Source organism: Eutrigla gurnardus (assembly GCF_963514095.1).
Source record: "Eutrigla gurnardus genome assembly, chromosome: 3".
In the NCBI taxonomy this organism is placed as follows: Eukaryota; Metazoa; Chordata; class Actinopteri; order Perciformes; family Triglidae; genus Eutrigla; species Eutrigla gurnardus.
Genome location: NC_139917.1, coordinates 25,179,960 through 25,468,317, shown reverse-complemented (window position 1 = coordinate 25,468,317; position 288,358 = coordinate 25,179,960). Strand labels below are relative to the sequence as shown.

The 288,358-nt window shown below is 41.9% G+C and overlaps 10 protein-coding genes across 25 annotated transcripts in view; 7 read left to right on the top strand and 3 right to left on the bottom strand.

Moving 5' to 3' along the window:
• The window catches only part of gab1 (GRB2-associated binding protein 1), a 194,961-nt gene extending 188,572 nt beyond the window's left edge, over positions 1-6,389 (top strand). For 3 of the 8 annotated variants that reach the window (XM_084005739.1, XM_084005738.1, XM_084005743.1), the window contains 5 exons: positions 183-275; positions 1,500-1,593; positions 2,057-2,180; positions 4,319-4,447; positions 4,548-6,389. In XM_084005739.1, coding sequence (XP_083861865.1) covers positions 183-275; positions 1,500-1,593; positions 2,057-2,180; positions 4,319-4,447; positions 4,548-4,706 — 599 coding nt within the window. In that variant the 3' untranslated portion in view covers positions 4,707-6,389. Of the gene's footprint in view, positions 1-182; positions 276-1,499; positions 1,594-2,056; positions 2,181-3,127; positions 3,204-4,318; positions 4,448-4,547 lie in introns of those variants that run through there. The other 5 variants (XM_084005745.1, XM_084005741.1, XM_084005740.1 and 2 more) reach the window with 4 other exon arrangements.
• Positions 6,390-79,408: 73,019 nt separating this feature from the next.
• inpp4b (inositol polyphosphate-4-phosphatase type II B) lies at positions 79,409-192,332 on the top strand (the record flags this gene model as incomplete). Of its 6 annotated transcripts, none has more annotated exons than XM_084005588.1 (22): positions 79,409-79,596; positions 85,418-85,462; positions 92,980-93,098; positions 98,221-98,337; positions 119,969-120,048; positions 138,223-138,328; positions 142,400-142,469; positions 146,230-146,377; positions 152,379-152,509; positions 157,597-157,701; positions 162,221-162,329; positions 169,731-169,914; positions 175,305-175,634; positions 176,399-176,537; positions 179,745-179,917; positions 180,471-180,594; positions 181,279-181,405; positions 182,700-182,840; positions 182,987-183,084; positions 183,325-183,437; positions 184,709-184,863; positions 187,385-187,578. In XM_084005588.1, 22 exons carry the CDS (start codon positions 79,512-79,514, stop codon positions 187,557-187,559), a joined length of 2,874 nt encoding a protein of 957 aa, XP_083861714.1. In that variant the 3' UTR covers positions 187,560-187,578. The 6 variants fall into 6 exon arrangements, with proteins under 6 accessions (XP_083861714.1, XP_083861715.1, XP_083861717.1 ...); XM_084005589.1 differs by lacking the exon at positions 187,385-187,578 and adding an exon at positions 190,718-192,332 and having other exon boundaries at positions 79,410-79,596; XM_084005591.1 differs by lacking the exons at positions 79,409-79,596; positions 85,418-85,462; positions 92,980-93,098 and adding an exon at positions 93,894-94,032.
• A 1,149-nt stretch (positions 192,333-193,481) lies between these two features.
• LOC311010944 (interleukin-15-like) lies at positions 193,482-200,777 on the bottom strand. Of its 4 annotated transcripts, none has more exons than XM_084005595.1 (7): positions 200,511-200,777; positions 195,911-195,993; positions 195,432-195,511; positions 195,196-195,289; positions 194,967-195,011; positions 194,260-194,391; positions 193,482-194,005 (listed from the first exon to the last, which is right to left on the bottom strand). In XM_084005595.1, exons 1-7 carry the CDS (start codon positions 200,530-200,532, stop codon positions 193,904-193,906), a joined length of 558 nt encoding a protein of 185 aa, XP_083861721.1. In that variant the 5' UTR covers positions 200,533-200,777; the 3' UTR covers positions 193,482-193,903. The 4 variants fall into 4 exon arrangements, with proteins under 4 accessions (XP_083861721.1, XP_083861723.1, XP_083861720.1 ...); XM_084005597.1 differs by having other exon boundaries at positions 194,232-194,391; positions 195,937-195,993; XM_084005594.1 differs by having other exon boundaries at positions 195,937-195,993.
• A 127-nt stretch (positions 200,778-200,904) lies between these two features.
• znf330 (zinc finger protein 330) lies at positions 200,905-206,562 on the bottom strand. The gene is made up of 10 exons (XM_084005687.1): positions 206,530-206,562; positions 205,975-206,158; positions 205,869-205,888; positions 205,721-205,791; positions 204,780-204,856; positions 204,192-204,318; positions 203,995-204,099; positions 203,807-203,853; positions 202,572-202,689; positions 200,905-201,987 (listed from the first exon to the last, which is right to left on the bottom strand). Exons 2-10 carry the CDS (start codon positions 206,092-206,094, stop codon positions 201,725-201,727), a joined length of 948 nt encoding a protein of 315 aa, XP_083861813.1. The 5' UTR covers positions 206,095-206,158; positions 206,530-206,562; the 3' UTR covers positions 200,905-201,724.
• Positions 206,563-207,501: 939 nt separating this feature from the next.
• Positions 207,502-220,829, top strand: rnf150a (ring finger protein 150a). The gene is made up of 7 exons (XM_084005261.1): positions 207,502-208,170; positions 213,687-213,937; positions 214,870-214,941; positions 215,217-215,299; positions 215,402-215,498; positions 215,644-215,851; positions 217,052-220,829. The coding sequence occupies exons 1-7, from the start codon at positions 207,717-207,719 to the stop codon at positions 217,168-217,170; spliced, it is 1,284 nt and encodes a 427-aa protein (XP_083861387.1). The 5' UTR covers positions 207,502-207,716; the 3' UTR covers positions 217,171-220,829.
• An 889-nt stretch (positions 220,830-221,718) lies between these two features.
• Positions 221,719-240,143, top strand: LOC311010954 (aminoacyl tRNA synthase complex-interacting multifunctional protein 1-like). Its single transcript, XM_084005610.1, has 4 exons — positions 221,719-222,132; positions 223,417-223,625; positions 238,568-238,736; positions 239,061-240,143. The coding sequence occupies exons 1-4, from the start codon at positions 221,760-221,762 to the stop codon at positions 239,225-239,227; spliced, it is 918 nt and encodes a 305-aa protein (XP_083861736.1). The 5' UTR covers positions 221,719-221,759; the 3' UTR covers positions 239,228-240,143.
• Positions 240,144-241,293: 1,150 nt separating this feature from the next.
• Positions 241,294-261,373, top strand: tbc1d9 (TBC1 domain family, member 9 (with GRAM domain)). Its single transcript, XM_084006331.1, has 21 exons — positions 241,294-241,935; positions 246,676-246,786; positions 247,707-247,825; positions 248,306-248,534; positions 250,007-250,268; positions 250,623-250,830; positions 251,250-251,456; positions 251,574-251,738; positions 252,129-252,279; positions 254,084-254,298; positions 254,395-254,512; positions 254,593-254,878; positions 254,979-255,108; positions 255,437-255,535; positions 255,786-255,854; positions 256,185-256,425; positions 256,582-256,647; positions 257,112-257,198; positions 258,943-259,011; positions 259,385-259,488; positions 259,575-261,373. Exons 1-21 carry the CDS (start codon positions 241,815-241,817, stop codon positions 260,343-260,345), a joined length of 3,828 nt encoding a protein of 1,275 aa, XP_083862457.1. The 5' UTR covers positions 241,294-241,814; the 3' UTR covers positions 260,346-261,373.
• A 2,088-nt stretch (positions 261,374-263,461) lies between these two features.
• Positions 263,462-266,477, top strand: ucp1 (uncoupling protein 1). Its single transcript, XM_084005609.1, has 7 exons — positions 263,462-263,700; positions 263,843-263,979; positions 264,265-264,463; positions 264,907-265,104; positions 265,223-265,324; positions 265,672-265,852; positions 265,978-266,477. The coding sequence occupies exons 2-7, from the start codon at positions 263,854-263,856 to the stop codon at positions 266,090-266,092; spliced, it is 921 nt and encodes a 306-aa protein (XP_083861735.1). The 5' UTR covers positions 263,462-263,700; positions 263,843-263,853; the 3' UTR covers positions 266,093-266,477.
• A 65-nt stretch (positions 266,478-266,542) lies between these two features.
• Positions 266,543-276,001, bottom strand: elmod2 (ELMO/CED-12 domain containing 2). Its single transcript, XM_084005611.1, has 9 exons — positions 275,880-276,001; positions 274,895-275,042; positions 274,774-274,802; positions 269,518-269,615; positions 269,250-269,379; positions 268,944-269,077; positions 267,873-267,941; positions 267,515-267,648; positions 266,543-267,381 (listed from the first exon to the last, which is right to left on the bottom strand). Exons 2-9 carry the CDS (start codon positions 275,037-275,039, stop codon positions 267,224-267,226), a joined length of 897 nt encoding a protein of 298 aa, XP_083861737.1. The 5' UTR covers positions 275,040-275,042; positions 275,880-276,001; the 3' UTR covers positions 266,543-267,223.
• A 3,690-nt stretch (positions 276,002-279,691) lies between these two features.
• Positions 279,692-284,099, top strand: gprin3b (GPRIN family member 3b). The gene is made up of 2 exons (XM_084005552.1): positions 279,692-279,817; positions 281,155-284,099. The coding sequence occupies exon 2, from the start codon at positions 281,230-281,232 to the stop codon at positions 283,408-283,410; it is 2,181 nt and encodes a 726-aa protein (XP_083861678.1). The 5' UTR covers positions 279,692-279,817; positions 281,155-281,229; the 3' UTR covers positions 283,411-284,099.
• The last annotated feature ends 4,259 nt before the right edge of the window (positions 284,100-288,358 follow it).

Here is a 288,358-nt window from a genome sequence, read left to right as displayed (position 1 = left end):
GGGCATTATGGGTCTGCTGTTGTCATGACAATCATCCTCTTGATAACAGTGCGTGAAGGTGTAGTCTTGTTCCGCAAAGTCTCGTCTTTTGCTTTGCATGGCAGTAGGGTTGTTACCGTAGGGCTCAACTGTTGTGATCACCAAAAATTCTATAATAAGCAAAGTCTTCTTTCACCAATCAGGTCAGAGTCCTAAAATAATAAGAGCAAAAGGTGTCGGTTTAGAGCGAACCGACTCTCAAACCATAGGTGAATTCCCGAGGGGACGACGCAAGGGTAGGTACTCTACACTGAACTGCCGTCGTGTGTCTGAACACTTTCCATTTTTTGACCTGTCCACACTCTACCTCATCCCGACTCTTTGCATGTTGTGTACTGTGGGATGTCTCTTCTTTCTCAGGCCTGTTGGTTCTATAAGATAAACCGTGTGCAAACCAGACTCCAAAAAACGTATCTGCGATATTTGCTTCGATGAGCACATCCAACCAGAGCTCCCCAAATCAGTTTAAGAAAGTGACATAGGTGTCGCCGCTGTTGCATGAATCCAGGCTTATTTTAAATCCCAGCAGGAGGGAGATGAGTGTGCACTTCATGCACGGTGGATTGAAGTCACAGCATGCCTCTAAGAAAACACTGTTACTACCACCTTACACTAGATATCCCCTCACTCGATTGGGACTACGTACATGCATTCAACCAAATAACTTAGAATAATTACCTTCCCGAACATTTCTTTTGGGGACATTTGTTTAATGTATTGTGCTTCCAAAACACACATTCAGATGTAGCAGCCACAACACACACAACACTCGCATGGCTCTGGAAAGTAGCAGATAGCTCCTCAAGAGGATATTGAACAATGATATAATCTAATGAAAGGGAGACTCATAGATCTCTCTCCTGCTTGTATGTACTGGCAAGTATAGTTCACAATGAGTCCGACCCCTGTGACATTTTAATAATATGCTAGCTGTTTCATTGCAGACACGTTTGCATTGAAGTGTATAATAGAAGGAAATAGGTTTCACACATTTAATGCCCTTAAACATACAAACATTTTAACTTTCTTCCTGTTGAAGTCTCACCACGGTTTTGGTGCAGGCAAGATCTGCTTGGGATGAGGACTTCGGGTGACAGAAATTGAAGCATTAATTACTGATTTGTAATATTTAAAGCAATAAATGGGGACACGAGAGTTTCTATTCAAACGGCATACATTTAAACTACATGGTAGTTTATTTTAATCTAATGTTCAGCTCTTTTTTTTAAACGATAAAATAGTACTGATAAATTCATGTTAAAAAGATAATTCTGCAGTAATTTGTTTAATTTTTAAGCAACATAAGAAGTATTTTTATGATTTAAAAACTGCTAGTTTTAAATTATGAACACACAGGTTGATTAACTCCACTTTTCTGTTGTTGACCTTTGTCGGCCTTACATGCATGTAGCTCAATGTGTGTTAAGCAGTGACTGACTGGTATGTGTACCTTGCTTCAGGAAGACCCGCTCCACTGGAGATAAAACCACTGCCAGAATGGGAGGAGCCCTGTACGCCCGTCCGCTCGCCCGTCACACGCTCATTTGCTCGGGAGTAAGTATCTGAAATGATCTGCAGCGTTTTTCAAGCTTCTGCATTTTGCTAACAGCTAAGGGGCGTGTTCACACTACTCTGCTTTCATATCAGCTGTTCATATATTGAATATATAAAATACAGTTTTTAAAGTAAAAATACTATTTGGTGTGAACACTCCCTTTTGTAGTGGATAGAATGAACTTAATAAGTAGGCACTAACACTTCATGCATTACTGTAGTCACCTTGTGATCGAAGCAGCACTGCTCATACAGACTGGTCTGGGATATGCTTTAAAGCTACATTATACTGCAGTTTGTTGCCTTATGTGGGACGAGGTCTTTACCTGTGCTTTGTGCTGCGGGGACTCCTCTGGCTGCTGTGGTTTATGGCTGTAGCTGTTATGTCTGTATTATATTCTGTGCTCACCAGAGACTGTATCTGTCTGGAAGTCAGTGTGTAAACATTGTGAATGCTGCTCAGTCTCTCTAGGTTTCCAATGCCAACGAGACCCCCGTCAGTGCATAGTACGGCCTCCAGCACTGACTCCGAAGACTGTGATGAGAATTATGTAGCCATGGTCTCTAATATGTCCACAGATGAACCAGTATGTAACACACAACTATCCTCTGATATAAGAAGTTGCATGATTATTATTTTCCATTCTCAAATCGCAGATAATGAAAGCCAAATGTCTGATTTTGCTTTTTTACTGTAATGTGTTATTTTGTGGTTTGTTAACTGAAATATGTTAAAGCATTGTTACAGTTTTTATACAACAGATGCACCATCAATGCAATAGACAGTTTGTATGAGGCAGACAAAGTTTCCAGGGTTGAACACCATGCCGCCTCGAATGTTGAGTGTAATTGTTGTACAGAAAGTATAAGGAATCCCATTTCCAGTTCTCGCTGCTCTCTCTAAGGCATACATTAGTGTGGACAAATAACTGGTTGCTGCAGATGGACTCCTCGCCACTTCAACACTTTTCCTTTGCAGTTTCCTCTTGTTCTCCCTTTCTGCTTTCTTTATTCTCTATTTTTGTTCTTTTGCTTTTCAGGTATTGTGTTCTTAAAAAAAAGAAGAAGCTAATTTTGCCAAATCAGTACCCTTACTGTAGTAGATCCCTTGTTGGTATTCAGGCATTAGTTGAAATGGAATCAACATGAGGTATCTTTTAACCATTAGTAATGCCTGCAGAAATTGGCTCATGTAGCCATAATAATATTGGGAACATCAGCCATAAACTGAAGGGATTACATCTCTGTCATCTTGGATTCTTTCTCTTACAGTTTGGGTATTTGATGTATCATTTTCCTATTTTTTTTCTTGCTGTAACAATTTAACCTTTTCCAACATTTGCTTTGATATTTTCTGCTGACTTCCTGTTCTTTGGTCACTCATGTTCTTTTCTTTTCCCCAGTTCCTAATTTCTTTGTCTTCACCAGGCTCTGGCTTCTTTCGTTTTCTTTTCATCCTCATTTTGTTCCTGACCATCTGCTCTGTCTCTTTTTTTTCCCCCCTTTGTCACTGCTGCCTTTTCACTCTGTGTAGAGAGGAGTCCTTCTACTGCACAGTCCCCATCACCCCTGTAAAGAGGGAGGTGGAGGAACTTGACATCGTAGAGGAGGTGAGCAGGGTTGCCAGGTTAGACATGCATGGCCTGCTCTGTCAGAACACCAGAGGTTGCCAGTTTAAGGTGTAATCATTAGATCAAATGTTCAGCAGATGCATAGTGCATACTTTGCTGTGCCTTTATCTCTCTACTACATCAGCTAGAAACTGGCTTGGATTGACACACAGTTTGCAGTGCAGTGATTTGAGGTGTTGTATACCATCACTTTTGGTACCATTAGTATGTCATGTCCTAGTTTTTCACCATCCTAGTTCTATTAACTCCACCCCACCGTGTAGGTAGAAATTAACACTGGCTATAGGACCTTAGTGTTTTTGCAGAACCAGAATTATTACTTTTTATACTAAATCTAAAGCTCTTTCCCCTTTATTTTAAATTTGATGTGAACACAGTGTCTCTGACCCACTGCTTTATTCAGTATAAACACAGGGAAAGCACAATTAACTAAACAACATAAACTAAGCAATCGGAACAAGTACAAAAAGCCCTTTCAGAATTCAAATTAAAATATGTAAAAATCTGAGTTGCTATGCAAAGTTATTTGTTTTTCATTGGGTAGCTTTGAAGGAACTGGAGTGTTGGCATGTTGGTCTGGTGCCTGTTTTTGTTGGCTGTGCAATGATGCGTCCACGCTTCAGTGAACAAACTTTGCCAGTCTGGTGCCTGTTTGATTAGACCAGCAAGATGAACAGATGTTCCCTGATTAAACAAATCTATTCTTATAATTAAACGATGATCAGCTTCATCTAAGTAGTACTATTATTCACCAATTCTTCCCGTTTTGACATTAAGTTCACACGGACAGATTTTGTTGACGAATTTTGGCATAATTGTCTATTGCAGTCCTCTTTTTCATCCTATTAAATCTAGAACCCACGAGCCATTGGACTCACATGTGCATCCTCTGAAGCTGAGGTTAAATTCAGTTTGGGCTCGCAGAACAAAAAACAACTTTTCCGGGAAATCACATCAGTTAAATCTTGCAATCTTAAACAAATGTTGGTTATTTTGACATTGAAAGATTGTCTTGAAATATGAACTTTGTTTCACTGACACTGCCTCAGTGATCCTCTTCAGTCAATTAAAGCATCCTCTCCTGGCTTATGTAGAACATGAAGCTTGGTGCCCCCATGACTGCGGATGGCGGGAGCAGCCCTATGGTGAAGCCGAAGGGAGACAAACAGGTGGAGTACCTGGATTTGGACCTTGACCCCGGCAAGTCTACCCCACCTAGGAAGGTAGGAATGAATCCACTCCCACTTCTTGAGCCATGTTGTTCACAAGCCGGTTTTAAGGAACTTTAAGACCGACGTTTCTTTGTGTTTTGTCTTTCTTCAGATGAAAAGCAATGGAACTGGAATGGCAGTGTCGGATGAGCGCGTTGACTACGTGGTTGTGGATCAGCAACGGACGCAGGCCCTTAAAAGCACCCGAGAGGCCTGGAATGATGGCCGCCAGTCCACAGAGACAGACACCCCTTCCAAGGGACCCAAGTGACCCTGATGTCCCAACCGTCACCCCGTCCTCCAAACCCCCAAACCGTTGGGCCTTTTACACCAGTGTCGGCTCTGGTTTGTGCTTTGGGACGGTCCAGCTGTCGCATTCCACCTTAGCAAGAACCTTAAATGTGTAACGGAGCTTCATAGCCACTCAACTGTTTAGTTTACAGATCTGTGAGGCCTAGAGCAGCACTGTGCGTACAGTCGTAGGAAGGGGTGTGAGCCAGGAATAAGCTGTATGCACTATGAAAGCAGGTGGAATGACTGGACTTGTCTTCGGGCTTTGACTTAAGCAGACTTATGAACTTTGAACATTCACTGCCTCCTATATTGGATTAAAGTTTTTATTTTTTTCTGTTCACTTTCAATGGCCAGTGGGTTGATCCACAGTTAACATTTCCTTAAATTATAATGCCGTTTGATGTTGTTTTTTTGAGTTTAAGTGAAATCTCTTGATAACACGATCATAGTACTTTATCAGTGCGACACTCTACTACTTAGTGCAGATGGTTAACAGTGTTTTTAGTTTCTCCGTTTTGAGCAGAGTGAAGTTTCCATGGCCACCGGTCACAGGTCAGTTTTTACAATTTCTTCACCAAGTGAGTTTGGATGTCTGAAACACTGTGATCTGTGTTTAAGGCAAACTTCAAACCTGATCCCCAAGATAACCCCGTACGACAGAATATCATAGTTTTATTACTTTTTTCATTCAATGCCAGGGCAGTTGAACTCGTTCAATGTATATGTAACTAAGTGCTCAATTTAAGCTTTGGATTCACTCAAGGTTTAATCCACTGAACATGATTTGATTTCCATTTACTTTGTACGTGGAGATGCTTAAATCTGTTATAATGGAAGTGCAAAGACTGTATAAAAGTGTTATGTATATAAACAGGATAAGTGTCCTTTATTTGTATGGAATATCCAGTGTGTTTGACTCGAAGGTATGTGGATTCTGCAGGGTAGAATCCTGTGCCTGTCTTAGGTTGTATCAGGACTTGTGATTAATGAATGAATTACTGTGAGTTTTTAAAAGAACGTGACAGGTTTTCTATAAGTTATGCAAAGGTATCAAACTTAGGCTAGAGAGAAAATCAGGTACTTATAATACAACTATCCATTTCTAATTTATTTCTCACATTAGTTCGTCAGGTGGACGCCATGTCCACTTTTTAGCTCAGTATTCTTGATTCATATGGAGGAACATTTTCTAAAGTCTGTTCAAATGCTTAGTTTGACAAGCGCTGGTCAATGAGCTTCACAAGTTCATTGATATTCCTCATTTCTCTCTCGTCTTAGGTTTAATTTATTACAAATTGAACTGGCATACAGTTTTGGGAAATTGACTGCCTCGTGTAGCCAACTTGATACATCTTTTATAGAAAGTGAAAAAGTCTTTATGTCTGCATAAATCTGTGCTTTACTAACCTGTGAACTCTCACTCATAAGTCCCAAGCATGTGCTACCACAAGATAAAATCATCGCTGTACATATTTTGCCATCAATTAACACGTATCATTTGAAAAATGTGCCTACTAAGTCATCTTCATTCTACTTCACTCTTTCCTCGTTGCAGTCTCTTTGTGATATGGACTGCAAAGCTGATGATGCTTTATCTTTTTTAATGAATCGACAGAAAATGTAAATTTTAAAAGTGGACTAAATAAAATCCAACCTCTTATGCATTTGTTGTCTGTCTCCAACTTGATTTCCATTATGATTAGGGAATGGTAATGGAAGAGAGAAGCTTGCACCAACATTGCTGTCTTTTGAGCAATTGATTAATGAGTAGTTGGGGTTAGGGTTGAGAAAAGTATGATCATAAAGGAAATAATTTTATCATAAAATTCAGAATCGGAATATTTGTGGATCAAACACGTGTTAAATCACCTAATAAGTAAGTGAACTGAACTTATCTTGAGCCTGTCATAATGTCTATTACATCCAGCTTGAATTTAAGGACTCTGACAGCTGAGAATTCAATATTTGAACTGTTTTAATAAGCTGCGTTTTTAACTTCTTACACCAAAGATGGCAGCATGGGAGTGAGCCATGATTACTGCACAAGGCAAGACAAATATGATACAGTATGACAATATACCTGTAAGGAAATTAGATGAATATGGTTGTGAACGTAATTCAGGTAGATATAGTAAGTATATATGTATTATGTGAATATAAAAATGTTGGCAACGTGTGACACAAGATCATAATAGAGCACAAGATAAGCGTTTTATGTCACTTCCGGTCGCCATCTTAGTTTAATATGCAAATCTGTAAAAAAAGAGGGAAAAAAAGAATTTATGCTTGAACTAGTGAACTAACTTCACGACTTTAGAACAGTTTCATGCTGAAGCAAAGGGATTGTTTTTGTTCTCGTCGCGCAGGAGAATCTGGAAAAGTCTTCTTAACGGCGGTAAGTGTTTTTTTTAACATTGTGGCCTGACACGTTAGCATTAGCCAAATGCTAACGTCTTCGAGAAGTAACGTCTTTGAGGTGGCTAGCATTAGCTTCACTCACACCTGCCCACACACGTAAGTAGACCAGCGGTAATATCGACGTCGCAAATATTTAACATGAGAGAAACAAACTGAACCTCCATAGTTTTCTTTTAAACGGTTTGGTTAAGGGCTAACTCTTAAGTAGTTAAGGGAAATGTGGAGACATAGCCTAGTAGCTCCACCAAGTCCTCTTAACTCTTTACTTTGCCAATTCATTTATGATTTTTTTTTTAAGGAAAGCAGTACATATTTTGTTACACACGTCACAAAATAATATGTATTTTCTATTCAAGCACGAGTATTTTGTAAGGTAGACATAATTTAGCATTATCCCAAATCCCAGTAACAGTGAAGTGCAATTAATAAACAGTAGTTGTGTAAAGTTGACCCCCATTTAAGGTTAACTTTATTGAGGAAGCTGGTTAAATGTATGTTGGACTTTGTTTAAATATATTTTTCTTGGTAAAAAAAATAGCAGCATGTAGCAGTGTTTCTTCCTCCAGTGTAAACTTATATGCACTGCTAGTGTCAAAGGAACTATGAGTCGTCACGTTTAATCCAACCAAATTGTATTTAATCTGCTTGAAATGAGAATTGAATCTATTTTCACCCTTTTGCTTCACTACCCCCCGTTTTATTTGTTGCCACAGTTTTAACTCTAGAGCTTTATATAGCTCATTGTTTTGGGAAGGATAACCCTCAAACTAAAAATCTTGCCAAGGCCAGAATAGCAATCCAAAGCATGGGTCACCTTAAACACACAGGGACACATATCTTAGTCATTTCCTGTTTTCAGTCTGACTCAGCTGGCCACACGATGGCGCTGTTGTTTGAAGAACTGTGTGGCTCCCCTTGCCTCTAGCTTTCCCTTTGCCCACACCCCTTTCAATGCAGTCACTTCCCCTGACGTCCTCCTGTCTGAGGCTCTGCAGTGCTCTGGCAGCATGGATTGCATTTACAATTTCTTCACCATGAAGTTCAGTCTCGGGTGCTGTTCTCCTGGGTTACTGCAATCAGGACGTGGACCCCAAAGGCAAAGGAATTTAGAGGATTCATTTTAATAACTCAGGTGTCCATATGTGGCTGTTTTCAATACAGTATGTACAGTGAGCTCATTCACTAGTGTTTGACTAACATACAGCGTCTCATGCCCGGTTCCATCCACTGGGAGGATGCTTCCAGGGGTTTCTTCAAGGGGCAATCGCGCCAATGATTTTGAGTTAAAAAAGAAAATGTATCACCTTCTCATTTATGCTTATTTTTATACAAACCAACCAAGGCTCAACAATCCCCTAAAGCACTACCTTTCAACACACATTTTTGTTTTATGTATCAAAATAAGTCCTTTAAAAAAAAGAAAAAGAAAATATGAGTATGATGAATATAATTTTTCTTTTAAAGCAAAGCTTCTCAACGAGGGATCTAGAGACCCTCTGGAACGGAGTGGATTTCAGATATAACTCTTTGTTGTTTGATGAATGGGGGTAGTGTATAATTACACCACCTGAAATTAAAAGCATTTACTAAGTCGGCAACAGTCATTTTGATCATAGATCCCCAAAAAATAATTTGCATGCGACATGAAGATGTTTGGTATAATTGCAGTGTTGTTATCTGTCCCATTTTAACTTTGATGTTGGTGATATTTACTGATGTGAATATCTCAGCCAATAATTCTATATTTATGGATTCAGTACAGGCCCCTTGTATTATTATATGCTACTTATGATTTAATCCCATACATTTGTAGTACTCCAGAAGCCTGTCTTTCATTGCACTGGCTGTATGTTTACTGTGAATTTCCTTGTAAATTAGCTTATTAAAGCTCATATTGAGAAAGCATTATATAGATCTGGGCAATATATAGATATTTTACAGATAGCATGATGGATATATTTGATTTTTTCATTGTATTGTAATGGCAAAGGGTTGTTTGTCCCCTGGTTAAAATGCTGCGTTACAGTTAAGTAATTACATTTTCTAAACTTGCTGATCTATCTGTTCTATAATTTGCCTTTAACCACTTAGTCATTACCTCCACATTACTGGTGATTATTTTTAATTTTTTAAAGTTATTTTGTTGGCCTTTTTGCCTTTTTATTGTGAGAGGACAGCGTGAGAGTGAAAGGGGGAGAGAGAGGGGGATGACATACAGATGTCGGATTTGAACCCTGGGCCGCTGCAGTGAACACTTAGCCTCTAACTCTAACACTGTGCTATCACTGCACCCCTTACTGGTGATTATTTATCAAAAATCTCATTGTGTAAGCATTTTGTGAAAGCAGCAATAGTCAACCGTACAATATTGTTGCAATATTGACATCTAGGTACTTTGCCAAAGATATTGTGAGCTTTTATTTTCTCTGTATTGAGCAGACCTGCGATTACATTTCCTGCCATGATGATTGTAAAATGGGCTTTGTGCTTTTGTCGTTTTAGATTTATGTCACTGTCAGACACGGCTGATTGGATGTCAGGTCGACATATGGCATTTGACTCATTTTCTTTTTAATTTTCTGCTTTTTGTGTTCCTGTGAGTGACTGGTTTGCATGTGTGATGTGTGAGAACTAGATTACTGGTGATGTCATCATCCCGGGCTATGCCAGGGTTATTTTCATCTCATGCTTGACCTTGGCGACCTGAAGAACCATTCCTCATCTGTGAACATGTGTTCAAGTCTGCTTGTATGAAATCATACTGTTTCTTAGTTATTTCCATATCATTTTCTCAGCTCTCGTTTTAACAGCATTATCTAAAAGAAATGGAACGTTAGACCCACACATCCAAACCCATAGTGAAGTTACTCCTCTGGTCAGTTGTGGTAACGGGTCCATCTGCAAGAAACAATATGCTGCAGATAAATGAAAGCCATTTTTAGCCTTTGTATTTCAGGCCTTGTTAAACATATGCAGAGGCTGTACAACATGTGCAGCATTTTTATCCTTCATTCGAGTAAAAGCTTTAAGGTGTTGGGAGAAAAGTCTGTGTGCCACAACAAGGCAATGTTTGAAGTTGAAGTAGACTTTGAGCCTGCTCTGTTTGTTTACATGTGTGCTTCTACGTACCTTCTACAGTCGTAGCTGTGTTGTGGTGCAGCCCGGGAAGCCTCTTTGCAGTATCTTTGGCAGTGTGTGAGTAATGGAGCAGGGAGAGAGTCTTAACGGGGCCAGCAGAATAATTATGAGGCGAGCTGAGAGGCTGTTCCTGGGCAGCAAAGAGCTTGTGAGCTGTATCGGGCCTATCCCATCCTCTTGGACCTCTGCCTGGACTGATGAGAGCAGTCTGTAAGGTGGCCTGGGGTGAAGTCCTGTGGTGGTACACATGTTGAGGGACAAGCGTGGTGTGTTCTGGCGCTTGTGTGTGGGTGGAAAGCTACATACAACATTTCCAAACCAGTTTAAAGAACTGTGTAGTTGATGCTCTTAAAAACACGGATGGAATGGCAGAAGTTGGTGATAAAAATGGAATCGGCTGTAAAACAGGGAATATCGTGGAAATTGCTGAAGTAGATGCGATTTAAGGCTTTCTCTACCCATCACAGGCAGTTTTCTTTTCCTCAACACCTAAGCCGAATGAACAGCTGGATGTTTTGGTATAATTTAGAGACATGCTGCTTCTCCCCTCTGCTCTCTGTTGGGTGTTTCACCGAGAGCGAGGCTCAGCGACACACAGTCAAAGACGCTGAAGGCTGGCGTAGTTCACACTGCACGACTGCCACTCGCCCATAGCTTCCGGTGTAAACGGCCGTTGACTCGGCGATCGCCGTTCAAGTATGCATCCTGTAGCAGGCTTAATATCTGACCTGTCAGGTGGCTACAGCCAATGAGAATGCAAGACACCTGTTGAGGGGAAACTTGGGAGAAGGACCCAGGAGAGACTTTATTTTACAGAAGCATGAAATGTTTTGTTTTATTACAACTTTTACTTAAAAATGTGTTCTTACAGCAAATTTATTGATATTAATTCAATTTTGATGAATATTTGAATATATGAATATTTCTTATGCATTTTTGAAATTTTAGTGATCCGCCACATGATTTGAAACTTTTTTTTCTGAGAAAACACAGAATTCGGGAAAATATCAAACGGCTTTCACAAGGCCCAAGGGAAGAAATTGCAATGTGCTCTTGTCAACAAAATTCTGCTAACAACATGCCTACTTAATTAACATCATTAGTATGAGCGAAAAGTCAGCACTATAGACCTTATGAAGTTATGCAGATACGTGTCATATTAATGAAGAACACAGCGCACATGTTAAAAATAAACATTCCTCAGGAGACCTGCTCGCCCTAGTAATTGGTATTGGGCTGGCAGAGCAGTTAATTGATGGGAAAGTGGCAGCTGCATGTGTCTCCTGCTGGTCACAGCAACTAGAGCACAACAGATTTAAAAAATCTGTTCATTGTAGATTAAACAATATTCATTTTACCCCCATAACATATAACAAAAACACAATGTTTAATAAGATTATGTAATTGCAATGTGACACTGTTTCTAAATGATCACAAACATATCTTTGGGATTTTTGTACGGCAATTTTGTCTTCCTTTTTGGTAAAGAAAAGTGTATATAAGGCTAAGAATAACAGTTAATTTCAATGATTAGTCTGTCACCTTTGACTTGATTAATCGTTTGGTCTATAAAATGTCAAATCATAAAAAAAATCGCAATTTCAGAAAGTCCAAGGTGAGCTTTCAACCTTTTGTGAATTTATTTATTGAATTTATTTATGAGGTGGCTGTTGTGTGTGGGCTGTTGAAGGCTGAACAATTTAGAAAAAATATTATTGGCCGATATCGCAATATGATTTGTTATATTAGAGGAGATGATCATTTTGATTATTAAGCTACTGTTGTGAAAAAACGATTAAGATGTGATTTTTGTGTACTAAACAAAGATGTTACTTGTTAAGCAAATACAGCAACATTTCAAATGACACTCTAGCCTTAAATTGGCAGTCCGTAAGATTTGAGATGCGTTGCTTCTAGCGGCCTCTCTGGCAGTAGATGGAACTGCAGGCGAGCCTCTCGGACCTCATCTCCCTCACCCAACAGTGTCGACTGTCTCTCATCTGTGTGATGCCTTCAAATGCTCCACACTTAAAAGGAGGTCTGTCGTTTTCCCTCGTTCGCGGTCACTTTGCTTCTTGATGACCTTCCTTCTTCACTTCCATTAGTTTGTTGTTTCTTTTTCCCGGGACTGGAATTTGAATGGTCTTCTTTCTCTGGCTGTGAAATGTACCCGGCTGCGTTGGTCAAACACAGCTGGAAGTTACAGATTTCCGATTACAATGAAACGCAGCATACTTCCGTGAGTAGCTCCAGCGCTGCTGACTGACGTAAAAAGCCTCTCTCATTTAGAGTTTTGCTTGAGAATGTCACCACAGACACGGAGATCCTATTTCTGGGCAAAGCAACTAGTGCAAGCACTTTCATTAGTGGGTCATGTGATCACCATTGTTTTAACTCACTCTTTGATAGATAGTAGATAGATAGGAAATGTTACGGACTGCCACTTTAATGTATAAAATAGAACATTTCACATTTATTGCACCTCCTGCAATTTAACATTTTTTTGGGTGGTAAAATTATCCATTTTGCAGCCGTTAACAGGTACATTGTGTAGTATATAGGTCAGTAAGCACCTGGTTGTTTCCAGGGGTGTATATTCATCCCAAAATTAGATCATCCCCAGCAAGAGTAGAGATCGTGTATCTACTGTTATCCTGGAAATAATATTCTCCAGTTTTTAAACTTAACTTCTTATTTTATTTGGTGTATGTTACACCGGGATTTTTTTAGTCTGCCAGCCAGTCTCTCTATCTCCATGTCTCTCTGAACCAACATCCTGAATTTTGGATGTGCTGATCAAATGCATCTCATTACGCTTCTTCTTGGCAGCCCCGTATTGAGTCATCTTTACTTCTGTTTACCGCATTTGTCGCCCTCCTCATGTTCCAGTCCTGGCACCCAGTCTGTCATTCTCTCAACCTTCATCTCACCCAGTCAACCTCTCATCTCGCCCACATGCCATCTATCTGTCCACTTTCCTTTCTCTCACTGCCCCCAGCTTGATCCTCTTTCCGTTTCAAACCCCCTAATCACATTAAGGCAGAGCCAATGCTGGACTGAATCTGAAACAACTCAAAACATCAGTGCTCTGTGAGTACAGATAAACTATTCTTTTTGTTTCTGTCCAGACAAAATCAATCTCTCCTTGTCAAACTCGTGCGTTAGATATACAGCGATGTCCCCTTGACACTGACTTTCCCAAAGCACAATTGTAGAATTGGTTCAGTGGGATAGAAATGATGAAAAAACACCTGTGGTTTTACAGAATCAAGTAAAAAACAAGATATAGCTACATTTTGTGATGCATAATTTCTATGTGAAACTTACAAACCAAGCTCTTAAGTAGGGAATTGTGTCCATCTGCTTAAATATCCCATACTCAGTTGCCCATCATTGTCAGTGCAGATAAGGAATACACTGTTCATGAAGGGGAAAATAGCATGTTTTCTAAAGTTATGTTTTCCTGTATATTTCTAGATCAAAGCCTCTCCCCTGGTGAGTCCTAGTCACTCAGCAACAACTTGGCCTCACCTGCCTGCCTTTGGCCTGTCTTTGACATCATATCGTGGATCCCACTTCCTGGCAACAGGCCAAAGGAGAAAAAAAGTGAGTGATTTTGAAACCCTCTCTTGCTATTTCACTCTCACCAAAGCTGGCACTAATCAGATTTAGCAAGGGCTTGAGGATTGGGTTTTTGTATGCGACTGCAATGTCATCAGCGGAGATTTGGAGCAGTAAAACCATTACTGTATTGGAAAGAGTGGTAATTGTATTTAGAAAGCAGGATTCAGTGGGGAATTGTAATTCAGCTTATGATTTGCGTCATTTTCCACACTCCAGTTTCACTGCATTTATTGCACATTTGCACAGGTCCATTAACTCGGCTGATGATTATTACATTACCTAGGATATCACTGCAACAACTCTATTGCTCCAGATACTAACTTTGTGCTGCATAACACGGTTCTATTAATTTTTAATAGCTTAAAGAATTTGCCTGAAGATAATACTAAATGTATCCCTCCTGATAATGCACTATTAAGCTGAGGCTAACATCTTCCCATTTTCCCATGCACAATAGGACAAAATGTTGTTCAACTGTTCAGAGATTTATGAATAGGATTTTGCTAATAGTCAGTCGGCATTGCAGATTAGAGATGACTTAGAGATCCCACCCCCCCTCTCTTCTGATGAGAAGTTAATGTTGGTGCAGTATTAATTGCTGGGGAGAAGGGAACCTCAGTTGTGCATACTAAGATATCAATCTTTGATTACACAGCTGTCTAAAGATGGCGTGGCAATTTCTGCCTCTAGAGCGCTCACTGTAGGAGTCCCTTGACTCAAATATGGATTGGCTCCTTGCGTCTGGTCTTGGACGTATGTGGATATGTTTCTGCCTCTGCCTTCACTTTTTGTTTTTTGGCGTGTCAGCTTTTCATCTGTGGCGCTGGTTGTCTTACACAGCAGCTTGGAGCTCACCAGCCTGACAGTGTCAGTAGGGCTTGTGTCACATTATTGTCAGGAAAAATCAAAGTCGGGGAAGAGGAAAAAAATGCCTGTATGTACGTATATATATATATTTGTTTGTGCGCATGCTTTTTATAGTTAGTTTATAGTTTTAATGACTATCAGCTACTCCTATTGTTTTTATATCGGCCTTTAAAAATCCACTATCGCTCGACCTCTGCTGTGATTTAAGCAGTAAGTGTTTTAAGCGTAGTCTTGAACCCCTACTTGTAAGACGCTGTCTGTAATGAGTTGGAAGCTGTATTACACTGCAACACCCAAACCACTTACAGTTATGCATTATAGATCATTGGAGCTGTGATTAGGTAACGGCACTTTGCGACGGCGGCGACTGCTGAAAAGCAGACCTCATCAGATATGAGTTGCTTGAAGTGTTTTCAACGGGCTTGCCGGTGAGGGAGACTGACAGGAAACACAGCTCTGTTTGGCTGGTCTGTGATTTCCCGGTAAAAACGGCAATCCATCTGTGTAACAAGCCATGTCACGAGTTTACCGAGAATCAGCGATTCATTTTGAGACGAGGCTGCTTTTGCCATCGAAAGGGACTCTGATAAGATGTAAGAGCCCACTGAGGCAATGAGCAGGTTCTGATGCATAGTGATATCTTGACAGTTGATGTCCCCTTCTCGTTCGCTTTCCATTGTGAAGGCTTATCTGCGCACATTCTTCCTCCGCAATGCCATATTTGATATGTACAAATAAGAGATAAATGCAGTAATAATTTTATTATTAGCTTTCCTCTGCTCAAATCATAATTTTGCCTCCCATATGAGTTTGAGATTATCATTTCCCTTTTTGAGATTTGCAGCTGAGTTGCCAGGATATTGAGAGAATGTCAGCTTTTTGTTGCACTACGATCGTTAAGTCACACCAGTGACGTCTAAAAGAGTTTATTAAAAACAACAATGAGATATGTGTATTTTTGTTGTCTCTTGAACAGCTTCACTTATTCATATTGGCTAATGGCTTGGCTATAACTGATATTATCTCAAAGAACAATGCGCTCTTTGGCTTTATTTTGTTACCCTATAGATGCTAATGTTTTTGAATGTGAAATCAATTAATTTTCTCTCAAACTTATTTACACACACCCCAAAAACATAAGCTTGTAAACTGGTAAAGTATATGAAGTACTACTGTCCCCCGACGTGTTATTTTAAAGCTCTTTGATAGACCAGGCATCACCAAATGTCAGACTGTGGTCCTTTAGACATTATGAGGTTCAGACCTTTGCTGGGAGACAATTTAATAACTGGACCTCTTTAAATTTTAATTAAATCCTGCTGGACTAGAGTTGTTGCAGAGTATATTACCTCAAATGAACAAGAGAGTAGGCTGCCTGTCTATGGACAAACATGAAGTGGACACAAATATACAGCCGTATGCATTTTTCTAGCCTTGAAAAAGCAGTTGTGTGTACATTATACATATACGCTCTATAGAATTGCTGATTATTTCCTCCACCTTGCTCATCCATAGTGAAATACTGAAAAGAAAACGTATCTGATGCACAGTTGACTTCCACTTGGAGATTAATGCCACTCATCGGGAACGATAGGCCCCGGTTAAATGGATGGACCTGCATTTCTGTAGTGCTTTTCAACCACTGAAGACACTTTACACTCCAGGTCTATATCACCCATTCATACACACATTCATACACTAATGGCTGAGGCATTAATTATTTTATTCATGCACATTGATGCAGCGGCCACTAATTAACAACCGGTTTGACCTCCCACCGTGCACTTTGTCATTAAATGTTGTGTCCACAGTGGCAGACTGCAGGGCCAAATTAGATATTAGAGTGCCTTGCCACTAGAGGGGGTGGGGGGTTGATTAGTTGATATTAAAATAAACTCTATGCAAAGTCTCTACTATAAACATTTGCAGCTCTAATCGCAGGTAAATGTGGAATACTATCTTCAGTTACCAGTTTAGTGCATCAGAATGACAAAAAAGTATGATCCGCATACACCAACCATTGATTTAAATCTTTCCTCACAACTGCAGATTAGCAATGCGATGCATGCAGCGGGTGTTAGCGAGCGGGGCTCCAGCTCCGTTGTGATGCAGCTGCAAAAACATCTGCTCAGAGGGGACTAGTTTCCTTGTGCTGAAGGTGCAAAATTCAAATTAAGTGAATATATGACACTTTAAATTAAGTAAGCTCAGAGTGGAGGAGGAGCCCTTTTGTTGCTACAACACTTACCCTTGGAGAACTGTTGCCTAATGTAGGAAATTATTCAATATTATATGAAGAGCCAAACAGAAGTTGACATTGACAATTTTATACACCCTTTAAAAAAAAAAAAAGAAAACCTTTGAAACTGAACACTGATTAAATGAGCCCCTCACAGCCAATATGCTTTCAAACACATTGTCAAAATCTGGAACACGATATTAAAACAACACACCAGTGAAAAGCTCTCATACACGTTGATTCAAGGACAACTTTAAGCAAGTGGGCAATAAATAAATAGTGACACATTGCACAAACATTGTTGTTTTTTTCTCTCCAACAGCCCTAAACCACTTAATTTATTTACTTTATAAAAATGTACTTATTTACTCATAGTTTTTAATTCACTTATCATATAATTGTTTCTTCTCTCATGAATGTTAATGCATTCTTATAAATGACATTGCTGCCTGTCAGTAGTTTCAGAAAGAAGAACATTTTTTTTTTTTTACAAACTGTATTGACATTGGGGAAATAAACTGGTAAATGTAAGCAGTTGGCCTTTTTCAGTCATATTTTTGTAATTGCAAGATTAATATTATTGGTAGAGCTTCACTGATCGATCAGCTGCTGATTGTTTTGTTTTATTGTAATTGATTGTAACTTCGCAGCCACACATGTCAGTGAGTGAAGACGACCTAAAGCTTACAACTTTTCACTAATAGAGTTGTTTGAGGATGTTTTCATAGATATTAGAGTGGATTATGACCTGTTTAATAATCAGCATAATGTGAGAGCAAGTGTTTAAATAAAAATGTATCATTGTTGTTATCGACCCAGAAATTCAGTGCATCATTATCATCCATTTACATGTAAATCTTATCCAGGCTTCTATCTGATACTCCATGCCATTTCACGTTAGCAGAATAAGAGCGACGAGGCTGAAAGAAAGAGCTGCATTAGTGTATTGTGTGCAAATGAATCACATCATGCAGGGTTGGGTGCCTTCTGAACTTATAGGCTCCCACAACAAAATCACGTTTTAACCCTAACCCAACATGAATAGCCGTGAAACATCAAGACAGGAATATGGTTTGGGATACTTTTTCCCCGTGTCCTTGGCTTGGTGAAATGCCTTTTCTAAAATTGGAGTCTGTCCAGTTGTCGGTGACAATGATGCTGATTTATAGCAGCGGAGGGAAGAGACGCAGGATGGAGGCGATGTTTCCCTCTAAAGCTTTCCATTTGGTAAATGATGCTTAGGCGTTCAGTTTCCCATTGTTGACATCAGCCTGAAGCACAGCTGCATCTGCACTAATGCAGATTTGGTAACGTGACACTTTTGCCCACATGAATTATTACTAATAATATAACAGGGTGTGTTTTTTAATGAATAATCATGCAGTTCTTTACAAACAGCTGATCTAATGCTGTTCATGTTACGTAGTGGGGGAGGGATAGAAAGGCAAGAAAGGTGGTTTATTTGAGAGTACTGATAGTTAAATATCATGATATGAGAAGAGATAAAAGTATTGTCTTTGCTGGGTTTTAAAGGCTACATTAAAGTAATGTGATCTTCTGAATTTACCAAACTCTTCTAGCTGCTCTATTGCCTTTACTTACTTACTCATTTTATGCACAAAACTGATGATTTTTTACGAAAAATCTCATTTCTGTAAAGATTTTGTAAAAACCACATCATTTTGTATCGATACCAACATTGGGGCATTGGTCAAGCATATGGTGATATTTGATGTTTCCATATAGCCCAGATAGTGAGTGATATGGTACAGTTTTATTCTCAATCCAAATGTTTCTTCTGGGTCTGTTTATCTGACGAGTACTCACCACGGTCAAATGGAGGTTTGCAGTGTTTCAGCAATGGAATAAAAGGCATCAATTAGCATTTAAATGCAGTTTACTCCTTATTCAAGTGATGCCTCAGCGAAAGTGCATCCATGCTTTTCTTCTTAATTGTCTGTGTGAGAAATATTTAATCAAAGAAGAAATTAAGCTCCTTTGCTGTGTCTTTTCGCACTAAATGTTTTAATACCTTTGTTGCAATAGCAGAAAATACAAACATTAGAAGGTCTGGTTGTCTTCGCTATCTGCACTTCATCAGTGGCTGGCGACTATTTATTTAACAGAGGGGAGAATTATAACTTTATGTGAAATAGGTTCATATTAAAGCTATACCTTTTTTTTAAATTTCACTTTTCCTGCATTTCATGTCAAGTATGTTTGTATCTCAGTAAGGTTTCCTGTTTTCCGGTGTGCTACTGATGGTCAAATCAATTTGCTGTTGCTGCTCAAGTCTCCCTTGATGTTTACCTGTGGCTCCGCTAAATTTATCATAATGTACATTTCCATCAATGCAATGACACATTAATGGTATACCCACTGTTATATATACAGTATAAGCACTCGGTTTGTCATTATAGAGACACTATTTTTTGACTACTTAGCCGGTCGTGGAGTGCCCCAGTCGCAGATAAATTCAGTATTTAATTTGTTTCGGATGCTTTTTGAATCTTCTCCAGTAAGTGTTCCTGCTGTTCACTTTTTAGCAAAACAAGGATTTAACCTCGAACTAAAATAGTGGCTATAACTGTTTATAGTTTATTATAAAAACCTAATACAAAATAATCAGTTTTCTTTGTTATTGTTAATGATAATAAAGATTGTTAGTCATCATTAGGGAACCATGTGTTTAGTATCTTCACAATAAAAATGGCAATTTGGATGATTTGACTGTTTTAGTCTAAACAATGCTTATATTTAGAGTATAGCTTTTCATTTTTATCTGCATCTGACATTAAATATGTAATATTCATGTTAGTTTGTGGAATATATATTGTGCAATCTGAGCTAATCCCTGCAAATGTATTTTCTTGCACTCTGCTGTTGTTGTATAGTAGTACTAGTTAGTTTGTTAGTAGAGGAAAATAATATTTTTAACTCATTCTGAGAGGAATGTTCATAATGATAATCCATAGTATTTCCCAACATCTAAATACAGAAACGGTTGTTTAAGCCCTTGTGTGACAACACAGGCCAACAACAAATTAACTTGTTCTGTCATTAAAGTTAATTAAACGTGACTCAGCCCACAGCATATAGCAGAAGATACAGCATGTATCTAGAGTAGATGCATACACAAATACAATACAACTAATGTTTCCCAAAGGATTTTTTTCCAGTGCGCCGCCCAAGGATATTAAGCATGTCTGCATCCTCAAGAAGGGCTTTAGACTAGGGATGTAATACATATAATAATATAAGAATGATTAATAATTATTGAGGCGTTGCTCACCTCATGTTTCCTATTGTCTGTTTCGCAGAGACTCGGCTGGATCCTGGAGTGGCAGAGCTCAGCGCCGTTCAACCAGGTGACTCTTTTTCTATCCTTTTCTGTCTCATTAATGGTGCATTATTTTCGTTCACGCGTACCCCATACGGTATTAACTAGAATGCTATTAACTGATTTTTATGACCCGACCTGCCTGATCTACTGATTATCTGCAATCAGCGCATCTCTAACGTATCTTTAAGTTCAATGAGTTGACGGGATTGCATTCGCTGGAGTTGTAGGCTACCTTGTACCTTTTCATGTGACAAATAAATTGATTGGTAACAAAGATTTCATGCAGCTTGAATATTTGACTATTTTTCATTTTATAATCATTTCCAAAGTAATTGAGAAGGAAGTGTTCAATACAAGAAAGTAAAAACTAAAGTGAAATCTTCATAGTAGTAAAAGTTCATAGTAAGTAGCCAGTCATGCTTGCTTATTTAGTCATATGTAATGTTTTTATGTGGTGCAACATTGCCACTTTGTTAGTGCAGTGTGGACACACACTGCCCACTGGGACCTTCTTAGGCATTTTACAGCCTCGTCGACCAGCCCTGGCTGCTGCTACCCACAGCTGCCTCTTGCTGCATCTCTTGATGAAGCCCCAGTAAACAACACAGAGAGGCTGCGCAAAAGCTTTTCCGGAGCCGTTGGTGGCTGTGCTGTGTTGTATCTTTCTCTTCATGCCTGTCTGTTTGTTTGTTTTTTCCTCATGTGTACAGAAAAATACGGAGGATGGACAGGGATGCCGACAGCGTCTTAGGCGTCATTTGAAGGCATCCTTTTAAAACGGGTAAGACGCAGACCACATTTCTCATTTGCCAAGATAGATGAAAAGTGTGCAAACTTTTTTGAGAGGTGTTTGAGAGGATATTTAATTTAGTATTTGTGCACTATGGATGTGGAACTTTCCATTTTCATTGGTACATAAGTAGATAAACACAACAGTTTTCTGTATTTCTTCCTCCGTAAGAAATCAAAAGCTTCATGAAAGCCACAAAATGCATGTGCTCTTGTCATTGGCATTGTTTTGTATTGTTGAAACATTTTCAGTTAAGTGTGTGAAACATTCAGTCAGAAGTTTTCACCAAATTGGCCTCGACTGTCACAGTCAAACAAAAAAAACCCACTGAGAGCTGCTATTCAAGTGAATTTTAAAATGTACTGTATTTACTGATACATTACATTTACATCCATTATGTCCATCTCTGCATATTTAGGAGGTGTAATCCTTGAGTGTGTGAATTAACAGAAGATTGATGATGATCTTGATTCATCACAAACCTTACACAAGCCACGACTTTTGCATTTCACGCACATTTGATGCAATCAGCTGTTGTTTCTAAGCCTGTTCTTTAAAAACAGATGAGTGTGATTTGTCTCGTCATTTCAGCCAATATGTTCCAACTGCCAACTTGCAAAGAGAGCCAGTTATAATATTGTTACGCACATAATATTCTTTAAAATACAGCACGTTGAAGTGAATGTTGTCTTAACTGAAGCTAGCATAGCATGCAGCCCAGGTGTAGGTCACCACAGACATACATGCTCCTAAGTGCAGAGCAGGGCATCTGAGGTGAGCATTTGTACTGTTGCACTTGTAGTACCCCTACTTTTTGAGATGGAAGGCTCCTTCTCGATAAGATAAAGCACCCTCAGTGTTCCCCAGTAAGATAGATGTGCATATTTGCATGCTGCTGTCAGTTTCACCGCTGCCAGGCCTCCTTCTTCCTTAATTTCTTTTTAGGCTGTCCCCTGTATTCTCCAATGTTTGGCTCTCAGGGAGTACTACATAAATTACTAGTAGTTAGGGGATGCCGTGATGCCTGATGCATTATTCACAGTTGACTGACAGTGGTCCTTAACTTATTCCACTTTAAATGTGACTGTAGTGGATACAGGGGATACAAGAAATAATAATAATATCAGGGCATATAGGAGTGTGGTTTGTGAATATGCTTCAATAATGGATTCATATTTGCTGTTCTCTGATTGTTGGACTGTTTTTAAGTGACAAACTGACTATAGAAAAGAACATTAAGTGTTAATTATGCGAAAATACAAATGATCAATCGTGTATATACAATCTATTTAAATTGAAATAGCGTTTCTTCTGAATGTTTTCTTTTTTTTACTTTTCATGCATTCGGTTTCGGCAGTAAATGGAGCACTGATTAGTATAGGACGCAGAGGGAAATATTTATGATGGAATTAGATTCACCCCTCCTCAACCTTGAAAACTGAAGTTGCCACATTAATTTTTCAGCGATGAAATGACAACTGACTATCAACATCTGTGACAGCCATCTGTGGCATTCCAACGGTAGCCTTCTCTGTTCGTTCTCCATATGCCCCGGCTCTTACGAGATGAGTCGTTGGGAGTCTTGAATGCAAGTCTTGTGTGGTAATGGGAACCTAACGATGTCCCCTGAGCTCTCAGCTCACATTGACAATGACTGACAGACAGTTTCTGTTGATCACAGTCTTAAATCCCATTAGAGAGTACTGCTTACTGCTCATGAATACTCATACGCTTTAATGCATCGAACCAGAAAACGGGTTCCCTGATTCAGAAACGTCCAGGTGTCTCTGGGAGGAATGGTTAAAAATAGCTTCGGAAGGAGGCAGGAATGTGCTTTAGGGTGAATTTGAATCCAGAGTGTCAATTAATGTCTATTATATTCACAAATAATGCTTTGGAGACCATATGGGGATGCGGTTGTGTCAGACCACTGTTGGGTTTTCAGCCGTCCACACAACAAATGAATCCTCTCGCTTGCCATATAACATTAACTGAAGAGAATGTGAAGCATATAGAGTCCTGGTGGATGTAACTATGATTTGAGTTTGTGGCTTGATGTGCATGTAGCGCTTCCCCTCCAGGTAGAGATGGGACATGGGGAAAACATTGAGAGATCAGCCGCACGTCGAGACAGCCGGCAAAACCATTCATTCTTCATTCTTCCTCCTGTCATTGTGAAGTATTACTGTCTCCTCCATTCTTGACACGCTTTCTCCAAATCCACAAGAGACCCTTCGTTTAACTGCTGTTCCCTTCACACTGCTGTTAAATGGCTCATTAGCAAGGCTAAGATGTCATGTACTGAAGGACAAATGTATTGGCTCCGCAGCGTTACCCACGCCGTCATATGCATAAAGAATGGACGGAGGAGAAAAGGGCTCTCCAAAAGCCAGTTGCCTCTGAAATCAGGGAAGTGATGCAATTAAGGGGTGTTAGATTTCTTGTGACATGAATTAAATCATTTACTTTTGACTATGATGTCAAAGGTATCTGACTAGATGCATGAACATTCAGTGTCCATCCCGACTGAAAGTTTTTGGAGCTCCGAAAAGAGACAGATGAACATACAAAAACACATGTAATGACCTAGGTTATTCTGCATGTGGTTCGTTTATATTAAGTTATACTACATGCCTTGTAAAAATCTAAAAATTCAGACTCGACAGAATAAAACTACAATATTTTTCTGTTTTTTGCCGCTCCAGAATTATGAAAGCCACTACAGTTTCACACGATCATCACGATCCTTCTCTTTCTCTCTCACACACACACACACACGCACACACAAGCACAAGAACATGCACACACACACACACACACACACACACACACACACACACACACACACACACACACACACACACACACACACACACACACAGAACAGAGGAGAGACGAGTGAAGGAAAGATAACATTGTCGGTCACTGGTAACAAACAGGCTGGCTAGAGAATAGTACTCCAGAGCATTGTAAAGTCAAAATGTATAGAAAAAGATAACATTATAATTTCTGAAATGCATGCTTTCATCTCACAGAATATTCTGCTTCCACCCATATGGTTTCATATTCACACTTATAAACTGTGTTACAGCATCATTAATAATAATAAGTATCCTAACGTTAATACACTCAGTACATCGACTTTGTATTCAGGTGCCAGCAGTTCCATAAACGGAGAAGTGTGAGAATTTATTTATTATTGAAATCCTGTCAGGTAGGGTACTATCACGGAATCGATCTGCAATGCAAAATACTTTCATTGGCTTGGAAAAATAGATTTGTTGCAAAACGTTTACTTTAACTCTGCCCCGTCTCTCTGGGTGTTTTTACACAGAGTGGCTCTGAAACTGTTTCTCCAAGTAGATGTTGCATTTTAGTCTGTACACATAATTATGTCTTTCTGTACCGACGGCCTCTTTTAAAAGATGTTTATTTACTTTTTTGATTCATTAATTTTGTTTACTTCCTTGGACATGGTGTGGAGGAAGATGAGGATGGTCTCCAGTGGGGGGGCCTTGATGGTCCAAGAGTGTGGGCTGGTGTGTGGATTGGTCTCTGTTGAGCTCTGTCTGTCTGTCTGTCTGTCTGTCTGTCTGTCTCTCTGTCTGTCTGTCTGTCTGTCTGTCTGTCTGTCTGTCTGTCTGTCTGTCTTCATCTCTGTCTGTCTCTCGCTGTATCTCTCTGCCTCTGTCTCTCTCACAATCCCTGTCTTCCTCTCTCTCTCTCTCTCGCTCTCTCTGTCTCTCTCTCCCTCTCTGTCTCTCTCTCTCTCTCCTCTCTCTCTCTCTCTCTCTCTCTCTCTCTCCATCCCAGCTCTCTCATCCCGTCGTTCTTTGCTATCAGTTCAGAGGAAGGAATAGATTTGTCTCCCCGCTCCCGTAATCAATTTGTGTCAGCACACCAGGTTTCTCCCTGGAAGTGCCAATGCTGGAGGAACACTTGGTATTCACAAAATGAAATAATGGGCCACCATAAATTCTGTAGAGAGGCTCTGTCTGTTTCACTTATGTTTAGGGAGATCTCCGCTGGATAACTCCCGATAGCATCTTCTATAGTAGCAGCAGTGCTTCTGTGTGACTTCCCTGCTCTTATCCCTCGGTTTTCAAACCCTGATGTGTCTGGTGGTCTGTAAAGGGTTAACATGTGTACAAAGCCAGTACGTGAGATATTATGTATCATTTCATATTTACTGATTGAGCTTCTTTGATAATCTGCAATTTTACCTGCGGCTCAGTAAGCATTTCTTTCATTTCAGTCGACTCCGATCACAACTGCCTCAACACCTCATGATATTTATCTCTCATTTGTAACAAATGCATGCTGTGATATTCCTGAGCACTCTAAATTTAGCAGTTTTTCATTTTTATTTTAATATTTTTTTACCCTAAGGCAGAAAAACAGCATAGACACATAGGCACACCATCTAACTTAGTCAGTGAAATTCATGAGTAGAGGGATAAAAACAAGGCTAATTTTTCAAGAGCAGGTTCACAAGCACCAGGCCATTTATAAAACCTGCTCAGATGAATACACGTGAAATAAATGTTAACTCTGCTGACAGGCCATTAATAAAAGGCCTCACTGTTTGATTTAGAGGCAAGACGAGGGTACATGCCCAGGGAGGTGGGAATGCTATAAGTGGGCCTGGGGAGGAGAAGCCTTATCTCGGGCTAACTGATGTCTTTTGGGCTCCTTGACTCCCTCAGGTTGATTTGGACTTCCCTTTTATCACAAGTGATACACGCCAGGGGGATTAGCCGGCCGATCCCGGATCAGTGAAACAAAGCTATACTGGTGACATTCTGATCGATTATATCCTCAAATGACTTATTAAGATGAACCAGATCTGGCTGGTTGGGAACTGACATAGACCAACTTTAAACCAAGTGGCCAATTGACGTGCGGGGTTGTTCATGCCGGTGGATGGTTGTGATGATTAAGTAGCACTTTATATTGCAGAGACCTTGATATGATGAGTCTTTTTCATAGCAGAGATTTTGACTTGTGATAGTAGGAAGAGTGCAGGTGTTACTAATACCCTTTTAACGATGGCTCCATTTTATTCAAGTGTCACAGTAATCGTGCACAATAATAAAGATATGTTTGTTTTTGTTGGCAGCAGACATTTTGCTGATGTATTTAAAGCTGCATTAAGTTATTTATTTGTTTGTTGACTACTTAGTGCCAGCAGCAACAACTTGTAAATGCCTCATTGGTTTTCATAGCTTGTGTTTTTATAGTTGATATAGCAAACTTGTTAGCAGCCAGATGCTTATTTCCACATCCCAACAACATGGAACGGCATTAGCATTCATTTAAACTACTGCTTTTGATAAACTTCACAATTGTACATTCAATATTCACTCCCATTTTAGCACCGGCCAACTTTTGATGGAAAAGTTTTAGCTGCTAAATGCGCCACTATATTCATCAGCGTATCACGTTTTTGCTATTTGGTGGTGAGCAGCTATTGCATTCCTTTTCTTTTTTAATTGTAAATTGCCAACCACTGTGTCTGGAAATGATGCTAATGAGAAAGATTTGACTGAGCCAAAACAATAGCTCTGTAGTAAATCCAAAACGAGCTGACATACATTTTAACTCCTGAATCAGGTTATAAATCTGTCTGGGTTCTTTCATATTGCACATACTCTCTTCATTGTGAATAGAAATATTGATTACTGTAGAGCAGTTTAAATATCAGCATATTGTCGCTATGTCAATTAAAAATGACTAATGCTGAGTAGCTGTATATGAGCAACATTTTTAAGCAAAATTGTTACTTGTTACTACTTTTTTCACAATAATATAATTACATTTTAGGACAGATTTCCAACTCTCACACTCTCAGTGTGTGATGTTTTAAAAAAAAAATCTGAAGGCAAAAATAATTATGGGAAAAAAAAAAAAAAAAAAAAGATTGAAAATTGCCGGTGGTGGTGCATGCAATCAGCAGGTCTCAAACATGGGCTGTTGAGGTAGTGTTGATGCTTGGAGCTGTTGGTTTACTAAACAGGGAAAAGGCTGATGTTTAGCTCTTACTGCCCCAAACAGCACTCCGTATAAACCTGCTGTGTCTACTGTTTCCCCACTGACCTGGGAAAAAAAAACCTGCGTGCAGAATTGCCCATCTGCTGGCCTGCTGCTGTGAAGTGCACCCCAGTATTGGAGATTAGGAGATCAAGGAGCGCATGCATTTCCCCACCTCACCTGTGAGCCAAGGTTGTGTGTGTATCCTGAATTTGTGCTATAGGTCACTGTGGAAATGTCTGATAATTTGACACGAGGCTCACGAGAGTGAATGTGCAGCATAATGGGTGAAACTCAAGGGATTTTCTTTTTTAATTAAATGAAACATTCATACTTAGTGAGACTCGTGCTACAATTTTATCGGAATTATCTCTCTTTTACGGTGTTATTTCAGGGTAAACATCATGTAAATAGCAGACCATGAAATTAATCTGTAACATTACTGTACATACCCTGAAGCAATAAGCAATGGGGTGAAATAATGTGATGTAGCACATTTCCATACAGAGAGCGGTGGGAAGCAACTAAGAATTTAGTTGAGGGCCGACGACGAATGAAGATAAGTTCAAAGCCACGTGGAATGTGTATAGCAATCCATTACGCTGTCATGGTGGGGAAAGCGATTGCAGGCCCATTCTCACCAGGGGAATGTGCCAATTATTAGATAATGTTCAGAGCAAGCCGTCATGGATTAAAGCTTTGCAAGAGTCAGGATGCTCTTCAAATGAAGATGGTTTGATTAGCATGCACTCGGCTTTTCCAACTAGCGCATGAAGTTTGAGGTTGAAGGGGGGGATTTCAGCCTCTCTCCTAAGCTTTGTTTGCAAATCCTGCACAAGAAATGCTTTGTCAGAATCAGAAATGCTCTTTGAAGTTTAATACCACATCAGTTTTGTTGTGCATTCTGACAAATATTCAAACTATGAAAATTAGCATTTTCTGAATTACAACCTGGTGAAATGTTTCTTACTTCAATGCTTAAATTGCTGCTCTATAGTGGGACTGGAACAACCAGTCGATGTAATCAATTAGTCAAAGAGCAGAAATATGGAACTTTAGCTGGTTCCTGTTTCTCAAATGTAAAAATGTGATGCTTTTGTTATCGTCGTTGTTTGATTCTGTTTCATCTCATTCTGAAGATAATATATTTGGGCTTCTGACAGTTGGGAAACTTCCAAAGCAGTGAGACATCTGTTCATTCAAAAACTTCATTATTGAATACAACTTTAAAACCCTCAAGCTCAATGACACCATGCTTTCAGTCGCATTAATAATTAAGAAATCCATTTAAATTCCCCTTTCATTTGGTTTAGTGTGCTACTACTATTGAACTATAAATAATAAATAGCTATTGTATTTTTCTAATAAGTTCCTTTGGGCTATGTAATGTCTCTGTATATATTAATTTGTTTTCTGTGATAGTACTGACAACTGTCACTGCATTTCTCTAAAGGTCAATATTGAATAATCACTCATTTTAATCTGCATAACTGTTCAGCTACATGTGTTCATGTCATAGGGCCATCACATAACATTTTCACCACTTGGCTCTTCATCAAATAAGCCACAGGGTAGTAAATATAACATAGATAGTAGAGCAATGCCATCCTGCCAAATGAGATACATTAGCCTTGTGGGGAACATACTCTTCATCCACTCCCTTTTAAACAGGAGTGATTAACACATCCAACAGTACTTGGAAGAGGGGCTGCATTCATTTTGTCCTGCAGTCAATTTGTCGCTTGAGAGACAGTTTATCATTATCTTTAAGCAGTTAGCGGTGACCATAATGACAATATTTCTTAATTCTTAAAAATAAAACGTTTAAGACTGTTGATGAGGTCTTTGTGTTAAGACATGAAGCAGAGCGTTATTTCACTCTCTTCAGTGCTGGATTGAAAAGAGATCATTGCTCTTTCATCATCAAACAAGACATTAGGGTTCATCCTCTGAGCACCATGAATAACGGGTTCAAATTTCATCCCATAGTTGTCAAGTCATTGCTCTAAAGAACAAATCTCAACCTCCTGCTGGCACGAGAATAAATGTCAGGTCATCACCAAAGACAGTGAGTAGACAGTAGAGCCATGTTTCTATTGTGACTTAACTTCTAGAATCTAGATGATCACTGCATCCTATCATGAGATCAGTTGCTAGATTTTCAGTTTTGAATGGAAATGAATGTCTTCATTTGTTGCATGCTTTTGTTCCAGATAAGAGGTCATTTATTTATAACAATAAGTGTTTTTTAGAATTTGGCAGAGGAAATTATTCTTCAGGATGTTCTCCAAAAACCTTGAGATTCTGTGAGGAGTGAAAAACAAATCTCAAGATCTCCGCTTAAGTCCTGAAAAAAACATGAAGAAAATAAAGTAGGAAAAATCCGCCAAAAATGGACAACCAACCACAAGATGGCTATCCCAGTAGCATATCCTCGTGATCTAAATGGATCACTCAGACAGATTGCTTGGGACATTTTTTAAATGAAGATTTTAATACCTTTGTATCCAGGAATGATCCTGTTATAAATGAGAGAGTGAAGCAGTTGTTCTTGATTGCTATGGGGTTCTTTTCATCTGAGGTGGTATGAACTCATCAAGTCTGTTGGCAGAATACCCACCTTCTGGATGAAAATCGTCATGATGATGAAGCAGGATCTAGATACTAAGTGTGTATGTGTGTGTGTGTGTGTATCTATATCTACATCTGTATCTGTATCTAGATCCTGCTTCATCATGTATAAGAATATACACCACTGAATGCAACAAACAAATACAGCGGCAATCGTGCTACAGTTGATTGATGAGTCTGGTTTTCCAAGTGCTATCGGATGTAGAAGCTGTGTACAGTGTGATCAGCTGCGTTTTCATTAAAGCATGTATTCATCAGGAAATACTCTGCTCCACTAAACCAACCTAGCCTCTGTGCAAACAAGATGAACTAATGCTTTTAATCGTGGTGACAGCCAGCAGCATGTCAGCATCTTATAATGGCCCCCAAGGACAACCACGCTTCAAGAACAAACAAATATTCAGGCAAATATGCTCCAAAACCATAAACTCTGCAATTATCAAAACACGCGAGCAGAAGCACAAACGGTGAGGAAAAAGAGCTTTCAAAGCTGCAAATATCAAAACACATGCGGAATAGGAATGCAGACGTGACAGTGGGTGGTGAAACGGAAGAGACAATAAGCAGAGGTGAAAAGAAAAATCTGCCAAATTTAGCTTATTTGTTAAAAGGTGTCCCAGGTAGCCAGCGGGAGAAATGGTATCAAAGAGCTCAGCTAGTTTGACTTGGTATCTGAAAGAAGTAGACATGCAGGGATGTCTCGAGAGCAATTACAGGTGCAGCAAATAAAAAGCAAACAGATCAAAGAAACGATATTTATATGAACTGAAAAATACTTGCAAAAACCTTAGGATACATGGGAACAAATATAGAAAAATAGAAGAAAGTTAAGGAGTGGAAATATCGAAGATATCTCCCAAATTTTGGAATAGTGAGCGGTGCAACGGGAGCTGTAATTGGGAATTAGAAAGATGACAAAAAGATCTTAACAGTTCAAAGCTTACAACAATGGAGGGAGTAATCCTAGATTCACTGGACAAACGTTTAAGGTAATAAAATCCACAATTCCTTTATGTCAATCGTAGTTAACCTTATAAGGAAAAGTTTATTCCCCCAAATAATATTTAAAAGTAGTCTTGGGGCATGGCATGACTCAGAGAGATGGCCATGTTGTTACCTAAATCAAAATTAGTTCCTCTATTCAGTTGATATTGACATTGTAGAAGATAATTTTAAATATTATTTGGGGGAATAATTTTAAATATTATTCCCCCAAATAATATTTAAAATTATCTTCTACAATGTCAATATCAACTGAATAGAGGATCTCATTTTGATTTAGGTAACAACATGGCCATCTCTCTGAGTCATGCCATGCCCCAAGACTACTTTTTTTTTATTAACAGAATTCAGATTATGCTGTTTTAATCAGCTTTTGTTCATGTGCCTATGTGGTTCATAACATGTAGATTGTTGGCTCTGCCTTTGTTTTATAGAACTGTAAATACAATGGCTCTCTTTTAATGGGATTTTAATTGTAAGGCACAATAATGGAAATGAGGTTCGTCTTTGTAATGATGGGGTATTGCATAGAAACAAGACTTCCAAGATGGGAGTGTTTGGCTCAAATTAAAATGTCAACTCGTTATCTTGTTTAGCTCACACATTCAAATGTGTGGTGGAAGAATGGAACAAAAATATCCAATTGTACTGATGGAATTTGCTTTCAAATCCAAAGCATTTCTTCCAGTAATGTTGTGTAACCCTGTATGAACTCACACACTCCTAAAACTAGAGAAATTATTAATTGGGGAGCTGTCAAAGTGCTAGTACACAGTATATGGCTATGCTTGTGGAGTCACTTCGCTAGTAATTACTATGTAGTAGGGATGTTACGCTACATGTATTCGTACCGATGTATGCAACATCCTTTGGATATTGTCTCATTTACATGTCAAACAATTCTGTGATTCATTTTTGTATTTTAATTTTTTATTGACAAAATGCCCCTATTTGAGTGTCAGAATTATGGCCAATGAGCAACTTTTGAAAGTTTATAATTATCAAAATAAATAACCAAACGAAGTGACAAACTCAAAAACGGAGGTACGTACCCGAACTGTGAGTTTTGCGTAATGTTACACCCCTACTAGCTAGTAGGTAGATTGCTGGCCATGTGGGTTCACAAGAATCTGCCGATTGCATCAGTATCCAATGTTATTTATTTCAAAGGTCTGCTTGCAGCCCCAAAAAGATGCTTGTCCAAAATATAAATGGATCTTCCTCTGGGAACAATAAATGGACAAAAAAAAATGCCAATAAGATAAGATCGGGATGTCTTCGGTACAAGGTTTTGTCTTAATAGTTTGCCGATAATCTCAGACTTTATTTTTGCTTTATATTATAGTTAATTGTTGCCAATACAGAAAAAGCAACTATTCATGCAGGATATTCCACTGTTGAATCATCTGCATACATTTGTAGAAAGAAGAGAAGAGGATGTAGTTTTATCTCAGACCACTTGAATTACAATATGCTGGAAGGTTATTCTGAAATTTGGGCTCAATGATGTGGAAAATATATTGCCTGCCCCAGCTGTAAGTGTTGGACAGGCTGACCACTATTTCCATCTTCCATCCAGCCACAAACAAGGCCGATATACAAAAGATGACCTTCTGAGGACATAATCATCTTTTACCAATAAGGGATGTAAAGCATTGGAACTGCTCTGATTGTGCATCAATGGTAAAGAAAAACAAACAGACAAGTAGACACGAAGCAAATCTACATTGATCTACAAAGAAGTGTTTAAATTGCAATAAATTATTTATTATTATTATTTTTTATGATTCATAGTTTGGTCCCAGCAGCTGCTTCACTGTTTTGAATGCTTGAGAATGCCTCAAAGTGTAGTACCCTGCCACAGAGAGATGGAGATATTGAAAACACCCTGTAGAGAGACAGAATTTTTTATCAACTGTGACGGAAAACAGTCGGGCAGCATGGGTCTTCCAATGGCTACCCATTAAACCTCAACCAAGCCAGGTCAGTACAACACAGACAGTATTCTGGGCTCTTGACTTTAATTGCAATGATTTCTAGGTGAGCTCACGGACTAAGTCACCTCAAACATACTCATACTTGCAAGAGAGTTATGTTTTTGTGTGATCATTTTCCTAAATCAAGCATCATAAGACACACGGAGGAGCTAGTCATTTGGACTCTGCTATTCCATTGTTTTTCAGACTGTGCTATCACCAAAAGATAGCAGGACCAAATGCATTGTAACCCATTTCACAGCTTCCATTTGCACGTCTAAAAGGCTGTTAATAGAAAGTCTAATGTATATAGTGCCGTAATCGTATAGAAGCGAGATTTGATATTGATTGTGCTTGTTGTCCTGCTGTACAGTGTTGTCAACAAATACCAGTAATGTGGAAGCCTTTTCTTATTTCTGCCCGTCAGTTGCTTTTGTATTCTTTTTATGTTCTCAGTAAGCGTCTACACGGAAGCACACTCCACATTTATATGTTCACATTTAATGGTTATGGACTGTTTATAATATGATTGTCCTGAGTTTTTCTTCTTTTATAGCGACACCATTGCTTTGCCTCTTGGTTCTACATCTTCCTGTAATCTATCTGCAATGCTTGTGCCCCTAAGAAAGATAGGCCGGTTTAAGAAGTTTAGAAGGTTTAGTTTATGGGTCCATTTTGGATCATGTCCACAATGATGGACCTCTCTGTTCAGAAATTTTAGACTTAGGATGCATCTTTCATATACAGATGCACCCTTGGAAATGGGGTTTGGGGTTGATGAAGTAGGATAGGCATTCATTTCATGTAGATCAAGTACTACCTCAATGTAGTAACAATTACTTTGTTTTGTACTATTTGTCTAGTTTTAAACTTGGATTTTACGTTGTTTGGCATTCTGTGGACAACAAATGAAGAATTTAATTGTACAGGAAAACACATTTTTTTACTGCTCATATGATAATAAACTCTTTGAATCTTCAATCTAATTTGTTTCTAATATAATTCCACAATACATTACTATTGCTCTCTCTCTATTTCTACTCTGCAGTTTACTCTTGTTTTCCTCTTTTTCTCGGACACCGACTGCAGACTCCTACACAGACTTGCCTACCTGTCATCACAGCCAGGCATATGAAACATGTTGTTATTCCATAGCAACTCCGATGTTTGACTTTCCCAGCAAGGATTAATTAATTTTGGTTCCTTGAGACTGCTCCAGGCGTCCTCCCCACTCTCCTCCTGGCCACAGCGGAGCCTTCACGGAGCCTTTTGTAGTCCCGATGTTGAGTCTCTGTTTCTCAAACGTTAGACTACATCTCTATCCCTGTCCCCACCTTGATGCATGGGCACCCAATGGGCTTTTACCCTCCTTTTCAACTCACCAGGTGGTCTGCAGCACTGACATGTCTAACTCAGTGGAAATTACTCTTCAAGGGCTGCAAAAGTCCTTATAGATGAAGTCATTTTCTTTCATGAGAAATCCTCCAGTGTCGCAGTCAGTCTGTCAGGAGCAAAGGAGGACTAAGGTTTGAAATACACAGAGCTGTCGCCTTCAAAGAGGAAAGTTGGTGAGTTTTTGAGGGTTCAACCAAAACTATAGCGACCACCCAGACTTGAAAGGAAGGACCGAGATGAGCTGTGTTAAGATTATTTCCCCCTTTCAGCATTGGGATGTAAATTTATTCAAGTACAAATCACAGTATTTGTTTTGGTTTTCATCGCCAACTTTTTATCATTCTAATTTTAGAATTAAAGGGACAAAGACATAGAAAGGGGGTTTATTTTTATTATTATTAGATATTTGAGTTGAATAGCCGGCCTGTTGCCTGTTTGAATAGCCCACAGGGAATTTTTAAAGATGAACTAGAATATAGCTAATGACATATTTCTAATTAATTAGTTCAAACACTTGATGTTGACCAAATTTAGTAAGATTATCTCTCACTAAAAATCTTTAACAGATTTACATTCCCTTTCCTATTGTAACCTTTTAAGTTGGATCTTTGGTCATGAACAGAAACCAACATTTGGCAGTTTCTACCTATTTAAACTACAGCTTTACACAAAACATCACAATCACTTAAATGGGCACTTATCCATGCATTGAGTTTATTAAATTAATATTATTAAACAGCTGTTATTATTTGATCTACCCCCTTGAAACAAAAACAAGTCAACCACCTACTGCAGCCTCCAAAATTAACAGAATGTTTAATTAAACATAAACCTTAGTGAGATTTATTGCAAGGCTCGTGTTTTGGATTGCATTATTTGTACCTAAATGTACCTAATAAACTGCAGTCAACCATCCGTACTTACTTCATTGTATCACCCTATAAAGTTATGCAATTCAACTAAATGAAAAAAAAAACTCTCCACAAATATTCCAAAGAAATACAAATGGTATAATTAATCTAAATTCCGCTGCAGACTCCCTGCGATGGAGAGTCTAGGTGGGACCAGTCTTTGAGGTTTCTAACTGTATTGACCATCTGTCCATGAATTGTGTACTGCAGTCCCAGCTCACTGCTTGAGTACAAAGTAGCCAAGAGAATGTGCAACTGTTAGACCACCTGCAATAGAGTGCTGCAGGCTTTACCTATTTTTTAAGGCCAAAACTGGAAGTTAACGTCTCACTGGTTCCCTTGACAAAAAGACAATGGGATTTCTCATTGGACTTTGGATTATTGCAGAAAATAAGCTCTGTGGTAAACGTTTATGATGCTTGTCATGTCTTTCCTACGCAACTGTTGTATTAATTATAACAGGCTTCTCATACTGTTATCACACCTTGTTTGCCCATATAGAAACTGATTTTGTTCTTCTATTCATTGTGCGATAAGGAAAAATGTCATAATTTACACCTTTTGTCTAAGGGAGTTATAGCTTAAATGTGTGGCTTAATTTGTGCCGTGTGGGTGATTATAATTAATACATCATAGTTGGATAAATACAGTCTCATGATGTGGCAATATTCAATTAATCATTATTCAGTCATTTCTCAGAAATGATCAAACTGATGGTTTATTTGCATGCCGTTATTATTTTCTGCCAGCCACACCAGTGAAACTGGTTGCTTTCAAACTACAGGTGTCCCCTATAAAATAGTTGAATCAGATTGGTCAAGTCTCCCCTCTGTTCAAGCTTTATGTATGTGTAGAAAAAATGATAAAAACAACGGTGTTGGCCGAGCTACATATCACTATGGCTTAGCTGATGTTTCATGGATTGATTCAATGGACAGCTCTGTTTGTTGTGTGTGTTTGTATGCAGTTGCCGCGCTCGTCGTAGTCCTGACACAGAGGGGAGATTGATAGACAGACATGGTTTCTTATCCCGCTTGCTTTTCAGGGTTGTAAATAGAACTTTCGGTCTTAGTTCCATTTCCCCAATCGTCGCGATCCACTGACAGAAGGGAAGCAACAGGGAAGCGAAAGGACAGTCAGCGGGAGAGGGAGACGCGAGCCGCAAAACAGCTGCTATACGTGCGGCAAAGAGCTGCTTCTATCCCCCTCCCCCGGATGATTATTTTAGAGAATCATTCATTAATTTAAAATATATCTAGCGCTCTGATAGTGCTATGTTCGTTTGGGAGTGCTCTGATTAAATAATGTAGGCTTTTACTTTGATTTTGAAATCGCCGTGTTGTTGTGGAAGAATGATTACCGCATTTTCCCATCACTGCGCCGGTTCAACTGTGAGTTTGGCAGTCTAATCAGGCTCCTATTCTAACTATGCGGGGTCACCCCTTTCGCAAACAATCAATGAAATGATGTGGCAAGCAGGGTGCCACAAAGTACTGGCTATAGCCGCTTCATGAGGGGGGAAAAAATCTGTCAATCTGGCAACTCTAGCACCCTCTGTTCAAAAAGCCTATTATTCTTAGTACACCATACAATAACTCCTTATTACTGGCAGCATTCATATCCTCAAGTGCTCTCCTAATAATAGTTTTGCAAATGTTGACAATATTGTTTTCCATCTGCCATGGATTGAAGTGTAATTTGGGTGCATACCCCACCAGACATTTCCTTTTGCAATATGCATGACTATTGGTATAGTATTTAACATGCTGTGCACATTTTTCTGTAGTGGTGAAAGAATGTGTGGGCTGATTCCTAGTCCTGTCTGCTCTCTTTGTAATTATCAATTAGACTTTATTTCCCAGGAGAACAATAACTCACTCCCACAGTGTGTGTGTGGTGGGAGAGTCGGATCCAGCTGCTGCTTGTGAACGAAGCATTTTCTCAATACTATTGCTGCCGTGACACTCACAGTGAGAGGGAGAAATGAACAGCTCTTGTCTTATATCATATTTTATGCATGTACAGTTTGCACATAGTAGAATCCACACATTATGCACTATTTAGGGGTGAATGGAAGATTCCGATCCCTTTTTTTCTCGGTTACCTTTGGGTTGTATCCTGTACATTGTGTGAAGCCAGACTTGCTGCTAACCCATGATTGAAATGCTTGTACTACAATCAGAAAGCTAAGGTTAATTAGATGACATGTGATATATGGATTGCCCTGACCTATCTATAGTTCCTTATCTTTTACCCCATTATTCATTCTTTTCACAAACCTGAGCCCCATTAAGATGACTGAGACCCCCTCTCTGCTTTGAAGGGGTCCCTAAGGCATTCTGTATGAAGCTCAAGCTCATCACTTTCCTTGGAGTGAAAAAGGTCTCAATACATTATTACTGTCAACTACCAACAATGGGTTTTGCTGTTTCGGTGCGTAGTGGACAGGTGCTTTTGAAAAATGATACGACTAAAACAATAAAACAAACCTTCAGATCCACAGCAGAACCAGCCTGACTGATATACTTGAAGTTAGCAAATATTTTATTTAGTCTTTTTTGAAAGATGTTGCCCTGCATCTGGTGATTCGTGATGTTTTTGCAAAAAAAAAAAAAAAAAAAAGATGTTTGGAGTTTTTTCTCTTTCATCCTCATTTAACAGTTTCAGGCACTGGGTTAGCATAGAGCATAGAGTAATACTTAAATAAAACCCAGAACATTCATGGTACGGCTTACTAATACTTTTGCCAACAGTCCTTTTTGATTCCTGATGCAGCAAAAACACTACAAGCACCTTCCAGATTAACAAAGAAACATGGAATCAAGAGAAATAACAATGTTAACGAAATTACAATGACATCAAAGATTTGGCTTTGTTTTGGTTATATAAGTAATCAGTATTTAACTGCCCCTGTGTCCCTGAAGGCAGATTCAGTTTATCTCACAACATTTTATACCTGTAGTGTCTCTGCACAGCCTAGCAGTGCTTTGAATGCAGCAAAACTACTAATTTTAGCCACTTTGACTGAGGCTACTACTGTCTACCGCTGTAAACTCTCACTGGCTCAGTCCTCTGTTGTCTCACTGCTGCCCACTGAAAGCAGCAGCCTTAGCCTTTTGCTGCATTTCCTTAATGGCGCCTCATAAGCTCAATCTGACCTGACAATGTTATTCTCCAACAACGCTCTGGAGCGTCATTTTGGTTGATTTAAAAGCAGTTTGTCAACACCAATAGTCGGAGTTGTCACTGGTTTCTTTCAGGTGGAGAGAAACTAAACATAAAGAGATAGAAATTAACAAATATCTCACAGTGTCACAATTTCTGCCTACTTGTTCTTAGCATGTCGACATGGTCAGGTGTAACACAATCAGTTCACTGGCTAAAAACTGTCTGTATCAAATATAATTTTTTTCCCAGGGGTAGCATATTTCGATAGACCATCAAATAATGCTCCCACTACAGAATCAATTTATATTACACCACTACTCATGAGCTGTATAGAGCATAACCGCCAAGTAGCACATCTCAATGTGAAATTCATGTCAAGCTTCACTTTACTATGTAAACCCTTTGTTTGCAGTATTTTTTGTGCCGCATTATACAATGACAGTTAAATCAAATTGTCAATTTGATTTTTTGTTATGGGAGGATCTTTAATCGTTTTGATTAAATTTGATTGATAGGCTAATCAATGGACAATTAGTTGTTAGTGGAGTTGTTCCTTTCACAAATAAATACATCATTTTTACAGTCAACACACAAAAGTGATGCTCTGATTAATCCTCAGTTGTGAATGAAGACTTCCTGCCTCACTGTTTGTTACTGTGTGACCCATGTCTGTTAGCTGCAGCTCATCAGCTGCACTGAAGTGAATACATTTAAATAGAAATCAAAGTTTGTTGACTCGAACTTGACAAAGATGGAGAAGCTGGACACCTCACCTCGACCTCAGGGGACTAATACCTGCAGCTTTCTGCTGAGCCACTTTCCTTTTGATGATCAGGGGAATTACTGACACCAGTACAACCTACTTGTAGGCTAACCTCTGTGTTAGGTGGGTATCCTAGGGTACTGTTGAATAAAGTGGGTACTTAAACTTGCATATAAGAAAGTATGCTTGTTACGTCAAAGATATAAACCCCTTCTGTCGTGGTAAAATGATACATCGGTAGAATGAGTGAAAGACAGAGGTGCAAAGTCATTCAAATGTTTTTTAAGGCTCCTTTTATAGACAACCGAGCAGAGGGATTGATTTAATATGAGTCTGGCGAGACCTCCGGCAGCTGGAAGGAGCAGGAGTGTTACCATATGTAAACTCCTCTCAGCTAATGTTTACAATTACAGTGGTAGCAAATTGGAGATGGGTGGCCAGTTTGCATATCAAACGACGCTTAGGAGGAACTCTTTGGCTTTGGTGCACTGGGATGCGTTTACTCTGCAAACAACTGTTTAATTGGGAAAATCATTTCCCAGCTGCTGTGGATTTGCAATCCGTGTGTGTGTGTGTGTGTGTGTGTGTGTGTGTGTGTGTGTGTGTGTGTGTGTGTGTGTGTGTGTGTGTGTGTGTGTGTGTGTGTGTGTGTGTGTGTGTGTGTGTGTGTGTGTGTGTGTGTGTGTGCACACACTTACAGTATTCAGTACGAGGCTCCTAAATAATTAAACCCAGCCAAGGGGAAATTAATGGACATGGCTCGTTACTAGGCTCCATCATGATAAGACCACCAACCACAGCCTCTTTAACAGACCTGTCAGGATTCACTGCATGTGACAGTTGCCATTCTGTGTCCTGACACCTAATTGATCCTCATGGAGATTGCTCGCCGAGAGAGAGGTTCTCACAAAGTGCCGGAACTGGAGAAGTATTGACAACATGTTGGGGGAGAATCGGCTGGAAGTACACATGCTATTGAGCAGCAAAGGCTTCCTTAGGGCCATTCTTAATTCTCGATCAATGATGCGGTAATACGGTACGGGTTCCAAATTGCCTCATTTCATAAGAAGGTGTATGTTTGACATCACTGTCCTGTATTTATATAGGCAATTGCTTATCATTGCTGTGTATGTGTGTGTCAGACAGACAGACAGACAGACAGACAGACAGACAGACAGACAGACAGAAGCCAGACTGAGACTACCCATACTGACTTATAGGAAATGACTGCAAATACTTTCCCACATCCCCTCTCCAGTGTAATGAAGTAACAGGTGTTTTCTCTACACCTCCCCCTCATCTTTCCTCGCTTTGAGCCTCCCTTCGGTGGAGGAGTCATTAGGAAGTGGGCAGATGCACTTTGTCATGGGGCCACACATTTCCCTGGCCATCAGTAGTATCAGAACATGGTGAGCTGGACGTACAGTGTTGTTCTGAGAGAAAGGGTAGAACAAAGGATGGAGGGCGGTGAAAGGCAGGGAGACGGATGGGAAAAGTGGTAAGGAGAGAAATAGATGTCAGTTGTGGGGGACGTTGGTAATGAAAAAAATGTATCAAAGGACAAAGAGGGATGGATTTTTCTACTGTGGTGCGTTTATGATTGTGCTTGTCTGTAATTTGAGGCGATTTAATTTGCATCCATTGTAGAAGGTAGTTACAGATAACCTTTGCCTTTATTCAACAATTATTATTGAGTAATTATCCTCCACTTGTTATCTGAGACATTGTTATGCATTAGAGAAATTGAACTAAAACAAACAAAACAAAGATTAATTATATCAAGTTTTTTTGTTATATCACCTTTACATTGTGTCGCACAATGTAACATATTTATGTGTAACTTGTTTTTTAAGCTTTAAGCTAAGCTTTCTGCATGGTATCCAGATGCTATAGCTTCATATTTCCCAATGTCCTGCTTCGTGGACAGCAAATTGTGAAACTCAGTTCTTTGAAAGAAACCATGAATGCATGATCGAAACCGCCTGAGGTAGTGCAGAAACAGGGTCTGCAGCCCCAAAGGAAAGGTTTCAGCAGCACATACAGTAGAATGAGTAGCTGCCTCTGTATCAGTGCCAGTTGTCAAACCAATCAAGCAACCAGCTGGACTATCATTCGGTGCCACAGCGGTGGTTTCAAAAGTAATACGATTCCTTGCCCCCCAGAAACAGACTAGTCCTTCTGTGTATGTTTGACCAAGAGGAAAAGAGAGGCATGAGAACAGGATGTCCGGGACAATGTGGTGCTTTCTCCTGATTGGAAAACAAACTAATTATTTCCCCTCAAGTAGAAAAAGTTTTCCTTCCAAAATATCTTAATTTTCCCCCTGCTGACATTATTTGTTACACTTTTGATATGGTTTCCAAGTGTAAGATCAAAAGCATGACTGTTTCTTCCCTGTCCCTTTTTAAATATATTTGATTGTGCAGGAGCCTGTAACTGAAGGACTTCTTGACATTCTTTCAAGGTATCCACTATAAAATAAGTCTACACACTCACACACACACACACACACACACACACACACACACACACACACACACACACACACACACACACACACACACACACACACGGATCAATCTGCTCTTGGCTTACACATCACAGATAAATTGCTTTCATGCTTTAGGGAAATGCAATTTATTAACTCCATATTGCATGATTAAAACCAGTTTAACTGACATGTATTGAAAAATTACAGCTCAATAGAAGGCTTGCTCTGCCACAAAGCATCAGTCGGGGCATATGATAATAGAAACAAGTATGGACATTACAGCGGGTGATATAGTGGTGGGTGTGACATGCATGCTGAGAGTTGGTGGTGCTGTTTTAAGCACAATGATTGAATTTCTACCTTAACTTACCACACGAGAGAATTTGTAACAATAAGAAATAGTCTTGCTTATTCTCTCATATCACTGTTTAAGTCAAGGATCGGCATTATAACTTTTACAGATGCCCCGATAGGCCACTGTTACCGAATGCCGATAGTTGATGAGCAATGTCAGCCAATACAGATTGTTTTTGTTGTTGTGGTGTTTTATTATTCACCTCATTCCTTGGACTCAACCATTAAGATGGCAAATATTAGTTCACTGAATCCAAATAAGGTCTATTTATTTAAATTGAACTTGTGTTGTTGTAGTTGTGTGTAGCTGCTGTCTGTGCGACACTAAGTCAATCTGCCAGAAGGTTTAGAAATGGGCCCGCACTGCATATTTTAATACCCCATGGTCATTTTTAGATGTTCACCCGTGGGGTATTAATACATTAAATCAAGATCTACCAATTTGGAAAGCTGGCTAGCTATCACCAAATTAGTTTTTCTTTGGCTGAGTTGCCAAACGTTACACCATAAAGACACTCGATGATGAGACTAAATATTTTAGTTCATTATCTGTATTAGAAATAATCTAAAATGATGCAATGTTTGTTATCAAATAATACATTCCCCGATTAATATTTGAGAAAACCTTGAAACTGTGATATTTCCTCCGGCAGTAATGATGATCGCAATCTCAGATCATGACATCCCTAAACAGAGCGAGGGCCAAAGACAGACAGTGCTCGAGGGCTGGTAAAAATACGGATTTCTTGAGCGATCCTGCAGCCCACCTAGATCTTATTAGGTGACGGCATAAATAGTTGTATTACTATTTAATGCATGACCTTTGCTGTATAAAAGCGCATCTGCTTTCCATTTCTAAACAATATCGCTAGATTTTTCCTCTGTTTGCAGGGACTCTTTATTTCAGTATGATACGCACATCCACTGTAATAGAATTCTCCGGATAATGTTGCGCAAGTCTTACAATTACACTTTGTGAACTCGGTAGTGGTCAACATTGCCTCCAGAAAAGGTCATGGATTGGTCATGTGTGTTGCCGAATGTTTGAGCAGAGGCGATTGACTGCTGGTGAACTGTAGCGCTATGTGTAAGGATCACGTCGGTGTCCCCAGGGTGGTGGAGCACTCTGTGAAGCAACTCATTGATCCTGAACTTGTATCTGAAACTCAGAGTCAAGCTCCCTCTTATGTGCATCGGCAGGAGTCAGTTGAGGTTTGTGTATATATACTGGGAGGTAAACCCATGACCCATGCTGGAGGGGCACAGTGCTTCTTGGGGATTTAAAGCTAGAGGAAAGCTGCAGAGAGAAAAGGAAGCTTCCACCTGGTCTGCAATTCAAAGCAGTCACAGTTATTATTGCAGTGGATTGAAATGTTGTATTTTACGTTGTAAAATGCTTCACATATACTGGTCCCAGTTCTTAAATTTCAGGATTGGGGAGTTTTTATGGTCAGATACGTAACAGATTTACCTCGTCCATGTCTTACTCTGACCTGGAGTAAATGACCAGAAAGTAATGGACAGGTGGCCGGTCCAATCATTTCTCACCGTATGATAGAGTTGTCATTGTCTGCTGCGGCATGGTGGCGAAATCCGAGTTTCATTTTCTGCTTGAGTGCACTGCAGGTGTAAAAGGGCAGACTTCATGAGGTGAAGGGTTGAAAGAGGACAAGGCTCAGACAAACCATTGCTGTTTCTTTTGCTTGATTCACTTTTCAGTTCACAATTTTTTTTAAATCTAGTATGTCTTGTTCTCATTTTGAAAATTCATCCAGGTGCTCCGTTCAGGTGACACTCCCATCCTTGAGGTCCACTTGAGATGATGATGGCTGAGTAAAACTTATTTAGTTTATTGTCCCTCGGCCCTTTTATCACTTCCTTGACGTGTGAAATGCTGCAAACCTTAAATGTGATTATTTTCCATTGAGTTTCCCCGTGGTCATTCCAAACCTGAATGGTCTCCATGGTGCTCTGATCACACCAGCTCTGCAGATTCATGCTCCATTAGGAAAGCCTGACTTGCAGGCAACACCAAGCACCTCCAGTCTTTTTTTTTTTAAGTGAACTCTACTACTTTCTTGGATTCATAGCAAAGCAATAATGAATGTCAGAACTCTCAAGTTTTTAAACTTAGTTCAGCGTGAGATTTTTGCTGAAGGTAGGTGCCCAGCGTTATTTACACTCTTCCCATTCATTGTCTATGTAAGAAGCCTTGCAATGCCTTGGCGTCGCGGCGAGTTTCAAGAGAAAAACGCTGCCTCCTGCAAGCTCTTGAAAATCTTTTAAACTGACTGTTGTCGATCTAAAATACAGACAGATTCAGCAACTGCATAGCTTGTTTCTCGCATAAAATGTTTTCAGAAACACATTCCGTTGAACTATAAAATAAGAGAACGTTTTTTTAATTATCCTGGTAATTTGTTTGCGTTAGAAATACTAGATGTGGCGTGTGAACAGGTTGAAATGCGTGTGTCTCACGCCCAATGCGTGAGACTTGAGAGCCCTGTGAATCTTGAAATCTGATGCATGCTGCTCATGTAATCCCATATGTCCTACACTGAAATGAGGCTTCATATACCATAATTTCCACTGGCGGTGAGACAATTTACATTCATTACAGTCAGTGGGATCTCAAATCTAATATGTTTCTTTGCAGTCATTTTTAATGCAGTGGCATCAGATAAAAGAAAATAGATGTTGCTTTTAGGAAATTCACTCTCTTCTGTATGCTGCATGCTGATTAGCGATCCTTTAAAAGCAGGGCATTTGCAAATGGTGAATTAAGCTAAAAAGCACATGTTTCATGAGACTTGACAAGTGAAGCTTGAAAGCTAACCTATGAAACATTACTTGTAAGTCATTACACGATACAGTGTTTTCAAAACACCATACTTCATACAGCTATTGTGGCTCCGTGCATCCACGCACAGCTATTGTGTGGGTTTTTTATATGGTAGGACGAGCTCAGACATTCGGTGTGAATTTTGCATATTTTCTGAGTTGAGAGCAGATTCAATCAGAGGAAAACATTCAAGAAGAAACATATGGATATTAGTCTCTATTAGTCTATATTAGGTCTTTTTGGTCTCTCTACATTTCCCAAAGACCAGGTCCAGGAATCCTCAAGCTATCCACTGCATCAAATACTTTGTATTCTAGAGCCCTTTTTCAGGACCTCTTGATGTTCATGGGTACTGAAATCTAGAAGGACAATAATGTTATGTTCCACAGCGAAAGGAGTGAAAGAAAATGATTATAACGGTTATAAATAAAACTGCAATTCCATAGAAGGAGGTGAGGGGAACAACAATAGCCGGCCCAGTTCATGGCTCTTAAGAGGTTTTGGTAAAATACGGAGCAGAAATAAGGAATACTGTGCACTTGACATAAATATGTCCACAGGGGAGGGCAAGGCCTCCCATAACCTATAAAGCACTTACTGATCTGACAGGCACAAGTGCGGAAACTGGGTCTGCAAAGTGCTTCTAATCCCACAGGTGCGTACAGTGCACTGACCCCTCTTCATCAAGTTGCTGTTACACGTACAACTTATTGATCATCCAAATCTTATTATGGAGATATTTTCAAAATAGTTAAAAAAAAAAGAGGATGAAAACAGGAATTGCGTGTTACTTACAAATAAAAACACACACAGGTAAATAAACAAACAGACAGAGAACACATGCTGGGACCTTTTTAAGTGCATTGTGTATCCCTGAAGTGGTCTACCACTCCATCTTCAAGTCGCTCAAGGATGACTTGGAAAACTTCCCCATACAATTATTCATGAATGTACAGCAGACATGATATAAGGAGTAAAGAACTTTATTAACAATTCCTTTTGAACAAAGTTCATGACCTGATGGAGATCACATGATTTCAGGTGAATCAAATATGTTTATAGGAAGTGTAGCAGTGTGGCAGAACTCAACTTCGCAACTTTGGTTTACTGTAGCCCGGAAGTCATTTTATTTATTGTATTGGTTGTGTGGTTTCATTTTATTTGTTTTACTTTTTTGGATATATATATTATCCCATTTGAATGTCTGAATGTTCTCAAGAATTAAAAGTGCATTGCTCTTTGAAAGGATGTACTTACGCTTATGGTATTATATTATCATTACTCAGTGGCATAAAGAGGTTGTTTAACACAATTATTTCTGAGAAAATATATCATTATATCATAGTCATTATTGTGACTTGTTGAAGTGTGGCTGACTCTCAAACCAAACAGCTTCTTCTACTGTGCTGAAATTCAGTTCGGTCAAAAAGCAGTCTATATTTCACAAAAACAGTTATATTTGCTGACAGCATATTGATTGGAAATATATTTACCCAAAACATGAAGTGATTCTTTTGCTGTTTTTGCATGCATTGCATTGGAATCCAGATATTGCTTCTAAAATGTGTTTATATTTGTTTTCCAAAGTCTTTGAAACATTTCCAGCATAAACACGTGGCTGATTGCTTCTGATAATAAGAAGTTGTGCTGTTTTTGTGATGGTCTATGATGCATGTAAGGGGAGTTGTTTTTTTGGGGGATGTTTTGGTTCCGTTTTTCTTTTTCTTTTTTTTGTCATGAACCTAACCACACCAAGGTGGAGTGGTGTAAATAACAGTCAAGCAGCACAGAGCGCAGATTTGTTGATTCTATGACACCCATTTCATCACCCTTTAGGTTTTTACACCCCTTGAGAATGCTGTTTTTAGTTAGTTTATTTTCCTATAAATACTTAGAAGAGGAAAAATAACTTACTGTGTGTTTTGTGGTAACTATACACAGAACTATCAGCAATGATCAGAGCAAAAACTGTGGAGGCAAGCCACATCTTTTATAGATGTCAGGCACTGGCTGCCAAAGTGTCCCAATGGTCCACTATTCTAGTTTTGTTAGGCTCTTCACCTACTATCACTCAAACATTTCTTAGATGGGACAATAGATAGCCCAGGACTGCAGTAAAGGTGTAAACCGATTTAATCTAAGGTGCCAAACATAAATGTACCCGCTTTAGTTCTGCAACAATGGCAAAAAGATGTAGGTGTTCAGTGGGGAAAAGCTGTCTGGGTGAAATGACTCCAGACTGTTCCCCGTATCACAAAATGACTGGATGATTTGATCGTTCTTGACTGATACACGTCCCTAATAACAAGAGAATGTGCTCTTTTTTTAATCCCACCCTGTTTCTAACTATTTCACAGCCTCTACCCACAAAAATGATCAGTTACTTAGCCTGTACATTTGGAGATTCACAATACTCACACAATGGACAATCATCATATGCAGATAGAAACTAACGTTTAATCACTGTGTTTATTAGCATAAGCAGACGTAATTCATTTGTCAAATACATACAATGTCAAATTTGACCTAGTAATGCTTTTTCTGTGGTATTCACCACCAAGATAAGTTCCCTATTCAAAAGTACAGTTTTCTGGAAAACTTTCTGAAACATTTCCGATCCTTTGGATCCCACACACATTGTTCTGCTACATCTTGTCACATGCCAAACATGTCTAAAAAAAACATTGCTTTGCATATTTTCCATCGTTTTTGCAACCTTGTCCTTGGCTGGGATTATGGCAAATAATTGACTCCCTGTTTCTGCGTGGAGACATATTGCGTGGATGTAGACTGTGCACATCAGCGCACCTGTGAAATGTCCTTGACACTAAAAGACTAACAACTGCAGGAATGCTCTTCTGCTTCTGTGGTTTTATACTGTACTAACAGTTATTAGTAAGACAGGTTGCTGCTTGGTTGGTTGGGTAGCAGGACACATGAAAAACAATCCATGGACTCTGATGCTTCTTAGCCTAAAGAAGAGCCTAAAGTCATAACCAAAATGTTCTTTGCTTATCTAGATGGCATCCATCTGTCAGAGAATCGGGCTGCAAGTTTGACGCTCCTCAACAAAATAAGACAAATCATGCCATCTTCAAAAAAGAGCTCTACTTCTTTTCTTTGAATTTAATCAAATCTAAATTCAGGCAAATTCAGGCAAAGAAAATCTTGGTTGACTGTTGCCCACTCCTACCCAACACGTTATGAGAGCCAATCTGCACCTCCCAGAAATGCAAAAATGTACATTAATCAACCATCCGCCCACACCTGCAATCGGAAAGTTTATGCATAATAGTAGCACAATTGTCAGGACTGCTGTCTGCATTTGATACATTTTATTTAACAGTGACAGTGGAGAGAGACAGGAAATGAGTGCAAAAAGAGTAGATGAATGACATGCAGCAAATTGTCCGGCCAGCAATGAATCAAACTGTCGACTTGCTGCTAAGTGCATTTGTGCCTGTGTGGTATGCACCCTCGCCACTCGGTTATCTGGTTGCCAGTATTCAATTATTTTAAACATAATTACTTATGCTTAAATAACAACAGACTCAAAGCCAGACAGGCATACATTTGCCCATTTTCACATCATATCTGAAAGTAGAATGTGCTGTCCAATCTGTCGCATGGCGATGCAGGGACTGCCTTATCACGTTGTTTATACTATAACGATTCATTAGACCAAAGATATTAAAATCTATAAAGTAATGATGCATCATACAAATAATGGCTTTAAGCATTTTGAATTCTGCCAGAGACATACTCCCGCACAAACACAATAATGCACATTTGAACACACACAGCACTGTCCCTCTAGCCATACTCTCCATCACTGGGAGTTATGGTAGCTACACTGTGCCTTCCGGAGCAGCCACAGAATCATCCCCATAGACCTGTCGTACATGGTTCACTGCCTCATTTTCAATTGTTCTTCAGACCCCCATAAATCACTCTTGAGTGTGTGTGTGTGTGTGTGTGTGTGTGTGGTGATCTCTGCCAGCTGGTCACACATTAGCAGCTTGTACTTGGAATAGTTGACCCCCAAGCATGCGCCTACCACGTTGCTTTTCATTTACACTTTTCAGCTGACTGTTAAAGACTGAATGATTTTCTCTCACATCGCCCTTTCATGGCTATTCCTGCTATATCTGTGTCCTCTCATCTCCATTCATAAATTTCCAGGCATACTTTTTTAGCCTCTGTCATTTCTGCTTTCCCAAAGTTTTGACACATCATTTTCAAGTCACCGTTTCTCACTAATCAGCCCTCTTCCCGTGTGCTACTAACCAGCTGGCTGTTCCATCTTGATCTTGACTTTTCTTTCTGCTTCTGTCATTCTCTGAATATCATTCATGGCACATTCTCCACGTTGCAGCATCTGTCATTGCAAGAATATAAATCCCGCTCCTGGCCTAGATTTCCTATTTTGGCTCCGAGATTTTGTTCATGGTTAGCTTAAATCTCTTCTTAAATATCATTTTTGTTCGCTCAGCAGTGCTAAGGCCACTTATTTAGGAAAGATGCTGCAACTTCTGCGACTTTTTAGTGAATCTCAGCTTTGACTCTCAAACAGCTAAGCTGCTGGTCATTCTCAACATATTCCACATATTCAACCTAATTCTGCCTTTCTCTTGGATCAAAAAGTGTATATAGTGGGTGTTGTTTTCTTTTTCTTTTCATGGGCCTCTTATTTCCACCTTTTGAGTGTAAACTCCTGGGATAACATCTCTCCTCTGGCCTCTGTTGGTCCTTTAACCCTCATTAAATTCTATACTCCAACAGCCCTGTAGCCTTTTAACAACAAGTATAAGTATGTTGATTCTGGCTGATCTTTTATGCTTACTGTACTCAGGCTACAGTCTCTCAGCTTCGACTGAAATCAGCATCAGAATAGCATAAGGGATCGGTCTAACCAATCACTCATCCTAGTGCATGGTTAGAGTAAAGTCAGGACCCCACACAGAAAATGGCTATCAAAAACAACATCCCCCAGCAGCCTGGACCCTCACCAGTTTGCATACGAACTGCCCTCCACTCAGCCTTCATACATCTTGAAAATAACAACAACTACATCCTACCGAATGTTGTTTGTTGATTTCAGCTCAGCATTTAACACGCTCTACCCTGTTAAACTGATTGGTAAATTTAGCACTCTGGGCAAGGAGTACCACACTCCTTCCTCACAAACAGACCCTAGGCAGTTGGGATTGGTCAGCCACACCTCCTCCACTTCCGTGTTAAACACCGGAGCCCCCCAGGGTTGTGTTTTCAGCCCCCTCCTGTTGACGCTTGTACACCAATGACCGCTATCATCGACATGAAGACGGCACTATTGTGACGTTTGCAGATGACAGTACAGTCATTGACCAGATTGGAAACAAAAACGAGACTTGATGTAGAGAGGAAATCAACAATCTTGCTTGAACACCACCCTACAGCTCAATGTCAGTTGATAGTTGATGTAAGAAAAAAGGAGGTGAAGACACTCCTGTTAACAATAGAGGTTGACTAAGTGCATTTTTAAAGGCTGATATTATAGCAATAGTTCAGTGCAAGAAAAGCAGATAGCTGATTGATCGGCCGATGACCCCCCGTTCCCCCAATGAAAGTAATAAACAAGCCTAAAGAAATTGATAAACTATATACGTCTCCAACCGAACTTTAGACTAACCATAAAAAAAATCAACGCAAGTTCATGACCTTCTTTACTTCTGGTGGCTGTTTTACCCCATTTTTAGTGTGATTTGATGGATTACATCCTTGTAGTATGTTCTATGTATTTCGAATTTACCATGTGCTGTTAAGGCGGATGTGGGTGACGAGGGGCAGAGGTACAAAGACTATACAAGGATAATCCCTTGCTCGTCCTTAAATGGAGATGCTTCACATCTGCTATTGGACTGCAATATTCCTGTAAGAGGAAAAAGAAAAGCCTTGAAAATGATGCATGGTCAGGTGACTTGGTTGCAGCTGGTCCTGTCTGTCTTCAGGTTGGAGAGGGATAATAACAAGTGAGATTGCTGCCAGCAGGCACTGTTCCTCATAAGGGATTTTTGTGGCAGCAACAATGTGCAGGAATATGTTGTCTCCCTGCTGTGGGATGATGAGATATAATGCTAATGCTTTTGGCAACTGTGTCCCTGGATGCTGCGTTTCAATAAGCCTAATAACTCAAGTCACTAAGAATTCTGCTTCCTCTCGAGAATGTGTAGGTTTTCACGTGGAGCAGAGAAGGGCATGGTGGGGCGACATCAAACTGGTTGTATTGAACAAATCTGCGGGGAAGGTCACCGATGGGGCATGCTTAAGCAGCAGCATGCAAATAGTGCTTCCCTAAGACCCTTACTTCCCACATCTTTGGCAACAAACCCCTCGACTTACGGCTGTTTTGCACCTTGAGACTGCGAGCTAAGTGATTGATAGTCAGGTTGAAATCGCATTTTTTGAAACATGTAAAGTTGGCCATCAATCATTGTCTGTCCTGCCAGGAAGGCAGCAGCTATACTGAAGACAATTTCTCTCTCTCTCACTCTCACACACACACACACACACTTTCCTCATACTTATTCTGTCCTGTGGTATAACGTCAACTGTTAAATCACTCAGGTTTACCACAGATACACATATTCACGTTTTTGGATGGCCTAATAGAACATATTGTTTGATGTGGAGAGAATAGATAAAACTTTGATCGAAAAGTTCCCAAGAAAACAGTCATTAGCAAGTTCTTTCAAACTTGAATCACACACCTAAAATGCTGTATTTCTATTGGCAGAAAACGCTGATGAACACAGCAAATATAAAAATGATTTAGTGCCGTATATATGTGAGGACCTCCAGATTTTTTATTGTGGCACTATACTTCTCTATTGATTAAATAACATTTATTTGAGCTACAGTGTAACATCCACTAAATCCTTGAGTGAAATTACTCAGAGCAATGTGTCCGCTGTGAAATAAAATCAATGCTCAAAGGGGGGCAAGACCTGTTGGAATTAATGGAACAGTTTTTCAAAAATGTTAAATTAGAAATGCTGCAAAGTCATTGTCTTCATTGAACTCATTTACGGCTTTTAACAAAAGTCAGCTTTTTGACTTGTAATGTTGATTCCTGATGGATGCAGCAGACAAGATGTCGAGTTGCAGCGCAAAGGTGCCAGAAATATTTCCATTCTAATTTGCTTTGCACTGGAAGCAACAGCCATCTGTGTAAAGGGAATAAAAAGGTCTGCCCTGTATTGGAATCAATATTCTTCAAAGGCAAGGGGGGATATTTCAAAAGCCCTCCGGCTGTCAGTTATAGCCCATAAACTGACAATGGCAAGATGTGTGTGACTCTGCTTCTTTGTGCTTCTGCAAGTGTGTATTTACCATATTTAACAAGGTCTTTTGAATAATTGAAAAAGGGAAATGGGAAATGAATGGATCTTGCAGTTATTATTTTTTATGACATTTATTCAGAGAATGGGGTTTTGCACGTCGACCCCGGTCTTGTCCATATCAGAAATGGCCTTGACTGCAGACTTTTTATCAAGCCTCTTCTCTCTCCACAACACCCATAAGGCCGTCTCTCCTTGAGATGATCAAATTTGTGTTGTGCTCTTCTACACCAGAAAAAATCCCGGCTACATCTTGGTTGCCCTTCATCAAGTGGGATATTCTCCAGGTGCTGTTTGAGCTGGGTTCCTTTTGGTACCTTTGGCTATCCATTTATGGCCCCTATCAGCCTCACACACGTGCAAGTGCAATATTGACTTGCCCTGATAACATCTCAATTTAATCCACAACCACCTAGTCAGAGAGAGCGAGGGGTTTAGTAAAGAGTGAAAGTAGACGCTGACACATCTTCACATCTCGTTATTCTCCACTTTTGTATTTAATCCTCCTCTAAACTCGGTTGGTTTGGGTGAATTTGGATTCAGTCCAGAGAGGTGCCAGGAGCCCAGAAAACGTGCAGGAACAGATGTGTAAACATGGATGTGGGACAAGTTTGGATGGTTTGTGGGGCTGACTTTGAGGCAAGGACATGCTGGAAAACCATTTAGGAACTCAGAGGAGGGAGGCATCATATTGATTATTTTAATTCAGTGATTGTTTTCTGATTGGATTGGAGATTATAGTACAGAATACACATTTCTACAGTGCCATATCCATGCATGTGGTGGTGATGTATGTGGCGATCGATTTGGTAAATTTGGAGATACAGTATAAACTCTTCTACATGTGATAGAATTTGGGTCACACTTCATGTTACATCTTTAATTAAACCATTGGTTGGATGAATGTCATCATTGGAGCCTCCATAATGTAGATTTTGTTTGTTTGATTCACTGACTTTAATCTCTAGACTCTTCCGCTGATGCATTTGTTGATCTCTCTATCTCACCCCCATTACTGCAGTGGCATTGTCAAATGGAAACCCCTTTCACTGACATTGTAAGCACAGATATTTGGGTTAATTAATGCCAGCAATTACTCTCTCTGACAGAGGAAATTAGCCAGTTTAAATATGGAAGTTTCTCTGTCTCAAATCACCAATTTTGGATGGATTTTTACGGTTTTGTAGTGATTAAAACCACTTGGCATCACTTGCAAATTTATGTTAATAAAGCAACGAACATGCAATACATAATTTATTGCATTGTAATCAGATTAAATGCATAATTTAGTACAAGAAAAAATTACAAACACTAAATAGTTGAATGGCATTTCATACAGTTGAAAGGAAATTGATTACATTTAGTGGGGTTTTGCCAGTAAATGTTCATTTAGTGATTTGCAGGTGACATTTTTTGTTGATTATGAAGATTATAAATTTTATTTTAATTGCTGACTTGATGATTTGGTGGCTATATTTTCAACATAAAATGGTTCTTCAAGATTCCTTGGACTTGTTTTTGACATAAAAAATATAAATAATTTTCTTGTGTCGTTGTGGAGTTTTTAATGTGAGAGACCATGACAGTATGGCTGCAACGATTAGTCTGCATAATCGATTTCATCGATGATGAAAATGCTTTTTGAAAAAATATACTCAAAGCCATGAAATAGGCTCCCTGCTACCTTTTGAGATCCCAGTGAAGTGTTTGAAGGGAAAATGGCCAATTTCCATGCTGCAGCAGCAGACGGAGCTCCCTCCACTTACCTGATCGCAACATGGTCGGCCGGTTTGTTGTCGGCCTCAACATAAGCTGAGCTTGCCGGCTTTGCCAGCGGTCACCTGGGACTTTGCCGGTGTGTTCTGAGCGGGTTAGCTCTGTGTACTGTGGAATGGAAGGAGGAGACCAGGTGCTGTTGATCTGCATGTCCCGTTGGGGCACAGAATCAGGGTGTTATGACGATTGATGCTATAATAATCTTAAGATTTTCATTGCAAACTGGGGTAAGTGTGCTGTAAGAATATGAGGAGCATATTTTGATACTCTACATGAGCTTAGATCCAATGTTCAGTTTGACTTTTTGCAGGGGGAATTAGTAATTTAGATGCATTGTCTAATCTGTAAAATTACAATAAATGTATCAATGGAAAATGAGTCATTAGTGGCAGATACATCCCAGGCAACTTCATCATTTATGAGTTTTTGTAGGAATTCAGTGCTACTTGCTTTATCAGAGACAAGCATCACCCTGAATCAAGGCTACGGTATTCTGAACTGACAGCACCAGCTCCTTTGTTGGGGGGGAAAAAATGCTATTATAAGCGCTGATGATTGCCACATTTATAAGTCTGATGAATACAGATTATGGTCAGATATGTTGCGTGGTATTTGTTCCGACCTTGTGCCTCTACTCCATTTGAATATAAATCCAAACACCTGGCATTATGCAATCCAGGGATCAAAAAGTCTGCTGCTGCTGGTATCCCAGCAAAACAGGAAAAGCTGAAGACCTCTTCCCCATGCAGTCGTCGATGCAAGTTTTATGAATAATGCATTAAGGATGTGGATTGGGAGGTAGAGAGAGGATGCCAGTTTGACCTTTAAACAGAGAATATTTGACATCTGAGGGAACGCGGACTGACTGTAGATCTCCGCTTTGACAAACGCATCCTTCACTTGACTGTGCTTGTCCACCTGGCAGGGAGCCAGCCGTCTTAATTTCAATTTGCCAGTGTGGATTGAAAAATTGCATCGTGTATATAGCATATCTACATAGTATATTGTTGCTTAGTTTGAACTGTGACCACAATTTAACTGTAGTGCCAATTTAATTGAAGAGTGACCTTGAAGTGTGTGTTTTATTTATGGTGTCATAGATAAGGGTGTGCTGACGGCTTTGAGTCACCAGTTGCCAACTCTGGAAAGAAATGATTTAATGTTTTTTTTTTAACTTTTCGAGTGATTTATGCCAGTTGATTTTTAACACTGCCAGTACCTGATTAAATCCAGATCTTTTGTCTGCCGTTCTCCTCGTTAAATACTAAAAGTAGATTATTTTACCTTTTCCTGTCCTTATGGTTCATAATTGCACCATTTGAGCAGACTTTCTGATCACACTTATGTGAGCGATACCGTACATCCGTGCAGCTTTGACCATAGGCGGCGGAAGCCCCGCAGCTTGTCAGAATAGGAATTCGTCTCACTTGCCTGATAATTACATGCTGATTTTAACGGTCGTTTTTGAAGAGCCAGCCATTCTTAATGAAGCCTAAGCCAATGCCTTAAAGCTTTCCATTGGAGTTCAATCCTTCCTCACTTAACACATTTGCTTCCTCAATTGAAATTCAGATCACTAATACTGTATACTGAACTCTTTAAATGTAGCTAATGACCACAGCTTACAAGGGAACATATGTCTGTTGGGCTCTATCAGTGTGTCGGGAGTCGTGGTTCCCATGATCACAACATGCAAAGTATTTCAAATCTAATCAAGTGATTAGACATGTCATTTATAGAAGAGCAAGTTTGAGGAAAAACGTAGGCTAGGATGAAGAATACAAAAAAAAATACACCATTGTAACTCCCTAGATACACTGAGTTTTAAAAGAACCAGGATGAGTTTTAAAACCAAGAAAGTTCTTACGAATAAATATGGCTTAAGTTTGTCAGCTCAGCAAATGCTGATGTGAAGACAAGTGAGGCATTACCCACTGACAAAAACTGTGTTCAATATATTGCAGCCAATCTGATGTTAGATTCAATTTTTAGTGATACACTGCATGCTGCTTACATCTAATGAAAATGCTTTTTTGGTGTTATTGCAGTTTCTAAAAATACACAACAAAGTGTTTTGTTGCCAGTAAGTACTTAACAGCTAAATGGAGCAACTATAAAACAAAACAGCAGGGAGAACCATCTAAGAACAGTTACAGAAAAGGAACAATAAAACAACTGTAAAACACAATAAAACGTTGGAGGTGCTGATGTAGAAAAGTAGGGTACAAAAATAAAATTGTCTATAATTAAATGAGTACACAAGTCAAATAAAAAGTAAATAAAAAGGTTTGTCTGCAGAGAGAATTAAGAGGCGCCTGCCTCCGTCAAATCATCCCACCTCCAGCTCGACCAAACCATGATGTTTTTTTTCATGGAAAATACTATTTCATAAAGGTGCACTTGGTGGATTCCTGTCATTTGTAACAGCAGCAGCATGACGCCAATGTGGTGGCGCTGTACTGTAATCAGTGTCATGAACCAGGAAAGGTGCTGACAAAACTAACAACGAGGATCAAAAAGAGTTTCGACTGGGCCGCAGCAAGTCAGGAGCCGGTCATGATGAAATTATCGGTTATTGAGCTTTCAAAATGAATAAGTACCACAGTGTTGCTGTCTTTGCAATCAATCATGTGGAGCATGGAAAGTAGATGAGGTCTGGTAATCATTGGTCTCCTATTGTGATGTTTTCATATGGTTTTGTATTGCAGATTGGCGTTTATGAACATGAGTGCCTCAATCTGTTTACGCCGGTGAAATGATTTTGATACAATACGTCTGGGTTTTGATACATTACTGCCACAAACAAACCTATACTGATGGAAGCAAAGCATTTAAACTAGCAACTAATATAATCAAGACACATTGTATAAAATATATAGTATGCTCCAAAAAACAGCAGGGAATCTACAATAATAGGTTGTCGGATGAATCAAATAGTTTTACAAGATATTTAGTAGACAGGGTTTTCTCAGTCTCAAACAACTATTATTGGGACCACGACAGAAATGTGCAGATGATTTAGATTTGCTAATCTTGAATTTTGACAGATTAACAAGATGAGTGGCTTTGAGATGCTAACAGGCTGCCCTGCTGCAAAGATAACTGATGCACAACACGGTTGAAATCAATCATGTACCGCCAGCTGCAGTGTGCCAACCCGGAGAGTTGGCAGCCAAAATGTTGCGTGCATTGTCGTGGACATGTGCAGACACTTTTCTCACTTAGTTCCCACCTCATCAATTAGTTAGCTGTGTTAGCTGTCAGGATGCTAACCAGTAGGAGTTGAAATGCTGAGAAGCCAGAGAAAAATGCTGTTTACTACATGGGCATATGTGTTCAAAAAAGGTTCCTGCTATGTAGGTGATCAATACAGTCTGAAAATTTGCATTTATGAATTTTAAAGCGGCCTAATTTGGAGGATGATATCCCTTGATTTTTTGGTAAGCCAATGTTTGAGTCTGTATTTAGAGCAATGTTAGCGTTAAAGTAGAGGAATGGAAAAGTTTGCTCCAGTTCTTGTGAATGAATATTTTAGATTCGGCAATTAACATTTTTGGAAAAGTAAAGATGTTTTAAGATAATAAACCACAATTTAATTTTGCTTGATATATGGCCACAATAATGGCAATTATGGGTGTTTAATGTTTCAAATTCTTTGTGCAATTAATTCAAGTACTAAATAACAATTGACATGCAGCATTTGGGGCGTAGGGGGGGAAGTTGGTAACTGCTCTATGACTTCAGCCAGGTCAAGCATGGGGACACTTTAGAAGCAGTAGTAAAGTACAAAAATGAAAACCAAAGCATATAGATTTGACGGCGGAGGAGGGTTGCATTGATGTGCTTTTAATAGTTATTTGGCAACGATGAAGGATTATGGCATATAGAGGAATACGCTACAGTATCACACAAACAGTAGTTGCCAGTACGGCCAATTTATTGTCTGTTCATGTCATTTCTTGACAATAAAAATGGAGAATATTGTCATCCTTATCATTTCCATATGCCAGTGTAATAAATTGAGATAATGTGACATTTTAAGTGTGAGATGGATGGATGGCTGCACGGGAAGGTAGATTGTCTGCTTTGTGATTTTTCACTCGAAACCCTTTAGAAGTGAGAGATAGTTTATCTGTGTGTGTTGCTTCAACCCGGGGTGTGTGTGATGAAGAACAGCAAAAAGATGGCTGCGATTTACAAAGGCCATATCACATGCTGTAGCGCCGCTGGTTGTTATAACAAATACATCGGTTTCCTACAGAACCCTCTGTTGAACTGAGTGGTTGCAATTCATCCCACTGCTGTGAGTTACCCCCAACATTAAGAGCCCCCTTAAAACTCAGCGTTTTAAGTGTTGTGAAGCGCTAAGGCTTGTCATCCATGTAAGAAGTGCAGTAGTTTTATTGTTATGCAGCTACTTCTTCTCTACTTGGGCCCGAGGTTCTTTTTCAAATAAATGATTCGATGCCTTCAGCCAGCGTTTCCCTCCCCCGTCCGCTTTCATCTTTTCTTCTCCTAGGTTGGCAAGTAATGGTGATAGGACAGCTCCGTAACCCACCACTGCTCAGTGGATTGTATTGTGTTGTACAGTCATGCAGATATCATCTACATGCATTTGCAAACACACACGCTATCGCTGCCTGCAGATATGTATTCTGAAGCAGAATCCATCGCAGCTGGATTTCGTAGGTTTGAACATCAAGGAAGAAATTGAACATGTAGAGGTTTCGCATTGAAATCGCTTTGTACCTTTTCAACTGTTTCCTTTAAAGCCAGGAAACACAAACAAACTGGCATTGATCATCTATATATCAACTGTCATGTTGGAGGAAATGTCCGCTGCAAAAATAAAACTGGAAATGAACTTAGAAAAGTCTTCGAGATCAGCCCCCACATCCCCCCACCCCCCCACCCCCAACCTCCCTTTCCAAGTGCTTCATCAATTATGAAGGTTGCTGCTGCAGTTTTGAGGTACAGCATGCAGTGAAGCAGGAAGAGCAATAGGAGACAGCTTTCCCACCGTCCCACAACCCACTGCTCCCATTATCTGAAGCCATGAAGGTTAACAACACCAAAACAACAGCACAAGGCAATATCGGTCAACAAATGCAGTTTACTGCGACACTGCTGTAGGCTCTGGTGTTTAATAATGTTAAGGGATAACACTGAGAATCGGTACATTTGGTGTTGGGAGAGTGAGTTAGAGAGTGGGTGGACGTTGAATTGCCTACATTGTTGTTTAGGTGCATTATTATTCTGCATGATTTGGATGTTTAATTAATTCAAGGGCATAACACAGTTGTTGAGCCTTTACATCGAGATACATTTGAACTCTGTGTAATAGCCGCCGGCACGTTGATGTCCTTGTCCATACAATGTACTAGACAGCTATGTCTGTGTATCACCCGAGGCAAAATTGTACCTTGTGTTGGTTGTGATAAGGTACATTGTAAACTTTTTAAAACGTCAAATTTTACTTCATGAAACCCGGGTTTTTCACTGCATGCAATAAAAGATGCTCAAAACAACCTGTGAACTCAATATTGTCACCTTTTTAGATTTTCAATTGTGCACATCCAGCAGATATGGTGCAATATCATCATTGATTTGGAGTCATGTGACTGGCCTCTTTTTTTAAGCTCTGTTTTTGAACTTCACTTACTCTTACTTAAGGAATATTCATCAAAAAATCAGTCAAAAAATACCAATACACCAGAGTATCGCGTTTTGAAGTATTGCAATACTATATTGATTCTCAAAAACATTGTGTCCACTTTTAATTCATAGTTTTCATGCAGAGAATTGCGTCAAACAGTGACTTTTGTGTTGGTAAGCCATTTATGATGATGCGTATCGTATCAGACAGAGCCCCAACCAAAAGTCAAAGGGAGGATGTCAAAACAATGAGATAAAAGAAGCTATACAGTACATCTCCATAGAGCTGAGGGGAACTTCAGAGTCCAGTAATAATGATCTGTGGCTTTGTCACTATGTATTCTTGATTGGACTATAGAGTATAGTATTCAGACCTTCTGTCAAAAATCCATCAGAAAAAGGTGGCCTACCCAAAATACATACACATAAGCTAGTGGTATTTCTTTCTTGAGTTTTATTCTATGGAAAGTCCCTGCATCATCCCCCACCCTCTGTGCAAGCACTGCAGTATTTCCCCTGTTAGGTGGTATAGTCTGTCTCCTGTATGCACCTCCCCATCAAAGCTTCAGGAGAATTTGGCTCAAGACGGCAGGGTCAGAGCCCCTCTAGACAGCTAGAACAAGAGGGGAAATAACTTTGCACTCATTGTTTTTCTCCAATAAGTAAACAGAGTGTCTTACAACATGAACATAGATTTAGGAACACACAGATGCTGTGCAGACATATGCTTATGCTGGACATCAGTAGCTTCACATAAACTTGAATAAAAGCTTGAATGCAGTTTGCTTGATTCCATTGTAAATCCTTGACTATAGATCCTCTCGTTAGAGCGCAATTTTGTCACGTGCCTGTTTGCTTGTCTGGTGCCTCCATGAGGAGTCCCAAAGCTTTATATTGAATTCACTTTGATGCAGCAGATGGGATTTACCACAAATAAAGACGATAGGAAGGGAAAACTCATTAAGAGAACGTTCTAAATAGGCCTGATAAATGAGATCTAAGTTGTATATCACATGAATACGTCTGTTGCGGTGGATTGTTACAGCTTTGTGACTCAATTTGGCTAATTAAATCAAGGTTATTAGAGTTATGTCATGAGATTGAAATGAGAATCGCCCCCCTTGAATTGCCTGAGTGTGTTGCGACTACTGCAGTTATAATGATGGAAGTGTGTGTTTTTTTTCATTTGCTTTACCCCTTTTAGAAGGAATATATCTGATTTATACCTGATTTTTTTCTCCATGAAGCAGATGATGTTTCTCTTCACAGTTTTGACTATGAGAAGAATATGATCCCATTTAGCAGCATTCTGAACAAGTCATAAAAGTGATTGGGCTGTTGCAGTCTTGTCTCTTCAGAAAGCTCTTAACCCCGGTGATTAGCCTCTGTCAGCTCCCTCAAGTCTCTCTGTGACACCTCTCTGGGCTTTTTATCACCATTTGTTGCTTTTCATTCTGTAAAAAAAAAAAAATCATCATTAGCTCCCCCGCCTTATCTACTCTTTATTTTACCCTTGCGATGAGCCTTGTCGCTGGGATTCGCCTGATAATGATTGGTGCTGCAGTGTAAGCTTAATGGCTTCTCTTTATCTTCAAAGGCTTTGATTCCTCATTGTTGTTGCTTAGCAGACAATTAAGGGGTAAAGGCCTCATTGGTGATGGATTTCTGTGAGTGTTTTTTTCTTAAGTACACTGCTGGGCTGTACACCTGATTAAAAATACTGAATGACAGTACAAAGTATGACTTAAAGGAACCTGCTTTATTCATGGTGGTTATTGTTCTGGAACTCAGCCTTTCTTACTTTACTTACTATTTGCATTAATTGTGTCAGGGAACCTGCAGTTATTTAAAGACTGTTGTAGTCTCCATGTGAACTGAATCTTTTTACATTACTGGCTAATAGAGCTGGATGTGAATATTCGGTTATTCAGTTGTTGGAAACGTATTAGGTTCTAAATGTTCTATACAGGTATTAATTAAAGAATGCTTTAAAAGTGAATGTCACCAGAAGACGTAGTGATATGCCTTCCATCTCAGCCGAGAACGGATAAATATCTGCGTCCTTCCCTGGGTGGTGTCATGGAGACGAGCCAAGCCAGAGCCCTCGTCACCGCTGCTTATGTCTGAGTGTAACCCACGGGGTGCTCGGGTTGAAAGGGCTGAGCAGAAGCTTTCAGAGGTTACGGCCGGGGCACTGCCAAACTGGCGGTGCGTATTGCCCGGAGACGGCAACCTCAAATCTGGAAATGTGACTTTGAGGTACGTCAACATTCGCACACACAGAGGGATGAGGAGAGGAAAGGTTGAACTCAGACAGAGGTGTGTGTGTGCCGATCAACAACCTTCCTGAGATCCACGACATCAGACAGTCGAGGCTTTATCCGAACACGTTATCATGTGTTTGTACTTTAGGTCTGCTCACTTGCTGTGTATAAGGAACCAGTTTAAAGTAATAAGTAACAACTACAAATCTGATTTGGAAAGTTTCAACGTATTTCATTCTTTAATTGGACTAAATGGGTCCATCCAAATGTGGTCGTTGGACCCAAAAACCAAAAGACATTTACTTTCACGTAATGCAAAGGATGATTGATTACATCATAATGACAATTATGTACCCATTCAGTCCGCAATTCATTTGTCTCTATGCTGTGCGAGTGAAATGAGTAAGTGCTATCAATTCCCAGATGGCACCGAAATCTTCCACACATCTAGTCAGGTCTCGATTATGAGGAAAAGTGAGCACACAAACACCGACACTCAAGGCTACTTTCTCTTCTTTCCCTTCTCACTTGTTTACTTTAAGAAAACCACTTAACAGGGACGGCTCTTACATTGAATAAATTGGCAATGTTGTTGAAAGGGAAGTAGCAGCAAATGTGTATATTTTAGGGGTGTGTTTCTTTAATTAACTTGTGACTTTGTATTAACGTCCAAACTGAGTAGTAAGAAATAGCTTGTTCAGAACAAAATGGCTAAACTAATTAGGAAGTGAAACCAGTGTAATTGGCACTCAATATAATTGACTGGAGCTTGTCTTCCTGAAACATGTTGAGTGATTTTGATATCCTTCATCAGTGGATGCTACAGCACTTGTTTATATAAAATGTGCCATCTAAATAGTCGAGATAAGCTTCATGTTCTTATAGTTGCTGTGCTTGTTTGACGTAATATCGGAGGGAAAAGGTGGAGGTGGACTTTATAGAGTGTAGGTCTACCAGGTGTGTCTACAACAACTACTGCTGTATTGTGTGATTGCTAACCCCCGTTTAGACACTAAAGCGCTGTACATCCTTCAATGTGATATAATATTGCAGAAAAAACTAATTAAACTCACCAGCAAGCGCCTAAGTTGCAGAGAGGTATAGCAAAATAAAAAGTGAGCCATGGAGCAGTGGCCGAAACACATGGGTGTAGAGTAGCATCCGGGGATGGAAGATGCACTCAGCTGTGTTATCACCTGAAGCCCCTACCGGCCGGTTAACAGTAGCGACCGAGGAGTCAGCGGGCAGACAACGGCAGTATAACACAGGCAATAAAAGGTGAAAGTGTGAGTCACCGCAACCACGAGAGGTCCTTAACATCACCTCGTTAACTTGACTTGTGGCTTCTCTGCTGAGTTTTGACAGCAGGATGATGTTCCGCAGTGAAATTCTTCTTTCTGCCTCTTGGAAACATTTTGGAAACAAAGTCAACAGAGCAGACTTTGATCCACGGCAAGATATCATGACGTTAACAGGCGATGATTCCTAATAACTTTGCTTTAAACATTTATCCAGACAAGGTATCTCAAAAACGCCAATGCAACTTGCTGCGGGTATTATATCAACCAAGGACAAAGCTTAGTGTTAAATGGTAAATTTCCTGACTTTAACTCTAGCGGGCAAACATTTCTAATTTACCAAACTATTAAAAGGTTATCCTATGAGGATGAACAATAAGCATTTCCGACACCGCGCCTTCCTCTTTGGTACACATTGACGGGCTTATTATTTGTCATTGTAAACATACACTGCTGACCTTAATCAACCGTTGTCGTTTGCTGTGCTGCACTTCACAAGAGTTCTCTTGTTAAGGCTGTGATTTGAGGTCTGGTAAGCCACAGCTCAGCGCCTTCATGGAGGGAGGACCTCATTCTCCGGTTACCTGAGGAAACCCAGTGGCTGTCCTTCATTATAACAGCCAGGGTTAGCAGCTTGGAAAATAAACCCCGCTGTGTTTAACTGCCCCACTGTGATGCAGTGATGGAAAAAGATTTAGTTCTGAAATGCTGACTGACTCTGTCTCCCTGAATACATCTGTGTCGCAATGCACATGCAGGTGTCGGCTAAAGACAGTAGGAGAGACGAGGTACTACCTGCTGTAATAAAAATATGGATCGGTCCATACAGTAAATAAGACATAGAATGGAAATGGAATGATTTTCATGATAAGTTTCTGATGTTTCAGTTGAATGAGAAGCTTGTTCTGTTCAATGCTTTCAAGGCTACATAAAACTCCAGCGGTTTGATGTGTTTTTTGATTGCCCTGTGTGTGTGTGTGTGTGTGTGTGTGTGCGCACAGTCCACAGTGCACATATGATTCAAGCCTATTGTCCTGTGAAGATGTACGGATGAGCTGTCAGTCATTCACAATCACAGACCTGTAATTGAATTGTAATGCTGCTTTTAAGCCATATGGCTGCATCAGACAAAGATGTTCACTCTCCACAATCCATAATGTAGTAATAGTGATCCAGAAGCTTTGAAGCTTTGACCGTTGCCATGGTAATCAATGTCCAAATCAGGTATCTTTTTATTCTTGTAAATGCCTACCCCAAGAAAGCCAAATTGCCCATCAAATAATGGATATTAATCTACTGTTATACATCATGAGTCTACATGAATTATTGTTTTTGTACACTTATGTGAATTTAAATACTTGACAAATGAATAGCACTGACTATTTTTGAGTAGATTTTTTTCAGAAATTGCAATTAGTATGTTTGTTTTTATCAATTAAGATGATGCAATTGTATATCATGATATCTCGTTATGATTTAATACTGTACTTAAATACTGTAAGTACAAGACCACCACTAATTGCTTAAACTAATTAGCTTAATGCTTAAACACATATTGTAATACCTCTATGTCAGTGTCAATACAAGCTGGACATCATAGGCCTCATAAAATAAAGCTTTATAGCAACGATTGGATTGTACCTCACAAAATGGATTATTTGTTTTGTAACCATGGGTGCAGGGGATGGTAACCATGGGTGCAGGGGATGGTAACCATGGGTGCAGGGGATGGTAACCATGGGTGCAGGGGATGGAAACCGGAGGCAGGATCCTGTAGCTCAATTAATGATAAACTAGAAAGTGTGTTGTTTTTAAATGTTGAAGTTCCTTATCATCGGCATGCCAAATTACCTCTTTCATAAACTAAAATAACAGAGGTAATGTTTTTTATAGTAGTTTGGTTGGTTGAGTTTTAGTTTGGAGGATTCATAGGATGTTTTCATATCTATTAAGTCCTTGTGATCTCATATAACTATAATGTCCTGATTGTGGGAGATGTATTTTGTCTGTTTGTTGCCCCATCAGGGATAGCACTGGCCGGAGGCATCGTGTTTATGGCTCGTCAGTCTGTCTTCCAGTCCATTCTTGTGATATCTCAGCAACGCCTAGTGGGAATTTCTTCAAATTTAGCGGACATGTCTACCTCAGCTCAAGGATGAACTGGGAGACGTGGCATTGAATTCAATGTCGATGGAATCGCTTCTTTAAATGTAGCCAGAGGAATATCGTATAGACATCTAGTGTAGAAACTCTTGCTTAACGGCGTGTAGTTCCGTAGTAACATTTCAAAAGTTAAAAAATAATGGTCCGATAAAAGAGGGTTCTGTGGAGAGACTATAAAATGTCCAACTTCAATGCCATATGCCGGAACGAGGTCGAGGGTGTGGTTAAAAGTGTTCAGGTTTCTGTACACTCTGACGGAAGCCAATTGAATCTGAAAATGAGGTAAACGCAGTACTAAGGCCAATGTCCACAAGAATAGTAAAATCGCCTACAATAATTACTCTGTTTTTAGTTTGGATTTAGGATTGATTAATAGGCTTCAATTGAAGATGGCTGCAACTCCACCTCCTTGGCCAGTGATTGATTTATACTGTATATGTTATCTGACTTTATTTGAGTCCTTGTCTGCGCGTCCCTGACTTCTCAAAGCTAAGTCAGGTGCTGGTACTTGGTCTTGTGCTTCACTGCCACAATAATACTTTTGTGACTTTCTATAAAGGCAGAACAGACAGACAAACAAGTAGATGTCTTCCAATCATGCAGTCTCATGGAGTCTTCTAAGTCTTGTATGTCCGAGTCAGGTGTGGTTTTAAACTGATTTCAGCTTGATGATCTGCCCTCTGCCTCTTCTGGGCTAATTAAAAAGGAGCGGCGAAATCCCGTATGGACTTGGCTTTCATTATTTGGTCTGACAGCTCTGGATTAAAACACATTTCAAAAGGTTTGACCCCCTGCCTCAGAGTAGGGGCATGATAATTTACCAGCACACCCCAGACTGTTTTAACTATAATAATGTTCACAGTACACAGAACAGCCGTTGTACCAAACACTCGCTGACTCCGACAGTGTAATTATCGCCACTCACCACAGACTGAAAGGCTGTCCTGCATGTCATCATTACATTATGTCACATTCTGGCTCTGTAGTCCAGACGCCCTCAGACCTTTTTGAAGCCTGGACTGGGTTGCGTATTTGACAAGTTGCTTATATGTGTCAGTAGGCTTGGGCACTATCTGTTTGTTTCATACCTTCCTGAGTTTTCACCAGGGTATACAGTATATGGCGGTATATGTCAGGTGTAGGGTGGCCACCTTCAAAGCCAGCCCACCATCACATTTCAACGATGTGTTATGATGATGTCAATGTTTACCAACGATATTTTTAACCGGTTACGCAAGTCTGTCTATAGGTTAATTTCCATCTATATATTTACCAATTGATTTGTTTAGCTTCGTCGAAATAAAATGAAAGTGCCTCTTCTATGTCACATCAATTTGCGTTATTATTCGTCGGCAAAATTAACCAAAACTGACATTCCTATTAGAAACTATGACATTTTGAGGCAGCAAAAGATCTTTCTGAGCTCAGCTACCTGTTACGCTAGAGACGACCTCTGGTGGCGCTTGCTGTTCACTACAATACATACATCTATACAGCATCATAGAATGCACAGCATCTGTATTTATGACGGTATTTACCCTAGGATGCTGTAACAAGCCAAAACTATTACTTAGTCTGCCTTCTTGTTGACTCGGGTCTGAACAGCTTAAACTCAAGAGGATTATTTTTTTGTATGGGTTTTGTTTTTCTGTTTGCTGTGTTTTTCCTCCTGTCTTCCTGTGCTGACTTTCCCAGCTTTGCCACTCTACACACCTGCTCTGATTCAGTCTTGTTAGTCCTTCCCCGCTCAAAGTGTGTTTCCCCACCAATCAGCTCCCTGCCTGTTCTCCTTCTTTCTGTAATCACCGTGTTCCTCTCAACTGAGCTCCCCGCCCAGCTCTCCACCTGCAACCCATCAGTGCGTCAGATTAGGTTGTATTCAAGTCCTGATTTTCAGTTCAGTCTTTGTTGGGTCCTTGGTTTTGTTCTGTTAAAATATCTCTCTAAGTTCCTGTCAGCTCTGGAGGTGAACGAGAGTGCAAGAGGATGCTCACGGTTCGTTTGCTGCTGTGTGTGGAAGTGATGTAGTCTGTGTTCACTTTGCGTTGGGTGTGAACACAACTCTACACTTTAATTTGATGATTGTGACGATGGGGAGGATGACCTAGATTATAAAGACACACTCGCACATGCCCCTTTCTCTGAGTTAGGTGTGTGTGTTTGTGTGTTTGTGTGTGTGTGTGTGTGTGTGTGTGTGCCCTTTTTTCTACCCCCCTCCTTGGCTGACGGTCTTCCCTTTGCACAAAGCTATGCTGTGTTAAGCTGAATTGCACTGTTGGAGAATCCTGAGTGCCTGTGTCAAGAAAGCTTGCACGCATTGCTTCAATCCTCTGAGCCATGCAAATAATTGTGTTCCTGACTGATGTCCCATGCATTTTTCATACAGGAGCTTGACGGCATGGGCAATGAGTTAAAAGTTCCTCTTCACCGCCATATTGTAGGTTTCACCTCCCCACACCCTCTGCCTTCACCTCGTGCTCGTCTCTCCACACGAACATGCCCAGCCTCTATCATTGAAATCAATGGAATTGATTCTCCTGGGGTTAATGGATTTTGCTGCCAAGGTGAGGAGGATGCACTTTAATCACGGCAGATCTTAAATATTTTATCAGGGAGAGCCAACGGTTCGGAGCTGGAGCTGGCAATGTAGACGAAGGCATGACGGAGGAGAGAGTGTGCATCCGAGCACTGAGCCAAATGTTCGGCACTTCAGAAAAAAACCCAGCAAGATTGTATGAAGCAGGAGACTGGCAGGATGTGCTGTTTGTAGACAAACTGATTAATGCAAGTGAGTTGAGTTAGCAGGCAAGAAGAAGGTGCTGATGTCAGTCTAGACAGCTGTGTGCACACCGAAAGCTTATGTAAGAATTGGGGCAAATTTTCCACAAATCCATTTTTGGAGGGATAAATTAGAACGGTTGACCCAAGATTTTGGACCAGAAAGAAATATTTCTTGTATCTTTTACTTCGACTAAATATTTTCTTTAGTGATGGTGATGTGAGCATTGATGCATCCACTTTTTGTGCTATTTCAGCATAGGGTGGAGTCTGCAGTTTCCCATCTCAGTGAAGCTCCTTACAGAAATCGGAGGCTGCAGCACTGTTTATGGATGATAGAACTTTAAGAAAAAAAAAAGAAAAAAGATTTTTGTTCTGTTTGTCCAAATTACACATCTTCAATTTTTGTTGTGATTTTTTTTTTACAGTGCCTAAAAACACAATTATTTTATTTTGAAGTTGTACCAACTTTGAACAACTATGTACAGTTTGAATAACAATACGATCGTCATCCATATAAGGTAGCATCATCGGTAACTGTGGCCATCGTCTAACGTCGTCGGTCCAACTATCCTTACTACTGACACCAACAGCAGGCAGCAGCAGACAGTGTCACTACGAATGCCACCGCTGTAATGGCGGCCGTGTGGCATTGCTATTGGTATGACCCCAATTTAATCTACACACTTTACTGGAATGAGGTGCAACCACCTTTTGCATACACTCCTTCCATGATTTTGTCCATTTTAATTTTCTTTCCTCCGGGCAACAGCCATGCATCTTATGTGTGCAGTTCACTGTGCAAACCGCACTTGGCCAAAAATTCAAATATGTGGAACTTTGAGCCCAAACTGCAGTGACATCTGCGAGTATTGCCCATGGCTTCATGCTACTGCCTCTAGCAATTAAAAATGAACGAGGAATTAATGAGATGTGGTTCTGCATTTCCAGAACTATAAATTAAGAGAACATCAAATGGAGGCCAGCCTATAAAGAAGATGGCCAGCCTAAAAAGAAGACGGCTTCCTTCCTTAGAAGTTGGCGCAAAATATGAAAAGTATTCATGCATGTTAGGTCACACGTGGTTGCAACCACAAGAAAAAATGTGTTTGTATACAAACAGCCTTTAACACATTATAAACTCAAGGTTGACCTGAGCCCAAGGCTATATTATCAACACTGCACTAGCCCTGGGTTACATGTCTGTTGGGATTGGACAAACAAAAACACGATGCAAATTACATTGTTTACTTTAGCCCAGTTTCACACTGGCAACTTTTAGGTCCACGTTTGAGGGGAAAACCCTGCAAACTCGAGGCTTACCGAGCTCCAGAGGGTCATCAAGCCACGGTCTATGGGGTTAGTCCACTCTGGAACGTGCCAGGATTAATTGGCCCTTAAGATGAATCCCAAAATATGAATGGATTCCTCAACTGTTTTTAGGTTTTGCATACTGCAAGTCGAGATAAAAATCTGATAAGAAACGATTAAAAAGACACACACGAGCAGTTTTCCGATGGATGATGGATCAAAGAAATATCCAGCACAATAAGAGATCCACGCGCTAGTAGCTCCCTTCAAGAATCAGACACAGTGTCGTGCTCATAACTGGGAGTAGTGTTTACCAGAATATCACATTCAGAATCATGAATTATTGCACTATAACAAATGTTAAACATCTATCACATTAGTACACTTACTGCACAGTCACTAACCATTTAACAAACTTGACAAGCATTTTCTGAAGAAACGGTTTTCATGTGCCAAGTTTCATATTTTTCTTAATTTCTAGTGTCACTTAAGATGTATTTGGGTTGACAAGTAAAACTTATTAGTACATAATTGGGGGATCTGTGCTTGCTGCTTCTGTCACTTAAGTTTAAATATAGATGTAAAATGAAGTGTTTCAGACCAATATTGTTTGCTTCTTTTAATCTAATGTGACAAAAAAGGTAATAATAAATCAAATAGAAACTGTCTATTTTATCAAAAAAGAAAAGCACATTTGATTATTAATTATGAATAATTATTATGAATATGTTGAGGATCATTTATATATAATAGTTCACACATTAGGTATTCTAATTAGCTGGATGTTGATATTGAGAAATCTCCTGCAATAATAGCTGTAAAAACCTCATTGAGAAATGTTTTAAAATTATTCACATCCTCGCTCTGGTAACACATTTCTCTTCTATAAAGACAATTATTTCCATTTAATGAAAGAAAATGAGCCCTGCCATGTTCTTCTTGCATTCATTATACCACTTAGCCCAATGAAGGGAGAAGGGTCGTGCAGTTTTCATTCTCATTACATGTCAGAAATAAATAGCTTTTCTTTTCGGCAATTGTGTTATTCATTAACGTACAACCCATGGAACATAAGGAAAATCAAAGTAGCTCTTTTTATGTCAAGCCTAACTGGACCATAGATGAAAACCCAAAGCCTTTAGACTTGAAGAACACACATCCTTCCAGGTCCTGTAGCTGAAGAATGTAGTCTGCAGGCCCGTTTCAAATTTGTATTCTTGTATATTCAAAATGTGTTAGGAAAATCATGTATTTAGCTTTTTTTGTCCAGCTTAATATTAAAAGTATTGATTTTGGCTGTAATATCACTTTCGTAGCGAAACAGAAAGCATGATGTACAACACAGCAGAGATACCATCATTACTGAGTCTCACGTGTCTTCTCTCACGACCACAGGACTGACTCATTATGCCTGAATATGACACATCACTTTGAAAGCAGCTTTGTTAAGGCTTAATTGACAACGGAGAAGAAGTGTAGTCATAATTACTACACCTCCTAGCCAGCAGGAGATTGGAAGAATGAGGCGTCTGTACCACACAGAGTATCAAATGATAAATTAAAAATAGTCTCATACATAGAGGGAATGACACTCCAGGCCGTGTTCACATTCGTTACTGGTTAAATTATTTTGGGATTGTAATATAAGTTGGAACCAATGTCATTTTGAAGGTATAAAATAAATGAGTCTAGGTAATTGAGTTGTAACATGCTCTTATATCACAGATTGATTACATTTCCTGGTCTATAGAATAAATGGTGTTTCCTCTTAAACAAAACAAAATCAGACACTTGTACCTCGGTTAATTTGGTAACTTGCATTACCTTTGACCCCGATTAAGAGCAAAGTAAAGCCACATAGATGCAGTTTAAAATGTGTGAAGATGGACACGGTGACGAACTCAAACAAGGAGTGAGCTGAGCCAACACACGGGACACACACATCAGTGTAACCAAGTAATCACCGTGTTTGACCAGCACATCTTGTTTGCGCTTACTGGTGTTGGGGGTGATATAAAGACATGGTGATTAACTGTGTGTCCGCATTAGACGGTGGTAAATGGCACGACGAGTTTAATTGCCATTAAAGTAAGTCATAGTAATATGCAAATCATAGGGAGTCAACCAAACTCATTTCCTGCCTTTGGAATCTTGCATAAGGAAAAGAAAGCTGAGCCAAATGCACATTTAAGTGAAATTGGCCGGTCATTTATGTGTTTAGAGTGTGAAGAGTAATGGCTGAGAGCGACCCTGAATATTTGAGCAATATCACAGGTCTCCCACAGAGTCACAGGAGTCCCAGACCTCCTCTTATCTTCTCATCTCTCCTTCCTGCTGGAAATGATAGAAAGTCACCCATGCTGGAAAAGAGAGTTTTCATAGAAAAAGGCCTGAGATGGTCAGATGAGTGTGTAAATGAATATAAAAAACAACAGGAATTAGCACTAAGATAGATATATTTTCACATTGTAGGGACTCCCCGGGACCCACAGGTCATTATTTGTGTTGGTCCCCATTAACAATTGTATTGTTTAACTAGTGTTTGATGCTTTATCAATTAATAGGGTTTAGAATTCTGGTTATACTGATGTATGTTGAAAAAGTATTTCAAAATGAAAAAATAAACTCCCAAAACAACGTGATATAATAAAAAAAAGAGGTTGAGTTAGAAATGATGTGAAACTTTTATCGCAAAGACGAAGACGGTAGTAAAAAGCTCTCCTCTGAACATTTGCTAATAAAATGAAATGACACATATGTTGCAGCAAGGGCATTTAGTTTTGTTGGCTCCCCGCTTGACAAGATGAACAGAAGTAGAAGAAACCACATTGCAGAATAGTACACGCGCGCTTTATTTCCCTACTAGGGTGTGAAAATGCATTCCACATGTTTGCTTATTACACCGTTGGTATTAGTGGAGCATAATGTGTGTGGATTAGAGACGGAGAGAGTGTGATGGCAGGTGTATGCGCTCAGAGCAGATCCGCCGTTTCCTGTGTAATCATTGCAAGAAACAAGTGGGAAAAGTTGTCTCATGTTTTCAGATGAACAGTATCTCACACAGACACACACTTGTGAAAGATAATCTTATCTGGGAATAAAAAAATAATGCCCCCGTTTGGCCCATTGATGGCGGGTTCACTGTGTCCTTTCCGTTTTTCAGGCACATTATGATTATGTACCAATTTCGGATCCAATTTGATCCCAGATTGATACTTCTGGGCACGTTTGTCTCCATGTATGAGGGGCTGCAACACAGGTAATTAACAGTTATATCCTCGTGTAGCCTAGCAGGGGCCAACCTGCATGCTGCCAGTCTGTAATTACCCGTCAGTGGCCTCATTTATCTGGATTGCATGGTGTAATGCTCCTGTGCGCTAGCTACAACGATAGCCATGCCTTGGAGTAAGAACTGACCAGACAAACACCCGGAGCACCATGGAGCTGTGTATGTCAGCAGTCGGAGTCTGACAGCAGGCATACACAGCTGACTGTGCAGGATCAGGGGGGGGGGGGCACCACTCAGCGTGTCTGAGCCCTACCCTCAACACCAGCATGAATAGGTGTCATACATGCAACACATCCTTTTTTCTTTTTTGTAAATCGAAGGGAAAGCACAAACACACGATGTGATTTTTGTGTATTTATTTATATTTGTTTATGTTTGGAAGACATCCTCCTTGCAGCATCGCTGTGCCTCAGATGGGGAATGATAGTGATGTGAACTATCAACACATGTTCATACCTTCCACATCCCTTTCTCCCTCCCGTCGTACAGGCACCTGACCTTTCAAAATGGATCTCTTATGTGTAGCAATGTTGCTTGTTCCTTTGACACACAATGGCAACACTGTAGCTTTTTTAACACGTTATGATCATTATAGGAATCTGTCTGCATCAACAGTGTTTTGTTTCTGGATCAATCCTTACTTTATACTTTTACTTCTTTTGAAGTATGCTGCAAGAGACCGTTTAAAAGAAGCCTCAACGTGTTTTTTTTTTTTAAACATACAGTAGCCTCTTTAAGGTTGACATGTGAGTCAGAGTAGAATGAGAGGAGGCAGGAGGTTTCAAGGAGCCGGGGTGAGATTCATGGTTTATGGCTGACTTAATACTGTGCACATTACCAGGTGACATGATATGTTGCAGGCTTGTGCAGAGACTTGTGTAACAGTTTGAGGTTAGATGAGTATTGACCTTTCCTGATGGACATAATGTTACTTACATAGGAACAGTCCTGATGATGAAGAAATATCCAGGGAATCAGCCTCGGGTAATGAAAATACTCCTGCCTCAGTAAGACTGATACATGAGTGTTGGCACGGTACTCTGTGTCTCCGGCTCCGGCAGCCAGGTAATTCAGAAACTTAGTAGAAGCAGCTAATCCATATATTTCTGTACTTTCAACATTGCTGCTGCAGGGGGATTGAGTGTCCAAAGCCATTTTGTTTCCACTGTGCCAGAGCCACTGCTAGCATAGCTGGAGTCCTTCTCTTGCTTCTTTGTCAGAGAGACTGTTGTAAATAAAGGAACGGTACCGATGTGAAACCTTTTATAAATAACGGTAACTACTTTGAAGGCTCATTTAGGACATTTCTAATCAAACCACAAGTGGCAATAATATGGTCCACAGTTTGAGAGTTTGCTATACACAGCACAGACCTTAATATGGGAACATTAATAACTTTTGTGTTTTTCCCAGATGCAAACTTCTTCATTAACTTGTTGCCCATAAAAAAAGGGTGAAAATGAAATGAGTGCCAGAAAACTCTGTTCTTTCAAATCATCTCATCTCATCGTCTACCACTTATCCGGTGTCGGATCGCTTTCAAATCAGTAGATAGAAAACAGAGTATGTTGATATTCCTAGATTTAGCTGAGTTTCACAGACATTACAGTTCATCCAGCGGCAGCCCATCATCCGATGCCTGTTCATTGGCCAGCAGGATGCCCTCCATACAATTAACCGCACAGCAGGTTATATTATTTGTTCCGATACTGCATTAAAAGATCCTCCTAAAGGCAGCAGCACCACCAACACGGCCACGAGGTTAATCATGCATAACATTAGGCTTTAATATCATTTTAATGGGTGAGTTAAACAGAAATTCACCCGCTGTACTGTTGGCATGAATGGGGATTCTGTAAAGTTGGGCATTTTAACATGGGGGGTCTACAGCTCCAAGAGAGATTTTATTTTTGCAGACTCCTCAAATATGAGCTTTCTGTTTGGTCAGTGGGTTGGTTGTGAAGGATGCTGGATTTCTAGTTGTCGGAACCTGTCGGATCCACATTCCTCGAATCATAAAAGGTTCCTTCCCCAACCACCAAGTGAATGAATCCCCTTACAAGACCCTGGAAGAAACAACTGGGATGTCTGTTGTGGTACAGTAAAAGAGCATGTTGTAACCCGACATGACAATACGGGATGAGAAATCAATAGCCTCATCGCTCCACGTTCTCTGAAAGGAAAGGGAGTGAAAAGGGAAGGGTGGGGGTGAGGTGGGGGATGTCAGTTCATTTTTAACGTGAAGAGGATTCATGTGAACCTTGACAGACATTGATTGTTGGTCCCATTATACCGGATGACACAGCTGAATACAGATAATGATGCACGGACAGAAACACTGCGGCATGTATCTGTAGTACACATGCATGCTTGTTTTGTCAGCCTTGCTTGGTCAGTGATCACATTTTTTTCAAATTCTATTTTATTATAATTGTTGCATTACCAATGTGTATGTTTAAAGGGTTATTGGTCGCTTTAATTTCTCTCATGTTCAAACTGGTAGCAAAGAGATCTCATATTTAAATGTTATGTCATTTCAGTGTAAATGACAGGAGACAAAATCCACATTTCTAATTGTGTGCACAAATGCATTCTATAATTAAGCTAAAGTTGCCGTCTCTTTTACTGGGAAGTGCAATCTTCCATGGATATTGTTGAAACCTCATATTAGGGTTTTTTTCCACTGTGGATTTTGTCCCCCTTCACATTGAAGGACTTTCTACATGTTCTGCATCGGCAGCAGGAGCAATTACAGCAGCTAATATCCTGGTCAATGCGCATGTTTGTCAGCACTGTTTTAAGATGAATAAAATGAGCCATTGTATCTCAGTTCTCAGGATATTGTTCAGTCTGATTCAACCCATTGGTTGTCTGTTAGTCGGAGGGTTTAAGGTTCGATCCCCGGCACCCCCTCTCCATGTGTCAAAGTGTCCTAGAGCAAGACACAGAACAGCAAGTTGCCCCCAAGCACTTTGTCTGTTAAGGTAGGAAAGTGCTATGTAAATGTAGTCCGTTTACCATGGTGTGTGTGTGTGTGTGTGTGTGTGTGTGTGTGTGTGTGTGTGTGTGTGTGTGTGTGTGTGTGTGTGTGTGTGTGTGTGTGTGTGTGTGTGTGTGTGTGTGTGTGTGTGTGTGTGTACTGAAAGAACAGGATTGTTTCATTATTTAGCAGACATTTACCAGTAGAAACATCTCAAAGCACTGCATCCCTCTGTATTAAACTGTTAGTGCTAGTTTGTATCCGCAACATTAAAAACAAAAATCTCTATGAAACATTGTTATATATATATATATATATGGTCTTTTCAGTCCACACTTGTTTTGTGCAGAGAAATCTTATTGTTTTTGCTCGTGTCACTCGAGGCGTGCAGTGGCTCATTTCTCTGCCGTTTCAGAAAATGGCACAAGCAAGTTAAATTCAAAGAAAAGGGCACCCTGCGGGGAACGCTGTATAGAAGGTTAACACTTTGATGTTGTTGTTATAGTCTTATGGTTGCCAGCATGCAGCATGCAGGTTTTCTGTAACCTCAAATAAACCCTTAATGCATAACAAAAATGTCGCAAATGCAACAACAACAACAAAAACATCCTATCCTAGAAATCCATGTGATGGTACACGTCTAAGTAAATATATGTATGATTTCATGTAGAGGGATTTAACACATTGGTTTAAGTGATACCAGAGAGGGCCCTGAGCAAATGTTCTGCCCGCTCATTTCTTGGCCACGGCGGGTATTTACACTACGAAATGTCTCTAGCTTAGCTTCAGCTGTGTAACCCTGGCGGAGGCAACATGCACCCTGGACTCAATTGTGAATCAAGCTATTGGCTCTCCTCAGTTAATGCTGTGAAGGAGTGTTTCACCAATTCTAATGGGTCTCAAGTGCTATTGGAATGGGTAAATGTGAGGATCTACTCTGCAGGCTTTGGGGCCGAATAGCTGAAAAGGGGGCATGTTTATTTTCATCTCAGTGTACTTGTAGTATTCTCCATCTGTAGTGCATTGTGTATTGATTTTCTCCAGCCCCCACTATCAGTCAGGCTTTAATAAGACAACACATGTCCTCTTTAAAAGAAACGTATTAGAATGTTAATGGATCGCTCTGCAGACCTGTTTACCTCTCTGCTGTGGCCGCTTGTGTGTGTGTGTGTGTGTGTGTGTGTGTGTGTGTGTGTGTGTGTGTGTGTGTGTGTGTGTGTGTGTGTGTGTGTTGTGCAAGCGTGCACACACAATTATGTTTGTACATGTGTGCGCGCCATCACATTTTCATTAAACCGGAAGAAGACAACATCTTGATGGTTTTGGGGAGTAAAGGGGATGGAAAACAAGGAGACTGTGGCACCGTTGGGATGAAGGGATGAGGATGGAGAGAGCAGTAGCAAAGTGGATTCATCTCTTGTCTTATTGCTCCTGCAGGGACCAATTTATCTTCATTTAGGTTTTGGCACCAAGCGTAGTCCAGGCGGGCCGCCTCAAGAAAACACATGAGATCAACGTGACTCTTTGGCCCACGTGGCTTGCTTCTAGGACCACCACTGTATTTCTTTGCTCTGACAATGGCGGTGCACCCGAGAATTCCACTTCATTTTTGTCTTAATTAGTTTTTTGTTTCCATGTTTGCTACTGGAGCATGGAGTGGCCTATGATAGAAGACTCTCATCAACATTGGAAAAGGAAAGTGTTGGGGTTGGATTGAAAGCAGCGAGCCCGATGCCCGCCATGCTCTCTGCCCAGAGATTTGTTTTTGTTACATTCATCTGATTTAAATTCAAACTACTATTCAACCTAGATGAATGCGCCGTCAATGTTTTCTTTTGTTTGTCACATTTTTCTTCTGTAGTAAATTGGCTACAACTGCATTTGGTTGTGAATGCATAAAAGATAAAAGAAATAAATATAATAAAACACAATTTTAAAAAAATTAACACTTCATATAAAAATATAAAAATACATGTACATGCACTGAATTAATGCACCATGAATTATTCCATTAGCTGGCAGGCTCGGTATCATTTACTACTACTTTATTAAAGTGTTTGTATTGGGTTCACTCATTAATTGTTACACAACAACTTCGTAGATAGTTTTGGTTTTGGTTTTTGTTAATATTTTATTAATGCCTTCAGTAATAATCATAATACATCAAATTATGATGCATAAAACACAATTGGATTGCAAGATTTACGAGCCCTTTAGTTCACTTTATGCCATGTCGTTAGCTTTTTTTTCTACTTTACAGGTCTTTGTCAACTTTTATGCATACTGAGAGGCTGCCCGAAAGGGTAGACAATTAATCTAAAAAAAACGTTCTGCATTTTATTGTAGATGAACTAAAAAATTTAGCATTTTGAACATTTAATGATGTTTTTTTCCACATTGTAGATCGTATTTTATGTTCCTACCATTAAACGTTTATATCCCTGCATGGCTCATGCTAATAATTTCATGAGTCACATCCATTCAAGAGTCATTCTTTCACTTATGCTCATTACAGATATGCAAGTAGTGTTGAACTTGATTTTAACCCTGGATTAAAGAGTGAGAGCCACTAGTTATTCCATTTTGTTTAATCGTCAGATATTTCAGTGCTTACGGATCAGGGTGACGCTACATTTTCCATATTACATTTCTTGGTGTTTACCTCCTTAAGGAGTTTGCGCCTGCTGCTGCCCTTTTTGTCTTTATTGAGCTTTAGCTCAGACCACAACACCTTCTCCATTCCGCAGGGTATAAATTAGCATTGATTTTAGATACCGTCTTACTGTAGCATCATGGCCTTGGTGGCCAAACTAACAATAACGTTCACAGCATGAGTGGGCGGAGAGGCGGAGAGGGTAACAAATAAAGACACAAAGGAAAAGAGCTGCATTATTCTGCTCTTCATCACGTATAATTGCTGATTAAAGCAAATTCTTTTATTGCCTCATTTTTTTTCCATATTTGCAGATGTTCAGCCCAGATGTGATGCAGGTACATTTTGTCGAAATAACGCGCACAAGATATACGTCTATTACCTCTGTCGCATTCTCCATTTAACCTGTTGATTTAAACCCGCAATCAAGTTGCCGTTTTCAGTCATATTCAGCAATAACATTACACTCCAATAGAAACTGTCACCGCGCTGTGAATTCTCTCCCTCCTTCTACCGCTCCCCCCCCCTCCTCTCCCCGTCAACCATATGTAACTTTCAGAAATCGCAAGCTGCACAGTGCTGCTGGCTTCGCCGTATGGAGCGCCGCAGTCAGATGCTTGTTAATTGTTTTGCTGCTAGGAAAGGGAAGGGAAGGGTTGGTGGAGTGGAGAGAGCTATAGAGCGGGAGGGAGACAAATGTCAAAAATCAGAGGGACTCCTGCTGCCATATCTGGATGCAGCATTGCCTGCGCAGTGAGAGGAGAAAGTGAGAGAGAGGGAGAGAGAGAGAGAGAGGGAGGCAGATCGGCGTCTCTCTGGCTGCGTTGCTCCATGCAGTCTGGTCTCAGTGCTCTTCTGACAGCCCAAAGATTGATGGATAGAGCCGTGTATCGCACATAACATCAATTCTGTCCCGCTTTCTCTTTCATTCTAAGTCTCACTATCTCATCACTCCTCCCTTCCCCTCTCTCTCCCGCTCTCCCTCTCTCTCTCCTCCCTCCTCTCCCTCTCCTCCACCCAGCGCTGCTCCAGGTTCCCTCGCTGGTCCCTCTCTTCTGTATTAGTTTCCAAAAGGCATCTGTAATGCTGCCGGGGAGCGTGCTTTGAGGCGGCGAGCGGACTGCTATCTTTGTGACAGCGTTTCCCGCCTGGCAAAGCTGCGTGTGAGCCGGGGAGCTGGACTGGACTGTGGTGTTTCGTGGAGGAGGTGGGAGAGAAGGTGGAGGGAGGAAATCCGCGGGGCAAGCCGGACAGATGGAGGACGGCATCCAACACCTGGGACACTGCATGGTTGACATGAAGGAGCTGAGCGCGAACCCTGAAGGACTGACCGCTGCCGGTGAGCTGACCGCACCGTGTTTGTCCGTCTCTTAATCTGTCTCCTCTAGCTCTCTCTCCTCCGTCCTTGGTCATTCAGTTAAACTCCCAAACGCAAGAACGATGTCCGTTTTTTTGCGTATTTTCCCTCTATTTGCATTTGCAGTGACTCTCTCTCTCTTTCAAACACACAGTTTTAAATGCATGATGATCAATATTAAATAGGAGCGCCATTGTGTGGGGTAACTCATGCCTCAGGGTCACATTGTTGCATTTTTTTTTGTACAAAAGAACATTAATTATACACGGTATGAACATAAAGTGGTCTAGGTGAGTTAACAGAGGAATGAGCACAGACTGTCTTCCCAGCCAGGGGGTAATAGAGTACTGGTAATCATTCGGAGCAATGTCATGTTGATAACTTAATAGTCAAAGTGTCTCCACAGATTATTCCTGAGAAGTTATTTTACAACTTAATAGCTGCCTTTTCTACGGGGCTCCTTTGATTTCTCTCAGAATGTTGTCAGTTCTATCAGAGAAGCTTGTCTTACCTCATTTCGGGCAAATTTGATTGAGTAGCACTGCAGAGTTTGAAGTATAAAAAACACGGATTGTTGAAATGTCTACAGATTCTCATGTCTATTTGTGCAGAAGTGCATGTGTGTGCATGCATGTGTTTCTCTTCGTGCGTTCCTCTGTGTGTGTGCTTTGCTTCTTCTTCTTCTTCTTTTTTTTTTTTTTTACTGCAGTCATATTCCATACAGCCTGAATGTGTTGTCACTAATGAGCACTGGCAGCAGAGGCAAACTAGATGTCTCAGTGCCCATCACAACAGGAGAATGCTAAAGAGATTAGCCATATCGGTAATGCCACAAAGCCTGCTCTCCAAGTTTAATACCTTTTCGCTCACCAGAAGGACAGACACTGCGTGCAGCGTCGCTAAGCGCTTGCATTGCCATGCAAGCTCAACATCATTTTCCCCATAGGGATCAGTAAATGGAGGCGTACAAAGAGGGATGAAAGCACAATTCATGATGTCTTGTCTCCTTTGCCTCCAACCACAGAGATACACGCTGAGCCAGCTTACGTGCACAATTACAGACATGCTCACTCACACACACACACACACATATGGAAACGCACACTAAACGTGTCCACTCGGGTGCATTCATATAAATACACGTTGCTCAGGCGTAAACATGCATGCACACTCACACTCATGCTCACCTGATTGCGAACCCCCCGATATCCGCTACTTTAAATTCACAGTTCGAGGCAGACATCTGACAGGTGTGGGAGTATAACAGTAATGACAAAAACCTCACTGTACCTCTGTTTTGTTTTCCTCAAGCATCCTGGGAGACAAAAGGGGAAGAGCAAAGCACACAATTACCATGTTTGGCACGAAAGACAAGTTGACAACCCCGCATTATCAGCCACAAGGTGAAATAGTTTATCTCCTCCTCCTTGACAGGCGCTGCTCAGTAGTTATTAAGGTGGGACTGAATTGGCATTTTACAAGCTCCCCCATCATAAGGAGTAAAAAGTTTTACATATTAAAGCCGCAACGCAAGCGGAGGCATTTTCACTGCACAATGCTGGACGCCACGGAGCGAAACGCCTCAGCCCCGTGCCCTTGTTAAACGTCCACACTCCATGCCCCATCGACGCGACAGTCAAGACCTCCTCTGCACACCCAACTGATTCACAACACTTCATTAAATGCTGGCAACAAAACCATCTGTCCCCTTTCAATCTCCCAGGGCAGTAATGTGACGATAACTCACTCTCCCATTCAGCACCACTTGTCCTAATAGGATGCCTGTTTGTGAAAACATCAATCGCGTTAGCGGTGTGTTAGCCGGGCTAATGATTGAATCATCAGAAAGGATGCGCAGGTGTTGTTTAGGCAATTTAAGGCTACAGCATAGAGAGGGACAGTGGAGGGTGAGATTGGACAATGCGACCTGGAAGAAAAGGAAGATTGCAATTAGTGTGCCTGTGGTGTAGAGTCGGGGGGGCGTGGGGTTTATTGAAATACAGCCATTTATATCCCCAAAATATAAAATCCCATGGTGAGCCAGCCACATAAGTGAATTATTAATATTATCTCAAAATCCAAAGTAAATGATATTCAACATATAAACAGGATTTGTTCTTCGGCACAGGCCCTTACATGTAATATCTATTCATGAAGAGGATAAGCAGGAGTGATTAAGAATATGTGCGATACCCACTGCGAGGGGGCTTATCAAAGCTCTTTTTGGAAATTGCTTGATTTTCTTAGTGGAGCTGGAAGCGCTCGATGGGGACTGGAGCGGTGACAGGCAGTGTTTTGGAGCGTTTCCACAATCATCTTTTTTTGTGGAGTCAGGAATACGGAGAAATCCCATGTGGAATCTGTGTGCGCTCCCCCACATCCCCTACTTCCATTCCTCCCCCGAGTATCTGCTCGGAGCTGGTGCGTGGTTATCACGCCGTGCAGTGGGTGAGGAAGCAGGGCAATGAGAAGGGAAGAGGGTTAAATGATCGCCTGCAAGACCGACAGTTTAAGTTCCTGTACATTAATTAATGTTGTCATTGCAGAGAAATCACCTAGTATGCTCACATCCTCATAAATCTCCCTTCAGCGTGCCTCTTTCTCCCCCCACCGATACCACCCGCAGATGGGGGTGATAGATTGGAGGTACAGTGGGGCTGTGCTGTTATTTCTAGAGCCAGATGAAACTGCAGTGTAGTGGGCGGGCACACCTCATTTGCCTCGGGCCCCTCCGGGAGTTACATCTGCATGTGGTGCCGACTGCCTGCCTGCCACCTCGCCGAGCTCATTACCATATTCATAATGCCAGCGGATATCGATTATATATACCACACCTGTTCCACTTTTCTCCACACACTCCACGACGTTGCAGCGGGATCACCTGGGCGCCGCATGCAGTCACGGTGATGTGATTGAGACGGGCGGTGCAGGTGGTTGACCTTCCCCCCCCCCCCCCCCGTGTGTGTGATGGCTAATTATTGTAATTACACTTTGCGTATATGTTTTGGTCAGCCTGATTCTTGGGGTTAATGACATGCGGTGTGTTTGGTGCTCAAAGACAGGAATGGTGTCACAGTGTACACAACAGGTGTTCTCACCTCCACATAATTCATTTTAATGACTTGGGATGTTGAGCGACTGTGAACATGTGAACGACAGCTTCCAGAGGTGGACTATTAAATGTCATGTATTCGCTCTTAAAGATGCAACGTGCTGTAACGTGCGCTGTCAGTTTTATAATCAAAGCATCCCGCCGTGATCTTCCTATAAATACTTGACGCACTCAAAGGCTTTGCTCTGAAATTCAGACATCTTTTGAACTCCAATCCTCCTCCCGCCTCGAGCATATCTAGCTGCTTTGCCATGCGTGGAGGCTATGTCTCATGATCGGTATCCCCAACCCATATCAGACCCAGACTCTGCTTTACTTCTTATCTGGATTCAATTAGTTCTGCAGTGACAGGTATTTTCCACTGCTTCCTACCACACTCTGGATGAATTGGCGTCGAGCACAGATGGAGTCCTCCAAAGTAACTGTGCCGTTCAAGTGACAGTCCCTTATGATGGCACACAAGGCCCAACAGCTGGCGCTGTCCCAGCCCACCCAGCTGAGGGGCTCTCTGTTTCCGCCACACAACGTGTCATCCAGGCTTATTAAAGTTTCATCAACACTCACAAGGAAGTCGCCGTGGCGATGACATGAGGAGACATGACCCCCGAGGAACGGGAGGGTGATGATGTGAATGTGAAATCCAGGGAGCGACGCAGAACGTTTTTTTACATGCACAATTTGCCTTTTTGTGTGTTTATTAACTCTCCCACTCTTTTGATTAATTAGATTGTTACTGTAACAGGTATTGCGCTAGGTTTGCATTAGCCTGTTTATTTAAATGTGACCTGTACTAGCAGCAGCTGACAAACTAAAATCTCTGACATGATTTCATTTACAATTTTGTCAATATATATCCGAATATTGTGATTCAGGAGTGGGTCATCAAGTACTCGGAGGGTCTGCGGTTCGATCCCCAGCTTCTCTAGATCCTGATGAGCAGGTTCAGTTCATCAGTGTATGATTGTGTGTGTGAATGGGGTAAATGTTGGCATGTGTTGTAAAGCGCTTTGAGTGGAGTAGAAAGGCGCTCTATAATTATCAAGTCGATTTTGGCTGAATTCAGATATGAACTGCTAGTTGCTTGTGTTTTTTTTTTCTCATCAAGTTGCGCCGCGGTAGACAAGTGACACTTTACACTGGGTAATGCTAATGATTCCCATAATTTGGTATACTTGTCATTAATTGGCAATCATTGTTTATTTTTAAATGAATTGAAATGAAACATTCCAAAGAGCACCTGTAAAAGAATTAAAGCAATGGTATGATTTTAACACACGGTTTCTCAATGCAATCAAGGCCAAACTCATCGCTTTCTAAAATCCTTTCACAAAACATGTGATAAATTATCTTGAATTTGAACGAGAGAAAGATTAACATGTTGCATTTTCTGGATCTATTAGCATAACTATGGATCAGCAGGAAGCTCATATGGATATACAACCTTTTTTTAAGTGCAAAAATTCTTCATCAATGGAAGATCCTAGAACGACTGCTAATTAGGCAGATTGAGGTGTCTGGTTGGTGGTGTTATTTTAGGATAGGCACATTTAATATCCTCCCAACATGAAATCTTGTCTTTCACTGTTTCTTCCCTAAATGTTGCATCATTTTTGTGACTGTTTAGTCTGATTTAAGTGGATTTGTTCTCTGCAAAGACCTTGAAATTGTACGATGCAAGGACATACAAATAAATTGACTCAACTTGACATAAAAGCGTGGTGACTGAAGTCATTACAAAACAGTAAAATATTTTTAGTGAAGGGTTCTCATTATGTAAAATGGCTATTACCTAAAGTCGTGTGGCTCCCATACATCAGCTTGGAGTGTCCACGGCCCATTAGTGGGGTTGATGAGCCTTGGAGTGGCCAATTGTGTCCAAGCACCCCAGGAAGAGCAGCGTTTAGTGGCTTCTGGGCCCCGCTACGTGTTGCACCACCGTGCAGGTGTTTCATCTATTTGCTGTTTGAATTGTTGCGTGTCGGACCGGGACAGTGATGAATGAGATACAGCTGACGGATGATACAAGCAGTCAGTCCTCTACTCGTCATTATGGCACAAGCCCTCCAGGACAATGGATACCTGGATTCTCTTGTTCTGACGCTCACAAAGGATGCACTGTGTTTGCATAATCTGACACGAACACTTAGACTTATCGCTGTGGCATTTTGGGAGCCTGTCATGCTCCTGGCATGCTAGGATATATCTCTGAAGATTTGTTTTGGCTCTGATTGTAATAGTTTATGTGTCCACAGCGGCGTTGGATCAGATTCCAACCTCTTAGTCTGCTTTATATGCTGTGTGTCTGTGTGTGGTGTGGGTTTTACTTCTCTTACTTGAAATAGAGAGACACTACTTCAGTGCTGAAACAATTACTGGATTAATCAAAAATGGGAATTGTAAGAAAAGTAATCCTCAACAATTTTGATGAAAAGTAGGAAAACATGCTAAACAAGTAAACTGCTAGTTTGTTTGTCTTTGGGTACATTATTAAATAATAATACAAATAATTGTGTGTTATTTCTATGTTATATTCGATTGTCCTAATGTTTACTTTTTTATCTCTCCTACACTCTCTCTCTCTCTCTCTCTCTCTCTCTCTCTCTCTCTCTCTCTCTCTCTCTCTCTCTCTCTCTCCTTTCTCGCTCTCTCTCCCTCTCCCTCTGTCTCTCTGTCTGTCTCTGTCTCTCTTAGGTGTTATTCTAACACCCAAGCTGCCCCAGGTGGAGTTCAGCCTTGGTAAGTCCTGTGTTTAAGGCTTATTTTGAGGATTTCCTGCACTTTTCTTACATCCCTGTAAGCACGTTAGATAAAGGACACTTGGACACGCTTGCATGGTTGCACAATTCTTCTAATGGTCCAGAAACACAACAGAGGTCTGTGGCCTATCACGCCCCTAATATACATATAAATGTAACTGTTATAAGCAGCCACATGCTGAACGTTACACTAATGCAGAAGTCGGTTAGAATGAGTGGCATATCTGCCGACATCCTTAATGTCTTCTCAATGCTGATTCATGCAAACGTCCCCAAGTACTGTTAGAAGGGGCAACACAAAAAAAAGGCACAGAGACAACATTAGACAGAATGGCAAGAGGAGGCTTTTGAACTCTCGTGGAGATGGCCTCATTCATTTTTCATGCGACTGAGATGTTAGAATTCTATTTCTAGACAATTCATTGTGGCTCAGGTCAAGTTTCTTAAAGTGAAAATCCAAACAGAAATATTATTCCTGTGGTCTTTGGCAAAGAGATTGACAGCATCAAAGACCGGCTTCCTGGCTCCCTTGTTTCTATCTTTTGAGGCAACTGCAACAAAGGTTTCCCACAGTCGCAATAAACAAAGAGCGACGCTTGCAGATATAAAGCCAGGAATGTGGCGAAATAGTATTAGAATTCAACAAATAAATCCTTCCTCAAGTCACTTACTGACCTCCCTACCTGGGCAGTGCTCAGTGTATGACCATCACAACCGTTTTCATTGTGTTTAAGCTGCAACAGCATGTCCTGATAGTCCCATTGTCCTTATTGTGACCCACACACTCACAAAACACACAACTATGAATGTAGGTCCACACTTTAAGATAAAGGTGTATCAAAGAAAGCTTTGTAATTCTTGGTTTGGTTCCTAAATGTTCTATTTGAATTTCTACTCAAATGATATTCTGGGTTTCAGTGTTGAATAGAAAGAACTATTTGAATGTAAAAATATCTGTCACGGTATATAGAATACAGCTGGCACAGACAAATACCATGTCCCTCTTTAATTGCCCCGGTTGAATGTGTGCTGAATGTAATGTACAATACATCTGTCAACCACTCAATGACTGCCTTCAACCTCTCTCCCTCTCTCTCTCTGTCTACACACACACATGTACACACACACACAGTGTGGTTTGAATGAAACATTTAAAGGGCAGAGAAAATAAATAACTATTCAAAAACAGAAAGGAGAGAATGTGAACCTGAATCTTCCAGCCCACAAAGTAAAAACGAATTATTGAAAAACAGTAGAAACAAAAATATATGTGAGCTTCTTTCTGAAGTACTCAGTAAGGAGTACAAAAAAACAAAGGCATCGTCACTTGACCCCCAGTATAGACCAGAGCCAGGCAACTCGAGGTCTGAGTAGTTTGTTTTGATTTTTGTCTAATTTTCAGAGAAAAGCGTGCAGTGCAGTGCATCATATATAAGCAAGAAAACATCGATATAAACCCTCGCCTGGGTGAGAAGTCTGAAGTAAATTACTACCTTTTTTCAGTTTGTTAAAACTTTGTTCCAACAAACTGAGTATAAGAAGTAGTTATTGTTAATCATGTGCACATGTCCCCGTGTCTGCGTGTACAGCAGCGGCGTGCCACAATCGACTTTGCAGCTAATTAACATTTAATTACATCACTGTAGAAGAACATTGTTTCCAGGGGAATAAGGCTGCTCTTAGATAGTAATGGGAAGCCACAGAAAATAGTAAACAGCTGTTTTCACTCCTTGTGTCGGGTAAACGGAACCTCATGTTAAAACAACGTTTGTTTTACAAACTTTAGGTGTGGCGTTTGAAACAAGTGGCCATCAAAGCTGCTATAAGATAGGGAGCATTTCAACATGATGATGCATGGCTGATCCTAACAATGTGCACAAACACTAAAAGTAACGTTGGATCCAGCATTTTTGGGATCTGACCCAAAGTATAGACTAGAAGTCATGATGTCTCTTCTGTGTCCCCTAATTATACGGAAGTGCAGTAGTTAATCATTGGAGTACCTCTTTCAAACAAACAGATTCACAAATGCGTGCACTTATTCTGTCAGCAGAACATTCTGTGGCCTTTACTGCGGTCAATGCAATAATTTCAAAGTCATCGATTATGACCAGTTATTAAATATCAAACTATATAAAGCCTCTCGGCTTACATGAACTGTAAACACAGACTGAGCAAACATTTCCTCCTCACTTCTGTGTAGATACAACTGAAATATAGTGGTCGACTTTTTTTTATCTGTCACTTGCTGGATTTTACTACTGCAACTTATGTTTCCAAACCAAGAAATGACGAGGATATATATATATATATATATATATATATATATATATATATTTACACACACAGTTATGACAAAATCTGACTTTTTATTCCTACAAAAACTATTTCAATGTCTTTTGTTCTTTTTCATGTAATGGTCTTTGCTTCTTTACAGCACTGACACAATGGAGTTTCTTTTACTTCCCCCCCCCCCCCCCCCCCCCGCCACAAAAACAAGTGAATATATAATGCTCTTCATCATTGTCTGAGCTGGAGTATTACAAGACAGATGTTTTAAAAAATACATTGTCAATATTTCACCCTGGAAAAAAAAATTGCATCCATTTAGCATAAATATCCAGAAGTAACCGATGCAAATTTGTCAGCTTGACAAATTCACTCTTATTATACATATCTTCATTCAGCAGGCCCCATTCACATACGAGACGACAAATTACAGGCATTATATTTAAGTACATCATATGCTTGTCAATATCTTATAAATGAACATGAGTGGTGAGCGGCACTGTGCAGCGGCTGAAGGACGTGTTTATCCCAACCAGAGAGCCCCTGTTTTCCCTCAGTTCCACACGGACCCACTGGCAAACAGGTGTGCAAATGGCGTCGCATGCAAATAACGTTGTCAAATTAATTGAAGCGTGGAAATAATTATCATGATGAATAAGCATCTTCCGGAGATGAGCGTATATTCCCGTCTCCTGTGGCAACTCCCGGGGCTCCCCTCACGATTAAATGGAATTTAGATTTATTGTGGGGTCTCAGAGGCACACTGCATTAAAACTCATTTCCAGCAAATTCATCTTGAAAGGGCTCAGCATATTCCAATCATACAAAATAAATACAGCATGGTAATTGAAGCCTCCAAGGATGGGCAAACATTATTACTTCAATTGCTCAATTGTTATGGTAATTTAGGATTCGGTCTCAGTATACTTTGGTGGTTAAGTCGCTCGACTGAAATTGCGAGTCACGTCGTCGTCGAATTAATTCTCACCTAAGCTAAGGCGTTTAATTCACTAATAAGTGAACAAAAATGTACGAAAGTCCTTTCAGGGACTCTATCCTGCACTCGATCCCTTATTTGAATCTCTCTCTAACTTTAATAGACCGCACTCGTCTTCCCTCCTCCATGTCAGTCCCTCATTAACTCCCCTCTCGCTCGGGCTTCCTTCCTCCAACTCCAAATGCCTCTCTAAGGGCCTGGCTTGTTCTTTCCCTATGTTGCCCTCTTTATTTCCCCTTCCTGCCACACCCACCCGCCATCGTAATAGCTCTGACCTCACCGGGTCAGCCTAAGTGTCACATCCCTGTAAGAGAGCCAGTCTGGTGATCCACGCTTGGCCACCCAGTTCCTTTTCAATCACCAGCATGTCTGTGGTTTACTGCAGCGGGGGGGGGGGGGGAGGGAGGATCCCTCAGGCAAATAAGATATACGGCCCCATATGTGACTGATGGGGACGGTCAGCAGCGTATCTGCACTATACCATCTTAGGTCATGCATGTAAAAAAAAGGAAAATAATGATAGAATCATGGCAAGAAAAGTCAAATTTAGAGAAAGCTGGAGCAACAAAATGATATGAGGTGATGCTATGATGAAACAGAGTGAAAGGAAAAACCCTGGTGGCCTCTCGTGATCACGTTAAGTGTGTCATCGCATACAGAAACGTTGTGGGTTCATGAACAGTTAAACATCTTTTGCACATACAGTGTTGACACCACAGATCACAGGCACACAGATGCTTTTTGTATGAGCATCAGTGCAAATGAAAGTTTCCATTCCTTAGTTTCGGTTTGTGCCTGTACACAAACTCCTCTGCTTCAGCCTCCTTTTTTTCTCTCTTTTTTTCCTGCATGAGAAAATGTGAGACCTCCTTTAATGTGAGTCCAAAAGACCTGGCACCGGATCTTGAAGAGAGAAAGGGAATGTGGAATCAGAATAGCTCCTAAGAGAGAATACATGCCAATGCTCTGCTGCACTATAAGATATTCTACAACTCTTGCCTTTTCCCAACAACAGCTGTGAAGAGAATCTCTCAATGTTACTGCCCAATAGGAAATATCGCCTGAATGATTGACGATTGGGCTCTAAGATGATCGATGATGGATTTCCCATTGCAGCTAATCCCACCCGATTGTAAAATGTGCGATTAAATATATATTCACCTCAGCCTTGTTTATGTTTGTGTTTCCCTTTCATTACCTCCTCTGGTTTTGTGGGAACACGAGATGAGTCTTGAAGACTCTGAATGCTTTTAAAGCTGAAAATGTGCCGTCATGCCGCATCACAGCCCACGCATCCGAGGTAATATCGTACAGATGAGATGGCCACCGTTCAAATTATGCAAGGGGTTTTCAATCTTGGAAATGAAACCCTTGATGTCAAAATCTAAGGGATCATAGTCTTTACAGCATGACAAATGACCAAAGTACTTTTATTTTTTGCTGTAACAACTGTTTATATAGGCAATAAATCCATTTAATGTATACACTTACAATACCTAAACTATATCCTGGTCAACAAATGGGGTTTCTTCCATCAGCATCTCCTTGTTTGATATCCGTAGCACTGCAGCGCCGTTAACACGTGTTTCTAGGTTTGCCTTCTGCATGCATTGAAGTTCATCTAAACCCAGTTATTCCCGTCATGGTTCACTCCCTGCTCCCCTGCTGTGGCGCTGCTCCTCACTCCCAGACTCGCTTACCAATTCTCAGGCAAAACCGAGTGTGTCAGCCCAAGGATGTAGAGACGGTTGTTCGTGGCTTTAATAGAGTGTTTTTTCAATGAGATGTTGTATTTTGAGTATTCTCAAGTGAGCCGAATCACAAGACAATTGGCCAATGTGGTTTATTCTAATGCAGTTTGAATTTTTCAGTAGCAGTATCCATCAGAGTCTTTTTAGATCCTGACCAATGAAAAACTATTATTTATATTTATATATATTATAAATTATTTATTCAAAATATGAAGATAGTTATTTGTGAAACACCGCTCTCAATATGTCTTTTCAAGTCAAACAATTTTTAATTGAACCCCTTCAATATTTAAGTATGTCAACTAACCTTCAACCACATATTTCTCTGCTGTTTTTGATGAAATGCGTGGAGCTTCGGTTGAAAAGGAATAGCAAAGTCACAGATTACAAGGAAAGCTTTGAATGTATGCTCAAAGCGTCCTCCTCCTTTCCGTTGCATTCTTGCAGACACGTGTGTGACAAATGCTCATTAAATCTGCCAATGTTTGTGTTGCTTTTGTTAAAGAAGCCATGGGCAGTCACCTCGACAGTACAATCATAAACTGCCATTGCTGCTGTGAAATGTGCAAACGTGCACATCACGACCTGTTTGTGTGTGTAAACAAAGGCTGGCTGATCAGAGCGAGCATGTTTGCAAGTCGAAAAGGCGAAGCACATTACGCTGTTTTTTGTTGTAGTTGATAACACCCAATCGGCTGGAGCGTATTTTGTTTCATACATCTTTTGTATTTTTGCATTTTTTTGTATTGTTGCTATGCAACCAGTAGTCAATAGTGCAGTTTAAAGGAATACCTTCCGATCACAGTGACTAAGGTTTGTAAAATCATATACCGTAGCTCCGGGTATCCAGAAACAGTCTCCACAGAAGGCCCGCCTCTCAATTTATCCGATTGGACAAGAGGGGAAAATACTTTTTCTGCTCTGTTTCACTCGAGTTGCGAAAATGTGAGACGCATAGAGCCAAAACACAAGGCACTCAGCAGTACGCAAGACTCTTCACCCTCATTGAAAACAACCAGCCGCCCCAGATTGCTAGAAAGTGTTCTGTCTGATCGGGTCCTTGTGCTCTGCATGGATGTATTTCTGTACATCTTAGTACAACTACAAATTGAAATGATCATTTTCTCCAGGTGCACATTGGAAAAGAAGCACTTTACCACGCAGATTTTCTCATCCCTTTACCTTGCACATCAGAGAGATAAACCGCCTCTAAACTCTAGAAAACAAAGGCCTAGATTTTTTTATTTTTTTGGTACCCTGCTTCAAAACCCATAACTTCTTTTTGCAACTTTATGCTCGCTCTTCAACCCTTTAAAATACCTCCCACAAGAACCCTTTTCATCTCCAGTTGCTGTTCAGCTCACTTTAACATTAAAATCAAGCCCGTGAAGATGGAGCTGCACACAAAGAAGCAATCTTCAGCCCTTACCCTTTTTTAATGGAATTTCACCCACTGTGTAATATTATCCATGCTTTTTATTTATTTTTTATTGCAGAGTAATGTGTGAAACTGACCAGGCATAGCGAGCAGATCAATTCCTGTTTACATGCCAGAAATGTGCCTGGTAGATAAAACGGCACTCTTGGACAGGATCCAACAAGGTTACTGAACACAAATTTGTCATTACTGTACTCTAGTGTGTACAGATGAATACGTAGATTCAGAGCCATACGGTGTAAATCACTTATCTGGTTGGGTGTTTTCAGAGGCCTTCTAGTTGTAGGAGATGGGAACAGAAGAGTCGGATCTTAAAAACAGCCACAGAAATGTTTTCCTGCACAAGATCCAGGAAAGATTAAGCCGTTTTGTTGCTTTTTGTCTCGATCAAAACTTTAATATTTTTCTTTAAAAGTACCTCAAGAGATAACAAGGATGTTTAATTACAGTCGTGTTTATCGAGGAAAGATGCATCCGTTTAGCTGTGATCAGCAAGTGTTATCTTGTTGAGTTTCTTTTCGTGACCAGGAAGCGTTGGTTTCCTATGAAGGAATTGCGGGATGCAAAGTCTTTCCTGTCCTTGGAAGCCAGCGGGTCGAGTCCCGCTGAGTGACAAGCTGCTTTTATTGTCGGAAACGAAAGGCCTAATAAAACCGATATCTCATCTCGAGAGGAAAACTGCCATTTGAATCAACTGCCGAGGCAACAGTTTAATATCTCAATGTACATATATTTTATTTCCCCCCCCCAAAACTTGTATTGTGTTGTGAGGACAGCAGATTTATCTGCTTTGTTCTTTGTGGTGATGCAGCTCTTTAGCACTTTGGCATGTGACGTCTACTCTGACAGGAGATATTTATAAATCCTCTACCTGAGCCATCCCGTTTACTGTCATTCTCCATTTGTGTCTCAGTGTCATGATTTGTGTCACTTATGTGTTATCATAAAGGCTTATCTGCCCCTCTCATCTTCTCCTTCCTCCTCCCATCCTCTCCTCCCTCCACCACCTCTCTTCTCTGTAGCCTGTAATGATCTGGTGGCCTCAGGCGGTGACAGGAAGCCCAATGCTTTGGTCCAGGTGGCTGTCATAGATCCCCACAAGCAGCACCTCGTCTCTCATGCCTGCACAGAGATAGTGGAGGTAAGGTCACACACACACACACACACACACACACACACACACACACACACACACACACACACACACACACACACACACACACACACCTGTACAGACATACACACACAATCCTCTTTCTGCCTCTCTTTGACCTTTTGGTGTTGTTCTGCTGTGTCTCCGGGTCACTGGGTCCTGGTTCATGTTCTGTCTCTCCGTCTCTGCCTGCCCTCCTTTTTTTTCAACCTTTTTTCCACCATCTGAGTCAACGAACTGGAACGGACAAATTTAACTTCCCATTTAATACGACAGTCTAGACCAGACAGCCGAAAGAGTTGGCAAGTGGCCCTCAATATTTTCAGTATGTGTTCGGGGTTTCATTACGTGGGAGTTCCATACAGTGAGAGTGTTTCTGTGTTCTTTAACCTCTTTAAATGCTTCTTTTATTACCTCCAGTTTGACAGTGCTGTTGTCAAGGTAACAGTCACACAAGTGTTTCTTGGGCAGCAACAGCTGACCCCAGCCCAACTATGCAACACACTCACGGACACACACACACACACACACACACACACATTTTTCTCTCTTCATATGAGGGCAAAAGTTTCCTGACTTATTTTATTTTCCACATAATCCAGTAAATGTGCATAACCGTCTCTTTCAACGACTGCATTTCAACTGCTTTTCCCCTCAGTCCCGTCAAGGGAACAGCTGTGTGTGCGTGTGTGTGTGTGTGTGTGTGTGTGTGTCCGTGTGTGTGTCCGTGTGTGTGAGTCCATGTTTGAGTCTGTGTGTGTGTGTGTGTGGAAACACAGGATGTGGTAGGATACTGTATGCTGGCTCAGCCAGCTCTGCAGACACTCAGAGTGCCGCTGGAGTTTTGATTTCATGGCTCTAATGTTCAGGATTTTGAGTCGGATCTGAGGATATGGACTGCTTTCGTCTTCACAAAAAACGGGTATGTGTGCATTCTGTGTGATTTTACAAGTCTGTTTTAAAAGAGAGGTTTTGCTGCCTCTTAAGAGGTGTTTAATATAGTCTTGGGGGGGTTCTTCTCTGCCATATATTCCTTTTATTAGTCTGGATAGTGTGATTTAAGTGAAGATACCTGCTATATATAGCCCGTATATTTAGCACGTCACACAAAAATCAGATCAGTAATGGAGTCATTTTGACCCAGAAGCAGCACGACATTGAAATAATGAGTGTGACTTTGAAATCCTCCTTGGATGAAGCGTAAGTCTGTCTTGTAGAGGAACAGAGGTTACTTGTCCGGACAGTGTTAACCAGCAAAGCTTCACACTCATACATCTTCCAAAATGCACAGCAGCAGATGTTCATTAACCTGGAAGGCCAAAGGTAAAGGAGTGTGTGTGTGTGTGTGTGTGTGTGTGTGTGTGTGTGTGTGTGTGTGTGTGTGTGTGTGTGTGTGTGTGTGTGTGTGTGTGTGTTCGTGTGTGTGTGTGTGTGCGTGTGTGTGTGCATGTGTCTATGTGTGTGTGTGTGTGTGTGTGTGTGTGTGTGTGTGTGTGCCGAGCCCCACTATGTGTGTATAATGCATCTAAAGACGGCTCAACTGCCACTTGTGTTTCTCCCGTTGGTCACATTCCCTGAATGCCTGCTTCCAGCAGCTGCTGCCGGCTTTGACTGGACACAGATTGGACTTTTCATTGCTTGAAGGCGTCAGCATGTAGTAGGTGTATTATCAGGAATCCACGGTATATGATATAAGGGTTTAATTTAGAAGATAAATGATGGAACAAGCCCTCTTTAGTCTTACCCATGAATCACCAGACAAGGGGTCATGTAAAAAGAACAGGGTAGCATTAAATCACTTTGAATCTGGACTTAACTCCTCTTCAGTTTAAATAAATCACCGCTCAAGGTGGTATTTATGGAAAAAGTCAGTTTTATGCAATACATTGCCTCTTTATATATCTTAAATTACTAACTAATTACTACTGTACCAAAACATACAACAATGTGTTACCCTGTTTTACAAGTACTGTAATCAGACGCATCATTAATCAGTTGATTAATATTATTTTAAATTCTATTAAAAGGCATGTTAATCCATGTTGTTATAAATTACAATAACTTCACAAATAGCTCACTGTTGATACTCAATAATATTCATTCACTGTTTGGTGTGAAACTAGGGCACAGTGCCACATTTCCACAAAGGCAGAGCCTTTTTTTTTTTATCCCCACAGACCAAGTGTATGTCTCAATGTGGGCACAGTATCCTAATCTACTGTTGGTAAAACAGAAAGGAACAGTGACAACTTAAGCAGAAAATCTAAAGCCCTCTCAGTCTCCTTAAAGTGCAATAGGAAACGTCTTGGACGAATCGTATTTGAAGCGGGAGACACAGAAACGCTATCTAGTATCTCGTCGGAAAATCCCGTTCCTTAAACACGGGCAGCGGGTCCAGGGGTGGTGGTCCTCCAGAGGATTTGACGTCACCCAAAGCCAAGGGATAAAACAGCCTTTGATGTCATGCTAGTCAAGCGAAGAACCCCGCCTGGAACTAGTCCAAAAAGTCTAGTGTGTGTGTGTGTGTGTGTGGACAACCAATCCAATCATACACACACACAAACACAAGCCCTCTAATGGCCTAAATTGGCCAAATCCACTGAGATTTGCAACCCAAACACAAAAAAAACAAGAGAGGGGCTGCTGTTTCCCATGGCATATGTTGACCACTTGTATGACAGACGGCTTTACTTCGCTGTGTAGATGGAGACAGGCTTACCACTTTAGCTCATCTCAGCCCATCAGTAGCACTAAGAAGATTCAGCCACAGCTGAGGCTGCCAACCATGCTGGTAAGTCTGAATGAGGCCTATTCAGCGTGCCAGTGAGGCAAGTGTAAGAGCTTATGTGTCTCTCTCTGTGTGTGTGTGTGTGTGTACCTGCACCTTCTTGAGTATAATGGCTCTGTCTGTCTTTTTGTTGGTGTACATTCCTGGTGTATATATCCAGCTTTACACTGAGCTCAAAGCAGTGCAATGGTTCCACTGTGTCTGCAGCCCCTCTGCTGAATAGGGCTGCGTGTGTTTTAGGATGTTTGTGTACAAAAACCACAAAAGCTTCATGGCTCGGCAGCAAAATGGCACAGAGCATCAAGACTGGTATTACCATGTCTAGAGAGGCTGAAACAAGAAGCGATAGACTTGTTTTATTTTCCCTCAGTCAGCGCATGGAAGATTTCTGAAGGATCAGCAGGGTTAGCGGTGCGGCGAGGTGGTGTGTTTCCTCCGTCCATGTGCAGTTGAACACATAATTCTGACCGTGTGTGTGTGTGTGTGTGTGTGTGTGCTAAGTCCACTGCTGTTTTTATGTTTTGGCTCCGCATCCTCCCGACATCCCTCGTTGTAGGACTTACAGCTTGTTGGTGTCAGACAGTTTTACCTGAGCTTCAGTCCAAATTAATCTTTTGAAAGCACAATCAAACCATTGGCATACAGTTATTGACGGTCGTACTTTGCATGCCGCCACCAGTGTGCAGCGTCAATGCCCAACTAAATGTGATCAATCAACTAACGCGTTGTAGTGAAGCAGGACTATTTCATTTATTTTATCCACCAACGTAGATTTTTACTTGCATTTGGCGGGTGTTCATTTGGGAAACTGGCTTCAATTATCCAAACTTGCCCTTCATTTAACATTTATTTTGCCTATCAATAACAAACTGATGCAATGTTACGTTTTTTTTATGTAATAATCAGTCATCGTTAAGGCAGACCTGTGCACTGACTCTTTGGAATTGGATTAAGCTGCTATTATGACTGCATTCCTTCTTATGTTTAAGGTGTGTCTGACAGTTGTGTGTTGAATTAGTGAAACACATTACATCACCGTGAACACTCGTTATTACACTTGTGATTTTGCCTCAGTCATATACCAAGGTATCTATAATGGATCTTACCCTCACCAACCAGCCTACGTTGTGGCTGCTGTATGATCATACATTCATACGAGTCTGCCAGTCTGTCTATGTCAGTGTGATTACTGCTCCCCAGCCTGTCCACACACGGTCCCAGTTGGTTGCGTTCTAGAGACGCCCATCAGAGCGGAGCAGAGGAAGAGGAAGCCCCCACTGTAAACACAAAGTGCTTTGAATTGGTTCAAGTAGACAACACACAAATGACCAAACAATCCTCGCGTCTTCCCAGAAAATCCCCTCGACTTCTGGTGAAATACAATTCACTTGTATTAAGATCTACTGCAGATTCTAGACACTGTAAGTCCATTATTTGAAAGACTTTAATTTGGAGGGCAGGTTATCTATACAGTAACAGATTAAATTCAAATAAAAGAACGATTGTGAAAGATGTGACCTGAAAAGGCTTAGAATTAAAAGCCATAATTGAGCCAAGCGAATATCTAACTAAACTTGAAATCATAACATGTCGTTCACCAGTTTTTGCAAATAAAATGGATGATTCCTAACAATTATAAGCACCTGTGTGTCAAGAACATTGAGACAAATGCAGGATGTTTGTAACAAAGGGCATTATCTGTTAACTGACAGAGAAACCGACCTTTTTCACGATGCTCTCCCTTGTTTGACAAACGTTCCTCCCAACAGGTGAAACTGAAAGACACTGTAATAAAATCAAGGTCTCTGCAGGTCATGTCAAACAAGCCCTGCAGTTCAAAAGGCCTGGAAGTTACCGTTTATGATTGATTGTGAGTGAATATTATCTCATGCCACGCAGCCCTCTGGTATGTTTGAGGACCCAACACAGGCTGTTGTGGACACTGGTTTAATCCTATTGCCACTCTGTCACCGTGCTAACTTACCTGTCAACACTTGTTGCTCCTGGCCTGCTGTCTCAGTAGGGAGACTGTAATTATGCCAACGCTCCAGGTAGACCCACCAGGGAGAGCTCTATCTTCTCCTTTCCTGTGCCCAGGGGAGGCGGCGGGGGAGATGAGGGGAGTGGGGAGAAACGCCGGGGGGGAGGAGGACAGATCGAGCCCAGCTGTTGGATCATTTACCCACCCGAGTCCCCCTCCCTCCGTTTTGTCCCTTCGGCTTCCTGCCTTCTTTTTTTTTTTTTTTTTTGCAGTACAAATGTGCCTATCAGGGTACACACACATGTCTCACCCCGTTTCTGTGTTGTCCCTCTCTATGACAGGCTAACAAAGACCCACTGTTCCTGACGGGGGTGACCTTCCCTTCAGAGTATCCTGCTAGCCCCGAGACACTAGTCAAGCTAACTGTGTATGATGCAAAAGACAAGAGCCAGGAATCAGTGAGTAAACAATTGTTATGTTGCTTTGTGTTCGTTGTACTTTGCATTTGTGTGTGTGTGTGTGTGTGTGTGTGTGTGTGTGTGTGTGTGTGTGAGGCAGCGAGATGATAATGAGAATGTGTTCAAAGCCAGCCGTGAAGCAGTCATCCCACATGTTTGTTGTGCGGCGCTAAGCTTTAAACTTTACAGAGGACGACCATGAAAAGCTGCGAGAAATCTGCAGCGGGATCTCATTATGTTTATATTTGTCCTACGGATTTGGTGGCGCGACGAGTTGTGTGTTGATTTACAGCACCCAGCGAATTATGGTGCTATCTCAGCAATCATTCATGTGAGGATCTTAGCCTCGAGTTCGGAAGGAGAAAGGGTGTGCGCGGCCTTCGATGAGCATCCGAGCGTGGAGGCCCGTCGATCCCGTGAGAGGAGCGGCCAACGCATCAGAGGCAATGGGAAAGAGAGGCAGACATAGACTCCTGAATGGGCCGGGCCCTCTGATTCAGTCATTATAAACAGACTTTATAAGAGGCTCTCCACTGTGGGTGTATCCGTGAACCTAATCCAGCACCCTGCACAACCCTGGGAAGCATTCACAAGCTTTCTGATGAATAAGCACTCCATCATTGCAGCGGTTTGTATTCGAGATGTATCGCATTAAGGCCTCTGATTTTGGTCGGCACAAACACGGTTCCAACATCATATTTGTGTGGGGAAAAATCTTTTTTTCTTCTTGCCCTTACAGTCGTAGTTATGTTGTTTTGTAGCTTCAAAGTTGAAACTAAGCCTCTTGCACCCAGGTGGGCGGGTTGTACAATTTGATGTTTGTTTTAGCCTCAAACAGAGTTTTCTTTCCCCCTGCTGAGACAGTTGCTTATTGCAAACCCAACGGCGAGGTGTAGTTGTGTAGGTGTAAACCCAGGTCAAATGGTCTGATTATCTTCCGTACGGAGCTTTACCACAATAAGATGAAAGACTTCTGAGTCATTCTAAACAGACACTGCACGTATATAAAGTGAAATCATTTGAAATACAGGAAGCATCTTCATGATGCATCCTGGAATTCATCAGACACCTGAGGACATTTTTTTTAAGCATCTCCAAACACCATTTCCTCTGGATAATTTAATGAATATTTTAATTTGTGTCAATTTATTTTGGAGATCTGTTAGTTCATGCAGTCATGTATAAACACAGACACGTTAACTTTTCCACAGAATGTGCCCATGTGATTAACTCAATTGAAGCTTTTAATGACTTAAAAAACAAACAATACACCATAATAAATGGAATCAGGTTTTATAGTCTGTAGTTCCGTTTCCCTTATCTTTTATGTGAGAGTTTTCATGCAGCGCTCCATTTATTTTCATTTTTGTGGATTGGTGTTAACCTAGCTATAGTCATCATTTGCCTCTTTGAATTCAGCCTTGAAACATAATTCCAGGTAGACTTTGATTAAAATTGGGGAACAATTGGAATATTGTATGGTGTATATTGAATATTCATGTTGAACAACACCCTTGTGAGCTCAACACTGTATAAACTCTCCATTCATTCCCCACCTCCTTCCTAGGGGTGTTTCTTTTGTTGTGTTGTGCATTGCGTCGCCACCAGAGGTTTTACAACACAGAATGTGGCCAGGCACACCTGGATATACCATTTATTTTACCGGTGCCTGGTAAAATAAAGTAGTTTATAAGAACCGCTTCATTAAAAACAGAAAACAGGCAGTTTTTCGAACAGTGCTGTTATATAAGTTAAAAACGATTCTATTAACTGCTTTAGAATTTGGGAATTTGAATGTCTGTCTTTCATCCTGTCCCTCACTCAGTTTCTCTGTGAGTGATCCTCCTCAGTAGCTGCTGCCAGTCTGTCAAGAATATCACAGATACGCAACACAGCATTTCACTCAAGCTTGGCTTTGAAAGCTTCAGGCGAACCAACAGCCCTACAGGTCCTTTCAAACTCTTCACTCATCTCCCCCGTTTTTTGACTGACGAGCTGCTTCGCAACTTTCTGTGACATTCTGTGTCAACTAGCTTTATCATAACTCGTTGTCGCCATTAAAAATGTTATTACCACCCAGGTGTCAGAAACCAACAATTATTCGGGCCCACATTAAATAGTGTATGTGTAGCCTAACATGAGCTGTTTTCCTAAATGCCTAAACCGAACCAAACTGCGACTCAAATCCAAAATAATAACAATCAAAGGCAGAAGATAATAAGTCAACTAAGTGTAAAAATGTATTTCTCACATGACTGGAACCCCAGTCTCCTGTGTGAAAGTCCTGAATTTCTGTTGTTTTTCCCGTCCTGTCTCTGCCTCCCTACTCACTGTTTTCTCGCCCTCTCTTCATTGTGTGAGCTGTCCTACTTCAAAATCAAGTCTAATCAACTGACGTATCCACAGCTAGCCGCATTGTGCAACAATATGAATCATCTGGAACACATGCACTGAGCATATGGATTAAACGAAGCTTCGAGGCAAATTATATGAATCTATTTTTTTTTGTAATCGAGTTACTCGAGGAATCGTTTCAGCCCGACTAATTATTGCTAAATTAAATAGAATATTCTACTTGACCAAGTGTAAATAGGCGAATGGCTGCCTCGTGACTATTCTAATCCAGATGCAAAAAGACACAAAAAATGCACAGAATCGCTTCTCATGTTCTTTTAGTGGACCTCATGCAGCGGCCTTGCAGTACCTTTTTGTTTCTAAGGCACCAGCGCCCTCGTCCTCTGGTTGGCCTTTATATTTTTGGCTCCGCTCGGCTGGGCACAGTGTGTTTGTGTCGGTCTCATTAGAGAGTCTTTAAGTGACACAGGCATGACCCTGAACATGAGCTGGCACAACGCGTCAGCCCCCCCAGCCACTTAAGTGGCAGATCTGAAATCAGTCAGACAAGACTCAGTTATTTAATTCAGGAGAGAGAGCGGGAGAGAGAATGAGGCGATATGCTGTGTTTGTATGTGTGTGTGTATATGTGTATTACAAATCAGCTGTCAAAAAGTTTTAGATATCACTTTCAGCTCCAGTAGCAGATGTTGTGCCACGAGCCGATTCACTGCAATGGGAAGCAGATAGCACATATGGCAACCACTGAATATTTATATAAAATAAGACTTTGCAAATGTGCCATTTTGTCTGATATGCCATCTCTGTTCAGCATAACCATTTTTGGAGTGGAAATAGGAAGGGGGAGAATTGTAACGTGAGTGGGAGGGAACCGATGGAGCGAGGTTTATAGATGACGGCTTGAACATTCGTAGACGGCCGAGAATTTCATAGCAGGATGATTTCCTTCTGCCTTGGGCTTCCCATTTAGATATTCTAGGATGACACTGGCTGTATGGTCATGAATATTTGAGAACATGCACAGGGCTGAGAGAACGATAAGTGAGGGGATGGAGGTGTGAGAAGGAGTACGGACGGGTTAGATATCTCTCAGGTGTAAGTGATCCCCCCCTTCAAGCTCTGGTTGTCAAAGGATGACAGGCTCTCCTTGCTTTGTCACTGAGGTCTTACCTGCAACTGCACTTAAAGCGTCTCCCAGGGGCAATACATTCCCTTTGAACTCGCAGTCTGAGCACTCAATCAAGAAATATTCACTATAAAAGGAGGCATACTTCAGAGATCACTTATTTAATCAAAAGCTCAGCCAAATCTTTGAGCATAATGTCTTGGAAGATTATTCTAGTTTCTATTCTATTTTCTTATAACTAATTTGCTGCATCTTGTCTCCAAAATTATTTAAATGCGGAAAGTGAGGAAAAACATCTCTGGCTGTCGTAGTTAAAATGACATTTTAAATTCAGGCTAGAGAAAGGTTTTTTTGTTTTAACAGCTTTTGTGATCATATAAACCATTTAGGGCTCTCTGATTAAATCTCAGTAGCCAGTCGCTGTGTTCAAAATGCATCAGCAATCAGGTGGGGTTGAGGTAAAAGCATAGGAAATAGGAAAATACGATTATTTGTTTGTGTTGGGTGCATCAGGTTTGTGCTCACTTACCTCTGTGAAGAGGCTTTGAGACACCCTGCTAATGAGAGACCTGTGGTTTGTTGTCAGTACAAAGCTATTACTGAGTGTTCTTGTGGCATAAAGGGATGGGACAGCTGCCTCTGGAAGAGCTCTTCTCTCTAATCACAGCCTCATTTATTCTGCCTCTGCTCTCCACAATCTGGAATGAACGAGTAATGCAGTTTTCCGTTTGCATTCCTATTACCGGCCACGGTGAAGGATTTGGATTGGTTTCTGTGGTGCACGCCGTAGTGTGACAAACAAAAGACCTCATCTGAGTAAAACAGGAAAATGCTGCATGTCCGGTCATTTCCATAAAGCTGCCATAAAATGTATTCAATCAAATAAAACGCAAGCAGAGGGGATTTTACCGTGTAACTATAATGGTCATTTCTTTCTCTGGCCGCCACACTCCTGGCACACACACACACACACACACACACACACACACACACACACACACCATCTGCACTAAAGTGATAGAGCAAGATATTTTTCATTCAGAGGGCAATGGAGAGGAGAAAGAACTGATCAAAGTTTCATCTTAAACCGCTCGCCCCCTTGCCATACATGCATACAGTACACACACACACACACACACACACACACACACACACACAGACAGAAAATTGGATAGAGGTTGTATGAGAGGAGAGAGGGTCTCAAACGTAACCTACATTTTGCATGCAGAATATTTAATATGATTCTACAATTGAAAACGTGTGAAATCAGATGAATGCATTGTAAGGACAGATAAATGTTTATAATCTCTGGTAATGAAACATAAACAGCAGCAACAATTACACTCTTTGAGAGAGACGTTGCTCAATCTTGCACATCTGAATTTGATTTATTTCACAAGAAACTTTGGCTCTGTCTGTTCATTTAAGGGTAGACTCACAAGTCAGAGTGAAGAACCTGCATAGCAGAACCAATCTAAAGTCCTTCATATTGAGGTGGTGACATTAAGAAGTTGTTTGCTAGTAAACACCGTAACAGAAACGCACAGAACTTTAAAAAACAATCCTGAAACTCTCCTCCCAACGGCTCTAGAATGCGACTTGCAGTTACAGGTTTTATTCCTCCACAATCTCTGGCTCTCTCTCCGACAGACATGTGCCACGTACATTATGGGATGGCTGAGCTTCAGTCACCGAAGACACCTCACACCTTTACCTCCTCACACATGTATTTTTCCATTGTCTGTTTAATTCTAAAATGTTAAATCTTCTACCGATGCACAGTATAGTGATTTGTCATTGTGTTAGCTTTCAGCCAGTCCATATATACAATATGATACACGTCTTCTGTCTAGCTGATCTGAGAACTACTTGATTGGCGGATATTAGCGACACCTCGGGAGGCACTTTGAGCAGCCACTGTTCAGTGGTGAATTGTCGCTTCAATTATGAACTGCTGAAGTATGGAGAATCCCAGCCCCAGTTAATCCTGCCCTGTCAATAATCGTGATGCGTAAAAGGCGGTGACTTGACATATTTTTGGCATCGCCACTTGCTTTTAGCTGGATGAGTGTCAGTGTGGTGGGAATTTTCTGTAAGTGCACGCGTTTACTGCCAGAAGGGGGGTTTTACACACACACACACACACACACAGAGACACACTTTTACGAGAAACAATCTCCGAGATATCCAAGAAAGGTCTTGGTAGCGATTGGGTGGAAAGCTGAGCAGTGATAACCTGAGAGTAAGAGTCATACAAGAACCGTCTCTTGTCTGATGGCCACTTTGCTCTCCCCTTAACCATCACTGTGTCAATGTCAGCCAATGTCACAAGTGCCGAGAAGCGCCGTTCAAGTCGGCGATACTAAAAATTTGTCAAACTAGTGACCTCCCTCTCTCTCGCTCACTGACAGTCTTGGCAGGTATAAAAGCGTTTCCCTCTATTTTATAGTTGGGTTTACTGCTGTAATGGATGCATGCCATGCTAATGGATGCATACTTTCTCGTCCAATTAGTGTTATGTCAACACCATATATCAAAATGTCAATAAGGCAATCAATTCATGAGTGTGTCCTGCCTTATTAATTGGTTCCCCCCACCAGTTTATTCAGAGCCTCCTCCAGGATGATGCCATTGTCATTGTGATACCAGAGCAGGTGTTCTATTGATTTTTAAAAAAAAATACATTTTTGACACCTTACTTGCAACTATTTTCAGAAAACATTTCAACCATTATTAATTCAGAATGTTCAGAAAATAGTGCCTTCCTTGAGCAACACCTTACATTTACACGTACTATTTCACACCCACAAGCTACCAACACAGGAAATGGTAGATGGACTGCACTTAGTGTATATAGTGATGTATAACAGAAAGTGCTTTTCAATTTGCTTCTCATTCACTATCCTGACCATGAGGAGAGGATCAAACCACTAACCCTGCGATAATGGATGACCCGCTCGACCTCCTTAGCCACAGTCACCTGCTGATAGTCTGATCTGTTGTCCACTGAGTCCACTATTGGTGCAACTAAGGGTTAAGGGGTTGCCGCTGCTTCGTAACCTTTCCAGCAACTTCAGCTTGCTGGGATTAAATCAGCTGCCTTCCATAGACGCACAATATATACTGCGTGCCAGGCTGAGGCACTTTATGCAATATTTCTGGAAAGTAAATGAGATGTGAGTCAGATCGAGCTTCAGCTTAAAAGATATCGGTGTGTACATGACAGATTTTTCCAAGGATTTCATCAGCAAGCTGGTTCAAGTCTAGTGGCGTAAATCTTTAATGGACTTACGCTTGAATTCAATTAACATTCACCTGTCAACACTTTGAACGCACGCTGCTCCGTGCATCTCAGTGTAACTGATCCTCAATTTTCTGTTACTGCACATGGCTGCTTTGTCATCAATCAATACAAGCAGACTGATAAATATGAACTCTGACTGATAGTGATTTTTTTTATAGGCGATATTATAACGATACAAAACCATCTTCTCTCCAGTGTTCCAACACTTTAGTGGATTAAACCCTTGATTCATCGAGATTTGAAAAATATAACGTCCCTACACACTGATGTTCCCCACGGAGCTTGTGTCGCGCCTCCCGTGAGATTGTTGCACCTCAAATGCCACTCCCATAATACATTTATGTTGGAGCATATCCCTGGGGTGAGGATGATCCTAAAGTGTGCAATTTCATTTCATGAATGGGTAGTTACGTGGCGGGAGAAAAGTTAAAGTAACAGTTGAATGATTTCTTCCCTCCCTGTCTGCCTGTCTTTTATCGTGGACATAGAGCCGACAGTCTTTGCGTTAATATATCGCCAAAAAGAATAATGGTTGGCGGTTTCTGGAGTTTTTTATGGACTGGAGAATTGCTTTCTGAAAAAATGATCTGTGATGTGGTCTAACCTGACAAATGTAGTCTGTCACGCTGAGTGCCAGCCCCCGCTGGAAGTACCGGTTTCATTTCATGGCGTTTTTAAACATTTGTTTAGATTATTATTGAGAGATCATCGTCCTATCCGTGTCGACTGATCAGCCAAACCAATTAAACAGTGGACCTCTACAACAGTCTTACCAGCCACCAAGTAACAGAATTTATGTTGATGTGACCTTCTGTTTGTCATTTCTACCAGTGAATGTGACATTAGCACTTTATTTAAAAACATATCGTCCTCTGGGGGAAATCCTTAGCTTTTTATTATTATGCTTCTGGTGTCTGTCTGGCCATGTAAAACAACATTTGCGTCTGGGACTCAACTTTACTGCATCTCCCGAGAGAACAAAAACATGGTTGGATTTCAGCCTGCATGCACGTTTTTTCAGCCCAACAATGTTGAATCAGAGCAGCAGATATTGGAAGCAAAATCAATAACTTAGCCGTCTCTCTGCTCTGTCAGAGTGTAACTCCGCCCTCAGGGAAACAGATCAGAGGAGAGAGCAGTAAAACAAGTGTGATGGTAAATTATAGAAAATAGCAGAGAAGACTCCAAACTCCTGATTATGTTCCGTCACCACGTTGATCGCTGAATTGCTATCGAATTGATCAGCCAAATCAATCAAACTCTTGGGAAATAAGTTGTGAAAAGTTTGCAGATGCGTGACTCCTGCCAGTCACAGCGGAGATGACTGAGCTCCATGGATGGTGACAGCTTGGACATGTGTCAATCATGACGATGGCAAGTGATCCACGCGGGTGGGGATGAGTCACAGCAGCGGGAACTTGAGGGATATCACTCTTGTGGTGTGTGTGTGTGTGTGTGTGTGTGTGTGTGTGTGTGTGTGTGTGTGTGTGTGTGTGTGTGTGTGTGTGTGTGTGTGTGTGTGTGTGTGTGTGTGTGTGTGTGTGTGTGTGTGTGAGAGACTCAGCTTCAGCATACAGCTCCAGTATAACGAGTGGGGAAAAGTGCAGCAGTCTCAGTGATCGTTATGTGATATACTGTACACAGAAGCTCCACGTTTGCGGCTTTCACATTCTGCCATAAATTATGCTCATTTATGTGCATTTACTTCCACATTCCACCCAGGAAGGCAACAAAGAGTGCCTTTGATGGATTGCACAATTACACTTTTGTGAACTTCCAGTTGTGTCTGCGTATCCGGGGAAGTGCCTCCCTTTTGTGGCCAGCACTCATCGGGCATCAGGGACTTTGGAAATCCCTCTTTCATAGATCGACTCGATTTCAACTTCTATTTCTAAGTTGACATTCCTGTGCTGTGACAGCATCGCTCATTACTCACTTGATGACTGAGCCTCTTATTTTGCTTTTTAACGCTGCTATTACTGTCACCAATGGCCTCAGCGTTTCATGCCCCATTACAAGCATACGTGGGAGGATAAAACGGGCGACAAAGGAGACGGCAACCTTGTGTGGTGATGTGTGCGGCTTTGTCTTTGGCAGAAGTAAAGCAACCCTGGATGAGAGTGCCTGAGCTGGAAAACGAGGGGTGATAGGGCGATATCAGAGGGGTAAAGTCTGTCTTGTTTGTGAACACAGCCTGCAAATCAAGCCCATCATTAAAGACACCGTGGCAGCTTTTAATATTATGGATTCAGAATATATACTTTATGGCAAGCCTCCAAAACCTGAATGGGATTTTGCCTCTGAAGACGGATACATTTGACACAGTGATGAATCACAGCGCTTCCTCAACACGAGGTACTGTACAGATGGGCGAGATTGCCCTCAAAGCTTTTGAAGCGCTGCTTTGTCTGCCTTTTCTTATTAAAAAAGAAAATCCTGTTAACTTTAGCACTCTTGTAAAAGGTATGGAGCCAGACGGATGACAATTGAGAGGGAATAAATGGTCCCTGACCCTGGAGAATAAAAAGTTTAAACACACTAAAGCATTTTTATTGACAACTGAGCACTCTCTCTGCCATGTCAAGTTAACACTGCATATGTCTCTCATGGCAGCTGAAAAGCCCCACGGACGGGCTTTTAGCAGCGTAGCATGTCGCGCCGGAGTGATGTGATGGAAAACATTTCAGCCTTTTTCCAAAACCCGTTCCTGAAGTGCTTTTGCCCAGTTATGATATCATTTTCATTGGCGTACGTCAAACTCCTGTTTACTGTATTTAGGAAGGCACCATATAATTACTTTACTTTCTCACATTGCCCCCCACACTCACTCACACACAATGTGTTGACATGCACTTCAATAAAGTGACTGATTGCGCCAATTAATATTTACAATTGTGGGAAACGATGTGCCCTCTAGGTTTGTTGAGGGTGGAAGCAGTCATTCGTTAAAATAGTTGGTGGAATAGTGTACGCTCATTAAAAGCAACCAACTAAATCTAAGCAGAGAAGCTAATTACTTAAAAGCTGCTGAGCAGATGTCTGGTGTTATATGAGGAGACGCCCTTTCTTCTTACCAGGGTAACGCCACAAGTAAGCACACGTACAGCACACCAGTAAACTATTTATACACAATTATTACAAGATGGCCTTACCTGAGATGTTGGTTTACGGAGGTGCGTTCTCTAACTCTGTAGAAAACAGGTTTAGAGGTGATTTAGAAAACTTTAGATGAAGTATGGGTATGAACATATCATTGCACATATTGTGTTTGACGTGTAAATTCAAATAAACACAAATGTGTGTAGAAAACAAGTAAAAAACGAACCAATTTAAAACGCTGTTTAAAGCACTGTCGATCTTCAGAGTAGAGTAAATATAAAAGCATGAAGAAAATATGGCGAGACAGAAATGAAAGGAATAAACAACATTCTGGGAAATATTTTCAGTTACTGTCTACTGTCAAGATCAATACCACTTTCATGTCTGTTCAACACGAAGCTGGAATCAGCAGCCGCTTAGCTTAGCTTAGCTTAGCATAAAGGCCAGAAACCACCAGTCTGGTTCCATCCAAAAGTAGATAAATCCAAGCTGTTAGACATGTTTTGTCTAGTTTGTTTAACCAGGACAAAAAAACTAAAGTGTAAAAGCAACACATTGCCGTTTTCTTTGTGCGGAGCGAAGCGGGCTGCTGGCCAACACGCTGCCGGCTCCAGCTTCATATTTACCGTGCAGACGCAAGAGACGCATAAATCTTCTCATGTAACTCTCGGCAAGTGAGTGAGTGTGACTTCCAAAATGTCAAACTATTTCTTTAAAGACATTAATACATTTTATATAGGTTATAACTTATAACGTGGTATTTATTTTCAGTAGACTAAAACTGACATTCCCTTGAAGTCAGCAATATATCAGAATGGATTTTAAAAAAAGAACAAATAAATGAGGAGGAAAGCGAAACTGCTTGCTGTTTTTCTTCTTATAGCTATGTGATAGAAACGGTTTTGGACATCTGCAGTACACTTTTAGATCTATTACTGTCCATGCATCTCATGGTCTATCCACATTCAGCAGACATGCATAGAAATGGAGAATTGAAAATCACCGTGTCAAGCACCAGATAACCACTTGATGCTGAAGTGCTCCTCCCTTTTTGTCATGACCTCTCCCAAACTCCTCCCTGCATAATCCCCCTCCAATCTCCTCAAGGTGGGATTTGTCTGGCTCAATGTCATAATGCATTGTTCATTTGAAAATGTAATCAAATATCCTCCACCAATCAGCCCAGCCCATACCTCTCCAAATGCTCCCTCGCCTCTCTAGCCATCACACTGGTGATTGTTACTGTCGGCTGCAATAGCAGATTATCAGCCAAATGAATTACTGGGTCACAGGTGAATTAGACGCTTGGCTGACTGTAATCTCTTTTTCTCTGGCAAAAGTAGCTTACTGTAAGTTAGGGGGGTTTTTTTCTGTTTTTTCTGAGAGAGCGGAAAAGAGAAAAAGTGTTTGAGAAAATCCCCTTTCTGCCTGGCTTCCCGCGGGTTTCTGCAGTGTAATGGTTTCCTTTAAGAGGCACGGGTGGAAAGTGCTGATGCTTGTTGGCTCTGTGTGTGTGTGTGTGTGTGTGTGTGTGTGTGTGTATGCAGCTATTTTCCATGGCTAACTGAGCCACTGATGAGCTTGCCAGCCCGGCCAGCGGCTTGTACAGTGTGTGAGTTTTTGTGTTTCTGCACATGCATGTGGAAGCCTTTGGGCAAATAGCCTTGGTAATCCTGTGTGTGGGTGCCAGCATACTGTAAAGTCATGCTGGGTGCAATTAAAAAACCTACAGTTGGTCAATTGAAATGAGTGTTATACGACATTTTATGGCGGTGACTTTCCGTATGCGTCCGGAAGAAGTAAGGATCTCATGGCTTGCTAACTGTGTCGACGGAGGTAATGACACATTGCTTTTCCTCCTCCTCTGCCTACCCAGGAGGACTGAAAAGTAAATGAGCGTGGGGCAGAAGGGTTCTTGTCGCTGCTTTGTTGTTCCATTCTGTTGGCGCAGATGGAATTATATGATAATCAGAAATCAGCCAACATTGTTTCCCCCTCTACACGCCCAAAGAGGGTGGGGAGGCTTTTAACATCTCAAAGAGGCATTTTCATTCCTCCCCAGGAAATACAAATGTATTTGTTTTTGATCTTATCTCTTTCTTTCTTTTTGAATAATCGTATGTGAAACAACAGCAACAAAAACACTGAATCTATTAATCCGCTATCTTAGCCACCAAGGACAAACACTGCGCTCACATAAGCAGCGTATTCAGTTCAAAAGGCTACTTTGTTGATGTTGTTCCACATCAACCGGCAAACATGTCATTTAGGCATCTAATATGCGTTGTGCAGAGGAAGACAAAAATCGCCAGCGGCTGTTGCGCTTCTCCCGCTGTTTCCTGCGTCTTGTTGTTCACCGAGTCAAGGTGGTGTGATGCGTCTGAAATGGCAGCGCTGCGTTCTGCGTGGACTCGGGGAAGGAACGTGCTTCTTCAGAAACTCCTCCACAGTGAGCGTGCCTGAGCTGCATAGCTGCAGCCGGAGGCTCGCCTCCTGCATGCGCGCTCACAGGTGACACTGTGGTATTGTGGTGTTGTGTCTTGTTCGCTCAAAGTAAACAGGTAACCTTCCACAGAAGAACAAGCACAGTCCTACATAAGGCTCATTATTTTCTAATAATAGCCTTTGCTTTGCGCTAAAGCACTCCCAGTCTATTGGAGGAATGTTGCAGGAAGACGGAGCGCTTTGGCCCCCATCTGCTCCAATGATATTGCACTAAAATCCACACAACAGTGTTTAGATCTCACACACCGGGGATAAGCGCTCCCAGATAGAGTGCGTTTCCCTCAGGGCAGAGCTCTTTGCGTTTCCACTGCTATGCTCGGCGAGGACGCGGCGCTCCTCGGATTCGGCTGTACGGCGGAGTCATTGAGGAGCACATATCTCTAGACATTGGGGGCCGTCAGTCCCCGTCTGCCTGCCTGCCTGTCGAGGCCGTTAACCACCTCTGGGCCGCGCCGCTGATATCCGTAATTGTCTCCGACTCTTCAAAGGGAGCTGAGAGTTTGTTTGATCCGAGCTGTTTACTTTCACAGCCCCTATAGTCCTGCTCTCTGAAGAAGAGAGCTATCAACCTCTTCAGGCATGAGCTAGCATATTATTGTACTATTACTGTGCATGTGTTTGTGTTTGCTTGCATGTGTGTGTGTGTGTGTGTGTGTGTGTGTGTGTGTGTGTGTGTGTGATAGGAAGGAAGCTACCAAGGCGGAGAGACAGAACCAGCATAGCCTGTAGCCTTAAAGGCCTGGGGGTAAGCTAGCAGCTTCTCACTGCTACATAAGGGCAGGGAATTGCAACCTGCACGTTCCCTGTAATCTATCCACGGGGAAGTAAGGGAACGTACTCCCGGAACCCCCGAGTTATCCGCTGTGCACAAAATTCCAGGCTTCATTCAGCTATTGTTTGACTGATGTTAACCCGTTACCACACAAGCAACCACGTCAACAGAGACGATGTGACAAACAGGATGTTGATCTTGATAAAATGATAAAGTGCGACCTACTTCGACTTCTTCTACCGCAGACTCAGAGAGAAGGGGAAGCTGCTAACCACAGCCTCCTCCGGGTCAGGCCGATAGCACCTCGCGATGAGTAGCTGATAATACACACTCCCATATTGTAAGCGTATGATCATATGGATCTCATCTGCTGACAGAGATAAAAATAAAAAAAGGGGGGGGGGGATTCAAATGCAACTCTATGAAAACAGCTGCAGGTTTGCCGTGCTGCAATTTAAATATAGTACTCAAGTCAATAGAGGGGGATTTGAATGGGACTGTACGGGGCTTTGGACCCGCTACCAAGTCATGTTTACAGACTGTGATGGAAGGAGCCTTGATTTTTATCACCTATTCTGCAGTGGGGTTAGCCGTTAAAGTTTATGGACCAAAGCTGAGAGTGGAAGGCATCTATAGTGCGCTTCCACTGTACCGAGGGCAGGCTGCATTCGCCACCAGTTCAGTTTCGTTTTCTCCTGCCTGCAGCTGCGTCGGTGAGATAAATAGACACGGACATGGGAATCCGATTCTCTACTTATTGTTACTCAAGCACATTCTTATCATCCTCCCTGTTTGGTGTATTTGGAGGCTTCTGTTAGAAAAACCTTGATTGCCTGATATATGGTCAGCCACTAAAATGAAAATGTGATTAAAGAAAGCAAGAGTGGTAATAGAGTGAGGAAGCAAAGCTAATAGAGTGGAAGGAAGGGCTTTTTGTTTGGGGGGGCATGCGTTGACAAGCTGAAGAATGTATGTGAGAGCAGGTATGAACACTCACGCCTGAGCCGTCAGAGTTTTACTCGCCTCTCTCTTCGCAATAAAGAATTGGAGATACCTGGAGACTGTTTTGTCCGAAAGAGGGAATATTAACCTGTCCCGCGCTCTGCCACGTCACATGACTCTATCGATATCTACGTACGTACACTCACTGCAGGAGAAGGAATCTTAAAAAGGAGTTTCGCCCGTCTCTCAGCTGTCAGCTTTCAGTGAGTATTTACTTTTCAGTCCGGCTTCTTCCTGCTTATGAATTCTGACTCCAGGAGCAAAAACATCATCTTGGTCCCTATAGAGCACAGGAAGTGTATCACTTTACATTTTTTAGAGGCAGGAGATTAAAGATTGTGTACTTTCAGCACAATAAACACATTATTACTTACACCTACAGAAAACTGCATATATGTTCAATAACCTTTCTCAGCAGACATAATGCCTAATGTCTTTGCCTCTCATTCAGCCATTCACACGCTCTTGACTTGTGCCATTATCTGAATGAAAAGCAACATTCACAGTCCCAGAGAATATCCTACTTGGGCATACTTGAGGTATATAATGGTTAAATACTCGAGACACTGATAATTGAATTCAGTGGAGAATCTCCAGCCTTCAGACTTGATATTCAGTGCAACACTGTGGCAATGATAGGCTGGGCTAATGACTTTGTTTGTCATTGTAGCACATGTTTCAGCACAGCCGTTCCTCAAACACCTGACTAATTAAACCACCAAATGCATTAAGTATTGACAAAACGGCACCATTGTAGCTTGCAATTTTAACATCACTCCATATATTAAAATATTGATAAAGTACTTCATCACAAGCCACAGTGATGTATCCCTTGTTGTTACTCCTCACGGTTCACTTCATAATTCAGTTTAGATATGGATTTTTCTTAAACCCTCCATGTGTTTTCATGGTAATTTACACTTGTCCGACTCCAAAGCGAGATAAGAATTATCACAGAATTATGTGAGAAATGAAGTCGCGGAAAGCTCCGCCAATTAAGAGCCCACTTCCACGATTTTACACTATAACGGTAATCTTTCTAGAGTTGAAAAAGATTAAAGTTTAGCTTCTTTCTTCATATCAAAACCAGACCCAGGAGGCATTCATCTCTCTTGTTTCAGTTTTCATGTTCGCACAAAGAGTCATAAGTGTTGTTTTTACGTCGGTACGTTTGGTGCCTTTGATACATTTCAAAAGTTATTCATAAAGCAGACAAAATAGTAAAAACAAGGCGCAAAAACAATACAAAATGACATCAAAGTATTTGGAGACGAAGTGCAAATCAGTTTTATTTCACTCTGCTTTCTTGGAGCGCAAACACACGCAGGACCAGCATGATTAAAATAACCAGAAGTACACAAATTATGTCACTTTTTGGACTTTTAATATTTATATTCGGTGTGACAAAATTAAACTGTACAAAGTAATTGTACAACAAAACACCTGCCTTTAATTAAATATGCTAGCCCAGCAACATTCAGGCTACAAACGACCCACAATGCAACAGTCTTGTATAATACCTCTCCACTCCACTTTCTTATATCTTTCATGTTTGCTGCATTGAAGAAATAGATGGAGAAGGCAAAAGAGGGCGAGCTCAGGTTTGACTGCGTCTGTCTGTCGGCAGGTTGTTTTTTCTTTTCCTTTTAACAGATCAAGAGAGGAGGAATGAGGTCAAGGCAGAGGACCATGAAACGAATAAGCCAAGGAAGAATGGGACAATGTCCATGCTAGACAGTTAAGAATGAGAACATCAGCTCATCCGGGGAAAACACAGCCGCCTGCTTTTGTCTGTGCCTGTCTGGGTTGGGGGGGGGGGGGGGGGGTTCTTGTCTTAAGATGGTGCAGACTGTGCAAAAAATCTCAGCTGCCAGTGGCATTTGTTCAATGGTCTTTACACAGACTAACACGTCCATGTCTGCAGATGCATCAGGGCTGCAGGATTCATATAAGGTCCCTGAATAATGGGTGAGTCATCTGCAGTGGCAACCGTGTTCACCCAGCTGTGATGGTGGTTAAATACAAAAAAAAGAGTAGGAATTAAGAATGACTTAGGCTTTCCCTTTTACAGCCCTCGAACGTTTCCCCTGCGGTAGGTAGCGTGTTCTCCCAGTGTTGGATGTTAGACCGATCCCTGCCAGCCTTGTGTGCTTTTCAGGAACTCGCCGTAGGAATGCTCCGAAATATGTCTGACATGACATTTTGAACTTCAAAGAAAAAAGAAGAAAAAAAACTGCCCGTTTTCACTGAGCTCGAGTCATATTTTGAACAAGCTTTGATCTAGGATTCTTCCATGTTGTTATCTAACCTTCATTTCTGTTCCTGTAAGATTCAAACAAATTCCCCCGTCGGGTGCAGATTTCTTTGGAGTCGAAATGCATGCAGAAGGAGACAACAGAACACGCCACTAATCACTGACGAAAATGAGCAGTAACCAACTACAATGGACTTGGCAGCAGCGGGGATGCACATCAGCTCTGCTGTGAGTCAGTTTGTTAGACTGTGAAGCCTGTTGGGGAATCTTTTGGAGTTCACGCGCGATCTAACGGAGGCTGCCGCTTGTCACCAGGGTTTCCACCCACACGGCCTAATTCCACACCCCACCTCCTATATTAGGGAAGGTTGACGACTCATCAGTGTGACCTCATCAGCGTGTGTGTGTGTGTGTGTGTGTGTGCTAAAGTGTTTTTAATGCCCCATTGTGTTTGCTTGTGTATCTGCTCGGGGTGATAAGGGCCAGTGTTAAAGCATGTCCTTTGTCCTTTGCCAGAACACCCCCCGTGTCTGTACGGATAAATTAAAACCCTGCTAATCCCAGGTTCGAGCCCAGATAGTTGAAACCTAAGCTTGGTGTCGCTGGCGTCGCTGTGTGGGTTTGTTAGTCATTGTCTCCATGTCTCAAAGTGGATGGATAGATTTCCTTTTTTCTCTCAGTTGCAACTGCTTGTATCAAAATACGTCTCAACAAGCCTCTTGTGTAGTCAGCGTGTGTGTGTTTATTCGTGTACACTAACACACACTACTTCATATACCCTTGCAGCGTGTGGTTGGACATTCATGTTAATTCACGTACCCTGTTGGCCATCTGAGTCACACAAGTCTGCCCTCCCTCCTTCTTTTTCTTTCTATTCTTCTGTATCTCTCTCCCTTTTCTGTGTTGCTATCTTGGTTCTCTGCCCATTAATTGTCTGTCTTCCTTCCTTTCTGTCTCTTCCTCTTCTGTGTTGTTCCACCGTCCTCCTCCCTCTTCCCCCTCTCCACATCGACTGCTTGTATTTGTCGACTCCCTCCCCTCTTGTGGCTCTCTCTCTCTCTCTCTCTCCCCCTCCCTCCCCCTGATCTCCCTAACTGTCAAGCCAACCACAACAGCAACAGCGCTAACGCCAGTAGCTCACTCTAGCCAGTTCTCCGTCACAGTGGAGGCTGCAGTCTCTGTGTGTGCGCGTGTGTTTATGTGTGTTTGCATGTTTCTAGTGCATGCGTCCACCCGTGTGCCTGCCGCTCTCTAAGGAGGGAACACAACACATGGAGTTACTCTAAGTGACGACTGAAGGGAGATATGTAGGAAGAACCGTCCCGGAGCTCATTAAGAGGAAGAACGAAGACATCACATCTCTTTTCCTCTCTCGCGCTTCTTTATTTCAGTCTCTCTCTCTCTCTGTCTCTCTCTCTCTCTTTCTGTGTCGGCCTCTCCTCGTTTCTGTCGCTGTCTCACTCGCTTGCTGCTGCTAGGATTGTGTGCAACAGAATCGTAAGTGGACTTCCTTGTCTGTGTGTGTGTGTGTGTGTGTGTGTGTGTGTGTGTGTGTGTGTGTGTGTGTGTGTGTTTCTGTATTGTTATATACTGTATGTGGTGTGTGTGTGTGTGTGTGTGTGTGTGTGTGTGTGTGTGTGTGTGTGTGTGTGTGTGTGTGAGAGAGAGATGAACTCTGGTGATAATTTGTGCCCGAGTGCACACATTTGCATGTAAGTATAAATGGCGTGTCATGACATCTTTAATGACTTAATTAGGCCGATTTGTGAAGCTCTATTTGTAGTGGAGGAGCAGCTTATGCGTGTAGACAATGCTGAACCCCCCCTCCATGGTATAAAAGTGTTCATATTCATGAATGCTTTCCTGATGCATGTTATTCAGCCAGTTCCAAAACTGTCACCGCTGCCATTTATATCAAATGTCACTTGTTGGCGTAGCATGTGAATGAATGTCCTCTCCTCCAGGTATTCTCTTCAGTCTGTGAGAGCCAGAGACAGATAGAAGAGAGGGAATGATTGAGAGAGAGAGTGTGTGTGTGTGTGTGTGTGTGTGTGTGTGTGTGTGTGTGTGTGTGTGTGTGTGTGTGTTTCACTCTGTCACCCAGGGCATGGAGAAAATCAATAGATCTACAGCTCGAGTTGGACCGTTTACCTCTGCCAAGTGATGGGCCGACACCGGCCTTCACAGGTCCTCAGACAAGTGCTCGGCTTGCCTGTAGAAGTACAATATGTCAGCTCCGGCGTGTTCCTGCTCAAGTGTCTTTCATTTTTACTTTTTTTTTGGTCAATGATGGATCTTTTATGTGTGCGCACGAGTTCTCCAAAGCACTTTTGTGTTTGGTTAGATACGTGTATTTATCTCCGAGCTCGTGTAAAATGTCTTGCTACTGAAGGATAGCATGGATCAAAAGTTACTCTGGGAGCAACTGGCACTCCAATAGAAGCAGTCAAAGGAATGAGATGGAGCAGGCGAAAGAGACGGGGGGGAAAAAAAAGAGAGCCCCAGCATGTGAGAGGGGAACAGAGCGAGACCATCATAATCAATCCTCCGTGATCCTGGAAGAGCATCATTTGTCTTCTTCTCTCACTCCGCTCCTCCTCTCTTGCCCCCATCTTTCTCTCATTTTCCGTGGTATAGCCACTTTGATCGTGCGTAAGAGGACGGTCTCCAGAGCTTCATTACTTTTAAAGCCTTCATCGTGAGGGGCCATAAAAAGATGCTAAGGAATGGATTTCTGAGACCATTTACCAGACGCTCTGTACCAGCCTCCGAGTAATGACTACATGGGGATATAATGTTCCTCCACGTTGTGTAATGACCTTTTGTGCCTTGAGCTCCGGGTTATCGGGGCAAAACTCTTGATTGGCTACGATACGCCATTGCTAAAGGCTATGGCGTTGTGGATATCAAGTGATGCCTACAGGACATGTAAACCTGTAACTGAATATGAAGCTGTGTGTCATTCTGGGTAAATTCGAGCAGCTTTTTAAACCTTTGCTGTTACGTCTTGTTGTTGTGTGAGTGTTTTTTTGTCGTAGCACTGTTGAGTGACCTTGGGTTTTGGTCTCTTCCTCTTTCTGTACATGCATGCCTGCGTGACTCTGCCTATGAGTGGGCTGGAGCTGAAGAATGTGTTTGAGGCTGTGTTTTTGCTTTAAGCATATGGGGGGATTGGTGCGGGGTAGCAGGGAAATGCTCAGGGAGGAAATGATTGAGAGAGAAAAGGTCAGTAGACAGGATGCCCTTTTTTTATCTGATACAAGAGAATCTAAAGAGACCCACAAAAAAAGGAGTGAAAGAGCAGCGCTGTAGGAGGTGGGGGGGATGGAGATTAGAGAAGAAAGTGAAGTCAAACAATAGAAGAAAATAAAGTTAAAGAAAATGTGCATGTTAAGAGGATTACTTAAAGTGAGTGAACAGTGTAGCCTGGAGCTAATGTTTGCTACGGGGAAACGTCTTCTGTTAAATAACAATACAGTATTTCACTGTTGACCAACTTCTTGTCACCTGATACCTCAACTCATCTTATCTGATGATGATGCTCATCCAATAGCAGTGCTCTCATTACAGTCATTTTAATGTATAGCAGCATGAGGTGAGGGACCACTGTGACGCTACAAAATGAGCCGCTGGCCCGCTGTGACTGAATAGATATAACAGAGTGTTATACTGACAAAGAGGGTGTGTTTGATGTCGATTTGTCACGTCATGCCTAGAGCTGAAACGAGAAGTTGAAAGTGAATCGGCAACTTTTTGGATCGTTGTGATCGAATGTGTCGATTTCTGGTTTTAGCTTCTCATTTAAGAGCAGCTTTTTGGTCACATTTATATAATAGTAAGCTGAATGTCTTTGGGTTGGACTTTTAATGGAATATAAGATATTATGTTGAGCCTTGGAAAATTAGAATGGACGTTTCTGGCATTTTCAGACATTTTGAAGACCAAACTTTGGATCAGTGTGATGAGAAAATGCTCTGCAGATCATTCATTATTGAAAAGCCAATGCTACTTGCTGCATTCATGACTATGGTCTCGGATTCAGACCTGGTTTGTGGAACTTTTTACCCTCCAACTTGTGTGTGGTGGTGTGAAAATGCATGCAAGTGTGTGTGGAAGCTTTCTGGTGTTTGCTTACATTTTCTGCATTCATTTCCACAACAGGCTCCACCTTAACAGCTATCTCAAGTTTCATAACATCACTTCATTTCTTACTGGCACTATCGCAACAGCTTTGAAATAAAACAACAACTCAAAAGGACTGTAAATGATAAGTGTCTCAGAGAAGCGTGTGAACAGGTCGCGGACACTTTAATTAAGATTACTTTTCCCCTCGTATGATGAAATATGTGGAATCACCTTTGTAACTGTTTTTAATTACCTACTCTGCGTTTTAGCTTTGTTGGAGGCAGCCTGTGTCCTTGACACAGTCTTAGCCCTCCTCTCCTGCAGCACAAGCTCGCATGTTAATGGTGGTACTTGCAGGTGCAAGACTTTTCTCTGTGTGTGTGTGTGTGTGTGTGTGTGTGTGTGTGTGTGTGTGTGTGTGTGTGTGTGTGTGTATAATGTATGCATCTGGGCATGCCTGTGAGAGAGTGTGTGTGTGTTTTCTATGAATGTAGATCATCTCTCTTCGTTATAGATGGGCTCATCCCCTACCTTTCTCTCCGTGACCCAGTTCTTGGGTGCTGACACCCCCTGTTCACATCATGCCTGCAGCAAACACATGTTGTCAGACCGGGGGGGGGGGGGGGGGGGGGTTAGAGGTAGAAAGAGGGCGCACAAGACGCAGGACAGGAGGGTAGATTGTCTGTCCGTGTTCCTCGGATGTCCATATCTCCCCATTTTCTTGCTTTTCTAGATCACAGGGCTCACAGTAAATTCTATGTCTGGCACACTAAGCTGACATATTCTTACACCTCTGTGATACCAAGAGTTTCTTTTTACCGTTCTTTGGCTCAGAAGTAGAGCTGGTCACTCTCAAATTGAACCCTAAATGGTGGAAAGTGTGAATCAGGTTAGATCCTAATGGCGCCTTGTACAGCAGCCTCTGCCTTCAGTGTATGAGTGTGTGTGTGTGTGTGTGTCTGACATGTTTTTCACAGCGCTTTGACTGGTTAGATGACTAGAAAGGTGTTTTATTTTTAACTGTTGCCGCTGAAATGGTTTGCCCCATGTTCACCAGCACTTTCCTCCCTTCTCCGTCTGCCTCTACAGGGCAGCTTCCTGGGCAGTGCCACGTTTTCTGTCGGCGATCTGCTGAGGGCTAAAGATGAACGACTGACCTTGAGTCTCAGGTACGTGCGTGTTCCTGTCCATCGCTCTCTGTGCTCCTCCAGGCTAAATAAGATTCAGACTTCAGAGTGAAGAAGATTATGTTTCTTCACACATGAACTGGCAGACCAACTTAAACATCAAGCCGAGATGAGTTTGGGGGGGAGAAACCTGCCTACAGATGTTACAACAGCAGCTTCAGGAATGATTCAGTAGCTGCCAGGGTTGTTTGTATCAGAGATGTTGTGTTAGCGTGTGGGAATACAGTACTCTGATCTGGGAGGGGGATAAGTGTAAGCGGAGGTAGTAAAGTGAATGCAATGAAAAGGAAGACGTGTTTTGTTTGGAAAGTGGACCAAAACATTTATTTCTCAAGGACATTTTAATGCCTTTTGGGACTCACATGGAGTAATAAATCAAGAAAAACATTTGTGAATGTTTGATCTGCATGTACGCATCCTGTTTAAAGGTCAACAGCGTGGATGTACCCACTGCTTTTACTCAATAAAGCCAAAGTTTAATTAACAGCCAGCAGAGAAAAAGGAAGAGATAGTAAAAGCTTTATTTATTTTTTATAGAAAGTTGATGTGAAACTTAGAGTACTACCTTCCTTAAAGCGATACATCCTCACCTGTTATGTGGATGTCGGTAAATCTAGTCTATATAAGAAATCGATTATCCAGTCAGTGCTATATGGACCGAGAATGCTGTTGCAGAGTAAGACACACACCGTCTACAATCTACTGCTGAATCCCGTTGCCGTCCCGCTGCTGCAGCTCATTGGTAGCTCTCAAGCCTTCTTGGGGGAAGGACCACTAAATTAGATTTTTTTTTTTAAATCTGCTAGTCTTGGTTGTCTTTTCCAGTTTATCTCAGAGATCCTGAAGAAAGCTCTCCAGCATTCCTGTGTCTGAGTGAGGAGGAACATTTTCATGCATAGTAACGCACGCACGGCTTACCATCCTACAACTGATATTCATTACGGCGTAATGATTCTGTTTCTGAGGGGAATTTTACATGACGGCTCCTCCAGTTGTTCTTTGCTCTCAACCAGCTCTAGAGATTCCCCACCGGCCGTATCCTCCCTGCTGCAGCCTCGGGCAGAATCCGGCTCAGTTTCCAAGTCAGCCAGAGCGCTGTCAAATCTACACTTTTAAAAATTCCTCACCCATAGCATCCTCTGAAGTTTTATTTTTGGATGCCATTTTTCGCTGTTGGAAACGTAACGTGACAACAAGGACAGTTTATGAGCGTCATTCCTCACCGCAGCCCCCGAAGCTGAGAGTAGCACTCTGTAGGTCTACTTCAAACCACCAGTGTGTCTCTGGGAGGCGGAAGAACAACAGCGGTTTTTCACACTAAGGTGTTACTTTCTTATCAAGTGCTTGAGTATGACTTATAAATAAATTGAGAAGCATGAAATGGTTTAATTTGTTTTTAGGTTCGTCATTTTGCACAATTTCTTTTAACGATGTTAAGTTCATGCACGGGTCGGAAATGATTCTCGAGGTATTTATTTGTACCTGCAATACAACAATCAGCAAATAACAGTATATTTATCACATTTTTTTCTCACTTTTACTATGACTACAGCGGTATTATATTAACCAGATCAAACAGCTTGTTTTCTATACATGTATACATACCTGCATACCTTGCAATTGCTCCTATTTCTTTCCTTCACACTCATATTTGTGTCTGATAATATTCCCCTTTGGCAATCTTCTCTTTTCTTTCCTCCTCTCTTTTATTATGCCTTTCATTTCCTGTAGGTGAGCCCGTGTCCCGAGTTATAATTGTATCTTGCATGATTGACTATATGAGCCGCAGTAAGAATAGAAATTCAAGCTGCAAACAATGATGAACAGGTCCTCGCCCCTTTGTGCACGTCAGGACCAAACATTACGAACATCAACCCACAAAGTGAATATTATACCTTTAACTAACTGATGCCGTCGTCATCGAGCAGCGTTAAATCATTGCACGGAGCAGAATGGCAACAATACTTTCTAATGCTGTGCATATATCATGTAGGAACATTGTGAGTGTGTAAAATCACTGCAGTGAAACAGGCTATGCTGCCGGCTGCACAGAGCGTACTGGAGGCACAGCGGTTGCTGCCTTCTCCACTCAGCTCCCCGCACATCTTCACCACCTCCGTCTCTCCTGCATAGATATCTGTCCCTTTCAGGAGGTTTCACGTCATTCAGATGCAGAGGTGTTTCTTTTTCTTTCTTTTTTTTAGGAGATAATTGCAAATATCCAGACCTCGGTGATGGTTGCCGCTGCACTGGGATTGCACCAGCAACCACCCCGTCTTTATTGAGTCCTTGGGTTTAAGAAGTGACTTAACACCTCCTGGAAATCTTGTTTTTGCTTGTTTAACACTTCAACGTGCTACAGTTCTGTGGAGGTGGACTCCAGGACCCGGTGACATCATTGTTGGGTGTGGTTACAGGTGCAACACACCCATCATTATTGTCTGCTGTGGTCATTATTGTCTGCTCACTGGTGCTGCATTTGAAGCTGATTCGTAAAGTCAAATACTGCAATCCAACATATATTTCATCATCCAGTCCCTGACCCTGTGTGTTTGCACATTTGTGTGTTTGCATTCACACTTTCGGGCAGGTGTTGGTCTTGGTGTTGTTCCTGCAGTCATACTCGTGTTCCCGGCTCGCTGTTTTGGTTCGGTAGGGTGTGATTTATTCCTGAGGATACCGTGAAGTCCTCCCCTGATACTTGTAATATTGTCACAGCACTTTTTAATAACGTTTTCAAAAATGTGAACAGTTTGCTTCAGTATTGAGAGGTTGCGGTTACTGCTGTATTACTGTGGACATACCGCAGGTGGAGAGATCCGAACCTGTCGTTCAAGATAAATCAGAAGGGGCAAAATTATTAAGAAGGAGTAATCTGCTAGTCAAATCAGACTTTTTCGTGTAATAAATGGGTAAGTTTTACCTCTTCAGCATCATTTAACTAAACAAGGGTAAACGGGGATATGTAAGTGAAATGTGCACATAATGAAAGCACATTACAAAATGTTTTACTACTGTTAATGGCAACGATTATCGGGGCATGATGGGTCAACATTAGCACTGTGCTAAATAATGACAAGTAGCATATTTAAAATCTCCTCTCCATATAAGTTATCGGGCCGGAATCGCTGCTGCGGGTGAGACGTTGGAGCTCGTTACACCGCTCCGTCAGCGATGCATGCGTAACACACACGCAGGAGGAAACAGCCGTTGTTGTGATCTGCCGTTTGCTTGTTGGTTCATCCAGAGAGAAAACATTTCAAAGATGAGCGGCTTTTCCACGAGAATGTATGATTCACCGTAGGCTGTTTAACCTGTGGACGAGCCCGTGATTCAAAGTTCAAATTAGTTCTGCTGGCCAAGCAGCGCCGAGGCTGCAGCACCGACACAGACAGGGTTTGCAATGAACAGATGCTTCATTTTAATACAGCGCTCTAATCCCCACCAGTTGCAGGAAGCCTGTTATTTGAGTCCACATCGCTCTGCAGAAGGAATGAGGAAGAGGCTTTTAAACCCGCGAGGCAGTGATCGATCCCCTTCTGTGAATCGCTAAACCAATATGACGTTTTTTGCTGTGACCCTTCAGTAAAGTTCACTCTGCTGCGGGGCCGTCCACCTCACAGCTCATTCCCTTCTTCCTGTGAATTCTCTCTGCATTTCAGCTCACTTTCATGTGAAGCTGGTTAGGATGTTAGTCACGGATTGTTTTTGTTTCCCTGCGAGGCACGGCCGGTTTGATTTGGGTCACTTTTTTTTTTTTGAAGGTTCCTGACAGTGTCACGTTGGATGAGTGGGACTGTTGGATTCATGGATTTAACCCTTGTGAAGATCTCTAATGGGCTCTATCAGCCAATTAAGCAATAATGACCAAATCTTACATTCCTACAGCTCTCACACACACAAGCAAACAAATAGATGCTCACACTCACCGGCATACAGACTAAAGCAGTGCAGACACACATGCCTGTAAATAACACACACACACACACACACACACACACTAACAACAGGAAAAAAAGCCAGCTAGAGAATCGAGTTATTTCTTTGAAGTCTGGACCTTTTAATAATCAAAAGAACAGAAACCTGATTTAAAGGGAATTATTGATGATTTGTTTGGTCAGCACACAAAGTCAGCTCAAGTTTGCCTGCTGATATTTCTGTAATACACCTACACAATCATAAAAACGACATGTTGAATGCCTTCTTTAAAGGTTGCAGTCTCTTTGATTTGGTTGGTAAAGATGAGAAAAGACAAAATGGAAAGTTGGAAGCTGGATGCTGATGAAGATTGAACGTCTGAACGAAAAAAACAGTCAACAGTGAAGTCATCAAAGGAAATCATTTAGTAGCGAGGTTACTGAGTCATCGGAGGTCCGGTTAGGCCAATAGGAACACAGATAAAACCACCTCACGGCAGCTTCTTGTAGCTTGGTTTGTAATGTGTCTATTTCTGGGTATGCTGGTGCGTCTTCTGAAATATATGGTCCATTATAAATAGTGCTTTTGGCCAGTTAAGGTCTGCAGAACAAGCTTTAAACACAATATGGACATCACCGAATGCACTTTGGTGAATAACTTAGCAAACCGTTTCCTTTTCATACATCCAGAGTTTTCTTCTGTCCACCTGATCCGGTGTTTACTCTCCTTTTTGCTCCGTTTTTGGGCTCCATCAACCCCTGGGGGAAATATCGGCCTCTTAGCTGCTAAATTGTTTACTTTATTCACCATCTAGTTGCTAACTGTGTCTTTCTACTGTTTAGCACTGGGGATGTTGTGTAAAGTGGATTCATCAGAAAACTTTTCACTCTAAACAGCTGCCTGGTTTAACTGGAAACACGGCTGAGGGAAGCCGGGCTAAACAGAAACCTAAAATGAAAAACCTCATACACCGTCTGAGCTACACTTACGAAAAGTAACACTTTGTAATTCATATAAACCACAAAATCCATTTGTATTCATTCCATGTGATCGAGTGGGTAAAACACCACACTTTCATCCAGGGAACTGTTGTAACCAGAGGTCATGAACTTGATATATTTGTGACACTTTTGTTGTCATTTGAAAACACGATATTTTACTAAACCTGAGTAGTTTTTGTTGCCTCGACCAAACAAAGCTGTTTCCTGAGAAGATGGAAGGTTATTTTGAAATACTGCATGAAACAAGTGTCCATCTACGTGTGGAATAACTCCTTTTTCCATCGTCTTATAGGATGAATTATTTCTGAAATGTTTAGTGCCGTTATAACCAGATCCTGTGTTGCTGTTAGTCCTTTTTATCTGTAACCAGGGTTTAGTTTACCCTCCTCCACACCACACATGGCATCCTATTCTGCGGCATGCTGCCTTTGCCCGGGTACCTGCATGGAGCTTGTAGTAAATCTCTCTCTGGCTGTGTGTTATATAGACTTGGACTGCTAGCCTGATTCCCTTGTGGCCATTACTCACACAGAATGAAGGAGCTACTGTAGCTCAGTAATGCTCCCACATATCAGCTGAGTGATGCATCATACGACCAGGATAAGTCAGAAGTGTTCATTTGCAGTACAATAACTAATCACAGTCATAATGGTGCTCTTAATTGCCTGCTGCTTGCAAACATAGATGCTGTAGGGCGTACTGACTTAGGGCTTGGATGCCGGTATTATAGCCTTTGAGAACAACGTGATTTAAATGGTTTGCATTGGTTAATTCATGAACCCTCATTTGTTCGCTATGTTGTTGCATTTTTATTTAGAAGTCAAGTGAGAATAACATTTGCATACATTTACATTTTCCGGTCTCTCGGCGAGCTCTATAGACATTGTTTATTTCGGTGAATAACTGGAGAAGGGATGTACCTGCTTCTGCCTCCGGTGTGGAGTTTGGCTCGCTTTGCAGGCGCGCACATTTCTAAATCTAGCATGGTTAAAATGGGGACTGGGGACAATCAACACAACCACCGTGCTACAGGAGCTGGAAGGATGTCAGCGCTGCAGTGGTCTCTTAATAATGCATGTTATGTATACACATGGGAGGAAAGATTATTATCTCCAAAAAGGGAGGTGGGCCTCCTTCAACCCCACCACGGAAGAACGGATGTGAAAATGTGCACACAGTGTGCATTATACAGATGCACGTAACACATATCGAGTACAAGTTTTCAGATTGCTACTTCTGCCTCGCTTAAAGCTCCACGTTCGTTCGTTCGTTCGTTGTCTTGCCCTCTCAGTTTCTCACTCCGTAGTTCCCTTTTGCTCTTCTTGTTATCTCTAAAAACTTTATGCACGCAGTAGGAGAGGCACTCTATGACCCAGTTCTACAGCACAGTGTGAGATTTGATTTTGATATGAATCTGTATGCTTGTGTGTGTGTGTGTGTGTGTGTGCATCAGAGATTTACCATAGCAAGGCTACATTATCTCAGACCAGTGCCTCTGCTGCCTGGCTTCATGGCTTATTCATCCATTCCCATTGGATGGAGCCGCTCTGTGCTGTCCCACCAGTAACGGTTTAGCCCTCCTATCATGATAATAGCGCCTCACCACCCCAGAGCCCTCACTATCGCCCTGTCCCGATTCTCACACTCACCCAGAGAAAGCCAACTCTCCCTTACACTAAATCCCCTGCGAGTGATTTTTATCTGTGAGCCTGACCTAAAAGACCAACTATCTGATACAATTATACTGAAGGGAAAATAAATGTGTGACTGTGGGGTGTGTGTGTGTGCTTGTGTCATATTGTGGGGGACATTAATCTTTTCACACAGTCACATTATGGGGACTTCCTTTCCAAGCGGGGATAAAGAGATCAGTTCTGGTTTTAGGTCGAGGTTGGGGGAAAGGCTGGGTTTTCTGTGCAGTTGGTCGGGGGAATTCCAAATCAATGTGTGTTAAACATTGAAAACGGCATGACGCAAAAATGCCGGTGATTAAAAAGCGTGTGTGTGTGCGTGTGTGTGTCATGTAAAGCAGTCTTGCTAATTACAGCTCTGTGGAGTGATTCTTCTTCCGTCCCTTGACACATTCATATACGTTGCCATTTTTCACAGTAGTAGTCATTAACTCCCCAATTGAAAACAGAGGAATATTCACTCTGGGGGGAAAAAAATGTAATTAAATAATGAAGATTATTACTAAACATACAAACATCATGTGTGTTGAGTATTCGTTTATTCTAATAGCAGTCAATAGAACAACATATGTACTGAAGCACCTACGGGAGACTTAAAGCAACAACATTTTAGATTATGGCTGGAGGGAAGCGTTTTATCTGTAGTTTTCTCAGTGTGTGTGTGTGTGTGTGTGTGAGTGAGAGAGAGAGACAGAGAGAGAGAGAGAGTGAGAGGGCAATCATTGAATAATATGCATTTAATGCAGGTGGAAATAGGTTTTAAACTTGCATCACCTTGCAATCGAGCAAGCCTACACACACACACACACACATGAGGATAACCATGCAGACAAATTACATACACACACCGAGTTGCTTTGGATGCAGTATATATGGTAATACTAACATGTATGCGTGTAAAAAAAGGGGGGGGGGGGGGGGGGGGGCATTCAGGTGGGATGAAATAAATGCACATATGGCCTCCTCATTTTCCCCCTTCGATACTTTTTTTCTGCACATTACTTCTGCATAATCTTTGAGATCCCCAGGCATCTTGTGCAGAATATGAAAATAACCAACTCGCCCAGTGCTGCACCCTGATATCAAAATGCAAGAGGAGAATGGGGGGCAAAAGAAATATCCCATTGACAAATTGCCTTAATTACCTGCCGTGACTAATATCAGTTCCAATAAACCCCGAGCTCAATATAGAGCCGTTAACGTTATAACGTTCATATGAAACAAGTTAAGCTCTATTAGCTCTCTTTGCAGAGTAAGACATATAGGTCCAAGAGATGGAAGATGAGATGTGTCCGGAGCCAAAGATTGGGGAGAGAGATCTAATAAATCAGGCCCAACGTGGTGCTGAGGCATGCTCGGGGCACCGCTCATGCCAAGTCCTTGTCTCGGTGATGAGGGGATGATAATGAGGACAACATGGAGGGAGGAAGGAGGGAAGAGAGTAGGTGTATGAAATCATGTCGCACAGGTTTCTGGTATTTTTTTTTTTTTTCATGCCATCCTCTATTTTTGCTCTGAGATTAAATTGTTGTGTGCCATCATTCAAGCAACCTGCAGGGACAATGCAACAGAGAGCAATGCAATCTTTCCTTTTGCTGCATCTCCATTGTATGCTCCATAGAAGGTGAGGTCAAGCATAATATCCTGTCTGCCTTGCTGTTTATTATCATCCTCAATAATGCAATGCCGTGTCCATTTGTAGGCACATAATAGCTTTAAATATTCAGATTTTCGTTTCTTGCAGGGTGCATTGAACGCCATGTTCTTTATTTCCTTCTAAACCTAATTTATTAGGGGGGCATTTAATGAAGAGCACTCTAGCTTAATGCCAATATAAAATCAAACGTTGCACACATTTCATCAGTTTAAAACCAGAAAATGAGGAGCTGTTTTGACAAACATCTTCTAGTGATTCTGCATAATACACTCATCTGGTAGCTTTCGATTTATCTAATCTCTGTGAAGTTTCGATCTGCAGATCCTTTCATTTATGTCCCTTCTGACTGTGGGGCTGGATGTGATATTGTAGCTTACTAATGATATTAAAAGTTGAAAGAAGCATGAGAATAGCAAATATGAACATAAGGTTCTTTACCAGAAGGGCAAGCATATATGTGCACAAGACCATTGTGGTTATTTTTATTACATCCTTTATGAAATGTTCACATATACCTACAATATACAATTTAGCTTGTATTTAATTGAAATAAAGTTGTTTTAGGTAACATTAGGTTGAAACACCTGCGTAGGCACAAAGAGGAAGTTAATTCTCACTTTGTTGCCGTATTTGTTTTGGTGTCTGATTCCATTAACCTTGGTAATCCCCAGTGTCCTCGGCTCATTGCCGTCTCGAAGCTTCTCAACAATCAGGACCAACTCTCGTCTATTGGTCTTGTTTGTCCAATCATGCATGCTGCATATCCACTGTGACATGTGTCCCCCATTACCAGCCCATGTTGACTCATAATGTCCACACTGTTTGGAGTAAAGCATCTCCATTATTCTCTGGCCCCACATTTACATAAATGGTCACTCATGTTTTGGTCACTCAGAGTGTGTGTGTGTGTGTGTGTGTGTGTGTGTGTGTGTGTGTGTGTGTGTGTGTGTGTGTGTGTGTGTGTGTGTGTGTGTGTGTGTGTGTGTGTGTGTGTGTGAGTGAGTGACATACACACTCACACATACAGAAACACACTCCGCAGGGTCCGTTATATAACCTTCATCTTTAAAAAAAAACATCCTTCATTTTAGGTCCATCCATCCATTTTCTACCGCTGATCCTGTATTTTAGGGTCAGGGGGGGGCTGGAGCCGATCCCAGCTGTCATTGGGCGAAGGCAGGGTACACCCTGGACAGGACGCCAATCTATCGCAGGGCCGACATGTAGAGACAGACAACCATTCACACTCACATTCACACCTACGGGCAATTTAGAGTCATCAATCAACCTATCCCCATCCTGCATGTCTTTGGACTGTGGGAGGAAGCTGGAGAACCCGGAGAGAACCCACGCTTACACGGGGAGAACATGCAAACTCCACACAGAAGGAACCCAGGCCGACCCGGGAATTGAACCCAGGACCCTCTTGCTGTGAGGCGAGAGTGCTACCCACTACACCACCGTGCAGCCTCATTTTAGGTCAAGGTCAAATATTTATCTTGTTGTCATAGTAATCTTATAAACACACCCAGGCAATTTGTTTTGTTACTATAGAGAAAGAGGAAGAGATAAATACTTGTACTTATTTTTGTGTCCAGGAAAGGAGGAAGCACGGAGGTGCTGTGATCATTATTACAGCATAGATAAACTCCACTATATGCTTAAGGTTCACATTCCTAAACCGCTTCATCTCAGTCTGAAGCTATATTATTCAGCAAGACCCATATTAACGAGCCAGAATTGTATGTGTGTTGTATTTAACACCCTGAGTGGGAGCAGAATGCTAACTACTCGCCTTGTCTATATGACCTGTATCAACACAGCTCTTAAATCCCTTTCATCCACTGAGAAGAAGGAGAGAGCTGTGCTGCTTGCCATAACCTGAGATTTTGAAAGGCTAGTTTCCATCGCAGAGTTATGGCTGACCTTTCTTATTATGTTTTTTCAAAGCGACTTTCACTCCCTTAAGCTGAAAACACACTGCTGCGCATAATATGACGCGTGTCAAGTGCCCTGGCCCCCGAGCACCAATAGGAAAGTGTCACACTGCAGCACTGCGGTTTGTTATTTCTCCACCTCAACAAGGCCTCGGCCACTCATACCAAAACAATCTCCTCTTTCCCACGGTTTTCCTTGTCGTTGTCTCTTGAAAATCTGCGTCCAAACGAATCCATTGTAAACGACTCGGCATGCTGTAGTACATATTCCAGGCCTATATGTGGCGCTGGAGGGGAAGAGACGGAGCATGCGCGCTGTACACAAACAGACAGTAGAAGAAGAAACCGAAACCTTTTTAGTGCCGCATAGTGGCAGAGGAGCAGAATTAATATTTTGCCTTAATAGCAGGATCACAAGCATCTAGGCCGCCATTGTTGTTGTTGTTATGAGACGTCGCGGGGATAATAAGCTTTGACTTCTAGAGGGGTGGGGCGATGACATCATCGTATGAGTATTTGCCGCCTACATTAACACAAACACAAAACGCAAGGGCGGCGTTTTTTGTACTCCGACACCCTGGGACCTGGTTTCAAAAAAGTGCATTTACAGGCACCAAAAACTCCAGCAAGACTTCTGCGTTTACACACAAAACACGTATCCGTGTGGACGTGGCCCAAGTCTCTCTGGCTGGAAACGAGTGTGGAGGTACGCCGAGCTTAAGTGTATGTAAGGGCATGAGGCACCTCTGCAATTGCAAACACTATCAACACTTTCCATCTGCTTTACTGTAGCTCTCTCACACACACACACACACACACATGCCCATGGTGTTGTTTGCATGCAGCATCCCCTTCATTCCCCCAATGAAAGTTTTATGGGAACACAGACTTGTTAGTGCTCGCTCCCCTGACCTCCTCATGGCTTGGTTCTGTTCTCTCCCAGGATCCCGACATGCACAGTCCTGACATGGATCATCCCGACACAGTCCTGCTGCAGATTTACACATATAACTATCCGTGTGATTTATGCTATAGACTATTTTGCCGTAGACATCACGTTTATTGGTGGTGGTGGAAAAAGAGCGGAAACAAGATGAAACGGACGATATCTTGGGAAATCGAGATGTCTGGAGTAGGACTGCAAAAAAATATTGTAGTGTGTGAAACCACGTCACCGGTTAGTCATGTAGTGTGAAATCCACAACAACCTCAAGACTCCCGGTTCCATGACAACAAGTTGTGAAGTGTGATCTGACTGGATTTTGAGCCTTGAGTTTTACTATATAGAACAAAAAACTCATAGTCCTTCATCAGGTCACGTTGCAAGACAACATATGAGCATGAATGGAATAGGTTAGACCCACATGGACCAATCAGGTCACACTACAAAATGAAATACATGAATCAATCCAGAAACATAATCTTAGAATTCACAGTTATATTCAAGAAAAAGGTAAATGTTTGAAGATATGTCATTCAGAATTGGCTGCAGCTTGACAAAAATGTCTTTAGAACCTGTAGACAAAAATAATAAAAAAAAGTCTTGTATGCTCTTTCATGAGCCAAGGTTCACTACCTCGATGTGGGAAAAACAAAATTGAACAAATAATTCCTACGAACACTAATTTACCTGCGCTCCTTCAATGCCAGACGGCCGTGGCGTTCTAGGAGCCGTTGGCTGGCTTCTTATTCAAGGGCAACCGCGGAACAAAAGCATCACTTTGACAGCGATGAAAGGAGACTCTTCGTCGGCTCTTGTACAGTTTGTTGGAAAATAATTATGGAGCCTTAGTGGCTCTGTGGGAGGATCTCTTCTCTCTCTGTTATTTAGTCATTACTCTTGAAGCAGACTGCGATTTTCTCCTCTGCGTTTCAGAGCATGAGTGAGAATTATTTTTCATGTTATTCTGTGTTTTTTATTTTTCCTGCCGCGGCTCGCTAGCTTCGTTGACCCCCCGACCACTCCGGCGTTGAGAATGTAGTATTCATTGAGTAAGTGGTGATGAAGGTCGTCATACATTACTCTGTGTCTCTGCACCGCCTGCCCTCTCCCACTCAAACGTCTCCTCCACCCACGCTCATTCAATTGCTATTGATCTGCACTTGCAGTATCTTTTCAATGACTTCACACTGAATGGATGCCAGCCCCGTCCTCATCTGCAGAAATGTACTCGCACAACGAGGCCGAACTTTGGCCCGTTGTCTCGTCCCGCGACACCATGCTGTAAACACATGAATGCTCCGGTAATAATGAGAAACGTAGTCCATTAAAACTTAGATACATATGGATTCAAATCTCAGAAATATGTTTAGAATATTCTAGTGAAGTATCTCTGTTTGCTTCAAGGAGATTACAGGAATATGGAGATTCACTTTTGATCAACTCATGAGATTCATGATATCAGTTGCTAAGTCAACTGCTGGAGGGCCAACGCAGCTTTGAATGAGCACCACCTTTCAATCCTCATCAGCGTCTGTCAGCGTTGCACACTCCAGCAGTAAGCTCGTGTAGTTTTACTCCTCGGCACGAAATTCAGCTCATCTTTTCTTTTAGCTGGAGTTTTTATAGGTCCCCATTGGCCTGTGGAAAAGACAACAGGCAGCGGAGGCGAGGACACTTCCTTGACCTTTTCTCAGCTAAACCACATCCCCACACCACACACGTGTTCTGCACTGCAGAATTCAAATGAGACCATCTTTTTTTTTTGTTGCTCTCCTCTTTCCCGTGGCTGTTGACAATAATGGGCTAGACTAAGCAGGACATCTTCGATCCTAATGTTTTATTAGCTTTTTTAACATTAAGTTTGACATGCAGTAGCTTCTGCTCACAGCTGCTCTGTAATAAAAACATACAGAATGTATTTCTTAGCAGTCGGTATGTTATTGAAGCACAGGGGATTTTCTCTTTATGTTTCCTGTGTTCATTACCTTCAGCAACACTTTTATCAGCATGTCTGACTTTCTTGATATTCCGTGAAATAAAAATAAAAGCATTACACTTAGTAGTCATCATCCACCTAGTTTTGAGCTCCGGCTCAGATTTATTAGTAGCAGAAAAGGCATCCTTTCTGGACATTTTTCCCCCCACCTTGCTTCTTCTGTGAAAACAGCTTATCCCAGACTGTTTCTGACACTGGTTAAGCGCCGACATAAAAGTAAATGTAGTGTGAAGACACTCCTCGTCATGCAAGAATACAGAAGTGTGTGTGATGTGACTGGAACAAATAGGATGCGTTAAAACTCACAAATCTCCAGCAAGTATGCATCCTGCCCCCGACACAGCTCCTATTCTGCTTATTACAGATGTATTGCAGCAGATGAACCATTTTTTTTTTTTGTTATACACATTGCATAAATTTGCATGTTGTAGAGATGATCACACTAGTGGATAAATCAGCTTATTTTTGATTGAAGATTTGATGCTTGCTCAACCATTTAAGCATTAAAAGTCCTGAGCATACCTCTGCCAATAAAATGTACTCAATTTCGTTACCAAACTGATTTTTTTTTTTACACACCTTTAATACAAGATACACAGCTTGTTTTACATTAATTTTAGATTCAGATGGTATACACACAGTCTCTTTCATCAAGAGAAACCAGGGCAGTTTTTTTCCTTGGGAATATACTCCAGAGGTCCGGACATGCCGGAGAGTGTTCGCTCAGTTTGGGGTCCCCTGGTGATTCCGGCCAGATCTATGAACAATGGCTACACTGTAGTGTTATTGATTGATTCAGTCCTGTAATTGCAAAAATGTACAAGTACTGCAGAGTCACTCTGAACGCTGAGTCATTCATCCCCAATGAGAATGAAGACCGTCAGTATCGCTTCTAAAGCAGGCATGCCCCATTATCACGGTCCCGTGTTCTAACATCTGTCCTCAGTGAAAACTAGCCGGCACTATATTTAGCCTACCCGTCCAGCTTTATATAGGTCAAGAATCCCATCTACACTTCCACTGCTACACTTCACGGCTTAAACATTCTTGTTGCCTATATGGAAGCCTGGCAATTACTCTCCCATTCCACAGGCAGAGTACAATTTTCAAGGAGCCCTAAACCTAATCTACTGTGGGCAAAATCCAGACGGAAAAACAAAAAAAGTAAAATTTTTCATTTATTACAGTTGAAGCAAAAGCCCTTGTGAGGGACGAGTCAATGGTCTTTAGTTTTTGGGCTTCCCACAGAGAAAAGCACCTGACGGCCACGGACGTACTGCTGCTTTGAAGGGTTTTTTAATGAACTTTTCCCACATACGGGCTGTCGAATTCACACCTTCAGAAATATTTTACAACTGTGCTTCCTTTGGCGCCACTGTGCCAATGTTCCCTTTCTCAGGTTAACAAGGCGGCAGAAAGAGGGCATTTCTTTGGCTACATTTGCTCTCCTAGTTGTCTGAGTTTGTCTGTTTGACTTCCCGAAGGTCTGCAGATAACCATCATCTGTATAATCTTACCATTTCCACTCTGATCACAGCAACAACCAAGCAAAGAAAGACCAAACATATATCAGCTGCTGCATCTTCAGATTCTGCACAGGTCACCACATTGTCTTGGAAGGCTGTTACACCACAGTATAACTGCTAATAACCTTCACCATATGTATCTGCTTATTCCTCCAACCAGCGAACTGTATCAATAATCATGTGGTGCTCAGGTACGCTAGATGGCAACACACACCTTTATCCAGCTCAACCACTAGGCTGGATGTGTTTGTTCACACCGCTTAACTGGCTGCTCATTGGCAGCTGCCCTGCTGTAGCAGCTCGTTGGTGCCTCTCGCTCCTTCTTGGCATTCAGACCATTAAATTTTAAAAATCCAGTGACAACAATCACAACGAAATGGCCCTACTGGGCTTGGTTGTCTTTTCCAGTGGGTCTTCGGAAGTCCTTAAGGTCTCGAACATCCGTACGAGTGAGGAGGAAAAACTTTTATGCTCAGAAAATCACACAAAAGCTCTGCGTCGTCGTCGGCAACAGCATCCACCAAAAACTGCTTGACATTTATTACAGCAAAATGATTCGGTTTCTGTTGGTGTCGGAGGGCAATCTGAGCAAAGGTTGGTGTTTGCTCTCACCAGCTCCGATGCTGGAGGTTCCCCGCCGGCCGTATCCTCCCCGCTGAAGCTGCAAACGAAATAATATCCAAATCACCCAAAAACACTGTAAAATCCTCCATAACATCATATTTTGCGATGAAATTTTCACTGTTTGAAAGGAAGTTTTCTGAGCACCATTCCGCCCCACAGCTACCGAAGCTGAGAGGAGCATCCCTCTGTAGCTGTTCCTCATCCCCGAGAATCACTGGGATGTGGAAGAACAACAGATTGTACAGCTGCACTCCAGAGACACGGAGAACGTCAGTAACAACTGCAGGCGTTTTTCTACATTATACACCTAACTCAGATAGGTAGAGATGTGGAAATTGGACATTTTCCTTGAAGGATCTTGCCTGAATACACACGTTTCTCTTTTAATTAAATAATGCACTCATGAGTCTATGTAACATATTGGTACAAGTAGTGTTTTATATATATGTACTTGAATGATAACTGATCTCTTTGGACCACAAACTGTTATATAGACATTGACAAACCCATCACAAGGTGCCGAGTGTCTTTTCACTTACATGCCTGTTGTTATATTTAGAATAGCCGGTGCAGTCAATGTTTATTGGTCAGATTAAGTTTTATAGCTTCTGTATTTTTATCCCAAGGATAAAATTGGTTTGACATCGGTTCATTACTCACTGAACCTTGGTAGGACGTAGGTAATGCTCCAATTGAACCATATCACTTTTGAGAGGATCTTTAGTAGTAATATACTGTGGATTTGTATTCATATGCCTATAAAGAAGCAATGTTTTATTCCTGAGAAGAAGAAAATGTCTCAGCGGTTGTTTAGTACCGTGGATGCTCACTTAGCGTATGCCTCATACTTCAGGAGACTCTGAAGACCGAATGGTTTGGACGAGTTGTTTAAAACAAATTAAACTGCATATTCCTGCGTCGGAAAATGTGTTTGTAAACTGCAAAGAGAGGTTTTCAAAAGAAAATAACTGTTAAATGTAACCGCTCACTAATTATTTTTTGAATCTTGCCAAGTTCCTAGTTGCCGTTTTAAGCACATTTTTTTTGTCACTTAAACAAAGCTGTCTGATTAAGTGTTGTCATAAAAGAGATTCGAGGCCAATTAGATTTTTTATTTTATTTTTTGAAGATGGGCTCCCAGGCAAAGTACAATCTGCAGATCTGTTTCCTTGCCAACTCTAACAGACGGAATGTGATGGGTGGAGGAGGAGGAGGAGGGTTGTGTGTGGGTGAAGGTAGTAAGAGATGGGCTTTCTTTTTCATCCACTTCTTGTCAGAACCTTCCAATTTAATTCAGGGTCAGTTATTAGACAAACTATAGTAGCGCGGTTCTGCAGAGACATTCTGTCAGGAAGTCAACATCTCTTTCCTTTTCTCTGCTTGCTTTTAGCAGACTTTAAAACTTTATACAATAACCCAGGAATGCTGCGACGGAGCCAGACCACATGGCTAGAACGAGCTGCTGAATAGTGGCTTTTCTTCACGGACAATAACGTAGAAAGATTTTATTCCAGCAGGTGCTGAGTTTACGTTTGGCCGCAAATCAAAAGAATCACAATATATCTCTCAAAGGCATAGATCAATTATCTTAAAGCAATTCTACCAAAGTCTCCCGTCTGAAAGGAGACTTTCATTAGTGGAGTGAGGCAGAGCAATCTAAAGAGTAGAGGCCCACTTTAACCCCGGAGGTTTGCATAGGGACGACTATCACCCAATGCGATGCATGTTAATCTCCATTCCCTCCATTATGTGACGGCCGCTGTCGGTACAAACTGTTTGTTCAAAGTCAGGGTGACTTTATTTTACCGTGCACAGAGAGAGAGAGAGGGAGAAAGAGATGAGGAATGGGGGGACAGAAAGATGAGCAGAGGAGTTAACACTGAGACAGGTGTCTGGCGAGGGACAGTGATTAGATTTATAATGTTATAATGTTATTTTCTCTGCTCTGGGACTGCTGTAAGACATTAAGCGCTAACTGAGGCTCCCAGTCTCCCACTGCAAAGACACTTGTCCCCCCGTCTCCCTCCCTTGAATCCCGATCCTCCCTTCCTGTAATCCCTCACATTCCTCCCTACCTCACCTCAGCATCTTCCCTTCCCTCTTTCCCCTTGGGCGTGATTAGATTTTCTCCCCGGTGTCTGACCAAGATGGATCGGCCTTGAAAGCATCCTTTCTGGTTCTATCACCCTCTTTGTGTTTCTTCTCCACAGTCAGGGGTGTGTCATCCTCCCTCCCCCCGCCCCTGTCCTCCCCCCAGACTAGTGGCTGGCACACAACATCCAATATTTTCTCCAACTGGAGTGGAACTGAGTACATTAGGGATGGGTCCGCTAAGGTGATCCGACTTGCTCGTGCGGTGCCCAGGGACCATTTCTCTTCATTTGAGAGCATCTGTCTAGCTGCCAATACTATAGATTTTCCATCAGCTCCTTAATCATGGCTCCGAGATTGGGAACGCTATTCTCCCTGATATGAAAACTGTAGTATCAATTCCATGTCTGTCGGGGCCCATAGCCGGGCTTATTAGACAGCCATTTGAGCAGTTATACAAAAATATTCCTTCCTTTCACCCTCGTCAACGCCCCGCCGGAGCGGGATCAGCTCTGTTTTGCTTGCACACACTCCTGCAAAAAAGTCTTTCAGAAAAAGAAACCGCTGCAGTATAAGTACCTATGTCCTGATTCCAGCTTTATAACGTCACAACCTGCTCAAAATAAGCTCATTAGGTCTGAAAAGTTTCGGGACCCAAATATTTTTCAGGCCCATGGAGGGGGAAGTAGCTCGAGCAACTTAACAGAACAGACTTTTTACTCACCAGATTAAACGAAGGGGCTAACGCTGTGTAACTCCTGTTTCCCTCTAGGTCATCCGATGGCGCAGCAGGAACTGTGGTGGTGAGTCGTCTGAAGATGGGGGAGATGGAGGAGGTCGACGTAGACCACATCACCACCGACATCCCGTCCCACAAGGTAACGTAGCAGGGGGGGGGAAGACACAAAGCTGGGAGTCTCCGTGCTCCAGATGCCTGTAGCGCTAATGCTGGGATTAGACTGGCACAGCTCAAGTCCTCCAATGAGATTAAATAAAGTTCAGTAAACCCTAATGGGGATTTAGAGGGAGTGTGCTGCGTAACGCCTGTGTCTGTGAACGCATTTCCTTTCTGTCGTGTATATGTATAATAGATTAAAGAGAGACTGATCAAATTAGCATCCTGACATTCATACACTTGACCCTGTTTATGTGGAGTCAGCTGACCAAGTGGCAGATGCTTCGTAAATGTGGCTTTTTCTCGCCGCCCGCCGCCGCCGCCTCTTCATTCTCCACTCTAATCTCATACAATACATACCGCTTAACTCGGCTCTGAAGTGACTCACATAATCAGGGGGGAGAGAGAGAGAAAGAGCAAGAAAGAGTATTCTGCTTCCGAGTTTGACAGCAAACCCCGAGGATTGTGTCATCCGAATGGGCTGCCGCCACACCAGAAATGAAGTTGTATGTACTCCTCCATTTCACTTAATTTGCTTTACTTTTCCTAACGGAGACAGATTTGTTTGAAAACATTTCGTCAAATGAGTGCGTGCCGTAGAGCCCGAGTCGGGTATTAAAAAGTAAAGAAGGAGCTTTAATGAAGTTTCTGATCTGTAAAGGGGAACATTGAGATTTTCTCTCGGCACAGCTCTGCGAGACAGCACGGAGACTTGTAGTCACTGCCTGCTTTTCATTTGCTGTTTAGTGTGTGTGTGTGTTTTGTGTATGCGCACTTGTGTGTGTATGTGTGTTTATGAATCACTGTCTTATATAATTGACCAAGGGCTTCTACATGGCTGACTGGCTTTCAGTTCTGCCCACCCCTGTTGCTGGTGCAGGGAGGTTCCCTGCTAGGCTCCAGAGTGTCACTGACAATCTGCCCATGTCGCCTTGATGAGTGTGTTGCCCTGTGTGTGTGTGTGTGTGTGTGTGTGTGTGTGTGTGTGTGTGTGTGTGTGTGTGTGTGTGTGTGTGTGTGTGTGTGTGTGTGTTGTCACAGCACATTCCCACTTGTGTGTTGTTTCTGTTGTAGAAGATGAGGGGAGGAAGGAGGGAAGGGTTATGACAAACATTAGGGAGACTCGAGACTCACTTCTGGGGAAGTTCTTGTGCAATTACCCTCGTTGTGTGTGTGTGTGTTTGTGTGTGTGTGTGTGTGTGTGTGTGTGTGTGTGTGTGTGTGTGTGTGTGTGTGTGTGTGTGTGTGTGTGTGTGTGTGTGTGTGTGTGTGTGTGTGTGTGTGTGTGTGTTGTCACAGCACATTCCCATTTGTGTGTTGTTTCTGTTGTAGAAGATGAGGGGAGGAAGGAGGGAAGGGTTATGACAAACATTAGGGAGACTCGAGACTCACTTCTGGGGAAGTTCTTGTGCAATTACCCTCGTTGTGTGTGTGTGTGTTTGTGTGTGTGTGTGTGTGTGTGTGTGTGTGTGTGTGTGTGTGTGTGTGTGTGTGTGTGTGTGTGTGGGGCACTTGTTTGATCATCCCTGTCATTGCTTGAGTGGCTGCTCCTCATGTATATCTGGCTGACCCCTCAGAAACAGTCAGCTGAAACAAGAAAGAGACTCCAGTCACCTTTGATCTGATCTTTTTACATATTTTAGCCATCAAAGAGCAAATCAAACACACGCGTGGTCCCCTGCACACAATTACAATGGGACTCCTTCCACAGCTGTGGCCCTCGGCTCATTGTTAATACTTTTCATTATATGAGACCTTGCTTGTATGTTTACTGAAATGCCCAGATTGTTTCTGTCTGTTTTGTTCAACGGACACATTTTATTCTGGGGTTTGTGTGTGCGAGCGCGGGTGTTGGCTTGGGTGCCTATTCCAGTCAGGATCAGTTTCTAAGCTAGGAGAGGTGATGGATTGTTCCTCGCAGTCATTAAAGCCCTTTTTCTGGGGACAGGTTTGGCTGTCTGGCTGTGTTAAATGGCTCGTCAGACAGGGCAGAGCAGACAGAACCAGCAACAACATTGCTAGCTGTCCGTATTGCTTTAATGAGGAGTCCCAGAGTCAAAGTATCAAGAGGTTTTCACTATCAAAGGCAAAGCAGGGGCATCATCATAGCATGGGCATATTTAACATTAGCTGTCCAGTAGGGCACACACACTGGCTGGTACATGCACTAACATACATGCGCTGCTGACCCGGCTGTGTAAACAGAGCACAGAGACGCTCGCATGACGACACACACAGAGGAACTTAAGGTACACATTACTTATAGCTAATAGTTAACAGAATCCCATATAGTGAACCTTTAAAAGTGAAAACTTACATGAACATATTCCATGAAATGGTTTAACAGTCTGAGCTTAATCTTCCCTAATGAGTACTGCAATACAAGAACAGTGCCTTGTCTTTATTACCTTGCTCATGCCGGCTTCACACTGGAACAGGAAGTGCCACGATTTCCAAACAAGCGCTGCCAGCATTCTTTCAGTGCCCACGTAAACCGGTTGGGTTGTTGACACAGGACGGCACGGCCAGTTCACCATCTTCTCCCACATAATAACATTTTAAGTTTATTAGAAATAGCCTAGTGTTACTGCGGTTTATAATATACGTACTAATTACACATATTTGCCACTTGTCTAAACAGAGAGTGAGTGCGACAAGCAAACGCATGCAGACAGACAGTCAGACAGACAGTGAGAAAAGCTCTATACAAAACAGCAGAGGAGAGGTGCAGAGAAATGCACTTGTGGTGTAAACAACCAGGCTGCTGCATCAGTTGACACAGAGCGCTCGGCGCCGAAAAGAGAAGCCGGTTTATCTACCTCGGTCTGAAATCAAGGTCCTGTTGTTTCAATTAGGATGAATTTTGAGTAGTCAGTCTGTCCCCGTTATCATTTCATTCATGTACCATGTAGGAGACTGGAAAGCTTGACAGGCATAGCAACAGTAACTAGGGGGATTCGACCTTGCAAGCGACCAGTTGTGGTTCATTCCTCCACGGGTAAATATTGGCTCTGGTTAGTTACAGCATTTGTTCAGTAATTTGAGGGGAGATTTTCTTGTTTGTCTCACATTTGTTTTGCTTCCTGGTAGCTTCATTGAAGGGACAACATTAAAGATTATAGCTCTGTTGCCCAGCATTGAAAAATGGAAACGGTATTAGGTAAAGAGAGGTAAATCCAGAGTGCAGGAAACTGCTGTTTTCATTACCGACGGTTATTTTGTACGAGCAGCATACTGGACTGCCCACGTTGCTCGGATGAGTGTGTTGCTGTACATAAGTGCAGTTATTTGAAATGTGCTATCAGTGGATGAAACTAACAATTTGGTGAGTAGATACAATCTGAAATGGTGGTGAAGGTAAAACATGCCCAATCCAGTCAGTGAAGTCACAACAGTGTGTTTTCCTTCAGCTGTCACCTGCTGGGACGTCGCTGATTGCAGTGAAGACAGAACTGCAACGTGCTTGAAAATTAGAAGTAAAAATGAGAGAAATGAAAGTGCAGCTGTTTGCTCTGTGTGGTTCCATTCCGGTGTAGTCTTTAAATATCGTGTTTATAAGATTTCATGACATTAAATAGCAGTGTAGTAATGCAAAAACAATAAGAAAGAAAGATATTGATTCACACATTAAATCATTCATGCATTTTTATCTGGAGTTTTGTTCAAAATTCACTCATTATTATTAATGTGTGCATGTACAGAGTTTCATGCTTTATTCCAGTTTTTAAACTCTAATGCTTCAATATGTCAGCCAGTGAATTTTACTGCAGTCCAGCCAGCTTGGATCAAACTAGCCAAATTTAATGCCATACTTAGAGGACCAGCTGACTGCAGGCTGGACACTAATGTTATATTGCTTGTGAATGACAAAAGGATTTTCATACTGGAACTGCCACTAAGCTGTGAGATGAATTATTGGTCTCGGGCTACACTGGGTGTGGTTATCTCCATTGTACCTCATATGTCAAGATGAAAGCGCTCCTTGTCCCCAGAAAATTATTATTATTATATTAATATTCCCTCTGTGTTTTTCTCCTGTTCTTTTCATTTCCAGTGTCCCTTGGTTTGTGAGTCTGCGTCCCATGCCTGCATCGACAGAGGAAATAACCCACTGACAGGTCCAGGTATGATTCACATCTTGAACACCTTTAATTTTGCTATTCATTGCTGAATAAAGGAAAGGAAAAGAAAGAAAAGGATTTTTCTCCCCTCTAATTTCCCTTTCTTTGTAGTTTTTTTTTTTCACTTTGTCCACTTTGAATAAAAAACGTTATTTTTACCGGAGACAAATGGCAAACCTGTTATGGCCTGAGAGGAAGGCTTGGAATAATTCATCTAGATGTTGTTATAATGCAGCATTGTGCTAGTTTGCTAGTCTTGCTTTATCCAAAAGTCTCTTCATGTAATTCACCTTGAACTGCCCTTTCCCATTATCAAGATCTCGGGGGTGTCATTTTTGATTAAAGAATTGTAAAAAACCCTTGCGGTTCTTTGTGGACAAGCTGAAATTAGACACCAGGCATGAACAACATGAACACAGAAGGCCGGCTCTCTCACCGGTAGACAGAGTGAGGATCGTATGGAGAAAATGAAAGACGCGACTTGAAAAGGTCACACCTCCTGCTGTTTTGACGCCCGTGTTCAGAGGGCACTTGGGGAAACTAGTTTCCTCTTTTTCACCCCATGCATTCATTTGTTTCACACATCCATTTTCTCTTGGAGCCAGATTCCTGAGATCCCCCAGCAGCACAGACAGCCAGACAGACGGCACTGCCTGTTGTCATGGTGCCGTCGTCGCTTACTGTTTCTGCTGTGATTAGCTAGTGAACTGCAGCCGTGTTTGCAGGTGCACATCTGCAGCCTGTCAAAACAATACCCTCCCGGTAGACCCCGCCAGGTTGATGCAATTCAGTTTTCCACTTTTATTGCCTTTCAAAATGAGCACGCAGAGAGCAGTGAGGAAGGGGAGCCTCGGCACAGCACGTCTTGGGAAGTCATTTACTAAAGAGGTGTTGGCGTAGGGGAAACAGAAGCATCTGATTGGTGGTCAGATTAGTGTGGTGGTAAGGGGGGGAGGGGGTTAATCTGCTTCTCTGATGGAGGTGGAATTCAGCGACCGGCGCTCTTCCGATTAAGGTCGTGCCCTCGCCCTCCTCTCTCCATGCATCCCCGGCTCCCCATTTATTTATGTCGTCCGTTTCCCTCTCTCTAATCCCCATGCCAACAATGTCTGAACATCAACTTTTAATTTAGTCGCAATTATGAATCCTTTCCGGGGTGATTCTCGGACCAGGCACAACCTTAATCATCATTCATTTCAACGTCAACTTCAGCAGCGTGGGAAATAATAAGCCTCACTATAGCCTGTTAGGCTAATAGTTATTGCTGTCCAGGGGAGCTCTAATTGTCTCTGTGTACCTGGGTTTACTTTGTATCCACACATATTATGATGTGTATTTATTAGTAAACAATACTATGCTTTACAGTGATAGAAACACTCATGGTTGGTACGTCAGAAGTGTCAGCTTTATCCACACAGAGGGTGTTTTTTGTACGATCATTTATACCTTTGCTTATTTTTTATGTGATTTTATTAAAAATAAGAACAGTGTTACTAGCATTTGCTGAAGAAATGAATTTGAAGTTACGATTATAGCACATGCCACATAACTGAGACGTCCCCTGTTGGTTCCTAGCTGTATTGCATGTTCCACCTCTCTTTCTTCCCTCATTTACCGTCATCTATCCAATAAAGGTGAAAAATACAATAAGAAAAATAACAGATTTTTACCTCCCAGAAGCAGTTTTTGTTGTTTTTGCTTTAACTTGGAAACCAGCGTTTTTGAAACATGTTAAAGGAAAACACCACCGCATTTCCATACTGAACTATGTTCTGCTCTGATGTTAGACGAGGTGATACATACCTCCCTCTCCTCTGTGCGTGCACTAAATGGCTCTTGAGCGCACTCCGCGCAGCGCTAATTTGCTAGCATGTAGCTTGTCCTTAGGATCCAAAGGGGGGTGAAGTTAGAAGCGACCAAGCACTTCCACGTTGTCCCTATTTAAATACGGTTACGTGAGTAGTTACACGACCCAAGTTTGGTTACACAAAATGAAACATGCTAATTTTTCTAAGCGGATAACAACGATAACTATATAGTATGGCGGAATAACAACTGGAAGCACTTCGACGTTGGCGCAGTAATATCATCACTCCGCTCCCCCTCTTACTTCCGTCAATAGAACCTACGTGACCTGCACGCCGTCGCCTGCACCAGCTGTAGTAGTTTGTGCACAGTTGAGGAAGCATCAGGTTGTAGTAAGATAGTTTGTGAACAATCAAACATCATGGTTATATCGTGCATCATACAGGGTTGTGAAAACAAGCAGAAGGTATATAGTCCCGTCATGTTTTGAGTGATGATATTACTGCGCCGACGTCGAAGTGCTTCCAGTTGTTATTCCGCCATACTATATAGTTATCCTTGTTATCCGCTTATAAAAATTGGCATGTTTCATTTTGTGTAACCAAACTTGGGTCGTGTAACTACTCACGTAACCGTATTTAAATAGGGACAACGTGGAAGTGCTTGGTCGCTTCTAACTTCACCCCCCTTTGGATCCTAAGGACAAGCTACATGCTAGCAAATTAGCGCTGCGCGGAGTGCGCTCAAGAGCCATTTAGTGCACGCACAGAGGAGAGGGAGGTATGTATCACCTCGTCTAACATCAGAGCAGAACATAGTTCAGTATGGAAATGCGGTGGTGTTTTCCTTTAAACCAAACCAGCTAGCACACATCATGCCATTGCATCGCATATTAATATCATTAATATATTAATAATATAATAAGGCTGTGGTGTGCATTCTTGAAACCATCTGCATTGAAGGGCATCACTTAACTTAAACACTGGAGGACAAGTGACGTAGCACAGCCAGGATTAATGACTCGGGCACTTAGACAGATGACTTTGAGAAGAGGACAGCGCGGGGCCAGACCAGGGTACGGTGCAGTGTGAAGGCTTCGGTAGGGGGGAGCGGTCTGTGCTGTCGGCAGGGGCAAAAGTGTGGCTGCCACTTCTGAGTTCAAGCGAAAATATATTTAACTGGAGCCATGCATGTTTGACTGGCTGGAGCGAGATTGTCAACGTTTCACCCCGGGTGCTTCAGCTCCGACTTATTGACTGACTTCCTTTATGACTGCAGCACTGGAAAGTGAAAGGAGTGGTAAACACTGTTCAAGGCAGACAGCTTCCTTGCCCTCTGCTGCCAGCATGCAGATAAGAGCATTAGAGCTGTTTTTCCGTCTCCAGCCCCTTCGATTGCTGCTATTAGCCACTCTCTGCAAAAAAAAAAAAAAAAAAAAATAAAAGTGAAGAAGATGGTTGAATCTGAATGGCTTTTAATGGGAGAGCTGGGTGGCGGGGTTTAGCAAGCAAAGTTTCAGAGTGAGTCAACTCTCTCTCTGTCCAAGCGTTGGACAATAAACAAGCAATTAAAATGGAAATGGAGGAAAACAGATTAACAGGACAAGGTCTCAGTCACTATTCTAGACGGCTGTGCTGCCACCGAAATAGAAAGAGAGAAAGGCCTTGGAAGATGATAAACACCTTATCTATGGCAGACACAGTTATTGATTATGGAATTTAATTTTTGCTTCACATCCCATGTGACTTTTGAAGAGTTTTCTGTCTGTAGCTTCCTTGAGGGTGCCAGCGGTCAAAGTTGTGTTTAGACCTTCGGCTTTCCTTTTTGTAACATTTAAATGTTAGACTCACCTTTGATGAGAACATGGTGTATTTTCTTCTGTGTCAGGTGGTTCAATACACCTTTCTTCCCTCCCTCCCTTTGTCTCTCTCTCTCTCTCTCTCTCTCTCTCTCTCAGTGTTCAAGAACCCAATATGCAAAGTGTACAGATTTCAAACAGTGGACAGCAAGTGGATGCTTGTGCGGGAACAAATGGAGGAGTGCACCTTGTCCTTTGGCATCCCCAAACAGCTGCTCTCGCTGTACATTCAGGAGGACATGAGAAGGTAAGTCGCTCCGATGTCATAGTGTGGATGTCGCTGCCAGCTTCCCCGTTGCATCACGTAGCTGCCGCCCCCGTTTGCTCAGGCATCAACGATCAAAAGTAAAACACCAACCGGTTGTTGCCTCATTATGTGTACAGTAGGTGTGTGTCGCCGTGGCTCCAGACCCAGTTCACCGTAAGTGATTGTTTAAAAGTTCCGCCTATATTTGGGGAGGAGTGAATTATTTAGATCTGCTTAACACTTCAAACGAGGCTTCTGTGCCCGTGGATTCAGCGTACAAGTCTCTTTGAAACTTCTGCTGGTCCTCTTGTGAAGCAACGTGAGAGGGCTCCTGGCACATCCTTCCACTGGTGCTGAATCAGACAAAAACTTCACTTTATACTCCTGAAGATTTAACTTCATACTTAAGGATTCAGTGCTGGCTAATTTGGAACCACGGGTGTGGGTTAATGCTACTCCTTCAGCAGAATCAAATTAGTAACTGGCCTTTCTCTGTCGTGCCATGAGCAATTATGGTCTCACTGTATGCAAGTAGTTTCTCCACGCAACGGCATGTCACAGTAGTAAAGTTGTTTGAGGAGCCTGCAACTCTTTACCTAACAGCTCACTACACACACACAACATGTCATCAGGGACTAATAGTGTTTAAACGCATAAAATACTGCATGTTACAGATAACTGCGGTTAAACTCCAGTCCGGTTCCTGCTGCGTGAGAATGAGGACAGGTGAGGACGAGGACAGAGGGAGGGGATGTTTCACCAGTTTCTGAGTGTGCACTCGTAATTAGATCCCGTGGTCCCTTCCCTCAGGCTTGACCAGCGTTTGTCAGGGCAGATCATTCCTCAACTGATCTGTTGTCCCTGGCAACCCCTTCTCATGCATAGACAAAGGCAGCTATACACACACACACACACACACACACACAGCTTCAGATGATGTTTTTATACGTAAAAAAAGATATAATCAGAGAATGTGGTGAATTCTGTTGAGAGAGGAAAGATTGATTTGCATTCAGAGGTTCCAGCTAAAGGAAGAAGGACACACACACACACATCGAACAGCCGTTATTGACCAATTGACTCGACAAGTTGTGCGATCAGTTTAGCGGTCTAACAGCCACGTTCCCACATGTCCTGTCTCGGTGTCTCTAACCCGACATTCTGCCTGGAATGGAAGATGATCTGCTCTGCAAACTGATCATTTAAATCGCAACTAAATTTAGAAGACAATTATAGAATATTTATTAAATCTCTTATCTGTATAATACAGCTCACGAGCACGCAGCAGGCTTCCGCACCATGACTACCCTACACAATGTTTGCTTATTAACAGCCGTGTGTAACGTATCTGCAGCTCGGTCGCTTAAGCACCTCTGCTATAATCCTCTTTAAGTGTTGTCTTTCTCCACGGTGCCGACTCTGCCAGCCAGCCTCACACCGGCGCGAGCTCGGCGCTTTTTAATGATTCAGTTAGTGCTGCAAAGTTGCGAGTGCGGCGGCGGATCGTGGGTGGCTTAGTTTGCTTCACCACTCTGTGATAATCTGGATGTTTCTCCCTTCTGTTTGCTCGCTTTGATGTCTACAGTCCTGTTTTAATAGAAGCTCGGCGAATACAGAGGTGGCTGATTTTATCGTTTGTGTGTGTGTGTGTGTGTGTGTGTGTGTGTGTGTGTGTGTGTGTGTGTAGATAATTAATGCATGTGTAGGAAAGTGTCAGCGTGTGTGTCGATTAACCCCAATTCATTAAGAGCAGTCTGGTTCCTCATTAATGGAAAAATGATTTTCCTGTTAATAAATAAGTACTGCATAATAAGATAATATAAGTGACATTTTGACATCCGGCTTCCATGTTTCCAGCTGTATATTCAGGATCGGACTACGTGCTTGTTGGATGGGCCTGCTTGTTTTTTTTTTGTCAGCGTGAGCTGCAGTGTTGTAAAAGATGGGTTTGCTTTTCCATACGCTGAAGGGGGTTTTAATGACCCCCTCACACAAAGCCCTCTGTGATTAAACTGAACAGGCACTATAACGCACCATAAAATAAAGGTGCCCACATGACAGGTCTTTGCTCTTTGGGAGATGCGCTCTGTTCTCCCAGTCATTCAAGGATTTAACAATCATTTATTGTCATTATGCGACGCAGGGATGCACGACCAAGACGTGGGGCATTTTTCCTAATTTGCACGAGGAGGAAATTAAACAGCAGCAACAAAAAACGAATATTTTCACAGATAACACAGCCGGCATCATATTGTATAAAAAATTCACACCAGGGAAACATTTTCCGTGAACTTTGACTGTTTGAGCTGTAAACACAGAGTTCACCGCCTCTCGTCCCACCGGGGTCGTCGACCTCCCGTTGCTTTAGCCTTATTTCATCTCTATTTTACTTGCGACCAAACATCAGACAGCCAGGAGAGGACTGGGTAGTGGAATAGCCTCAGGTCCAAGCTGGGTTAGCTTAGCTTCCATCTGGGCTCTCCTCCCTCTCCCCCTGGGGCGGTCCATTCCACTTTCGGTGGCCTTTGGTCCGACAGATCTGGTAGATTGGTCAGCCGTGGGCGCCGATCGACTCAAGGTCCACTGCACTTTATCCTCACACCTCCCTCGTGGATATTGATGAGTATATTGTGACGTATGCCATAAGTGCTCAAGTAATAAATATGGTTGATTTTCTAACACCTACATATTGTTTTAGCAAAGATAAATGGCTAAACTTTAAATACCAAAAGACCTGATTGGCGTTAAGACACTCTTTTTTACATGCATACAGTTAATCAGTCTACACTTATCGCACTTTTCCCCAATCACACCTTTACTCTCTCCAGACAGTATCCCTCTGATGAAGGTGATACCCTATATCTCTACCCGCCACCCCTCTAGCTTATCAGCCTCATTTAGCAATCAGATATGTTTCTCTATTATTTAATCCACTATCTGTTACTTAGCCTGGGCTCATCAACCCTGACCTCCACTCCAGACTTCCCTACAGAAAATAACAGAACTCTCAGGAGACAATAGCCCACTCTGACATTGTGATGCACAAGTAGCTGAGAGCTTTAGTTAGAGGTTAAGGGAATTGTGAATTGTTCCAATCTCCGAAAGAGCTCTGTAATGTTCAAGTACCGTGTAACATTTGCTATATTAACCAGGGAATTTCAGAATGCGGACCCCTGATTGGGTAAAATTGGCCATTTATGGTATTTGCGTAGCTTCAACCACAGTGGAGCTGGAAACAATATATTTCTCAGGAGGTGACAAATCGAATTCAATGCTAGCATCCATTAGTATGAATCAAAGCATCAATTAAAGATGCATGATTACTTCTTTATCTGATCTGTTTGTGTTGTCTGGGATTATCGCACTTAACAGATTTTGATGAAACATTTTTATTCCTCGTCAATATCAGTTTTAAAAATCCCTCTTTATTTAGAAGTTAAATTTCTATGCCAACTGTGAAAATGATGCTTCGTTGGAATAACCTAAAGTCAAACACATGCCTGTCTACGGTGCTGTAAGCTTCCTTTGCTCATGCTAATCTGGAATGTACTTCCTTTGTGAGGACGCCTGCTGTCTGTCTTGCTATGCCATAAGCACAACTAACTCCCAACCACCTGCAGAGCTCGTTGGCAGAGACGCCGGCTTGTGCCGCCTCTCTGCCTAGAGGTTGTTTCCAGCTGCAGGTCTGTTGAGAACTACAGGGAGGAGTGGGAGGAAGACGTCTAGGATCTGCCATTTGTTTTACAGCTGGTTCAGTTGTTTTCAGCCGGGCTGGAATATGTAATGTTTGCTATATGTAGATGTAGTTAGCTGATTGCACACTTTGCTGGGATACTCTTTGGTTTAATTGGTCAGGTTTTGATGTATCACTCCCATAATACATTAATAGTGAATGGAGTCTCTTTGTGGAGCTCATTGTAGGCAGATAATGATATCAATATTTTAATTTGAAAACAATCTTTTTGGTTTCTCTGTAATATTAAGTTAGTCTGGTAGCCAACAATGTCATGGAGACGCTGTTTCTGAATCCCCTCAAAATGATTTTGGCATTCTGTGGTGCAATTTGTTAATACTGGCAGTACACCACAAGGAAACATCCAGCTCAGCAGAGAAGGAAGTGGGGAGCGGCGATACTAAACACCCGCTGTAGGAGAAGGTAGACCTGGAGCCTGCAGGTGGATGCTGGGTCTTTTGAACAACAGCAACAAGTTAACAGCGTAGCTTTCAGGTGAACGCTGTGGGGAGGAAGCAGGTAGAAGAAGAGTGAGCAGAGCACCGTGAGCTTAAGTGAATAATGATAATTAAAAAGGTAAATTTGATGTATGAAGCAGTGAGGAGACGATGCCGTGTGTCTCCCCTGAACTTCATCAAGCATAAGTCAGTGAATACATCAGTCTAGCGCTGGTGCCAACTTTAAAAAAACTCAAATGTTTCCAGAAAAAAGATGTCTCTGGATAATTCATCGGCCTCGCTGCACTCAGCGTTTATTAGAACTCCATTCTGACAAATAAATAGTGAGCTCTTAAGAGCATGGTTAGATACCACTAGAGATATGTGAGAAATATGTTCGCTTTCTTTTTGGTCATTTGGCTGAGTCCCATCCCTTTAAAATAGTGTGGGTTTGATCATTCATATGATACATATGACCTTGACTCTCTCTCTCTCTCTCTGGCACTATTTCTATCACGCTCTACTGTGTATTGAAGTGCTTCAAAGTAATCTAAAAATATCTTACCTGGAGGAGACCAGGAACTAGTCTGGAGAGGCCTTACGCTTTGTTGTAGTAGTTGAACTATACAACAAAGAAATAACTACTACATTATGCATTCATGCAATTATGCCTGGACTTAACAATAAGTCTACCAACGAGCATGCATTGCTTCATTTTCAGACACGCTGTATACAAAATGCATTAGGTATAATCACTCAAAATTGCAGTCGTTATCATGAAAGCAAGGCATATGGCCGTGTATTTGTTACCCTGAATACAACGTCTCTTTCAACCTCTAATTTCTATAATATCAATGCAATTTACTTTTCAATGAAAGCTGGAGGGATGGGGAATCTGCATGATATCTATCCACCTGATGTCGCCTTTCAGATGCAAATCATGAGCCAATCAAAGAGGCTGTAATTCCTCGTAGGGAATAAAACATAAGACCCTTTCACACAGTGATTCCGCATTACTGCTTTCGTATGCTTCCGCAGCAAAGATCGGCCGCTACGCCAGCTTGGCTTTTTCACACGGCAACATAATTCTGTGTGATTTCATGCTTGTAACATTCGTTGGGCAGCACCCCAAAATATCTCCCAAATTCGCTTCCATTCCTTTTTTTAAATTTCAGCATTTAAAGTAGAGTTGGTCGTCGACTCGGCAGTCCAACCTTGAACAGGATGTGTGAAAGGGCTGACAGACACACATGCCGCTGTCTCATATGTCCTAAAGAAGAAGTACAGGTGCTAGTTACAGGCTTAACTGCTACAGGCTGCAGTCGCAACTAGATGAGGACAGGCAATGTATCACTCCAGTGACACCAGTAAAGGCAGACTGGGTTTAATGGCAAAAGAATGGAGGGAGCAGTGGAGGAATTTTAATAAGGTGAAGTGGATAAGTTTGCACCAGCCTGAGGTCCAGAAGTTTATCTGGCTCAGCACACGGTGCCTCGGGATGTTACTGTGTGTGTGTGTGTGTGTGTGTGTGTGTGTGTGTGTGTGTGTGTGTGTGTGTGTGTGTGTGTGTGTGTGTGTCTGCCGACCCAGACACACGTGAACTGTGTGAACATGTGTGTATGTGCAAGCCCGTGTCTGTGTTTTACCAGCTTTGTGAAATATTAATCCAATCCAATACTTTCTCTCCCTTAAATGAGATTGTTTTATTTCTAATGTCTCAAACCCAAAAAGCTGAGCAGAAGGAAGCCGAGATTTGTGCACATCATTGATGATTTGTTTCTTATCCAGTCGAAACCCACGGAGGTCCTGATAGATGTGTGTTTATCTGTAGGGTGCAGGACCTGAGGGAGCTGGGGGAGCTTTCTCCTCACTGGGACAACTTAAGAAAAGAGGTGATGACACGATACGGAGGAATCATCAGCTCCTACCAGGAGACTTTGGCTGAACTAGACAAGATTACTGGTATGACTGCACCCGCTGCTATATCTGACCTTCATACATGTGTCCACACATGCATTCATGCACAAACCGCATACATTTTACTCACCATACAAACGTATACATTAGTGCCCAGATGTTTGGAGTGGTTTCATTGCTTTCTTAACCTTCTTTGTTCAAATCTCTTTTCTTCGATTGTGTCTCTCTAAAGGTTTGAAATGCAACAATGTGCATACAGTTCTGTTAAAAAAGTAGAATTAGAGCACATTGCAGATGGTTAAGTTTGCAGATGGCTCTGTGTGCATTATCAAAATACAAACTCTTTCACTTTCCAGTAAAATTTACATTTCTTTTCTTTGTAAGAAGAGAAAACAGGGAGTAATTATGTGTGTAATGCCTGTAATCTGTCCTGACCTGTCGACGCTGTTATAATAGCTCCAAACACTGCTTAGGTTAAGTTCAAAAAGTTTGAGTTTAAAGGTGGATTCTGGTTGATTTGTGTCAATGCGAAGCTCAGCAAAAGGTTTCATTAGTTTACTTGCTGTCAAAGAGTTACCATAGCAACAGAAGTTTCATCAGGGGCGACTGAAATGTGTGTGTGCCCTCTGAGTAAACATTTGCTGTGCACATAAAAACCATGCAAACGAAAAAAAAAAAGAAAAAAAAACATGAGCCGTGCATCTCATTTACAAATATTCTGTGTTCCACTTGCTATGCAAATAATTTTGCACACTTTTTGAAAATGTTTTACATAATAAAATTATTCCACGCAGTTAACTCTAATGTGTGCACAGCAAGTAATTAGACTGCCTCTGATAGTGAACAAGGAAACATTGGACATGTGATTATGCCAGAACGCCAGTGGGGTGTGTGAAATCTATTTCGGAGATTGTAGGTGATTAATTTGCTACTCAAAAGAAGAATGAAAACTCATACTACATATGAACAAACATACCATACTGTGCATACGTCGTTGTCTCACTTCTACTGTTATTAGTAAAAAAGTAAAAAGCTGATGAATGGTTTCTCGTCCTGTGCAAATGTTTGTTTCCTTTGGGCTTAGGTACATCATGGCTACTGATTAATGTAACTCTGATTTACTCTGGTCCCCATAATGAGGCGTTTGTCACTGCTGCGTTTGCATTGCTCGGCTGATAAGAGATGATGGTTGCTAAGCTTCTGCACTGCCTGTCTGAGCTCTGAGGGAGGGAGTCGAGGGGGTGAGGGGAGTGGATAATGTGGCGTTTGGTCATTATGGTTTCTGACAAGTCCCCCGTGTGGCACAGATGCCGTAATACACAAAGGAAAACCTGCCCAATTTACCACTCTACTCCTGCCTTGCATTAGCCGAACAGCATGACAGATATTGCTAAACAAGTTGGGTGGGCAAGCTGCTGCAGATTAATTATTGATAAGTAAGATCATTAAATAAAGGCAGAGAGTAGAGACACAAAGAGGTGGTTCGGGTGTGAACACCGGCGGGCGAGTGAAGACGGAGATGAGACGAGTGGTGACAAATAAAAGCAGTGAACGACTTTAATGTAAAAGGGGGAAAAAAATCAATAAGATATTACTTTCAAAATGTCCATCATATAAGAACTGGAGGAGGAAGAGAATCGGTCTGCTGGGAGGTTGAGGTAGCGTCCTTATGTTCAGCTTCCATCGGATCAATTGTTAATGATGAGCTGACCTCAGCAAACTCTTTCAGATGTTCTAATAACTCTATTCCGTTCATAAATTAATCAACCCTCCCTCCCTTGTTTACCAGCTGGAGAATTAAAGGGACAGAAATAGTCCCTTCAGTTTCAGGCCCGGAGCTACGTGTTGTAGATTAAGGATCGTACCTTCTTCTCTTATATATCTTTATTAGAAGAGCAGTCTCTGCCGCGCGTCGCCTCCAGGTACAGATGCTCAGCTCGGAGATCACAGACATTTTCAGCCAACATGAAAAATAGTAATAATAAAAATATAATGACCAAAATGTTAAAAGACATAAATTGGATCAAAGTAAAAAAAAAAAAAAAGGTACCTCAGACATGACTCTTCATTCCACTGCTCACACAGCAGGTGTAACATCCTCCTCTGTGTCTACACCATATCTTACTGTGGATTGATCATAACCGCCTGCTGCGCTCTCAGCGCCACAGGACCAGGAAGACCAAACCCTTAACATGCTACAGACCTACATTGATCTGACAGGCCTCACTTACAAGATGCTGTTGCTGCAGTTTGTGATCTTTTTTTTTTTCTCCTTCTCAGCTTGTCCTCAGTTACCCAGGCTGGCATTTTCTAAAAGCATAGGATATAGCTGTTCATCTTCACAGGAGTAGAGAAAAGTGTCTGAGAGTGGAGAGATGACGGGGGGGGGAAGATTAAAAGAAGAGATAGTGGCCAGATGTTGGTCAGCGTCGCTGGTATGCAGCCCTTCTGTCACATAGCCAGCCCACCTGGGCTAACAGATGGGGGTGTGATACGGCTAATTCATCTAACCTGCAACGGTCACCAGCTCGATTAGCCGGGTCCCCAGAGCTCTGCAGCAGACAGAGAGAGCCCACTGAGCAGGGAGGACAGCTCAGCCGTTGACTTGGATGTTAGTCTGAGGAAACAGCTGTGCCTCCTGTAGCACAGAAATGTGTTCATGTACACAAGTAAAAAAAACAAAGATCGGGGTGAAGACATTTTCACACATGGTTTTCATGAATTTGTTCATGGTCCCTAGAGGATGAAGCCTGGTAACTTTGGTGATCCTCAGATTTTTCCTCCTAGTGTGACGATAGTTTTTGCATTATTTGATGGATTTCTGTGAATTTGCTACACATATTGGAGGTAATAAACATATGCTGTTATAATAGGTAAAAATGGATGCACAGATGATACTTACGTACATAATGACGCTCTCAGTGACGATGTTTATGTGTAGTTAATGTCCGAGGCGCTTTTCTACGTGTTTTGGTCTTCGCTTTATTAAGTCGACAGATTGGATGTTTGGTTGTCGGAATTGGCATCTGTTCACATCTGCACTTTGATAAATAGCATGAAATCCGTTATCACCTTCGGAGGAAGACGTGATTGATTTCCAGCGCTTGGAAACAATAAGTCACATCGCTGTCAGCTCCAGCTGAGCCGTAAGTGTTATCCGTTTTTGAGAGGCAACACATTTCTGCTTGAGTGGGTCAGCATTATATACAGTAATGGAGCTGCTGTGGATTTGTTTTCACGTTTGGCCAACCTGCACTGATGATGTTAAACATCTGTGGCATGTTGCAGTCTTCCTCATCTAGATTCTGGAGTGATGGAGCTTTGATTGGTGCATGCTGGCCTGTTGCCTTGTGGGTAATTAATGAGGATGGAAAAGAGCACTGCATAGGTTAGTTCTTGTCAATTCAAGAGCGAGTTAGGGCACACGTCAGTTAGAAGAGCTGGAACGTCTGATTCGTCTGCCATGAATACACAACACAAGGAAAACACTCTGCTTTACCTCAATATTTGGAAATAGTATTATAGAATAATGATAATCATTATTATTATTATAACAAACTCATACAGAACTTTGTTTAGATGCTGTCAAGCATATGTTTAAATGGACTTTCAACATTATCTCGCGTGATAAGAAAACACATGAAGCCCATTATTGCTGTGTAATTCTCTGGTTACGGCTGACTCGGCACATCGGCGGGTTCGAGTATTATACGTCTCGTGCTGCATTTTAGTAAACTCTGATAATCCGTGTCACATCTCCAGGCGCCTTCTTAACCCTGAATGTCGCAGCCCTGACCGATAATCTTCCCCCAATACACAGTAGAAACAAAAGGCTGTGTCCATATCTCCATATCGATTAACCTCCGATAATATTAATGGGTCTCATCTGCTCTAATGCTAATTGAACCGTCCTGGTGAAAGTTTTCATTCTTTCTTGGTCGATACTCCCTCTGGGGAAATAAATCACTTCCTCTGTTTCAAAGGGATGTTATGATGTGTTTCCCACGTCAGCAAAAGCAGATTGTCTGAGCAAAGAGAAAAATGGGGATGGATATCATGATATCATGACAGGAGAGCAGTGAAAACGCTGGTGTGCCTCAGAAGATCTACGTGATCACGGCACAGCCAACTGCATGTCATAAAACATCACGTTAAAAGCAAATATTCATTATATCAAACCATCAATGTCCTCTATGACGAAATCCCTTTTCTACATTTTTTTTAACTCAAGCTTAATTCCTTAGATCGGGAATTCTTGAGTCATAAAAGAGGATTTAATTAAAAGTGTTGATGCCAAACTAGATTATGAAACTGTGATGTGAAACCCCTTTTTCGGTCCTCTGTACCTGTTTCACATACCCATCACAACACTTCTTAATTGCCTCTGATTGTTCTTGAAAGCTTTTCCACATCTCACAGATTTACATCAGCCTTATTTACATATTTGAGCAGCCAACGTCAAGTGTCAGATTGTGTTTTTGAGCTTAAACATAAACCACAAACAAAGAGTGTGATTCGTCAGAACATTTTAATTAGACATTTTGGAACAAAGAAGTGTCTGCAAAGGGCATAAAACCCTGCGCTTAAAGGATTACGCTACTCGTTAAAGGATGTGATTGAAAATGAGCCACTTTTGAGATGCTTGTGGATCTCTAGTCGATATTCTGTCTGATATATGTGTTTAATGACCATGGGCATCATGGTTTGGAGGGTGAACATATCTTTCTATCACAATCTGTGCTGTTTATTTTGGGGTAATCTGAAAGCATTATTAAGCGACGTTCACTCGCTTTAATTTGGTGCTATGTGCCTTTTGTCACTTAGGTGTCGATTTTACAAGGGATTTCTTTTCATTGGATAACGGAGGAGAACATTTCAACATATATCTAATGTTTGCTAATCTGTTTCTATGCCGTTGTGCGTCGCTTCATAAACACATAAACAAGGTAATAAAGAGAGAAGCTATAAAGCAGCCGTGTTGGCTAGATCGTAGTATTGCTGTAACAGAGGGGATTTAGCGCAAGGGTTGTTGTTTTTTTGTTGTTTTTTTCATCTTTGAAACATCCACCAACGCAATTACATTTCATGAGAATGTGACATGTACTTGTGTCTCTGTCTTTATTTTTTTTTAGGTCATTCATTCAAGCCAAGCTGCTGCAAAGCTCAGAAATCTCTGGAGTTCATCCCAATAAACTTGCACACCCAGAGGATGAGGGTGACGTGCCCCAGAAAAACAGGTATAATTACACTCCTGCCTCCGACTTCTGTTGGAGCTATTATTACACCTAATACTTACACTTTACCTGCTGACGGTAAGTCCAGGGTTCACTCTGTTTTTGGTTTCTGCCCACTCCCTACAGAGAAATCCCAGCCGCATGTTCACCAGCTCGCTTTTTTAAGAAATGTTTCACAAAGCTGCATGATCAGACTGATAAGCACTGAGAACGGCGATCATTAACCAAAACAGTCAAATTGAGCTGAAACTCCATAAAGACGACGGGAACTGCAGGTTCAGGTGATAATTCTCCTGTAATGTGGCGTTATGAACAAGCCCTCGTTGTCATTTCATACATTTATTGATAAAAAAATATAGATGCTTCAAAATATTTCACAAACAAGCTGAGAGGAATTTGCTGTTTGACCTGGAACTGTGGAACAGCAAAGGCAGGCAGGTGGATTCAGATGCAAAGGTTTCTATAAGCTGCTGTGGCCGTCACCTCCTGTTATGCTTCCATATCTGTGACTTCTCCATCTGTCAGAGGCTCAGAGGGCTCAGACGGGGCGGTGCGAGCCGTCGCCCCGGTTCAAAGGTGAGAAGGAACTTGGCCTCAGGAAGATAGACCAAGCGCTAATTAAGCCCGTTGTGTTTTTTTCCTGAGAGGAAGACCCGGTTGTGTTCTTCCACCGCTGCTCTCCAGCTGGCAGAGCCTGTTATTGCCCTGGAACTGTCTCATTGGCCCCTTTTAGACTTAGACTTTAGAACTTTGTCTGCGTTTAGATAGCACTAAAGCACGAAGCATGTGCAGAACGAGTGAGACGTCCCACTGTGCAGCCGCCGTCTTGTCTATGGACTTGTTGGCCATGTGACGTATTCAATGAGCGTCGTAAATCTGATTAGCTGATGCATCACAACAACTAGGAAATACTCAACGCAACTTACCTGAGAGTGGGCTCCATGTTGATGATTGATGGGGGAGTTGAAGACAGACACAACCTTGATATAAACTGTGCTTCTCTCAGTGGAGACATCAGCGATGACAGATAAAATAACTAAAATCCAGTCATCATACAAGCCTGGAACTGTCTTGAACTTGAAGTGAGCAGAAAAGGGAAATCAAGATAAAACGAGCCTTAGAGGAGTTTGTCAACTGATTGATTGACACTGTGATAATGCCCCTCCTTTGGGGGCCAACCTTGCCTTGATTCCAGGCAGCTTCAGCTGATGTGTGTGTGTTACAGTAGAATGTGGACTCCCAGCAGAATAACACAGCTCCCGTCGACTTCATGATGTTCATTAAGACATCTGGGGAAAAGCAGTGATAAATAGCTGAGTCCGAACCTTGTATTTAAAAAAAAAAGGGTGGAGTTATGTGTCACACAAATCAAGTTAATCTAAAAGATAAATCAACCTCGGTCCACTAAATGTTTTATTGAATACGCTTTAATGCATAAGCTGTCTCCTCACATACAAGTCAGTTACAGTGAACGTCTATGGATTCCCTGTCAGTTTTCTTTTGAATGATGACTTGTTTATGCCGAGTATTACTGACCGTCTGTCATCCATACCTGCATTTATATCAATATTCTGCATGTATACTCTTGACCAGTATATTCATAGCAACAGGAAAACCCAAATATCAACAACATGCAAGTGGTATGTGAGTTAGATATTGTAATAATACTACTGTCTGCAGAAACATAGTGGCATTGTTTAGATAATGTGGTGCATGTATCTTTTTGGTCATTTGATTTTCCTTTCAGAAACGGGTTTTAAAAGACAAACAAGATGTGATTTTCATTTACAAAATACACAAATTGAAATTCAAATACAAGATGGTTCAAAGGATGAATAAACGTTGAAACATGGTTTGATTTGAATTTTCTATTTGGTATAAAAAAAAAACAATAAAATCACCAGAAAACCGAAATGGACACATAGATTACTATGTTTTATGGAGAGTTGCCGTGGAGACAAAAAAACAAACAAACAAACAGTTATATGTTGAATGACACATTCAAAAGATTATAATTCCCTCAGGACTGTCCATTCCTGTCCAGACAAACGTGTGTGTGTGTGTGTGTGTGTGTGTGTGTGTGTGTGTGTGTGTGTGTGTGTGTGTGTGTGTGTGTGTGTGTGTGTGTGTGTGTGTGTGTGTGTGTGTGTGTGTCGTGGTGAGGAGAGCTCTTCTGGTAGTTTTCGCTCTAATCTTAACCTTAATACCTTCATTCTGATCCCACCTCATCCCCAAGTTCTCCACATGTGAGCCAGTTTAGTCTGGACACCAAAATGACCACATGTGTGTTTGACTCTTGATGGACCCGGCAGGCAGCGCTGCCACTGTGACCGTGATCCGGCCAAAGTGGACCAGACATTAAAGTTTCATCCACAGACTGCAGCTGGAAACGATATGTGCTGCATTCAGATGTAAAATGTCACCAGTGTAGGTGCAGGTGTGCGCATCCAATCAACCATAGCAACATCCACCAAAAGTGCCCCAAACTCATGACGCCCACAATGCTCATTAGATGTCCACATTAGCACATATGACTAAAAATATATATATTTATTCGTTTTTTCTTTCTCTCTCTATGGCCATTACAACTGTTTTACCTTTTTATAATATAATAATAATACAATAAAATCAAGCCATTTTTTGAATTTCACTCATCCTTTTTGACCATGAAAAGAAAAAGGTATTTTTGTATTTTATAATGAAAATCAAATAAGCCCTCGTTTCTTGTTTTTTTAATACCCATTTCTGAAAGGAAAATCTAATGACCCTAAGACACACGGACCAAACTGGATGAGAAACTTGTCTTTGGATTTACAACTTCATTTTGATTTTTAATACACACACAAATGCAGCTTTAGAACCCACTGAATTTGACTTCCGTGGCCGTCTAACTTGAATGATTAGGCAGAAAGGAAAGCCTCCTCTTCTCAGTCTGAATATCAGGCTCCTTTCTAGTTTTCGTTTACTGTAATAACCTTGTTTGAAAGTGAATTGCTATTAAACTGCACAGTTTGTTTGATTTAGAAAGGATCTGGAATAAATTATTGCAATCAGACAGGCACAGGAAATAATGGAATGGGCTTCCTAATGGAGCCGGGTCTCAGTTTCCAACTGCAGTCAATTGTTCTATTGTTTCCTTTGATTTTCTGAAGTGATGCATTTCCTTGAATTTGACTGTGGAGTCCACTCAGTGATGCTAAAGCATTTATTTCCATTCTGTCTATTGACCATTCCAGCACAGAAAAAGCTATTGGGAAGGAGAAAACACTTTGGAAACAGTTTTCATTTGTTTTGCTGAGTTCGACTGTCTTCTGCTTCCAAAATGACAAGTGCAGAATATTTGGCGGCCTAAAAAGCTCAGCTGAACTGAAAGCATTGTTCGGCTCTCATTGTTGAGGTTTGTGGAATGGGTTGATTATGACTCATAACCACTCATTCTGACTGCCACAGTCAAGTTCCTCTTTTAGGGAGCAACTGTCCTCTCCGTACTTACACAGCGTGTTCTCTTGTTGATGTATTGTATTTTAAAAAAGGGGCGGTGTGAGAGGAAGAACAGGCAAATCGAGCACAGACTGCTTGATGTTCTGAAACCCAGCCTTGTAGTTCGGTGTACTTCTGCTGCAGGAGAACCAATTAAGTTGGACATCTGAAAACCCTGAGGAGCAAGCTAGTGACGGACAGGGAGCCTCATGGCCAGGCGCGGGGATAATGAATGGAAGGAGCAGCGGGTAGCAGCAAAGGCCCCCATATCAAACCATTATTGGTCTATTGTGGTGTTGTTAGGCGATGGGGAGGCTGTCGGCCACACGGCCATTCTTTGTGGCGACGCTTGGATCTGCGTTGTGTCATTAATTTCTATCTTCAACGATTTTTCAAGCAGAGTTTCCCAACTTGCTTTCCCGGAGGAGTTCATTAGCTGACCCGGCACTAAACCACACCAAAATATTCACCCCCATAAAGCCCCAGTCCATCCCTCTCCCTTCTCTTCTGATTTAATTGTCAGCCCTATCCATTACTCATTCAAAACAAGGCCTGTTGTAAGCACCCCCGCGCCCGCCGAGCCTCCTGTGGAGTGCTTGTTTACTTGTGACGACGGTGTGGAAACTGGAATGAAGCGCCGTGACATTCGGCGTCCTTCTGGTTCAACGTGGGACCAATGCCACATAAACAACAATGACGAGTAATACAGCCGTATAGACACAATATGAATCCACGTAAAACACAGAATATAAACATTGGGATTGACGCCAGAATGATGTCACGCCTCTTTTAACACCTTTGCAGGAGCTCCACCGTGTGATATTTTAATAGGAACTCCATTTTACCAGCTTACACTTGAACACATCATAAAGAGAGATGTATTGCTTTAGAGGATATTTTAAAACCAAGTGTATTTTACTCAAAGGGATCGTTTATTTCCCTGAATCTCATTTGTCTCAGTGCCAAAGTTTCCAAGGTGCTTGTATCACACCGTACGTCTCGACTGTTTTAATCCCGTCGACTCAATCTTATCTCTTCACAGACGTGTTCTACGACATCGTCACCGTCGGTGCCCCAGCGGCACATTTCCAGGGGTTCAAGTGTGGTGGTCTGCAGCGTCTCCTGAGCAGATACGAAGCAGAGAAAAAGAGGTAAGAAGAAGACACACACCAGGTGTGCAGAGGGAGCATGGGTGATTTAATAGAGGACACACGCTGAGGGGGAAACAGGTTTTTTTATTGACAAAATAATTTATCTGGGGCATAATTGAAAGTGACAGACACATTTGTCCCTGGCATATGGACTTGGTGTTCAAAGCCCTGTACTGTTACTTACGGCCAAGTCCTGAAATTAGACATGAACTTCGCTGCCTTGTTGACTGGAGGCAACAGGTGTGATGGTTTGCTGAGTCAGGTTTTCCACTGTCCTGGTTCTTTTCTCTGGCAAGGTTTTCTTCATCCTGAAGTTTTATGTGAACTCGCCACTGAAGAGCCACACATTTTTGCGATAACCTTGCAGCTGCCAGCTGGAGCTCGCTCTTAAAAAGCACTTCAATTCGAAGACCAAATGACCAGGTTTTTTTTTTACGCAGCGAACGAAGGAATGTCTCATCTGAGGTAACGTCTGCTGCTAACATCGTTACTACAAAGAGTATGGGATGTGTGGGATTGAACACCAATCCATTATGAATGACTGCCAGAAAAGGAGTCTCCAATAAGCAGTGCAATAATCAATCATTATTGAGTTCTTAATCTGGAAAAAGTATGAAGTCCGAGTGAAATGCTGGGTTTCGGTCGGACCAGTAGAAACCTCATTGACCCACAGGGAGTCTCTCAGATTGCGTTTTATGTTCTGTGGCTGTGCACAGCCTCGCTGCTTGATTGCATGATGGGAAAAATATGTTCTTGTGTGTTTCCTTTACTGGCTGAAACTGCTGGCTCCACAAACATCAAGGTTGAATGAATAAAAATGAGTTGGCGCGTCTATGATTGCGTTAATACACGGATACAAATACAAATGCAGACGCACGCACACAATCTATACGACTCCCTCCGAGATCAGCAGTATCCTGTAGGTTCCGCTGTCTTTGCCCTTTAGATGCAGGATGGAGGTATATGTCACTGGAGGTCAGTATGTGGTCACTTGAGTGATGCCAGGAGAAATGAAGGGTGATTTTTCCCAAAGCTCCCCATAGAGCGCAAAGTCATTACAGACCATGCCAGATCCAATTAGTTACAGAGTTTGCAGCTCAAGAAAGAGGGGAAGAGAGGCGAGATGGAGAGGGCTGAGGTGTGTGGCTATGAAATGGATAAGTTGATTGGAAAATAGTTGGGGGGGGGGGGGGGGGGGGGGGGGGGGGGGTGCTTGTGCTGATAATACAAAATGAAGAAAAGGACTTCTTTACGCTAAAGTGCACAAGTGAATTTGCTGAAGATGGTCAGTTTTATCTGCTAGCGTGAGCTATGATAAGGTTAGCATATTTTCCAGAATCCACTGAAGGGAAATAATTTTCTTTGAACGAGAGATTAGACTTCAGAAAGAATTCTCCGGGGAGACGGGAGCTTTTTGTTTCATATTTGACTTAGCTAATGACTCACTGTAGCTTAAATTTTCCAATTTTCCGGCTGGCTAACTGACGACGGCCGGCGCTGAGCCTTATCCGTGTTTGACCTGGAATGCAGTAATTTGTCAGTCATCGTCGGTAAAAATGGGAATAAACTCAGTTTCTCTGTGATTTCGCCGTGGCCGCTGTAATGAAGGTGCACGTTTGCTTTAAATGAGGAGCATTTGTTATCTCAGGCTTTCATTTGCTTTTATTATACATGCACTAAACACCCAACCATATCTTTAGAAGGACCTGGTGAATTTCTTAGTTGTGTATGAAGGTAAAGTACTGTTGAAAGTACCTTCATTACACAGAAAGTCTGAGCAGAGCAAAGATACGTGTGTGTGTTGTCACATGCAGATACTCGTTATACCTCTCCCAGTGCCCTGCCTATACGAAGCAGCTTTTTGTAATCACATTTGATTAAAAAGGGAACAATCGGCAAGATGTGAGACTTGGCCATTCAATGTGATATTAATTCATCAAAGAGAAGATGGGGGAGGATTGAGGGACGGGGGGGAAAAAAGGAAAACCTGAGCACCGAGGTGTTACCAGGAGGGCAATAAAAGAGCTATCTGTCTTTGTTCCCTGGACACTAGAAGAGAGGGGGGGGTTCGTTCCAGATCTATTAAAAACCTGCATCGGCCAAGCTTGGCAATGACCAGAGTACGCGATGTAGTTTGTCTCTCAGGATGGGCCAGCAAAGAGTTTAATCAATAACTACACTTAGTATTCCTCCAGAAACCTCGCACATGTACACACGGGGCAAGAGCATTTATCTTTCATTAATGCATGCAGTCCCACTTAAATGGCTGTTTTAAAAGTCACTGGATTTTTATCCTTTTTTAATTGAACCCCATAGACAAAGCCGTGGATTTGCTGAGGTGGTCTAATCTTTCATTAACAGCCTCTATTGAATTATTCAGATAATCTGCATAACGATGCAGCACACTTTTTTTTGGGGGGGGGGCATGTTTTATGGAACCTGAACCGAATGTCCTCCTACCTGTGCTGATGATGTCTTTGTTTTATTGCACCTGTATGGAGGTATAGGAGATCCACAGCGGTGTGTTTTTGAGTTGTGTGTTGTTTTCCAGTGTTGCCCCCCCCCCCCCCCCCCCCCCACACCCCAGCTTGTAAGGTGAGCTGTATTTAGTTGGTGCTGAAGTTTTGCAGTAGAGCTCCTCTCTCTTATCTCTTATTCTGTCCACTGTAGCAGAGAGGAAGGAGAAACTGTCATATTTCCAGACCTCCTGATAAAGCCGAACGGCCGAATGACACATTTCTTGGACACCGAGAGTGGCTGAAGCTACATCCTGGGGCCAATGTTCACATTTAATGTGACTAACAGCATGTTGTCCAACAAAATAACTTCCTCCCAGGATTATTGTGTGTTTCAGAGACAGGGCATTGGCAGTTGCTGGGACTCGGGGTCATGCTGATGGACAGCAGCTCCTTAGTTCTTTGCCTGCTCTGAAGTCATCTCGCTCCAAGTTCTGTGGATGATGGTGCTGGCAGCAGCTTCGAGGCTTATCTGTTTTCCGATCGGGGTTTCTAGCTTGCGCCTGAACTGTGGAAAGCTTTGGCTGTTACTCTGAGAACTGATAGGAAATCAGTGCCCAGTACAGGATACGACAACAGATGGAATTTGGCAGTTAAAAGAAGCTGTTTGAGATCAGATCTTTCACTGTGTATCTATAGGAGACGGTGCATTCTTTACTGCGGCTATGTGACAGTGTCCTGGTGTAAGAACCATGATTACAGCGTGCTGTCTCAATGACGAAGGAGGCTTTGGCAGTCACCTGGAGCGCTGCGAGGCTCTCTGCTGACGTAGCTGCATTTTACTCCTGCTGGCTGTCAGCAGCAGGCCACAAGCTCTTCATTAATTTCCTCTCCACTATTAATTAGCCACGCGCTGGAGATGCTGGCTTAATTAGGCCGCTGGGCCCAGCGGTTTTCTCCCTCTCATTACTTTTATAACCAATTCCCTTTGGTCATTTAGGTAAACCAAGGAGGAAGTTCATCCTGGATGCTAGTTTTAGTTATCTGTTTGTAGACTGGAGTCCTCTTAGACTTGGAGTTGCCCTGGTAGATCCCTGCACTGCTAATGTGTCAACACGTGGATGAGTCCTTATTCCCGTGGATCCAATTTTCTGTGTAAACTGTGAATTATGAGAATGCCAAGGGATGTCATTTCATAAAAGTGCAGGTGAAAAACACACAAGTATTTTGTGCTGGGGTAGAGGCAGCACAGCTTCGACATGTTCATCGCTTGAAGTGCGTGGCAGCACCATGGATGTGAAAAGAAATATCTATTAATGTACATTTTAAGTGAGTTTGACAGAAATTCTTTCTAAAAGCATATTGCTCCGGCTACAATGATGTACGGATGTCAGGTAATGGAGTCTTGAGGGGCTTCAGCCAAGAGGAAATCAATATTCTTTCATAGGAGAGGGAGAGTTGCTAATGTAGTCCAGCACAAATACGTATATATATCCAAGGCCAGGTCTCATTTCTGAACACCAGCAGCATCCTTCTTCTTCTTTTTTGAGAATTCACTGTTTCAGTTCAGCTTACATGCATGTGATGTCACAGCTGCCAAACTGGGAACCTTTACATGTCTGTGTAAACGCACATGACTGTAATGAAACATGGTTTGAGCAACGATTATTATAATAGAGGAGCTGTTATTTTTTTTAACAAACTTTTTTTCTTCCAATCAAGCCGCTCTTGAATTTAACAGCTATATAACCTGTCATGATCAGTCTGTTCATCACAGCCACACGTCAACCTTTACTAGTGTGTGTCTGTTGTGGACTATTAATGGAAGTTTGACCAAGTGTGTCCTTCAGATGGCAGGAACTCGGCCAAAAGCGAAGGCGACATACGTGCAATTTATGTTTTAATTCCGATGTTATCAGAATCCTCGTGTTTGAGCCATAATCGGAGAATGACAATAACATCTGTCTGCAGATGTGCAGACACAGGTGGCTGAAGGCATGATAGTCACTACTATCAATACTAATGAATCTGAGTTTCATTGATCATTATTTCACATCACGATGCAAAATTGAACGTCGTTATGTTTAAAACACGCACCAGACTTCCCTCTAGACTGAAGTGTTAGCTTGTCTCTTTAGGGAGAAATAGAGGGAAACCAGTTCACTTAAAATGCTCTATACTGCATGTATGGAAATTTAATGAGTCTCTTAGGTCCGTAGACATACACATAAATATTCATATAGAGCAGGGAGACATACAAATTGCTGGACAAATGGCTCACATTCACATTATGAATATCAATGATGATTCATATATGCCATTGCTGTTATAACGGCACATTTCTACTCCACTTCCTTGGTTATCATTGCAGATAATATAGTCAGGCAGAATAAAAAAGATACTATTGATATCAAAATGTTCAAAATGACAACTGCCTTAGAACCAAATGTTTAACTCAAAAGAAATTCCTTCAGGTTTCAACATGAAATAGTTCTGCCGTCAAACAAACGGTAAATAACAAGTTCTTCTGGGATCTCCTTAAAACAGAAGTGAAGGTTTTGTGAAGAAGAATGCCTTCCGTGAGCCAGTTTGAGGCTGCGACTGGCTTGAAGTCTCGCCGAGGTTAAACCCACACAGGTGGGAGGATTTCCTGCTCTCGTGTTTTTTTATTAACATATCATGCACTCTAATGACACCACAAACGACGGCCTCAGACATTACCCCAAGGTTCAATCAGCACCTACATATTCAGCAAAGGATAAATATTGAGATTGAGGCTGTTATATTGGACAACATTGTGTATCCGACCCCTGCTTTAATGGTACCGTGGCACACAGCACTCCCAAATTACATCAGGGATGGAAAACATACCCAAATGACAATAAGCTCCCCATGTGCACCTCCACTTTTGGCCTTTTGCATTCACATATTTATGCTGTTTTAGCTCTTCATGGTTTGCTGTCTTGGTAGACCCATTTGGACTGACAGCAATGCTGAAGAGACAATTAAAGTTCCTTGCCTTAGCCAGCCTTAGAGAGGATCAATTCTGTCGTCTAGCATCAGGTGGTGGGGCACAGCATTCATTATTGCCGGCATTGGCTCCCTAATGGGATTGGATTTGTACTTATGAGTCAACAGGGCTGTTATTGAATCTCAGCCGCTGAAGAAATTGTCCTCTTCCAGTAACTTTCTCCTTTGCTTCTTTTTCCCCGAGTATCTGTATTGTTGTAGTCCTCTGGGATTCTTTTTTTCCCCCTCTTTAGTTCTGCATAATGTAATAAGACGAATGTAAGCTCACAACGGATGAAAGAGGCTTTACTTTGTTGCACTAGATTATTCAATTATGGTCTTCTTCTCTGTGGCTGAAATCGTAACATTTGAAGGTATGGTTATGGAAGTGGGGATAACACAGGCGTGCGAATAGACAAGGTGGTGTTCTGTGTGGGTGAAGATAGTTCACACACTCGTTGCCCCGTGTATTTCTCTCACTTAGCGATTCCTTTGATTAGCCTTGAGCTTGTCGGGGGGGTATTCCTCCAGGGAGCTCATTAAACGTAATGACAAGGCAGAGATTTTAAAGTTAGCCAGTCAAAGACATCGTGGCTGGTGCACCTACGACGCCTAATTTCTTAAAGCCTTCAGATTTGAACACTTCTTGGTGAATCAGGTAGTGCTGTTCCACACAGGGCGACTTCTAAGGCAGCGCTCCTTCCCTCGCTGGAAACATTATGAATGCTGCAGAGAATTCTGTATTATGCCAGCCCTTTGTATGTGCCCCTGCCTTCCTCTCGCTCTCTCTTGCTATCTCTCTCTCTCTCTCTTATGTCAATTATGCCTTAGGATCTGGCTCTGGGGTCTGGCCTACATAGAGGCTTGCAGAGCTGACTCTAAACTAGCTGGGAGGGTTGACTGCCTCGCTCCACGCTACATCTGATGGCAGGAAGTCAGCGGAAACTCATTGAAAGTCGCTGGAACTTTACCCGAGGAGAATGCTTGATTGCAGTGATTCGCCCCGAATCTAGGAACTGACAAAAGGTGTTTTTGTCTGAGATTAAATGGCTCCCTAGAAATGAAGACGGGATTAATTATTCATGAAGGGAAAATGGGTTGACATTGGACTGCAGCTTCAGTTTGACAGTCCGGGCCGAGTACCTGGAAAGCATTGACGCTGTACGTTTTCCAGGCTGCCAAAGTGGACTCATTATGAAATTAGAAAAATGAGTTTGTCGGTTTGTCACAACTTGAGCTCAAAGGCCATTTGATACTGTGAAGGTAGCAACACAAGCTCCAGGTCCGTGCTGTGGTTGGTTGTGTTAGTAGTCAGGGACGGATTCACACTTGATGAAGGTAAATACAATTAGAGGCTAAAGGTTGTGCTTGTTATTCACAGCAGAGCAGCGGGGAATGTAGAGCTGCTATAGCAACATGGACGTGATCGAAGCGATGCGGCACGATGCATCACCTAGTCCACTACATCCAAAGGCATCCACATCAATTTGATTCCATTTTCATGTATTATTATTTTACAATAACAGTCTCATAACGTGTTAGAGATGTATGGTCATAACCACAAAACATTGGTAGCATAGAAAAGCATAAACATTTGCTTAATTCACACCTTGGAATAACCACTAAACATGTGTTCTTGGTCAGTCGCGTGTGTTTGGATGTGTTGTGTCATTGCTGGTCCGGAAGCAGATCAACCAGTGTAGCGTGTTTGACATCAAATACAGCCTCTTCCTCCTCTGCTGGTTTTGGCAGAGCAGCACTTACCCAAACAGAAACAGGGGATGAGCTTCTGTCCACAGTTGTATGTCTACAATCTCATTACAAACACAGTGTGGTCCGGCTCTTTTCAAATCAGATTTGGGCCACTTTCATGTGTGTTTTATATATTCCCTTCGTGATTGTCAAATTGTTGTGTGTTTCTTTTCCTCCGCCACAGCTTCAGCACTGCCTACCAGTGTATCTACTACTCCCCAGAGCACACAGCCAAAGCTCAGGAGGTACTCAGCTCCATGAGCCTCCTCCAGCCCCTCATCACAAGCTTAGCGGACCGGCTCCTCCAGGCTGCACAGGAGCACTCGTCCCCTGGACTGAGGGATGCACTCAAGAACCTTTCTGACAAGGTGAGGCAGCGCCCCCACACCGCGCACCTATCAGCTATCCCTTTACGCCTCTTGGCCTCAAGCTGCTATTTATTCGATCACCAAACATTGTCAGGTAATACCTCAGTCTGCAAAGCCTTTTAGATTCATCTTTAACTGCGGCGTTGGGTTCATTTAACCCCAAACTCATCCAAAAAAACAATTTTGTTATTTGCCCCGGGCTCCTGCTTCTAAGCCTATAACCGAGAGTTTTCCTGTTAAGAGTTGCAATCTACTACTCAGGTGGACTTAAAGGTCCAAATTGACTGCGACACTCTAAATGTTTTCCCTCTCAGAGGAATTGTACTACAAGAGAGATTTAGTACCACTCCTGGTAAAAAGAAAAATTACCCTGCTGGGTTCATTGCAAACAAAACTGCAACATTTATAACGTCTAAAAATAACTTTAAATCCAGCTTCACACACAAATACGCACTAAATAGACAACCTCAGGAAAATCCATAACTCATCATAAAAACGCCAAACTAACAAAAGTGAGTAGCAGCTTGGAGGTTTATGGAGTTGAGGCGTTTTTATCAGTATAATTAATGAATTACATCTGGTGCTGTCAGATTGCAATCTGTTGTGGGAGAGATTGTTTTTGCCACAGTGGAATAGAGCCCAATCAGCCCACTTAATTGGTACATTCGCTCTGTCACCACTTCCTCTAATCCTTGATTAGACACACACACATCGGCCAAGTAAACCCCTGGCCTGGTCAGCACAAGCTGGGCTGCTCTCTGATTAACATCTCAAGACGTGTGTGTGTGTGTGTGTGTGTGTGTGTGTGTGTGTGTGTGTGTGTGTGTGTGTGTGTGTGTGTGTGTGTGTGTGTGTGTGTGTGTGTGTGTGTGTGTGTGAAAGCTGATGCTCAAGTGACATCACCTTCTTCAAGCCTCAATAACTCCAATCATAATTCACATGTGTAATATATGGATATCCTCCTTTCCCCCCCTTTTTTTTTTTACATACACACCCACAGGCTCACTTGATACACATGCACACACCTGTGTACACCTTGTCTCGTTAGTTTTATACATATAGCGTAAAATCACAAATCTCCCTCAAAAGACTTAAAGATATGTACATAGTTGCTTTGTGAAGATGAGTAAGATGATCAGTCCCACTCTAATAACCGTCGATTAAATATAAGGCTACAGCCAGCCAGCCTGTTAGCTTAGCTTGGCATAGAGAGGGAAGCAGCCAGTCTGGCTCCATCCAAAGAGAAGAAATCCACCTACTAGCACCTCAAAAGCTGTCAATCTTCACATCTTACTCTTGGTGAAAAAGAGAAAGCCAATAAACACATTTCCCAAAAAATTTAACAAAATCTACAAAATGCTAGACTAAATTCATCACTTTTCTACGGAGCCCTGGAGGTGACATGAAGGGGGGAAAAAAACGAAGGTAAAAAAAAAAAAAAAAACGAAGGTAAAAAAAAAAAAAAAACTGAGAAGGTATGTACTGGGGACAAACGCGAGATCTCGAGAAAGAAACTCGAGATCTCGCGAAAGAAACTCGAGATCTCCAGAAAGAAACTCGAGATCTCGCGATAGAAACTCGAGATCTCCAGAAAGAAACTCGAGATCTCGCGATAGAAACGCGAGATCTCAAGTTTTTTTTTTTCTTTTTTTTTTTTTCAATAAATCTTTATTGAGTGTCTTTTGGGGTCTGCAGCCTTCGGAGGACCCAGCCTACGCGGTCTACGGAGGCAACGGGTCTCCTCCTCCGAAGGCTGCAGACCCCAAAAGACACTCAATAAAGATTTATTGAAAAAATAAATAAATAATTATAAAAAAAAAATAAAGAACTCGAGATCTCGAGTTTCTATCGCGAGATCTCGAGTTTCTTTCGCGAGATCTCGAGTTTCTTTCTCGAGATCTCGCGTTTGTCCCCAGTACATACCTCTTCTCAGTTTTTTTTTTTTTTCCCCTTTCGTTTTTTTTTTTTTTCCCTTCGTTTTTTTTTCCCTTCATGTCACCTCCAGGGCTCCGTACTTTTCAAATGAAAAAAATGCCAAATATTTCAGCATTTTTCAAATGTGTTACAGTTTGTCTACATTCAGTCGTAATGTAACTGTTGACTGTTAGTTGAATATAATATGATATTTGAATACGTCACAAAAACACAAAAATGTTCTTCCATTTTTTAGACAAAATTATTTCTTGATGAAGTTATTGGCAGATTAATTGATAATGAAGATAATGATGAAGATGGTCACTGCGGTCTGTGTGAAAACACATTGGGTCACATCTCCAGAGAATCTAGGTTTATGATGGGAAGATGAGACGCCTCCAGAGGGTTTTAAGAAGCTTTTTTATCAGGACTTTTTCCTTCTACCCGACTCGAGGCCTAATGAAATATTTCACTTCCTGGGCAAATTTGGATTATACTGATCGGACATGACAGATGTGATGTTGCTCCTCTACATATGGTGGTGATTCTGTTGATGATGATAGTAATAATCACAGTAAAAAGCCCACTGCAACACATCTCCCCTCCCCCCAGCTGTGTCTGAGGACGAGTTCCTCGTAAACGGTTACCTGAGAAGAGCTGGGGTTTGATTGCCAGGCTTGATTTTGTCGGATGATAAAATGTATAGAGGTCATAAACGCAATCGTGAATAAGCATCCACACTGCCAAGCGCTGTTGGAAGCTGACCGGCTCTCTCCATCCGGCCTCCCTTCACTTCTCAAGAGACGTTACATTAACTCGACCAAAAATCCGCTCATCCTTCAGGGTAAAACCACCTGCAACTATTCAGGGTGAATATAGAATTCCACCATTTTCCTCCTTTTTTTTTCTTTTTTTTTTTTAGATCAAAAGTAACTTATTTCCCGCAGTATGAGTCCACAGAGGCACTTTTCTGACTTGCACTTCTGCTCAGTCAAGATCACATCAGCAGATATGTTGAAGGAAGACAAGAAAAGAATTCCTCCCGAGGGATTGTGAGCGTTTCAGATCTCTCAAACAGGTAGGTGTAGAAGAGCGAGACTAAGGAGTTGTTTTTTTGCGTGGGGAGGAGCAAAGTTGCTTCGGTTTAGCCTTGGTAAGAGAATGGCACCGCGGTGCTTTCCTCCTTTGCCCAAAGTAGTGCATCGCTCATATTCTATTTTGAACACATTATCTATATGGATCCTCCACTACAGCATCATTACTATCATTAAAATGTTTTCTGCTGTAGATCCTAATCCTGGAGGATGCAAGCCTCGGTATGGACTTAATATTTAGGAGTGATGGATGATGTGTGGTAATGTAGCCAGCGCAGAGATTGCCTAGGAAATAAGTTCATTAATAACGCTACCATATTAACACTGTCATAGTCAAATACATGGCTTCTCTGACCCCGTGGTTAAGATGCACAAATGTGATCCAGATTGTTTTAAATACAGTGTTGGGCTTTGTTCTCTCATCTCAGGAAAGATAATGAATAATACATGGCATCATAGATTGGGAATTAACACTGAGGTCAGGTAAGCAGAGTTCAATTTGAATATGAATTTTCATTTTGAATTCCCAGGTCCTGCTAAGTGTTCTGATTACTGATTTAAGCTGTCTCATTTTGTTTTTGTTTTTTAGTCATTTGGATGTTTTTATCTCTCAAATCAAGTTTACTTATTTATGTACGATTGTGTGCATCGGAGAATAGTATTCCAGCACTGCCTGTTGCCTCAGGCAATTACACACACAGTCTTATCCATGGACTTAAGCTCTCACATCGTTGACTTACAGTAATGGAACTCCTTTGGATCCAAGCAAGGCAATTAAAATGTATATGAATTGAATTGAACGTTTTTAAGTGTCGTCATCACTTGCTTTCTCTGCTCAAACAACGGCCCGTACTACGTGGATGACAGTCTTCATATAATGGGTTTATATTTAAATCAGGAGCAGAACACACAGCTGCACCATAAGTGTCAAAGATACTCCTAAACTAACAGTTTCTTCCCAGTTAAAGCTGTAATGAGTCAGATTTACCAGAAACAACTAAAGTTGTGAAACGCAGCCTAGTAAAGAAGAGATCAGCTAATGTGATAACGTTGTTGCAAATAGTTGGCAACCTAATAAACTGACTCTTTTGTTGGCCTAGTTATCGGTTAAATCTTGATACTCCAGAGAGACACAGACAAAAAGATCATCAGTCACATATGATGACATCATCGTTTTGGATACAAGAGACAGGAAGAAATAGCAGAAATTGCCCAGTAGAGGAATAAATGATCTTCTAAAGTGCAGACCTTCAGAGGCACAAAACCTTTTTGATTCCCATCATGCAGGGCTCGACCTCCAAAGGGCTCAACGATGAACTTGAGGATCAAGATATGATGAGAGAAGAAAAAACACCATCCATATATCCATACCGGATAGTTGGATGAGTAATGGATAATTATGCAAATTAGGTTTTTGTCACTTCCTTATGACAGCGTCTCTAGCAGCGGCCCGGTATCAGTTCCTCAGCAACCATCTTCTTGTCAGATTAAGCTGTATCCTCCACCCGAGGGGGGATCATCCATCCATCCATCCATCCCAGGGAAAACATCAAAATGTATATCTTTAGCTATATCTTATACTGCATTAATGCTAGCATTTTTAAATATTACCAAAAAGCTATTACTCCTATTAAATAGGTGCTATTTTCTGGATTGACGCCTGCATCCCACCAGCTCAATTGTGGTGGAATTGACTGCAATGCAAAGGGGTTCCACCAAATACGTTGCCGGGGCGACCAAATTGGTCAAGGCCAGTGGGTAAGGCACCGGGGGAAATGGTGTTTGTGTGGCAAATATGTATATACAGTAATGGCCTCGTTGCTTTCTTTTCATGGAGGGCTCAGCTCTGTGTTTTGTTCGACGACATAATGAAATTCGTTATTGCGGCGCTAACTCAATTACTCTTCAGCGCCCTTATCATTTGTCACACGGCGGCGGTGGCGGCGGCGGGTGCGAGGCACCCCGGCACCGGGATCATCATCAACTTACAGTAGCTGTTGGATTCGAGATCAAAGGAGGTGCGCTCCTCGGAGGAGCAGGCTGGAGGAGGAGTAATTGAATTGTTTGTTGTGTGTTGCTGTTCTTGTTGCTCACCGGCTGCGCTGCAGTAATGGAGAACAGCTTCTTTGTGGTGCAAGAGAGTGATCATTTTTCCTTGTTTCTCCACACTTCCTCTGTAAATAGTTACCCGCTCTCAAGATGACTTCCACCGGGATTTTCCTCCACCTGCTCACCCCGCCAGTGGGACAATCTCTCTCACTCACTCGCTGGCTGTTTCAGCACATACAATTAATTTGTTGTGTTTTCCCCACAATAACCTTCAGTACCGTTTCTTTTTTCCCATCTGTCTTTCTCCCTCTTTTTTTTTTTTTTTTGCTACAGACAGAACAATTCGTTCACACACTTAAGGATGAATTGGTCAAGAGTGCACTGCTGGCGCTGCACGCAGCGCGGCCAGGATACGTGTCCAAGAACCAGAAGCAAACCCCGGTGCAGGGAGGCCAACACCAAGGCCACATCCACCAGGGCAGCGACCAGAGTCCCAGCCCAGTCCAGGGACTTCCAGGTCATAGTCCGGCCACATCAATCACTGACAGCACAGCGGTGTGTAATAATGTGGAGGGATCACAAACCACGACTAGAGGAGAGGGTGGGCCGCTGAAGCACCAGGACTCCATACCGCACCACAAAGAGTACGACGAGGAGGAATGGGTGAGTCATTCAGAAATCCTTGAAAGCTGTGATTTTTTAGAGCTACAAAGATACAAACAGATCATTGCAGATAAACCATTTCTATGGCAACTCATTCCAATTGCTTGAAAAAAAATGAATGAGAGTTTTCTCAAAGGAGTTTAAATTTCATCATCACAAACCTGCTGTAGAATCTTAAGCCACACTGCTTCTTCTTCTTCTTCATTGAAGTGTGTATGACTGTGGGTTTGTTTGCGTGAGGACGGAGTCTGCCTCGCTGACAGCAGGAGTTCGACATGATTCCTGCACCAAATGCTTAATTATCGCTCAAAATAGTCCACGCGAATATATCGTGTTCAAACCAGACTTTTGAAGCACAAAAGACCAAAATACACATATACTCACACATACAATTGGATTGTCAAATGTGTACACCCACACACACACACACACACAAAAGTGAAAGCATCTATTCATCCATTTACAGTTGAAGTACAGGAAACGAGAGAGAGCTGGAAACAATAGAAACACTTTGAAAGTCATTTGAAAATATCCAGGCAGCTATTTCCTTCTGACCTTTTGGACATGAAGCCAGTTTAGACTGGAAAGGAAAACACCTTTTTTTTTTTTTAGACATATGGGAGTTATTATTTGTATGGTTTTAGCTGCTTCAGTTTCTGTTTTTGTTGCACAATTTCCCCTCAATTTCACGATGTCCGACGGAGTGAGAATGATCTTTTCAGTGAGGCCCATCTGACTGTGGATTGTCTGTTGGGCTCTTCTAGGACAGGGTCTGGGCCAACGTGGCCAAATGTCTCAACTGTGTAATCGCCATGGTGGATAAACTCCAGGAGGAAGACAACGGCAAGCAGGAGCCGGTCCCTGAGCAGCAGCTAGCTGATGTCATCACCTCACACAACCCCGGTAAATAACTGTCAACTGTCTCATCAATCAGTGGAACCTCTATTAAATGTGGGCATGTTTATGCTGTAAAAGGAAGTTGGTGATTTGAAGCTCCAAACTGATACCAATCAAAGTTGAGCTCAACTCGCTCCGATGATGCTGTGAAGCGTCAACCAATCATTTGTTCCTGTTAGCCAGCTCCCAGTCCTCTTTAATGACACAACAACGTCAGAGTGCTTGAGCACTGCAGCGACATTGTAGCACGCTTGGACGTTTTGTTGCTTCCATTAATGATAGCATCAGCTGTTTGGTGAACAACTCAGGTTGTCTTTTGTAAGGCACCAAGCCGTAATATACTGTTTTTTATACTGGACTAGCAAATAATCCCTTATAATCGTTGTTTACATTTTTAATTCATGAGATCTTTATTTCAACATAAACATCCTCCCTATTCCAGAAAAACCTAGCTCCCTTTTTACGTACCTTTTTGGAGCTTGTGTCTAAATAATGCAGAATAAAATATCCTACAACAGGTGACACATCAAGCTGCTTGTGTAGGATTGTTCCACACATTTGTATTAAATGTCTTTGTAAGCTGTTCAATTATGCTCTTAGATATCTGCAGCCAACCTGCTGTGTTTAAAAAGACTCGCACTGAGCGATGACATCATTCTTCAATGTAAAAGATCTGATGTAGTTTAATGCAGAGTTGTCTTTAACGTATCCTTCATTACTGATATAAAATATGCAGGGAGTTTTAGCTAATTTTAGCTATTTTAGCTGAGCCGCCACTTTTTTCAGCGTATCTACAGCCTGAGTGAGACGAGACTCTGGATCAACTTTTAGGCTCCCTCTTGTTTAAGCATTAGCAAAAGAGAAACTTTAATCGTTGCCAGAGAAGTGGATGAAAGCAATATTTGATATGCAGAGCCGTTCACTGTTGACCACAAGCTGCCCAGTCTTCCCTTACGTCCAATGAAATCCTGCCTCAAGCTTGTATCCAGACAAGTGCCCAGCCTGTTAGAGCTGCCAACTGGCACGCAGAGCGGCGGCATTAGTCTGACTAGGCGACAAGGAGAGGGTGTGTGTGTGTGTGTGTGTGTGTGTGTGTGTGTGTGTGTGTGTGTGTGTGCGTGTGCGTGTGCGTGTGCGTGTATCCATCCGTCATAACCTTTATTGAGACGCTGAACGGGCTCAGAGCATGTGGTCATCTGCTTGTCTAAATACAAACATGGGCGAAATAATGAGAGAGGCTTTATCTCCTCCCTGAGACGGGTTGAAGCCTGGGCGTCTGATGAGAAGACGTTGTGGGGGTTTTGATATTTGGACAGGTGGGCTGGCGAGGAGATGACAGCTGGAGTTCTGTTTCCCTTTCTCTGTCCAGACGCGGTATTTGCAGAATGAGATAAGACATGATTTTTCTGACAAGGCAAGGGCAAAGCTGATGTGCTATACATTATTGGTGGTATCCAACTGTGTGTGTGTGTGTGTGTGTGTGTGTGTGTGTGTGCACTGACCCCCCCCCCCCACCACCACCCCAACAACTTTTCAATATGTTGAAGTTGAAACCAAATGAAATGAGAAACTAGTTTTACACATTGCTGGACCAACACTGCCCCCTGTTGGCTGGAGAGGATTTCCTTGGGAAGTTGTTTTGGATGGATGGAGGAAACGCATATAAGTCGCCATGAAATCACACTATAGCTGTGACCCAATTCCTCCCTACTGTTTCTATGCAGATTTGGAGTGTGTAGTGTGACCAAATGAAGTATTCTCAGATTCTGTATGACGTATGAATCCATTTTCATCTTCGAGTGTGATACAGTGTTCTCACCCAGTGAGCTAATCACAGAAGAAGTGGATACATCTCAGATAAATAATTAATCAGTTCATGATGACGATTTGTATGTAGTACATCCTAATTAAGGGTACTTTAGGGGACACTTCTGCAGTTGTCGGTGTGTACAAGGAAAGCTCAACTAATTAACTCAACTACTTCTGATTTGTTTATAAACTCTATACATATATGTGTGTACAGTGGGAAAATATGCAAATTGCCTTACAAATTGGTGTGATGCTGACATCTAATAATTTACACAAAAACAGGAAGCCGGCCACCAATCCGAGTCCGTACATGTTGCACCCGAGTCTTAAAAAACGAACTGGCAAGTGTTCAGATGACTCAGTAGGGAGTGAGTTGGCAGGACTTTGTACTTTTTAATAACAGACAATGTCTTGAATAAACACTTGGATCAAGTGCGCAACATTAACCGAATAATGCTTCAAATGTAAACAAGGTATTTTAGAGGCCTTTAAATCATCACGTTTATTGTGGTTTAGGCATGAACGTCGTTAAAGTAGACTGGATTGAGCAGTAAATGAATCGATTCTTACAGTGTCTTCTGTAAACACATTCATTCTACTCTATGAAACCCTCCGTCTCCGAGTCATTGACGGCAGCAGGACATACATGTCGATAAATCTGCAGCCTGCCGACCTTTTTCCAACAAGCACGTCATTGGATGTTTCATTCTTGAAATGTATTACGGTGCAAACGCTGTCACGTCAATTATGATTCAATGTGCTCATTAAGGACGTAATGTAGTGTAGAATTATGACTGAAATAGCGCCGGAGTGATGAGAACATACAAATGGATTCAGAAAACCTATTTTGTTTAATTATTTATTTTATTCATCAGAGTTTTGCCTGCAGCAGATTGGTGGTACTGCTTGTGCACCTTGTGCTGCTCTCCAGACAATAATATTATTTACTGGATGAGCGATTGTTGATAACATATTTCACATTGATGTGTATTTTATTACCCACACAGCCTGGAGCCTTGTTTGCGCATGCATGGTTTAAAAAGTGTTGAACTTAAGTACACACTTCACACTTCAGTGAAAGAAGTATATTGACTGAATCAGAGATACAAAGGTGGTATAATGACACGGGCAAATCATTTGCTGTTATAATGAAGAAATAATGAAACCACGGGTTTTAAAGTTATGTATGTTATGTATGTGTATGAGGCTTTCTTAAGTTAACATTTGACCTATAAATCTGTATTTACGGTTTTTCTTTCCGGTAAGTCAACCGGTTTTCACGTCACAGATGAGCCGTGTGTCGTTTCTGGCTGACAACACATATTTTAATCCACAGCCTAATTTTAACTGTCATCCCATCTCTGTCCACTCCCCTCCCCTTTTTCCCTTCGTCCTCCTCTGCAGGCGACTGGAGGGAGCAGCTGCGTCCGCTGGTGACCAGGTTAAAGGAGTGTGTGATGGAGGTGGTGGAGAAGGCAAAGAGAGGCATGACCTTTGTGCTCCTGCAGGAGGCAGCCTGTAGCATTCCACAGGGCCTCCTCCTCCAGCAGAGGCGAGACGTGGTGTTCAGTCAGGCAGTAGGTAGCAACACTGAGAAAATGAATCACTCAAACGTTCTTTCACTTTGTCAATTCTAGCGTGACAAATGTACTACGGCATTTTTAATATCAGCACTTTATTATCTAATTGTCCGTGCTTCGTGGTTCAAAGTGCGATGTATTGGTGCTGTTTTTTTTTTAAGATAGAAACTTTAATTTCTCTGTTTCTCCAACAAGGTCCATTCATTTGACTGTATAACATACTCGTTATCATGCTGTTGACCTCCTTACCCTTCTATTGCAGCTGAAGTGTTTTAGACTCTGAACTTTCTTGGCGTGCATTCAGTTTGTAGCGAGGGCAACTTCCAGAAGACATTGCTTAATAGTGTGTGTGTGTGTGTGTGTGTGTGTGTGTGTGTGTGTGTGTGTGTGTGTGTGTGTGTGTGTGTGTGTGTGTGTGTGTGTGTGTGTGTGTGCGTGCGTGCGTGTGTGTGTGTGTGCGTGCGTGTGTGTGTGTGTGTGTGTGTGTGTGTGTGTGTGTGTGTGTGTGTGTGTGTGTGTGTGTGTGCGTGTGTGTGTGTGTGTGTTACAGCTGGCAGCCTTAGCCTGTGGTTTTGTCATGAGGCTGTATGCAGGAATGAAGGACCAAGGCTTCCTGAGGCAGCTCCACCTGGTCGGCCTGGTGGCCCAATTTGAGAGTCTGCTCAGCACCTACAGTGAGTTTCTCAAGTAAAATCAGAACGCGTAGCTTCAAAACCTCCACCAACACAGCTTTTATCTGCTTTCTAGAAAATGAATCCCCTAAAAGAGTGGTTAGCGGGTAATGTGGTGAGTTAATGTGAGGCTGTAACAAATCACAACATGTAGCGAGGTGATGAGTCACCGCAGCGTTTATATGGGTGTTTTTATAATGTTTTTGTTTTATGTAACAGGTGAAGGTTGACTGGAGTTTGATTAATAGATTATTATCAAGTCAAATTCTTTACCTGCAGCACCATGATCAAAGTTCTAGATCATATCAGTTTGCCAGAATTCATATTTCAGGGAATTGAAATGGATTGATCAACAAAAGTAGCAGCTGACCTTTTTTTTATGATCACAACTATGTGGTATAAAATGTGAGCAGTTTTTGAATTGACTTGATTTATTTCAATCAAATGAAAAACAGAAACAGAAGAGACTAAACAGTGAGACAGTGCAACCCAGGCTTATAGTAGCCTCACCTATTATACAACCAATAACACACAATAATAAACTATACTGTATTAACAATTATATTTATTTTAAATCTTTGACATTTTAAAATTTGAGCAGAAATCACCTCATTTTGAAAAACTAAAAAAACCTGTGACGAGCGAGAATGAAACCGATGCTAATCGTGTTTTGTCGACCTGTTTAAGGTGAAGAGATCGGGATGCTGGAGGACATGGAGGTTGGAATCTCAGACCTGCAGAGAGTCGTGTTCCAGATCACAGAGGCCAAGACAGATGACCTCGGTGACCTCCAGCCTCTAGTGAGCGGCCAACGGTGAGACATCCTCTCCTCCTGTTTGCTTTGCTTGACTCGAATGTGTTTAACCAGCTCGTTTGCTGAGTGCTTCGTCCTGTCGTGGTAATAGCATAGCAGCAGATCAGCTGTGATTATAGTAGCTACTAGTGCAGTCTCTCGACGAGCATTAAAATTAAAAGCACTTCATTAAAATTAACATCTTTTCAGATTTGAGAGTAACATTTTATTTTAGGGCTCCATTTTTATTTTTTATTTCTTAGAATTAGTGACATGTAAAAGCAATTTCCTCTAAATATTCTGTGAAAAGGATCACGTAATTAGGACTAAAACATCTTTTTTAATCGCACATCAATAAGTAATATCCTTCCGGTAACAGATACCTGTCATGCATCAAAACTGTTATTATATTCTCCATCATATCAAAGCTAATTCCATCGTTCTTCCCAAAGAAAACTTACATCAAGGGTTTCTTTCTAACATTAACTGAATGGAGCTGCAGCCATTTCCTCTTTGATAAGAGTCTGTTTATTGTACCGCCCTCTGGAATCTCTCCCTCTGGACTCTCACACGGACAGAAACCCTCCTTATTATTTCCACAGCCGAGACTTCCCGTCCCACATCACAGTATAGAGACATGAACAATAAGGCATGTGTGATTTATCTGGCGCTTCGGAGGTAAATCCTTATAGCTGCTGCATTTTGTTTGTACATAAAGAAAATGATCACAAAAGCTTGTTGCATTATGGTCTGAGTTGTTTGGGCCAAAGAAAACCCCCAGTGACCCGTAAAATGGAGAAATGCTGCGGCGATAATACGCCAAGCAGCGCAGCTGTTCTATACAGCTGGTAATGAGGACATAGCTCAGACTTTTGAACTGTGGTGAACTGTAGTCCGTGTGTGAATCAAGTAATGTGTGCATTCTTTGGGTCACAAATGTGCTGTCATGCCACGGCAGTTTGAATCCCCCCCCCACCTAGACTCAGTTTGCGCTGGTCACTGTGTGCATTAGGCCGAGTGTGATAAGAAGATGCATTCCTCTCGCCCCACCCTGCTGCATGTCAATCTGTAAGCCGATCTCTCTCATACACTTACACTCTCGCTCTCTCCCTCCCTCTCTCTCTCTCATGAACACACACCAATCAGGCTCTCTGTGTGCAGCTAGCTCAGGCCTGCCACAGGTGTCAAATTGAAAAAACTTTCCAAACTTGTCAAATTGTGCAGCGGCGCGAAAGGTGTTGCATTACGATTTTCGCTTTTACCTTCCTGTTTTCCTTTTTACCATTTGTTTTTTTTTCTCTCCCCCTGCATTCAGAGACCACTTCACTGTGGAAGTGCCATTACCACGACTGGTTTTCCAGACTTTGCCTGAGGAGATTAAGGAGGGCAAGCCTCTACGAGTGTTCCCGGTCCTCTTCAACGTGGGCATCAATGAACAACAAACAATAGCAGAGAGGTACCGAGAGGACTGAGCATTATCACATTAAAAAAAGACGAGTGTCGTGCATGGCTTATTCTTTATTCTTCATTCTAGCAAAGCGTGTATATTTATACTCACTTTTCCTCAAATGCAAATCATTATTCTCTATGTCGTCCTCCCAGGTTTGGCGATATCTCTCTACAAGAAAGGATAAACCAGAGGAACTTTGAGACGTTGGAAGCCTATTACAAATCATTAAGTGAAAAGGTGCCCCGAGAATGTAAGTTCACAATTCATTTCTTTTGCAAACCTTTTGTAAATCTTTGTAAAATGCTGGGGAAGAACAACAATGTGGGCAAACCCATGTTGGCAAATCGTTTAATGTTTTAATATGTATGTGTATCTTAACCAAACAAGTCATACATCGTCTGTGGAGTAGCAGCCTGTCCTCAAACTTTTATTCTCACCAGAACAAGAACAAGAAGCAAAAACTCACTTCTTTTCTACTTTCTGTGAACAGGCCTACCGTGTTTTCAGACACACGCCGACATCAAAGAATTACTTGAAACCCTGGGCCAGAATGTAGTCACAAAGAAGAGGAAGAACGTGGAGATACTGTGGGTTGCTGGAACGGTAAGCAGCGTTTTTATTTTAACTTTCAGTCCTTGCAGAGAAGCACCTTTTCCTCTGAACCGTATAATAAACTTCCTTTCCTGCAGACTTTGTACCTGTGAGCTGTAAACACTAAGACACCCAGGATTAAGTTCTTGACATGTTGATATTTAATGGGCTTGAATGGGAACAAAAAGCAGCTGTCTGAGCGTGATGGATTGACTTTGAAAGACGAGACTGTACGGACGCTGAACTTTTACCGGATATTCATTATCCGCCAATGACATGTTCTTACAGTGCTTGTGATTCACAGAAGTCTGTTAAAACAAGAGAAAGAGTGTACAGCCATGCTAGCGGCTCTGTGCTGGTGTTCACGTGGAATCATATTTACCATTTTCAGCAGCTTAATGGACACAAAATCCTCAGAAAGCTGTTGAGAATGTCATTAGTTTTTACACTTATATACGTACATCGCTCATAAATGTGGAAGTATTGACATTTAAATGTTTTGACCTGATTTAGAAACGTTAGATCACCCGTTATTAGGGTTCATCCTCTGTGGATCATGAATATCCACCAAATAGTTGTTGCTAACTTCTCCAGGTTTATGTACGGATTCATAAATTATATTTAAAGACACAAAACACAACAGCATCTGAAACAGTTCACAAAGAAAAAAGAAAAAAACAGCAACAAAAACCAGTAGAGGGTTGAGTTCATAGTTCCAGGTAGGCAATTAACACAGTTTACTAATGGGTCCCGGTTCTGTAAAATCTCTTAATGGAGCCGTTGGGGTGCATCTGATTTTGATGTTCTGCATCACATCTCGGACACATTGACTGTGTGATGAAGGGGTTTACGTCTCCCATTTAAATATAATTAAGCTTCTGGCTAATAGCAAGGAAAAGGCAAATTGCCTTCTGTGGGTGAGCAGGGACATCGGAGTCATCTGGAGCTGAGAATATACCAAAATAGCAATGTGGGAGAGGGCATAATATTCCAGCCACATGTCCTGGAAACTGTGTCAAAGAAGGACGACCAGAGATGGTCGTCCTAGATGGTCGCTGGGGTCCGTTTGTGACATTTCAGTTATTGCCATCCATATCAGCATGCCGTTAATATGGCTGAGAAGGAGCCATCAAGAATGTTTGGAGTTGCCCTCAATGTCATCTGGTGTTGTTTGAGTAATCTGATTTTAAGGCAGCGTTAAGATGTAAAACAAGGCAAAGATGAGTCACTATTATTGACCGTTTGCATTAAAGACGCATGTTTTTCTTTCCGTTTCCCTGCAGATCTGCCGAAGGTTAAATGGCATCAGGTTTACCAGCTGTAAAAGTGCCAAAGACCGGACATCCATGTCTGTCACATTAGAGCAGTGTGCCCTCCTGCGTGATGAACACCAGCTCAGCAAGGATTTCTTCATCCGCGCTCTGGACTGTATGCGGAGGTAAGACCTTGATCACAGGCGGTGTAAAACTTACTGTGGGTGCAAGTTATCGTTTCCAAACGTGCTGCATTTAAAGGGTCAGTCATCCAGAGGACATAAAAACATAGTTCTCTGCTTTGATTCGGTTGTTTGTAGCCGTGCAGCTGGATAAAGGATGTGTTTCTGGGAGCACAGATAACATGCCATCCACCTCCATTGTATTGAGCTGCCAGCACGGCTAGAAAACATGAAACATTTTTGTGAACTGACCCTTTAGCCAATATGGTGAAGATTTAGCACTTGCATTCTGTAATCCTTAAACAGACACGTGATTAATAACGTGCACCCACATGTTCTCCACCCGTCACCCTTCCATGCGCCAGTGTAAACATCATCATGTGCTCCCTCCTCCATCGCCGCCTTCCTTCACACATTTAAAGGCAGCCGTGCATGTTCCCATCATGGCTGCAGGGACGCTGCTGCCTTTCATGTTTGTGTGTGCCAGCAGGGTGAATACCTCTATCTGCATCTGTCTAAATCTGATAAGTTCGGACTTTAGATCTATTTTAAGGCCGTCGGTGAAGTGCTGGTGATGACCTGTGCAGTAATACTGAGTGTGTCTGGCGACATTCCCCCGCTAAGAACAGTATATTACAATGTTGTAAACATGCACACACAGTTCTGAACACCAGAAGCTCATGTTGCAACAAACAGTCTGCTAAACTTGCAGCACAGTTCCATTGTTTTTCTGCCGAATAGAAATTCTTAATCAACCAGGAAATATTGCTGCTTTAAATAAGCTTATCATAACTCATACATGCATGTTAGCCTGCACAGCAAGCATATCATCTGTTGTCATAGGGTTATTGGACTAGAAACGGTCAATAAATACACTCAATCCATAAGTTTTCACCCAACCAAATAGTTGATACATAAATAAAAAGACAACTGAGGTGCATTTATAGAATTCTTTACAGCTGGTTTGCTATTTAGAATGATCACAAACTTTAAACTTGTGTGATAAGTGCATCAGATCTCCTCGTGTACAGTACAATGCATACCGTAGATCCACTGGTGCATTGATCTAACCTTTAAAAAACACATTTATTATTATCATTATTATATAAGCTGGCAAGCATGAAATTAGCCCTGGGCTGTGGGTTAATGTGAGGAAGAACAAGAACCGTGTTGCACAAAAATGTTGCTCCTCATTCATGTGCCGACTTTTATTGTCACTGAAGAACTTGAACGCATTCCATCCAGCTCCCGTAGGGGATGAACACAACCCCGTGGAACTGCAGGTGCTGCATTCAAACAGCTGAGCTGCTGTTTGAATCTACAGTAACACATTATACTTCTGAGATGTAGCTTTGTATTTGCTCTGCATGCTTCGGGGGGCGAGGACGATGGACAGTAAAAGGATAAAAGGAAGCTGCGTTCCAGCTGTGGAAGTCGACTCCTGTGATCTGGGGTTAAGTCCTCCACGCACAATGAAAAGGTCCTCTTTAACCCTCTGTGTTGACTCTCCTCTGAACAGTGACGATTTAATTTGGCTTGAATTCTTGCACCACTATCTACGGCTAAGGCAGCGCTGTGTAATTAAACCTAAATACCTAGATCTCTTGGTCTTTAGAAGAGGAGGAGGAGAAGTGTTTAACACATTTATTGTTGGACTGAGGTGACGTGGGAGAGGATAATTAGTGGAAGGTCATTGCTCCTGGAAGAAAATCTTGTTCTCAAGGCTCACACATTTTTGTTGCGTGTCAAACCTGAAGATCAGCTGCGTGTTACTGGAAACACTTCTCGTCGTGATTGGAAGTGTCGTCGGTTGGGTTTGTCGGGTCACACCTGTCTGGTTGACAATGCTATCTAACGTCATCTGTGCTTGTTGAAGTCAGAGGAAGCTGAGATTTTCCTTTTTGATCTCGTATCCGTTCCGTCGTCGGCCCATCGGCAGTATAAACGAGTGTTTGAACAGCGTTTTTTTACTGTGCTAAGTGTGTCGTTTACATAACCCGCTGGTTTGTACATTTAGCTGTCAGGTGTGTGGCTTCATGTGTCTGTCTTGTCCTCGCTGCATTAACCACACAGGTTAACTTCCAAAGGTAACGATCGTCATCTCTTATCATCTCTTTGGAAGGCGGCTTCACACTTTGATAGTGATGTTTTCTGTGTGAATGAGTCCGTCGTGAACAGAGTGTGAATGAAGTGAAGCGCTTTCCAGAAGGAAAACAAAAGAACTTGTTAAGCATAAACAACCATTCTCCCGCTCTTTGAGTGAATGCATGTCAGCCGGATGACATTGGACATGAAGCCTCCACTGTAACGTCTGCATGGAACTGCATGCCTCCTCATTTCATCATGTGACCCAACATGTGACTCTCTCGCCGCCTGCTTGTCTGTGGCTTTCTGTCGGAGGCTTTATGGGGTCTTTAGTGATCAATCTGTAGAAGGCTCAGAGTGCACCTGGACTGTACTAACCCTGCAGGTTTCTGATCTGTCTCTGTCCGTTCTTCTTTCACTCTGACGGGGGCGCCTGCAGTCGGCTGACCCAGGGAGACGTTGGGCAGTGGGAGGACCCTGAGGCCGGCGCCCTGATAGAGAACAAACCAGCGTCGCGCCACTTTTACCCCATTGCCCTGCTGCTTGTTAGCTCGCACTTACTGGTTGTGTGGCTCATTTTAAGTCTTGTTTTTCTGCTTGCAAAATATCAATAAATTGCTGACAATGCCATCTTCTACTCACTCCTTCCTTCTGTGTTTGCTGGCTTTCTTCTCTTCGTGGCGGGAGTGAGATTTCACTGGCTTTCACGTAAAAAGAGTAATTAGTGAGTGGTTTAATGTCGACCTCGGGGGTAGATTTAAATCCGATGGTATTAAAGATCCCATATTATACTGTTTTTCATCAATTTCACACAGCTGTCAGAGGTCCAACAACACTGTTTTTGATATGCATTGCATATCCACGCTCTACGTGCACGCTGTCGGTCCGCGCTCTCCGTCCGCTGTCGGTCCGGCTCTCCGTCCGCGCTATCGGCTCTCCGTCCTCGCTGTCGGCTCTCCGTCTGGCTGTCGGCTCTCCGTCCTCGCTGTCGGCTCTCCGTCCGCGCTGTCGGCTCTCCGTCCTCGCTGTCGGCTCTCCGTCCTCGCTGTCGGCTCTCCGTCCGCGCTGTCGGCTCTCCGTCCTCGCTGTCGGCTCTCCGTCCTCGCTGTCGGCTCTCCGTCCGCGCTGTCGGCTCTCCGTCCGCGCTGTCGGCTCTCCGTCCTCGCTGTCGGCTCTCCGTCCGCGCTGTCGGCTCTCCGTCCTCGCTGTCGGCTCTCCGTCCGCGCTGTCGGCTCTCCGTCCGCGCTGTCGGCTCTCCGTCCACGCTGTCGACTCTCCGTCTGGCTGCCGCCTCTCCGTCCTCGCTGTCGACTCTCCGTCTGGCTGTCGACTCTCCGTCTGGCTGTCGCCTCTCCGTCCTCGCTGTCGGCTCTCCGTCTGGCTGTCGCCTCTCCGTCCTCGCTGTCGACTCTCCGTCTGGCTGTCGCCTCTCCGTCCTCGCTGTCGACTCTCCGTCTGGCTGTCGGCTCTCCGTCCGCGCTGTCGACTCTCCGTCTGGCTGTCGCCTCTCCGTCCTCGCTGTCGACTCTCCGTCTGGCTGTCGGCTCTCCGTCCGCGCTGTCGACTCTCCGTCCGCGCTGTCGGGCTGGCTCTCCTATCATCTCCTCTGTTGTGAAACGCCCCCCTTTCGGATGTCGCCTATCATCGCACAGAGGAGTTCGGCCTATGCAAATGACTTCTTTCGTTACGTAACAAAAGGAGCTGAATCTGAACAGCCCGTAGGAGCACCGTTTTACCGGGTTCGGGCTGCAGAGACCATGCAGGAGTTGCTTGTTTTCCTCATCCTGGGAGTTGACGGGCTCAGAAAGGACCAGTTTAGAGGTGTAGAGACCAGAGTTTTTCATAATACGGCCCCTTTAAGAAAAATAACCACTTGTTCTCTTTCTTGATTTGCCAGGAATCTTTTGTGACAAACTGAGTTAGTCCTTAATATCTGACAAGAACAGACTTTCCTAAGTCTAGTGTCACACTAACTCAAATTCAATATAGATAACATTAATATTGACTCTCAGGCATCTGTCTTACCCAACCCATTAATTCCTACAGTATGTGATGTTTAAAAAGGGGCTCAAAACTGGGCACTGTAGTTGTTGTTTGTTTTTTTTTAATGTTACTCAAACTGCAATAAACAGCGCTGTTTTTAGGGACTGCTTTCAGCTGCGGATTGATACGCATTTGGCTTCCAGGATGATGTATGTGTGATTGATTCAAAATAAACTACAGTGCCCATCTTCATCATAATAATGATAATAATAATCATTATCGTGTGAGCTTAACAGCAGTAACACTCCATTTGGATGCACAAACAAAAGAAGTTAGTGGGATCTTTTCTTGTTTTTATCATGTTGGATATTGCCAGCGGCGTCCTGTTGAACTAACAGAAGCTGCATGTCAGACCGATGAGTCACGTTTCATCAAGGCTTACATTGCTGAGGAGGGTGAAACAGTAGAAGTCTTCACATCTGGACATGATTTTACAAATGGATTGCTTTGTGTTCGACAAGTCTGTTCATCATTTCCTGCAATACAGTGAACGTGTAAATACATCACCAAGACGGCCGAGGAGGACTTTACCACTTTTGTTATATTTATATTATTATAGCTAATTCATGTATCTTACTCCAAACAATACGTGCTATGCTGACCATCAGATCTTCTCTCTCTCTCCAGCTCACTGAAGCTGCTGTTTCAGGGGCGAGCACTCTCTCCACGTCTCTATCCAACTCTTAACATCTCAGTCACAACAACATTACTTATCATGGTGTGCTCTGTTTATCCGGGGAGCTCTTGGCAGCCTTTCACATACCTTCCTTTGACAACCATCAACATGAGTAAACAAATGTGGAAACAATTAAATACGGACATTTTACTCCTGTAGGCTGGTCTAATGCTTTAAAATGAAGTCGTCATCAATAAAAACGCTACGGCCACACAGGATAGTTAACATAATCTTTGATATACGTGTGAAGCATTGGCAGACATCTTTAAATGTCTTGGCTGAAGGGTAGTTTTTGCAATTCACAGGATTACTATTTTTAAAATCTAAATGAGAACATTTTTAAATATGAAATGTTTCGATGCTTCTCTCACGTAATCCTCTGAAGTATTAGGCTTAAAGGAACCAGGGGACCAAAGACCGTAAATGATTAAATATCTGACATATTTCATCAGAATTGCAGATTGGTTGGAAAGTTTAACGAGGACTTTAACACCGGACCAGGGGCATAAAGTGGTACGTTCCTACCCCGTTACTTTTGACGCCTTCAACAGTCATCTTCAAACTCAGCCTGGAAAGTTTGGTGACTCCAGTTGTGACGCTGTTGGAAAGACAGAGATATATTTCCAGAGGTTGCAGCCGATCCCAGCTGGCGAGGGCAGGGACACCCGGACACGCAGTGCTAACCGCTACTCCACCGTGCCGCTGAAATTTGCATGAATTTCCCTAATTTTAACCCAAATCAACTGAAAATAAACCTACTTCCAGTGTCCTTGCTGGCATCATCTTCTAACTCTTCATTCTGATGTCGGCTACACTTCTATAGGTTACAGGTGTTGCATTATTGTACCATAAACCGTTCCATTTAGAACCAAATAAATACATCAGAAAGAAGAAAAAATAGTATTTTGGGGAGTCATCTTGTTTAGAGGCAAGCATTTATTTTTTCCATTATTTTTTTTTGTCTGTCAAAACTCATTTGTGTTTCCTTTTTTTTTGCTTTCCTTTCTTTTCTCCCCCTTCATTCCTCGTCGGCCCTCTTTATTTGATCACCAGAGAAGGATGTCGGATTGAGAACGTGCAAAAGAACATTAGATGCAGGAAATATGCCTTCAACATGTTGCAGCTGATGGCCTTTCCCAAGTGCTACCGACCTCCGGACGGGTCTTACGGCAAAGTTGACTCTTAAAAGCCTGTAAATGATGGTGAACATGTTGATACCAAAAGGAGTTTGCTGGATTTTATATTTTGCTGATGGTTGTTTAGGTTTGGGTTGCTTTTTTTATGTGTGTGTGTGTGTGTGTGTGTGTGTGTGTGTGTGTGTGTGTGTGTGTGTGTGTGTGTGTGTGTGTTCTTTGTTTCATTCCCTCATATAATCTGTAAGATGAATGCACTTTCCATTGTTGCCTTGTTTATTGTTTGTGGTCTCAGCAGTGATAAACGGTGCAGCTGTGCTGTCAAACTGTGGTTTGTAGATGGTCTCCATGTGGCTGTACACTCTGTTAATGAACCTTTTTTTGACTTAATCCTTCACTTCTTACCTGCTTTTATGTGCATGTAGATTTCACCTCGAACTGAAATTAAATGTGTGTGTTACAACGTAAAGGTCCACTTACTACCTTGTTGTGAGCCGTTTCCAAGGTGATGGCCTCGGAGCTCCATTCAGTTAAAAGCTTTAAAAGGAAAGGTCAGTCAGCGGACCTTCAAGTTCCCACGGACAAAAATAAACACCTACACTACAGTGATTTTGATGTATAAATACTGTTCTCCGCAATGTTTTGGTAAGGAACCGTTCTGTATTTATGGAATGGACCATTGGAAGAAAATAATATGACTGCTCTTATGACGGCAGTCATATTATACGTCTATTAAGTCACATATTCGCACAGTCGGCGAGTTTTTGCGACTGGAGCAGATGTTCATCACACGATGTTCTGTCATATTGAGTTGATAAATGTCCCGGGGGGGGGGTCATATTGCAGGGTCATGTTAATATAAATGATATCACCGGGGGGGATTATGCATAAAGTGATCAAAAGTCTGAAAATCCCTCCGGTGGGTCTTAAAATAAAGGAAACGAACAGTCCCTTAGTGGTTTTAATGGACAAATACTGCTCTCCACACTGTTGTGCAAACAAACTATTTTTAGGATGTGATGACTTTTCCATGCTTGACGTGCAACTTTCACAACTCAACGCGTGTCCTGCTTCACAGGGTTTCATCCACTTCTGCAGCTCCCAAACAAGTGTCCTGTAACTTCCCTTGACATCACACATTCAAACATTGCCTTTGTTGTTTTTGACTGTTGCAAACATATTTTCATTCCTTTGTAATAATTAGTGTGTGTTGTAACCTTTGTTTCCTAACTCGACCCATTATCTTGATGGTTGCACTGGAGCTTTTATTCCCATGTTTTTATATCTCAAGGTACAGCCCCCCCCCGTGAGAACACATGTTCCACAGAACAGGTGGAAGTTAGGATATGGGGACATTGGAGCATTTCTGATTCTGAATGCTGTATATCAATTTTAATTATTTATTTTTGTATTCGAAAGTTATTTTATATTGTCAGATAATACCTTTGAGTTAAATGCATGTTTGAAATGTACTTGTGTTATACATTGGACATTTACAATTGTATATTTGAAATAAAATTTAAATAATGTGTTCACATGGATGTCTGTGTTTGTACAATCAGGAATGAGTCATTTCAATTGACCTCTACAGTTAACTGAGTCATGATTTAGTCCTTCTGTTCCGTCAAAGAGGTGAGATTATTTTTGGTCTGCATAAAATAAAAATAACCTTTAAAATGTTGAATTAAAACCCTTGAATCTCAAACAATTTACACACTACTTAACTGAATACTGATTTATTTATTTATCGACTGTTCTCTTTAAACGGTGGCAGATTCTGTCGGCTTCAATACACAGCAGTACATCTGGATTCCACTGTCGAGCCAGGGTCGCAGCGAAAAAATATCTTCTGAATGACAACACAGGCAGATTACTATGTTGTAACAAGCCTCCCTTTAGTGGAGTATTTCATCTTGCAGCGGATCCTTGTCTCGTCTCTGGATCAGGAATTCCTTCCATCCACGCTGGACAGGTATGGATGGCTGGAAGACTCCTTCTTCACTCCTACAGTTCTGACTGTTATCTCTGCAGGTCAGTGCAATGCATTGAGAGCGTTCTGTCTCTATCTCGTTGCTGCACATGCACATGCTTGGCAGAGTCACAAGGAGAAAGAGAAAACTATTTTTAAATGACCTGAAACGGACCGGCTCCAAGCCCGAAGCCGTAACCAACGAATCCGACTGCTCTTCAGCGGACCGGCAGCAGAACTTCTAGAATAAAAGAGTTCAAATGCAGGTCTTCTGTCTGCAGCAAACTTGTTACAGCAAACTTCTGCCACGTTCACTGTCAATCATGTGACTGAGTCAGCTGAACCGGCTTCACCGTATTCCGGTAAAACAAATTTACAACCTTAATCTTTTATCAGCGTTGTGCCATGACTCATCGGTTTGGTCTCTCAAAGAGTAAACAGCACCATTGTTCTTAAGACGTTTGTGCTTTTCCTGCTACAACAAGTGAAAACATCCTTTGCAAGGCACATTGTCACCATGACGATGGAGAAGCCGGTTCTGGTACCTTTTATTTCGTCGTTCTTGTGGACTTTTTCCACCGTTTTGAGACATAGGACACATGTCCCACTTCTAGACATCTGCTTCATGCTATTCTGCTAAAAAAGACAGTTGGTGATGGAAACGTATCCAGAAATACAGTAATGTGTTCACAAAGGCAGTGAAACAAACCACCACTGATGTTTGAAGTGTTTTATGAGGAAGGAAATGCACTCAGACTGTTTACCACAAAGATACACACAATGCAATTGATGCTACGTTGGCCAATAAAGGCATCCAAAAAAACATATTTGGTTACTGTGTGACATGCATTATATTTCCTTTCGGTATCATATATGATTTACAAAAACAGCTGCTTGCATTGTTTTAATGCAGTCTGAATGCCCTTAAAACACAGAATATCAAACAAAACAAAATATTTTTTTAAAAACAAAGACATATAGTTGTGATATTAATTAGTAGCAACTGTTTTGAAGATAATGGAGTTTGTTAGAATGACATGCAGTCACAGTGTGATATTTACAAAAATAAAAGCAGCCAACAGTCTTTACAAATATATAGAAATGCACATTTGTAGCTTATACAGTATTTACATCATATTACATCCTATCACTATTCATTTCTTGCAAGAGGTTATTTAGACTTTCCAGGAATACTGTGATATTTTTAAGTGCGAATGCTTCACATGGTGGACAGCCAACCTAAAATTCAAAAGAGACACAATAAAACACATTTTTAGACATTAATAAAATACTTTTTTTTTAATGAAAAAATATGCTAATATGGCACATAATATTTGTGTAATGATATGTGTTTAGCCATAGCCTTATTTGCTAAATAGTTTTGTTTTTACACATAACCACGGCGGTTGTGTGAGAATGACAGATTCAAAGTTAAAGAGCGTTTAAAAAGTAAGTACAGACGTACCGGGGAGGATTTAGTCAACAGGACTTACAGCGTAATATGCAGGCAGCGTGTCATTGAAATCAAAGATGCAATTGGCTTTCGAGTCCATAATTTCTTCTTCATTGATGACCATCATCAACTCCAGCATGTAACATTTGAGCAACGTGGTTTTACACTCCCTCTAGGAGAGGGAGACATGCCTCAGTGTGGACCCATACAGTTACACATTTATCACATTAACGGTAAGAAACAAGAACACACATGCTTCCCAAATTCCACAACAAGTCTTTGTTTGCGCACATGAGGTGGGCCCCGGTTACCATGGTTACGCATTTCCAAAGGGCAAGGAGACTCAGATGTGCTAATCAATGATGCATATTGTTTATTCATACAAAAGTATGTTGAGGTAGTACACATATTGTGTAAGAGTATCAGCTCTGTGAGGTCGTACCAAGTCACACTGGTGACCTCGATGCTAACATCAGCATGCCGATGGGTACCATGTTTACCATGTTTACCATGTGCAACGTCTTAATTTAGTGTGTAAGCACACTAACATTCGCTAATTAGAATGAAACTCCAAGTTTAGGCTGATGGGAACGTATTACACACACCACCAGATGGTGGCGCTGTATTAAAAGCATCACCATCTCGTCACCAGGTCTCAACTTAAACTGGATGACATTCAACATGTGACATGATCTCCTCATCTTCCTGCAAACTAACTCAAAAAGTGAAGCTGCTGTTACAACTTACTTCAACACCGTACGTGGACGGAGCGTACAGCATCGCATCGGATCTCTGAAAAGACCAAAACAGTTCTGAATCAAACAAACATAAAGAAAAAAGGATGCACCACAGGTAACGGTAAGCAAAGTATCAAAGAACATATAAATATGATGGTTTCTTTATCTGGTAAAAATGATGAATGAATGGTAAAAGATAAACAAACAAAAATGTTATTTTATTTGATACCTTCTCTCACCTCAATGGCATTTTTCAGTCTTTCAGACTTCAGGCAGTTCTGTAGATGTAGCGTGCCAGGCCCGGGGGCAGCACACGTACATGCACTCAGGAAGCTTTAAGAGAGAGAAGAGATGCTGATATACGAAGAATGAAGGCCGTGTCTTTGTGATGCTTTGAGTCCTTCCAACAGAGGAAGACGCGTGTTGAAAGAGCGCTGTATATGTTACTGACCAACTGTTACTTTGTGCTACTTACTGAGCTACGAGTTGTATCTTGCAGATACACAACTGTCTATTCATTTGTAGGCTTGTTGCCTTTCTGCCGCTGTGCTGGTTCTGCAATTACATGAAAACCAGCCCTTCAAAGTTATGCGACAGCTTTGGATCCAAAATGATTCTCTACGAGGAAAACTTTTCAAAAGCCATTTTTACTTTTATGGATGAGTGATATCAAGTTATGCAAGCTCTTTTTTTGGGGTGGGAAAGAAAATGACTTTTTCAAACAGATCTAATGACAGAACTTTACATGATGTGTTTTCAATTTAGATTAACTCTAATCATCATTTTTTTAATATTGTAATATTTATGTAGCATATCTGACTTCTGATATCTGTTGTATTTGTTTCGTGTGTTTTTTTGCAGCTGCATTATTGATTTCAAACACATTTCCTCTGTCATTTGTAAGTTTGATAAGCCATAATTTAGACAAACGAGTCACACACTGTATATGCCTACCTCAGAACTAAGAAACAAAGCCAGACCTGAGTTTTGTGGCTCTCTCGGCACAGGTTGCAGGTGGACTGGAACGGGACGCCTTTCTGGAAATAACACAAGGACACATAGTATGTCATGAACCAGGGAGCTTTCACCACGCTTGAATGGAACGAGAGAAGAAAAACTGGTTTGACAGATCAACTTAATCGCAATGCTGCTTTATTTAACAACTTGGATTTGACAGTTATCAATATGGTTGAATTCACGTCTCCATGCATTTTTTGATTTGATGTCGTTTATTGCACCTCTTCGTGGTTTGTTTCTGACTCTATTTGGGGTTGTTTTGCAATTCTTTGTGGTCATTTTGCATCTCTTTGTGAGCATTTTGCATCCCCATTCTGGTTTTGCTTTTGTGGTTGTACTATGGACTCCTCGTGATCACTTTCGGTTTCTTTTTTTTGTTTGTGTGCAACTTGTGTCTCTCTGTAGTAATTTTGCATCTATTTGTGATCATTTTCAAGATTGAACGTAACTAATCACATCTACTCTTGTTACTTAAGTTAGTTTTTTGGCATACTTTTGATTATTTGGGATCAGAGAGTGGTTGCTGTTGTTGCAACTTCCTTCCACTTGAGTAAAATTGCACAACATGCTAGAAGAGAGCCGAAAACAAGGGTTGCAATGCCGGGAAATTAGGAAGAGCCATGCGCCTGTTATGTTTCGGTCTGTAGAGACACCTTTCATGTATCTTTTTCAACCAGATGGAGGACGCATGCTTGGTTGAAAGATGGGGACAGTGTCCCTTCCTGCAGAGAATCAGAGCGGACATGTACCTCAAATGGGGAGTAAGGCAGGAAACCTTTTATTAAAGACTGAAGGGAATCTGGGTCTATGAGCTCCTTCCAGCCCTCACATCTGTGGAGGAAGAGAGAACGTTACGGTTGCTGAGAAAGTCCTCCTTGACCTTTGGTGCAGAAACAGATTTGTACAGATTAGAGGAAGATTAATCAAAATAAGCATTAATGGTGTTTTGGTCTATGGAGACCCCCCATTCTCCCTGTTTATACAGTTGTTAGAGAAGAGTTTGTTTTATGTTTAAAAGGTGTTCCTTTAACAACGTTTAGAAATATATAATATTAGCCACAAAGGAAGTGACCTGACCACATAGACAGAGTTTTAAAGTCCTCCCATACTGCTCTGACATCTAGGGGGGGGGTAATTATTTCAAGAAACAGAGAGATTTATTCGGGAGTTCACTGCAGTTGGAAACTATAAATCTAATCTAAGTGGTCAGATATGACAATGCTTTGATGTTCACGGGAGCGAGCCTCCGGGACCAATTTGTCAATAAAAATGTAATCAATTCCAGTAAATGTGCAGTGTGTATGTGAGGAATATATGATAGGAAAGACCGGCTACAGGCTGCGGGCGTTGAAACTGTGATAGGTTCTGATTTAGGGTCCAGGCAGCAGATGGAGTCACCACAGAATGAGTGAGGGAGAGTTTGGATCGGGGAGCAGTGAAAAGAATCGATGGACAAACTGATCATCATCATGTTCGGAGCATATGAGGCTCTGATTACAGAGTGATAATCACTTAGTGCTCATTGTGGTCGGATATAATATTAGAGGATACAAATGGAAAGTTGTTATCATGGAGTATGTATGGCAGTGCCCTCTTATCAGCTGCCAAACTTTACTGGTGCAGGATTGATGGAAAGAGAGTTTCTTGTAAAGGTTTATGGTGCATGAGTATCTTATTCCTTTATCTGTGATTTAAACCCTTTATACTAAAACTAACATTCATATTAGATATATATTTACACACACACACACACACACACACGCAATAAAGGAACGCCTAATGCAGGATGATTCATTCGTGGAATTAAAAGTTCAAAGTACAAATACTTTACTGAAGTAGAATTTTCCCGTATCCTTACTTAACTTGCGTATTTACTTTTCTGACAACTTTTTACTTTTACTTCCTACATTTAAAAACACATATCTGTAGTTTCTACTCCTTACACTTTCATATTTGTTTCATTCAATATTTTTTAATTATTGATTGATTTGTTTGCTTATTATTAAAATAACGTGAGATTCAGTTAGCGTTGAAAACAAACAGCAGCAATATTTCACTTTTACTTGAGAGAAGATGTTGAATCAGTACTTAAAATACTTTACAAAATGTTACAATTATTTTCATCATTGATTACATGCTTCAATTAATCAAGTAATTTAGTTTGTAGAATGTCAGAAAATAGTAAAAACTGTGTAAATTAAAGATCCCCTCTAGACAAATAATTTACTCTGCTTAGAATAATATTTTTTTCAGTTGATTCTACGCAAAAAAAAAAAACTTCTTCTCGCTCATTCAGTAAAATTTTAAACCAAAGATATGCAAATATTGTTAATTTCAAAAGACACTTATAGAGTCAGACTCTGGACATAAGCTTTTTTCATATGGTTCTCAAAACTTGATGAGTGTGTTAACTATAATCCAACAATAACATCTGTATAACTCTGCATAGTAAGACTTGTTGCTTTTAGTAATTTGGTGCAATTTTGAATACAAATAAAAGTAACAAGAAGAATTTAAATATTTATCGTCACATAACTTGGAGGTTTGAGTTCACGGAATGATGTTTGTGCAAATTGGGAGGCCAGCCGTGGTTCACTCAGAGTGCAACTACGCCTGATGTTAAACCTTGAAAACCTCCGATGCACAAACGCTGAGGGGACGAGAAGGAGACTTCTGGAGTCCAGTAACTTCTTGTGGGTGCGAACAGTAACAAACAGTATAAATATCTTCAAACGTGTATGGAGGGAATCGTAAAGACTGCTGCTTTGAAGCATCACTATTGATTCAATAACAAAGTCGGTGCTGGAAGTACATTTACTCAAGTACTGTGTACTTAAAGGTGGAGTGGGTCATTTGGAAAACACATGAACGCATCACCAAACCGAAAAAGTCCCCCCAGTTCTCCGGCCTGGCTTTTTTGATTGGACGGGGTTTTCACAGTCCTGCCATTTATTATTTTATGTCAGATAATTGAATGTATTCATTGCTATCGGTCGTGGAGAACGGGGTTGGTTGGCACACTTTTTTACTGTTGTTCATCATCTCCATCCACAATAGTCATTCCTTCATTACATTGAAGCTCAAGCTTTAAATGTTTATCCCTCTCATTTACAACTTAATTTAACAAAGAAGTAAAAGACACCCTTACACATTGTCCATAACGGGGATGTTGTCACCCACTATGGGGTTGTTTGTCACGATGTTATCTTAATGGGAAAAATCTTAAAAAGAAGGCAGAACTAAGTTTGGAAGTTAAACTTGACAAAAAGGCCTACATAACAGTGCATCTTAACACAAAACGAGCAAGGAACAAGACAGGAAACACGTTTTAAGGCCAGGCTGTGTAACAATGAAAGAACAAATAAATAGGCTGAACAATAATAGCCGACTCAACTACACACTTTCACTATCTGACTTACAGTGATGGCAAATGTAGGGAGAACTGGTTCCACATCCAACACTTCTCCCATACCTCCCCTGAACCTGTCGGAGAACGTTTCCATACAAACTAAAACAAACACTATCCTCTTTATCTGATGAAGACTCCTCCTCCTGTCTCTTTGGGCTGGAGTCCACTGGGGTGCAGTAGGCTTGGCAGCTGGTCTAGGCCGGGATGCACTGGGTCAACAACGTGATTTTGTTGCCCTTTTTTTCTGGCTGGCTGCTCTGTTCTCTCCTTCTCAGTGAGGATACAGCTTGACTTCACATGTGACGACCAACCCCAACCTGGAATTTAGTTTCCCCTCACACTTTTTAAGGGTAACGAGTGTTTTGTTATAAACTCATTGTGTAAAACCTCGCTGAATATTTACAATTTGACAAGAAAAACACAAAAAGTCCTCTCACCTGAAGTTCTGTCTTACTCCAAAGAAGACTATGAAGGTGAGCTCTGATCCAACATTTCCATACCAACATTTGATTCTGTTGCTGACATATAATGAATGTGACAACAAACCCTGTTCTCCTTATGAAGATCTCAAGTAACATAACAGAAAGTGTTTCTGAATAGAATCACCTACTCAACCTTTAAATAAAATATGAATATTTTAGTTTAGGCTATTTTATACTGCATATTGGAGATATTTACTTTTTGCTCCACTACATTTATTCAACAGCTTTACTCACTAATTAATAATTACCGTATGTGCTCGTGCCTCCTCTTCTCTGACAGCTGTAGCGCAAAAAGGGGGAGGAGCTTCTACAAACAGATCACGTAGTCGCCAACTGAAAGTGAAACTAAGCCGGTGACGGAGAGCTGGTGCCCCGTTTGGTTTCAACCAAATTAACACACAGTCATTTTGGTTGCACGGTTCACCCAAAGCATCCGAACCCCGACCCGTGGACGCACGTGGACCGCGGCACGGTGACACACCTCCGAACATTACGCAACCATTACTTCCTGCCGCTGTTAACTTTGCCACTTTTCTGTGCTCTTTAATGAAAGCGTGTACTTTGTAGTCCAAACCTGACGTGAAGTTTACAGGTTGGTTATCACACACACACACACGCCGCGCGCGCGCACACACACGCAGCTCACCGAGCGCTGGTCTCCGGGGCATGTGGGCTGGACGAGGATCACCGGGAGCGCCGTCATGAAGTCTGTCGTCTGCGTATTGCCAGCGGACTCTCTCCTATCCAGCGGAGCAACAAGCCAAGATCACATTTTTGCATTTCACTTGTTCTTACGAAGCGTTTTCTTTTCCCCCCCCTTATCTCATCGGTCGATGTCCAGTCGTCTTATTACTGGCGCTGGAGAAGAGCGTGATTGCGCTCCAGATGTCGCACCGGAGACCCAGTGGCACACGCCCTGCCCGCGTCATCTTCACTCCAACTCCTCCTCCGGTTCGCACGTCGTTACTCACCAGCGTGACACGCTTGTTTTGAATTGTAAAAAAAAAAAAAAAAAGTCCATATGATCAAAACAACCAGTGACTCAAATTATTTTTCTTTAATTAATTTTAATGGTATATTTAACACAAACGTGTCTCCACAAATGCAGCCATTACAAGGATCAGCAAATCATTGTTTGAGGAAAAACATGGACAGAAGGGTCAACCCAATAACCATCATAAGATTCAGACACTTATTACAGAGTAAAGATATATAACTTTGTATTTTAGACTGTAACCAGGGCTTTGTGTGTGTTTCATTAACACCACGGAAGTAACAATATTTCAGCCACCAAGAGTTCACAAAAGTAGCATCATGACAATTTGACCAAACTACATGAGAGAGTGTCTCAGGTACAAGCCTCTAAACATAAATACTAAGAACTCCCAGAGTGCATTTCTGTAAGAATCATCTAATCACTGCACTTAAAATTCTGTGATGTGCTGCTAATAACGAGCTAGCAGACAAATAAGATCACTCTATTGTGTTAACTTTGACCAAACTTCACCCGAAATAAATTCACGTTTTGGTCAAATTTGGATATATAATTGGCAAAATACGACGACATTTTTGTTCATTACAATAATTCAAGTGAGGAATTGTAGTATTTAGAGCCGGAAAAATCTCCAAAACTAATGATTACAACTGATTATCATAATTCACAGTTTGGAGGAAAAAAAGGTTGTGTGGCTGTTTGAGTGGATTTGTAGAAAAACCTTTATAATGTATCTGTATTCGTATGGATACCCAGCTGACGTTACCGACGATGCTGATCCTTAATGTATGTGCCTACTGATTCCTGCATTGTGAGGCTGAGGCTCGTTGGGATTTATGGGATTGTGCTTTCCAGTCCGTCTCCGCTCAGGCAGCCCCGTCCAGTTTTAGAGCAGCCATGGAATCAGCAGCCTTTTCCCCTTCCCCTTCTTCTTCCTCCTCCTCGTCCTCCTCATCTTCCTCCTCCTCGTCCTCATCGTCCTCATCTTCCTCATAGTCATCCTCCTCTCCGTAGTACTCCGGTTGGCCGCCTCCAGATGCCAGGTTCTTCCAGTAGGCGTCGTAGCCCGAAGCGCCGTCGTCACAGTCGTCGTCGACACCAGCCTGGCGGCCGAATTTCAGGGTGCGAGCTGCCGAGAACACAGCGATGTGACATTAGGTGGGATCATATATTTCAGTGTGAAAAAAGTTAATTTTAGAACAGCCCAAGTTAATGTATCAGCAGAGCATTACAGTCCAAAAAGTGAATCATCCACTTCCCATAAAAATAACATTAACCACTGTTCTAAAAGGTATTTCCAATTCATGACTCTTCAAACCACATGGATTTTAAAAAAAAGTTATCTTCGCTGCTCGATAAATAAATACTTCATAACTATATTATTACGAGATCTACAACATTTTTTAAATAAAATGCTATCAGTCAAAGTCATCTTTTATGTTTGTGAGTTTTGTCTCTTTTTTTTGACAGATATACTGCAATCAAAATAGGGAGGAAGGTGGAGGATAACATGACAAACAGGAGCCAACACACTATCTTGTGAAGCACATTTTCTCTGAGTGGATAAACAACTCGAAAATATTTGGAATTTTTACTGGAAATAAGAGTTCATTTCTCGAAAGTGTCCCTGGTTTCGTTTCTGAAATCACGACTCAGCAGGGAAGTCGAGGTTACTTCATCTTCCTCTACGGGAAAAAACAACATGAGACTCACTGGACATGCTGAGGTCTTTGGTCTCCTGGGTCTCGTGACCACACTTTGGGCAGGGCGGAGCTTTGCCTTTCTCCTGTTTGAAGACCTTACTCTTGGCGTGGTCATCACAGTAACAGGCCTGAGAGGACACAGTTAAGAGTGTTTAAATGATCACATGGAAAGATTAACGGCACAAACATTATCTTATAGTGCAAATGCTGGTCTGAAATATGAAATCCAATGACTGTTCAGGTTTGTTATGTCACATCATGTCTTCCTTTTCTCTGGTATCAACTATAGAGATTCAGCTGAGAAAAAACACCAGCTGTCTCGTCTCCTCCTGTACAGAAAAAGTGAAAACTAAACTGTATTCTTAGGAAAACTGGATGATATGTAACTGTTGGACTGATCTACAGGCTTTAAAAGGACACTGTAGTCATTCCTCCTGCTCATACTGGCAATGGAAAACCAGGGACGAAATCCACCAGCGTGCAAAAATACATTCTGAATCACAGCAATAGTGGGATTTCTTCCAAAGGGAGTCTTTTCAGCACAGAGTTCCCAGGATTTGAGGATGTGGTTGCGGACATGGAATATATTATTCATGATTATGTTTTCATGAGAGTATAATCACCTGAATCTAACAAGTGACGTGTTTTCGTTAGCTTAGCTTGATCCCTTCATATCATATACATAGGGAGCGCATCCACTGTCATGTTTCTACAGTAGCCCAGAAAGGACATAAAAAGGCTCTTGAAAGTGCCTTTTCTGTGGTGTCGCTGAAGGGTTTGCCAATAGTTTTTTTCTGTTCTCTATTGTTGCTTCACTTCTATTGTTCATTGTATTCTTCCCTCCATGTGACTTCTGGTTATTTACATTTGACGTAAAGCATGTGGCGTAAAGCGATGTGCTAAATCCGTTAAATTGCTTTGCAGGCTATTACAAGCTGCTGAGCCACTTGTGCATTTTGTCACATTTTGTAGATAAAGCTGTGCCAACTCTTTTCTGGAGCCCTTAAACGCCAGTGACATAACCAACTTGCTGAAACAGTTTAGACATCACGTAATCTGATGCCAAAAGGGGAAACACTGCTTTTAAGGAAAAAGTTAATTATTTTGGCGTTAAGTTTCAATAACATGTTTCCTGTTTAATTAAAAATACAAGCAAATAAAGAGAATTCAATTAGACTCTGTCTTATCAGTTAGGAGAGATGTGTTGTTCTCTGTTGTGGAAACAATTTGGGATTTTAAGCTCACCTTGCAGCGTAGACAGGAGTGCTGTCCCAGTCTATTACAAGAAATACCTAAAGTGGAACACAAGAAAAAGGTAAAAACAAAGTGGAAACAATCAAATCCCCTCTAGATATTATTTTATACACTTAACTTTCCACATTAACCAAAACAACAGTGAATGACTATGTGACAGGAAAACCCAAATGCCTCACATTTGTATGTTTCTGCCTGAAGGACTTGGCAGCTCGCCTGGTGCTCAAACTGATCATCCTCACACAAGAAGTTTTGGCAAAAGGAACAGCGGAAGATACGCCCTCCTATTCAAGGAAGGGAAAAGAGCCAGAGTTGACCTTTAGCACGATGAACTGGGTGACTATCACACAAAGCGGATGGAGGGGCGGCAACCTACCATGATCCCAGACAGCGCGATCACACTCTATGCAGTCTGCATCAGTCAGAGGACACACACAGGCGTGAGTGCTGAGACATTTTCTGCCGTGGCACACCCAAGCTTCACAGAAGTCACACACTGCCCCCTTGTGGACAAGAAGAAAGTTACAATGGAAACGGTTTCAATGGTTTCAAGATTTATATTTGCCACTGTGTACTTACAGATAAATTGACCTTAAACCTGCTTTATGATTGCACTCACACAATACTGCAGCACTTGCATAAAGTGAGTCCGCTACAAAGAGTGATAATGGGCATTTACCTTGTCATTTTTGCACACATTTGACAATTTCAATCAGGCTGGTCTAGACAATCTCATCCCTTCGATGCTGTATCCTATGTAACTGCACACCAAACATACCACATCTGTATGTTGCGGTGTCGGACAAGAAATGTGCTAACTCAAGGTAATTTCCTCCTGTTACAATACAGACACGTGAATAAAAGCACACTTACACCAGCCTGAACTGAAAGGTAGAAGGAGTCAAAGCACGAAGAGGCACTCTAGTTGTGTGATTACATCAGTTCAGAAATGTTGCCAACTTACCACCATGGCCATCCCAGTGCTGTGGATCCCAGGGTGTTTGATGACACAATCTGATGACTTCATGCACTTGGTTTTGCCTGACAACACAATCATTGGACATTTCATAGTGAATCAACCTGTCGTGACCTATTTTAATGCCACTATGTGGAGAGTTCTGATGTGTTTAAAGCATGTTTCGGACTATTATGATGGGAAAAGTGTGTTTTGTAGTGCATAATTGGAATTCACTGCTGTACACCATGTGTCTTTTTTTAAGACACCGCTAATCGGGGGTTGCGTTCATTCAATCATTCAAAAAATACTTTTGTGTGATTAAACCTTGTGTGTTTTTTGATGCATTGAACTGTAACTATGACGTCACTTCCTGAGAGCCACCTTGCTGGGTGGAGACTCATAATGATGGAAAGCCATGCTAACATCATGTGATGATGATGATATGTGAGAATTTAACATTAAAGTTTTATTGATGTTACAGAGCTGTCCGGACATTGTCGTCACGTCCGCATTGCATCATGGGATATATAGCCATAGTGACTAGTGTATGCATTCTGTAATAATTCACTGGAAATGGTATGCAATTTGCATACTACTGGTTTCATGGTAAGGTTTCAGACGTACATAGAGTTAAGCATACTGTTTTAATGTTCCAACTAGGTGAAGATGCATTATGGGAAGTTCCTAGGGACTAACATGTAGTCTGTCCTGCTAGAGACTGATATAAACATCCTGTATGTTATCCTTCTGTTCCACAGACCTCCATTGTTGCACCAGCTCCTTCATTATCACACGAGCTGATCGTATATAAAGTATCCTGGTTGCTGTAAATGTCCAGTAAGACATGTGTAACTTGACACACAGTGATTCAGGCTGCTTCTAAACATGTATGGGTGGATTGGTGAGTAGATAAAGTCATGTGTAATAACATGAAGCAGGTTACTCACCACACTGAGCACAGACGGGCAGCTTCTGCACTGAGTTGCAGAAGTAGCAGAAAGCTCTGTTCTTCTGTTTTCTACCGGGGGAGAACAACCGTTAACTGGTTTACAGGTGACTTCTATATGATAACGTGATTTAACAGAAGACACTCACCTCTGACATTTGTCACAGTCCTACGGGAGCACAAGACGACAGAGAGAAACGGTGAGACTTCAGATAATGTGATATATATATGCGTTTAGCTGCAGCAGCTACGTACCATGTTGGAGTTACACGGGTGTTTGGCCACATCGACGACATCCCGGTTGGCTCGGTTCTCCTTCTCTCGTGCCTTACGACTCTCGGCCTTCTTCCGGGCCCCGGTTTTCTTTTTGGGCATCTCTGCTTTCAACAAACGCCGCTTTCCACGAAGCTAGCTGTTTTGTTTTTTTACGGCTGCTTACCTGCAAACAAGGCACGTTAGCTACTTTATATGCTAACTTTTGAGTAACTTTCAGTAGTTAAATAGTCAATGTTATTTAATCACTGTGTCTATCCAGTAAGTTAACAAACGTGACCCATAATAAGGCGAAATGTTAGCGGTTACACTTAGTTTATAACGGCTTAGTTGATGTTGGCTAGCTGTTGCGGAGCAGTTTTAAACCGACACGTTGGATCTAAAGGTAAATCAAGACACCCACTGTAGTTTACTTTTATAAATATATACTATCTATGTCCTCTAACAGCTACAGCAATAGTCCTGAATGTTAAATCTAAATGTAATTTCAAATAAAAGACTGATTTGCGATTCTTCTTTTTTTCTTTTTTTTTTTACCTCTCGAGATGCTCTTGGTCCGCTCTGAAAACCCGTCCAGGTTGAAACATACTCCCGAGATTTTTGGTTCCTACTTATGTTTATTCTCGTCTCTACTTTTGGGGTTTCCCTCGAGCCAAACATATCTACATTATTGATGTGGTTGTCTAGCTTACATAATTAGGTTCATATTACTAACGACCTGGTTAAGATTTAATAAATATACCAAGATTCACCTTAATTTAATTACTGTACTAACTAACACAATGCAGTTTGGCATCTAACCAGAATACCAGTTACAGTATGCACAATACAGTTTATAGTGCAGGTACCAGTAGGCCCACACGTACTGACAATACAAACATCACAGAAAAACAGCCAGGGGTGCTATGATGTGAATACAAACATAATAATAACACAAATAAGAGCATTTATAGATCAGTAATATAAAATACACTTTTGGCTGCAAGCAGGTTGAATCATACTGTTTTTTTTATTTATTTTTTTAAAATCCCACCATACAATTGAATGCATTTAGAAACACGTTTACTGTACATGCAGATTGAACTTTCTAGACTATCAATTATCGCTATTTCTCCATTGTCTTTTCTCTATGTGTCAGCCGGTGGTAGACTGTCCACATGTCCCGGATGTACACTGCCCCTTCATAGGTTAACCATCATTAAACTCTTTACTTATTATTGCAATACGAGTACAAAAGTACTCTTTGCATTTGATACGCCTAAATAAGCACCAAAAAACAACCCAGTATTGTCACACATACTGGATCCATAATGACTGACACGATGTAACACTGATGCACAACCTTCCGCAGCTGAAGCTCCCTGTTCGGCAGCGGATTAAGTGATTTATGAATGTTTTCGTTTCTCCACATGCCATGGGGCATGGGGGCAGCTTGTCCACGCCCAGGTCACGTGCTGATGAGCGGGGAGCCAATCCTGAGCGAGGACGGGAAACAGCTGACGGTGAACAACAACACACACACACACACACACACACACAGCGTCGTCTTCCCCTGCAGAAGGTGGTAGCTAGTCGACTCTGTACGAGGCTCACGCACTCTGAGGATACCTGCCTCTCATGCAAGCTTGATGTGTTGTGGGACCTCTACGGTTAAACAGCGGGACGTGGTGCGAGCTTGCCAGTGAGGAGGAGAGCCGGACCGTCCGGCCCGGACCAGCCGCGCAATGGCACCGTCCCTCATCCGAGCTTGCCGCAGTCTGGCTCTCTCGACGTGGCTGCTGTCGTTCTGTTTCGTGCACTTGCTGTGCCTGGACTTCACGGTCGCAGAGAAAGAGGAATGGTACACCGCCTTCGTCAACATCACCTACCTGGACCCCGTCACGTCGGAGGTGAAGACGGAGAAGACCGAGTGCGGTCGGTATGGCGAGCAGTCGCCCAAGAAGGAAGCCCGAGGTCTGGTGCTGGTGCCGTCCAACCCGCAGGACAGGCAGGCGTGCGACCCCAACGTCAGGTTCCCCCCAGTCCACCACAACACCGCCTGGGTGGCGTTGGTGGCCGCGGGGAACTGCACATACCGGGAGAAGATCCGGAACGCGGCGAACCACAACGCCTCTGCGGTCGTCATCTACAACGTGGGCTCCGGCAGTGCCAACGACACCATCACGATGCCCCATCCAGGTAAGGGGCAGCCCCGCAGACCTGCTGCCTTCGTTATTCCCGGTCAGACCCGTGCTGGAGGCCTGGGGGTCGCTAATTGATGTCATTAATTAGTTGCCGTTTAAGTGATGGGGCAGCTCTGACCGAGATTAATGGGTTTCATTCCCACCGCTGAAGTCCCAGAGCAGCTTATGCGTCTTTGTAATCAGCTCAATAATCAATTAGTTTTATGGGAAAACAAGCAAGGACCTCCAAGCAGATGGATTTTTCTCACTGTTTGTAAGGTCAACTTCAACAAGACCTACAGCATATATATATATATATATATATATATATATATATATATATATATATACACACACACACACAACTTCCCAATTGCATAAAAACTACTTTTGCAGAAAAAATCCCCATAAAGAAGAAGAATAAACTTGTGGGAGAAGAAAAACTATGTGAATCACAGACCGTAGCACAGAAATGGAAATTAATCTTTTGACCACAATGTTAATCAAAAGCGCAATAATTTGTACAGTTGAGCGTGTCACTTAATACAAACAAAATGTGGGACTCTTATTTGAAATACTTATAATGACATGTTCACAACACACAGGGGAATGTTTGTCTTCACAAATATCTACTTATGAATTAAGGAAGGAACCACTTTAATCAAAAATACCATTTAATGTCTTGCCACACAGGCTGCAGACTCACAGGTCAATTATTCCTCAAGACAAAGCTGAACAACATCGTAAACATAATTTGACTTGAAGCTCAGTCAATACACCAGCAAAGCAAACATTTGAGCAATGTGTAAACACACCTAGTGTAAACAACACACTCAGCAAACACGCCTTTTTTGACAGAATCCCTGCAGAAGGTCCTGAAAACACAGCAGAGTGCTTCATTCACTCGTATTGTTTTCACCTTGTGAGTCTCTGTCTGTGTCATCCTGGCGAAATGTGCCCCTGGAGACACACGCACAAAGGCCGTTTTAAATACTTTATATTTCAGACTGCAGGTCTGCGGTGTAGTTGAGATCAAAATAAAGAATATCGAAGATGACTGAGCAAAGGCGCTGGAGGGCAGAAGTGGAAAGGGGGCCCTTGCCTTCCTCAATCAGCCTGATTTGGAACTGCGGCCGGTTTGACCCCATCGGGAGATTGCCTGTAGTTTCCACTTGACTTGTGCTACCATTGTAAATGGTCTATGAGGCAGCTTGTTGCTAGTTTTCATAAAGGTGTGGCTTACCAGAGCACTAGCCTGTGCCAGACAACTGTGTAATGTGTGAAGGCCGATGGCCAAAAGGATCCGTGCAGAAACAGATGGTCAGTCATAAAGCACATAACACCGGATAATTGTCTAATTATCTAGTTGATAACGAGACGTTTTTAACTTAAAAGCCCCTTTTGTGTGGAAGCGACTGAAGCACCTGTCATGACAAGCACATCATTTGACTACATGCAAAACCTTCTCATAGGAAACTGAAAAGCAGGCTTTCCCTGCTGGAAGCCATGACATAAACTGAGACACATAAAGACAATCGTATACAATTGTAATAAAATTTAGAACCTGAACGGAAAGAAAACCTGAAAAATAACGGCCACAAACAATATTTCTAAACACAAAATAGTAAAAAGACAAAATTGTTAATTCATGAGGACAGAAAGGGGTCGAGTGGGTCATCGAAAATGTCCGGCCCCTGGTCCCTTAGTTGAATAGCTTTGCTTTAGGTGTGATGACAACGCTTTTAGAGAGGAGGGAGGTCACACAGAGGAACAGCTCTTAATGTGTAGACTGAGTGTGAGGCTCCCAAAGAAAGAATGGGGTACTTTCCTGTCCAGAGCCAACACAGCTGGGCTGTAAAATCCACCGTTGCCAGAGCCTGAAACCTCTCCAGGCCTGGCTTTGTTTAACCCTTCGCTGCCAAGGCTGAGCGAGGTCAAAGTCGAGATACTGCCGCGTCGGATACCGTCGGTTTGTCAACTCAAGCGTTTATACTTGAAACGTCTCAAACATTTTCACGTCAAAGTTTTATACATTTAAAGGAAATGCACTTATTTTGGGTTCGCGCCTGGAATGAGATGGGAAGATTGATACCTCTACAGTAAACATGCAGCTGAAGCCAGCAGTGCATTAGCACACAGACTGGAAAACGGCTAACTTGGCCAAAAACCAAAGTGTACAGATCCCATTTTTGCTGTTATGAGTGGCTACGTTCCAGACTATTTCTTTGCCTTAGAGCAGCCACTTCCTGGAGTCTCCACTGGTTGCCTGGCAACTGCTCTGCACCATGTAATAGTCTGGGACACAACCCCCCACGGAAACACAGCATTTAGCCTTTACACTTAAATTCTTGTGCTTTTTAACTACCTTCTAGAGCTGCTGGTGGACAGACTTTTATTTACCATTGGACAGAGCCAGGCTAGCACCTTTATGCTAAGCTAAGCTAAGTGCCCGATGACTTCAGCTTCATGAGATGTATTATTTGTGAGCCTCATGTTTACCGTACAGATATTAAAGCAGAATCAAACTTCTCAGCATGAAAGCATATTTTCCAAAATATCCAACTATTCCTTGGAACTATTGATGGAAGCTTTGTTTTTTGTGATAATCTTGCACGATTAAGCCGCAGTGTCGTCGACTTTGTGTAGCCGTCATGTTGAGATTAGTTAACATGGTTATTAATAAAGCGTTTACCAGTTAATTCTGTAGTAATCGGTGCCTGAGTGTTATCCTCTTTGCAGCAGATCAAAAGCCTGTTAAAGAAATTAAGTTCCCAGCGCTGAACGTGTTGGTCTCCACTGGATTGACCCATTCAGTGTTTGTTTGTTTCCCCCCCCTCTTTACAGCCACATTTTGGCCATCGGGAAATGCTTTCTTCCTTTCACACGTCCCGCCTCAGTGTCAGACATCGCTCTCCTCCTGTTTTTAGAAGCAGCTATTTCTGTCCGCTCCGGCGACGTCACAGTGCACAGAGATAAGAGTGAAGGCTTAGGGGAATCTGACATGTCTTGTTATGCCTTTCCAAAGTTCTGCTGGCTGCAGCTGAAGGTGGCCAGTTTACAAAGTCTGCGAGCAACAGTTTTGTTCTTGAAATCAATTGTGTTTACAAAGACCGGTATTATATCCCAATGGTTTGCCCTCCCCCACCATATGGACATGCTTTCTGAAAGCATCTGCAGGTGTGTTTATCCGAGGTTACACACATGAAAAGAGGCTTAAAAACCGGGGACATTCATACAATGATGTTGTTATAGGACGCTGCAGTATTGGAGGATGGAACTACTTTAAAATGTTCATTTTAGATTCTTCTTAAATATATAAGCAAAAAGTTCCGTGGAGCAGCGTGACAGCTTGTGGCCTGAGAGTCTGACGACAGCGGCGTTCAGCAGCATGTTACCGTCTGTTTGCTGTCCAAACACAAGCGTTTGTTTTCCTTTTGTCCTTGTTTGTAGCAGAGTTTACTTTCCACGGTCTAACATACATACACTCATTTTACGGGAGCAGGCGGCGTAATACAAGGATAAACCTTAGTGTGCTAACAGTGGAGACGCTGCCAGCTGGATTATTGTGCAGGATCCGGTGTTTTTGCAGAGCTTTGTGTCAATCTCTATCAAACCCGTAACAAAGAGTTATTAAAAGCATTTGTTACATTTTAAGAATGCTGCTTTTACCCCCATATATTATCTGTATTGAGTTCGGTAACAAAAATGACGACAATAAATGATTCCATCATGAATTTTAATAGGCGAGAATTCTGATTCTTGCATATGCGTGAAAGTAAAACAGTTGATGGTCTGACTTTCCAACCCTGGCCATGTCAAATGTAGCAGCTGTGCAGATTTTAAAACAGACCTGTTACATAAAAGGATTTATGAGTATGGCAGCAATAATGCATTGCAGCGACATCCTGAAAATGAAGCATATCTGCTGGATTTAACTCCTCTGGAAAACACAAAACGCTATATTTTCTGTATAGTGCCTCTGTGACAGAATGCTTAGGGCCCGAGGGCCGACAGTGTTGCTCAGTGAGGTTCCTATTGAAACTGTAGGTATTATTATTATTATTATTATTATTATTATTATTATTATTATTATTATTATTATTATTATTATTATTATTAATGCCTTTTTATTTGTAATGTAATCTAAACATGTCTCTGATCTCTGTCATAGTGTACAAGGATTTGTCTGTATCTGCATAGGAAGTTTCTGTCTGGCAGGTTGAAAAAGCCTTATTGTGACTGATAGAGGGACCGAAGCGCCACAGGGAGCCTCTCTGACTCCATGTAGTCGCAGTCATAACAGCCAGCAGAAGGAATATGACGTAACCGTACTCAGTTAATGCACTTCCTGGAATCATCAACCTGCCGCCGAACGGCTGAGATAGTCGAGGATTGTTCCTTCATTGTGTCTAGAAATTCTTGATTTATGTCCCAAGATTAAACAATAATCAGAAAAAGAAAAGAGCCGGAGCGACGCTGGATTTTCTGAGACGGGTAGAGATATCGATATTCGAGAGTTAGAAATCGATATTTGTCACATAACATAAAGCAACATTTTTTTAACCATCCTATATTTCCTGTTTTATCTACACAAACTGTCACATAAAGGCAAAACTGCCATAGAATCATCTTTAAATAAAGAAAGAAAAATAAATATTCTTATTGTTATTTATCAAGGGAAGATCGTTCACTCGTTCCAGCTTTTGTATCATTGTAATCCCAATATTTGTGTGTTCTAAACTGTAAAACATTTTATAATCTGTCAACAATTAAATAGTCATAGTGAAATGCTGATACTATTTTTTTTAAACTCTTAAAAAGGTACAGCTATAGCAATAATATTTCCATAAAGAGCTGGATGTCTGTTAACACGAGAGACAGAAGGGAAAGCTTAACCGTCACGTTGGGAGACTGAACTGTTATAGTCAGCTTTCAGGATACTCATTTTTTACATTTTGACCTTTATTACGACAGCAACTAAAAGTTATTTCCATTATTGATTGATTGAATTGATTATTATTTTATGACTCGATGAATCATTTTGCCTATAAAATGTCAGGAAATGATGAGAAATGCCTGTTAAAACTTCCCAGAATCCAAGGCAATGTCTTTAAATGTATCGTTATGTCCAATCAGCAGTCCAAGACTCAAAAATGTCACTTGACAAATAAAAGGATTAAATCCTCACGTGTGAGAAGTTGGAACCACTAATTGTTTGTTTGTTTTTTTTATTATGACAAATAGCTGCAGATTAATTTCATGTAGATCGATTCATTGACTAATTGTTGCAGGTGTGGACATTATAGAAAATACATCACAAAGGTATTTGTATTAGAAAACTACTTATATACTAAGTGCAAAGTTTTCTCCACACAAGATATAATACTGTGGGCAGAAATACTGCATTCCTTTATGCGATTTTAATTTCATGTTTTTGTCTTCTAAAAACATATTCGAAGATGTCTAGAATCTCTCTGGCTCTTCTGAACACCTGAACTGGTTCCCCCTGTGTTGCATGTGTGTGTTTTTCAGGTACAGGAGACGTTGTGGCCATCATGATCCCGGAGCCTAAAGGTCGCGAGATCGCGGCCTTGCTGGAGCAGAACGTCATGGTCATGATGTCCATCTCCATAGGAACCCGCAACCTGCAGAAGTACGTGAGCAGAACGTCGGTAGTGTTTGTCTCCATCTCCTTCATCGTCCTCATGATCATCTCCCTCGCCTGGCTCGTCTTCTACTACATCCAGAGGTTCCGCTACGCGAATGCACGAGACCGCAACCAGGTACGACTGCACGCACTTTGTCTGACCGTATGCCTCCATGAGCTGATGTGTTTCTGCAAGAAAGGGATGCCGACAGTGCTGCGACTCCTTTTTGACATTGACCCGTTTTTCCATCTGGTGAAGGCCCTGCGAGGCTTCAAGAAAAAGCCAGAATTAGCCTGACAGCTGGCGGAACAGAGACGTGGCAAACAAGTGAACCATCAAGCATTTCAGCTCGCCGGCCCTTTGAGCAAACACCCGCGATCGCCTTCTCTTTATTATGAATGGCTGCCTCCGACGTTCTTCTGACGTCCGTGACAAGAATCCATCATCGTGTCTGTTATGATCATGGTCGGTGCAGCATCGGCCGTTTTTTACGTTTCACTTTTGAATTATGTTGATTTATGTTTTGCAGAATCGAACAAATCTGTTCTCAATTCATTGAGAGGCTGTTAAAGGGGGATGTTTTCCTCGACACTTGCCCGTCAATTCTCTGAATCTGCCGCCAGCTGTTCTTCTAATATGTCTGATGGGTTTTTTTGGTTTTGTTGTTATTGTTTTGTTAATATGATACCATCATTTATTTTAAGCCAAAAGACTGGAAACTTTTTCTCTACTCGCATTTTTTATCTAATTTTTGTTCACTTTGGTTCATCGGTGGTGTTTTGTACAGACTTATGTGATTATCTCACAGTAGTAGACGTCGATGTTGCTCTCTTCATCTCCAATAAAACAAATGTGAAGATGTCAAATCGACGAGTTCACAGCGAAGCGACAAGCGATCCTTCATGTTTTCATGAAACATGAAGATTTTTCATGTTTCATGATTTTCTAGCTGATATACACCAATCAGTAGTATTTCCTGTATATCATCAGAGTAATGAGTCACTCTGTTTTCTGTCTCTTATTCACACCATCGGTCGTGTTGGTAATACCTTTTTTATTATCGACAGAGACGTTTGGGAGATGCTGCCAAAAAGGCCATCAGTAAGCTGCAAGTACGCACCATTAAGAAAGGAGACAAGGTAAATCTCACGTAAACTTCACACTATACAGTTTGAAAGTAAGCTATTTAACATTTATTCAAATGTAGTAATACATGCAGGTCATTATTTTAATTATACTGTACTCATCTTATTTGGTATATAAGTCTCTATTATATAGACAGGCATGCCCGGAATCTTCTTTTAAATCTTTTCTTGAACTTTTATCTTTTATGACTTTCTCTAAATTCTTGGACTTTGTTGATTATTCACATCGTCGTTGACTGTTTGTGTCTTGCCTGTATTCTGTGTTTTAGGAGACGGAGTCAGACTTTGATAACTGTGCAGTTTGCATTGAAGGTTACAGGCCTAACGATGTTGTGAGGATATTACCGTGCAGGTAACGTGTTTGTGTGCTGGATCTTTGTTTTGTACCATATCTGCACATTTCACAAGCAGCCGGTTGTCTTCAAATTAGTGCCCTGTGTTCTTGTTTGGTCAGGCATGTCTTCCATAAGCACTGTGTAGACCCGTGGCTCCAGGACCACCGGACGTGTCCCATGTGTAAAATGAACATCCTCAAAGCCTTGGGAATCCAGGTACGGCCTTTTCAAAAAAGATTTTTTTCTCATACATTTAGATTGTCGTTTCACAGCAAGACTGACTCTGAAGTGCAAAAGATCACTGAACAAACATAGCATGCATGAGAGTGCCTCTAAAGAAAGGACCTTTGGCACGTTGCAGCTCAACGCAGACTGTTTAGACGACGTTCCTCCGGACTACGAGTCTGTCGGCGGTCCACCCACCAACCCCATCAGCGGCGCGAGTGACATCACGGTTAACGAGAGCTCGGTGGTTCTGGACGCGGCCGGGAGAACGCCGAGCCTGCAGCTGCTCCACCCTGATGAGGAGATAGAACTGCAGGTCGGGGAGAGCCACACCGTCGCCGGCAGTGAGTACACACACTTTTAACATGGAAGTAAAGAGTCAGTGAAACAGGATTTTTAATGTGTAACTAAGACAGGAAGTTTTCAGTTTGAATACATGCAAAGTTATCTGTCTATTTCTTTGTGTCTCCAGTATTTAACACTTTGACTGTTGCCTGATTTCTGCTGCTTCCTGTGCTTGAACATAATTTATACAAGAGTCTTTATGACCTCATCCCCCACAGAAAATCACTCCTCACAGTGTGCTGGTTCTGGTTTAAAGGGTTGAATTGTTTATTCTGGGGCTTAAAGCAGATATTTGCTTTTTTCACCTCCCAAGTCCGTTTTATTACGCCAGGTTTTGCAGCTGAAAGAATAAGGCTAAACTGTCATACACACCTTAATAATACAATAATAACAGCAACACATTCATTTAATATAACACCCACATTCAGGTAATTATAGTCTATCATGCTCTAGTTGGGGCAGAGGTAGTATTCATTCATTCATTTATACTATTAATTTACGGTTGCGTTTCTTATCTTGAACATAGCCTGTTTGGTGTGCAGCATCAGTTACCGTGGCGATCATCCAAGGAAGGAAGTGAACCACCATCGTAGGCCTGAAAGCCTGAAGTTACCTCACTAACCCCAAGTCCTAAACCCACATACACTCAAATATGAGGTTAAAGTAAAATGTACACTTATAATGTACACTTAAGCACCTTATCCTTATGTTTCTTTAACTGACAGCTGCTAAACATCTGGAAGCAATCAGCGCTTTATAGCGTGGAAACGTGCACATGCGTGTGCACGTGCTCTTTCCATGCTGTGAAGCTTCTGAAGCCAAAACAGAGATGTAGTGTTTGAAAGTCACATGTTTTTATAACACCTATTCAGTCCTGACAACCAATATGGACCGACACGGGTGTAAGCCAAACAGACCTTCTTTCTTTTTTTACTCCGTGCTTGGAAAAATACTTAGATCCCACACATGTTCTTACTTTTGTACTAATGTTCAACGTGACATTTAAAGAGGGATTTATTGAGGTCAACTATGGTTATTATGCTTTTAGATCATAAGTGTTAAGAGATGGAAGAGATTTGAGCAAAGTGCGTTTTGAAAGGTTATTGGATTCTCTATTTTGTACTGAGAAATGATTCAACCTGTTTAGTCTTTGGAGAGGAAAGATGAAAAAAGGAAATGACCTGCGTCTCTGCCCTCAGGTGGACACCAGCCGCCGCTCAGCAGTGATTCAGACATTTCTACCATCACGGGCGTGGAGGTAGGCCAGTCTGAAGTAGACCTGTCCACAGCGCAGGAATCTGAACGGGCCAAATCTTGAGCCACATCACCAGGAGTAAAGAAGGATGATGGCAAAGTGATCGGGACCTCCCCCCCACGCATCCCCCCAGAGACTCGCCACGTCTTTGCCCCCCCTGGAGGAAGTGACTTCTCAGAAGTTGTGCAACTGAGCAATACAACATAGCAGTGCAAAAACACCCAATTCTGTGTTGACCAAAAAAAAATCGGATTTGTCCCCGCATCCGTGGACGCGCTGCTTGCTCGTTTTCTAGCACACCTCACCATTCTGTTGGTGTGACTGCCATGCCGACCAGACAGCCAATCACAGCTCTCACACTGTGGTGTCACACCCCAATCCTTTCACACCCTTAAAATGTTCTCTATGCGATATTCAGAGCATTACGAAATTGTAAAACGACTCTTTGCAATTGGGGGGAGTAATGTCTGCCCGGCTTTGTTTACATAGCCGGACTGGCCACGCATGCATGTTAGTGTAAAGTGTGTTCGTGTGAGTGTGTCACACTGCCACAGCTCTGCACTGCACGTACAGCAGGTAAGGCTGTCTGACTCACGGTTTTGTTGCACAAGTGCAGCCCCACCTATGCTCCCCCCTACGGTTCCCCCTCTGGTTCCCCCTCAGGTTAACACTGATGCTGTTGTTTGCACCGTTGGTTGCAGGTGGCTCAGCAGTCGCCGGAGGAAATGTTTATGCTCTGAATGTCGTATTGAGCGCCTCTGAAATACAATAAGTGCTGAGGTATGTAGTTTCTCCTCACTCTGGCAACCTAAACCTGCTGCTGGACACAATATGAGCCCGGGAGGAGCAGGGCAGAATATTATTAAAATACAATATTGGTACAAGATCACTGCCAAGATATTCCAGAAGTAGGTTTTATTGATGTAACGGATATATAGCACGTCTAGAGCCTATATTAGCATCTCTTCCTTAACAGTTGGTGTGCATCCCCACCAGCAGTTTTTCTCAACTTCAGACTTGGGTACACATTATTATCCCTCGGAAACTTGAAGCGTATCTCTTTTAAGTTCATGTGGTCATGTGACATTTCAGGAGTTAGAATATGTATATGCACAATTTCTACTGTAATTTCTAAATGTAACTGTTTGTGTTACTACTTTTGTGAGACCTTCATTTCTAACCTGTATTTTACCAACTGAACATATTCCTGTTGTTGGCGAGAAATAACCGAACACAAGGTAGATATTTCTGTCCTCACATTTGACAATCATAGGTTGCCGCGGGCAGTTTGAAGTAACGTCGCTCCAACTGAACCTGCTGCTGCATGTTATCATAATGCACATGGTGCCGGTGATCGTCCTACACTTTGCAAGCCAGTCAATTTAAATATGTCAACGACTCTTTGTGCCAAGATTATAAGAAATGTTTTAAAAACATTGTCACATTTTTCACAGTGCACACACACACACCTTGGCTGTTGAAGAGATTGGCACTGAAGAAATAACACTAGCGTGTAGATTTGGATGGTTAACGTCGGTCAAAGGAGGAAGAGGATGGAGCTGTGCGTTGTCTACCAAATAGGATGCATTCAGATGCAGGTCAGGCTTTTTCATTTGAGGATGTTGATGCTCCAAGCATGGGATTATTTATGGCATGACAGGTTGACGGCATGAAAATGTTTACAGTTTTGACAAAGTTTCTGTTTGGATTAGGTCCACCCTGAGTGACATCCATGCAGGAAAAACTCCAGCTTAGTGTGGACAGAGGGCCAAAACAAGGGAATAAAGGTGCATTTTTTTTAAAAATGTAGCCAACTTAGTGTGGAGACCTCCCGTGGTGATGCCGACTGTCACTTTCAGCATCTTTTTACGGTTTATGGTAGCATTTTGTCTTTTGTTGTTCTGGTGTCATTTCATTTGGAACAAGTAGGATTTTCCGTTTCCTCTCACATTCCCAAGACTTGCTCACTTAAGAAGCACAGATGGACTTGACTGAGTCTTTAGAGCCAGTTGGAGTTCTTTCACTTCCAGTCATTGTTTCCATTATGTCCTGCAGCCACCTGGGGCTCACTTATATAGCACACACGTCCACACTCCCCCGCTTGGCTCGGTCACGGAGGGATTATTGAATGTATGGGCAAAAGTTTTAAGTGTTTTTTTGGAAAGGCGTGTTCCAATTTTGTGAGACTGTATGTTCTCGGCTGGAGCAGCTTTATACCCATAGACACTACTCTCTAGACGGCGCTAAAGCAAGAAGTTAGAATGTTTTGTTTCTGACAGCGGTTGGAAGCGTTCACGAATGTAGATTTTCATACGGTATCCATTAGACAATGTTTGATAAAAGGCCCGGTTTACGTCTTGCTATACGTCTTTTGCACTGTGGAGGTGGAGGATGATTGCGATTGCGTTGCCAGCACAGAACAGATGTGAATGTCTCAGCCAGCGTCCCCTGGACCTGTTTAAAGCCTCTGTATGTCATATAAGCTAGCATGGACAACGATACACCACAACACAACTCAGAAACACCCAACAGCATCGATATCTGTCGCCCTTCTGCTCCTCCTTTCCACACTTTGAATTTCTTCTGTCATCTTGTCTCCTCGTAACAAACACTCTGTCTCCATCCGACCGTTTGTTTGGTCGGCATAGCGACAAGACAAAGCAACGCACATCTGCTTTTCTGGCTGTCCCGCCTAACGGAGTGAGTTTGTCTAAAGTTAAACATTCTTTTTACAGAGAAATGTAAAGATGATGTGACTCAGCTTTAAGGTCATCTCTCAGTTTTGTCTGTTTAGAGTGTTTCAATAATGACTGTTGTGGAAATAAATAGAATTCAAAGGAATTAAGGTGTACTTCATGCAATAGCATCCAATGTACTTCTAAAGTAGCACAAGGTTGTTGTCCCTACATGTACCTGCAATATCACCTCGTACTTTATTTTATGTGTCCATAATATCCGAATGATTCCTAACCAGTTTCCTGAAAAGAAGTTTGGTGATTTGGTGCTAATTTTCTTGATTAAGAACAAAATCTTAATTTTAAACAAAATATTCATACAGTAAACTTTGTTATTCATATTTGTCCATTAATATTTACTAATTTAATTTGTTTATCTGACAGGGACTATGGCAAAAACAACTGTAACTGAGCCACAGATAGAACAACTTGGACTTAATTAATTTAATTTTCCACAAAGTGAGTACCAAATTATGTTCTTTCAAGAAAAAGATTAAATAAAATGATTTGGAAATTATGGACTTGTAAAATAATGACCCGACATTGGTTTATTATTGGTAGTTAACCAAAGCTATCATGCACTTCATTGTGTGTGTGGTGTGTGTGTGTGTTTTCTTCTGTCTGTGTACACTTTCCTATATTGCACTTTAAGCCTCCAGAGAATGAGATTTGAGAAAGTCTTTTTTTTCATGTATAGCTTTTCAGAATGACGGCTACAGTATTGACCATGGCACATGACTCGGTTGTTGCTTATTGTATACTATTGTAATCTTGTGTGTGTGCGCGTGTGTGTATGTGTGTGTATGTGTGTTGGGGGGGTATCAATATATTGTATACTAACAGAAATGACAGCTTTGATATTTTGTCATATAAAAGAATTATAAGTTTGATTAGCGGCGTCTCCGTCCTTTTCTTGTACCATGATGCACGTGTAGGAATGTCTCTGATTGTGAGTTATTATAATAAATTGAATCAGGTTTTTTTCAACTTTGATGAACTTGTTTGTTTTTATATGAACTCAATAAAAAAAAAAGATGTAAACGCTGGTGATGAACACCATCCGAGCTGAGGATGTTTGAGCGTGTATGTGTAAGCAGACTAAAGCGATCTATTGTAGCCTGGAAAAAGACAAGTGTGGAGCTCTGACATCACACTGCTTACAAGCTGAGCCACCAATGCTGTTCTGATTTTCAGATCTGTGGGAAAAAAAGTGAGGTCTCCTCATTACTCAGGTGTGTTTGATGTTTGACATCAGGACTGTGTTTATTTAAAGGTTCCCGTGGGAACTTCTTTTTAGTGGAAAGAATGAGGTGTTTTCTGGCTGTGAGGACAAGTAAATGAGTCAGTTATATTTATGGTAAACTATTACAAGATACTGCCTACTAGTTATTAGATAAGTCTTAATTATGAGATTTGAATATTTAAAAAAGCACATCATAATTTAAATTACACTGCATGTGGGGAGAGGGTATGTTAATCCTGATGAATAACTGATGCTTTAGTGTGTGTATGTATATATATATATATATATATATATATATATATATATATATATATATATATATATATATATATATATAGGGAATTTACTATTCATCTCAGGCTGTTCATAATCTGTTTTTAAATTATGTTTTCGTTCATTGTGAACGTTTTCTGAATGTACTTCTTTACACTAAGACAGAAAAAATTCAAATCAATTCACTTTTATTTAAAGTGTAATATCACAAGAGAAGTAGTGTATATTATGATGTATATACATTATGTGGCCCATGAACTATGATCATTGTTATTTTGATTTGATGCGTGTTTCCTCTCCTGTGGAGGGCAGTACTATACCCAGCAGCATTCAAAGTGCCAAAACACAGAAGAAGAAACGGGGACCGGGGGAGGAGGACGGTTCCGTCTCCAGACGGTAGAATGGGCCGCAGCGAGGAGCTCAGTGACTTCCAGCGGGGGACCGTCGTCGGCTGTCACATGTGCAAAAAGTCGGTCCGGGAGATCTCCGCCCTGCTGACGCTGCCGCGCTCCACCGTCAGCGCCGTCATCCTCAAGTGGAAACGCGGGGGAATCACGACGGCTCTGCCCCGCAGCGGCCGGCCGCACAAGCTCAAGGAGGAGGACCGCCAAGTGCTGGAGAAAGTCGCGCTGCTGAACCGCTCGCCCTCCGTGGAGGCTCTCACCGCCGAGTTCCAGACCGCCTCCGGGGCCAAAGTGAGCCCCAGGACGGTGCGCCGGGAGCTGCGTGAGATGGGATTCCGCGGCCGGGTGTCCACGTACAGCAAGCCTAAAAGTGAGTGACGTTCAACAGTCACACACACACATGTACTGTCTGTCCACCTACCTGTGGTGACATTGCAATGGGCGTTCACGTTCTCTCCCTGCAGCTGCTCATATAGAAGGTTTTCTGGGTCAATTGATGAATGAAGCAGAAATTCTGCAGTTATTTATTTTAGGAAAAATGCAACAAAAGTTTTTCTAGCTTTTATGTGCTTCTCAAATGTGCAGTATTTGTTTTTTCCTTTGGTTTATATGATCCACAGAACATATTTGAGTTTTGGGCTGTTGACAGGCTGTTTATGTTGGTGAGAAATTGTGTTCTCCATTTGTCAACAGATGCAGCTTTATGTAAAACTTATATTTGTCTTTGTTGATATTGTATGTAAGTGGTGCTAATTCCTTAATAATCTGCAGTTGATGAAATTACCTAAAACCCACACAACACAGTGAATTTGGGGAATTTGCTTTGTTTGGTATTTGTGAAAATAGTTGGTGTTTGTGTTGGTGTCAATTCTGCTTTTCTGTCATTTTGTCTTCCCCCCCTTTACCTCAACCTGGACCCAGTCTGAACCCTAATCCCCAATCAGTGGTCTCCCCTTGATACAGGTCCTAAACCGAGCCACAAAGACAAGGTGTGGGAACACTATTCCAAGGAGGATCAGACTTTGACACCTGCATCGGCTGGCTTCTCTGTTTGTGTTTCATGTGGGTGGAAACGATGCATTTAAATAAAAACTGTACAAGACTGTATATCCACACAGAAATACTGAGACCTGTTATTCGGGTACATGGGAGCAATTCCAACAATGTAGTCACACCAGCAGCTGATAGTCTGGAGTGGAATCTACACTGTGGGAGAAAAGAGAGGGACACTCCTAACTTTCCATTGTGTGTGTGTGTGTGTGTATGTATATATATATATATATATATATATATATATATATATATATGGAGTGTATGTATACATACACTCCAGAAAACTTGGTCACACTCCAAAACCGTGGACATCAACGTCTGCTCTCCTTAAAGGCTTTCCACAGGATTTTCTCCCTTTCAGCCACGAGAGCATTAGTGAGGTCAAGCATCCACTTTGGGCGATAAGGTCTTGCTCCCCGTCTCCATCCCGGCTCATCCCAAAGGTGTTTGCCAGGTCGGGGCTCTGCGGCACCGTCACATTCTTCCCACAACAAACCAGCAAAATATCAGATTTGTGGAATTTGCCGTTGTCGTTGGGGTTGAAACAGTTGAGTTTGCGTGCGTGGTTATAATGGAGCCACTTGTCTGTATTTGATGCCAGGAGGAGAGAAAGGCGAGAAGCAGCAGGCGGCTCCGAGCCAAGACGAAGCCAAGGTGGACGCGTCTCGTCTGGACCTGCGTGTCGGGCGTATAATCACGACTCGGCAGCTTCCCGAGAATGACGGTCTGTACGTGGAGCAGGTGGACGTCGGCGAGGCTTCCCCCAGGACAGTTGTCAGTGAGCTAGCTAAGCACATACCTCTAGACCAGGTACACACAGTCGTGATATTCGGCTGTGAAATTGAGTGTCATGCTTATCTCTTGTTTAATTGTTTTGTCTGTGCATTTTTGTTATAACATAACCAGCCAGGGTGGCATGACTTTATAATGACAAAAAAAGCAACTCATATTTAAGAAGCACACTGTAAAAAAAACAAAACTGTAATAAAACGGTCAAAGCACTGGCAGCAAAGTTTCCAAACAGATACTGTAAAATTACAGTAAATAACTGGATCACAGAACTACATACAATAACTGTAAATATACACAGTAGATTTTACAGTCAAATTTAATTAAAATATAGTATATTATAGTTGATACCTGCCCATTATACTGTAAAATAACACATATTGTGTAAAAAAAACCCCCATTAAAATCAGATAACTTTCAGATTAATCTCTGTAATTTCACGGTATACATTATTTATTTTAGGAAACAGCCAAGTCCATCTACAGTAATTTTATGTTAAATACTATTTTTTCCCATGTACAATAACAGAGTTATAACGTATAAAAACAAACCAGGTGTGTAAAACTAAAGATAAATGTCTGCAAATTTACAGTATTAATCTGTCATTTTAGAGAATTAGCATATTTAAAAACAACCATAAGACAGTGGTAAAACAAGCTAAATACATTACAAATACATCCAAAATAGCTACATTTAAGGCCAGTCCCTGTAAATTAAGGGTATTTAGTATTTTTTTATGGAATGGCCTCGTCTATCTAGAGTAATTTCTTGTTTAAAGATTGTTCTTTTTATGTACAATGACATGAAATAATGTATAAAAATGCCATAAATGCATTAAACCAACGATAAATGTCTGCCCATTTACAGTATTAATCTTTCATTTTAAAGAATTACGAGATTTAAAAATGTTCATTGGACAGTGGGAAAACAAGCAGATTACATTAAAAATACATAAAAAAAATAGCTACATTTAAGGCCAATCCCTGTAAATTAAGGGTATTTAGTAGTCATTTCATGAAACCGTCTTGTCTATCTACCCTGATTTGCTGCATTATTGTGGTTTCCCCAAGTACAAAAAACAATGATACAATGTATAAACAAAATATGTACCTTTAATAAAATAGGAATTTCTGCAAATTTACAGTGTTATTTTAATGAATTGGACAATGGAAAATATACACTGTACATCAAAATACATTAATAGGTATATTTAAAGATAATATCTGTACATTTAGGGTATTAAACAATCATTTTAGTAAACTGAACAAATATTGTTAAAAAGTTTCATTTGACAGAAAAACAAGAATAGTAAGTCATTACACATTAAAACAGCTAAGGCAATCTCTATAAATGTAAGGTATTCAGCAGTTACTTTATATAATTGTTCAATATAGTGTTTTACTTCAAAATATTGTTTTTATATGAAAAAAATGAAAAGAAATAGGAATATTTCAGTATTTTGTACCAAGTAACACTGGAAAAGCCCCCCTCCTATTCTACTGCATGGGCATAAGCAACAATCTATGATCAACTTTTTCAAACTCTTGCAGTATAATCATACTGTAATCATCAGTATGTTATATTGAAAAACAAAGCTGTGCAGAACAAAGAAAAATTGCAAATCTATGACTTATTTTATTTTTGAATACCATGGAGTTCAAATAGTTACATGATATGGAATATATATTTCTGGCGGTGGATAGATGGACCATAGTTATTAACAGAAAAGCATTGCAGATTTTGCTCTTTTCACAGGCCATGTTTACAATAAGTAAACACTACACCAGTTTTATCCTTTAAAATGATATTCATAACTTTAATGTTGTACTGTCCATACTGCAAGTCCAAAATATGTCATATATGGACCTGGTTTCATCCAGAAGTCATCAAAAGGGATGTGCAGGGGTAATACAACTCTGATACGAGGTGTCCTGAGAGGATAGGCAATGGGGTATATTTTATCCCCAACATCCCATCTCCTAAAATACATCTAAACAGAGCTAAATGTCTCTGGTGGATTAAGCTGTGTGGTTGACCAGTCAACTCAACGTAAAGAAGATAAACAAGGATGTCAACATTTGTTATAAGATAAGTCCACATTTTTCACCGCAGTCAGAAAGCAACGTATCCCTGTGGGATGGCGATTAAAATTTGCATTTACAGACAAATTTACATAGGTTTTAGTAACATATACTAGCAGAATCTACTTGCCTGTTACGTGCAATAAGAGTAATTTTGAGGCCTTTTTCTCAATGCAATGAATGTTGGACTCTGTTCCTCAATTGTGAAGCACAGGAGCAGCTTATGAAGACGATCAGCAATATTTGGACTTAGGTCATGGCTATTAAACTTTGTAACTATTTCATGCAAATGAAACAAATGTAAAAATAATTTTAGAATACATTACATTTGGGCAATACATACTGTGCGTCAGATCATTTCAAACTGCCTGTTCACTTGCTTGGCTGCTGGGGCCTCCTTAAATACCTCCGATTGTCCATCTAGGGAGAAAACAGGGATTTGTTTAGACAATCCATGTAAACCTTTTGGCATTTTACAAACAAACATTCATGAGAACTGAAATTATCGTTTCTAATTTGAGTTGATGAACTCAAATTAGATGATTAAATGAACTTTGAAGGGGGGACTTAATATCGCATGTCCTGCAATGTAACTATCGCGCATGCACACATCACGATGTTCAAACGATATATCGTGCAGCCCTAGGTGACCTTCTGGAAGTTCAGAGCAGACTCTGGGTGTTGTTACTGCAGAAGTTCTGATTCTGCACCCGGCTCTCTCCTCCATAGCAGAGCTCAGCAGCTGTCTGCCGGCAAGCAGCACCTCTGTGACTCCGCTCAGTCTGGTCCTTATTGTGACATCGCTCGTAGTCTATCTGGACATTTTTTCGCGCTCCATCTGTTAGAGTCTGCTCACTCACTATGTCCAGTCCTATTTTAAAGGAGTCACCCGGAAATCACATTTTTCCTTGTTAATACATGTATATTGCAGTTGGACCTCAGTTGAAACTTGCCTGGCCTCTCCACCACCATCACCCACATACACACACACATACACAAAATAATATAATAATAATAATAATAATAATAATAATAATAATAATAATAATAATAATAATCCGAAATAAATAACTCATTTATCCTTACCTATTTATCTGAAATAAAGTATTTGTCCTGCTGAAAGATAACATTTATTGGGTTATGTCCTGTACCAGAGGAAGCTTTGGACGGTCCACCAGGCTGTCTTTTTTGGTTTACTAGGGCTTCTTTCAGAACCTGAAACCCATTCAACACCACTATCCATGCCTGGCCCATTCGCATGCTGTACACATCTCCATATTTCCCTGCTAACTGTGAGACAGTTTTGGTAAAAAGAGGAAGAGCATGATGCGTCATATAACAGAGACATTAGTTAACCTGCTGCATTTTTAAATATATTTGGTATATCTACCTGTGTCATAATTTCATGGCTCCTGCTGTAATCCAATGTGAATATGTTTCCCACAATGGGAAATGCCTGGGGTCCTGGAGGGAAGCTGTCGGGTTGCCGGTTCTTAATATAATCTGCAGTGAGGATGAAAACTGCAGTGAAGAGTAACAGGCTTGTGATATCCAAGTTAAAATAGGATGCAAGTCCTGAAAAGCTCAAATCCATTCTGCAATCAAGGACTCAAGCCTGCTGGAATGAAGCCTATATTTTCCTTGCTTCTTCTTTCACACAAAGTTTGTTTTGTGTTGCCAGGAGCCAATCATATAATTTACCTCATGGTTCTTGGAAGCACAGCAAAGGTCTACTGGTTCCAATGGACTCTGCCCTTTTTATATATGGAAAACAGACATCAAACATGTTTTTAAGTCCTTATCGAAGACACACCTTTTTCCCTGCAGCAAGACACCCTTTACTGTATTTCTGTGTTCATTCTTATCTTATTGTATTATGTTTATTATGTAATTAATTGTCATGTATAGCACTTTGGTTAACATGCTTTATAAATAAGGTTTGAGTTGAGTTGAGTTAATCCCTTATAGTTTTCTATAATCCTTTGTCTTCAGTGATTAAAAAGAAGTTAGAATTTAAATTGTACTAGATTTAGCTAAGCAACAGACAAAGATCATCTGGAAATAATTTTCACATTTTTGCTTATGTAGCCCTGTACAAAAATCATATGTTACGGAACATAAAAATTAATTAACAGTATATTAACGTTCTTTGTAAAAAAAAAAAAGTTCATAAATAAATAGAGTTCATAATAGTTAAAATTGGTTAAAATATGTGCTGGTTAGAAGCATAAATATCATATTTACAGTGTAATAAATAAGACTATTTACAGTTGAAATATCATTTCATATTAGGGCTGCACAAAAAATCGTTAAAAAATCGCGATCTCGATTCACACATACAAGTGATCTCATTTCTACACACAGCGATTCTGAAGCATTTTATATCTCGAGCTGCATCACAAATGCTCCTATTTCCTTCCGGATTTTTTGAAGCGCCCCCAAACGCAGCACTGCCGCTGCCTCCTTCCTCAACCTATGGTAAAGCGTCTTTACAACACGTGATTCAGTGGAGGAAGCCGCCTGCAGTTGAGTGTTTGGAAAGATGGTGCGTGTCCACAGGCAGCGGTGTTTCCCCGCGTCCCATTCATTGCGCCGGGCTCGACTCGCCACCTTGGGAACGCTCGCGAGCGCTCGCGAAAATCTTCTAAACTGAATGTTGTCGATCTAAAATAAAGAAAGATTCAGCAACTGCATAGCTAATTTCTCGCTTAAAATGTTTTCAGAAACACCTTTCGGTGAACTATTTTCGTAAAATAAGAGAAAGTTTCCAAACGAGCCGCCATGTTGGTCTGCGTGAACTCCGGAGCAGACAGGACTGCAGTGAAAGCGATCGTCCAATCAGGTGCAGCCATGAAGTGTGCGCGTGATTGTATGAAGGAGAGCGCCTGTCAATCATCCTAGATCGACAACATTCAGTTTAGAAGATTTTCGCGAGCGTTCGCGAGCGTTCCCGAGGCGGCGAGTCGAGCCCGGCGCCTTGATTAGCATAAAGTAGATTCGACTTCAACTTTATGCAAATGAGGAGCGGCCAACTCGCGCGCCGTCTCTCGACATTCGCAGCGACGCTACCAGAATGCATTGCACGGCTTTTCAAATAGACAATGAATGGGACGCGGTCAAACACCGCTGCCTGGAAACACCGCTGCGGGGTGTTTTTTGTTTTGTTAAAGTTCATCAGTGCAATAAACATTTTGTGAAAAAAAATCGTGCAAGAGAATCGTGATCTCAATTCTAAGCAAAAAAATCGTGATTCACATTTTTTCCAGAATCGTGCAGCCCTATTTCATATAAAGGTTTTAAGATAATTTAGTCTATAAACTATCTGTGATCTGAGAGAAAAGGAGAGAGGAGGAAGCCGTGTTTAACCTAACTTGTAACAGTTCAAATAGTCAGGTGCATGACTTGACCCCGAAAAAATTCTAACAAAAGGTTTGTCAGTGGATTATAGTAGTATCAGATATACTTATAAACATACTACAAGTTAACCAAAGTGTGATACTCAGAAAGGCCCCACCAGTCAAAATGGCCACCGCCAGGTCCTTAAAATGACCATTACTCCTTTGTATTCCTCCTAGACCAGGAATACTGGTATCTGATGCATGTTTTAGCCATTTATATTCTAATGTTTACAAGCATATTTATGTGAAAAATAAGTACAATTTCCCTGAAGTAATTGCATATTTCGTCTTTCTCATATCGTTTTGCCTTGTATTGGTGGTTTCTGTGGTTCATAACCATTCTTTTGATTCCAACAAAGAATGAATTAATTAGAACTGTGGTACTGTAAAAGTAGTCAAAACAGGGCTGCCACGTGAAGGCTCAGTACCGCTAACTCCTTTCATTTGTTTGTTTTCCATCCATCCATCCATCGTCTACCGCTTATCCTGTATTCAAGGTCGCGGCGGGGCTGGAGCCGATCCCAGCTGTCATTGGGCGAAGGCAGGGTACACCCTGGACAGGACGCCAGTCTATCACAGGGCCGACGTGTAGAGACAGACAACCATTCACACTCACATTCACACCTACGGGCAATTTAGAGTCACCAATTAACCTATCCCCATCCTGCATGTCTTTGGACTGTGGGAGGAAGCCGGAGAACCCGGAGAGAACCCACGCTGATAATAATGTACAGGTGGAGGCATCTCTGGGAGGCTGCAGCGCTAATCACTGAGGCACTGTGCTGCCCTGAATGAGAGGAAGGGTGGGGCAGGAGTGGAAGGAAGGAGTGGTGAGGTAGATGGATGAAGGGTGTTTTTTTAAATATAAACATAATATATATGTATATATTGTGGGCGAAACCTGAGCACCAGGAGAAAACCCTTTTACGTTGGAGTTGAGGAAGGACAGAGTGGAGGGAGATGCAGGTGAGGTAGATTGATGAAGGGTGTTTTTTTAATATATATACATAATAGATATGTATATATTGTGGGCGAAACGTGAGCACCAGGAGAAAACCCTTCTACGTTGGAGTTGAGGAAGGACAGAGGTGAGGTAGATTGATGAAGGGTGTTTTTTATATATATACATAATATATATGTATATATTGTGGGCGAAACCTGAGCACCAGGAGAAAACCCTTTTACGTTGGAGTTGAGGAAGGACAGAGTGGAGGGAGATGCAGGTGAGGTAGATGGATGAAGGGTGTTTTTTTTATATATACATAATATATATTGTGGGCGAAACCTGAGCACCAGGAGAAAACCCTTTTACGTTGAAGTTGAGGAAGGACAGAGTGGAGGGAGATGCAGGTGAGGTAGATGGATGAAGGGTGTTTTTTTTATATATACATAATAGATATGTATATATTGTGGGCGAAAAGTGAGCACCAGGAGAAAACCCATCTACGTTGGAGTTGAGGAAGGACAGAGGTGAGGTAGATGGATGAAGGGTGTTTTTTTATATATACATATTATATATGCATATATTTTGGGAGAAACCTTAGCACCAGGAGAAAACCTCTTTCAAAGGGGGAGCTAGTGTCCAACCTAAGCTGAACAATTAGCAGCCTCCTCAACCCTTTCGTGGCTGTCACGCCTGTTTTGTTCGGTGCATGAAGAAACTCAAGAAACCATTTTTCTTTGGCTTCTCCTCGCGTTCTTTCTCCTCTTCTCCCACTTGGCTTCCTTCTTCTCCTTCACATGCATCTTGTCCTTCATCTTCTGCACCTCTGCCTGCTCGTCCTGGCTCTTTGTCCCGGAGAAGAAGCTTCATATTCACACGGAGCTTCTCCAGGACCCTGTTGTCCTCTTGGACCTCTCAGACTCTCACAGGTCTGTTCTTCATTGGCCAGGGCCTTTGTGAGCTTGTCCTCCAGTTCCTTTTTTTCATCCTCCATCTGTTGGAATTTTGTCTTCAGCAAGTGGATGCTTGTCTGCCAGCTCTGCTGGGACTCAACCAGGTCATTTTGTAACTTGTCCTCCAGGTCCTTTTTCTGATCCTCCAGCTGTTGGACTTTTGTCTCCAGCAGGTGGATTCTGGTCTCCGAGATCTGCTGGGACACGACCAGGTCCTTTTGGAACTTGTCCTCCAGTTCCTTTTTCTCGTCCTCCATCTGTTGGAGTTTTGTCTCCAGCAGGTGGATGCTTGTCTGTGAGCTCTGCTGGGACACGGACAGGTCATTTTGGAACTTGTCCTGGGTCTGAAAATGTTTCCTCAGTTCGTCGACATCCGTCCCCTGCTTCTGCATGGTTTCGTAGTTCTTGTCTGTCTTCTCCTCCTGGGTCTGAAAAAGTTTCCTCAGTTGGTCGACATTCGTCCCCTGCTCTTGCATGGTTTCATAGTTCTTGTCTGTCTTCTCCTCCTGGGTCTGAAAAAGTTTCCTCAGTTGGTCGACATCCGTCCCCTGCTTCTGCATGGTTTCGTAGTTCTTGTCTGTCTTCTCCTCCTGGGTCTGAAAAAGTTTCCTCAGTTGGTCGACATCCGTCCCCTGCTTCTGCATGGTTTCGTAGTTCTTGTCTGTCTTCTCCTCCTGGGTCTGAAAAAGTTTCCTCAGTTGGTCGACATCCGTCCCCTGCTTCTGCATGGTTTCGTAGTTCTTGTCTGTCTTCTCCTCCTGGGTCTGAAAAAGTTTCCTCAGTTGGTCGACATTCGCCCCCTGCGTCTGCATGGTTTCGTAGTTCTTGTCTGTCTTCTCCTCCTGGGTCTGAAAATGTTTCCTCAGCTGGTCGACATTCGCCCCCTGCTTCTGCATGGTTTCGTAGTTCTTGTCTGTCTTCTCCTCCTGGGTCTGAAAATGTTTCCTCAGCTGGTCGACATTCGCCCCCTGCTTCTGCATGGTTTCGTAGTTCTTGTCTGTCTTCTCCTCCTGGGTCTGAAAATGTTTCCTCAGCTGGTCGACATTCGCCCCCTGCTTCTGCATGGTTTCGTAGTTCTTGTCTGTCTTCTCCTCCTGGGTCTGAAAATGTTTCCTCAGCTGGTCGACATTCGCCCCCTGCTTCTGCATGGTTTCGTAGTTCTTGTCTGTCTTCTCCTCCTGGGTATGAAGATGTTTCTCTGGCTGGTCGAGCTTCGACTCCTGCTTCTGCATGGTTTGGGCGCTCTCCTCCTGGGTCTGAAAATGTTTCCTCAGGCTGTCGACATCCGCGCCCTGCTCCTGCATGGTTTGGGTGCTCTTTTCTATCTTCTCCTCCTGGGTCTGAAAAAGTTTCCTCAGGCTGTCGACATTCGCCCCCTGCTCCTGCATGGTTTGGGTGCTCTTGTCTGTCTTCTCCTCCTGGGTCTGAAAATGTTTCCTCAGCTGGTCGACCTTCACTGTTCGACCTTGGAGTCCTCCTTCTGTATGGTTTTGTAGTAGGTAGATCGTTTCTGTGATAGATCCCATCTCTAGATTAGACTTTCCTGCAACACCTCGAATAAAGTTTGTGTTTGTCCAGTACCTGCCCTATATTTATAGACTCTGCAGTGCTTTGAACATATGACATCAAAGCAGTGACTTTGATGTCTCTGTGATGTCATCAGAATGGAATGGAATCACAGAAGGAAAAAAAACAGTCATGTCATCAGAATGAAATGGAATCAATGCAATAGAATGCTCTCCCTAAACATCAAAGACACCACAGACTGTGGATTCTTTTTTGTGCACTGTAGCACTTTGAGGTCATTGAGTTGATTGCATTATAAATAAATAATAATAATAATGTTTATTATTATTACTATTATTATTATTATTATTATTATTATTATTATTATTATTATGATTATTATTATTGTTATTATTATTATTAGGGCCACGGGGCAATCGCACCGAGCACTGGCCCCTACAGCTATAAGCTGAAGGGACCAGTGCTCGGGGCGAAGCCCCGAGCACTACTGCTATTCATAGGATTTTTTCCTACTTATTATTATTTTGCCTTTTCCGGACGAATTTCGAGTGCCTAAAACTTCTACAGCGATAAGAGTTGTAGGACAAGTGATATATCAAAGCGTGTGGTTCGATCGGGATCGGCGTGCTATTGCTTTTCTTAGCCGAACACGAATTTTTCGCGACGTAAGTCGCGAAAAACCAACGAAATTTTTCCCATTGAAATGAATGGGATGAGCGGAAAAAAAAAAGCAGAAAATGTCGTTTTTCAAACACCTGCTACTCAGGCATACTTTCACCTAGAAACTCCATTTAAACTTTAAAACGTAGACACAAGTCTTGTGTCCTGGTGTGTCAATCCACGTTTCAATAGGTCATATAGTTTTTGACCAATCACTGTTCAATGACCATGAACGTTTTGGGAGAAATCATGAGTTTATAATGGGTGTGTATTGCGCGGAACCTTCTGGGCTAGAGTGGATGACATCATCGCTTAGAGTGTGAGGGCTTCTCAGACTTTTTTCCTTTCCAAACTCCTCCCGGCCACAATCTTCACTCTACAGACGTGATATTTTCCAATTTTGTAGAGAAACTTGTCCTGTCTCTCACAATGTGCTCAAAATCTCTGTGAGATTTACACAATTTGAACTAGCAACCTCTAAGCGCGGCCAAGTCAGGTTTTCTCGTCATCCGCTCCAATGTTAATTTAGAAGCAGATTTTCAAAGAAACCTGATCTGAACAGCATTTCTAACTCGCCCTAGCGTCCACATTTCTGACACTAGGAAAAAATAAAAGTCATCAGTGTCTTCAGCCGAGTCTTGTGGCGCTAACGGTGCGAAAATTTTGGCGATAGGAGTTTCGGTGTGAGCGTGGCATGCTTTTGTTCGGACCCATGCGCAGAGGGGGAATTGAGCGATAGAGAGAAGCGGAGAGACGCTCCAAAGCAGTCATACACACGCAGCAAGGGCCGTTGCCATGGTGACAGCACTGTGTGGCACTGATCTTCATAACTGACAGCAGGTGTGCTCTGATTGGAGGACAGGAATGTACTAAAACTACATTAGTAGTGGGATATGTAGTTTTTTTAGTCAAACCTCTTCAGCTCAGCCATACTTTCACCTAGAAACTCCATTTAAACTTTAAAATGGAGTACTCGGTAGTACTTGAGTGACAGCTGAGTTCAGTGACCTGTACCTAGTAGTTCTCAGTACTTGAGTCTCAGTACTACTCGCTAGTACTCGCTAGTACTCGGTAGTACTCTGTAGTACTTGAGTGGCAGCTGAGTTCAGTGACATGTACTGGGAAAAAGTTGAGTGCGAAGCACTCAACTGTTTGCAAGTACATAGTACCTACTAGTTCTCAGTACTTGAGTCTCAGTAGTACTCGGTGGTACTTGGTAGTACTCGGTAGTACTTGAGTGACAGCTGAGTTCAGTGACATGTACTGGGAAACAGTTGAGTGCGAAGCACTCAACTGTTTGACAACTCATTGTACCTAGTAGTTCTCAGTACTTGAGACTCAGTAGTACTCGGTAGTACTTGGTAGTACTCGGTAGTACTCGCTAGTACTCGGTAGTACTTGAGTGACAGCTGAGTTCAGGGCATATTTTCACCTAGAAACTCCATTTAAACTTTAAAATGGAGACACGAGTGGTGTGCTCTGATTGGTGGACAGGAATGTACTAAAAACTACATTTAGTAATGGGAAATGTAGTTTTTTTAGTCAAACGTCTTCTGCTCGTCCATACTTTCACCTAGAAACTCCGTTTAAACTTTAAAATGGAGACACGAGTGGTGTGCTCTGATTGGTGGACAGTAATGTACTAAAAACTACATTTAGTAATGGGAAATGTAGTTTTTACAGTCAAACTTCTTCTGCTCGGGCATACTTTCACCTAGAAACTCCATTTAAACTTTAAAATGGAGACACAAGCTGAGTGCTTTGATTGGTGGACAGGAATGTACTAAAAACTACATTTAGTAATGGGAAATGTAGTTTTTTTAGTCAAATGTCTTCTGCTCAGTCATACTTTCACCTAGAAACCCCATTTAAACTTTAAAATGGAGACACGAGTGGTGTGCTCTGATTGGTGGACAGGAATGTACTAAGAACTACATTTAGTAGTGGGATATGTAGTTTTTTTAGTCAAACGTCTCCTTCTCGTCCATACTTTCACCTAGAAACTCCATTTAAACTTTAAAATGGAGACACGAGTGGTGTGCTCTGATTGGTGGACAGGAATGTACTAAGGACTACATTTAGTACTGGGAAATGTAGTTTTTTTAGTCAAACGTCTTCTTCTCGTACATACTTTCACCCAGAAACTCCATTTAAACTTTAAAATGGAGACACGAGTGGTGTGCTCTGATTGGTGGACAGGAATGTACTAAGAACTACATTTAGTAGTGGGATATGTAGTTTTTTTAGTCAAACGTCTCCTTCTCGTCCATACATAAAACAACTCCGTCTCGTTTGAAATCTCGAAGAATCTCATCGTAATGTACAATCCGGCAGTAGCCCCCGTGGCCCTTTCAAAATTTCCCGGCGGGGGAATTTTCTAGTTATTATTATTATCAATGAATGTTTGTTTGTTTGTGTGACTCCAGCCTCATTGATATAAATGTGTTGGACAAAATATATAACAAATATTTAAATATTAGGGACCACAATGGAAATAAGCCTCAGGGCTTTACTGTGTCATCCCTGACTATTGTTATTTATATAATGTATGGCACAGGTTGCTGTTTCATATATTTATATCAAGAATGGAATAAAATCAATCACTCAATTCAAAAACATAAAGAAAGTCCAGTTTCCTATGATATAGCTTTCAAGATCATAGTATCATCATCTTCAATTTTTAAATCATGTGGCGCGCAGGGGGAAGAGTGGTTAGAGTGCATGCCATGTACCCATGTGAGCATACGCAGCCGACGCAGGTTCGAGTCCCAGCCGGAGGTCCTTTGCTGCATGTCACACCCCCCTCTCTCTCCTGTCTTTCCTATCTGTCCACTGCTAATAAAAAAGGTGTCTATGCCTGACAATATCTTAAAAAAAACATTAAATCATGTTGGATACATATTGAAGGAGACATTGGGGGTCATTCGGCTGTAAGAACTTTCTGTGGTGTGCAATGTAGTGAGCGGCTTCGGCTGCAGGGCAACAATCAATCCACTCTCTCCTCTCACACTTTCTTTTCACTTTATTTATATCCCACTCTCCACCCAACCTCCACCTGCTGCTACCTTTTATTAATGTCTCCATCCTTGTTCTCTCTCCCCCATTTGTTGGTATGCTTGAGACATTTATCTTACTGTAAAAGATGATGAATGGTGGATTTGAGTGTTTCTGTTTGCTGTTTTAATTACAGCGGAAGCACGATTCATACTACAAATCAGCTGTGAATTTTAGTCACAGTTTCTGCTGAGGTGATAATTTGAGTAGCGTGTTCATAAATCTGGATACAAGATAAAGGTTGTCGTTGTACTGTAACAATACTGCAAACCTCTATTGTGTTTCACACTTTCCTTTCATCATCTTCAGTTTTGCTATTTATTTCTTATTCCACTCCGATGTCATTTACCTTGTCTTACACATGCTTTCTCTTTGGCTTCTTCTTCCTTTCTTTTACCAGTATCTGTATTCAGGAGGAATGCATGTTTAGACACGGAATTAGAGTATCACATATTTCACATAAACTCAAAAGCATCCTCCTGTCTTAAAACTACTGGCTGGACTGAGGCTCGGTTGGTGGTAACATTATTGAATCCCTCAACTCTCACTCGTCTCCAAAATCAATCGTCTTGTCAAAATCTGGATAAAAATGGATCTTCAATTCATGTTGACTTCAGCTGGGACCTTAATAAATCTTTGACAAACCCCAATTCACCAGAGCCTGTCAGAATAATTTAATAGTAAAACGATCCGCCTCAGATTTCCAGCCCCCTTCTTTCAGCATCTCTACATGTAAGCAAGATTGTAAGCAACATCAGCAATGTTTCAACATGTGATCCAAAGTATGTACACTGTTTCCTCTTAAGTCATGCACCGCAGCTAAAATTACACTAAATTCTTAATATTCTCTGCTCTCTTGAGTAGTTCCTCCACACACACACACACACACACACACACACACACACACACACACAAAAGAGATCCTCATTGTTCTCTGTTCTCTGTGAAGTTTACAGAAAATTATGTAATGTAGTCCAGTGTGGAAAGGGCAGGGAAATGTCTTTCAGTTTTTATTTAATTGTCTCAAGTGTGTGTGTGTGTGTGTGTGTGTGTGTGTGTGTGTGTGTGTGCGTGTCTTTGTATTGTGTTGCATTGTTGGAACTCAAGGTTTCCATCTTGTGGCACACATTTTGTGTTATTTTGGCACCACCTAGTGGTGGTTTGTCATAAGAAGCTGATCATAAGTGTTTTCTTAGTGGTCGGTTCAGATCGAATAGAAGCAAATCAGGAGGAGACTGTACCGTGGATTGTTTTTCTTCTTGCGATCAGATCTCAGAAGCTCTGCTCCTTTTTTCCTTTGCGTTTGTGCCTTGGAGAGTCTTTGCTTTAAAGGAGAAATCCGGTCATTTTTGACCCCATTTTCGTTGTCCTCAGGGTCATCCCGACTTATTAGAAGCAAAAAAAACCGACAAAAATTGACGTTGCCTAGCCCGAGATCTGTACCTGCCTGGCAGCCTTCCAGACTTGCTCCAATGCTAACCCATTGGGGCACGTTTTATCTGCTTTCCTGGGCCTCAGAAAACAATTCCAAGACTTATGCAACACAGGTTGGGTCCGTACGAGACACCACGGCGCTCGTTTAGCTCAAATAGTGTTGCAAAACGACATAAATATGTGTGTTTTTGCATGGAGTTACTCACCTCAAATCACCCTGTAGACATTAGCAGTAGATAGCCGAGCGCCTGTCGTCCCTCCCAGTCACCGCAGAAACGAAAACGTTTTCCACGTAGTTTTGATTTTGTATCCATAAAGAAACGGCCGAGCTGTGCAGTCGTCATGTCCATAATAAATCCAGGAAGCTGTTACGTCCATATGTGCGACTATGTTACAACATAGCAACGACTGCTTACAGCTAAACAGTAGCCGGGAGCCAAAACAATGCAAGTCTCGCGCAAGTTCCCGCCTGCCGTCCTCACTCTGGAGCTGTTTTCAAGCCAGTACAGTGACACATCTTGGACAGTCGCGCGAGGGTCACTTTGATCTCACTCTGTTGATGAGAGACTGCAGTCTGCACACGTGACACACGACTCCCACTCCTGCTGTCAACACAACTAGCCTACTGAGACTGCGCGAGGCATTTTGATCCAGCCGAAAGGGGTCCGATGGGCTCTGTGCAGGCAGCCTCTGGGGAATTGTCCTGCTGAAACAGTAACTTTCCCTTCCCTTAACTCAAAGTTGGAAGCAAACTACTATCTAAAATATTGCTGTGTGGTGCAGCAGTAATATTAATACTTAATTGCCTCCTCCAGACCTCAGTAACAGCCCCAAACCAAAAGTATTTGAACACATACGTTTAACCAATTGTTTCCTCACATGCAACATATTTAATCTTCTGTCCCTCTTGCAGATGCAGAACCGCTTGGCAGTCCTGTTGTGTAACCTGAAGCCAGCCAAGACGAGAGGAGTGCTGTCCCAGGCTGCGCTCCTGTGTGCCAGCTCACCAGACAAGGTGGAAATCCTTGAACCTCCAAGTGGAGCAACACCAGGGGACCGGGTCACTCTCCAGGGCTTCCCAGGTACTAGTATGGCCTAATCATTTGCATCTTAAATATCACACACTAGGTATATTATGATATAAGTTCCACAACAACAGTGGTGACACTATATAGAGGAGTGTGGATTTTAAATGTGTCCACAAAAGCCAAGACCAAACATCTCTGCTCTCTTGTGGCTGAATGGGAGCAAACATCTGCACCCTTTTCCCTTATTGTTGAGGGAACGCCTTCCCAGGAAACAGAAGGCAGCATTTTCCTCAGTCAGTCCTGGACTCATAAATCCTGCATTTTGTGGCAGTAGAGTAGAGAACAAAAGAAGTTCTTCTAATGTCTTCTTGATCGCAGGTGATCCAGACAAGGAGCTGAACCCCAAGAAGAAGGTGTGGGAGCAGCTCCAGCCGGAGCTACGCACGGACGCCCACTGTGTCGCGACCTACAAGGGAGCCGCCTTAGAAGTCGCCGGCAAGGGAGTGTGCAAAGCCCAAACCATGAGTGACTGTGAAATCAAATAAACTAGGAGAGCTGCTCAAAGTAGCTCAGTGCTCATCCCTGCAGCCAGAGAGGATCCAAGATGTTGCGTAGATGCTTCCCAAACAAGCCGAGGGCGTTGTAGAAGCGTAGTAAAGCCCTTAGTTTTGGTAGGACGCCTCCAACAATCACACAGGTGTTTAAGTGTTCACATACTTTTCTCCTGTAAGGAAGGACAGTGAAAGCGAGGAGTATGTCGCCCTCTGTTGGACTGATGCGAACATTTTATATTGAAAAACTGAAGTTCTGTATTTGGCCAAAGGAGGGCACTTCGGTCCCCGTGATGAGGTACAGTAGGCCATGTGGTGAGACATGACGTACAGTCATACCCAGCTGGTGAAATAGAATGGAAATCCTTAAAAAGAATCCCTTTTGATTTGGGGGTATTTGATAACATCTAAATGTTTTCCCATGATGCCACAGTGGACGGTCCCTTTTGAAAAAGGTGATGCTGAACAGTTTTCCTTTCTTTTGACAGTATGGTAATTAGTTGGAAGTAAGATGGGAAATCACTTCAGAATTAGTTGGTTACAGTGAATCAAATACAGTTTGTTCTTAAGCAACTGCATACGGTCAATTCTTTAAACTCCTTCAGTTTAAGTTTAAAGCTGGAAAAATATGGAAACGAGTCCTTGTGTTTTATCTCTCTCTCTATATATATATATGTGTATGTATGTATGTATATATATATATATATAATATTTTATCTCAGATCCGGATCCTTGTTCATCTTTACAGCAGTTTCCCAGGAATCCCTTGAAATTGGAAGACTGACCGTTCTGAATCGTTGACTTGGATGTGATTGCAGATATTTCTTAGTTACAGTTTCTTCAACAAAGATGTTGTATCCAGATTATTACTCTGCTTCTGCTCTTCAGGTTAGTTAAAATTTAGATTTAATATGTGTTGCTTCATGTAACATGTTTGTGTCCTCTTACACACATGATTGCTAATAATAAGCCTATCATTTGAAGGGCAAAAGAATAAACCAACGTCCTGGTTTTAAAATTAACAGCCTTCATGTTTTGTTACTGATAGTCCAAACCAATAAAATGAAACACACACACTTCTTCCCTTATTTTAAAGGAAGAAGTGAAAAGCTGCATGCAAAGATTGGGGATGTGATTCAGGAACTAAGAAGTGGAAGAGGTTTGTTTGAGATAAAGTGTTGCTGGTAAGAACAGGAGGGCTTTAAAGGAACCGTGTCAACATTTTCATATACAAAAGATGGTATTGATCACCTTTGATAGCAGAAAACCTGCATTAATTAATCCAAAACGAAGCTACATCAGTCTCACTGTGTTGATTCTTAATTGTATTTATCCTGCTGATCATAATATTCAATGCACCTTTTGTTTGGAGGACTTTCACAGTATGGGAATTCATGGACGGACCAGGGGGTTTTCATCACACTGACTAATACTGCTGTCCTGACGTTAATAGGTCACATTTGAATATTACATTACCGTGGAGTGATGATGTTAATGTCAAACAACCACAGGAAACCGTGGGAGTACAAAGGTTCACCAATTATTTCTGCAAGCATGTCATAGGGGTTATACCTCCCACCCCCACGTTTTCAGAAGGCTTTATTGGATTTTAAACAAAAACTTATGTTATATATCTAAAGGAAATAAAAAAACGAGGAGTTTGTGGATTCTAATCATAATTCTAATTGTGCATAATATCAAATTCGATTTTTTAATTTCAATTGTGGATACCTTTTCAAAATACAATATTAATATCTGGATGGTTTTTCATAGTTTGGCAAAAAAAAAAAGATTTTGTAATTTTGTCCGCATATATTGTTAAATGGGTGCACAATGTGATGTCATTGGGAAGTCAGCACGACTTTAATGTTAAAATAATGATGAGGTTTTCGTTTTAATTGATGCATTATTGATTAGTTCCTCACGTGCCTCCACCTTCTGCGGGCTGACGTCGCGCGGCGTCGGTGACGCGCTCGCTGTATTTTACGCGCGGCGGCGGCGGCGGCGGCGCTACAGCGGAGAAGGGGGCGGAGAAGAAGCAGAAGAAGACTGCTGCTGCTGCGATACGGACGGCTTTACTGTTCCAAGTGTCGTCTTTCTGCTCCAGTGCAAGGACGGCCGTCGCAGCCGGGGGAACAAAAACACTGTTGACGCTTCCGTTTTGATCGAGATACGAGGTTTTCTCCGCGTAAACGGTGACGCGAACGCCGGTAGGCTGCTGACGGGATCGCACCTGCCCCGGAGCTCCGGACGACAACAAAGAGTGACCCAGCGCTGCGCCGTGCGGCAGTAAACCGGAGCCGGACTGCCCGAGGGAAAACCTCAGAGTAATTCATGCATTAAGAGCCCATGCTGCACAGAAGAGGCTGCTGCAGCAAACAGAAGAACCGTCTGGTTTAATTATAGCAACACACTCACTCTGGACATCCAATAGACGACATTGGAAGAGTGGAGGAGGACAATATCAGGCCTTGATCGGTGTTAAATAAATGAATAACACCCCTGCAGGACGCCTCCCAGTTTAATGGTCGCCGTCAGCAATCCTCCGTGTTCAATGCTCCCTTAAAGCAGCCGGGGAATTATGTGGGTCAGTCCAGAAGATGTGTTACTCGCGAGCGCGTTATGGATCACCGAGAGAGCAAATCCATACTTCATCCTCCAGAAACGGAAAGGCCACGGGGATGGAGGCGGGGGGCTGGCGGGTGAGTGCTGAGCCTGCTGTCAACGATCAATATCGCAAATAATGTTAATTAATTATTATTTAAACCCAGAGGATTATCGGTGACGAGTGAAGTGTTGATGTTGGACACGAGGAAACGTGGACAGGATAATGGGAGGGTCACATGACCAAGCAGCTGTCACAGGTGGCCTTTCACCTGGATGTGTTAAATTCCTCTAATTGATCTCCTCACTTGATTATCAGCCTGCTTTTGATGAAGGAGACATCTTTTTGAGTGGGTAAAAGGGGCAGCACATGTACTCCCCATCATAGAATGAGTCATTCCACATATTTGTGAAAGTGGCAGGAGAAATTGAGACAAACAATGCAAACAATAGTGGTCTGCGTTCATGTGCAGCTGCTGTGGAGTCTCAACAACAGAGCATCTATTCCAGACCGTGATCCGTTTGCTTGCTCATGCTGAATCATTCCCCTTCCTCCTTCTCTCACTCCTCCTCTCTCACTTTGCTTATTCCATCCAAAATGGGTCAAGCTCCAGCAGGAGCATGAGGAGGAAGAGGAGGAGGAGGAGGGTCAGGTTGTGGGAATGGCTGGATGAGGAACAGGTTAACAGCCTGCTGTCCTGAATTTGGACATTTGGTTCATTCTTTCATCCAAATTCACTTGGTTACAAAGTGTTTTACAGACGAGATGCTGTTTTTAAACAGACAATTATTCATATTTGAAAAGCTTAATGGATGAGATTGTTTACAAGTCATTGAAAGCCCCCCCCCCCCCCCCCCCCCCCCTTCATCTCCACTGTGTATTTCTTTGCTAGTGTGAAGCATCATATTCAAACTAACCGACATGCCTCATGTCAGATCATTATCAGTTTAACTAATGAAGGTATAAAACCAGATTTTTAGATTAGGTAATTAAGCAGAACCAACTTTAAGGCTCTCATCGTGTCGGATGACGTTGCATATTTATTTATGACACATTTAATATGAATTAAATGATCACAAACCGATTGAAACTGGGGTTTTTGGTAACAGTTTAACATGCTGTGTATAAACGCTGAAATATCATCATTGATATCAATGTAAATTCCGATGATTTCATCTTGTTTTTGATTCAGAACTGAAGTGAAAACCATACCTCTATCACTGAATGATCCATGTTGATCAGCTCAGTTTCTGTTCCCTGCTGAGATCTTCCCACCCTGTCAGTCAGTGTCACTGCTCATTGAGCTTTAAGTATATGATCCATCCGGGTGAAATCTGAGTGATGTAGATTAAAAACCTTCTGTTAAACTCATTTTATGTAAATCTTAAAGTTAAACATTGAGGTTTCGTTAGGTTTCAGACTTGACATATTTAATGCTCTTTGCTATTAATAATACAAAATAAGACATGAAACCTCTCTTTGTCAGTCTGGGGAGTTCTAACTTTGGCAACACAGAGTGTGCTAAGTGGTGCTGGGGGATGATGTCATTGTTATGTAAATGCTGAGCTGGCTGACTGGCGCTGTGTGCCAGTTGGCACCCGGCGCCGAGTGACGCTGGCACCGCCCGCGAGTAACCAATCGGATGCTCTAAGACGGAGGCGGGCACAGGTCTGCCTGGGCTCGGGCCTTGATGGCGAAGCTGGCCGAGGGCCAATGAGGTTTGGTGATGATAGCCATGTGTATTGGCTTCGCTCCACGGCTGCTCTCCGGTTATCAGGTGAAAGTACATAACGTTGTGAAAGTATTGTAGGCGCATGAGCAGAGATGGACGGTTGCAGAGAAAACCAGTAATAATGGATTTGATCTGCCTCTCCTTTTTTAACATTTTGACAAAAAAATGGAGTCTGGGTTTCCTGCCACACCTTCTGAGTCTGATTTCAACTCCACTGCACCTGATTTATCTGAATACATCTTATGAAGGATTCAACTTTTTGGAACCCTAAAACAATCTGTTGTCTGCAGTGAAGAGGAAGATTGCAAGCTTTGAACAAAAAAATGTCATGTGCAGATGTTTTTATGAGGAAGGAAATGTATTCGAAACATTTCTTAGACCAGGATGCACATGATTGTGGACATATTGTTACTTTGAGGGAGAAAACTCCACAGGCAATGTTTGAAAGATGCTTAAAATTACAATTTGACCTGCAAAGATCAGTTTGTTTTCAGGGTGTTTTGAGGGACAGTGCAGAGCTAATAATAAAAATAACGGCTGGTATTTATATATACGCTTGGGGGGGACATTTGAAAGGATGTCTTTGTTGTCTATATGTGATCATCACCAGTTCGTATGTTCAGAGAGGAAGCGATGATAATGAGACAGAAAAAAAAAAACCTGCGTTCATCTGACTGTAAGTATTGTGTGGGTCGTTGTGCAACTTGACACTTATATTTTGAGTCATTGTACAAAACGAGATTTCACAATACAGCTGGTGAGCCCTGCAGTTTGGCTGGAGGCGTGTTGTGTCAGAGAGGTGCTGACCCCGGCCTGTGAGCCACATACTGACTTTGAACTCGTAAAATACATATGTGGAAGCATTGAGACTGTATGTGAGGATGATGACAGTGCAGGCTTGTCTCGGGTTTCTGTCATCTGAAACGCTATCGATTTGAAGTTTGAGGACGAGGACGTCCCCTTTTGTGTGCTCAATGCAAACATCCTACAGCAGCACACGTTTTTCTTCTCATGTTGTTGTTGTTTCGGGCCTCCTGCTTCTTCCACTGAGCAGGAAACGTCTCAGAGAAGGTGATTTGTTTTCGCTCTAACAATGGGGTTTCTGAGTGGCACAAAGCGTCACATGATTTAACAGCCGGTTCTGCAGGGGAAAAAAAGTACGACGTAAGACGGAACATGTACCCGTTACAGCTGTTGTTTGTGAGCCGTGGGCACCCACTCATTCACGGGGCAGGAAATTCTCTCTCTGTAAAGCCAGAGGTTAGAGTTGGAACAATTAAGCAGTCACGTGCACTTTGGTCGCGATGAGTTAATGCTGCGGAGGCATGTGACGTTCAGGGTAACCGCTTGTAAACAAACAACAAGGTTCAGCCCACGGCGACGAAGGAGCCTCTGTCTTTCCGTCTATTTGGGGTTTTCTCATCAGTCTTCCTGGAGGAGGGACACGGTGGAGGTCAAGCCGTCTCACACCTTTGGTGGTCTCCGTTCTCGTAACCGCCAAGTTTCCTGCGTTTAACCCCAACTGGTATATTGTATGTAATATCACGAGAGAGCAGCAGTTGCTCTCATTGACTTATTTTTTTGACAGGAAACGCATCCTTGCTTACTCTTGAGATGCAACTGTCATACCTTTCAGCCGCAACACTCTTAAACCATGTGATTTTTTCTTTTTGAGGAAGTCGTCTTCACGCTTCACCCACGGGTGTTTGTCTCTCACAAAAGGGATTAAACTGAAGTGTCAGGCTGAATTATATCCGTTATTAGTTTCGCGATGATGGGATCCTCTTTGGCCAACTGGCTCCTATTTGTCTGATTTATTTGTGTTCTGTACAATAGGTCTCATGATAGATGTCTGATGCATGACATTTGGCCTGACGGTCACAATGTTACTGTGTCCACTGTCAATGTTAAGGCCTGAGTTGAGTTAGTGTTGTTTTTTATTGATGTGTTCTTCGGGACAAAATGATCAGATGAGGAATTTAAAGAGGAAAATGATATGATAGCATGGGAAACACAATGTGGAGGAAGAAAATGGACACGAGGAGGACAGAAGGCAAACAGAGGGAGTGATTGTAACTGTAGTCCAATTAAGGTCTTTGAACGATGGAGGGTCAGTGAGTCCAAAACACGCAGTTGTACTTATATTATTATTTCTGACTTGTTTTCCTCTGAAACTACAGAAACATTTCAGCTTCACTCGCTCGTCTCCTCTTTCTCCCCTTCCTCCCCCTCATCCTCACTCTGTGTGACTCATACTGTGTTTTGCCCCGATGAGCTGCTCAGCCAAAAATAACCCTCCCTTCATGTCAGTTTGAACGTATACATCCTCTGAACAAAGGAGGATATTCACAGCCGCCAACAGCTCGGAAAATGGAGTCACAATGGCAAGTGGGAGAGATGCACTGTAGGTGCATCACACTCGGCCGTCGGTACGGCATCGTAAAAAACAAAAACGCCTGCACACCACTCCACGCCTAAACGTTTTGATCCTACTTGGATCTTCTCTCTCGGATATTTTAACAGAGGTTGATTTGATGTCTATTCGTGGACTTTTTTTATCACGCTGGTGCTTTTTGTGGAACCACACCTGCCATGGAGCTTGTTTCCCGATTGGTGCATTGTGTATACATATTAATTCCCTCTGTTAAGAATATTCCGATGAAGATCCAAGTAGGATGGGAACGTTGTCCTTGAATAAAGTGTGGTGCTGAGCGGTGTGCAGGCGTTATTTCCCCCTTTTACAATGGCAAGTACAACTGTAGCTTTCTCAACTTCAAGTCCACCATATGCTTTAACATAGGCCATAGACCCTCAAGCCACAGGATGTTTTTCAAAGCTTGAAATCTTAAACCACAAGACCTCTCGGGATTCCCCCTCGCTAAAGCAAAAGTATTAAAAAAAATGGTTAAGCATATCACATGGTCATTTATTGTTGTTGTACGTCTGTAAGGGCTCTTGTTTCACATCTGAATGAATTTCTAGCTTAATTTGCGTCATGAGGTAATTTTCTAGTGCAAGGTTATTATCCTTTTTGAACACAAGCAGTTCTTTATTTGGCCTCAATATAAGTATTTGGTTTAATTTTAGTATTTTGGGCTCTTGCAGGTTTGCTGGTTGGGACTCTGGATGTCGTCCTGGACTCAAGTGCTCGGATGGCCCCATATAGGATCCTGTACCAGACTCCTGACTCTTTAGTTTACTGGATCATCGCTCACGGTATGTGCGCTTTAACTCTAAAAATGCATGTACTTAATCCAACCTCAATGTGGGAATTCAGCTTGTTGATTCACACCGCTTATCTGCACATTTTCCATACACAGGTGTGTTATCTCAGCATGGACCCCGCTGTGTTTTTACCCCCTTTCACATAATTCTCCAACATCCTGCTTTTGCCGTGTTAGCTGCCGAGTGCCAAGCATTACATCACGCCCTGCTGGTTTTAAAGGGCAGGATTACAGGCCCGGGTGCATGAATTGATCCTCAAATATGAGCGGATGTTGTGTTTTTTCTGCTTAAAAATCCTGTCCCGTTGCATACAGAGTGTACATGTGAATGCAGAATCTGTTTATAGAGATGGATGAAGTTGTGTGTGCAACCATGTATTTTCAATTTCGCCGTTCCCTACTAAATGAGTACCATTTGTGCTCCTTATCTGAAATGGAGGCCTCCAGAAGACTTAGCCTGGCTTCGAAATGGCAATTACTCCCCACCTCCCCTCCCCTCTCCTCCCTCTCCTCCCTCTCCTCCCCTCCGAGTCCTCCGCTCCTCCACCAGAGACAGAGGAGAGTGGAGCAGTCTGGCTGATTTAGTGTTCTTAGCGAACATGCACTCACTGAATGGCTGCTTGCAGCCCTGCTCAGGGATAATGGGCCACAGTAGCAGCCATTACTGTGATCAGTTTTATCACGCAGCCAAAGAAATCAGAAAACACGGTCATCACAGTGTTGCTGTTCACACATGGAAGATATGCATGTCATCATTAGTCGAAAGATGATCTCCCAACTCACTCTTTGTAGAACACAAAATCCCTCAATATCTCTCATATTTGCATGGCATCGTTCCAATAGATGCGAGATTGTGACTTTAGCTGTAATGTTTCAGTGCTCTGACCTTGCCTCCTCCTCGCTCCTCTGCAGGAACCTCCCACAAAGAGATCACGGAGCACTGGGAGTGGCTGGAACATAACCTGCTGCAGACTCTCTCCATCTTCGAGAACGAGAACGACATTACCACCTTTGTCAAAGGAAAAGTCCAGGTAACGGCTCCATTCTGTCCCATCAACTGTGTAGTTTGATGTTTGGTAATACATGCAAAAAGACACATAGTCCTCCTCCTCCTTTAGTCTGAGGAAGGAGCATTAAAACAGACTAGCGAACTACCAAATGTCATTAAAGTGCAATATTCTTTACTCTACTTTTTTCCCCACCTTAGTATTTATTGTTTATTAATTCTCCCATTTTAATATATAATAGATTTGACATTTCTTTGTTTGAACCCGTCTGTTTTTAATGGTTTTACTTGTGTTTGTATTTCTAATATATTATACACTGATCCGGTTCCCAACTTTCGTTGCATTGTGTGCAATAACAATAAAGGCAATGAAGTAACTGAAACTGCAGGATGCTCGATGCATGTAGCAATATGGCATCAATGACAGACGACTGCTGCTCCTCACTTTACAACATTTCATGTCCCAGCTCATGACCTCTTCCTGTCTCTGTCCGTCTTGCCTCAGGGCATCATCGCGGAGTACAACAAGAACCACGACGTCAAAGAGGACGACGACACCGATAAGTTCAAGGAGGCCAGCGCCAAGTTTCGTAAGCTGTTCGGGATGCCGGAGGAGGAGAAACTAGTCAACTATTACTCCTGCAGCTACTGGAAGGGCAAGGTACCGCGACAGGGATGGCTCTACCTCAGCATCAACCACCTCTGCTTCTACTCGTACTTACTAGGAAAAGAAGGTTGGATATAGTTATTTACTATTTATGAGTTTCTTGCACTCTCTCTCTCTATTACCTGTACTGATTTTTTTTTTACTCAACTTTTGTCAGCGTCTTCCAGCAGAATGGGTAGGTTCTCATGGGCAAGACAATAACTGGGATCCTTTGTACTGGTCAACCCCTTAGAGTAAGGTGACCAGATTTCTGAAATGAAAATCGGGGACATTTCCAGCGCGGTGGTCAAAATTCCAATGTTATCATTATGAAATAAATAACAGGGGCAATTACATGTTAATTTTAATATGTAAAAGCAGTCTGCAGCAATTAACATTAGAGCTGTAAAAACCACAGATGAAACAAAAACAACAAAACAGATTCTTATCTTATTCAACTTATTTATTATTTAGCTGATGATTTTTTTTTTTCAGTTCACAAGCTTTATGGAGAAAACAAGAACACATTTGATGGTGCACATATGAAGAACCACAGTGCAGACAACTGACTTTAAAAGAGGTCTTCTCAAAGTTATAGAAAAATTGTGAATGCTGTGAATTCATTGTGCGGAGCAACAATATTACAATCCTGTCTACTCAGGCCTGAGGTAACAAGGTATTATGTCTTCCACCTTTTTAATTCCAATGACTGTAACGTCAGTACGTTAGTTTCACTGGCTACCGTAATAACTGGAGTTTGCGTCGGTGCGCAACTTTTTACTGGCTACCGTAATAACTGGAGTTTGCGTTGGTGCGCAACTTTTTTTCTCTCCCATTCAAATCGGGGACATTTTCGGGGACAGCTTTAACCGGGGACAGGTCGGCCAAATCGGGGACTGTCCCCGAAAATCCGGGACGTCTGGTCACCCTACCTTAGAGACACAGTATATATAGTTCATTTGCTAGTATTTTTAAATTTTGCTCATAATGTAAATAAGGTAAAGATCAGATACTAAATCAAATTTGTTTTTGCTTGCAGCCATTTCCATGTGCTTTTTCTTTTTCTTTCAAACAACCAAACACATGATGGATTATATTCATTTTATATTCATCTTGTGTCAGTTTATCTGGGCTTTTGCAAACAGCAATCTTTATTATCTTTTTAGCAACATTGCCAAATTAAAGGTGCTATACATGCGATTTGGGAGCATTTTCAATTGCCTCTCAACAGCTCTCAGCTGCAAGTCACTGGCTCGGCCGTTGTCATGCTAACAGTGCTAATAGCGCTAACACACAGAGCTAACACACAGAGCTAACTCACAGAGCTAACAGTGTTTACCTAAGGGGGGACCGTTGTCTGTAAATAGCTAACCAAATCATCAATCCTTGTTTTGTTTATTTGCTATCTTCAAGCTATTACCACAAGTTATGTCACAATAAGTTGTTTCACAACAGAGTCTTAACCACACTGTGCATCATTGTAATAAAGGGGGCTACTTGATTCCAGTGGCAAGTCTTACATTGTCCATGTATACTGACGTCTCTCTTTGTTATCGTCAGCCAAACTGGTGGTACGTTGGGCCGATATCACCCAGCTGGAGAAGAGCGCCACCCTCCTGCTGCCCGACGCCATCAAGGCGAGCACCCGCATGAACGAGCACGTCTTCTCCGTCTTCCTCAACATCAACGAGACCTTTAAGCTGGCGGAGCAGCTGGCCAACATCGCCATGCGTCAGCTCCTGGACAACAAAGGCTTCGAGCAGGACCGCTCGCTGCCCAAGCTCAAGAAGAAGTCGCCCAAGAAGGTGTCGGCGCTCAAGAGGTGAGAAAGAACTGATGTGGAGCAGCGACACTTATGCTCATAAATAATGAATGCTGCCCCAAGTATGTTGTTTGTTATCCTGACACGACAGGCCATAAAACCCCAAACGGGGTTGCAGGTTTAACTGCAAAAGCACGATTCATATGCGTGAGGAAGTAACATCTCTCAAGAATAGCCTCAAGATCCCACTTTTGCTTGGTCAGCACATTTTATGTGAGCATGATTTGAGCTTGTATAACTGCTAGCATGACTGCTTTTGTATAACAGATGTTTCAATGTCTGTTATGTAACATGAAATGAAACTACTTGACATATTTCCAAAAATCAAATATGACTGCATTTTTCATCCTTCAGGGATTTGGATGCGAGAGCTAAGAGTGAGCGCTACCGGGCGCTCTTCCGTCTGCCTAAAGATGAAAAACTGGACGGACACACGGACTGCACCCTGTGGACCCCCTTTAACAAGATGCACATCCTGGGGCAGATGTTTGTTTCCACCAACTACATCTGCTTCACCAGCAAGGAAGAAACCATGTGCACCCTCATTATCCCGCTGCGTGAGGCGAGTCGCTCTGTCCAAATCGCTCCGTCTTTTTTTGAATTTACAGCTCGCAAGAGAGTTGATTTTGCTATAATACAATAACAAGATAAAGTTGGTTTTTGAACGTGTAAGGGATGAACTTTCAGAAGTACGTTTAAAGGGTGTTTAAATAGTTTGTAGAGTTGGTATTATTCAAGATGTTTATGTTAATCAGATTAAGCTAACCTAGTTTACTTGTGTGCCACATATTCATTTTTATTCTGGCCAGAGTTGAAATAGTGTGGTGTTCCATTTTTAAATTAATCCATTTCTCAAAGCCGGTTAGTGTGGTCTTAAAGGAGAATTCCCATATCTGACGCATCTCATGGATATGGCTGCTCGTAGTCATATGACTACTTGTGTTGAGCGGGATTGTAAATGTTCCCCCGTTGTTCCTCCAGGTGACTATCGTGGAGAAGGCAGACAGCTCCAACGTGCTGCCCAGCCCGCTCTCCATCAGCACCAAGAACCGAATGACATTCCTGTTCGCTAACCTGAAGGACCGGGACTTCCTGGTCCAAAGGATTTCTGACTTCCTGCAGCAGACCACCTCTAAGATCTACCTAGAGCGGGAGCTCACTGGCAGCCTGAACAGCTCAGACGACGAGGTAAAATAATGCAGGTCCATTCAAATACAAAATCTAAAAATTCCTGTGAATCAATGTGAACAGTGGAGGCAACATCTAAGATCTCCAACGCCTGAATATAACATCCGTCCCGTGCAGGTTTACTCCCAGCAGGGATCTCTGCTCTCCAGCAGCCCACAGTACAGTCTGGGCTCGGAAGGCGAGCGTACGTTCAACCTGAACGACAGCAGCGTGCCCACCGCCACGCAGGCGCTCATGACCATGTACCGCCGCCGCTCTCCCGAGGAGTTCAACCCCAAGCTGGTGAGCCGATTAAAAGCATCTCATCTTGTAGAGCGGCATGCAGTAACACTCTGATCCGTTCTGCTTCCGCCTCGCAAGTCTTCACATTGTACATTTAGTTCGCCTGCCTTTTATAATTGCCATTTTCACGTCATCGTTCCACTGCATGAATATTAAGCGGCGTGAAGGATTGCTCCTCTAAGGAACCCAACATTTCCTGCAAGGCTGTGTATAAATAAAGCCAGATCTGTTCTTAAGCTAATGCAATTTGACCGTGACCTCGCTTTAAAGAATATTACAGTATTCTTGCAAGATAATCAGTCTAACCACTATGACGGGGGGAGAAAAGGTTCCAGTTATTGTGCTTGAGCTACTGTATCTTATGAAATTGCTTCCCCCCTCCCTGCTCAGGCGAAGGAGTTCCTGAAGGAGCAGGCGTGGAAGAACCACTTTACCGAGTATGGCCAGGGAGTGTGCATGTACCGCACTGAGAAGACGAAGGAGCTGGTCCTCCAGGGGATTCCTGAGAGCATGAGGGGGGAGCTCTGGCTGCTCTTCTCTGGTGAGCAAACGTTCAGGGAGGCCTGAAATACTGTAAACACGGGCCCAGCATACACAGTGCATACCCAACTGCATGATTCAGGCGTACACTGCACCTAATGAGACCGCACCCTGCACTATGTGCTCACGCTTCATCATAAAACCACATGATTCAGGTGTCATTTGTCCTCAGGCAGCCTGCTGTCAAATACACAATGTACAAACAAAGTAGGACTAGAATAGCCAATGTGAGACATGAATACTACTATTAGTGCTACTACTAGTGCTACTAATACTGCTAATACTACTACTAATACTGCTACTACTTCAGCAGTTCCTGTGATGCAGCCTGCATAAATACAAGGTCAAGATTAATTTAGCAGGTTATTTATGCCACAGTATTCACAGCCATCTAGGTTATTGAAGACTGAAAATGTTACAAATGACAAAACAATTAGGGCTATGACTAAAAACGTGTTCCAGGTATTAATGTCTGATGTCTGAATTGACTATGCACACATTAAATTAGTAAATGTTTCATCCAGTCGTTCATATCGGGTACGTTTCCATGTGCACCATAATGGCACTATTGTAAATAGTGTAAATAAGAGACCAGGACCCTGTGCTAGGAAGCAGTTTGGTATTTAGGCAGTTTGGTTATCTGACTAACCCGAACAACTGTGATCCAATCACAAACATGGAGAAGTCTGCTGTCAGCAGAGCGACATTTAACTGTAATATTAGACAAATACAAAGAACACAGATGAAACTGCCAAATGCAGGAAGGACAGCCGGCCGAAAACATAACTGACTGTGAATGTGTAAATGAACAGACACACATAAAATATCACTGTCTAGAGCCGGACAGATCTGACTATGATTACACAGACTATTGGAGAATAGACCATCCTGAATAGATAATCCCGCTGACATGAATTGACCAATGATTTCACTTGAACTTGTGTGGAAAAAGGGGGAAAAAAAAGTGTGAATGTGTTATTTTCCATGTGTGCTTGAACACAACATTTTACACCTCGCCACCAAATAATAGCTGAATGGAAAGTTTAAGAGGACCTGTAGCTTGTAGACTGTCATTCTTTGACACCATGCTGTGTATTCAGGTATGCACCAGGACTCCAGGCTTCCCTGTTTGCAGACACAGTCATGCAGCAGCTTGTCCTCATCCTCACCTGAGCAGAGCTGGGTTACACAGGGCTCCTCCCTCTCCCCCCCCCCCCTCCCTCTCCCTCCCTCTCTCTCCCCAGTGACCCACTTATGACGCCCTGACCTTAGTCAGCCTTACCTTCTGAAGTCTTCCCCACACTAATCGGCTCCGAGAGAAATAATAACCATGTTTATTTAAAACATTCATTTGTTGACCCACTTTTTGTGTTTTTGTTTATTTAGAACAAAGTGTGTAAAAACCAGTTTGGTGAGCTTAATAAGCAGGTTTACTGGCATGTTAATGACTGTAAGAAAACCTGGAATGTGGAGTCGTGTGAAAAGTTTTCCTCCACATTTTACTAAAAGTGATTCACTTTTTTTTAAATATATATTTACGCTTTCCAAAGTTATGATTTCTTTTTAAATCAGAACCTGCTCTATTTAATGAAACAAATATATAAAATGCAAAATAACTTTTCAGAGTGCTCGTTGAGTCTCCTATTCCTCTTGCAGTTGTCAGGCTGCCGACAATATGCAGTGTATAAGAGTACAATATGCACATCGATAAGTAACTCAAATACATCATAAAATTAGAAAGCATGACTGAATCTCTAATAAAAAATCAGTTCACGGTTTGGTGACCAATTCATGCAATTTCTAAGGGGCGATCAATGAGATGGCCACCCACCCCGGATACTACGAAGACCTGGTGGAGAAGTCGATGGGCAAATACAACCTGGCCACGGAGGAGATAGAGCGCGACCTGCACCGCTCGCTCCCTGAGCACCCGGCCTTCCAGAACGAGATGGGCATCGCCGCCCTCCGCAGGGTCCTCACAGCCTACGCGTTCAGAAACCCCAACATCGGATACTGTCAGGTACGTGCACTTCTCTTGTCTGGATTTTCATTCTGTCAGAAACTTTGCAGTCCTCGAGGATGCTTGAACTTCCTTTTCTCTCCCTCGACACCAAAGGCTATGAATATTGTGACCTCTGTGTTGCTGCTCTACGCCAAGGAAGAGGAGGCTTTTTGGCTGCTTGTGGCGCTCTGTGAGAGGATGCTGCCCGACTACTACAACACCAGGGTCGTAGGTCAGTATGGGCTCCTGTATTTTTGTCCCATTTTAATGTTTTCCATTGGTTTAATAACCTTTTTCCCCCACCCACCCCAGGAGCCCTCGTTGATCAGGGGGTGTTCGAGGAGCTCGCCCGCGAGTACGTCCCTCAGCTGTACGACTGCATGCAGGACCTCGGGGTCATCTCCACCATCTCGCTCTCCTGGTTCCTCACCCTCTTCCTGTCGGTCATGCCGTTCGAGAGCGCCGTGGTGGTGGTGGACTGCTTCTTCTACGACGGCATCAAAGTCATTTTCCAGCTGGCGCTTTCCGTGCTGCACGCCAACATCCACCAGCTGCTGGGCTGCAAGGATGACGGCGAGGCCATGACCGTCCTGGGCCGGTGAGGAGGGGCGAAGGGGACAAAATGTCTAGATTGTGATAATATTTAGGGTGTGCTTTATCAATCATCAGCCACTCACACAGTCATCTGTGTATTGTAGATACTTGGACAGCGTCACCAACAAGGACAGCACCCTTCCTCCCATCCCCCACCTGCACTCCTTACTGACGGACAATGGAGAACCGCATCCAGAGGTGGACATCTTTAAACTGGCTCGCAGCTCCTATGAGGTAATTAACTCGGATGACAATGAGTCGTCTGTGTTTGGTCTTGTGACATGCTGAGGAAAAAGTACAAATCTGATTTTCATCACATGCCTCCTAATGGAATTGTGTCATACATGTTCCTTCTGGGACAGGAAGCTGTAATGTTACTGCTTTTAATGAAATACAGCATGTTTTCATTATTTGAATGGAATGTCACTGGGTAGCCCAGCCGTCTCCTCATATCTGTCTCCGGTCATGCTCGTTGTTTCCACTGTGATGACACACTGAGTAATGCTAACAGTTGGCCTGACCTATCTCCCCTTTCTTCTCGTTCCTCCTCCTTTGTGTCCAGAAATTTGGTTCAATCCGTGCCGACGTGATTGAGCAGATGCGTTTCAAACAGAGGCTGAGGGTCATCCAAACCATTGAGGATACAACGAAACGCAACGTGGTAAGGATTTTATCAATACTAGGATAAAAAAAATAATATCTCTGAAAGTATGCAAGTACTGTCTGTGTTTTTACTGTAATGTTCTTGCTCAACCTTCAGACGTTCAAGTCTTTAGTTAGGAACTTAGATTTGAGCTTTGCAACCCAGTGACAATGACGTTCTTGTCATGATTGGATGCTCTGCTCTGTCTTCATGCTTATCATTCTTCTGTTCCGTTATCATGCTTAATGTCATTACATTGTGTTTTCAGGTCAGGACTATTGTAACAGAGACTGCCTTCAGCATTGACGAGCTGGAGGAGCTCTATGTGCTCTTCAAGGTAACGACATACACATTCATGTTTGTGACCCAGCTAACTTTTACTGTTCTGCCAAGTGAGCTTTAGACAGTCAGCCTGTCATTTGGTCTCTACGGGGAAAAGAAATAATAGCCTGAGGATCCTTGAAAATAGTGTTCCTGCTTTTTTTTTCCCGACCATAAGCTATTTTTGGACCGCAGTTCTGTATATAAACCCATTGTGAAGATTAATTTGCCCCTTTATTAATGTCATAAAAGTCAAAGTGTGCATTTTACCTCTTCAAGCTCAGTCAGAAGCAGCTCCATCCTACTCTATTTTAATTGTATTGATGATTTTTCTTGCTCTCTGCAGGCGGAGCACCTGACCAGCTGTTACTGGGGCGGCAGCAGCAACCCCACCGAGCGCCACGACCCCAGCCTGCCCTACCTGGAGCAGTACCGCATCGACGTGGAGCAGTTCAAAGGCCTGTTCAACCTGCTGTTCGCCTGGGCAAACGGCGCCCACTCCGACCCCCTGGCTTTACGCTTCTTCCGTCTCCTTGACCAAAACGGAGACGCCCTCATCAACTTTCGGGATTTCATCAACGGCCTGGGTAAGTGGAGCGTGATGATGGCTTGTAAAAGTTGATATTTCACGCTGTCGTGATTTTAATTTAAGGTAGGACAAGCGGTTACAGATAATGGATGGATCGATAGTAGATCTCATTTGGAAGCAGTCCAGATCTCTGAAGCTTGTCGTGCGTTTTTAGGTGTCCTGTGTCACGGGGACCTAATCGAGAAGCTGAAGCTCCTCTACAAGATGCACGTCATACCTGGTGAGTTTGTATGCAGTTCAGTGGTCTTGAAAAGTCGTCTTTAGAGCTACAGAAAGTAATTACGTTCAGTAGAGCAGGATTATAAGCTACAGAATAAACGTGGCTCAGTGGAAAATGCTTAAGAGGGAAAATGACGACCTCCTTGTTTCACTTCATTGGACAAATCGCTTTCTCAGGATTACCTCAGTCAGCATGCCTTTTCATTTTAAATTGGATAACTGACTGGAAACTTTTCAAAGTGCTCATTGTATTTTTTAATTCAGTCCTCAACTTATATGCGAACTTAGGTTTCACGTTTTTTTGAATATTAAAAACTGAAGATCCTGTCCCATAGTTTTTTAGGATTTAGTGATCCCAAAAATGTATTGAATAAAGGTAATTTATTAAAACAATTCTGATTTCAATTTGAACAATTTGGATAAAAGGAAACGTAAAATGACATTTTCCTCATTTCGTTGCCCCAGAAATCCCTCCCGAACCAGAGGAGCCTGATTCTGCCTTTGAGGCCACTCAGTACTTCTTTGAAGACATCACTCCAGAAACGTCCATCGGTAAGAGATTTGATTCCATTTGAAAGAGCTCAATGGGCACGTGCACCACAATATGACGAATTCGCAACAAAAACGAAAATTTTTTAGTAAATAATAAATAAAACAATATAAATAAACAAGAACTAGGCAGGCCTAGTTAAGCTGGACCATAAAAACTGTCCGGGGTTTTATTCAGGTTTTTCCGATGTGACTCCCTGCAGTGGATGGACCTACGTCGTCCAGCTGTCAGACTATAAGGAGAAACAAGATGACAGAGACCTAAATATTCAAACAGAAATAGAAAAGGCTGCAGAACATTTAGTGGTTGTAATGAAGTTTAATTGAAACTGGTTCATGGCCGGAATAGTAACAGGGTTTTACAGAAATGGTTTTGTATGAAGTATGAAATAGGCCATGAAACCACAGATGAATTACAAATCATTCATCTATGAGATCTCGCTTTGGGAGAATCTCTGCTGTTTTCAAATCTGTCTTAGAGGCTGAACTGATTTTCAGAATGTAGACCATAGCTTTAAGTATGTTGTTTCTCCAACCAGCCCTTTGAAAGTGACTTAAGGTGGAGCTTCTTATGTGCGACGCTGCGTGTCGATCGATAGCTCTAGCATCCATTTATTACTTCATGTGATGATTATTTGACATGTGATGTGAGAAATTAGTGTTATTCATGAATGACACACTGGAGGAATAGTGACAAAAAGCACTTTTCATGATTAACCGGGACTTGTTTTTGTTTTATTGTTTTTTTTATTTGCATACCGGTAATTGTGTTATCTTTGGCATGGTTGAATGACTTTCTTAGGACCTACATTGTGCATTCTATTTCACTATTGTTAGTAATTATCCTCATGTTATTCGTTAGCAAGTGGGTTTTTTTTTTCGACCTGCTTTAATATGACTTATTTAATTACTTTTTTCAACATGCTATAATTACTTTTTTTATTACTTTATTTCAACATATTTTATTTTTTCAAAATTCTTCAATTTTACTTATTTTTACATACTAAATGCTACTATGACTTTTTTCGACATATTATACATATTACTTTTTTATGACTTTTTCCGACATGATTTTTTGACTTTTTTTTCAACATGCTTTATTACTTTTCTTTTTACATGCTTTTTTATTACTTTTTTAAAACTTTTTTTTACTTTTTTCGAAGCTATACAATTACTTTTTTTTAAATGCTTTTTTGGACATGCTATAAAATTATTTTTTCAACATGCTTATACTATGACAATTGTATGAATTTGACATGCTATACTATTTTTGATGACTTTTTTGACATACTATACAATGCTGTGCTTTCTTATGATATACAACATACTAAAACATTACTTTTTAATTACTTTTTTCAACATAGTCACCTGCAGCGTGCGTTGTGTGTACTGATGAGATTACAGCACAAAAACAAGTACAAACATGTACACAAGTTAAATCATGCTGGCACAAGCCTGCAGCAGTATCATGTGGTCTCAAACGCCGTTGCTGATCTGGAAGTTGTTGTTTGGACAATTACAGTTTCAGAAGGCACTGACTTTATAGTGTTACATTACACCCTGTACTGTCCTGGGTCCAGACAAACAGGACTCTGTGTATGAACCTGCAGTCGTACTTCAGAATACAACATGCTTGTGTTCAAAATGTAAATGCTGCTGCTCAAAGATGGGCAGTGGAAAAGTTCAGTAGCTCTTGGAAATAGATATTCTATTTTAATTTAACAAACGTTTGATCCTCTCTCTTCAGGTCACGACTCAAAGAGCAGGAGTGAGAAGGATGATGGCTTTGTCAGAGTTACATTCAAGACGGAAAAAGGTGAGCAGCATATTGCAAAAGGAATCTAATACAACACAAACTACATGTTCCTATTTGTCTGAAATGAACGGCAGGATGTTTAGTCCCATCCAACTGGCTCTAGTCTCGATTAGCAACCAAGAAAGCTGTTATTGTCTTCACAAAGTCTAATCGGCTTAAGATTCTAGGTGGTGTTCATGGTGTTTGTAAAGCCATCCATTCAATGTGGAACAAATGTTATTTACTCGAGTGTCGGATCCATGTGGATACACATGATTTGTGATCCAAGCAACAACTTATCATACTGCTTTTGATGGCAACACAGAAACAAGCAGAAATCATTCGCACCTACATTCAAAACCAAAATATAACACACTCTTTGTCCACCTCACAGTGAAGAAACTGAACACTCCTGAATATCGACATTACCTGAAAATGTGGAACCAGGAGACGAAAACCAAACTAGAAAATACAAAAGACCTCCCAAAGCTGAATCAGGTAAGCCTTCGGCCCCCGTACTGGTTATTATAGATATGCATAACACACTCTAGTAAGGTAGAACCCTTGTGTGTTTCTCTCTCCAGAGCCAGTTCATCGAGCTTTGCAAGACCCTCTACAGCATGTTCAGTGAGGACGTCGCCGAACAGGAGCTGTACCACGCCACGGCTACAGTCACCAGTCTGCTGCTGGAAATGGGCGAGGTGGGAAAGCTCTTCTCCTCCTCCGGCAGGAAGGACCACAACGCGGAGCCCAGCATGTGTTCGAGAGACGCCTCGGACGCCAAAAGCAGCCAGGAGGCCCCTCTCGACGTCCCCTTCCAGCAGCGGGGCCCGGTGGACCGCTTTGAGAAGGAGCCGAGCTCCTGCGAGGAGGGGAAGGGGGACGAAGGGAGCGAGCAGCTGCCGCCTATGCAAGACATCAAGCTGGAGGACTCGTCTCCCAAAGACGCCAACACGTCCTCCGCCATGCTCATCTCGGACGACGAGACCAAGGACGACACGTCGATGTCGTCGTACTCGGTGCTCAGCGCCGGCTCCCACGAGCTGGACGAGAAGCTGCAGTGCGAGGACATCGCCGACGACACCGTGCTGGTGCGGAGCGACAGTGGCGAGAGAAGTAGCCGGCCTCGCGGCGGCGGGGGCGGGGGCGGGCTGCCTCACAGCGCCAGCATCGATAAAGACTGGGCCATCACGTTCGAGCAGTTCCTGGCCTCCGTGCTCACCGAGCAGGCCCTGGTGCATTATTTTGAAAAGCCCGTGGAGGTGGCGGCTCGTATAACCAACGCCAAGAATGTGCGTAAAGTCGGGCGCCCCCTCCTGTCGACGAGTGACTATGAGATCTCGCTATCCGGCTGAGATTTCACACCCAGACTTTTTAAAAAGGGAAACATGGTTATCACTCATCGTCTGTTTAAAAACATGTCTCGTGAGTTTTAGAGGACAGTGAAGGTCAGTGGATGTGTATTATAACGATAGATGAATGAACGTGACCAAAAAGTGCGATGTATTTTACCAGATGTGAAAGACTTTTATTATAACAATCACTAGATTCTGTCCAGCTGCGAAGGGAACGGGACGTTATCATTATGATGAAATCAGTGTGTCCATGTAGTAGCTGTACTTTATAAGACATTATGCATAGATGGTAATATTGTAATCTCTAGTGTAGATGTAAATGTCCACAGATACGGTACAGTTCTAAACTGGGATATTGATAGTCTACGTAATGATCACCTAACATTATATCAGCAACAAACTACCGCTTCCTTACTTTATGAGCCCATCTGCTGTTAATCACAAAATACTTTTTAGTTTCTCTTCGAATGATGATATGAACAAATACGAAAGAAAGCTGTGAAAATTTTACAAATGCATTATTGCATTAAGTGTCACTTTGGCTATTGATTTGAAACTATTCTCTTTTTCCACACACACCTCAAGTATTCCTGAACGTTCACTCCCCAAAATCTTATTCCCGATAATCGCTCCGGTACGTTTCCACCGGTTTTTATTGGTAATAGAAACATTCTTTTTTTTATTTTTTTTATTTTACTCAAAAGAAAACGATTCACAGCTGATGGTTAAGGAATTCATTTGTGTTGAAATGACTCCACTAAATAATGCTGTTGAGTTAAGAACCTGCACTTTCTTTGTTTACAACATAACGCGATCCCCTAATGTATGATGGCCTTTATTTTCTTTTTACATGTTTTAGTCATTTAATTATTTTGGTCTGTACATTTTATGTTACATTTATCGTTTTTATGTGAATATTTTTTATTTTAATTTTAAATATCCAGCTGTTATTTCTCTGGATTCCACTGCATTGTGTATCACTCGATCTAATTAAAATTACAGTAGGATTGATTCAATGCTGCACAGTATGAGGTCTGAAACCTTTTTCATACTTAATCAGAGTGAATGCCACTACATGACCAAACACAGTGTCACTGCCATCTGGTGGAAGATCATTTATGCTACTGATCACTCATGTAAACACGTGATTTATAGCTGCACAATATGATTGCACAGATTCAGAAAATCCCTGAAATTTGACATTTTAAAAAGCATGAGCATCACAATTTAAAAAAGCACCAAAATGTAAAGTACTCACGGAGAATGGCCCATTCAGAATAATGTATAATATAGTACTGAATTATAATTATTGCCTGTATTATTAATCTGTAGTGAGACAGTACAATACTCTTAGACAAAATATGTAAAAAGTAAATTACAAGTACCTCAAAATTAAGTATAGTGCTTGAGTAAATGTACTTAGTTACTTTACACCACTGGTTAAAGATGAAACTGCCCAGTAAAGTAGTTTATATTGTCTCCACCTCGACCACCTACAACATGAAGGTGCTGCTAATAATAACCAAATTCAAATAAAATGACACTAAAAGGCAGTTTGTTGGATAATGAGGACTTTTGATACTTTAAGTACATTTTGCTGATAATTCAAGTCAAATGAATGCAAAATCTTTTTCTTATCGCTTCACTCCACTCTGGTGTTATTTAGTTTACTTAAGTCCAGGATCTGAAGACTTAGTCCCTACAGTAACATGGTCATTGTGAAAGCACATGGACACCTTTTTCTCTCCCTCCCTCTCTCTCTACCTCTCTCTCCCCTCCCACACTGGGGTTGTGGCTCAAGTTAACCAATCACAGCAACGTGAGCTCACTTCAAACTGGACCGTCTGCAGCTTGAACAGGAGACCTCCCTCTCAGACGCATGACCAAGCTATAATAATTAATCTGTCAGGAGCGACGTTTTGTTGGAACGGGATAGATGAAACATTGCTCACATTGCTCTTCTGGGGTCAACCCGGTCAACTCGCTCTTTGCTTTCCAGAAATGATCAAATCCTCAAAAGAAAAAGTCTCTTTTGAGGATTTCATCAAATCTAACAAATACACATTTTCAGACATGATGACATTGAGAAAACAAATGGGGAAATAAGACTATTGAGAGGATTTTGTGCTTTGGATTCTTTATTATGATTAATATTTATATTTATTATAATACAGTCAGTTCCTAGTTTAATATGTATTTACTAGTTCAGTCTCATGTAGAGATATCTGCAATAAATCCTACTTTTAAGAAGGAAACGGTTTTAAAAAGCAGTTAGATTAGTTGGATTAATTAGCCTGCTGTTGAACTGTATTGTATAGAAGTGTTTCCGAGATTTAGTTGGATAAATATTCAAAATACTTCTCAATATGATGCAATACAACTCAGACATCAAACTACAGCATTCATAATGAAGACATATATCAACATCTCTATTATAACCTTCATGAAGGCAGGATGTATAACAGGAGTACTGTATAGGAGAGTTAGTGTCACCTAACAAACTGAGTGAGTGTTGTTGGAATAAGGTCACATTTTATTTCCTGTTTCTTTTCCCCAACATCCCATAATCTCCACACTATTTGTGAAGCTACGTAGGTTGGATTTAAGGAAAGGTATTATGAAACGGGACCATCCTGCCAAACTGCTGAGAGGACGAACACTGTGACGCAAAGCTCTTATCTGATGAATAGTGAACTTCAGTCACCACGACCCTCCCCTCCCCTCCCCCCCCCCCCCCCCCTTAACTTAACAAGTCAGGAACCCCTTTCACAAAAAAGTGAAGTGTCTCTTATTAAGATAACATAAAATTACCAACAGGATATAAATGTGTTTTACAAGCCGATCCTGTATGATAGAATAACAAAAGTGAAAGGCCAACATGATGAGGCTCTAAAGATGTTTAAGCCAATCAGCTCCTATCACTTTCTCTATTGTCTGTTCTGTCATCGGCCCCAGTGAACCAATCTGATAATTACATCATATTAACACAATGGCAATTTGAAACAATAACGATACTTTTAGACAGTTTGCATGAAAAAATGGTTGAGTCACAGAATGGGGGGGAGGGGGGGTTGTTTTTCTGCAAGGGGCCTGCACTGTGGGGTAAATTGAACATTGACTTTCTGACAGTGTGTGGACTTTGATTTGACCCGTCCGTACAGGAGCACACAGTAACGCCTCTCTGTGGCTGTCATAAAAAAAAAGCCAGCCAGATAATATATAAATGCAGAGCTGAAGATGCATCTTTACTTTCCGTAGCGTGGAACCCTTCATGGATTTTAATCTGGCCGAGCAAATTCTGCCCAGTAACTAACTACTGAGGATCAAAAGGAACTTCACATTCCAGACGAACGTTGTAAGTGTGTTTTATGTTTTTACCATCTTTGACTGCTGGTTGATAACATTTGCTAAACTTTCAATTTTAAAGTTAAAGTCGTTAGTGTTTCTTTCTCCTGTCCTGATTGTGTGTATGTGTCTGCATAACCATTTAACGCCAGTATTAGGAAACATGGTGGGATTCAAACCCTCAGACGTTCCCCCTCCGCTGGCGGTGAAGATGGCGAGTGCCGGGGCTGCAGCCTGTGTAGCAGATCTTTTCACGTTTCCTCTGGACACGGCCAAAGTCAGACTACAGGTAAGGAAAGAAGAACAAATCTCTGTTCATCCATTTACAGTATGACAATACGTGCTCTTTGAACATGTACTGGACCTTTGCTCTGTGCTGCTTTGGAAAGCACTGTGATGTTGGCTGCTTTTGATTGAAGCAGCTTGACTTTCTCCACTTCTTTCCCCCAAAAATCAATTGCACTCATTAACACTTCTGTAGCGACGTGCTGCAGCGTTTAGTCTCAAGGTTTTCTACTTTTGTTCTGCAAAGCTCGGTTGTAGCCTTGAGTACGATCTGAATCTGTGACCCCAGATTCAGGGAGAGAAGAAGGGAGTGGAAGGCATCCGCTACAGAGGGGTGTTCGGGACAATGAGCACCATGATCCGAACAGAGGGCCCCAAGTCCCTGTACAACGGGCTGGTGGCGGGGCTGCAGAGGCAAGTGTGCTTCGCCTCCATCCGAATCGGCCTCTACGACAACGTCAAAAGTTTCTACACCGGTGGCAAAGACAGTGAGTGGTTACTTTTGAAGTGCATGCAGGTTTTTCTTTCTAATCATACATTTCTAAATAAATAACTATCCATTTATGTCCTGCTGGCAGAAACCAAATGGCTTATGTGAGAGATGAATATTAATATACATTTTTTCAACCCTAAAAATCACTTATTTATCTCAGAGGGCTTTCCAATCTGCATATCACAGCCTTTATCCTTAGACGCAATAAGATTCAGATAAGGAGAAAACCGTGGAGGGATCCCTGATCCAGCACTGACAGAAGTGCAACAGCTTCTGTGTGTACAAAATTAACATCAATTATCTAAATATTGAGATACAATTACAAGTATACAACATGTAATATTAAGTAGCAGCAAGTACCGTGAAGCTGTACTTCCAATAATATGCATGTGTATCTGTATATTTCACCCCTGGTTGTCTGTGTCCATCCCTCTCCAGACCCCGGCGTACTGGTACGTATCCTGGCTGGCTGCACTACAGGCGCCATGGCGGTGTCTTTGGCGCAACCCACCGATGTAGTCAAGGTTCGATTCCAGGCCCAGATGAACCTAGACGGCGTGGCGCGTCGGTACACCGGCACCATGCAAGCCTACAAGCACATCTTCCAAAACGAGGGCATGCGTGGACTCTGGAAAGGTGCCATTTAGAACAAATTTGAGCTTCTATTTTAGGAACCTTTTGTTGCCATTAAATAAGACCCCGAAAATGATGTGTAATTAATGAGTAATCCTTAAAGTTTTCTGGCTTCTTTTAGGCACACTACCTAACATCACAAGAAACGCACTTGTCAACTGCACAGAGCTGGTGACATACGATCTAATCAAGGAGGCCATCCTTAGACACAACCTATTGTCAGGTGAGTGATAGAGATCATGCATGTGCCCTGGTAACACACACACACACACCAGACAGCTGATTGGGTTAGATATCCACACACCCTCTCTCCCCTTAAAGTCCACCACAGCTGATAACGGCGCACACACACACACACACACTGGTACAGGACATGTTGTAATTTCCATTCATAGTGCTGTAAACACAATGGTTAATACATTTATCTCAATCATTTATATTGCCCCATTCACAAGGTTATATAATAACGCTGACATGCGTTTCCATACTGCTCAGCTCAGAACTGAGGCCTTCTGGGTAACTCATTCTTTAGCTGTTTTGTTCACCATCTCTCTCTCTCTCTCTCCGTAGACAATCTGCCTTGCCACTTTGTTTCGGCGTTCGGAGCCGGCTTCGTCACCACGGTGATCGCTTCCCCGGTAGACGTGGTGAAAACGAGATACATGAACTCTCCACCAGGCCAGTACAAGAGTGCCATCAACTGTTCCTGGACCATGATGACTAAAGAGGGGCCGACGGCTTTCTACAAAGGGTGAGCTCCTCTCTGACCCCGCATTTGTTCAGGAATATTTGCACACGAGGTCATTCGATGAAACACACTTTTTAAGCAGTGCTGCATTTGTAGATCTATTTCGAATTTTGCTTTGTGTCCTGTAGATTTGTGCCCTCGTTTCTGAGGTTGGGATCGTGGAACGTCGTGATGTTTGTGTCATTCGAACAAATCAAGAGAGCCATGATGGTCACCAAGAAGAGGATCGAGGAGAGAAATTGAGACTCCCGTTTGAAAGTTCGAATGAATAATCTGAACTACGGCTGGGTTGGAAAATCGATGACGAAAATAGCAATTCACATTTTAGTTTTATTCTTTTTGTCTTGTGGTGACGAGGAAGAACATCCTTTGTTGAAGAAGGAATATTGGAGTTTAGTGCACCTTGTGTTCGATGAACTGAAATGCCGTTCCGTCTGTATATTTATCATTTTTCATAATGAACCCCTTTGAAATTCAATGTGAGCGAATGTTGCAAACATGTTATAATAACCCTCCTTTGGGAAGTAAAGTTTGCACTCTTAAGATCTCTAACTCCAGTGCCCTTTAAATAATACTGGTGCTCATAATAACATATCAAACAGGTTAATATTGACGCTAAATATATTTGACCCGTTTTACAGACCCTTGTGTTTGCTTATTAACTTGCGATATCACTTCCAACACACATTTGCAAACATTAAAATGTGTATTTATTAACTTTGAGTCTGACGTGTTAATCATTACATACCTTTCTTAAAAGCAAATCACAGCATAAAATCAACACATAATAAAATTGTAATCTTCATACAGTTTGGCTTCCAAATCACCTATATTAAAGAATACAGATGCCATCAATGTGGGACACGTTAAAACATGCACAAAGTTGAGTCATGGTCCTGACATATACGTAAAAATCGAACTCCTGAGTGGAACGACTGTGAGAACACATAAGTCTTGTTTGCATAAACACAGACAATACAGCTACAAATACGGTAGTTAATCAGCATTTTCAATAACTGCGTTTTAACGGCAACAATTTGTCTGCTTGCTCACTGAAAGACAGTCGCGTTATCCCCACAGTCCTTTGCAGAAGCTCTCATTACTCCTTCACTAAGCTTAATTAAACACTGGAATGGTCATTTTTTGAGGTATAGGGTTTTAGATTTGTGCTCTACTTCAAGAACATTTAACAAGAAGAACAGAGCGTGAATAAATGGACCACAAAACCCAATAAAAGAGGATTCATTAGTTCAAATTTGTGAGTGACCAAAAAGGTTCAGTCTGATTTTTATGTTCAACGTCGCTTCTTGTTTCTCTAACCAATCAAACAACATCAGGGGCCATGGAGAGGTGAGGGGATATTTCTGAATAAGGTTAGTTTTTAGAACAGACAGTCAATGTGAGGGTAACATCGGGGTCCTGTAGCTGTGTCTTGACTATGTTATGGAATTTTTCTCTGTACTGATTGAACTGCATGATGCTTTCTGGTTCTTCTGCCACCCAGAATTTATCAAATTCATATGCTAGATAACCTAGAAAAGAAGAAACAGACAATTATTTATAAAACATGTTTCTATTAGAGCATTTGTTTTTGTATTTTACTAGCAGATGGAAATAATAAGCTATTTTGAAGAATAGAAAGATTATGTGATTAATGTCACTCACAGTATAGCTGGTGAAAGTGCCGGAGTTCAGGTGTGCCCCGTACTGTATTGTAGAAGTGTGGTTTCAAAGCACCACTCTTCAGGAGACTGTAGGCCATCTCTGTCAAGTTAATCCCAACGATTGCATATGAATACCTGAAATATGAATTCAATTCAATTTATAATCATATCGCAACAAAGGTTATCTCAGGACAAAGAGCAGGAGTAGAACACGTTCATGATTTTCAGTCAGAAAATACAAAATAAGCATAAGCATCTGTGCCATAAACAACTAAGTGATTTTATGAAGTTCAAATTTGTCGCAACACTGACAGAAAATATCCAGATATTAATACAGTACATGCATGAATGTCTCTTACCCTAGTTTAGGATGGTTTGCATGAGACAAAACCTGACGAGCCTCCTCAGTATAGTTTTCACTGAAAAAACTGTAACAGAAACATTCATTATAATTATTGTTTACTGTAAAACAGCCTGATACTTTGCTTATACTTTTACTTTTTTATAAATTATGATCATGTTCATTAGCAATCTTGTAATAGGAACAATTTAAAAGTAAAAACCAAGTCAAATTATATTTACATTTATATATAGAACAAAAAATGTTTTTGTTGGATGCCCAGCAGTAAGTCTCTATTAAAATTGAGGCATTAAAATCGACAATTGTTCCCCTGGATTTTTTAATACAATATGCTGGTGTTTGGGAACATCTGTATTGAACCCATTCACACACATTCATACACTGATGGCAGGGAAGCAACCTGCACATCAGGAGCTAATCTCATTCACACACACACACACTATTCACACGCCGATGGCACATTTGGGGTATCTTGCCCAAGGACACTTCAGCATGCAGACTCAAGGAACCGCCAATTTTCCTATTAGAGGATGACTCGCTCTACTTCTGAGCCACAGCCACCCACAAGGAACACCAAGGAAAATTCCTTGTATGTGAAAATATAATTGGAAATAAACTCCTTTCTGATTCTGATTCAAGTACACATTCATACATCACTACAATACATAATTTAAAGCAACAAAGAGTACCAGGAATAGTAGAGAGTGAGTGTAATGTCCATGCGGTGCAGGTCTCTAAATCAGAGAAAATAATTCATTCCGGTCGGTGGCAGGGGGGGGATGAGTGGATTCGGATGACGTTAGAGCCAATCCTGACATCACTACTTCTTCCCTTCACCTAAACAACCTCACTCCTCAGGCCCATACCTGATCAACGAGTACCATCCGGTCAGTCAGCTTTCTGCATAATATTAGCCATGTGCATCCATGTGCTCGGGCCCTAATAAATACTTACAGTGCGGAGAGGACAGTAGATGGTGTTTATGTGTTTAATGATCAGTGCTGATTTTATCTGAAGTTCTTTCTAACACAGTAAATAAATGTCTCATTGTTACTCATTGAGGCCTCACACAAGGTTGATTAGGCCCAGCATGCCCATTCCTCTGAAGTCGGTCTTGGGGTCATCTCCTTGGAATCCAATGTCTCCCCACTGTTTGGTTATCCTGGACTCCAGTGTGACTGTTGGCATCAACAGGCCCCACAGCTGAGAGTACAAATAATTCTACGATTACACATTTTCATTATCACTTTACCGACATTTTGGATTCATAATCAATGATTGCAATGTAACTCATGCTTCTTTATTGCCCTGTCTAACTCGATTAAATTGCAGCTAAAACATGTGAACAACTTGCTCCAGAAGCAGTAACACACACCTTTAATAGCATGGCCTCGTGGTCTTGGTCCTCCGAACTGAAGACTTTCTTTCTTAAGTCTTCCACAGATTTATACAGGCTGCTGTTTCCTGTTATCTGTAACAGACAGATGTGTAGGGTTTCCTTGAAGCTAAACAGGAAGAGAAATTAAACAAACAATGAATACATTGAACTAAAAAAATGACACACTATACTTAATGAAGATTTAGAAATAAAAGAATTACTTGTGACAAGCAACCTCAAAATAACACATAAGAAGTAACCTTACAGTGGATCTTTCTGAGGTTTGACATTCTTCTCTTTCATAATTTGATCCACACATTGCTCTAAATTGTCCTTGTTGGTTTCGAACGCTTCTCTTAAAACCTACAGAGGAGGAAAGCACAGGAGAGGAGGAGGCAGTCAAAGAGAAGAAATGATACTACAGGGAGCTACCAGACAGAAAATTGGCATAGCGGTCGCTGTATAATCTATGCTGTCAGCCGCAGTGAAAAAAATACCTTTCAAAGTCAACCCCAGAAACAATGAAAAAGATGACAAAGCACTTCTGTTGACAAAGCACTTCTGTTTCTACACCGAATGGAATGTTGATTTGGAAAATGCTTACCTAGCTATAATTCACAAGTAGAGAATTCATCTAAACTGGGCAAGTATATTGAAGGACAGAATAAGCTCACAGGATATGTCTTTCTTGGAAATCATTCAACAGCCTAAAAGATAATGAACAGGTCAGTAGTTAAGCAAAGGTTGTTTCCTCTACACTTCTCTGTTGGCCCACATAGTTTAAACGTCCATTACTGCCCTACAAAAAGGGATCACATTGCCCCAATCCATGTGTCTCCGTACAAACATCATTTGTCTTCAAAGTCCAACTAAAATATTTCTGCAAATTTTCTCATTTACATACTGTGTTATAATGTAATGTGTTATTAGGTATAATAGGGGTATTATTGTGGTGCCGAAAGTCACAGTGAAACATTTTGGGTGCAACTAAATTGTGTCCTGGTGAACCTAACTATAACGGTTAGGCGCACCAGTGTGACCAATGTAAAAAGTTAATCTGGAGCCCTGCAGTGGCAGATAAGGGTTTATTAGGACACAAAAATGGGGACTGTATTCCCTCACAATAACAGAAAAAATAGCATAATCAGATTACAGATACATTTAATTAAATAGGAATTATTAGCACAATTTTTAAAAAAGTATCATATTTTTTTTCTAAATTGCCATCCATCATCCATCCATCCATCCATCATCTAAGTCAGCAGTGTTTCCCATTAATTACCTAGTATTGTATAAAGTAGAATAATATTGACGAACATAAACACTCCATTGTTGCCATGGTAACAGCTGCCCTGCCAGAATCGTGTTCCGTGATGTCACACAGATGTCACTGGCTTTGATCTAAAGCCTGAATTCTAAATGAGACGGACATAAACACTTCATTGTTGCCATGGTAACAGCTGCCCTGCCAGAATCATGCACTGTGATGTCACACAGATCAAAGCCAGTGACATCAACTGGCTTTGATCTGCCTGAATTCCAAATGAGACAGAACCTATATAAGCAACTAGGAGCTGCTACAAAACAATAGGAAAGCAGAAGTCAAACTGAAAAGGAGTTGCTGCAGCAAAATAAATCTTTAAAAAAAAAATAGATAAAAAAGCAGTGGCGAAAAACCTTGCTGAAACGAAAGCATCACAAACAGTCACGGGAAACCCATATAACTCCCTGCTAAATGAACTCCAAAAGCTGAAGGAGAGAGAGTCGCATGGCACCGCTTTGGATGAATTGTGCAAAGCTGCAAGAGCTGAGGAAGAGGCCATTCAGCAGAACGACGCCTTGCAACCCGAAATTCAGGAGTTGAATCAAGCAGTGAAGATGGGAAAAATGTTGAAGGCAAAGAATGACGCATTGCAAGCATCAAATAAGGAAATGGCCCGTCAGCGGCAAACACTGGAACTAGAACTTACAGTCCTCCAAAAAAGGCTTGGGAGTTTTCGTGGCGTGAAAGCCGAATATGCAGCCGTGAAACAACGGCATGAGGAGCTTAATAAGGAAATAAAGTCTCTGCATTTTGAAAACCAACGAGCCACTGCGGAGGGGGAAGCATGCATTGCAATGCGAGGAGAAATTAAGCTGCTCAACAACAAGTACGAATATCACACTTTAAAAAAAAAGGAGATGATGCAGAAAAATAAAGCTTTGAAACGTATGATTGAAGATATTTCCATGGAGATCCACGATGAAGAAGCTACCAACAAAAAACTGAACGAAATGAAAGTATCACAAGAAGCCATGAGCCGCCAAAATGCCACCCTGCAAAATAAACTCAAAGAGCTCAAGGAGAGGCGGCAATATGTCAACACTTTGGCTAAAACATGCAAAATTGCCAGAGCTGAGAAAGAGGCCATTCAGCAGAAGAAAGACGCCTTGCGACACGAAATTCAGGAGTGGTACAACCTGGTGATGAATGAAAAAGAGTTGCCGGAAAATAATGACACACAGCAACCATCACAAATAGACTTGACTCTTGGAAATTGCGCCCTGCAGCAGGAGGCATGGCATGTCAACAAAAAACATAGGGATTTAAAGACCTGTGATTTGTTCGAGGAGGAAACACCGGTCCACATTAAGGCTCTGGAGGTTGAAAACCACAACTTGAAACTGAACATCGATACCGTCAATGAACAGCTCACCCTCAGAAAAAAACTCAAGGACAATTACCCTGAACAGGAAGCCTTAAAGAAGGTCCTGATGGCTCAGCAGAGAAGCCTGCTCAAAAGCCACTCTGACGCACTTAACAAGCTTCGAATGGAACAAGACTGGCAGCAGAAGCACAGTGTGGTGAAGGAGCACACAGAAGCATTGAAGCTTGAGAACAGCACAGTGTCTGGAGAAATCCAGACTCTGAAAGACAAACTCTTAGCTATGAACTTGTTAAAGGTCTATTATAAATCTATGCAGGGTGACGAAAAAGCTCTCATCAGTCAGAATAAGTCTCTGCAAAAAGAATTTCAGGAGCTGGAGAAAATGCTCTCCAAAGAAAAAGCTCTGCAGGTCTTAAGCAATGGCATAAAGTCAAATATTGAAGCCCTGAGAGAAGATAACAGCTGTCTTCAAGCTAAGGTTCAGAAGTTCCACGATCTGCTCCAGGGTGAAAAAGGTCTGGCCGACACCCTGGTCTCTCTAAAAGCACAGAATGCCGCCGTCAAACAGGAGAATGTCGTGCTTCACAAGGAACTCAAGAACCTCAGCAAACACATGTTCAAAGAAATGGCAAACTGTAAGGCAATGCAGAAGGTGAAAGACCGGCACTGCAGTCAACGGGACGCCCTCAAAGAAAAAATCAGTGCAGTGGAGATGAATTAATCAATAATCTTTAACGTGTTTTCTCCGGGTACTCCGGTTTTCCCCACATCAATTCGATTTCTAAATTTGGCTATAAATTCCAAAAAAAAAAAAAATCATTTAATTCATTCTTTAAAGGGTTTCCTCTGGGTGCTCCAGTTTTCCCCCACATCGATTAGATTTCTAAATTTGGCTATAAATTCCTAAAAAATATATAGATTAATTCATTCTTTAACAGGTTTTCGCCGGGTGCTCCGGTTTTTCCCACATGAATAAGCTTTCTAAATTTGGCTATTAACACATGTACAAAGAAATGGCAAACTGTAAGGCAATGCAGAAGGTGAAAGACCGGCACTGCAGTCAACGAGACGCCCTCAAAAAAATAATCAGTGCAGTGGAGATGAATTAATCAATAATCTTTAACGGGTTTTCTCCGGGTACTCCGGTTTTCCCAACATCAATTTGATTTCTAAATTTGGCTATAAATTCCTAAAAAAAAAAAAATCATTTAATTCATTCTTTAAAGGGTTTCCTCTGGGTGCTCCAGTTTTCCCCCACATCAATTAGATTTCTAAATTTGGCTATAAATTCCTAAAAAAAATATATATCATTTAATTCATTCTTTAAAGGGTTTTCTCCAGGTACTCCGGTTTTCCCCACATCAATTAGATTTCTAAATTTGGCTATAAATTCCTAAAAAAAAAAAAACATTTAATTCATTCTTTAAAGGGTTTCCTCTGGGTGCTCCAGTTTTCCCCCACATCGATTAGATTTCTAAATTTGGCTATAAATTCCTAAAAAATATATAGATTAATTCATTTAACAGGTTTTCGCCGGGTGCTCCGGTTTTTCCCACATTATTAGCTGTCTAAATTTGGCTATTAATTGCAAAAAAAAAATATGTAGATTCATTACTTCTTTAAAGGTCCCATATTATGAAAAAACACGTTTTCTCTGGTCTCTACACCTATAAACTGGTCCTCCCTGAGCCTGTCAACTCCCAGAATGAGGGAAAGCAAGCGACTCCTGCATGGTCTCACCAGCCCACCCACTGGTACAACACGCTCCTTTGGACTGTTCAGATTCAGCTCCTGTCTTTACGTAAGGAAGGGAGTCATTTGCATAGGCTGAACTCCTCTGCGCGATGATAAGAGACAAGAGAGGGGGCGTTCATGTTCAAGTTTAGTGCTGGACACACACATTTCTCTGTTGTTGGTTGTACAAATCAACATAAGTGCTGATTTTCTGTCCCAGCTACAGAAGAACAGAAGAGACAGTGGTTGCATTTAATTTTTACCTTCAACTTCAGGCAACTTCACCTGAGCCACATAGGCGAGCCATAGCGATACATCCAACATAAACATTGGCACATGCTGCCGCTAGCGTAAGCGGCATCGTCTCCGTGGCTCTCCAGGTAGGCATTGACAGATGGAGCTCATTAGCATTTAAAGACGCAGGCACAGAAACAGCTTGTTCTCAGGAGAGTTCAGCAGAGCTCATTTGAGCAACTTTTAGACAGCTGAAATTTAGGACCATGGATGGGTTTGGGGCAATGCATATCGAATACAGTGTTGTTGGACCTCTGACAGCTGTGTGTAATTGAGGAAAAACAGTATAATATGGCACCTTATTATACGTTTTTATAGATTAATTAATTCTTTAACGGTTTTCCCACATCAATTAGATTTCTTAATTTGGCTATACATTCCTGAAAAAATTATAAATTAATGAATTCTTTAATGGGTTTCTTACAGTTTTTCTCAGTCGCTTTGGTACATTTCTCAGATCAGAATTGAAAGTCTCAAAACTACTTGTTCAATCTAACATCATTGTGTCACTTTGTGCACACACAAAAAAGCAGTTTCTCATTCCTTTGAACAAGTTGCAAATGCTTTGGTACATCCATGCAAATAATTATGGACAATTCTCTACTGTTTCCTACATTACCAATTGCTTATGTCATGTTCATCAAAATGTATTATAATGGGTCTCTGTTGAATAGTTTCACCCCCCACAACATTTAGGCATTAGTTCATTGCATAAGTTGACTTTCTCTAACAAAGGGAAATGTGGAAAGCATTACATCAACTAGGAACAATCCTACGTATCAGAAACAAAACCATCCCTCCCTATAACCAATCATCAACTTAAATGACAGACAACATTTTCTTACCTTGTTCTTTGAGGACTGCAAAGAATATTCTACAACAGGACACAAGACACAGATTAATATGATATAACAAAATGTGTACTAAGCAGGAAAAGTAAACCAGATTTGGTATTATTTAATTCACCTGTTTTTGTTGTCATTGTAGCCCCAGGCTTGTATGCAGAGCATATTCTCTGCAGCTCACATTTCCCTGTTGCCTGTCTGATGAACCACTTCAGCCAGTATCTAAGGAAGGATGTGTAGACGTACTGCCAGATATACCCCAGCATCTTCTACAACACGAACAGAGAAAAGACGGCAGCTTTATTTCAAGTAGACAAATATGACGGAAACTCCTGTGTCAGGGGTAATTGGCACCCATCCATCCATCGTCTACTGCTTAAAGTAGACGTAAAAGTAACAATGTGAAGCACAAACACAATAGTTGAGTACATGTACGTTGCATCTAAATGTACAAACTACACAGAGCACACGCTTTATCAGTACAGTACTCGAGTAAATGTACTTTCTACCACTGCCTACCGATACGCACTACAACATCACCATTATGACCAGGAGCGAAACATTGTCATTGTCACAATGACCAGTTTGGAGTGACGTTGGTTGAGATAATATTCGTTTAAAACGAGATAATAATTCACGATTCCTACGCGTCCATTAAAATACAACTACATAACCTACGCAAACATAGGTCCATGCTAATGCGAAAAGAACAGCTAATGGGAAAAGGCTAACTCAGCTAACAGCCAAAACGACAACAATAGCATTGAGTTAGCTAGCATTAGCGCTGATGCTAACGTCTGCTAACCAAATGTGGTCCGTTTCGGTTAAATAACACACGCATTTAGTGGCGTTTTGGCAAACAGTCCACCGACTTGTTAACAAACTGATAGCTTGTTTCTCCTGGTTTTCACAAAGTAATGTTAAATGCACTAACTAGCTACCAAAACAAACTCACAGATGACAGTTAGCGTTAAGCGGTCCGACAACAGGTTGTCATTGTATTCGCCGAACCATAAGCTATATAGGTTAATGTCGATTAAGTTACGTCGGAAGCATTGGTGTACTTAATAGTACCTATAATGAGCAAAAACTGGAGTTAATCTTACCCTCGGTCACAGAGACAAAGATATACCCAAACTTCACTTGCAAAGCTATCAGACGAGCAACGTTTCTCCCGACAAGAGTCTGGCTCTGATGCGTTCAGGTTCAACCAGACATACAGTCGCATTGAAATGATAACGCATCGAGGAAATGTACAATGTACCATCCACACTTAGGTACAAACATTACATTTCCATTATACTCAATGTTGTTTTTAGCAACGAGTGGTTTGCAATGTCAACTGACAAAAATAGCGGAAATACCCCCTGAAACTTATTTGCAAATATTTTGTGTTCTAATTGACATGACGTCTTTGAACGTAGCACATGCCAGCCTCTCCGTGACAAGCCATGTTTCCGCTGCTGCAGCGCCATCTACTGGCTGACACTTAGTACTGTTTGAACCAGCCTACACTGCTTCACAGCAACAGGGGAATGCAGACAACCCCTCGACCAGATACTGTGTATTTCAAGCATTAGCTGGTTGGTAGATCTAGGTTAGCGGAATGTTAACCCTCTGACTCATCATGACTCAAAGTCCGCATTACAGATAAACAGAAACTGACTGTGCTGACTGTAGTTCAAGTTATATTCTTCAGATTGAGTTGATTTCAGTTTATAGAACCCGGTGAAGCCAATAATTTACCTTTTGCCAATTTAACCACAAGATGGTGCCAGATCCACACTATGAGTGCGTTAGATTCATTTGAGAGTCTATTTTAAAAAGCATTTGGCCTTAAGTCTCCATGCTCTAAACAATTCATCTGTATTATTCAATGTGATTTCTTCTCACCAACTGTGTCACATTTTCCAAACAGACTGCAGAAGTATGGCATAACAGCAATGCATGCAGCGTTTCACACCAATGGCGCACTTGACTGTATTTAATCAGTCCCTCTGGGCTTTTTGCAAGGCAGGAGGTCTGTCCCATACACTTACTGCATTCCAAGAGGAACCCCTATCTCAGACCCAGGCTATCTTGCCTTCAAATGGAACCGCGTTACCCTCAAACTCAGGAGTCTTAGAAATAGCATTAAGACCCGATATATATTTAGACTGCTTTTCTCCAATCAACCTAAACCAACTAACGTCAATGATCTCTTCTTCTAAACCTTCAACCTGTCTACTAGACCCGATACCAACCATATACTGAAAGAAGTCTTACCCTTAGTTAGCGCATCGCTATTAGATCTGATCAATGTGTCTTTATTAACAGGCTATGTGCCACAGTCATTTAAAGTAGCTGTAATTAAACCCCTTCTTAAGAAGCCTACTCTAGATCCAGGGGTTTTATCAAACTACAGACCAATATCAAATCTTCCTTTTCTCTCTAAGATCCTTGAGAAAGTAGTCACCAATCAGCTGTGTGACTTTCTCAACAACAACAGTCTACTTGAGGACTTCCAGTCAGGATTTAGAGTACATCATAGTACAGAGACAGCTCTGGTGAAAATTACAAATTACCTTATTGCTTCTGACAAAGGACTGGTTTCTGTACTTGTTCTGCTAGATCTTAGTGCTGTATTTGACACCATTAACCATGAGATTCTAATATGTAGACTGGAAAAATTAATTGGCATCAAAGGAACCGCATTAAGCTGGTTTAAGTCCTATTTATCCAATCGTTCTCAGTTTGTGCATGTCAATGAAAAATCCTCCAGGCACACTGAAGTTAAATACGGTGTTCCTCAAGGTTCTGTGCTCGGACCAATTCTTTTCAACATATATGCTTCCTTTAGGCAACATTATTAGAGGACACTCTATAAACTTCCATTGTTATGCTGATGATACTCAGTTATATCTATCGATCAAGCCTGAAGAAACCAATCAGCTAGTTAAACTCCAGGGATGTGTTGATGACATAAAATCCTGGATGACCTGCAATTTCCTGATGTTAAACTCCGATAAAACGGAAGTTATTGTACTTGGGCCTAAACTCCTCCGAAGCTCGCTGTCTAAAGATATAACGACTATTGATAGGATTGCCATCGCCTCAAATGCTACTGTAAGAAACCTTGGAGTTATCTTTGATCAGGACCTGTCCTTTGACTCGCATATTAAACAAACTACAAGGACAGCCTACTTTCACCTGTGTATCATTACTAAAATTAGGCCAATGCTGTCTCAAAAAGATGCAATTTGTTTGTAATTCTTTATTATCAGGCTGCTCTAATAAATCTCTTAAATCTCTCCAGCTGGTCCAGAATGCTGCAGCTCGAGTTCTGACTAAAACCAGAAGAAGGGATCACATTTCTCCTGTATTAGCTTCTCTGCACTTTCTCCCAGTAAAATCCAGAATAGAATATAAAATCCTTCTCCTCACTTACAAGGCTCTTAATGGTCAGGCACCATCATATCTTAAAGAGCTCATTAAACCCTACTGGCCTCCTAGAGCACTACGCTCTCAGAATAAAGGGTTACTTGTAGTTCCTAAAGTCTCCAAAATTAGAACAGGGGCCAGAGCTTTCAGCCATCAAGCTCCTCTTCTGTGGAACCGTCTTCCGGTTCTGGTTCGTGAGGCAGACACTGTTCCCACATTTAAGAGTAGGCTTAAAACCTTTCTCTTTGACATCGCTTATAGTTAGGGCTGGCTCAGGTTTGCCCTGAGCCAGCTCTTGGTTAAGCTGCTATAGGCCTAGACTGCTGGGGGATTATAGTGACACACTGAGCCTCTCTCTCTCTCTCTCTCTCTCTCTGTGTATGTTCCCCCGGAGTCCCTGTGCTCTCTCGCCTAGCAGGTCTCCCTGGACCGTGGTGGAACCTGATCCGGACTGCATCGATGCTGTGGCCTTGTTTGACTCTTACCGCCAGTATTTTTAATTAAAGTAATTGACTAAAATCGGCATCTCTACTGTTACTTACTCCCACGGCATGATGGGAGCAGTTTGATGAGGACGTCGACAAGATGATGTGGATCGGAGGCTGCAGGCAATGAGGACATCATCATCAGTCTAACCCAGCAGTCGAAGTCCCTCAAGAAGCAGCATATTCATTCTGCAACGTTGATTGCAGGGTCATGTTAAAATAAACTAAAATAAACTTGGATGATAGGACAGGGAATGAGAGGAAATGTCGGCATGTGATAATGGGAAGTCTCTATTGTGTAAATAGACACTTCCCATATAGACATGTTTCATGTGTGGAATCAGTGATGTTTATGTTGTCCTGTTATGCGTTACAACATTTTTGTCCACACAACATCTTTTTCATCACAGCGGTTCTGGCGTCCACAAAGGAAAAACAATCCAACATATTTGGATCCGTTATCCAAAAGGAAAGTCAGCTCAACTGAAAGCTACGTCTTTGAGAGAGCAGGATGCCCCATGAGCTCCACCTACTATAAGTTTTCTGATTGTAAAAATGATTTATTTAGTCAGATCTCGTATCAGACCTCCATACAAAAAGATTCAACAAAATGAAAGACATGTGCTCTTGGAGTATTACAGGCTCTTATACTGATAGGGTCTAAAAGTAATCAATTTCAAGTGCATGTGATGCTTCTATGGGTGCCTGCGGCTGATGCCCCCCCCCCCCTACTATTCATCCATTCATCTGGTTTACTCCCCTGCACCACGCTGCCTGCTCTGGACTATTCACTCTGGGCTGGCACAAACACCACGAGAGGTCCATTTTGTGACAGGACTACTTTTTCTAACCTGAGAAGCAAGAAAACGCCTGCAGAATAAAGAGCCGGTGACTCATTGCGCGCGGTCAGTCAGGGGGCTTGAATGTTGCGCTTCGCTGTGGAGGATCGATACCTCCTCCTCCTCCTCCTCCTCCTCCTCCAAAAAAAAAAAGACCCATACTCTGGTGGAAGGCGTGGCTTGGTGTCACCGACACAGGGTCGGTTTTCCATATTCATAACTAGGGGTTTAGCCTCATCTCACTGACGCGGACGCGCAAACGGCACCCCCAAAGGAACGGGACATAAAGCGTCTGTTAAGGTAAGCCGCCCTCCTCCTCTCATTAGACGCTGCTTTTCCCTTTGTGTCAGATGTGAACATTTCGTCCGCAAGGTCATATCCATTCAGCAATATAGCAGTGGCCTCTGTGAGATCGGGGTGGGACGGGGGGCTGCAAAATGCAGGCGACGGGAGGCTGCACGACATAGATGTTAATTGGCCCGAATGGGTCGTGTGCATCACTTGGATGCATGTAACGCTGATTGTGAATTCACATTCTGCACACACTCTTGTTACAGCCGAACTGATGCAAGCAAAAGAAACCAGGGCGTTTTTTTCTCCCTCGTTGTTGATGGTCTAATAATTTACAGACGGGATATGCTTTCCATAAATATTTGCACTTTGACAACAGACAACGCAGTGGGAGAGCACACGCAAAATGGGCTGCACCTGTCTATGACCCCGAACAGCATAGCCTCCCATTCTCCTCAGATTATCAAGTAAGAGAAAGAGATTATTCATCATGCTTGCATCATTTAAACCTTATGTGTAAATGTTTGTTGTTGTGGAGACTTGTGAGATGAGGGATGAGCTGCATGTCAGGCAGACTGAATTATCAGCAGCAGCATGTCACTGAAATGGAAACGGCCAGCTTGCTCCCTGTGGACCACTGAATTATCAACCGGCGTGTTTCCCCTCTCCTGAGCAGACGAAGTCTATCCTGTTGCCTGAATTTGCCTCCAAAGGATGAGATCCTTCAGACGTCTTCTGAGTGCTCACACGTTACAGGCAGAATTGGCTGCGGATGCTTTTACACTTTCAGGAGGCAGACTGGGATGGAGTCGCTTCATCAGGGCCGGCATGAAGAGATGTTTTTGGTGAAACTGGAGGTTAAATTCTTCTAGAATTCATGCCAAATGGATAATGAGATGAGAGGATCTAAAGACACTTTATCTTGCGATATTAAACCGTTTCCGTTGTAGATTTCACTAAATGTGGCATGACACAAAAAATGGGGAGTTACATAAAATGATGGTTTTCATGCAACAGTGCAGGGCTGTTTTTACAAATGTATCTTAAAATGTAACTGTTGAAATTCTCATTTAAATCCCTCATATCATCACAAAGAATCATTGATTTACATATATTAACAGTACCAAAGTGTGTCATTTATAGTAGAACAGAGTAGTGAACAATTACAGTGATATAACAGCAGGACCTCAGGGGTTAGCCTCCTTGGTGAGCAATAAGAGATGGGCTTATACTGTAACACGGGTGGGTATTTTTTTATTGTGATGCTACCAAGCAAACACATCAATTCGGGATGTTCAATCATGAAATACAAACTATGTTTGTTTTTTCCTTTTTTCCTCCTTTAGGGAATCACACAGAGTGACTGACGTTGCTCATCTGGTTTCACCTTTGGATTACAACAATATTTAAGGACTGAAACCATGGGAACTAACCCCAAAAGGACAGTGACAGTCCAGATGGTGCCTCCGCTGGCTGTGGTGGACACGCTGGGCAATACGGAGCCTAATGCTAACTGGGTGAATGAGCCCCACCTGAAACTCTCTCAGGTTTGTGCTAAACCCACCCACACATCTCCTGACCACAAGCAGGATAACTCCTCTCTGACTGCTTCCCCCGCTAACACCGTCCCACGGACCCCAACAATGGCTTCCGAGGGAGGGGAACCAGTTAGCGGCACCATGTCAGACAAACCAGCACCAACGAATGGAAACCAGACAGAGTCAGAGCCTGTGACAGCGGGAGAGCAGCAGATGCAGGACCTGTCGCTATCAGGCCAGGGTTTGGGTGAGACAAGAGGCTACCGGAGGGATTCAAATGCTAATATGAAAATGTTAAGCCCGGCTGATGAAAAGGATATCAGTAAGGCCGGTGTGTCGCCTGCTCTTTCGGCGCCAAAGGTCGACATGCAGACCAATGACTGCAGAATAAAAGGGCCAAGTGCAGCGGAGGAGTGTGCAAAGATGACATCCTCGGCCGCAGCACGGGAGGACGGCGATCAAAAAGTTTCTCCAAATAATACAAATCTCAACGACGCCTGTGAGTTAAAGCACGCGGCATCCGAACCCCAACGTGATAAAAAGGAGAGTATTTCAGCTCTCAAAGACAAGGACACACCTTTAGCACAGAGATCTCCGGAGCCTGATGCTATACGTAGCCGCTCACAAACGCCCGTGAGTCTGCAAGAGACGGCCAAACCGAAAGAAAGCATAGAACTTTCTACCGCAGCCCCTCTCAGCTCCGCTACATCGCCGTCTCAGGGCGAGGAGGCAGAGGTCGCGTTTACAAATAAGACTTCCACGCATCCAGAGAATGATTTGCCACGAGATAACAAACCACAAGTCTCCTCAGGTAAACATCAGCCAGTGTCTCCACAGGACTCCTCCACTCTGCCAAAGGCTACCATGCAGGCAGAGGGGCAGGTGGCTGAGGGAGCCAGCCAGACTGACAATGCGGATTTGCGGCAGCAGCAGCAGCAGCAGCAGCAGCAGCAGCAGCAGCACAGCGCCAAGCTGTACAGGGAGGCTTCGACGATGACCTTATCCCCGTCCTCCACCCCGGTCAAGCAGTGTCATGATATGGAGGTTCAGGCTGTGGCGACCACGTGCAGCAAGGCCGTGGCCACAAGTCCGAGCCTGCTGCCTTTGACCGCGACTCGCAGGCCGAGCGGCGTCGTGGTCCCCACGGAGGCCCCGCAGAGCCTGGCTGTGGTCTACCCGCTGGACGGCGGCGTGGGACTGCATCAGATTAAAATTAGTTCTCCATCCGCCTCTGCCGATCCGAGGTCAGAGAGACTCACCGTCGAGGCGGAGATGTGCCCCAACCAAAATGCCGGCGTGGTTTTCCACTCGGGCTCTCTGTCCAAGCAGCAAGACAAAAGGCTCGGGGCAAAGCCTAAAGACCCGGGGTCGGCCCTCTGCAACACGCAGCCGGTTTATCAAATCAACATTGAACACAGCAACCACAAGGAGCAAGGAGAGACGGGGAGCTCGCACAATAAAAAAGCCGAAGCTCCCTCTCTCAAATCAGGAAAACCCCCAGAGACAGCCGGCGCATCCAAGTCTGGATCTGCTGACAGTAACAACGCTGGGCTGTCTCAGGCTGCTGTTACAAACAAGCCCAGCCGGGCCCTGCCGACAACAACAACAGTAACAAACACCACATCCAAGTCAAATCTAACTAAAGCTGAAAGCCCCAAACAAAAGGCTAAATCTGGAGGAAAAGCCCAGAAGAAGGAGACAAAGTCAGGCAAACAGAAGATGGAACCGGAAAGGAAGGAAAAAGAGGAGGATCAGAAAGGAAAGAGCGTCCACGACGTCGTGTGGGACGAACAGGGCATGACCTGGGAAGTCTACGGGGCTTCCGTGGACCCGGAGTCCCTCGGTTTTGCCATACAGAGCCACTTGCAGTGCAAAATCAAGGAGCAAGAGAGGAAACTGATTGTCCGGACTTCCTTCCGAAAGTCAGTTTCTGGCGTCGACTCACCGGGACACGAAGGAAGGAAGAATAAAAGGAGGCAGCAGAACATTTTCAGGTCAATGCTGCAAAATGTCAGACGGCCCAACTGCTGTGCACGCCCCCCTCCCTCCTCCGTCCTCGAGTAGCGCAGCACGGAGGTAGCCGGTGTCAAACTCCGGTCCTTTTTTCCCCCCTCGAGGTCGATATGTTTGTCCTGATCGCAAAGCCAAGTGAGAGCATTAATGGGACGACGATCCCTGTAAGTAAGTATACTGGAATGTTGTAGCATAAAGAGTCAAACTATTTGTGATGTTTGTGATGAAAGAAGGTAGGAATTAGACATAAAAAATGATTGAAAACCCAAGACTTGTTTTCTAGAAATAGATATTCTAAAAAGAGAGAAAATATCTAACTGTTTTAAATTACAGAGGCAATAATAGTGAAACGCATGTATATTAGTTACAACGGCAGTTGGGTGACCTAAAATGAAGTCCAGCCCTTCCCAGGCACTGATCACGAGGTAGACATATTATATTATTATCAGAATATTTGTGCAAAAATTAAAACCGACATCTCATTGCATTTGGTGCATTTTGGTATGTTTTTGAGGTGTTTTTTTGGGGCCCCTATATTTATAAGATTGCTGTTTTCTCTTTTCATGCACATTTATTTTTCAGTGAGTGATTAAGTTGTGCAAAAAAAAGGTTGGGTCTGTACACATACACACGCTGTTTAATCTGTTCTCCTTTGGTTTTCTATTAAAACAACATAAAACTAAGATGATTTTTACATATTCTTCATTTCTGACCTCTTATAGCTTCCCTGTTCTGGTGATTTCTAAAAAGGTTCCACACAGTAAGGCTTTAAGGAAATGTTCATTAAAAAAAATAAAAATAAAAAGAGATAGCGTCCATGTGTGTCAAAGCCAAGTGGAAAAAGCAGAACATTCAACATTCAACACAAACAACAGGAGATGTAAGAGAGTGACAGACTGCAGCTGAGAGTAAAGGTACAGCACTTCCTACACTGTGCTGGATGAATTAGTGTCAAGCTTATTAATGAGACAGTTTCTGATCTCTAACAAGGGCATGAAGTTTGTTTCAGAGGCAAAGGCCAGCTACCTCCCAACTCTTTCCTTTTGATTTACTGAGAGATTAACTCCCCGGGTCTGCATGTGGGCCAAGGCAGGAATATTTCATCAACAATTCAAGCTTTTACACTAATCCACCAGTTAGTATTCAGCTGTAAAACATGTTTTAAGGTCAGTGAAGGACAGGAGATATTCTCCCCAATTACATCTTGATTTCTAAAAATCAAGATGTGATGTTTTAGTTATTGTTTTTGTCCGAATCAAGGATAAGATTTTGAACAGATAATTGGACTTGCAGTTTAGTCTAGTGGAGAAGAGAAGGTCTGCATTAAACAGAAGAAATTGTCTATTGTCCATTGTGGACCCTAATACATACAGGAATGGCAAATTAATTGATAATAAATAATTGTGACATCAATCGTCAAGATCGTCAGGTCATCTCATTTAATTAAAGTTTCCAGGTTAATTGTCGGGTCTTCCTGAGTGCTTTATAATGTTCCTTTAAGCGTTCATTGTTCGGTGTAATAATATGATAATACAATTTTAATGTACTAACATTGTTTTCAAAAGATTTCGCTTCGACCAAAACACAACTAGGAGCGATATTTCCAGCAAACCATTCTTTGACGGTGAACGCTTCCTCTCAGTGTGAATTTACTGTCCTGACCTGTGAAACGCTGATTTCAGGCGACTGCTCTTATTGTCTTAACAAGCATGTCACTTCCTGTTAATATCAGGATGATAGCAGGGGGGGGTGAAAAAGTCCTCTATGCTCTTAGTTTCTGCCACAACGCTGTAAAGAGCAACGCAGAATGAAGCGCCTTAATATCAAAGCCTTTTATCCACGAGGATCAGAGGACACGGCTAGGAAGTTGTACTCACATCTGTGTCCTTCTACCTGCTCACATCCGTGTAAGAACAAGAGGATGTTTCTGGAGGCAGGAGTGACCTCCACGACCTCTTTGCATACTCCTCTTATTTAATGCAAGTCTTACAAAGCTGATGGACGGGAGCCAAACCGACATCACTAATCCGTGGAGTCATATTAACTCAATTCAACCTCAGGTGGATTAATGTCTCTCCCTCTCTCTTGTCTCTCTCCTTCCTGTTCCAGTCGAGGTCAGTTTCTCCTTTACTCATTGTCTCTTCCTCTTTCTGTGCCCCGGTCACCGGCCTTAATTCAGATTCTTTTCGCCTAAGCTTTAATTAGCTACTGTTTCAATCTTTAATACCGACGCCTGGTTCCCATTTGGAAGTGCAGATTCGGCCACAGGCAGGCGGGGAGCACAGAGGGAGATTTATTCCAATGACAGGGAACATGGAGAGGGATTTGAAGGCGCACGGCCATACATATATACCACCCACCGCTATAGTTAGCAGAGGACAGCGTTTCAAGATCCACCTCGCTGGCCGTGTGCTCCGTCGACTCCACGGGTATTTTAATTAGCACAAGTCTTCGGGCACACAACTGCACTCCACTTTCTTGTATTGGAAGAACTATCCAGCAGTGCAGCATACTGTTAACCCAATGATCTGAGGCCCACACTGTAAGTTATGGAGATGAATCCGGCCTGTCGACGGTCCAAAACCTGAAAGGACAGCTGGTGTTATTCTATATGTTTATTAACCACGTTCTCGTGAGCATAATGTCTCAGGAACGCCGGGAGGGAGCTTCTTCAAAATTGGCACTAATGTCTACCTGGATTCAAGGATAAATTCATTACATTTGGAGGTCAAAGGTCACTGTATCTAAGGAACGACTGATTCTTTCAATTTTGGCTCAAACTCAGACTTTGGGGGTCAAAAATCAAGGTCACTGTGACCTCATGAAACATGCTCATTATGACAATGTCACATAGACGTCGAATAGAGTAAAATGATGACGTGGTGTTATTGTGGACTTGACATGGAGGCATATAACTGCGAGGCTCTAGTTTTTATTGTCAACAAGTCCCATGAAAAGACCAAAACCAAAAATATGTTTGTCCTTTCCTCAAAGAATAATTCCACATTTTGGGGAATATAAATGAATTATGCCTTTTTCCATTCTCCACTCTGTAGCACTCAGTCTCAAGCATTAGTTCTACCAAAGACATTAGTTCCTACCCAAATGGGTCACATTCATATAGTTTCATTTAAAAAAGACCCACTTTTGGCAAACATGAATAAAAAGTAGATTTGCTGGGAACTATTTCTGAATACATTTAACAGCAGTGTTTATGCAACATTGACTCAAAATGCTTCATCATAACGAAGGAACATTTTGAACAATAAAAAAAAGGTCTGTTGCCTGGAAGAATCTATCAGGCTTTAGTGATTAGTTTCAATTGATTGTCCATTGATTATTGACAAAGTGACACAAAACAAATAAATGCATTTTTAAAAATAAAAATAAAAGTAATGAATATAATCTTCACTTCACAGGTTAATTTGCATACAAACTGATTGTGTGCCTATTGTTTGCTATATTTATTTATATAACATGTGCTGTTAGAAACGTTTTAAATTAAATATTTTTTGGAAAACGTGACAGCAGTGAAAGCGCAGCACGAATACACAGCTTGAAAGCAAAATAATAATCTCTCAAGTGTTACCTTTTAACAAGGAATCTCCCAGGCTGTGTCAGAAGCTACAATGAATGACTGATGGTCTGCGAGAAGCAGCAGGAGTCCCCCATTACAGCCCGAGGACCTCCCTTGACTCACGCTGACAAATTTAATTTTAATTATACTACTAGCTTGGGCATGCAGGCAATCTGTAGGGCAACTAGGTGCAGATTAAAAAAAAAAGAAAAGTATCTTAGTGTGGTGTGAACGTCAGATTTCATGTAATTGATAAAAATGTGCACTTTGTGAAATTAATGTGTCCATTAACCTGCAGATTCCTAAATCAAGTTTATACGATTAAATGATAAAATCTTCACGTGTTATTCTTTGAGTTACCAATTTAGGTATTCTTGAGAAGAACAGATTAGATTATTCGGATGTCGCTGCAACATTTGGAAATGTAAACACTTTGGATTCTGCATCCTGGGATCCTGGGGGGAATTCGGGGCAGCTGCGACCATTTTTTGAGCTCTAATTGAAGTCCCACAGATAAGTTGCCGTGCTGGTACAGGGATTTGAGATCTGCTCGCAGTGACCCAGTTAGCTCCTTCGGCTCTTACAGAAACCCTGTAGATGCTACAGCACTTGGCCAGAAGCCATCACACGTATCCGGACTATGATCAGCATCAAAATCTACGCACTCAGATCATTTGCGGCAATATTAGACACACTTTTATCATGGAAGTGGATGTGAATTGCTATTTACAGGTCATATTTTCCCATTGACGTTATTAATAACTGTTATCACCGTGTTTTTCATCCTTTGTGTTGCCGTTCTCTCGCTGTGCCTCCACCTTTCGACTCTTTCTCTCCAAGCCTCCACTCCTCCGTTGCTCTCTGATATCATAATGAAGCCACAGTAACAGTGAAGTGATTAAAAGCCTCTGCACGGCCTCCGCTCTGAAAGAACGTTTTGCCACATAAAAAGGTCTGCTGCCGCTCCTCTCCTCTTATTTATCCTCGTACCGTATCAGATAGCTGGAAATGAGGCTCGTCCTCCCGATGGCCGCCCCGATCCCCGTGGAATATGTGGCCTACATTTGTTTGTAGTGCAGCGTTTTCTGTGCGAGCGCGTTCCTTTGTCAAACAGTTCCAGATTTCTGCAGGGTGCCTTTATTTGTTTCCTCAAACAGTGTTTTTTATCTTCTGTCTGCACGGCGTTCCTTCCCCTCTCTCTGTTTATTGTACGTGCATCCGGCATTTCAGAGCTCATCATTGATTGCTAAATAATGAGCTCACAAGCATATGCCCTCATAACCTTTATAACAGAGCATCCGCACAAGACGCACACACACACACACACATACAAACACACACATAACGGTCACCTTCCCCGGCTTCGTTAGAGACTGCCTAATTATGGCTGACAGACAGATGTGCCTATAAATCATGTAGGTC

What these genes read in the sequence shown, in the direction of transcription:
- tbc1d9 (XM_084006331.1), top strand. Translation starts at nt 241,815, where the DNA reads ATGTGGGTCAGTCCAGAAGATGTGTTACTCGCGAGCGCGTTATGGATC. An exon ending in AGGAGTTCAACCCCAAGCTG is followed by an intron (nt 251,739 to 252,128) that starts GTGAGCCGATTA and finishes CTCCCTGCTCAG; the next exon opens with GCGAAGGAGTTCCTGAAGGA. An exon ending in GGATTTCATCAACGGCCTGG is followed by an intron (nt 256,426 to 256,581) that starts GTAAGTGGAGCG and finishes GTGCGTTTTTAG; the next exon opens with GTGTCCTGTGTCACGGGGAC.
- LOC311010944 (XM_084005594.1), bottom strand. Translation starts at nt 200,567, where the DNA reads ATGACGGCGCTCCCGGTGATCCTCGTCCAGCCCACATGCCCCGGAGAC. An exon ending in CGTCCACGTACGGTGTTGAA is followed by an intron (nt 194,392 to 194,966) that starts GTAAGTTGTAAC and finishes TCCCTCTCCTAG; the next exon opens with AGGGAGTGTAAAACCACGTT. An exon ending in CGCTGCCTGCATATTACGCT is followed by an intron (nt 194,006 to 194,259) that starts GTAAGTCCTGTT and finishes TTTGAATTTTAG; the next exon opens with GTTGGCTGTCCACCATGTGA.
- LOC311010954 (XM_084005610.1), top strand. Translation starts at nt 221,760, where the DNA reads ATGGGCCGCAGCGAGGAGCTCAGTGACTTCCAGCGGGGGACCGTCGTC. An exon ending in CACGTACAGCAAGCCTAAAA is followed by an intron (nt 222,133 to 223,416) that starts GTGAGTGACGTT and finishes ATTTGATGCCAG; the next exon opens with GAGGAGAGAAAGGCGAGAAG. An exon ending in AGCACATACCTCTAGACCAG is followed by an intron (nt 223,626 to 238,567) that starts GTACACACAGTC and finishes TCCCTCTTGCAG; the next exon opens with ATGCAGAACCGCTTGGCAGT.
- elmod2 (XM_084005611.1), bottom strand. Translation starts at nt 275,039, where the DNA reads ATGCTGGGGTATATCTGGCAGTACGTCTACACATCCTTCCTTAGATAC. An exon ending in TACAATGACAACAAAAACAG is followed by an intron (nt 274,803 to 274,894) that starts GTGAATTAAATA and finishes GTCCTGTTGTAG; the next exon opens with AATATTCTTTGCAGTCCTCA. An exon ending in ACGAGGCCATGCTATTAAAG is followed by an intron (nt 269,078 to 269,249) that starts GTGTGTGTTACT and finishes TTGTACTCTCAG; the next exon opens with CTGTGGGGCCTGTTGATGCC.
- rnf150a (XM_084005261.1), top strand. Translation starts at nt 207,717, where the DNA reads ATGGCACCGTCCCTCATCCGAGCTTGCCGCAGTCTGGCTCTCTCGACG. An exon ending in ATGCACGAGACCGCAACCAG is followed by an intron (nt 213,938 to 214,869) that starts GTACGACTGCAC and finishes TATTATCGACAG; the next exon opens with AGACGTTTGGGAGATGCTGC. An exon ending in GAGCCACACCGTCGCCGGCA is followed by an intron (nt 215,852 to 217,051) that starts GTGAGTACACAC and finishes CTCTGCCCTCAG; the next exon opens with GTGGACACCAGCCGCCGCTC.
- gprin3b (XM_084005552.1), top strand. Translation starts at nt 281,230, where the DNA reads ATGGGAACTAACCCCAAAAGGACAGTGACAGTCCAGATGGTGCCTCCG.
- znf330 (XM_084005687.1), bottom strand. Translation starts at nt 206,094, where the DNA reads ATGCCCAAAAAGAAAACCGGGGCCCGGAAGAAGGCCGAGAGTCGTAAG. An exon ending in ACCCGTGTAACTCCAACATG is followed by an intron (nt 205,889 to 205,974) that starts GTACGTAGCTGC and finishes GTGCTCCCGTAG; the next exon opens with GACTGTGACAAATGTCAGAG. An exon ending in ACTCCTGTCTACGCTGCAAG is followed by an intron (nt 202,690 to 203,806) that starts GTGAGCTTAAAA and finishes GTGTCCTCTCAG; the next exon opens with GCCTGTTACTGTGATGACCA.
- ucp1 (XM_084005609.1), top strand. Translation starts at nt 263,854, where the DNA reads ATGGTGGGATTCAAACCCTCAGACGTTCCCCCTCCGCTGGCGGTGAAG. An exon ending in CTACACCGGTGGCAAAGACA is followed by an intron (nt 264,464 to 264,906) that starts GTGAGTGGTTAC and finishes ATCCCTCTCCAG; the next exon opens with ACCCCGGCGTACTGGTACGT. An exon ending in CCGACGGCTTTCTACAAAGG is followed by an intron (nt 265,853 to 265,977) that starts GTGAGCTCCTCT and finishes TGTGTCCTGTAG; the next exon opens with ATTTGTGCCCTCGTTTCTGA.